Genomic DNA, 288,358 nt, shown 5'->3' with positions numbered 1-288,358 from the left:
AGAAGTTTACACAAACGGATTTGGTGGCAGAAAAGCGGAAACCATTTGTGACACTCCATGAATAGAGGTGTTCCAGAAAACACTGGAGAGAGTGTTGCAGGAGACACATCCGCTGGGAGCTGCATTAAATAGCAAAGTCGTCAACGAAAAGAGAGCTGGAAATGCTGCATGGGGGCTTATTTATTATATTTGAAAATCATTTTTATTTTTGGTAGCTGTATGTCCGATTACACTGTCTCGTAAACGGTTGGCCCTGACTAGTATTATTACGCAATCTGACTGCATAGAACAACAACAAAGAATGAAATGAAAATTTTCGTTAACACAATTAATTAATTAAGTCCCCAGCAACTATAAAACCTACGAAACCAAAGCACAAGTATAACTGTTCTGTGTGTGGAAGTATGACTCAACGTAAACATCTGGCATGGTTCTTCTTCAATAAGACAAGAAATTTCAAATACCATTTATACTGACGTGATAAAAAAAATTAGAAATACTATAACTGCGCAAGAAAACCAGAATTACACTCTAATACAAGAACACAAGCCAGATGCTTTGTTGACTGAACCTGTAATGACGCATTATGCAGGACATTGAAATAATGAGAAAAAAAAGAAAAGGAGTTTGTTACCTTCATTTATATTAATGAAAAGCACTCTAATCATTACAATATCCCCACACCGACTCGCTACTACCACATCTCAACAAGAACTGACTACTGCCACATCTCGACAAGCACTCTTCACTACGACATCTCAGCAAGCACTCTACTACGAGTTCTCAACAAGCACTGCCCTCCGCTACTTCTCAATAATCACTGCCAGTGGAGGCGGCGAAACAAAACTCTCTGGCGCTGTGGCTCAGTGTAGCCACCTTTCATATGCCCTTCCTCCACGGGCTAGAATTTGATGGTATTTTTGCCAGCATTGGTGGTGAAAATACCACCAAATTCGTCAAAAAAATACAGACAAAAATAAAAGATAATATTAATACGTAAATATCACATAATTAGATAAAATTTTGGCTTTGCACTGACCTTTCAATAACCTAATATATAAAATACAGTAGGCAATACAAATTCTTTCATACATGTGGCTTTACATAATAGTTTACACAATACACAAAAAATCAGTTTATACAAATGTTCACATAAAATACTTTTAATGATTCAAAAAAAAAAAAAAACAAATAGTTGATAGTTCCAGCAGCAGCACCCAGCAATGGTCAACAGGTGCAAACAACAACAAGTGACATTATTTTAGTAGTAGCAGTCCATCTGTGGCACCCAGTAATGTTGAACAGGTGCAGACAGCAAGAAGCAACATCATTTCAGTAGAAGCAGTCCATCAGTGGCACCCAGCAATGTTGAGCAGGTGCAGACAGCAACAAGTGACATTATTTCAGTAGAAGCAGTTCATCAGTGGCACCCAGTAACGTTGAGCAGGTGCAGACACCAACAAGTGACATTATCTCAGTAGAAGCAGTTCATCAGTGGTACCTAGTAATGTTGAACAGGTGCAGACAACAACAAGTGACATCACTCAGCAGAAGCAGTTCCATTAGTGGCACCCAGCATTGTTGAACAGGTGCAGACACCAACAAGTGACATCATTTCAGTAGAAGCAGTCCATCAGTGGCACCCAGCAATGTTGAAAAGGTGCAGACCCCAACAAGTGACATTATTTCAGTACAAGCAGTCCATCAGTGGCACCTAGCAATGTTGAACAGGTGCAGACACCAACAAGTGACTTCATTTCAGTAGAAGCAGTCCATCAGTTGCACCTAGCAATGATGAGCAGGTCCAGAGAGCAGTCCATAATATTCACTATCCTAATCACACTGTTCATCAGAGTTTATAAGCAGAAATTAAACATGTCCTAGTGGCACCAATCATGTAGAAAAAGTACAAGTAACAGTCCATAATATTCACTGTCCTAATCACACAGTTCATCAGCAGAAATTAATCATTTCTAAGTGGCACCCATTATGTTGAAAAAGTGCAGGTAACAGTCCATAATATTCACTATCACTAATCTCACAGTTCATCAGCAGAAATTAAACATTTCTAAGTGTCACACATCAATGTTGAACAAGTGCAGGTAACAGTTCATAATATTCACCATCAATAATCAGACAGTTCAGGCATGAACAATAGTTTGAATGCACATACAAATGCTTTTACAAAATTATTCTCAATGCTCTTACACTAAACATACAAATTCTAATAAACACACATATGATATCAGATAATTGTCATATTAACTATTACAAATACTCAAATATCAGTAAACCTATAATATTTATGGGTGTCAGTGCAAACCACTACAAAGAAATAAAATAATATTTAGGAGATAGGTGGGTAGGATTAGGAAAGGAAAACACACAAAACACACTCACTCATCTTTCATCCACATTAAGTACTACTGTGTAATTGAATAGTGTTAACTGTGTAAATGCAATTCTGTCAAAATTTGATGTTCATCATGTGTATCAAGTAGTAGTGGCAGCAATGTATAACAGTCAATAATAGTTAAGTCAACGTCATAGTCATAATGTCAAGACCAATGTTTGCCAAGCCAGATCAAAATGTACGGTTGCTGAACAACTGTCAGTGAGCCAAGATATGCAATTACTTCCTCTCTCCAAAAAAAAAAAAATAAATATATATATATGTACTGCTTATTGATTTAACAAAGTGTGTGCAGACAATCTTCCTTCTACTTGAGTGTTCTAGTCTGCAATCTTCATCCTCCTTGTTCCATATAGACCAACAAAAAAAAATATGCACCTCACTTACTTTACCTCTTATCCACCAAAACTCCAATAATCATCAGCATCACATAATCTCAATACTTCAATAATACCTCTTACGTCGATACATATAAATCTTATCATCAGTATCATTTACCTTACCTCTTGTCCACAAAAACTCCAATAATCATTAACTTCATATAATCTCAATACCTCAATAATACCTCTTCAATACGTCGACACATATAAACCTTATCGCCAATATCATTTCACTTCCATAACAACTTTTTCCTCTAGTCAGTCTCCTTGAACAAGTACAGATAAAATCCTAATGCAAACCTCATCATCCCATACAATCCGAAGACACACTGTCAACACACAACCTCTGTGTAATCCATCTGACCCAAATCTTCTACTCATTATAAATTATAAGATGGATTTTGGTTAGCTTGTCCATCATTAAATAAAAGAAATGCATACATGACCTCTAACAGACTTAGTTCGAATAACTCTCAGTAATTAAGTACGATTACGGAGTGTGAATGACCATAATATTTCACAGTGTGTACACCACTTCAAGAATTATGGCAAACAGAAGCAAACATGTGGAGTATTTCTTGTGTCAAGTGTCACTTCCTATTTCAATTGCTCACGAAAAATGCAGTGTAATAACTGTCAATGGTCTAAACCTAGTTTTGGTATGTCATGTCGTTAGCTTCCTTCCTATTAGCATAAGTTTATACAGCTTCCATAAAACCTCCAGCTCATGTGACTTCTATGAAGTTTCTTGTACTAATGTCGTTTATGTCGAATTATAGCAGTTCATTTTCCTATCTTAAAAATATAAGGCACTGAGCGTAAGCAAAACATGCAATTGCGAGTAAATATACCAGTAGAGAACAGAATGTCAACAAGTGGATGCAGCACAATTCTTACAACGAGGCTCTGCAAGAGCGAACAATCTATAATTAATACCATAGTGTGACCTAAACTCTATGTTTGTACACAGTATATCAGCATTTCTATATACCAAATTAAAGAGTAGTTATGACAACAAACAGAAATGTATAAATATGCAATCCATACGCATAGCAGCAAACATATATCTTACGTAATAAACAGGTCATTAGCATCATATCAGCATAAGCAAATAAATGTTCATATGTCATCTTAATAAGTAAACATGAAGGCGCAAGCAGATAAATCACAAAGTATAACTTACATACATATCAGCACAACTAATCAGGTGACAATTATAATTTAAATAAATAAGCACAGCAGACACATAATAAAGAAATAAGACATCAGTGAAAAAGCATTGCAGCCAAGCGATGCATAATATATACAAATAACAACCCTGTTCATTAATAAAACATTGACAAAAATCAGCAAATGTACGCAAGCACGTCGCTTCACAAGTAAATTCATAGAACATGAAATTAGCACAAAGTATGAATCACGTAATTGCGAACAGCAAATTACGTCTAAAGTACGTACCTAAGTGGAAATATGTTTCCTGAAAAAATAAACTCAATTAATAGTTACCTTTTTAGTTTATTAGTTTCTTCTTGGAAATTACATTCTTCCTGAAATTTTCTCGATAGCAAGTCCTCTTAACGTCGGAGACACACAGAATTTACCTGAAGTTCTTAAATATTTTATACAACCGTATCCTGAAAAATACTGAACGTTAATAACATAATTCATCAAGTCACTATAGCTTTATACTGAATTTAATCGGAAAAATTAGACTGTGTATTTGTTTACGGCTGTCAGTGCATTCGCACTGAGCGCTCGATCAGCTGTAGGCGCGTGACGTAGGAAGCAATTGTTTGCGGTCAATGACTGCCTTGTGCGGCGCGCAGACTTGACTGTTGCTTTGAGTATATGCCGCCGCCAAAACACAGCGCGGTATCCTTGTATTCTCTGCATGTTTACGTAAACTGTTGGTTTCTCGAAAGTATGTCATTCCACAAAAATTTTAACGTTTGATATATGATGTATTCCCTTAGAGCGTCGTGATTTAAGAGTTTCTACTTCAACAGTGTTATCATGAATAATTTTGCGAATTCTATATGGACCGTTATAAAGCAGAAAAAATTTGCGACACAAGCCTTTTCCGTTGTGAGACAAACTATGAGACTTAATTAACACCTTTTGACCAACTGACAAGATTTTTAAACGACCAGGATGTTTAGCTGATTTCTCTCTTCTAGCAGCCGCAGATGCAATATTTTGTAGAGCCAGGTTGACAACTTCAGAATGCCGCAGTTTCCGTGAAGGCGGAAAAGGAACGATTTCAGATATGCGATTTGTCGGTGCTTTGTTTTTTAATATCAGATTAAGGCGGTAAAGAAGTTGAGTCATTGGGAAGTTCATTCAGAATGTTTTGAAAAATATGAAGATACTGATCCCACGTTCTGTGATTCTGATGACAATAAAGACAACACAATTTATTGATTTCCTTCATCCATCTCTCTGAAGCGTTAGATTGAGGGTGAAAAAGTGAAATGAAAATTGGTTTAATTTTACAACGCCGTAGAGTACGAAGCCAAATTTTAGAACGAAACTGTGATCCATTATCTGATGTAACCTTATCAACATGACCCACTTCCTTAAGAAAATGTTTGATGAAAGCATTAGATACTGAACGAGCTGTTGCTTTGCGTAACGGTGTAAAACACACATATTTTGATGTCAACTCCACTGCTACGAAAATGTACGCAAAACCATTAGTAGAACGAACCATTGGACCGAACAAATCGACTGCAGCCATGTCCTTTAATTCCCTGGAATGATAGGAAACAACGGTGCTCTGTGAGAAATTGTTGGCGGCTTAGCCTTTTGACATAATTTGCATTTGGCCAGAACAGATCGAATACGTTTTTCCATATTACTGAAGTAGCAATTTTCCCGTAATTTATGAAAGCATTTTCTGGGACCAAGTGTGCATAACTGAAATGCGTATACCAAATCAGCTTATTAACCCACTCATCAGGAATACAAACTAAACAAACAGAGTTGTCGACCGATTTTCGTTTAAAAAGAATGTCATTGCGAACTAAATAATGCTGTCTAATCGCTATGCTTTCCTTTCTTCTCCACTTCTCCTTAATGTCCTTCCAGATTGGATCCTTATTTTGCTCCTTAGCGATGTCCTGGAGCGAAGACGAAATAAAGTTCTCAAACGCAACACCTTGAATATACATCAAACAATAATTGTTTTCCTTGCAGTCCTCTTCAGCACTTTGTTTCAAACCCATAGGTGCACGTGATAAAGCATCAGCAACAATATTTGAAGAACCCTGTATGTAAATAATACTAAAATCAAATTCAACGCCCATCGTGACAATCTGCCATGAGTTAATTTTGTCGACATAAGAAATTCCAGAGCTCGATGATCGGTGTAAACCTTAGTATGTCTGCCAAACAAAAATGTGCGAAATTTTGTGAAAGCCCATACAACAGCCAAAGCTTCAAGTTCCGTAATCGAATAATTCTTTTCTGATTTAGAGAGAACACGACTTCCAAATGCAATAGTCTTCTGTACTACAACGCCGTTTTCTTCTATCTCTTGAAATAAATGTGCACCTAGGCCTTTGTATGATGAGTCTGTCGCCAAACAAAAATCTTTAGATAAATCCGGATGTGAAAGAAGTGGAGCAGCAACTAAAGCATCACGAAGTTTTTCAAATTCTGATTGAGCTTCCTCATCCCAACACCAATTAGAATTCTTTCCGGATAGTTCACATAAACGAGGTGTGGCCAAATCGTCCAATTTAACAAAGCGTCTAAGAAAATTACAGACACCAAGGAAACTACGAACATCACGTTTTATGGTAGGAACAGCATAATTACGAATAGCGACTAATTTTTCTGGATCAGGAAGAATACCTTCTGTAGAAATAATGTGACCAAGAAATTTCACCTGTGAACGTCCAAATTCAGATTTTTCCAAGTTCACTGTAATGCCAACTCTTGCAAAAATACGCAATAATGAATCCAAAATTTTGTTGTGCTCACTCCAAGAATGTTTAGCAATAAGAATGTCGTCAACATATGAAGTAATATTGTCACGAAGATAAACAGGTAAGATTTCGTTTAAACTACGAATGAATGCTGCAGAAGATACAGTAAGTCCAAATGGTAATTTCCGAAATCACTTTTAGGTAAAATCGTCATATCCGGTTATTGTTTACTTACTCTCTAGATAGATTGATAGTAGAAGAGTTGTTTTTGACAGATGCAAAAAATAGTAAAAGAGTAGGCAGCGGTGCAGAAAACTAAAAGGGAAATAGCACCACTACAGCTCGGGGCCCTATGCACGCTACGGCACATATTCACTTAGAGTAGTGAATCCCCTGAGGACTTTAATACCCGCACATAAATTTCAGTTTGTGACTTAGTGGCAAATTTGGCGGAAGTGCGTACGTAAATTGATCTAACCATGCACATGGATGTATGTCATTCTTAGAATTGCGGAAGATCTTAAATTTCCGAACAGTCAAAAAGTGTTTATAATCAAAGTTTTCGCCTCGTGGCGACAAAGACCTACCGCGTCTGTCCCAGTAACAATGACGATTATTGTTAAATTCACGCGCCTGGCGCTCTCTTGTTGCATCCCGTAAATGAAACAAATTATTTTCTTCAAAGCCCTCTGGTATCTGTGATTCTAAATTTCTTCTGCTATCTTTTCCTACGATTTCGCCTTCAATTTGCTTGACTTGCTTTCGTAATGCCTCAACTTCCCTTTTAATGCGTTCATTAAATTTTCCCTGATTTTCAACATGCTTATTTATGTTCTGGTACTCTTCAGTTTCTGCAAATGGCAATGGTGCTGTATCATCTGAATCTCTGTCCCCATTTAAACTAAGACTTGTCAATTTATCTGAAATCTCCTCAACTCTTTCCGATAAATCACCTATTTGTTCTTTCTGTTTATTTATGTCTTCCGTAAGTGCTGTGACTCGGATTTCAGTATTAACACATTTGGTAGTTAACTGTTCATATTGTTGTGTTAGGTTATTTAATCTGTCATTTGGTACGGATTCCTCGATTCTCTCAAATATTTCTTCCTTATCTTTTGCACGTTGTAAATTTAAGTCTGAAAATTTCTGTACTATCACGCGATCTCTTTCTTCCTGTTCTCTATCCTATTCCTTTTTTGTCTAATCTCTACTGCAATTAATCTATTATTGTGAGCATTCAAAATCGGTTGTACTTCTTCTCTGATTTCTTTCTTTAATTCATCTTTCATGTTTTTGAAACATGTTCCTATTCGTGAATCTAACCGTGTTTCCATTGTTTCCATCTCTGATTTAATTGTTCCTATTTGTGATCCCAGTGAGTCTAACCGTGTTTCCATTGTTCCCCTATCTGTTTTTAATTCAGATCGTAACTGTGATCCCAGTGAGCTTAACCGTATTTCCATTTGTGAGTCTAACCGAGATCCCAAATTTAATATAGCACTCATCAGCTGCTCCATATTAACTTGTTCGAAATTCATTTCCCGCAAAACCAATTTCCTTCGTCATAGCTGTAAAGCTATCTGTGTTCGATATTATTCCAGAATCTTCTATCGTTAATCTCGTATTCTGTGAATTTTCTTATTGAGAAAAATTTTGAAATGGTTCCGGACTATCTTCCCGACTTATTAAATTGTTTTCCACTTCATTATTCATGATACTGTTTTCCTCTGTTGGCGAGTTCGCCATGTTAACAATTTCGTCATTCTCACTATCCATCATTTTTGCCTTTTTCATCGATCGCGTAATCATTTACAAAACATACAAAACTCGTCACTGTACGAAAATTACACATAATGACTCTTTATCTCCAACAATACCATTTACACGAAATGTTTCCCTCAAACACGATTAATCGAACAATTGAAATAATTGCCCTAAATTGTCAAACGCGTATACAAGACAATAAAATTAAATTCTGAAATACCATTAGAAGAATGACAATTACCAAATCTACACATGCAATATAGACTACAATTACTAAACTACAAATTACTACAACAATACTACTGTCTAATATTTTTACAATCAGAAGAATTCCAAGGGACGATCCGAAGCAGCGGTCGCCACGTGCATGGGGGCTTATTTATTAAATTTGAAAATCATTTTTATTTTTGGCAGCTGTATGTCCGATTACGCTGTCTCGTAAACGGTTGGCACTGACTAGTATTATTACGCAATCTGACTGCATAGAACAACAACAAAGAATGAAATGAAAATTTTCGTTAACACAATTAATTAATTAAGTCCCCAGCAACTATAAAACCTACGAAACCAAAGCACAAGTATAACTGTTCTGTGTGTGGAAGTATGACTCAACGTAAACATCTGGCACGGTTCTTCTTCAATAAGACAAGAAATTTCAAATACCATTTATACTGACGTGATAAAAAAAATTAGAAATACTATAATTGAGCAAGAAAACCAGAATTACACTCTAATACAAGAACACAAGCCAGATGCTTTGTTGACTGAACCTGTAATGACGCATTATTCAGGACATTGAAATAATGAGAAAAAAAAAGAAAAGGAGTTTGTTACCTTCATTTATATTGATGAAAAGCACTCTAATCATTACAATATCTCCACACCGACTCGCTACTACCACATCTCAACAAGAACTGACTACTGCCACATCTCGACAAGCACTCTTCACTACGACATCTCAGCAAGCACTCTACTACGAGTTCTCAACAAGCACTGCCCTCCGCTACTTCTCAATAATCACTGCCAGTGGAGGCGGCGAAACAAAACTCTCTGGCGCTGTGGCTCAGTGTAGCCACCTTTCAATGCCAGCTGGAAAACAGTCCATAATGAGGTTGATGGCTATAGCGAAGAGTACGACACTCAGTATGGAGCCCTGAGGCACCCCATTCTCCTATGCAAAGGTGTGGGACAAGGAGGAACCAACACATACCCGGAAAAGTCTGTTTGTTAAAAATTCCCGGATGAAAGTCGAAAGATGACCGCGGAGGTCTCAAGTGTGCATAGTACGTAAAATGCCTGTCTGCCAACAGGTATCATAGGCTTTCTCCAAATCAAAGAAAACAGCCACTGTTTGTCGCTTCTGCAGAAAATTATTCATGATGAACGTCGACAGGGTGACAAGATGATCAACCACTGAGCGGCGCTTTCGGAACCCACACTGAACATAGTGAGAAGATGGTGTAACTCCAGCCACCACACTAATCGACCGTTGATCATGCATTCCATCACCTTACAAAGGCTGCTGGTAAGGGAAATTGGACGATAGCTGGAAGGAAGAGATTTATCTTTACCAGGCTTAGGTAGGGGAACAATAATAGCTTCACGCCAAAGCGTGGGAAATACACTGTCAGTCCAAATTCAGCTATAGGTATCGAGGAGAAAGCATTTTCCCGCACGAGGGAGATTCTGCAGCATGAGGACGTGGATTGTATCGGGCCCAGGAGCAGAAGACCTGGGTGAGGAGAAAGCAAGCTCGAGCTCCCTCATAGTAAAAGGAGTATTGTAGCATTCTCGATTCAAACAGAGAAAATAGATTGCACAAGCTTCCTCCACCTGTTTCTGAGGAAGGAAGGCAGGATGTTAGTGGGTGGAGCTTGAAACCTCTGCAATGTACTGGCCCAAAGGGTTGGAAACATCGACAGGGTCGACTATGACGTTTCCCGCCACAGTCAAACCAGAATCGAGGAGTGGGCAGTAGTCCCGGAAAGCCGGCACAGGCCCTCCAGAGGACGGAGTAAATCTGTTGAACGAGCTGGTGAAGGGAACCCAGCATGCTGTTTTGCTTTCCTTAATAGTGCGACGGCACTGCACACGTAGTTGCTTGTAGTGGATGCAGTTCGTTAACGTAGGAAGATGGTGAAAGACACGAAGCACACGTCGTTGGCCACTAATCGCATTGCTGCACTCCACAGTCTACCAAGGGACCAGGACCCGACAGGGAGAAATAGTAGTACGAGGGACAGAGGATTCAGCAGCCGAGAGAATAACGTCCATGAGGTGCTCGACCTGTTCATCACAGCTGGGAAACGGCCGTTTGTCTAAGACTGCCAAGGAGGAATATAGCCTCCAGTCAGCAAGAGAGAATTTCCAAAGAGCGGGCTTCTGAGGCGGGGTATGATTGTACAGGCGAGTCACACAAGGGAAGTGGTCACTCGAGTAAGTATCGGAAAGAGCACACCACTTGAGGCATTGAGCGAGCTGAGCACAGCAGATCGAGAGGTCTAAGTGGGAATAAGTGTGCGTGGAATCAGAGAAAAACGTGGCTTCGCCAGTGTTAAGGCGCAAAAGATTAAGATGATTAAGAAGATCCATCAAAAGAGAACCTCTCGGGCAGGCGACAGATGAGCCCCAAAGAGGATGATGGGCATTGGTGTCAAAGAGGAGCAGAAAGGGTGGAGGAAGCTGAGCAACAAGCTGTATCAGGTCCGCCCTAGTGACAGCAGAAGACGAAGGGATATAAATGGTGCAGAGGGAAAAGGTAAATTCGGGAAGGAAAACACGGGCAGCAACTGCTTGCAGGTGGGTGTGCAAGGGGATAGGATGATGACAAACATCTTCTCGTAGAAGCATCATGACCCCACCATGAGCAGGAATCCCTGCCGTGAGGGGAAGGTCCATCCATAGCGAAGTAAAATGCGAAAGAGCAAAATGGTCTTGCGGACATAGCTTGGTTTCTTGGAGACAGACTGCAAGTGGACACTGCAATCGCAGGAGCAGCTGGAGGTCCGCCCTGTTAGACCGAAGGCCACAGATATTCCATTGTAAAAGGGCCATAAAATTTAGGAACACCGGAGAATGAAGAATAAACACTCGCCTCGATGGCCGCTTAGGGTGAGCCATCAAGGGAGGACGGCCACTGGAATCCACAGGTGGAGGATTTTCGTCCATCAACGCAGCAGGATCAATGGAGCTTCCCCTGTGTCGGTCAGTTGAAAGGGACCGACGAGTTGACGAGGGCCAGTCAGACGGCTGCGAACTCGAGGTACACAAGAAATCTTACTGGGAATATTCCTTTTTGAATTGATGATTCGTTGGCTGCGTTGCAACCGTCTTCGCCGGTGAGGGCGAAGACCTGGGAAGTGGGAGACAGGATATCAGCTTGAAGGCGAGGCGACTTTGCCACCATCAAACTGAACTGTAAGTCACAAGTTTGCGTAGCCATGTTTTTCGTGGGACGAGGAGAGGCTAACACTGTGCTGTAGCTTCCAGATGAAGGGACAGTCGGTTTACGGCTCGCCAACAGTTTCCAGGCAACAGGAAAAGGTACCTTCTCCTTCACCCTTAGCTCCAGCACAGCCCGCTCGTCTTGACATACAGGACAAGAAGGAGAAGACGCAGCATGGTCTCCATGGCAATTAATGCAATGGGGGAAAGGAGGTGGAAAGGCGCCTTCGTGTGCATCCCTGCTACAAGTGACACATTTGGCTGCATTTTTACATGACGTGCTGGTATGATTGAACCGGTGACATTTATAACATTGCAACGGATTGGGAATGTAAGAGCGCACAGAGATGACTTCATACCCTGCCTTTATCTTTGTAGGAAGCGTTAACCGATCGAAACTCAGGAACAATGTGCGAGTGGGCACCAAATCGGCAGTTTCCTTTTTCACAACTCGATGAATAGCAGTAACGCCCTGATCCGATAGATAATTAGTTATTTCGTCCTCCATCAAATCATCCAACAGCCGGGTGTAGATAACACCATGGGACGAGTTAAGTGTCCTGTGAGCCTCCACTTTTATAGGATATTCGCGGAGGGTTTGGGACTTGAGTAGTTTTTGTGCCTGGAGAGCACTATTAATTTCCAAAAGCAACATTCCATTGTGGAGACAGGAGCATGGCTTCACAGGGCCGGCGATGCCACCCACGCCTTTCTGTATAACAAAGGGGTTTACAGAAGCAAAAGTCTGGTTTTCGTCTAAACATAAGACTACAAGATTTCGAGAGGCAACACGTAGAGACATTGAGGCAGGAGCCTCATTCCACTTTCTTTTGTGGGAAACGCTCGGAGAAAGAGAAGGAAAATCAGTCATTGGGAAGAATTCTCCCATGATTGCCAGCGTCTTCGATGGCGTGTTCCTTCCAGCAGGAGCCCCCTGCCTTAGGTGATTTTCCACACCTTAGGACACACCTCCCAAACGAATGACGGAGGGACCAATCGGCATAGGACGAAGGCAACAGCTCAGGCAGTCACCTCTCCCTGGGCCTGGCCTGTGCCAGGGGGTACTTGCGGGCCCTAGATGCCAACCCGGGGCTGGGAATTACCCGTTACCCAGTATCCTGCTATGCGTGAAATGCGTGGGTGGCCGTCAGGTACACACAGGGAGGAGAAGAAAAGGTAAGAAGGAAAGGAAGAAAGAAATAATGGCCACAGCGCCACAGCAGAGGAAAAAGAGATCAGAACAAGATAAGAGCACAACAAGGAATGAAAGGAACAAGGAAAGAAAGGAACAAGGAAAGAGCGGAACAAGGAAAAAAGAACAGGGAAAGAGGAAAAAGGGAAAGAGCAAAACGAGGAAAGAGCAGTGCAGGGAAGAAGTGATACGGGAAAAGAGCAGTGCAGGGAAAGAGCAATACAAGAAAAGAGCAGTGTAGGGAAAGAGCGATACAAGAAAAGAGCAGTGTAGGGAAAGAGTGATACAGGAAAAGAGCAGTGTAGGGAAAGAGCGATACAGGGAAAGGACAGTATAGGGAAAGAGTGTTACAGGGAAAGGACAGTATAGGGAAAGAGCAGTATAAGAGAGAAGAGACCTACAAATAAACCAACGCAAATGAGCTTCAAGAGCCCATGGAGGCATGAGGCATCTCCCCAAGAGAGGGGAAAAGGACAGAAGAAGAGGAGACAAGCATCACTGAAAGAGAAGCGGTGCTGCAAGAACTGGGGCCCCATGGTCGAAGCACGTACTCACCAAAGAGCAGTGAGCCCCCTGGGGGGAACACTGCTAATAATCACAAGCTGCCTTCAATACTGATTGGCAAATCTGCTAGGCCAAGAGCTTTTAAAAACTACAACATCAAATCCCTGCCCATTTATTATCGCAACCAGAAAAAAGCAAGGATGGATGGTAGGCTGTTCAAAGAATGGTTTCATGGCCAGTTTGTTCCCTCTGTTCGACGGTTTTCTAAGGAAAATCATTTGTCTCTCTGTGCAATCCTTTTGATTGATAACGCGCCATCTCAACCCAACATCGAGGAATTATGTGATGGAGAAATTGTGATGAAGTTTTTGCCGCCGAATGATGCACCACTTCTACAGCCGATGGACCAGAGTGTACTGCAAACATCAAAACTGATTTACAAAAAAAAAAATTTTAAGAATGCTGATCGAAGATGATAGCATTCCTTTAGTGGACAAAATAAAAAAGACCAATGTGAAGGATGTTGTTTATTGGGCGTCTGAAGCATGGCAGAATATTTCAGAAAATACTCTGAGAAAAATCGTGGAGAAAACTGTGGACATCTCTTGAATTTCGGGACAACCTAGTTGAAAATGAAGAGGAAAATCTACTACAAATGATACAGACAACCCCTGGCTGTGAAGAAGTTAGTGAAGGAGATGTAGATGAGTGGATGGCAGTGGATGGGGCATGTGTGGAGAACCTTACTGACGCTGATTTAGTTGGTGCTCTGACTCAAGACCAGGAAGAAGGGCTGCTGTGACGGAAGTGACAATGAGCCTGAAAGCGACAAAGGAGAGCTGGTGCCACACAGTGATGCATCAGAAGCCCTTGAACTCGCGCTACGTCATTTGGAGCAACAGCCCACTGCTACCCCTGCTGATTTGATGTTTATAAGACGATGGCGCAACTATGCGTCATATCACAGACTGTCTTCATTACACCAAAAAACAATGACTGACTTTTTGTCATCTAAAAAGTAGGGATAAAATGTCCGCTGCATTTTAATAAGTTTGACAGCTTTTCTTTCATTGTTATGCATTGTTTAAACCTAATGGTTTCTTGCCAATTTTTCTAATACATGTTTACTGTACTGTGTAAATTAAAATAGTGTGTATGTACAGCAGTTTAACGCACAGTTTTCCATACTCAGATTAACATTTTCATGTTTGGATTAACCGAACATTTGGGTTACGGGGGTTCGGATTAGCGGGACTCTGCTGTACTTCGTGCCTAGGGGCAGTTTAATGTTGGCAGTGCTCAGAGACAAATGAATATCTTTCAGGTAGTGCCGATTTTCTCCGCTTCTGGCAGCACTAGCGAAATTGTCAAGTTGTTGTGACCAAACAATAAACGTGTCTCGGCCCACATGCAGTAACACAACAATTGTTTACCAACTCAAGCTCACATACTCTTCAGTTCCTCTATAGTGACTAACTGCTTCTTTCCACAAAACCACAGCCAAACTTTAACTCTAGACAAACGTGGAGCGCTACCATTACTCTTTAATAATCAATATATAGTTTGATGTGGTTGTCGTTTCGTAGGATAGCGGCCAGATGGCCCAGGATAATCTCTGGCGTGTGTTGCTGCTGTCAGCCACCACAGCATAGATGATCTTTGCCGCTTCACCTGTAAAGCTGATTATATGTTTACTGATTTTTATAGCACGCACAAACACACACACACACACACACACACACACACACACTGACTTTAGTTACACGAAACAAAGTATTTTTAGATCCTTTATTTGCTTTACGATATTTTGCCGCTGTCATAATAGATTTAACGACCACATTATTTCTGTAACGCCACGAAACTGTCCAAAATTAATTTTTATGCATTACAAGATTTCAATATGAAGTATTCTCAGCTGGGACAGTCTGCCGATTTAGCATCACTGCAGGTAAAAGTATCACATTTGCAAGGAAGTGATAGGGAGGTAATGGAAAAGATGTTAGCGGAATATGCGGAATTATTCAACACCCCCAGACCATTGACAACTACATCAGTAACACAGAATAAGAGTGTACAAGGAAGTGTACCATGTTCCACACCACCTCCAACTGCTGATGGAGGAATTTATAAATCACCATTTACATGACAGAATAGAGTACCAGTGCATGGGTGGAACTTGTAGTTATCATACCAAGACCTCAGATGGAAGTAGGACCCATAGATTGTGTTTTGACTACTGATATTTGAATCAAAATATGACCACAGATGTGTACCCAATGTCAAAAATCACAGAAACATTGGCTAACCTGAAGTAGTGATGTTGACCACGGATTTGGAAAGTGGGTAGCATCAGTTGGAGGTAGTGCCAGAAGGCAGACCTAAAACCAGATTTATGCTTCCATCCAATTATTACCAGTACCTCTGAAAGCCTTTCAGGTTGAAAAATGGGTAAGTTGCATACCAAAGCCTATTGGATGATGTATTATTAGGCCTTATATCAAAAGAAGGTATGGTGCACTTAGACAGTATTACAGGATTTTCTAAGGACATGAAAGAACATATGGTGTTGACAGGACATCTTGAGTTAACTGTGAGTAGCACAGCTTTCAGAAGAAGTTCATTATTTGGGTCACGTTATCAGCCAGGATGACGTGCAAACAAAGCCCCAGTTCACACAGCCATTCCGTATTCCTACAATGGAGAAGAGTTTCAGTCCATTTTATGTTTGCCTAATTATTACAGCAAGTTTGTTCCAAAGTTTGCCACCACAAGACCTCTTACATATCTGTTAAAGAAGGAAATAAAGTTTCAATGGCCTCCAGATTGCAAGCAGACCTTTGTGTGATTAAAGGACGTATTGACTTCTGCTCCCATGCATGCTCTACTGGATTCTTAAAATTAATCCACACTGCCTTGTGATGCCAGTAGCCATTCCTTATGGTGAATGTTAAGCCAAGAAATAGACAGGGCAGAGCACCCACTCAGTAGCCTATGCTTCTAGGCAACTAAGTATGGCAGAAAAGACTTATTCAGCTACAGAGAAAAATATGCTCAGCCTGATTAATGGTATTATATATTTCTGTTGTTACTAATATTGTAGACACTTTGAAGTCATACAGCACTGAAACAACTAGTGGGCCTTAAACTTCCAACTAGCTGCTTGACCCAATGGGCTTTACAGTTTCTGCAGTAGTACGTCATCCTAGAAAAAGTGCATGGCAGTGTTAACAGATTAAGACACAAGCTACACATGGTGGAACATATTGATATTTTTGCAGACGAGTGCTGAAAGCTCGGGCCAGTGACAGAGACTGTTAGCAGTTTGTGGCTCAAACCAAGTTCTGTGCTGCTGATGAAGTATTGTACAAAGGAACAATGTGTGGATGACTTAGTCATCAGCAGATTATATTACCGAGATTGTCAGAGGCTAACAGATAATTTCAAGTGGTTGGTGTGGACATTCCCAGACCACCTGCAAAGACACCAGCAGGGAATCGATACGTCTTAACTATAATGAATCGTTTCTCATGTTACTTGTCTATGACTGCCAAAACTGTAGGTGCAGACGGTAGCTCAAGCAATGGCGAATCAATGGATTCTAAAGTTTGGGCACTGGAAACTGTGATAAATATCACAGTCAAGCTAATGAAACAGTTATGTAGACTTTTTGATAGATAGATATTCAGCGATCACAGGCCCTGCAGACCACGCGCTGCTTCCACAAACTGCCTCCATTCCTTCCTGCTTTGGGCACGCTTCCTCCAGGTGTCTTCAGTTGCCACGGCTGCTAGGTCCTTCACCAGGTCATCCATCCAGGGCCGCCGTGGTCATCCAATGGGACGTTTGATGTTTGGTTTCCCCGCTAGTGCCATCTTCGCCTGTCTTCCATCTGGCATACAAGCTACATGGCCCACCCATTGTATTCTTTTGCTCTTTATCTTCTGTAGGATAGTTAGTTGTCGTCGCATCAGAAGATAGATTTCCTCGTTTTTGCGCCTCCTCCATTCTCCGTTATCTAAAACTGGTCCCCAAATCTTCCTCATTACCCTTCTTTCAAATATTAATACTTTTCCCCTTTCTCACTCAGGCATGCTCCATGTTTCTGAACCGTACATTACTGCTGGGAATATCACTGTGTTGTAGATTTTCATCGTAGTGTTCACTGAGATTGATTTAGAGCCGAGCGTCTCTCTGAGGGAATGCATGCATTTCATTCCCACTGCTATTCCATTTTTATGTTGTTGTCAGTGGTATACCAAGATCCCAAGTATTTGAACTGGTGTACTCTCTTGAACCTCTTGCCATCTATCCCAAGAAATTCTTCCTGTTCTTGTCTTCTTCCTAATTGCATGAACTCTGTTTTGTCTCGATTCACTTTGAGCCCTACCTTCTGTACATAATTGTCCATTTTCTGATACATTTATTTCAACTCGTGCTTTGATTCACTTAGTAGTAATATGTCATCTGCCCATACGGGAGACCATTAAAGTTACCGTCCACCTCTACTCCAGTCCACTCCTGTTGTCTACACTCTTTTATAACTTTCTCTAAGATGACATTGAACAGAACACATGAGAGAGCATCCCCTTGTCTGAGGCCTGTCTCAGTCTCGAATGTTTCTGATGTGGCTCCTCGGAAACGTACTGCTGCCTTTGACCCTTCCAAACAAGCTTGCACCATTCTCACTAGCCTCTCAGGGATTCTGAAGTCACGCATTACATTGTATAGGCTATTCCTGTGGATGCTGTCATATGCACGTTGAAAATCGACGAACACGCTGTAGATATCTTTATCATATTCCCAGTGTTTTTCAAACAACTGTCTTAATGTGAAAATGTGATCTATTGTCGATCGGTTTGGTCGAAAGCCAGCTTGGTACTCCTGTATGTTGTTCTCTATGAATGGTTGCAATTTTCTGAGGATGATGATGGACAGCACCTTATATGTTACATTCAGCAAGTTGATTTCTCTGTAGTTACCACATTCCATTTTGCTTCCCTTATTGTATATTGGGCATATTATAGCCAATTTCCATTCTTCTGGCAATGCCTCCTTCTCCCATATCAACTGGATCAGTTTATATATCTCTAAGTGTAAGCCCTCACCTCCCTCCTTGATTAATTCTGATGTTATTCTGTCCTCCCCTGGGGCTTTGTTGTTTCTGAGTCCTTTCATTGTGAGCTTCACGTCTTCTTCTCTAACTTCCCATTCTTCTTCATCTTTCCTTTCCTCTGTAGTGTTTGCAGGTAATATCTCATCTTAGTCTGGGCGATTCAACAGTTCTGAGAAGTATTCTTTCCATCCTTCTACAATTCTTTCCTTGTCATTTATCAAGTTGCCGTTCTTATCTCTTATGAAAAAAGTTGTGCTCTGGAATCCACATTTCTGATTTTTTATGTATGGTATTGGAAGAATTGCCTTGAGTTCTTGTTTTGGCTCTCTGCCTCAACTTGTTCTAGGAAACTGGTTAGATATATTCTCTTCTCTGCTCTTGGGATTTGCATTGTCTCCTGTCTGATGTTAATAAAATGTTCCCTTTTCTGCTCATTCTGCCTGTCAGCTAGCCACTTCTCCCTCGTCTTCCTTCTCTTTTCTGTATCCTTCTCTTTTCTGTATCTTGCTGAACCATTTCCTCTTCTTCATTATCTTCTTTCTTCCCAATACATCCTCTGCTACACTTAGTACTGTGGACTTATTTCTTTCCACCTTTCCTCCACATTCTCTCTTGGTTCCAGGGTCTCTAGGACCTCAAAATGGTTTTTGATTTTTATAGCATATCGTTCTTTAATGGCACCTTCTTGTAGTTTCTCAACGTTCAAAGCAGGTCCTAGTGTCCCCTTCTTCTTATACATGTAGGTTAACATGAGTTTAAGCCTGCACACAATGGGGAAGTGGTATGATGCACTGTCAGCTCCTCTATACGACCTGACGTCCATGACTCTATGGCTATAGTGCTGGTCGACCAAGATGTAATCTATCTCGTTGGTGGTTCTTCCATCTGGTGAACACCATGTTCCCTTATGTATTCTCTTCTGTTTGACGTAAATCTAACTTACTCTCAGGTTATTTGAGATAGCTAAGTTGATCATCCTCTGACCATTCTCATTGGTCTCATCATGCAAACTGTGCCTTCCTATAGTTGGTATGTAGAATTCTTCTTTTCCTGCTTTTCCATTAAAATCTCCCAGCACTATCCTGATAGTTCTAGTTGGTCATAGAACTCTTCCTTTTCCTCATCTGTTTCATTCTCAGTTGGGGCATGAACATTGATGAATGTGATGTCTGAGACTTGGTTTCCAAGTACTATGAAGGATATTCGCTTGTTAATAGCTTTGAATCCCTTCACCAAATTTGCTGCTTTGTTGCGTATTACAAAACCAGTGCCAAATTCGTGTTTGTCTAAACATCCGCCATAGAATAGTGCATATCCATCCTCTTTGTGAGTTCCTTCTCCTACCCATCTTATCTCTTGTACCGCCACCAGGTCCAGTTTATATCAGTTAATTTCTGAGACCATAGTCTGGATGGTTCCTGATCTATACAGGCTCTGAACATTCCAAGATCCAAAATTAAAATTTCTAAATCGTATGCCATTTGTCCTTTGCAGTTTTCGTATTCCATTGTATCCACCCATGTCCGAGGCAAGTTTGTATTTTGTAACAAAGAGTTTTTTACAGGATTGGGTTGTTAGCCCAATGCCCAACCCTCCTCCTTTATCCGGGCTTGGGACTGGCAGTGGCTGTTACAAGGCAGTTGACCCCGGGTGGAGTTATGCAGACTCTTACATATTCAGAATTTGTGGACATGTGCAGTGGGTTGGGGGACAGAATATATGGCAGAATAGAACAAGTCCACTGAATCATAGTGAAAAATGTTAAGTTGTTGTATGAATAGCCACCTTAGTGACTGTGGCTCTACTACCATATGCAGTAGCAGCAAGTAATTCAAAAGCATATCAAAGTACGAGATTATCACTGTATGAGGTTAATTATGGATGAAAGGTGTACCAGTGGGGAGGAAAGTCAACTGTTCCTGTTGTTACTGTGGGATTGAAGGGCATATGGCGCCAGAATAAAAAAGCAAATACAAAAGCCCTAGAGCAGCAAGGAGGAGTGTAAAAGGAAAAGGCCAAGCTGCCCAAGTACCTTGTCTGGCAATGGGTAATGTTGACTGATCTCTATTTTCTGAAACGAAAAACAACGAAATTCATTATGTGATAACAAGGGTTTATCAGCTAACAGAAACGACCTCTCTTGTCAAGGTAAAGTTACATCTACCTATGTGTACTGCTGTATTGCATATGGGATGAGTCCACCCATTTAGGGGTGTTCCAAAAGCCCTGCCTCAGTTACTGGTGGCTCCCTCGAAAAGGGAGAGACCTGTTGAAATGAGCAAATACCTCTACAATTACTCTAGCTTATTCAAATGCACTAAGGTCACGTGGTGGCCTAATGAGATAACTCAAAATTTTCTCTTCCTTTATGACATGGTCTGGACCCAATTAACCACTGGTGGACAGCAGATGGTAGCCCCACTTTGGGCCACCAAATAATGGGCAAGGGAAAGTGAATGAGCAAGAGACTTCATCATGGAGACAGTCTTGGGTCTGTCAAGCGGGTATGGGAGAACAGGGGCCCTGCACGTCCAGGAATTGGATGTGATAAGTCCAATGACTGATGGGCATTAACATTAGATTTTAGTGCACAGGCAGAGAAAAATGAAATACAATGATTAAACGACACTTTCAAAAAATTGCAACTGTTGGTTCAGGAACAATTGGTGCTAAATGACACTCAGAGTGAATATCATCTAATATGGTCCATTCTCGAATGCCTCCAGCTGCAGCTTCACTAGACAGCAGAACTAATGCTGCAAGTCAGGTGGCAGCAGGAAAGAGGGTAGATGGATACAATGGAGTGAATTTTGAAGGCAGTCTTTGGTATGGCTGGTACTGAAAACCTAGGAAAAGTAAACTCTGTTCTGCACTAGGTACAGACCAATACAAAAGATAATCAAGGGATCGCTGAATTCTACACCAAACAGCTAGCATGTCTTGAGAGACATAGCAAATAATACTTCACACCTTTGTACTCTGTTCAACACGTTAATGTCTCACATTCTGGAAACAACAGTCAGGGTAAACAAGGACTTGGGAATAATAAAGAATTGTCTGGATGTCACTGAGCACCAGTTGACCATCACAAGGCTTCTTAAGACTCTCACAGATATCATCACGAATGAGCATTACTGTATTGCAAGATGCACTCAGCCATACTAGTCATGGCCACCTGACCCTAGTACATTTATCCCCCGGGATAGTTGTTTGAAGGATTACAGACACCTTTGGAATTGCTGGCAATGCTAGACGATAGTTCCTTACCCTTGTACTACAATATAGTCAATGTTGACATCACCCATATGGAACCCAGTTACAAATTCAGGTGCAAATATCCCTGAAGTGTAGAGAATGTTGGTTTGAGTTCTATGTCACCCCCTTCAATCCAGTAGCATGAGGAGCTCTGAAGAAGTTCATGCAATCAATCATACATGTTGTACCAATTGTAACACCTGACAGGACATGGCAGTCTGGCAGATGGCAGTCTGGGGTACAGTGTGTATCGTAAGCCCACCCACACAGACTTATACCTTCAAGCCAGAAGCTGCCACCACCTGGCACAGAAGAATGGAGTCTTGAAAACATTAGTTCACAGCGCTCGGGCTCTGTCGGATACGGAAAGTCTGGCCACAGAGATAGAACATCTACAGCTGGTGTTCAGCAGAAATGGATACTCCTCCACAGACATCCAAAGGGCACTTCGAGCTACCAGCCAACCACAGGGTACAGAAGAGGAGCCAGAGGAGGTGAAGAAGGTGGCATACCTGCCATATGCTGGACCTATTTCTGCAAAGATCAGCAGAATTCTTTCAAAATATGATATAAAGAGTATCTTCTGTCCACCCTCCAAAATTGGGACAATGCTAGGGAGTGTGAAGGATGACCTGGGGCTACGTAAACCAGGCATTTACAACATACCGTGCCAGTGCGGAAAGTCATACATTGGCCAGACAACCAGGACGGTGGATGTCAGGTGCAAAGAACACCAGAGGCACACCAGACTCGGACAGGCAACCAAATCTGCCATAGTGGAGAACTGTCTGGAGCTCGGTCACTCAATGACCTACAACAACACCAAAATTGTGACACAGACGCCAAGATTTTGGAACAGTGTCATAAAGGAGGCCATTGAGATCAAGGTCATAGACAACCTAATAAACCGATACAGCAGTTACCAGCTCAGCTCGGAGTGAAATCCAGCTCTGGAACTTATCAGGGCCCAACGAAAGGAACCAAGAAACTCCTCAAGAAGTTGTGACACTGCAGGAGCAGTGCCAGGTGCACATGGACCCTGAACGCAACTCCCGACACGGGACAGGCCTCTGACAGCCACCACGACCGCAGATGATGGACAAGCCAGGCGCGGATGACTGTTGGAGCACCAGGGAAGTGCCAACGCCTCAGGACCAGTGTCAGGCGGGCACGGACCGCGAATGGAGAGCCCAACGCAGGACGGCCACGACCACAGATGACGACCGAATCGGGTGCGGACATCTGACGGAGCACCAGAGAAGAGACAACACCTTACAAGCAGCACCAGGCGGGCACGGACCACGAACGGAGTGCCCGATGCAAGGTGGGCCTCAGACAGCTGCAACAACTGCAGATGGTGGACGAGCCGTGCGTGGTCGTCCGTGGGAGCACCAGGGAAGGCCCAAAACCTCAGGAGCAGCACCAGGTGGACACAGACCGCGAACAGAGCACCTGACACAGGACGGGCCTCAGAGAGTTGCCACAGATGGTGACCAAGTAAGGCGCGGACATCCGAGGGAGCACCAGGTAAGAGACAACACCTTACAAGCAGCGCCGGGCGGGTGCAGACGCCAAACAGAGCACCCAACACCCTCTGGGCATAAATACTGGACAAGATCCTCCAATATGGCAGTCTCAGGTAGCACCTGAAGAAGACAATGAGTTACGTGGCCTAAATATTGTGCCAGAGCGACACAAACATGCGGCAGTAGACCTGATTATTCCACATGTCAAGATCTCGCCAGGAAAGCCTGAAGAGTTACAAGTCTTGCATTGGTTCACCCATAGGGATTCACCCCTTGAACTTTGGCACTAAAAACAAATTTTATGTAGGGGCTGAACATGGTACTGCCTAGGATATTCAATTTTTTGATTTATTTATTCCGTTTTGAAATAGGCATTTACTATCACACCTTTAGTCCACAGGCAGTTTCTAATTTCTCAAGCTGATCAATATTATCAGTTGCACTCACCACTTCACTTTCCATTATCAGTGTCACTACAATCAACAATCTGAGATGTCCTGTGATTGGTTGATGCATTCACTTATTCACCATGTTCGGCAGATCCTATAAGAAGGAAAACCTTAAGGAGTGTAGAACAAGTCAAAGTACACATTAACAAAAGAAAATTTATGTTTAAAACTTCTGCCTTTGGATTGTGTTAACAAATACACTGTACCACTTTGGTTATTTGTGTGCACACCACCTAAATGTAACCTAGTAAATTATAATAAAAGTTGGTACTTAGGGAAAAATGCTGCTTCCCTAATTACTTTAAATAGCTGTTGCTTACCTACTATTGATATGTCAATATGTACTTGTTCAGAGTGATATTTTAAACAAAATATATACCTATACCAGAATCAACAGAAGTCTGTCCGTGGCACCAGTACTGGTTTACTGGGCGTCATGTAGTTGCTAACTGCAATGCAGCTAGCAGGAATTTACAGTTCTTAAAATGTAGATAATCAATTAATTTGTTTGTGAAGAGGTCAGAATTCACAATTTCTTGCTTTATTTTGTTAGTGGCTTGTTAAATAGGTTGGTCTCAGAGAATGCATAATTCAACCATCGCTAGACGGGGTGACAAAGTCTGCATCAAAATTATTTTTGTGTCTTGAATTGTGATTGTGCCAATAATCTGTGTAAGATGCACTGTTCTCTGTCTTACATTCTTACTGCTCATTTACACTGAATAAATATTTTATTTACTTCAGCTGCATTTTCCCAGAAGATAAAGTCAGAAGACAACAGCTGGTGCAAATATACAATCCTGTTATGTCATCACGGTGAGAGGCACTTCTATGTGAACCAATGTGCTGAACTGGACCTCTTGATTAGTTTATGTTCGTGTTGGTTCCATTTTAGTTTGTTTTTCAGTTTGACTCCACGGATTTTGACACAGTGTTTCAGTTGGTGGAAGGTCATTAACAGATCTTTACTGCTTATTTGTAATTACTTCATAAACATATTTGTAAAATTTTATAGTTCTTATGTTTACTTTGAATCACCTGTAGAGTTGTTTAGGTATTATTGATCTTTGTCTCATAATGTTGAATCTGGGCCTTTGATTAGTATGCTAGTGTCATCAGCAAATATTACAGTTTTTGAACTACTATTTAAAATGATTGGAAGAACATTTGTGTAGGTTAAGAATAAGAGTGGGTCCACTACCTATCCTTGTGGAAATGTACTATGGGTGTCTGTAAAATAAGGTTCCCATTTTTTTTCACAATGTAAAACATGTTTATTTCATGAATGCATACATTTTTTCTGCATAGTAGCCACTGAGGTCAATACATTTTTGCTTGCAGTGTATGAGCTTTTGAATGCCTGAGTCAAAAAAATCTGCCACCAAGCTGCGCAGATACCTGAAACGCTTCTTCCAGCTCTTCTCTGTCACCGAAATGCATTCCACCCAGGTGTTTCTTCGTGTCAGAGAAGAGATGGTTGTCACTTGGGGCTAAGTCCGGGCTGTAGGGTGGGTGTTTGACAACACCCCATCCAAATTTTGTGATGAGCTCGTTGGTGGCTTTAGCGGTGTGTGGTCGCGCATTATCCTGAAGCAAACGCACCCCCTTGGACAGCATACCCCTCCCCTTGTTTTGAATTACACAGTGCAATTTTGCAGTGTCTCGCAGTACCTGGCAGTGTTAACTGTTGTACCGGTGGGCAAGAACTTGCATAACAATACCCCCTTCCTATCCCAAAACAATGTTGCCATCACTTTGATGACACTTTACGTTTGTTTGAATTTTCGCAATCTCGGCGACTCTGGGTGCTTCCATTGTTTGGACTGTTCTTTGATTTCGGGTGTACAGTAGTGCACCCAAGTCTCATCTCCAGTGACGATGGAGTCGAGGTATTCCTCACTATGAGTTCCATGATCTTGAAGCTGCTTCAAAGTGTTGACGTTTGTGGTCTTCGGTCAACATTCTTGGCACCCACCTTGCGCAAACCTTAGCAAACCCTAGATGGTCCGTCAAAATCTTGTCAATAGAGGTTTTGCTGACACCAGGGATCATTTCGGAGAGCTCATGAACTGTCACTCTTTGGTCTGAGAGCACCGCTGCCTCCAGTTTTGCGATTGTTTCGTCAGAAACAATGGCCGTCCGGAACGCTCCTCATCATGGACACTAGTGCGCTCGTTCTTGAACTCTCTGCACCATTTGTGTACATGTTGGATGCTCATACACTTGTCTCCATAGATTTCACATAGCTAGGAATGAATTTCTGCTGGCGCAATGATTTTTGCAGACAAGAAATGGATCACTGGGCGCAGCTCACACCTGGCCGGTTAAGTGAGGGGAGATCCATCACGTACGGCTGCCAAGCCAAGACTGAGCCTCACAGGCAGCTTGCTAGGGAGGGGTTTGGAGTGGGGGAACCAAGGTGCACTACAGAATCATGGGATCCACCATAACAGCACTTTTCAGGACTGTAGTGCCAAGGGAACTTTATTTCACGGACAAGCCTCATACATGCTATGTTTCATAATCTGAAGTTTGTTTCACACCCGAGACAAAGCCTGTTGTGACCTTCGGCTTTCTGTTATAAAGGGAGAAGTCCACCCACACAAGAGGGATAACATTAATTATAAGGAGTGTTCAAAAAGAAACAGGCCAGAGGCATAATTACAGAAACGAGTACCTGTATGTTAGAAGTATTGACCCTGGCTGATGAGACACTTGTCCCACTGTGACACACAGCAGTGAATAGCTCTCTCATAAAATTCCCAGGGCTGTGAAGTTAACCAGTTCCACACATACAGCTGGACACCATCGTCCGAGGTGGATCGTTTACCCCTCAGAGCCAGGGACCAAAAATGGCATAATCACAGGGAGAGAGATCCTGACTGTATGGAGGGTGGCTGAGAACCTCCAATTTTAATTTCTGCAGGAGTGCCACAACTGTGTTGGCCACATGAGGCTTTGCATTGTCATAGAGCAGAATGACCCCACAGGTGAGACTGCCTGTTAGTTTTGGTTTAATCGTTTGGAGAAGGACAGTCAAGGTTTGTAACACTGGTCATTCCCTGTTGTCCTGCGCTGCAGGAAGTGAGTCAGAAAGGGACCATGTTGGGCAAAGAAGAACGTCAGCATAACGATTCACCTCAGACGACAACATCCAGCTGTATGTGTGAAACTGTTTAACATTGCAGCCCTGGGAATTTTATGAGACAGCCATTCACTGCCTTGTGTCACAGTGAGACAAGTGTCTCAATAGCCAGGGTCAATACTTCTAACATACAGGTACTGGTTTCTGTAATTATGCCTCCAGCTCATTTTTTTTGAACACCCCTTATACACTTAAGTTTGCCAAGTAGAATTTTGTGATCCATACAATCAAAGGCTTGAGCATGGTCATGTAAAATATCTACTGGATAATTTTACAGCTTGTTAGCTGGCATAAGCATGAATAGCAATAAACTGAATAGTGGTAGCCTTAGCTTTTTTTGTTAACAGAGTGTACAGATTAAATTTCTATGATTTACTTCTTTTTTCTGGACATACCTTGACTTCTTCTACTTGCATGAAAATTCTTCTTAATGGGATCCAAAAGATGTGATGAATGGATGAATGACTGACTGACTGACTGAATGAATGAATAGTTTTTGTTGTTTATCTCATTGAGGACTGCATTTGTGGAACTGTACATACTGTTTCTGCAAGGAATCATTTATGAAAGTTAAACTGAAAGACTTTGACTTACAATAAATAAGTCAGTATTTTATTATAGACTACTTTCACAATACTTTTTGTGTAGATTGGAAGAACAGAAAGTGATTATAATTTATGTATTAAAAGTGAGTGAAGTCCCAGACCCTCCAGGATGATGAATATTGAGCTGTACAACTCTTTTAATGCTGTGCCACCATATTGGATAAGGAAACAGACATGCTAAAAGTATTTACAGTTTACAGGGCACCAGGAGAAATATCTTGTTGTTGTTGTGGTCTTCAGTCCAGAGACTGGTTTGATGCAGCTCTCCATGCTACTCTATCCTGTGCAAGTTTCTTCATCTCCAAATAACTACTGCAACCTACCTCCTTATGAAATTGCTTAGTGTATTCATCTCTTGGTCTCCTTCTACGATTTTTACTCTCCACGTTTCTTCCCAGTACTAAATGGTGATTAACTGATACCTCAGAATGTGTCCTACTAACCGATCCCTTCTTCTAGTCAAGTTGTGCCACAAATTCCTGTTCTCCCCAATTCTGTTCAGCACCTCCTCATTAACTACGCAATCTACCCATTTAATCCTCTGCATTCTTCTGTAGCACATCTCAAAAGTTTCTATTCTCTTCTTGTCTGCACTGTTTATCACCCATATTTCACTTTCATACATGGCTACACTCCATGCAAATACTTTCAGAAAAGACTTCCTAACACTTAAATCTATATACAATGTTAACAGATTTATCTTCTTCAGAAACTCTTTCCTTTCCATAGCCAGTCTATATTTTATATCCTCTTTACTTTGACCATTTTGCTCGCTAAATAACAAAACTCATTTACTACTTTAAGTGTTTCATTTCCTAATCTAATTCCTTCAGCATCCCCTGATTTAATTTGACTACATTCCATTATCCTCATTTTGATTTTGTTGATGTTCATCTTATATCCTCCTTTCAAGACACTGTCCATTCCGTTCAACCGCTCTTCCAGGTCCTTTGCTGTCTCTAACAGAAGTACAATGTTGTCGGCAAACTTCAAAGTTTTTATTTCTTCTCCATGGATTTTACTTCCTACTCCAAATTTTTCTTTTGTTTCCTTTACTGCTTGCTCAATATACAGACTGAATAACATCGGGGTTAGACTACAACCCTGTCTCACTCCCTTCTCAACCACTGCTCCCTTTCTTGCTCCTTAACACTTATAACTGTCATCTGGTTTCTGTACAAACTGTAAATAGCCTTTTGCTCCCTGTAGTTTACACCTGCCACCTTCAGAATTTGAAAGAAAGTATTCCAGTCAGCATTGTCAAAAGCTTTCTCCAAGTCTACAAATGCCACAAACGTAGGTTTGCCTTTCTTTAACCTATCTTCTAAGATAAGTCATAGGGTCAATATTGCCTCACATGTTCCAACATTTCTACAGAATCCAAACTGATCTTCCCTGAGGTCAGCCTCTACCAGTTCTTTCATTTGTCTGTAAAGAATTCATGTCAGTATTTTGCAAGCATGATTTATTGAACTGACAGTTTGGTAATTTTTACACCTGTCAACGCCTGCTTTCTTTGGGAATGGAATTATTATATTTTTCTTAAAGTCTGAAGGTATTTGGCCTGTCTCATACATCTTGCTCACCAGATGGTAGAATTTTGTCAGGACTGGCTCTCCCAAGGCTACTGTAGATCTAATGGAATATTATCTATTCCTGGGTTTTTTCGAATTAGGTCTTTCAGCACTCTGTCAAATTCATCACGCAGTATAATACCTCCCATTTCATCTTCATCTACATCCTCTTCCATTTCCATGATATTGCCCTTGTATAGACCCTCTTGTATAGGAATACCTTATGCTTTATACAGCAGTTAGAGACAGTTTCAATAAGGTTATACACACCTGACTGAATAATCACTGTTGTGGAGATTTTAATATTAATTTTCGGTCAGGTATCCCTGATCAAGGCACCTAGAATTGTTGGTGTCCAAAGCAGAGCATTTTATTGAGTTCTACCCAAATCAGAGGACAGTCTACAGTCAAGAATTAACATAATACCAATAGTGTAAATATTAGAAAATACTATAGATAACAGAAAAGCAAAACACATGCAGTATGCTCAAAACATAAAAATACTTCATGAATGAAATGAAAGATATGTGGGATGTATTAAATAAAAATTGGAATGCTAACGACACTGAGTCTCCAGCAAAAATGTGTGGAGGAGATAATGCACGGTGATCATTAAATTTGATAATTGCTTCCTTACTTTTGCAACAAACATTCCATCCACTAATAAGCAACCAAATGCAAATGCATTAGATTTACTTCTGTGGAAAATATGGCCTCTAAAAAAGATTACAAAAGTCATCAGGTCACTAATATGTAGTAATTCTGCCTGCTATGATGGTGAATCTGGCAGCATTTTAAAATCTTGTGCTGTCTTGACAGGATTACCTTTAACTATCTCTGAAATAAGTCAGTGTCACAGGGTATATTTTGTGACAAACTTAAATATAATATTGTAACACCCATCTATAAAACTGGGGCCAAGCAAACCACCTCTTTGAGAAAGTAGTCTATGTTGGAATACTGAGTCATTTATCTGTGGATACAGCACCTGTTTGAGAACATTTTTCCACACAAATGTCTTATCATTTGGTGACTAACTCACTCCCTCCCCCCTTTTCCCTTATGCACTTTCTTCCAAATCAGTTTTCACTACTATTTGTGATACACACTGTGCACGAATTCTGTACCTGGGCACCCTAGGTGCCCCACTGAACTTGTCACCTCAAGAAGTGTTGTGTAACAGAGTGTTTTATCAAATACCCTGGTCCACTATTGATATCTGTTCCAGGTAAAGATGATCATGATAGCAGATATTTGTTAAGTGGTGTATAAGAAAGGAGCAGATGTGCAACATGGTCTTTGTTTGTGCACAGGTTGTGTGCACTGTATCAACAAAGGCAGCAGCAAGGAGTTGTGTCATGCACAGTGTTCATTGCAGTACAAGGCTATACGTATGTTTTGGCACTCTGAGTTGACCTTGTAGTGGATGGCTTGTAGTAATGGGGCCACCAGCAGTGTCAACAGGAACCCAAAACAAATGTACCACTTTTATGTTAAATAGAACTTTGCTACATGGCCTAAGAGTCAGATGTTATACATCAGTAGTTGTTAATGTCTGACATTTGCTTAAACTACTTGTTGTTCTAATTATTGGGATGTGTTGTTTTGAGACTTGTAGGCTTTAAATACAGAGAAGTGTATATGAGAGTTCGAAGCTCAGTTAGTAGCTCAAAGTAGTCATAGTGATCTTACATTTCAGTGTCACCCAGCAAGGATTGAATTCCAGAAGGAAATCAAGTTTGTACACAGTGGTGGGACAGAGCAACTGGACCACCAGAACAATTTCTTAAGGCGACTGTGAATAGTGGCTTGGGAGAGAATAGGGGTGCAAGCATGAAATATAATGTATAATGGAAACTGATTAAAAATTGCTGCTTAAATAATTAAAAAAGAAATTTTGGAAAAATAATTGAAAGAAATTGGAAAGTACTCATATCCTGAGTGAACTTTAGCTGGCATTAATATCAACATACCTTCAATATTCAATACATTATTAGATTAACATTTGTAAATTTACGTGCATCCTTTTCTTGTTACTGTTATTGTGCATAGACATTGGTATGAGAATACTGGTTCCGGATCGCCCCTCCTCTGCTCACGCAAATTCTTCTTGTTAGCTACAACCCACTTGATGCAGGATTCTTGGCGCATCATGGAATAATGAACAAAATATGACTGGGAGAATAAACTTTGCTATCCTCATAACTTTCTATAACACTTTTTAATGTACAACTCAAATACACATTTTTTTAACAATATTAAAAATTCATCAGTTGAAGAGCATATGTCTACTTGTTTTGTTTCTATGCCAATATTATCTATGGTACAAAATTATTATTATTATTATTATTATTATATCTAAAAACAAAGATGATGTGACTTACCGAACGAAAGTGCTGGCAGGTCGATAGACACACAAACAAACACAAACATACACATGAAATTCAAGCTTTCGCAACAAACTGTTGCCTCATCAGGAAAGAGGGAAGGAGAGGGAAAGACGAAAGGATGTGGGTTTTAAGGGAGAGGGTAAGGAGTCATTCCAATCCCGGGAGCGGAAAGACTTACCTTAGGGGGGAAAAAGGACAGGTATACACTCGCACACACACACATATCCATCCGCACATCTACAAACACAAGCAGACATATATGTATATTGGATAAAAAGAAAAGAATGAGAGAGAAAAGAAAAGAAAAAAATAATAATATGATACATTACAACTGTCATCATCAATATTTATAACAGGTAACTGGCAGATCCAAAATAGTGAAAATGTACTAAGTGCAGACAGCAGCTGAAGTACACCAATAAGAAAAAACTACTACCTTTTCACTGTGTGTGGCAACTGATCTGCGAAACAAAGCATAAAAGTTTCAAGAATATTGATGAGATATTAAGAAGAACTAATTTGCTGTCCCCTTGGCAACTAATAATCAACAGTAGAGCTTCTAGAGCTGAAAGCTTAAGTTTGTCAGACAAAATTTTCAAAGACAATATTATTGAGATTGAGCCAAAAAACATTATTTAAAACTGTGAATTAACAATTTACATGAAGAAGGAATAATTCATTAGTGAAATATCAAACACCTAGCAACATAATATGACAATGTGCTTGCATGCAAGTACAAGGCAAGACCAGCGGAATTTTCAACAGGTAATAGATTACAGGGGGGTTGGCAAGGAAGATAACGGATGTGACTGCAGCCAGTGAACAACACTATTTCATGTAACCATAGCCCACACCATTATGGAGCCACCTCCAGCTTGCACAGCACCTTGTGGACAATTTGTGTCCACGACTTCATGGGATCTGCACCACACTCAAACCCTTCCATCAGCTCTTACCAATTGAAATTGGGACTCATCTGACCAGGCCATGGTTGTCTAGTCATCTACAGTTCAACCGATAGTCACGAGCCCAGGAGAGGCATTGCAAGCAATGTCGTGCTTTAGCAAAGGCACTTGCTTTATTGTCTGCTACCACAGACCATTAACACTAAATTTCTCTGCACTGCCCGAACGGATACCATCTCACATTGATTTCTGTGCTTATTTTCCATAGAGTTGCTTGCCTGTTAGCACTGATAACTTTACACAAATGCCACTGCCCTCTGTTGTTAAGTGAAGGCTGTCGGCATTGTGTTGTCCATGATGAGAGGTAATGCCTGAAATCTGGTATTCTTGGCATTTTCTTGACACTTTAGATATCAGAATATTGAATTCCCTACCGTTTTCTGAAATGGAATATCCCATGTTCAAATCTGTTAATTCCCATTGTGCAGCCATAATCACATCGGAAACCTTTTCACATGAATTACTTGAGTACAAATGACACCTCCGTTAATGCATTGACCTTTTATACCGTGTACAAGATACTACCACAACCCGTATGTGCATATATCGCTATCCCATGACTTTTGTCACCTCAGTGTAAACATGCCCTGTTTCTGTGAGTTAGGAAGGAAGGAAGGAAGGGAGGAAGGCAGGACGATTGGGTTTAACATCCCATCGACATCGAGGTCATTACAGACGACGCACAAGCTCCAATTGTCTCAAGCTTGGGGAAGGAAATCAGTCATGCCCTTCCAAGGGAACCATCCAGTATTTTCCTGGCGTGATTTAGGGAAATCACAGAAAACCTAAATCTGGATGGCCAGACAATGGTTTGAATCATCATCCTCCTGAATGCAAGTTCATGTACTAACCATTGTTAGTTGCCTCTCAGGGTGGCTTTTGTAATGATACTCCGCAGAGAAACCCTGCAAGACATTATCAAGAACACCGTGCTTACTCTTAACCATCAATTTCATTCAGATTTATAATTTATGCAGGGCTTGGTCAGAAATAAAAGTGACAGAAGTGGGAGCCCCAAAAAGCCAAGTGCTTGGAAAAAAAACAGTGTTTTCAGTGTGGGTTGGGCAAGTTGTGAACCATTTATGTTGACATAGCTTCCTGGCAGAAGTGGCCACAGAGGAAAGAAGAACATGTAACAGTAATCTGAGGGTCAAGGGATCAAATCCCTATTTATTGTTAATTTTTATGTTATTTACACTCCAAATGAAATGAAATAATTCTCAATAACTGCATTTATTAGCAATTTCATTAAAGACACCAGATTTTTCAAGGTGGAGGAGGGCTGCCATCAAGCAATATAAAAATGCCCCCCCCCCTCCCCAAAAAAAATGTACTCCACTAAAGACATTGAACAAAAAGTTTAAAAACTGCTTTTATCTCATTGAGAGAGAGAAAGAAATCACACCCCCAAGAAGATTGCATGGAATTACATTCCGTCGTAAAACACTACTATTTGGTGAAATGATGTGAGATGACTGAGCATCTTTTATGAATGAAAACCAAATCTGTTGTTCCATACACACTTTAAGTAACCATACAAGCATACAAATGTGGCATTTATAACCCGTGGGAGATTCTGAGAATATTACTGCTTCTCGTTTTTACGAGTATCGCCCCAGCACATGTACTCCATCAACTGTAAAATAACAAAAGTATCTAATTTTAAACATGAAATTCTCATGCATGACTTACAATCCCTTCCTAGAAACTTATTTCAAATTCCAAATTACCGTTTCCTTTCCTTTTCATGTCTTTTGTGAAAATATTAGTGTATACAATGTTTTGAGCATTATTTCAGGTTATTTGCATTGTAAGAAAAATAAAAATTTAAAATACAAATTTTGAAAAATCTGCTTAGAGACTCATCCCACAACCCTCTGATTACCATTCTATATTCTTTCCACTGCATCAACCTCTGCCTGGAAACTATGCTAAGATAAATGGCTCGTGCCTGGCCTAACCAGCAGCAGAAACGCTATTTTTTTTCTAAATGTTTGCTATCTGGTGCTGATTCTTCTATCTAGCCGAGCGCTCCATACAGCATAAATTTATTAGCAGGTGTGGTCCCCCTGTAACAGAAGAGTGTTGGCTTACTTTTGTTTTATTTTGTTTCTTACACCACTGACCTGTCTGTGGTAAGTTAATATGGATATAGAGCATGTGGATTCTTTCTTTTTTTTTCATTTTACATGACAATGTGTGATCCTTATAAGCAAACCAATATATATATGTAGTAATATAAAAAAAAAGACATAAGAAATATTAGATTAGGTTTACGTGGTAAGACGGCAGTTTCCACCATTTAGTAGACACAGTAAATAAAAAATAAAAGAGGACCTCACTTAAAAGAACCATGTATGTTACATGAGTATTTATATAATCGTTCAGCATTACATTACATTACACATTAATGTATAGTTTTAGGAGGGTTTTTCATTGTGACTAAGGACCTTTATAGAAGAAATTGCCTCAGTGGCCCCATTCACATGGAATAGTTATTAAACTTACATTTAATACTGAGGGAAGAGCATTATAAACTTTTATGCCAGTGTATTACACACCCTTCTGCACAATGGCCAGGCTTTTACTTTCACCGTAGAACTTGTGCTTCTTCCTTGTGTTGTATTCATGATATTCACTATATATTTTGTATGACTCAGTATTTTTACTATTGAAACATATAAGAAAAAATATACAGGGCGTACATAAGGTACTGGAAAACTTTCAATTATTTACTGCACAAGAACTAAACATTGTACAGATGTCACACATATTGCATTTTGAAGAAAAACTCTGAAAGTTTTTTTTTACAAACATTTGATATGCGAACCATGAGTGACCCAGCACAGGTCCCTATGGTAATCGAATTCTTGCCATACCCATCCCAACATGGCATCGTCGACTGTGGCAGTCGCTTCCTGTATTCTCTCCCAGAGCTCTGCTACATCACCTGGTAGAGGCAGTACATGCTGTGATTTTTATCTTAATTTTATTGTAACTTTATGTGAATGTAATAACACACATACATACACACAAAGTAAAAAAACACTATACACACTTGATATGTTGCTATGACAACCTACCTTACAGATATACTTTATTTTTATATAAACTCTTAGATGTTAAGCACTATTCTTTTTTTTGTTAAGCACACAGTAAACATTGTATTTTACTTGCTCCGCACCTTTCAACATCCCCCCCTTAAAATACAATGTTTGTTTTTAATGACTCTAAATCACAAGCTTCACAAATTTAGTTATCACACTGTCATGGTAATTGTTTCATAATAGCATTTCCAAATTTCTCAAACTTTGATCTTTGTAGAGCTTTGGTCAGTATGTCTGCTAATTGTTCTTCTGTATTACAATATTTTATCTCAAACAAACCTTCTCTGTATTGTTTGCTAACATAGTGAAATTTTACATCTATATGTTTGCTTCGTCTAACCAACTGTCCTGATTTGATCATTTGGATATCACTTTGATTGCCTACATGAAGAATGATTTTCACTTTTCTTCTGGTTAACTCTTGTATTAGGGTATTGATGTGTTATATTTCTTTGGTGCATTCTGCTGCTGAAATGTATTCTTGGAACAACAACTAATGGGAGCACCATTATAAAGAACTATGTGTGCACTTGTACTTTTTCTGTCTCTTAAATCTTGTGCATAATCTGCATCACAATAAACATTTAGATGAATACTGTCATCTTCTTCACTTTCTTTTTTCTTACAGAAAGGACCATAATTCTTGGAACCTTGTAGATATCTAAGAGTTCATTTTACATTTTTGTAATCCCTTTTCTTGGGGTCTTCTGTGAAGCGGCTTGGCTCTCATAATTTACTGTAAATCCAAGATGTGGTCTGGTTTTACATGACAAATAAAGAAGGCTTCCTACGGCTTCACGATATGCAAATTCAATGTGTTCATTTTCTTGATTTCCTTCATTTGTCTTTCCCTCTGGAACTAATGGAGTCTTCATGGCCTTACAGTCAGCCATATTGAATTTTTCTAGTACTTTCTTTGCATACTGTTCTTGGTGTAAAAATATTCCATCCTCTGTCTTCATTATTTGTATCCCTAAGTACTTTTCCTATTATGATTCCATCATCAACATGTATAGCCATGTACATTTCTTCAGTTGCATCTTCAAATATGCACTGATCCGATTTCAATTGGATTAGTCCATCTGATTTAAGGAAATCCGTCTAAGTTTTATTCCATCTGGATGGGGCTTGTTTAAGTCCATACAGAGCTTTCTTCAAAAAACAGATTTCTCCAGCTTCTTTGTATCCTTCAGGTATCTTCATAAAAATTTCTTCATCCAGTTTCCCATAGAGAAATGCTGTTTTGACATCAAACACTCTCATATGGAAACTTTTCTCTGCTGCCAGCTCAAACAACAGTCTCAATGAACATATATTTACTACTGGGCTGAATAATTCCTTGAAATCTATATCCTTTTCTTGTTGACAACCTCTGATAACTAGTCTGGCTTTATATTGTCCATCATCTTTGACTTTAAAGATCAATTTGGTTGTTAAGATTTCTTTCCCTTTAGCTTCCTCTGGACTAACCAACTACCATGTTTCATTCTGTTGAAGAGATCTCTTTTCTTCTTCAATTGCTTTTAACCAATTTTCTTTGTCTGGACCACTCATACATTCTTCATAGGTACGTAACGCTGTTTCATAATCATTATATTTTACAGGTTTTTTCAAATTAGTTCTTTTCCTAAGGTTGTAGTTTCCTGTGTCTTCATTGCATGTTATTATGTCTTGATTTTCTCCTCCTTGATTTTCATGGTCTTCTACTTTATTTTCTTGATAGCTAGTATCATTTGATAGTTCATCAATAACAAGATTTTTTTGTAGTTTCTTTTGTCACTTTCTGCTCAAAATCAACATCTCTTGACACAACAATATTTCTTCTTTCTGCATCAAACAGTCTGTAGCCATTTGGTGCATAACCAACAAAAATGTATGCATTACTTCTTACATCTAGTTTCTTCAAATAGCATAAATTTTCGGCAAAAGCTCTTGATCCAAAAATTTGAAGTCTTGACAGATCTGATCTTTTCCCAAACCACATCTCTGCAGGTGGGCTTCTATTGATTAAGTACGTAGCAGTGAGCACTGCCTCACCCCATAGGTCTTTCTTTAGCTTGCTATCGAATATCACAGCTCTTGCCTTGTTCATTATTGTCATATTTAGTCTCTCTGCTTTCCCATTGAGCTGAGGGCTCTAAGGAATACTACAGTTAGCACAATTCCTTTTCCTTCACACCAATTCTTAAACTCACGGCTGGTGCATTCTCCACCTTTATCACATCTTACTTTTCACACTTTTGTATTGAACTTATTTTCACTTTGTAACACATATTTTCTTATGAATCTTTCAGCCTCTTACTTATATCTTAACAAGTAGGTTACACAGAAATGAGTGAAATCATATAACACTGTCATGTAGGACCTATATCCATTAAATGTTGGGGGTTCTCGCTCTCCACAGATATCAGTAGGTACGATTTCAAGAAGTCTTGTTGCCCTTTCTCTCACAGTAGAAAATGGTTTTCTTCTTGATAGGTTCCCGGGAATTATGCCAGATAATATTGTAAAAGCCGCACAATATTTCAGCGAGACAACTGCCTGCCATCTTCAGGTGCTACTGTCGCATCGCTGAGAAGCTCGCCAATTTATACGTTGGCGCCAGCGGGGGCATAACGTCATCAGAGACCAATTGTAGATGTCGTCAAATACCAGAGCCCTCTGCTGGAAGAATGGGTCGCAGTCTGCGGAAGCGTGTTGCGGCGTGGGAAATGCGGCCGGGAGCAATGGACCCCGTTGGCGCGCGATTTAAGCATCTGCGCTAAGGTTTCCCATCTGTGTTGACGCGGTGCAGTTGCTAATCTGCGGCTGACGATTCCTTAGTGCCACCAAGGCTGGCTCCCAAGCCTTTGCTCAGGTGAAACCCCGTGTCTCTGTTTTTAGATCACTGCTTATACATATTTCGATCGCCTCTTTGATGATGGAGTCCCAGTATGTGGAAGCATATGAGAGGATCTTGGTTTCTTCATAGTTCATGCCGTGTCCCGAGTCAAGGCAGTGTTCAGATACCACAGATTTCTCTGGCTGACCCAACCTCATGTGATGTTTATGTTCGTCGCATCTGTCTTTAACCGTATGACATGTCTGGCCAATATAAGACTTCCCACAGTGGCACAGGATTTTATATATTCCTGGTCTCCTCAGGCAAAGGTTGTCTTTAACAGAGCCCAGCATTGACTGCACTCATGCTGAAGGCTGGAAAACGCATTTAATCCAGTATTTCTTGAAAATTCTGCCCATTTTAAAAGACACACCACCGACATACGGTAGAAAAACAAACCCCTTGGTGTTCTTTGCTTCTTCAGGCTGTTCTTGAGGTTTGGAGCATGCTGGTCGAAATGCATTCCAGATCTGCTTCAGAGTACCCGTTCTGGGCAAACACAGAGCAGAGATGGCTAAGCTCTGCCGATAAGCTGTCCTGATCTGAGATGGCTCTAACCCTATGCACTAGCGTGCTAATACACCACTGCGCAGTGAGGGATGATGACAGCTCGTAGCTTGTAAATACAAGTCTGTGTGCGTAGGCTTCCGGAACACACTGTGACCCAAGGACCCATCTCCTTTTCTAAGAACCAAAACATCCAGAAATGGGAGCTCACCATCTTTCTCTACCTCCATGGTGAAACAGATGTTTGGATGGAGTGAGTTCAGATGTTCCCCGAAAAGAAGGAAGCATTGCTGTCCCATGCGGTCATACCACAAACGTATCATCTACATATCTCCAAAAACATTTGGGTTTCAAAACTGCCATCTGAAGTGCTTTGTCCTTTTCTAACATGTGCTTACCTCGACTTACTTTTTATTCAATGACCAGTATTTTGAGCAGACTGATGGTGTTGCTATGGGTAGCCCTCTGTATCCCATAGTAGCTAATCTTTTTATGAAGATCAGGACAGCTTATCGGCAGAGCTTAGCCATCTCCGCTCTGTGTTTGCCCAGAACGGGTACTCCGAGAAGAAGATTTGAAATTCATTTCGACCAGCATGCTCCAAATCTCAAGAACAGCCTGAAGAAGCAGAGAACACCACGGGGTTGGTTTTTCTTCTGGCCTCCAGCATGAGTGCAATCAATGCTGGGCTCTGTTAAAGACAACCTCGGCCTGAGGAAACCAGGAATATATAAAATCCGGTGTCACTGGGAAGTCTTATATTGGCCAGACGTGTCATACAGTTAAAGACAGATGCGACGAACATAAATGTCACACGAGGTTGGGTCAGCCAGAGAAATCTGCAGTTGCTGAACACTGCCTTGACATGGGACATGGCATGAACTATGAAGAAACCAAGATCCTCTCATATGCTTCCACATACTGGGACTCCATCATCAAAGAGGTGGTCGAAATACGTATAAGCAGTGACCTAATAAACAGACACATTGGGTTTCACCTGAGCAAAGGCTTGGGAGCCAGCCTTGGCGGCACTAAGGAATCGTCAGAAGCAGATTAGCAACTGCACTGAGTCAACGCAGATGGGAAACCTTAGTGCAGTTGCTTAAATCGCATGCCAACACCTCGTGCGCCGTGAACGGGGTCCGTCGCTCCCAGCCGCATTTCTCGCACCTTGGCGCGCTTCCACAGACCACAACCCGTTCCTCCAGCAGAAGGCTCTGGTATTCAATGCCATCTATGATTGGCCTTCGATGACATTTTGCCCCCGCTGGTGCCTGTGCTGCTCTAGAAAGCCAACATATAAATTGACGAGCTTCTCAGAGACACAACAGTAGCACCTGAAGATGGCAGGCAGTTGTCTCGCTGAAATATTGTGCAGCTTTTACAATATTATCCGGAGTAATTCCTGGGAACCTATCAAGCAGATGCAGTGCCGGGAAAGCCTCAAACAGCACAATGGTTTTCTTGTTAATTTAGCTCTCACACAAGCTTTGCACAATTGTTCTGCTGAGCATAAACTATTCGGAACTCCTTCACACATTCTCTTAATCTTTGAAGTACAGCTTATGCCTGGATGACCTAGTTTCTTATGCCATTCTTGTTTTTCTTCTTGTGTCGGTAGTGATTGCATTACTGATTTAATGTTCACTTCATACAACCCATTTGTTGTTTTTTTTTATTATTTTATTTTATTTGTCCTTTCAAAACAGGTATTTCATCTTTGTAGATATGAACAGAATGTTTAGTAAATACAACTGTACAATCTTTTTCAGTGATTGCTTTTACAGACATCATATTTCTGCTCAGTTCAGGAACATACATAACATCTTTTAGAATACAGTTATCTCCTACAAAGTTTCCTGTTGCTACTATTTTCATCGATCCACCTTGTTTGGCAACTTTTACAATACTATCATAATGTCTGACATTTGTTAACTTGTCCATTTCATTACACAAATGTTCTGTAGATGCACTATCAACAACCATGACCATATCTTCTTTCTCATTGCCTTCCTGTGAAATCTTTTCTTTGTTACATTTATATGCAATATATGCAATGTCTTCCATCTTCTTTTCATCAATGTCTTGTTTCTTGTTTTCTTGAGTGACTAGATCTTCTTCTATGTCTTCAAAAGTGCAACATGATATTCTTTCGCTGTCTTTGTTCTTAAAATAACAATCTTCTTCTTTGTGGTTAGTCTTTTTGCAATGAGAACAGGGCTTGAAAGATCTCAATTTTGGTTCTTGAATTTTATTTTTATTTTTAAAGTAACACTCTTCTTCTTTGTGATTATTGGGTTGGGTTGTTTTGGGGGAAGAGACCAAACAGCGAGGTCATCAGTCTCATCGGATGAGGGAAGGACATGGAAGGAAGTCGGCCGTGCCCGTTCAAAGGAACCATCCTGGCATTTGCCTGATGCGATTTAGGAAAATCACGGAAAACCTAAATCAGGATGGCCGGACGCGGGATTGAACCGTCGTCCTCCCGAATGCGAGTCCAGTGTGCTAACCACCGCGCCACCTCGTACAGTTTGTGATTATTCCTCTTGCATATAGAACAGTGTTCTTTCTTCTTGGGCTTCTTGCATTCTCTTGCATAATGTCCACGACCACCTTTACAAATTATATATTTTCTTTTATTTTTGTTAAACTCAACATCAAGGCAATACTCTCTTCTTGATTATTGTTTTCCAGTTATTCCTCTTCTTTTATAAGGCTTGCAATTAGATTTTCCATAGTCTTCTCACCACTAGGTGATGAATCCCATGCTGGACAAAAGTGTTTGAATTCTTTTGGCAAAATAGACAATATCTTGTGTATGATTATAATATCTGTCATCTTTTCTGACTGGAGACGATTCAGTTCAAATACTATATTCTGTAGTGCACTTATATTACTAGCTTTGTCTCTGTTTTTATCGTACCATACTTGAAACTATAAAATTCTTGAAGCAACTGCTGAGTTCTTTGAGATGCATCTTTGTTGTAAATTGCTTTAAGTTTATCATACATTGCCTTGGAAGTTTCACAACACAGTACATGTGGCTTTATCTTTTTATCAACTGCTCTCATTATAAAATGTTTTACCTTGCTGTCCATTTTCTGCATTTTTTCCCTAAAGTTTTGCAGTTTTCCAGTGTTTCAGTTCCATCCACAATATCACACAGGTCTTGCATATTAAATAATATTCTAATTTCAACATCCCACAGATTGAATGTACTACTATCTTTAATCACTTGTATATATTAAATTCTTCGTTTTCTTGAAACATTTTTAACTGTTTTTCTTCCTTATTCATGCCTTCTACTTTTTTAGCTTTTCTATTTTCTTATTGCTCTGGGCCCATAACCTGCTGTGATTTTTATCTTAATTTTATTCTAACTTTATGTGAATGTAATAACACACATATAATAGAGGGAAACATTCCACGTGGTAAAAAAAATATCTAAAAACACAGATGATGTGACTTACCGAACGAAAGTGCTGGCAGGTCGATAGACACACAAACAAACACAAACATACACACATATGTCTGCTTGTGTCTGTGTATGTGCGGATGGATACGTGTGTGTGTGCGAGTGTATACCCCTTCTTTCCCCCTAAGGTAAGTCTTTCCGCTCCCGGGATTGGAATGACTCCTTACCCTCTCCCTTAAAACCCACATCCTTTCGTCTTTCCCTCTTTCCTGATGAGGCAACAGTTTGTTGCGAAAGCTTGAATTTCATGTGTATGTTTGTGCTTGTTTGTGTGTCTATCGACCTGCCAGCACTTTCGTTCGGTAAGTCACATCATCTGTGTTTTTAGATATATAATAACACACATACATAGACACAAAGTAAAAACTATACACACTTGACATGTTGCTATGCCAACGTACCTTACAGATATACTTTATTTTTATATAAACTCTTAGATGTTAAGCACTATTCTTTTTTTTAAGCATACACGGCAAATATCATATTTTACTTGCTTCGCACCTTTCAACAGTACGTACACCAGATCTTTAATGTGTCCCCACAGAAAAAAATCACATTGAGTAAGATCTGGTGATCGGGGAGGCCATTTCATGAAACAGCTGTCCCCTTCCATAGCGCGGCAGATCCATCGATGCCATCTTCAGGTACCCACGAACTTCACGGTCAAAATGGAGTGGAGTCCCATCCTGCTGAAAGATGAACGGAGAGTCCAATTGCATTTGAGGCATCAGCCATTGCTGCAACATGTCCAAGTAGGAACTCCACATGGAACTCCAACATACAGAAAGCTCACTCCGCACCCCAACTCGCCTTGTTTGCGACTAGCACTGACGGTCGGAAAATTACCAAACTACGCTGTGGCAGTATACATGGAAAAAAAAAAAAAAAAAAAAAAAAAAAAACTTTCAGGGTTTCTCTTCAAAATGGCAAGTGTATGATATCTGTACAACGTTTGGTTCCTGTGCAATAAGTAATTGAAAGTGTTCGTGGACGTTATGTACACCCTCTATGTTGGGAAGAAGTAGTACTAATAGCAGTGTACACTCCGTTCACCATAAGAATAAACCTAATGTAAACATACACAAACGCGATGATTGGTCAGTAGCCGCAGCTCTCGTACATTGGTGTTGTTCCGCTCTTAGAAGTAGGTCCAGCTTATGTATTAGATACCTTATTACTATATCACTGTAAATGACTCTATTAGACATTCTGATGTATTAACAGCCATGAAATTTTTTCTTATTCATACTTTAGGTATTTAATTTTCATTTCAAAAATCGTGTACAGTCAGAGTCTCTGTTAAGTGCTGCTCTAGTGCTCTGATTGTCTCATTGTTCAGAAGTACTGCGAAAATGGATGAAACTGCTTCGTAGTGAAACACATGCATGGAACACCATTACTGGTTGGAAACAAGTTATTCTTAATGTTTGTCACAACATTACAGAGAAAAATGAGCTTTGACGTATTTCAAAAAAAATTATATAATAAATATTAGGGACAGTATTTGGGATGTATTCGTGGCTTGACAGATTGTGGGTAGTGTCGTAGATTGATAATCGGCCGGGCTGGTGGGCGAAAGTTCGCAACCATTATGATCCACAATTTGTTTTTGTTCGGTTTGAATACCTAAATCTTTTTTTTTTTTTTAAGAAAAATGCACGTCTAGTTTCTAATTACACACACACACACACACACACACACACACACACACACACACACACAAACACACACAAAAAAAAAAAAATCGGTATATTATAAAAATTGTTAAAGACTTTGAAGTTAAGGAAACATTATACAATCAAATTTTTTGGAGAAAAATGACCATTGTTTTATAGCACAAATGTGGTCTCACACGAGCCAATGTGATAAATATCGTAGAAACACAGAAAACAATTTTCACGGCGTGAAGCACACTGCACAAATTTTACAGTTGTCACCTTAACACTGCACTCTGAACTCAATGGAATTGACATGGAGCCAAGTTAAGAGATTTGTCACGAGAAGTAACACGACATTTAAGCTTCCAGCCTTACTGGAACTAATGCACGAAGCTTTGTGACCCAACACTGCCGAACGACGTCATAAAAGAGGAGGAGGAAATGTGGACTTTTCGGTGGCTTGGGATTCTGTTGCTGATCGCCTCGTTATCAAGGTAGCAGTACTGATATGGAAGAAGTTCAGAGATTATCAAAACGACTGACTGTAATACCTTCAGTGGCTTCAATATGTAACTACATGGTGAAATCCTAGCAGTGCGTTCTTACATCGCACCCAACTCCTGCAGAAAAATTACTCCTCTTAAAGTCATGAATTTTCAGCACATTCGTTTTTAATTACTGCGTTAGCTACGATCGAGCGCATATTATGTTTTCCATCAGCTCACCTAAGAAGCGTATCACCTGAATTTTACTATTATTTCCTTCTGTTCAAAAGCTGAATGGACATTCAAGGCTATATTGTTCACTACGTGTCTCTTTTTACGTCTTTACTTCAACTGTTCACATCACTGCAGGTTACTTGGACCACGTGGCTGGGCAGTGCTTTCCAAGATACATTTACCGGTAAAGCTGTTGTCCCGTATCATCGTTGTGTCGATGTACGGCTAATGCACAGCATACAACGTGCCTTCATTATCGCACTTAACAGTACTCGAGACAGCTTGGCTTCTGCTACACGTGAACCGAAATGATGTTTACATGAAGTTAATTCTTCCGATGAATGGAGTTTAGTAGTATGAACTTTTAGTTTTCGCAAAATGATCCTACAACTATATCTACAGGCTACAAAGCTCATTATTATTATTATTATTATTATTATTACATGTTTTTGGGCCAGGAATATTCTCTTACCAAATTAACTATTGAGGCGGTGCAATAAAAGTAAATATATGGTTTATTTAACAGACACAAACTGTAAGAACATCATAGATAACTGCACAGATTGTAGAGGTCTCTTTATAGCTCTTGGAAGCCTTACACTCACTTCCCCACACATTTACTGCTTAAAACTTTTTGTTACTGGTAATAAAATCATTTTTTCCCATGTCTTGCCCAGCGCTCAGAGTGTAACAAATAGCAAAACGATTTCTAAAAGATATCTGTAGTATAGTGCGAAAATTGGCAACTGACCAAAATTATGAAAAGTGGGAGGTAATCCACAGGAGTGCTAAAGGAATACGTTAAACTACCGTTACATGACAAATTAATCAAATCTAACGGCCGTAAATTCAGCCAAATACCTAGGTATCACAATTAAAACAACCTAAATTGGAAAGAACACACACAAAATATTATGGGGAAGGTGAACCAAAGACTGCAATTTATGGGCAGAACACATAGAAGATGCAACAGGCCTACTAAAGATACTGGCTACACTACGTTTGCCAGTCTCCTTTTGGAGTACTACTGTACTGTGTGGAATCCTAACCAATAGGATTAATGAAGTACATCGAGAAAGGTCAAAAAAGTGCAGCTCTGTTTGTATTACCGAGAAATAGGGGAGAGTGTGTCACGGATATGATACAAGATTTGGGGGTGGACATCATTAAAACAAAGGTATTTCTCGTTGTGGTGGGATCTTTTCACAAAACGTCAGTCACTAACTTTCTCCTCCAAATGCGCAAAAATTTTGTTGACACTGACCTGCCTAGGGAGAAACTATCATCATAATAAAATAAGGAAAATCAGAACTTGCCCGGAAAGATGTAAGCGTTAGTTTTTTTCCACACGCTGTTCGAGATTGGGGTAATAGAGAATTATTGTGAGGGTTGAATGAACCCTCTGCCAGGCACTTAAGTATGATAAGGAGAAATCTCATATCTACTCCTACAAATTATCAGAATATCTGTATTCCAGACTGATATTTCTGTTAGCTACATGACAACTGAAGCATTCATTGTAGAGCTGCATGAGAAATAGCAGTGCATTGTAAACAAAACTATACATACATGTGCAGGTCACATATTCACTGAAAGATTCCAGAAAACTTAAGTAAATATTACGCCATCAAGAGTACATGAACAGCATCCACTCAATTTCAAAAAGGAAACAGCAGTAGTTGCAAAATATTAGCTTTCTTTCAAATGTAACCGGCCTAAGCACAGACAATATTAAATAGTATCATGACAGTTTATTGTTAGAGCAGGGTACATACGAAGTTTCTATGATCTATGTGTATTTTGTTAATGTATACTTTGGCTTATTCCACATCCATTAGGGCTTTTTTTCCCTTTCTTTTGCTTTTGATGGAATCTACGGAACATGATGTTCGAATGAATGTGTGGTTCCCTAGTTTCCATTTCTATAAATGGATGTCACTCTAGTTAAGTAATTACTAAGATAATTCAAGAACAGCCACATCAAGTCAGGACAAGATTTTAACACTGTTACAAACACTAATAGGCATACATAGTGATGTTTGTTCTCTCTTTGGAGGTTCTTTTACATTAATAGCGGTTGATAGTGATAGTAGGTGCACTGTGCTTTTTCACTGTGGCCAAGTAATAATAAGTGGCCATAACAACATGAAAAATGCAATTTCTAGCAGAAATGTTTCCCTGTTCAAAATTAAACTACATTAAATTTCCTACAAAAAAGGTCCTATTCATTCTTTCTCTAGGACTGCACTGCACTACAGGGAATAGAAAAAATATCATCATTATTAAAAATAGTGTTTTAATGGCAAGTGTACCACATCTAAGTGGGGTAGAGCTGTATTAAGTGATAAATTGCATTCTGGTGGTGTAACAGAGTGGAAGATGGAGGGAGGGAGGGGGGAGGAAGCCAGATTGTGGCCATGCACTTCCCTCTTTCATAAGTCTGCAAACTGAAGAGCGAACAGGCAATTCCTGACTCTTCCTAACCCTACAACATCACAAGGAGCAACTACATGGTGTTTTACAACATTACACCAATGCTTCCACAGCATTCTTTACGAATCATTGATGACACAGTGGGCAGACATGCCTGGGCAGGATTTACTTCCCCCAAAATATGGTAACCCAACAAGGACTACTAACGTGTGGACAGAAAATACAGATATTTATCTCCAATGTTCTACACCACTAGAGGGAAAATGGATTCTTAGTCACCCTGCACAGCAGCTGTAGCAATTGTTAGTCACCCTGCACAGTAGCTGTAGCGTTCTTCAAGGAAAGACAACTTCCCCCCCACCTGCTTGCTTTCCAATTTATAGGACTATACTGCACCAGCATTTTCTGTCCACTTATTTGAGTAGACAAAATAACTTCACTAAGCTGATGTTCGTATAGTTGAGTTATTTTCAGTTTTATTAAGTTAGTACTTATTTGTGACTGTTGAGTTAGCTTCCTTCCTATAAACAATGGCTGCACTGTTTAATTTGATGTTGTTAATGACTTATGTAGTGTTGGTGGGAAAGGGACTGGATTGGTCAGTGCGGCACCCTGTTGCTGGCTACAGTTGACAGCATAGTGTAAAGCTGCGCAACCATGTTGTTATAGATGACCACCAAAGTCACTGCACTTCTCTCGTCATTAATTGTGCTACTGGTAGATTCCATAAACCTTCTCCAATCAAGAATTGCTGGCACTTGAGGATAGGACTGCACTGAGTGGAGCCACTTACCACACACCTACAGCATAACATGCAATGTGGGTGTTATATCTTATGGAATGGGACTGATCATGTTCAGATTTAGAACAGGAATCTGCTGTAATGCAATGCTTAAATTACATGGAAATATTTGAAGTACTGTAACATCTAGGTGACCTACTGTTGCAGATACAATTTAAGCCTCTGGACCTCTTCAGATGTCAGGAGAGCCGACTCTGAAGTGATGCTTTTGATACCCCTCAAGCTGTGAAATGTATCCCAGCCACTGATGGTGGAGACAATGGAACTGACATTATCAAATACACACTGATAGCATATTATATATTTTGACTAAAGTTTAGTCTTGATCACACCATTTATGTTTTAATGATATAGGTAACTGGTTTCGGTTCTTTTTACAAAACCATCATCAGACCCATGGCTCCCTTAGGATGGCTCTCCTCACTGCTACGCAGAGTTGACTGCGTAACAGTGAGGAGAGCTCCGCCTACCATCCTACGGGAGCCATGGGTCTGATGATGGTTTTGTAAAAAGAACCGAAACAAGTTACCTATATCATTAAAACATAAATGGTGTGATCAAGACTGAACGTTAGTCAAAATATAATACTTAATTGATCACTGTTTTCCAAAAATGTTTTCCAAAATTAAGCATATTGTATGTTAGTCAAGATCTTAGGTGTGATACAACTCCAGCTGTTAAGTTCTTTACACAAACACTCACCCGACAACTGCAAGTAAGTACTCACTCAATAAACTGAAAATAACTACTATATAAACACAAGCTCAATTAAGTTATTTTGTCCCTTACGTAAGAAAACTGGATAGAAAATTCTGGAGAGGTGTAGACTGTCTTCCCTCAAGAACACTACAGCTGCCGTACAGAATGATTGAGAATCATTTTCCCCTCTAGCAGTGTGCAACACTTTTCAGAGACTTTCGAAGATTACGTTCACGTGTTTCTTGCATTAGTGCTATTAGTAACACACATCTGTATTACATGTAAAATTAATGTAAACACCCTATAGTTGCTTCGTGTGATGTAATGGAGTAGAGTGTGTGGGGAATTGCTTGTTCTCTCTTCAATTTGCACACCTATGAAGGAGGGAAGTACAAAACACAATGCAGCAACTACTAGTCCACATAAGAAAATGAATATAATTTTTTTTTGTAGCAAATTTATAGTAGTTTAATTTTGTACTGGGACACATTTTTGCTACAAATTGTAGTTTTTGAGTTATTCAAGAAAAACAAAAAAAAGTCACTTTAAACACAGACCGACTTTTACACAAGTTTTTACAAAATATTACAACAGTATACTCACTATATATCAGAGTATTACGGCAGTGAGAGTAAGTGATAAAAACCAGCTAAATAAAGATGTGCGTGACCATGAAACAAGAGGAAAGGAAAATTATAACAAAAGACAGGAAAATAAACTGACAATGACTGCTCCAGATGAAGCAGGCAAAAGGTTCCCCCCCCCCCCCCCCCCTTCACAAGTTACCAAAATTAAGGAAGAAAAGGAATTACTTTTTTTAAACCCATTAAAGGTGCAAAACACACACACACACACACACACACACACACACACACACACACACACACACACACACAAAATCTAGAATTGCTAGTTACAATTGATTATCTGTTACCATTATAGTTACATAAAATTTTGTTTTTATGTTATCAACAATAAATATAAGAAATTTTATTCTGTGTAAAATTGACAACATAATGTGACTAACATTATTGTAAGGTATAATCTACAAGCAAAAACACACTGAACTAAGAAAAAGATCCAAAGTGCCTATATAATTCTAAATTTATATTTGAATCATATCAATTTGACAACTCTTGTAATCCACAGAATAATTTCTTAACAACTGATACTTAATATTAAGTTGCTTCCCATGACAGTAAATCAGGGATGAATTTTAGCAAGTGTGGCTAATGACACTAAACAACATAGTTACCAGTAGCTGGTTTAGTACATGTGTTAAATATCTATTGAAAAGAAATGTAATTCACTTACTAAAAATAGCTTATTGGTTAACCCCTCCCCTCCTGCTATGCTTTATGGAGAAATCCAAATACCTAAAATTTTAACACATTCCAGTGCAAGTTACGAAGACGCAAGAAAATAAGAGAAAACTGAACATGAAAATAAGAGAAAACTGAGAATCACCCTCTTGCCAGCAAACATCATAACATACTGTACTAAAAACCAAAATTTCACAAGTTTCACCTGTGGGTGCATGTTCCCAACAGAGCACACAACTATCAATGGATTATATTTCACACTTTGCTTGACTGATTTCTATTGGTGGTGACAAACTTCTCATTGTTTGTGTGTACTTTAGTTGCAGAGTTTTCAGTTTGTTTGCTTGATGACGACTCAATGCATTTACTATCCAGAATGCTGTCATCTCCTAAATTTACATTCTGCCAGAACTTCGTGTTCTCTACTTCTAAATGGTCCTTTATCCCCCGCTGCCACAGAACTTCCCCAGAAAACAGTACTGTGCTACAGACTGCATACTGAATCCCTGTAACCTACTTCATAACTCTGAATGTGCTCCTTGCATCAATGTTGCCTCCAGAACAGACTGCTCTAATGCCCATGCTTACCTGCTCCACCCAAGTATCATCTCTCAAACTACTGCACCCCACATTTTCCTGAACATCCTTGCAGTAACCAAGGTTTGTGTCTCCATTTACAATTTTTGTCCCCCAACACACTTTGCTTCCATTACAAAACTGGCTACATCTTACTTATGGAAGCAGCAAAGAAGTACATAGAATTATCTTTTAACTTTTCACTCTTTTGCACTATGCAAGTTTTATTCTATGTCCCACAGTTTTGCCTCAAGATGAGGGTAATGCTGTAACTCCCAACTACTTAATATGATGAACTCCTAATCAAGCCAAAATTAAAATGTTCCACTTCATTCTGCCCCCTTAGAACATGTACTGCGTGTGTGTCAAACTGTCACTGCATTATTGCAAGTCCATCAGAAAGCTACAAACACTATTGGTCTTATGAAGCCTTTTCTTTATCAATACCTATAACACCTACATCTCGCAATGCAACATCCAGCAATCCTTCCCAAATTTGTTTCACAAGCAAACACTGCACACAAAACTGTGTTTTCACATAGAGGCGCAATGAACAATTATGTACTTACTTTACTAAGGTTTCAAGCTTCTCTTTTCGTTCTTCTGTGTTTGCCATTTAAAAACTGGGTCGTTTTGGAAATCAGCCTTATGCAAACAATTAGTTTAATTTTATATTTACCGAGACAGTTTCGACACAAATGTGTCATCTTCTGTGGGTCAAATTTTTATTTCTGTAAAGTATAATATCACATTTGTAATAATTTAACTGCTGTAGGCCTAAAAAATACAATGTACTGTTCAGTACCTTACATGCAACCCCCCCCCCCCCCCCCCCCCGACTAAATTTGGATTCTCAACAGATCAGAAACTGTCACATCACCTCACTTTACCTGCAAAGTTTTTGATGAATGTGTGGTATTCTGGTTATATATGGAAGAAAATAAAAAAATTGTCATACCACAACAGGTAGGCCTACCTATACAGCAATTTAGACTATCGTTCCACACGGCTGAAAACTTGGATAGCATTTGAAACTTTGAAATATAAACACCACTTAGTTTCTTCAGTGTCTTCTGCTCCAAATAAGTTTAATGCCGTTGCCAAAATCTTATGCGGATATCACACACTAAAGCATTGTTTTGAAGTATCACAAATTACTTCAAAACCTATATAGATCCAGACATTTTATGCGCTTACTGAAAACTCTGAATTATACCATACAGGTGCTGGAAAATGGAAGATACTCTGAACTCAAGTCCAAACAAATGAATTTATTATTACATTCAATTGCACATGTAAATTAATCACAAACTGCATACATTTACAACTGAAGATGGATGTCTGCGAAATGTTTCAGACGTTAATACCTTCTACAACACTTCACCTAAGCACTGCTTTATCAGCAATAGCTATCTACATATCATACACACTCTGCAATGCTAATTCTGGTTTGTCATAACCAAGTTCTTCAGGAGTGTTGATTCCGAGCTCTTCCAACGTCGGTCGGATTTCTTGTATTACATATGGGTAAATTTCTTCGACTTTGCTCCCACACTTATCCTTTACGGACTCCAGGAACCTTACCGCCAGGGCATAATCATTTATTCTACGGCATGCCCTCAATGCTGCATTTATAATTTTTGGCTCTGGTACCAGGTCAAAACCAACAAGGTCATTCATTGCCTTGCGCACCTCCCAGCCATCAATATCCTCCCTGTTAAAAAATGCCTCATACCGAGCATCAAATTCTTCGTCTGTTTCGGTGTGCGACGACATTAAACGTGATGGAATGGCAGAGCACGCCGCACGGTTTTTAAATGCGAGGCCCCGTAAAGATGAATGTAGTCTAAGAGCAACCGTTCGCATCATTTTGGTAACCTGCAAAATAAAACTGCTAATGTTATATGCAGTAACGCAACATGAGCAGTATATTCGCGAAGTAATTAATACTGCATTAACAATGAAAGCAGTCTAACGTCACTGTAAAACTTGACATTCAAAATTAACACATATTTTAAATAGCTGCATGACAAATTTCATCACTTTCAAGCTAAATGATTACTCAACATACCAATTATTATACAATAAGTACTTCAGCCTCTACCGAGTACCGAGACCGACGAAGTTAACCAAGGAAGCTAAGATATTGCTACAGCACCAGCGGTGTTCGAATCACAGATGAAAGCTATTTATAGGAGAAAGATCATTCTCGATATCGTACGTTTAATGAAAATATATATTCTGACTGATGTAACATGCGGCTTCAGATTCCTATTGTATTCAGACATTATTACCGAAACTAAAATTTATTAAGTGATTTATGTGTGAGGACATCTCGAAAAGTTGCTCTTCTGTTGCGCATATTTTTTTTATTTATTATTTTCCTGGTTAAGACGATTGTGCGAATGTGTGTATATCAGTTGAAATATTTCGCAACTGCAATAAACCCGTGTACGTGACAAATTGGATGTCTGTAATGACGGCCCCGAGTAGTTTACTATGCTGACGTAGTGGTTCACGATGGCGGTTATCAGTATTTTGGTTATGATAGCTCACATGTGATTTAACTTCTGTTATTATATTATTTATTGTCACAGCATATTTTATATAAAATGGAAATAGACCACAGAGCAAAGAAAAGAATTAAAGAAATCAAGAGAAAAGCAAGACCAGGTGAGTGTAATAGTAAGTTGTATACAACACTAATTCATTCAATTTTGTTCGCCAAAAACGCCGAAAGAACTACAAAAATCATTTAAAATGGGAGGAAGGCGGAGTAGAAGTGACTGACAGGATTATTTCATTCTATCCTTTCCCCGATCCACGAAGTAAATGAGCGTAGATGCTCGGAATATATGTATGTACAGCCTAAGGAGTCTTGTAATTACAGGCAAAATAATGCTTTATTTTCGTTCCCGTCCACTGTACATCACAGCTATCCCTAATGGCACATGGACAGTATTTAGAAGTTTTTGAAGAAGGCGTAGCTACGTCGTAATATTAGAGTCGTATACAGTTCACAAAATCATTTCATCGGAAGGCTGATGATATATGAGAAAGCGTCTAAAGCTACTACAGGAGAGTGTTATCACAATACATTCCTCAGCATAAACACATTTTGCGTTTATTTTAGGGAACAATGACCAAAACTAGTGCCCAGTCAGCTTAAGATATAGGGAAGCCAAAGTTTTCGAAAACAAAGTGAAAGACAAAATAAACTGTGTTTTCAAAGATTTCTTAATGAGTATTACTCACAAATAACTATTACTCACAAATAACTATCGCCCTTTAAAATCTAGCATTAAACAAGTGACACACATGAAATTGTGAAAACTGATCCAAGGTTTTGGCCTCAGTGAAATCCCACTTAGTCTTTGCATGGAATTTAAGTTTGTTATGTTTCTAGCAATTTCTTCTCGTTAATAATTCGAGTAGATAAGTTTTTTTATCTGGAGACAGCAAGTACTGGAAAAATACATGATATTGGTGGTTATGTACCTCTACACATTGAGACCAGATTACATAAATATTTAGGATTATACTAGACAGTAATCAGCAAAGACAGACTAATTGCAGGAGAGCCTCTGGAAAACTGAAAGATTTAATTCCCAGTAAGAACCAACAGATGAATTTGAAATGCTTGTCATGTAGGAATGGGAAAGATCATATTTGACAAATTACAGTTCACAAAGGAATTCTTCGATGGAATAATGTGGAAAATAAATGAAAGGCAGCCACCCACCCGAGGCTGACTGATGTGCAACACATAAGAACATTGAGCAGAAAACAATATTCACCTCAGCTTTCAAGCTCTTGCTCTAGCAAAAGTACACAAACAACAACAACAGTGACCAGTTTTGCTGTGGCCAGGGGCGTGTGTGTGTGTGTGTGTGTGTGTGTGTGTGTGTGTGTGTGTGTGTGTGTGTGTGTGTGTGTTAGAGAGAGAGGGGGGGGGGGAGGAAGAAAAGTTTAGTCATCTTGTAAATACGTAATATGGTGGAAGAGTTGTAATAGTGTGTATTTTATTTAGGCTCTATCTGCTGTGGGGCTGAGATGGGAACATTTCTCTTTTCTGCAAGTTTAGGTCGAGTGTGAATTTGTGCCTTGGATGATGGCATTTTGTGATGTTTGTTTTTTCCTGCAGTCAACCGGTTTTGACATGAAACACTGTCAGGAACTGAGTAAGAGATGAAGAAACAATTGTGTGTGTGGTTCTTCCTCCAGTGATGTATACCCTTCAACCTCCAGTGATGTATACCCATCAAAAGTGATGACTGTGAACAAAAGAATGAAAAGTGATAACTTCCTTACAATTGGCACATGTTTGTTGTCATTGTAGGAGGAGGGAGGACAGTGCCGGATAATGCAGATTCGTATGTTGAAGTAAATTGAACAAGCTTTCCATATGGGCTCATGGAAACCACTCACAAGTGGTCTGTTGTTGGACATTGTCAGTGCTATTAGTGGCACAAAGTTAGTGTCCAGTCACTAGAGAAAGAGACGGGAACTGAAGTTGAGGGCAACAGAGTAAAATCTGAAATGCATAACTCTGTTTTCAAATGTTCCTTTACAAAGGAAAAAACCAGGAGAATTGCCCCAATGTAATGCTCCTGAAGAGGGGCAGCAGCCTTTTCAGTAGTTGCAAGGGCAACAGTCTGGATGATTGACTGATCTGGCCTTGTAACAATAACCGAATCGGCCTTGCTGTGCTGGTACTGCGAACGGCTGGTACTGCAAACGGCTGAAAGCAAGGGGAAACTACAGCCGTAATTTTTCCCGAGGGCATGCTGCTTTAATGTATCATTAAATGAAGATGGCGTCCTCTTGGTAAAATATTCCGGAGGTAAAATAGTCCCCCATTCGGATCTCCGGGCGGGGACTACTCAAGAGGATGTCGTTATCAGGAGAAAGAAAACTGGCGTTCTACGGATCGGAGCGTGGAATGTCAGATCCCTTAATCGGGCAGGTAGGTTAGAAAATTTAAAAAGGGAAATGGATAGGTTGAAGTTAGATATAGTGAAGTTCGGTGGCAGGAGGAACAAGACTTCTGGTCAGGTGACTACAGGGTTATAAACACAAAATCAAATAGGGGTAATGCAGGAGTAGGTTTAATAATGAATAGGAAAATAGGAATGTGGGTAAGCTACTACAAACAGCATAGTGAACGCATTATTGTGGCCAAGATAGATACGAAGCCCACACCTACTACAGTAGTACAAGTTTATATGCCAGCTGGCTCCGCAGATGACGAAGAAATTGAAGAAATGTATGATGAAATAAAAGAAATTATTCAGATTGTGAAGGGAGATGAAAATTTAATAGTCATGGGTAACTGGAATTCGAGTGTAGGAAAAGGGAGAGAAGGAAACGTAGTAGGTGAATATGGATTGGGGGACAGAAATGAAAGAGGAAGCCGCCTGGTAGAATTTTGCACAGAGCACAACTTAATCATAACTAACACTTGGTTTAAGAATCATGAAAGAAGGTTGTATACATGGAAGAACCCTGGAGATACTAAAAGATATCAGATAGATTATATAATGGTAAGACAGAGATTTAGGAACCAGGTTTTAAATTGTAAGACATTTCCAGGGGCAGATGTGGACTCTGACCACAGTCTATTGGTTATGACCTGTAGATTAAAACTGAAGAAACTGCAAAAAGGTGGGAATTTAAGCAGATGGGACCTGGATAAACTGAAGGAACCAGAGGTTGTACAGAGTTTGAGGGAGAGCATAAGGGAACAATTGACAGGAATGGGGGAAAGAAATACAGTAGAAGAAGAATGGGTAGCTTTGAGGGATGAAGTAGCGAAGGCAGCAGAGGATCAAGTAGGTAAAAAGACGAGGGCTAGTAGAAATCCTTGGGTAACAGAAGAAATATTGAATTTAATTGATGAAAGGAGAAAATATAAAAATGCAGTAAATGAAGCGGCAAAAAGGAATACAAACTTCTCAAAAATGAGATCGACAGGAAGTGCAAAATGGCTAAGCAGGGATGGCTAGAGGACAAATGTAAGGATTTAGAGGCCTATCTCACTAGGGTTAAGATAGATACTGCCTACAGGAAAATTAAAGAGACCTTTGGAGATAAGAGAACGACTTGTATGAATATCAAGAGCTCAGATGGAAACCCAGTTCTAAGCAAAGAAGGGAAAGCGGAAAGGTGGAAGGAGTATATAGAGGGTCTATACAAGGGTGATGTACTTGAGGACAATGTTATGGAAATGGAAGAGGATGTAGATGAAGATGAAATGGGAGATACGATACTGCGTGAAGAGTTTGACAGAGCACTGAAAGACCTGAGTCGAAACAAGGCCCCCGGAGTAGACAACATTCCATTGGAACTACTGATGGCCTTGGGAGAGCCAGTCCTGACAAAACTCTACCATCTGGTGAGCAAGATGTATGAAACAGGCGAAATACCCTCAGACTTCAAGAAGAATATAATAATTCCAATCCCAAAGAAAGCAGGTGTTGACAGATGTGAAAATTACCGAACTATCAGTTTAATAAGTCACAGCTGCAAAATACTAACACGAATTCTTTACAGACGAATGGAAAAACTAGTAGAAGCCAACCTCGGGGAAGATCAGTTTGGATTCCGTAGAAACACTGGAACACGTGAGGCAATACTGACCTTACGACTTATCTTAGAAGAAAGATTAAGGAAAGGCAAACCTACGTTTCTAGCATTTGTAGACTTAGAGAAAGCTTTTGACAATGTTGACTGGAATACTCTCTTTCAAATTCTAAAGGTGGCAGGGGTAAAATACAGGGAGCGAAAGGCTATTTACAATTTGTACAGAAACCAGATGGCAGTTATAAGAGTCGAGAGACATGAAAGGTAAGCAGTGGTTGGGAAGGGAGTAAGACAGGGTTGTGGCCTCTCCCCGATGTTGTTCAATCTGTATATTGAGCAAGCAGTAAAGGAAACAAAAGAAAAATTCGGAGTAGGTATTAAAATTCATGGAGAAGAAATAAAAACTTTGAGGTTCGCCGATGACATTGTAATTCTGTCAGAGACAGCAAAGGACTTGGAAGAGCAGTTGAATGGAATGGACAGTGTCTTGAAAGGAGGATATAAGATGAACATCAACAAAAGCAAAACAAGGATAATGGAATGTAGTCTAATTAAGTCGGGTGATGCTGAGGGAATTAGATTAGGAAATGAGACACTTAAAGTAGTAAAGGAGTTTTGCTATTTGGGGAGCAAAATAACTGATGATGGTCGAAGTAGAGAGGATATAAAATGTAGGCTGGCAATGGCAAGGAAAGCATTTCTGAAGAAGAGAAATTTGTTAACATCCAGTATTGATTTAAGTGTCAGGAAGTCATTTCTGAAAGTATTTGTATGGAGTGTAGCCATGTATGGAAGTGAAACATGGACGATAAATAGTTTGGACAAGAAGAGAATAGAAGCTTTCGAAATGTGGTGCTACAGAAGAATGCTGAAGATTAGATGGGTAGATCACATAACTAATGAGGAAGTATTGAATAGGATTGGGGAGAAGAGAAGTTTGTGGCACAACTTGACCAGAAGAAGGGATCGGTTGGTAGGACGTGTTCTGAGGCATCAAGGGTTCACCAATTTAGTATTGGAGGGCAGCGTGGAGGGTAAAAATCGTAGAGGGAGACCAAGAGATGAATACACTAAGCGAATTCAGAAGGATGTAGGTTGCAGTAGGTACTGGGAGATGAAAAAGCTTGCACAGGATAGAGTAGCATGGAGAGCTGCATCAAACCAGTCTCAGGACTGAAGACCACAACAACAACAAATGCTCATACCACTGAAATGGTGAATGAAATAAGAATTACTATCAGTGGTGCTGAGAAGCAACAAAAATCATTAAAATCGAACAACAGAGCTCCAAGGCCCAATGCAATCCCTGTCAGATTCTATGCTGAATTTGCATCCGAGTTAGCCCCCCCCCCCCCTACACACACACACACACACACACACACACACACACACACACACACACACACACACAACTATAATCGACCACAGATCTGTCAAACAAAAAACTGTGACAAGTTTTTGGAAAAAATCACAGGTCACAACCATCTGAATAAGGATAGTAGTAGTGATCCACGAAACTGATGTCCAATAACCTTGATATGAATTTGTTGTAGAATCATAGAACATATTCTGAGCCCAAACATAATGTGGTATCTTGAACAGAATGACTTCCTCAATGTGCCAACCAACATGAATTAAGAAAACATTGATTATGTGAAACCCAACTCCCACTTTTCTCACATGACATACTGAAAGCTTTGGATCAAGGCAGTCAGTTAGATGCAGTATTTGTTGATTTCCAAGAAGCATTTGACTCAGTACCACACCTACACTTATTGTCAAAAGTACAATCATATGGGGTATCAAGTGAAATTTGTATGAGCTGAGGACTTTTTGGTAGGGAGGATGCAGCATGTTATCTTGGATGGAGAATCATAGTCAGATGTGGAAGTAACTTCGGATGTGCTACAAGGAAGCGTGTTGGGACTTTCACTATTCATGTTCTATATTAATGTACTTGCAGACAATAATAATAGTAAGTTCAGGATTTTTGCAGATGATGTAGTTATCTGTAACGAAGTACTACTTGAAAGAAGCTGCATAAATATTGAGTCAGATCGTGATAAGATTTCAAAGCGGTGCAGAGATTGGCAACTTGCTTTAAATGTTCAGAAATGTAAGATTGTGCACCCACAAACAAACAAGAAAGTAATATCCTATGACTATAATATCAATGAGTCACATTTGGAGTTGGCCATCTCATACAAGTACCTGGGTGTAACAGTTTGTAGAGATATGAAATGGAATGATTATAGAGGCTCAGTCGTGGGTAAAGTAGATGGTAGACTCCAGTTTATTTGTGGAACACTGGGGAAGCACAACCAGTCTACAAGGGAGACTGCTTACAAATCACTCATGTGATCCATCCTGGAATATTGCTCAAGTATGTGGAACCCCTACCAAATAGGAGTAACAGGAGATATTGAACATGTACTGAGAAGGGCAGCACGAATGGTCACAGGTTTGTTTAATCCATGGGCAGTGTCACAGAGATACTGAAGGAACTGAACGGTGAGACCTGTGAAGATAGAAATAAATTATCCCGAGTGAGTTCGTTAACAAGGTTTCAAGAATTGCCTTTAAATGATGAGTCTAGGAATTTGGCCTACTGCAGTCCTCTACGTATTGCTCACATAGGGATTGTGATATAAGATCAGAATAAGTACTGTGCTCTGTACATGAATGGAATGGAAAGAAACCCTAATAACTGGTGCAATGAGATGTACCCTCTGCCATGCACCTCATAGTGGTTTGCAAAGTGTAGGTGTTGATCTAGACATCTGCTCCCAGGACAGCCACCAAGTAGGGGAGCCTGGGGTGGTTTTCAGACGTAAATTTGAAGCAAGCTTAATAAACAGATAGCCTCACCACCGCCCAAGGGAACCTGAATTTTTGTCAAATAAGTTTTCTTTTCTATTAGAGCGATCTTTTTCAAGCAGTTATATGTATTTTGAATCAAATTATTTTCATAGAATATTTACAGCAGCATGGGTTTAGAAAATGTGTTAGAAAAATTCCTTTAAACATTTAGTTTCATCAAGTTTTAATATAATTTTCCATTGCACTAGTGTATCAACAGTAGCTAAATTTTATACAGAGTTATCAACCTACATTAAATGGTCTTCAAGCAAGAAATAAAATCTTTAAATGATAATATGACAGAGAGAGGAATTTTGAAGAAAAGTGGCTATATTTCATACACTTAGGAGCTTACAAGGTAAGTTTAATTGCTTTTAAGTTTCTAAGTGATAAATCATACACTCAGTAGACAAGTTGCAGATCAAGAGGAATATTCTATTATAATCTTTGGCTTGGACCAGTAATGTAATGTTAATGACTGCTCTGACATCAGCTTTCAATGCATATTTTCACAGTTTGGTTGTTAGATGACAAAGCCAGTGAATGTGTAAGCAAATAAACCTTGCTGTGGTTACAGACTGATTTGTAGCTTAGCCCAAGGGCTAAGTTAAATTGGAAGGTGATAGTTTGGTTGTGAGTTGGGTAGCCAAGTGCAAAAACAAAAAGCCTGATTGTGGAGACTTACTGATCCGTAGTTTAGCCCTTTTCAAAAACTCACCACTTATATCACCTTATACTTGCCGTATTTGTTTCTGACGTTTATCATATTTTCTACTTCGCTTATCAAAGCCGGCGATAAGTATCGAATATTCCTCTTTATTCCCAGCTGCTAAGAGTAATCGCACAAGTGAATGAAAATCCCAGTGTAAGCATCAGAAATGTTACTAGGAAATGTGGGCAATACAGGGACTTATTTTCTCATCTTAAAGGACAACGCAGTGGCACAGCTGGAAGGGAGCTAGTTGTTTTAGAAAGTGAAAAAGTGGAACTGGAAAACTCATTGAAGTTTGTTGCTAAATAGGGATTTGCACTAACAATGTGACTGAGTGAAACATGTTACTTATTTTATCAACGAGAGAGTGGGAGAAGACTGATTCCCAAACTTTAAGAAGTGCCAGGATTTTGAACTTTAAGAAGTGTCAGGATTTTGCAGTGAAGAAACCACAGCCTAGGTGAGATGTCACAAATAATTCATTGACAATTTACAACTTTTATGATTTGGCGAAAGACAAAATTGGTATAAAAGATGATCCAGAATGTATTCACAATCTGAATGAGACACGTTTCTGCCTAGGTCCACCTAAAACATACGAAAGATCTGATAGAATTTTAAATGGTTGGGAAAGGGAAAATATTGATGATCACTAAAAGACCAAGTGGAAGTTGTAGCCGGTCAGTAGTTTAGGCCAGAGATGTTAAAGCCATTGATGATGAAAAACAACTCTATGTATCATCAAGAAGTAGAATAAATGACTCTTTAAAGTTAAGAAACATTAAACTGTGATTGTGATATACAAATTCTCTTTGAAAGGTTCATATCTTTCATTGCTCATTGTTTCATAATTGGCTTAAAAATGCACTGGTATAGTGTTTCACTAACATATACCTACATTTTGTCTTTCAGTTACCCCAGTTGATTGATTAATTTCATATTTTGTGGACCATGTGCACTTATAATTCGTAATTATGTTGAATGAGTCATATTGCATTACATCACAAATTAATTTCTAAATATGGCTACAATCTTAATATTTATAAATGGTGGCTTTTTTAAAAGAATTACACAGGTGTGAGTTAGGAATTCCTACCCACTGTCTTTCACATATTACAATAATAGAAATTCTTCTATGGAATATGAGGAATTGTAAAGTAGAAAATTTTTCAGTTTGATTTCAAATTTTACTTTGCTGTCTGCCAGACATTTTTTTATCAATGGGTAAGTGATCGAAAATTTTGGTTGCAGCATTGTGCATCCCCTTTTTGTGCTAAAAACAACTTTATTGTGGAGTGATGAATGCCACTTTTTCTCGTGGTATTGCACTTACGTACATCATTGTCCTTTTGAACAGTAGACCATTTTTTTTACAACAAACTTCATGAGGGAATAAACATACTGTGATGCAGTAGTCAGAACGTTCAACTCCTTAAACAGATGTCTACAAGGTGATCGTGGGTCAGCACCATATATTTTTACAGCACATTTTTGAGCAACAAAGACCCCCTTTCTTAAGGATGAGTTAACTCAGAACACTATTCCATATGAAATTATTGACTGAAAGTATGCAAAATATGTCGTCTTACTCTTTTGTCTCTCCCTGAGATTTGCAATGATTGTAAGTGCAAATGTAGCTGAACCAATTCCTTTTAGGAGTTCCAAAATGTGTGTTTTCCAGTTTAAATTCTCATCAAGATGGACACTTAAGAATTTTGAAGTTTCCACCCTATTTATTATTTCCTCACTATGAGATACACTTCTCATTGATGTAGTACCCCTAGATGTGCAAAACTGAGTATGTCGCGTCTTTTTAAAATTAATGGTGAGATCATTCCCAGAAGAGAGTCGGTGATACTTTTAAGAGCATTGTTTACAATTTCTTCAGTTTCTGTATGTGTGGTTGGACTACCTACAAAACTAGTGTCATCTGCAAAAGAACTAATTATTTTTGTTGTATATTAGCCAGAAAATTATTTACATATGTGTGGAACAATTGTGAACCTAAGACTAAGCCTTGTGAAGCTCCACATATGCTTCCTCCCGAGTCCCAATTACGTACCCAGAGTATATTGGTACAACTTTCTGCATTCTTTTGGTTAGGTGTTACATCAGTTGGTTTGCTGTGCCATCAATTCCATAAAACCTCAGTTTTCTAGGAGAATGCTGTGACTCACATAGTCAAATGCCTTAGATAGGTCACAGAATGTACCAGCCAGTGCTATTTATTTATTTAACACTTGTAAAAATTTGTGAGTGAACATGTAAATTGCATTGTCAATGAAGCAACTCTTTTGAAATCCACACTTCTGTTTTAATGACGATATTGTTGCTCAAGTGGGATGCTATAGAATAGATACTTTCAATAATTCTTTAAATAATCCAAATGGCAGCTGTCTGGAAATTACCCCATGAATGTGTGAGATGCACCCCATTCCATTGTTAATTTCCAGACACCTTTTTATTGTTTGTTTAGTATATCGTGAAATTTTCTCCAGACAATGGTTGGTTATGTAAGAATATTACATGAGGAAAGTTTTACAGAAAACTTCGGTATGTCAGCTATAGCAAAAGTAACATATTTGTCTGAAAGCTACCCCAGACATTCCATGAGAAATTTCAGAATGAGAGAGTTCTTTATCCATGTTAAATTCCCCTCCTGCTATAATGTGTCATTTCTCTTTTCAAAAGTGGCTTCGTTTCTTGCAAAAGAGTATATTGTGCAAAATAGAGAGAGATACGTACGTGCAAGCATTAAATAACGTAACAGCCATAATGGAATACAGGCCAGATGTTCATACCAGCAACCAACAAATTGAAAAGTGCAGTTGCGGATACACTGGAAAATGTGTAGCACCCTGAGAGAGAGAGGAGGAAACATGAAACTATGCGGGTTGAGTAGGTTCCTGCTATTATTTCAGTGATTACAAAAATTGAGTATGAGCCCACTTCTCAGTAAGACATAGTACTCCCTCTGGACTAGATGTTTGCACTAATTTGGTTGGGAGTATGTCATAAAGCCATTGTATCCTCTCCTGAGGCAAGCTGGTTCACAGCTGCTGTAACTGGCCCTTGATCATCTTCAAGATAGGTAGTTAATTTCATGTTCCATGGATCATTTGCACAATAAATCGTAATGATCTGAAAGAATCAATTTGCATTCACATTGCAAATTGATTTGTAAATACACCTACATGCTGAACATTTATAAGACTTTTTAAATATACAGATGTGAGTTAGTAATTCCTTTTTACACATTTCAGTAATAGATATTCTTCTGCGGAACAGGAGGAGTTGGCATGGAGAAACTATTTCAGTTTATTTTCAAATTCAACTTTGCTGTCTGTCAGATATTTTATATCCCTGGATAAGTTACAAAAAGTTTAGTTGTGCCATTACACATCCCTTTTTGTGCTAAAGATGATCTTAATGTGGAGTAATGAATGTCATTTTTCCTTTTGGTATTGTAATTATGTATGTTATGTTCCTTAATGCCCAAGTCTTTATACAGTGTCTACGAAATGAATGTGGGTGAACACATTTTTGAGCAATGAAGACTTCCTTTCTTAAAGATGAGTTACCAGGGAACATTATTCCACGACATTGAATGAAAATATGCAGACTGTCAGCTCACTAATTTGTCTCTCCCCAAGATTTGCAATGATTCTAATTGCAAATGTATCAAACATTTATTTGCAACAACCTTAAGGACTTTCTCATTTGTCATTCTCACTGTCTACAGTATGATGACTGGGTGTTGTGTGATGTCCTTAGGTTAGTTAGGTTTAAGTAGTTCTACGTTCTAGGGGACTGATGACCATAGATGTTAAGTCCCATAGTGCTCGAGCCATTTTTTTGTTTACAGTATCTTATGGATGTGGCAATACATCATGTCTCAAAACCTTTTATTTTTGTTTTGTTCATTTATTTATTCATTCATTCATCCAAGGATCAAATCACAGTGATATAAGATTTGTCAAGGTAATACAGTGCTAATCAGTAGGACAAAATATAACACACAGCATACAAGAAATGCAGTAAGAGGATAGAACAGATGCCTGCATGGATAGGAGGTGGTCGGCCATAGCCTTGATTAAGGAATCATTGCAGCATTTGCTTTAGCGATCCAGGAAAACCATGGAAAACCCAAATCCAGATGGCTGGATAGACCAGCTCCATCCTCCTGAATATGAAGTCAGTGTCCTAACAGCTGCACTGCCTCATTCAGTAATTGTCTAATGATTGATGTTTCTTCATTTACACACAAAGTGTTTTGTGTGACGTACAGTACAAAACATGGTTTTCTTCCTCACTTCCCATACACTGAGGACACTGGCAGAGACTCCAGGTTTGTTTCCAGTCACTTGCAATGAAAACAGTTCCAGTCTTTACTGTTGGTCACACTAAGATGCCCAGAATGAATTCTGGATGAGGAAGAGGCTGCAATGGCTCTTGACTCAATTCTGGACTCCACATATTCAAGTAGTTAGTGGTGTTTATTTTTAATGTCAAATCTTGTATCTCATAAAGGAGTATTGCCCAAACACAGAATTTAGGAAACTATTGTTTTATGCCCCAATCAAAATCCAAACATGTAAGCACTATTTAAATATTTGCAATTCTACTTGAACCTATGGAATGTAGTTTAGGTTAGATACAGTGACAGTTAGTAGAGTTCAGTAGCAAGCAACACATGTTTGTGCTCAAATGAGTACAGGATTATGAACACAAAATAAAAAATTAAAAAACTATGATACAGGATTGTAATTCAGTAGTAGAAAGAGAAAGCCGGCCACGGTGGCCGAGCGGTTCTAAGTGCTTCAGTCCGGAACTGCGCGACCGCTACGGTCGCAGGTTCGAATCCTGCCTCGGGCATGGATGTGTGTGATGTCCTTAGGTTAGTTAGGTTTAAGTAGTTCTAAGTTCTAGGGGACTTATGACCTCAGCTGTTGAGTCCCATAGTGCTCAGAGCCATTTGAACCATATTAAAAGAGAAAGAACATGGAAAATAATAGAACATAGACTGGGGGAAGTAATCAAAGGGGAAGTCATTAGGTAGAATTGTACACAGAGCACAGTCATCATTGCTAATACTTGGTTTAGGAATCGTGAAAGATTTTATATCTGGAAGAAACCTGGAGGCTCAGGAAAATATAAGATAAATTACAGAGTGATGAAGCAGTTAGAACCAGATTTAAACAGCAAACCATTTCCAGGGCAGATGTGGATTCTGACCATAATTTACTGGTTATTGATTATGAATGGAAGAAACTGGAAAGAGGGGGAAAATTAAATGAGATCTGGATAAGTTAAAATAACCAGAGGTTGTCAAGAATTTCACAGAGAGTGTTAGGCAACAATAGACTCAAACAGGGAAAATGAATACAGTAGAAGACAAATGTGTAGGTTTGACAGATGAAATAGTGAGGGCTGTTGTAGACAAACAGATGAGTCCCAGTAAAAACTCATGGGTAATACAAAAAATATTGAATTCAATCAATGAAAAGAGGGAATATAAATAGGCAACAAATGAAGCAACCAAAGTGGAACAGATGTCTGAACATGAGAATGACAAAAAATGAAAATCGCAACGCAGAAACAGCTAGAGGAGAAATGCAAAGCTTTAGAAGCATGTGTAACTGTGGGGAAGGTAGATGACATCTGTCGGAAAATTAGATAGATCCATGGAGAAAAGATAATCATCTGTATGAGTGCTAAGAACTAAGATGACAAATTATTACTAAGCAAAGAAGGACTGTACAAGAAACATAGGCTTGAAGACAATTTTACATAAAGGAGACATATGAAGATGAGATATGATAAAGAATTGGACGGAGCCTTAAAAAAGCCAAATTGATACAGGGCCTGTGGGGTATACAACATTCCCTCAGAATGATAAAAATCCTTGACAGATCTATTCCACTCGGTGTGGATTGTGTATGAGATTGGCAAAATGCATTCAGACATTCAAGACCAATGTAGTACGAGGTGCATTCAAGTTTTAAGGCCTCCGATTTTTTTTCTAATTAACTACTCACCCGAAATCGATGAAACTGGCGTTACTTCTCGACGTAATCGCCCTGCAGATGTACACATTTTTCACAACGCTGACGCCATGATTCCATGGCAGCGGCGAAGGCTTCTTTAGGAGTCTGTTTTGACCACTGAAAAATCGCTGAGGCAATAGCAGCACGGCTGGTGAGTGTGCAGCCACGTAGAGTGTCTTTCATTGTTGGGCAAAGCCAAAAGTCACTAGGAGCCAGGTCAGGTGAGTAGGGAGCATGAGGAATCACTTCAAAGTTGTTATCACGAAGATACTGTTGCGTAACGTTAGCTCGATGTGCGGGTGCGTTGTCTTGGTGAAACAGCACACGCGCAGCCCTTCCTGGACGTTTTTGTTGCAGTGCAGGAAGGAATTTGTTCTTCAAAACATTTTCGTAGGATGCACCTGTTACCGTAGTGCCCTTTGGAACGCAATGGGTAAGGATTACACCCTCGCTGTCCCAGAACATGGACACCATCATTTTTTCAGCACTGGCGGTTACCCGAAATTTTTTTGGTGGCGGTGAATCTGTGTGCTCCCATTGAGCTGACTGGCACTTTGTTTCTGGATTGAAAAATGGCATCCACGTCTCATCCATTGTCACAACCGACGAAAAGAAAGTCCCATTCATGCTGTCGTTGTGCGTCAACATTGCTTGGCAATATGCCACACGGGCAGCCATGTGGTCGTCCGTCAGCATTCGTGGCACCCGTCTGGATGACACTTTTCACATTTTCAGGTCGTCATGCAGGATTGTGTGCACAAAACCCACAGAAATGCCAACTCTGGAGGCGATCTGTTCAACAGTCATTCGGCGATCCCCCAAAACAATTCTCAGACTTGTGGAACACTATGTACATCACTCAGTTATTTCACTTACTCCTTTTGATTGAAAACATATATAGGGTGTTGCAAGTATGTGTGTACAAAATTTGGAACCGCTGTGTGATAAGTATTGTTTTAGCAGAAGAAGAGAAAAATCCATATTTTCTTAGTCTTCAATAGAAATGTATAAAATCTAGAAAACTAAAACAGTTCTAAATTAATGCTACTGGGAAGTTCTTCCATGCATCTCAACAGAATGAGAGTTGCATTTGTTTGTGTATGTACAAGTTGCATTGCGTAGTTGTGATATGATAACTGTGTTTTCAGAACTGAATGATAAAGGAGATTGGACACAACTTGGGTATGCCCAGAGGTTTGACCCTTACAAGTTGGTGAATGACAATGTAGAGAGAATACATGTGAAGGATTTTTCACCTAAGGCTTTTATAGAAAAGTATGAGAGTATATACAAACCAGTAGTCATTCTTGGTATACAAGACAAGTGGAAAGCAAAACATAAATGGAATCTCGAGGTAAGTAGGATGCACGTAACCATGATTGTGATGTCTTCTGTTTATCTTTCACCAATCTTCCATGCATGAAAGGACACTGGGTGGCATCTAAGTTAGAAACTTGGGAAAAGTGGGTACCAACTAGTTAGAGATTATCAAGCATATTATTATCTCAAAGAATTCTTTTTCTGGGTCTTCCATGTTTTCTACATTTAATGTTTGGGCTGTTAACAGATGTATGTCATTAGCTGATGAATGCCTTATGATATCAGCAGGGGAAGTTGCTCATTACAGAATTGTAGAAATACTGGCATCATCCATTATGTGGGGCTGTAATATAAATCATGACGACTGTTTACTTTTCTCAAACCTAAATAATATGACAGTAAACTTATTACATACCGTAGCAGGTGTGTAATAACATCACTTTAGAATTACAATGTACGTTTGCCTGCTGGAGGAAGGTCAAATGTCAAAAGTGAGTCATACAGAATGGATATTACTTTTTGTTGAAGATACTGTTGAAAGAGAAACTGAAGGCTAAAAAGATGTAGCAGGCAGACACTTTAGGACATAGTGTTAAAGTACTATGTTTATGTCCTGAGAGGCAGGAAACTTCCTAAGTGGCACAGGAAAAAACTGTCATGGTTGGTTGTATTGAAGGGATCAGTCTGACTGTTACTGAACATGGTTTAGGAAAACAATTTAAAATGTGAATCAAGTTGATCAACTTGCAATGTGAGCATTTCCTAAAAAATGCCACAAGGAAGCTTGTGGCAAGTGCACTTTTTTTATTTTATTTTATTTTATTTTTTTTTTAATTAAAAGAATCAGTTCAATCCGTAATCTGAGCAGTTGAGGTGGCCACTCTTACATTGTATCTACTGTTGTTTGAAATCAGGCAGAAGTGCAGCCTGTGATATACAGGAAACTGATACTGACACAGTCTAGCACTCATTTTTGTATTCAAGTGATGGAGCCAAAATTTGACATCTTGCATATTGTGAATGGATAAATTTACAACTACTAGTGATAACAAGTAAGCTCAAAGAAAATCTAAGAGCCATTTGATGTTTGGTGTTCTGAAAGAGCCTAAAGTTATTTGTTATGTAATGTTTAATGCTTATAATGTAAACTATTATACCATAGTAGGACACTCAACAGTTTCTGTCTTCATTATGACATAAGAAATTATTCTGATAAAGAAGAAAGTAAAAATCCAGTGAAAGCTAATAATCGTATCTGACAAGAGTGTCTCATAATTTGCTCTTGAAGATTACGACTGCAGTATTTACAGTAGTGCAGAAGCCCACTTACATTGCTGTCAACATATGTTTATAATTCACTTTCTCCTACAATAGTCAGATGATGACTTTATTACTGCTAGCTACCAAGTGTACAAATAATCTTTCCACAGTGCTTTTGGTCTTGGATAACTGCCTGGCTACACTCGTGATTGGGTGCCACATCGCAGTACACATGACTGCAGGCTTCCTTGATGTATTCTAATGCTTAAATCTTCTTGGGTGATCAGTCAAGTGGTGTCATCGTCTTATCACAACATTTCAGTGAGTTTCATACCCATAATCTTAAGGTGAAGTGTCAGGATCCTGTATTCTGCATATCTACATAGCCACTGGACTGCTACCTATTCTGTGGGCAGGCCAATCATGTGCCTACAGAAGCAGGTGCTGCTCCAGTGGGTGGGTGGGTGGGGGGGGGCGGGGGGGGGGGTGAATGTGGTATGGCCCAAGTGTGGGCATAGTGTCATGAAATCTGTCTGCGGACACCACCACCTTCAGGATGGAACATTCCTGTCGCATTTGCATAACTACGGAATCCCATGGTGTGCTGAATTGAAAAATAAACATGCTATCTTGGTTTATGAGGTTGTTGTGCAAACGTGTTTCTACCTCCGCTTTGACAATCGAGTCTCACAACCCATTGGGACTGCAAACCTTTTTTGTTTGTTCAGAATCGAAGGTGTGTTCCTTGTTGGTGCTATGCCCTGTGCAAAGATCCTCCCCTAACTGTCAATGTTGTAAATATTAATTTTAAATAACATAGCTCCCAAATATAAACTATTTCATATGCAGTGCACGTAGACAAAGTTCAGGAAAGGAGTCTTCACATATATTATTAATCATTTACTTAACTTGCAAATGTCATCAGTGTCTAGAGGTTGTGGAAATGACATGGCTGAAGTGTGGTAACTTGTCATAGAGCTTCACGAACTGTTCGTCATTACAGTCGCAGCACGAGTGAAGCATTTGTCCCAAAAAAAAAGGAAAGTAGAGCATATATACAATGTGTTTTGTTTTAGGAATTTCCAAAAAAGTGCTGTAAATCAAATTAGTACCAAGTTGACTTCCATTTTTAAGTTTTACCATAATTTTGATTTAACTCTCATAACACCCCAAGGGGGGGGGGGGGGTCGCAATTCATGCCCACCTTCTGCAGTTATTGCAGTTTAGTCATGCACTTTATATTTTACAATTTTGACACAATTATTTATTGTTTTTAATGATTTCTTATATGAGAGTCTATAGTCACTTTGAATTTTTCAGTAAAGCTTATACAGAAAACTCTAGTCTTACTAGTGAACGTGACTTTTTGCAACAAGTGTCATATTCATATTTTCAAGTTCAGGACCCTTCTTACACATCTTTTTATCTTTAAGAAGTATGTTGTGAATAAAACTCAGTGAAAATAATGAAACATGTATTTTTTAAAAAAATTCGGTTGTGCTCATAAAGTACCCCTCTTGTGTACACATTAAGGAAAACGTGTGATATTGTTAAGATTGTGCTAAAAGATATTTTCAGGTTCTGCACCCTACTTATTTATCAGTACCTATTTAAAAATTTATGTTTTTAATAAAAGTTAACAACAATTAAAGAAATTTGTTTATTTTTAATTTTTTGCGGTGGGCACAAAGTACCCACCCCTGTAGTACGTGTTCTGGAAAATAAATTGCTATTACTAAGGTTAATGAATGTATTTTAAATGTGTAAATTCTTTTAGTGATTTATGAAAATGTGAGGTAATGACAGTATTTTAAAAATAGTGTAGATATTTCTAAAGTTATTGGTTTTATTATGTTGATACCATAATCAGATATCAGGTGTAACCTAATATAAATATAAATAGTGACATTTGTCTTCAATAAATTTAAAATGACTTTGCAAGATAAGAATCAGTGATGATATTCTGTTTTATATGCTTTTACTGTCATTTACTGGAAAAATAATTTTCATTATGTAATATTGTAGCATGTGTAACTAGGCGCGCGCACACACACACACACACACACACACACACACACACACACACACACACACACACACACACAAATTGTGAATTAAGTACTTTACAAATGAAAATAAACTCAGTCATGGTCAAAAACCAGGTGGTATCATAGGTCTCTTTAGTTGAGGGAAATTCTGTCCGGTCTTCATTTATATCTGCCCTGATTGAGCATTTCTGATGCGTTCCATATGGTGCTGTGAGATGCGTCGCACATTCACTCTCGATACTGTAAACACCTGATGTCTGCAGTCCTAGCTGGTTTTTGGTCGAGCTTGCATGGAAAATTATCTTTATTTGACGTTTCTCCATTATTCTCACAATCTTGGCTATCGGCGCAACTCATTTGGCTTCTTCTTCTTTTTCTTCTTCTTCTAGTTTTTCCTCCCTCCTCTTATGTACCTTTAATGTGCATCTTATTTGCATCTCGTTCTGACCATTATTGTGGAAGTCACTGCAGATGCTGTAACTCATTCGGCAAGCTCTGTGTCATAGATGTACATGTCTCTATGTACTAAGGTGGTTAGTACAGAGTTGGGTTGGGTTGGATGGTGGCAAATTTAAGCATTAAAGCCTGGCTCACATTTGAAGAGAAATGGCATGATTTTAGTGCAATCTTTACATTGTGCTGTAGGACAGTAGCACATTACTGGCAGCCAGTGCCATCAAGTAAAGCGTCTAGAAATGTGCATAAAGTCTGAAAAGTATTACAGGTAAACACTGCAGCTTTCAACGAAGTATGCCATGTAGTAATAAAGAGTGAAGATGGTGAATGAAGTCCTTTAATTTATATTAACTGAAAGGGTTTGGGTGGCAAAAATACAAAAATTCTTTATATGGGTTTCCTCATAAAATATTACTAAAATATCAATGTTTTTATACTAATATTTTCATCAGAATAATGTTCTACAGCTGTAAATGATGATTAACTTTTATTTCATATTCATATAATAGAGGGAAACATTCCACGTGGGAAAAATATATCTAAAAACAAAGATGATGTGTCTTACCAAACGAAAGCACTGGCAGGTTGATAGACACACAAACAAACATAAACATACACACAAAATTCAAGCTTTCGCAACCAACGGTTGCTTCATCAGGAAAGAGGGAAAGACGAAAGGATGTGGGTTTTAAGGGAGAGGGTAAGGAGTCATTCCAATCCCGGGAGCGGAAAGACTTACCTTAGGGGGGAAAAAAGGACAGGTATACACTCGCGCGCGCACACACACATATCCATCCGCACATATACAGACACAGGCAGACATGTGTAAAGGCAAAGAGTGGGGCACTTTTGTGGTTCTTCTGTGGGGGATTCTGGGTTTGAGGGGACGAGGAAGTGGCTCTGGTTATTTGCTTCTGTACCAGGTCGGGAGGGTAGTTGCGGGATGCAAAAGCTGTTGTCAGGTTGTTGGTGTAATGGTTCAGGGATTCTGGACTGGAGCAGATTCGTTTACCACGAAGACTTAGGCTGTAGGGAAGGGACCGTTTGATGTGGAATGGGTGGCAGCTGTCATAATGGAGCCACTTCCTCATCCCCTCAAAGCCAGAATCCCCCACAGCAGAACCACAAAAGTGCCCCACTTGTGACAGGATACTTTCCGGGACTGGACCAGACTCTAAATGTGGCTCTCCAGCAGGGATACAACTTCCTCAAATCCTGCCCTGAAATGAGATCCATCCTTCATGAAATCCTCCCCACGCCACCAAGAGTGTCTTTCCGCCGTCCACCTAGCCTTCGTAACCTTGTTAGTTCATCCCTATGAAATCCCCAAACCACCTTCCCTACCCTCTGGCTCCTATCCTTGTAACCGCCCCCGGTGTAAAACCTGTCCCATGCACCCTCCCACCACCACCTACTCCAGTCCTGTAACCCGGAAGGTGTACACGATCAAAGGCAGAGCCACATGTGAAAGCACCCACGTGATTTACCAACTGACCTGCCTACACTGTGATGCATTCTATGTGGGAATGACCAGCAACAAACTGTCCATTTGCATGAGTGGACACAGGCAGACAGTGTTTGTTGGTAATGAGGATCACTCTGTGGCTAAACATGCCTTGGTGCACGGCCAGCACATCTTGGCACAGTGTTACACCGTCCGGGTTATCTGGATACTTCCCACTAACACCAACCTATCCGAACTCCGGAGATGGGAACTTGCTCTTCAATATATCCTCTCTTCCCGTTACCCACCAGGCCTCAATCTCCGCTAATATCAAGTTGCCGCCACTCATACCTCACCTGTCATTCAACATCATCTTTGCCTCTGCACTTCCGCCTCGACTGACATCTCTGCCCAAACTCTTTGTCTTTAAATATGTCTGCTTGTGTCTGTATATGTCTGTGGATTGATGTGTGTGTGAGTGTATACCCGTCCTTTTTTCCTCCTAAGGTAAGTCTTTCCGCTCCCGGGATTGGAATGACTCCTTACCCTCTCCCTTAAAACCCACTTCCTTTCGCCTTTCCCTCTTTCCTGATGAGGCAACAGTTTGTTGCGAAAGCTTGAATTTTGTGTGTATGTATGTGTCTGTTTGTGTTTCTATCGACCTGCCAGCGCTTTCGTATGGTAAGTCACATCATCTTTGTTTTTAAATGTATTTTTCCCACGTGGAATGTTTCCCTCTATTTTTATATATGTATATAAAAACCCTTAACTTTTCCTGTTTGTGTGTTCGCGCTACTTAACAATGATGTTGCTATTGGCTGACTACACCACGTGTCCAAAGCTCTGAATATCCGCTGTCGTCGGCTGGCGAGATCACGTGACATGAGCTATGACTGGCTTATAAATAAGCATCGCAATCTTGATTTCAATGCTTCGGAAAGTAACATGTGGTGTTTGTTGGAATTCAAATGTATACTTTCGTAATACGAAAATATACAGCATACATGTTACTGCACATCAATATCTTTCCAAAAGGTGTTTCGTTTTCTAAAGTGCCGGGAAATTCTACACCCATGTGTAACCATTCAAAGGACTGATAAATTATACAGTTCCGAGAGAAAATATACTGTCAATTAACAGGGAAAAACTATGTTTCCACCCGGGAGAAATGTATTTTTAACCGGGAAATCCAGGAATTTTTTTTTCCTTGTCCACATATACCCCCTGAAACAAAATATTTTCATATTTGGAGGAGAAAGTAACTGATTGAAATTTTGTGAAATGATCTTGCCGCAAAGAAACGTGCCTATGTTGATAGTACAACTCTTTCAATGTCCTCAGTCAATCCTATCTCATGCGGATCCTATACCAAGCATCAGTAATTGAGAAGATGACGGACAAATGTAGTGCCTTGACATTTTACAGGTCATAGTGTGGAACATTAGATCTTTTAATTAGGGAGGTGCATTAGAGAATTTAAAAAGAGAAATAAATACTTTGAAGTCAGTTGTTGTTGGAATTAGTGAAGTGCAACAGCAGGAACAACAGGACGTCTGGTCAGGTCAGTATAAGTTTTATCAATGCAGAATGGGATCGAGTAATCTGTATATGATGAGACAAGGAAATTATATCAATTGTGGGATAAGAAAGAATAGAAGAACATGGACTGGGGGAATGAATGAAACAGGAAGCAGCCTAGTAAATTTTTACACAGAGCATAATTTCATCATCATCAAGACTTGGTTTAAGGATCATGTAAGAAGTTTGTATACATGGGTCCACTTTAAGTTTTCAGATTGATTACATAAAAGTAAGACAAAAATATAGATACCCTATTTTAAACTGCAAGACATTTTACAGAACAATGTTGACTCTGATCGTAATTATTTGGTTTTGAACTGCAGACTAAAACTGAAGAACTTGAAAAAAATTAGGAAGTTAAGGAAATGGGAGCTTGCTAAATTGAAGCAACTGGAGGCTGTTGAGAGTTTCAGAAGGAGCATTGGGCAACTTTTGTTTGGAGGAATGCAATAGAATGCATGGGTAACATTGTTAGATGAAGCGGTGAAGGCAGCAGATGACCACATTGGCAAAAGACAACAAGACCTAGGAGAAATTCTTAGACATCACAGGTGATATTCAGTTTTTTAAAAATGCACCAATGAAGCAGCCGAAAAGGAATAGAGATATCTAAAAATTGCTATTGACAGAAAGTGCTTAAATATTAAACATCTGGTCGAGAACAAATGTAAGGCTGTAGCAGCATATGTAACTAGAGCAAAGATAGGTGCTGTCTATAAGAAAATTAAAGAGACCTTTGGAGAAAAGAAAAGCAATTGTATGAACATCAAGAGCTCAGATAGCATGCCAGTCTTATGCAAAGAAAGGAAAGCTGAAAGATGGGAGGAATATATATAGGACCCCTACAAGGGAAATGAACTTGATGACATATTTTAGAAAGGGAGGTATTAGTAGCTGAAGATGAGATGGGAGTTATGGTCCTGTGAGACAAATTTAACAGAGCACTGAAAGACTTTTTATTGGTGACAAGGCTCCTGAAACGGGTAACATTTTCCCAGAAGTTCATATTCTTGAGGAAAAAAACCTTGTTTCACAAAGCGTCTAGTATCCAGCACACATTGGTCCATCAATTATTCATATGATTTTGAAACGCAACGCTGTTGGCTTTTGAACATATTCTAAGTTTATTTCTGAATGAATCATAAGTTAGTTTTTGAATGTGTGCATAGTGTATGTCATATTTCTGCCAGATGAATCTCAGTTGCATCTAGAAATAAACTTTCCTGCAGACGGGGACGGGGCTATATGAGCTGAGCAGAATAAAGCCGAAGAATGCCAATTGCTGTTTGTTTATGTGGTTGACTGGGCTTGCGAATGATTAGCGTTGTTATAATTACTAGTGAAATTAAGGCAAAAATAATTTGAAATTTTTAATTTATCCTCTATAACTCTTATTTTTACAATTATTTAAGTGTTGTCCAAATGCTTCTGGTTTATTTTATTGCACTAAACAAAGCCTGCAGCATTTTATTATTTATCACACAAAAGCACATAATTTTGTGTGGTTCTTTTAAATATAGTACACATAAATTGACTGTTAGAGTACCGAATTTTACACTCTGAAAAATTGTACAATCTCTGTAGCAAATAAATTTCCAAATAAAACTATATTCCATGGTTTAAATTTGCACATAAAAATTCCACCCAACAACTATGAATCACCACTCTGAACCCATTCAATTTTAACAGACACTATAAATATTTCACTGAAGAAACAGACAGGTCCCCATCACAACTTTCCTGAATTTCTTCCTCTGAATTATACTCTTGTTCGATAGCAGAACTGTGATCGCATTGTCTTTATCATTTATTTCTTGATCTGTATCACTGACACGTTCCTCCATAGACGGACTAACAATTTCATCAAACTCGGGAAAATTAAAAATGACACATTCGTGCCTACACATTTTGAGTTATATGGTACCACACTGAAGAAAACAGGTACGTAGTTCATGAGGCGCAGTCTATGAGACTCCAACACCTACCAGTAACACGTGTCAACAATAAACGCAGAAGGTGATAATGCAACCAACAACAGAACATTGTAGCTTGGCAATTTAAGGAGGGTAGGGGGGTTATAGAAGCATTCCAACAAAACTGGCATTGGACAGCGAGTTCAAAATTTTTTAAGCAGACTGAGAGACCACACCTCGTGAGTTACGTGTTAACAGGTAAAAAAGATTACATATTATCTTCTCGGTGTATCCAAGAAAATGAAATTTTGAGAGAAATTTTTTTGACCAGACCACTACACTAGTAAGGGTCAGTTGTACAGTCCTCCATAACAGCCACTGAAGTTCTGTTCTGGGAGCAGTGCGGAAAATGCATTGTACGAACACGTAATAGCGCCTAACCCAACTTATGGAAGAATATGACAATTCCAATAAAAATTTTGTACAACTACTTTTCGATGTCATGCTTCAGAAGCCAGAGCGTATGAATGAAATGTGAAACTATTTCCTAACATAAAGCTTTTTGCTTGTAGTAGGCCTAATAGGCATTTGGTATTGGTGCTTCGTGAATTATGTTCTTTCATATTATAAAAATGACCATTTATGCTGAAAGTGTTTTGTTTATTTGGTGTGTGGTACAATTACTGCAATATTAGATGGGCCTATTTCGTTTTATCTAGCAGACAGCGACAAAATACACGTAATCAGATTGAGAAACCACACCAGCCTTGGATATTATTTCTTTTAACAGCTTTTTCAGTATTAGACAAAGACATTTAGTTTTTTCATGTAGCAAAACGTTTGATGAACTTTGATGAGGTAACAGATTCTTTCCCAGAAAGAAAAGCATACCATGTAAAGCTATAGCAAAATTAGAGAGAAAAAAGTGCTAGGACTTATTAAGAATTGAAGAAGTGTGTACTGTCCTCTTGTCTTTATTGGTTTTATGTAGGCTATATTTAAGTTTATGTTACCCAAAAAGCAAGTTATTAGCTAATAGGCAATAAAGAGTGCAGATTTTCTGAAGAGTCCTTGTTTTCCCAGTTACAAATATTAATATTAATTGCAAGTTTTTTTTAAAGAGGGGCTGGATGTCAAACTGGCTAACTGGGAGCTGGAGAGGCACCACAGGACATTTTAATTTCCACTGTCTTGAATATAGTTTGATGGCATCCATTACAAAATATTACACCTTTGAATTCCACAGAGTGAAATACAGTGATGTGCGATAGAAGAATGCTGTGTGAAGAAGCATGGCACTGCACTTTGGCACACTTAAAGACCAAGTAACGTGTCTTACATTTCCTTGAACACGTATGTTTTATACATATATCAGACTCTTCAGAAAGATGGCACTACATAATGAACAAATTTTTGAAAAGTTGATTTTTTTAAATTTTTGGCATCCTGCCCCAAACACTCGAGGGAGGGGGCACCACTATTTAGTATTGCCACAGTTCAGAAATATTGCTAATCTGGGGCAGATGCACAGAGCAGTCTGAGTTGTTATGGGGAGGTGGATAGTCTCCACGTGCCTCATGCTCGTGTTTACGTTTAGTGATTTTGCTGTTTCCTCTCCGTTTATTGCTCTCACATCAAATGAAAACAAAACTGATTTGTGTGTATGGGAGCTATCAAGTGAATTAAAATACATTCACATAATTACGGAAGGCTAAAATATATTATTAGTTTCATATTTTATTTTATTTCCACCTTTCTGACACTCAACCATTAATCGCCTTGCAGAACAATGAAGTAATTTTTGTCAGTTTGCTGTGGAAATTTGGCTTTTATCAATCTTTTCCTCAGACACAGTCAATTTATTTGAAACGAAGTATTTAATTCCACACCATTGGTTAGTTTCTACTGTTCACTGCATTTCAAAAATGCAAGTTTTCATCTTCTCCCTGCCGCCGTTGGATAAGCAGCTGCAGCAGCAAGTCGTATACTCTTAGCTCACTTATTTGTTACGTAGTTTAATTCTTAATTTCTTTGCGTGTTTTTGGTATTTGTGTTGTTTAATTCATAAATTTCGGGCGTATTGTAGTATTTGAGAGTTGTAGCATCGCGTTTTAGTACCAGAATAGTGTAAAATCGCGAAGTCTCCTTCCATCGCCAAGCAGTGTGTCAGCAGTGCGCAAGTAGCAGCATTACTGCATTTACTAGGCAATCTTGTATTTTAATAACCGTTTAAATTTTGTGTCGAATTGTTTGTGCTCTCTGTAGATTAGTTCAGATGTTCTTTGCACAACAGTTTTTAGCATGGATAGGGACTGCAACTGCTGTGTTCGGATGCAGGCTGAGTTGGCATCCCTTCACTCCCAGCTTCAGGCAGTGTTGGCTTCGGTCACACAGCTTGAGGCTGTTGCCAATGGGCATCACTTTGGGGGTCCGGATGGGGGTTTGTCGAAGACGGCCAGCTCGTCCCATGCATCCCCCGATCGGACTAAGACTGTGGCTGCTCGGGATACTGCCCACATTGAGGCTGATCCCTCACCTGTGGTAGAATGGGAGGTCATCTCGAGGTGTGGCAAGGGGTGAAAGACATTCCGGAGGGCTGAACGGAAGGCCTCTCCAGTTTGTCTGACGAACCGATTTCAGGCTCTGTCTCAGGCTGATACTGATCTTCGGCCAGACATGGCTGCTTGTCCTGTTCCAGAGGTTGCCCCTCAGTCTGCAAGATCTGGGCGGTCACAGAGGGTGAGCTTACTGGTAGTTGGGAGTTCCAACGTCAGGTGCGTAATGGGGCCCCTTAGGGATATGGCAGCAAGAGAGGGGAAGAAAACCAATGTGCACTCTGTGTGCATACCGGGGGGAGTCATTCCAGATGTGGAAAGGGTCCTTCCGGATGCCATGAAGGGTACAGGGTGCACCCATCTGCAGGTGGTCGCTCATGTCGGCACCAATGATGTGTGTCGCTATGGATCGGAGGAAATCCTCTCTGGCTTCCGGCGGCTATCTGATTTGGTGAAGACTGCCAGTCTCGCTAGCAGGATGAAAGCAGAGCTCACCATCTGCAGCATCGTCGACAGGACTGACTGCGGACCTTTGGTACAGAGCCGAGTGGAGGGTCCGAATCAAGAGGCTGAGACGGTTCTGCGACCGTGTGGGCTGCAGATTCCTCGACTTGCGCCATAGGGTGGTGGGGTTTCGGGTTCCGCTGGATAGGTCAGGAGTCCACTACACGCAGCAAGCAGCTACACGGGTAGCAGGGGTTGTGTGGCGTGGACTGGGCGGTTTTTTAGGTTAGATGGCCTCGGGCAAGTACAGAAAGGGCAACAGCCTCAAAGGGTGCAGGGCAAAGTCAGGACATGCGGGGACCAAGCAGCAATCGGTATTGTAATTGTAAACTGTCGAAGCTGCGTTGGTAAAGTACCGGAAGTTGAAGCACTGATAGAAAGCACCAAAGCTGAAATAGTTACAGGTACAGAAAGCTGGCTGAAGCCAGAGATAAATTCTGCCAAAATTTTTACAAAGGCACAGACGGTGTTTAGAAAGGATAGATTGCATGCAACTGGTGGTGGCGTGTTTGTCGCTGTTAGTAGTAGTTTATCCTGTAGTGAAGTAGAAATGGATAGTTCTTGTTAATTCTTATGGGTGGAGGTTACACTCAACAACCGAGCTAGGTTAATAGTTGGCTCCTTTTACCGACCTCCTGACTCAGCAGCATTAGGGACAGAACAACTGAGAGAAAATTTGGAATACATTTCACATAAATTTTCTCAGCATGTTATAGTCTTAGGTGGAGATTTCAATTTGGACAGAGCATCAAGTGACATTATACTGAGTGCACTATCCGAAAATTACCTCGAGCAATCAAACAGAGAACCGACTCGCGGAGATAACATCTTGGACCTACTGATAACAAACACACGAACTTTTCGACTCTGTAAGTGCAGAACAGGGAATCAGTGATCATAAGGCCGTTGCAGCATCCCTGAATATGGAAGTTAATAGGAATATAAAAAAAGAGAGGAAGGTTTATCTGTTTAGCAAGAGTAATAGAAGGCAGATTTCAGACTACCTAACAGATCAAAACGAAAATTTCTGTTCTGACACTAACAATGTTGAGTGTTTATGGAAAAAGTTCAAGGCAATCGTAAAATGCGTTTTAGACAGGTACGTGCCGAGTAAAACTGTGGGGGACGGGAAAAAGCCACCGTGGTTCAACAACAAAGTTAGGAAACTACTGCGAAAGCAAAGAGAGCTTCACTCCAAGTGTAAACACAGCCAAAACCTCTCAGACAAACAGAAGCTAAACGATGTCAAAGTTAGCGTAAGGAGGGCTATGCGTGAAGCGTTCAGTGAATTCGAAAGTGAAATTCTATGTACCGACTTGACAGAAAATCCTAGGAAGTTCTGGTCTTGCGTTAAATCAGTAAGTGGCTCGAAACAGCATATCCAGAAAATCTGGGATGATGACAGCATTGAAACAGAGGATGACACGCGTAAAGCTGAAATACTAAACACCTTTTTCCAAAGCTGTTTCACAGAGGAAGACCGCACTGCAGTTCCTTCTCTAAATCCTTGCACAAACGAAAAAATGGCTGACATCGAAATAACTGTCCAAGGAATAGAAAAGCAACTGGAATCACTCAGCAGAGGAAAGTCCACTGGACCTGACGGGATACCAATTCGATTCTACACAGAGTACGCAAAAGAACTTGCCCCCCTTCTAACAGCAGTGTGCCGCAAGTCTCTAGAGGAACGGAAGGTTCCAAATGATTGGAAAAAGCACAGGTAGTCCAAGTCTTCAAGAAGGGTTGTCGAGCAGATGCGCAAAACTATAGACCTATATCTCTGACGTCGATCTGTTGTAGAATTTTAGAACATGTTTTTTGCTCGCGTATCATGTCGGTTTTGGAAACCCAGAATCTACTCTGTAGGAATCAACATGGATTCCGGAAACAGCGATCGTGTGAAACCCAACTCGCTTTATTTGTTCATCAGTCCCAGAAAATATTAGATACAGGCTCCCAGGTAGATGCTATTTTCCTTGACTTCCATGCGGCTTTTCGGGGATGATGCTGTAGTATACAGAGAAGTTGCGTCATTAGAAAACTGTAGCGAAATGCAGGAAGATCTGCAGCGGATAGGCACTTGGTGCAGGGAGTGGCAACTGACCCTTAACATAGACAAATGTAATGTATTGCGAATACATAGAAAGAAGGATCCTTTATTGTATGATTATATGATAGTGGAACAAACACTGGTAGCAGTTACTTCTGTAAAATATCTGGGAGTATCCGTGCGGAACGATTTGAAGTGGAATGATCATATAAAATTAATTGTTGGTAAGGTGGGTGCCAGGTTGAGATTCATTGGGAGAGTCCTTAGAAAATGTAGTCCATCAACAAAGGAGGTGGCTTACAAAACACTCGTTCGACCTATACTTGAGTATTGCTCATCAGTGTGGGATCCGTACCAGATCGGGTTGACGGAGGAGATAGAGAAGATCCTAAGAAGAGCGGCGCATTTCGTCACCGGGTTATTTGGTAACCATGATAGCATTACGGAGATGTTTAGCAAACTCAAGTGGCAGACTCTGCAAGAGAGGTGCTCTGCATCGCGGTGTAGCTTGCTCGTCAGGTTTCGAGAGGGTGCGTTTCTGGATGAGGTATCGAACATATTGCTTCCCCCTAATTATACCTCCCGAGGAGATCTCGAATGTAAAATTAGAGAGATTCGAGCGCGTACGGAGGCTTTCAGACAGTTGTTCTTCCCGCGAACCATACGCGACTGGAACAGAAAAGGGAGGTAATGACCGTGGCACGTAAAGTGCCCTCCACCACACATCGTTGGGTGGCTTGCGGAGTATAAATGTAGATGTTCTAACACGTATGGCACTATGCCATAATAAAGAACCAAACATGAGATTAACAGTAATGGTACTCCAAGAAAATTTACATCCGAATCTGGACATATGAATGTGCACTTTAAGCCGAATTATGCATTTTTGTATGGTTCCCGAAATTACCATGCTCTTGGAGTATCCTTTGATGTCTTGTTTCTTTTATGACATAATGTAAGATCTTTTAATGTTTTACACATAAGAATACACGGGCTTCCTGCATCATTGTAGCTGCGCAAGTGCAGTGACACCTGTTCTTTGGCATTCTCTGGCAACTACTGAAACAAACCTATTTCTAACAGGTCGTAGGAACTGTGTGAGAATGTACGAGGAATTTCTTAAATCACAGAGCGTTTGACTGTCATTTAAAGATCAACTCTTTGAGGATGCCCATATAGAAAATTTTCGAGCCCATACGATCAGACACTTATGTCGTTATTAAAAATTTTACTAGCACATTTGTGTAATGTATCTTAAAGTGTTGTTGTTGTTGTTGTGGTCTTCAGTCCTGAGACTGGTTTGATGCAGCTCTCCATGCTACTCTATCCTGTGCAAGCTTTTTCATCTCCCAGTACCTACTGCAACCTACATCCTTCTGAATCTGCTTAGTGTATTCATCTCTTGGTCTCCCTCTACGATTTTTACCCTCCACGCTGCCCTCCAACACTAAACTGGTGATCCCTTGATGCCTCAGAACATGTCCTACCAACCGATCCCTTCTTCTGGTCAAGTTGTGCCACAAACTTCTCTTCTCCCGAATCCTATTCAATACCTCCTCATTAGTTATGTGATCTACCCATCTAATCTTCAGCATTCTTCTGTAGCACCACATTTCAAAACCTTCTATTCTCTTCTTGTCCAAACTATTTATTGTCCATGTTTCACTTCCATACATGGCTACACTCCATACGAATACTTTCAGAAACGACTTCCTGACACTTAAATCAATACTGGATGTTAACAAATTTCTCTTCTTCAGAAACGCTTTCCTTGCCATTGCCAGCCTACATTTTATATCCTCTCTACTTCGACCATCATCAGTTATTTTGCTCCCCAAATAGCAAAACTCCTTTACTACTTTAAGTGCCTCATTTCCTAATCTAATTCCCTCAGCATCACCCGACTTAATTAGACTACATTCCATTATCCTTGTTTTGCTTTTGTTGATGTTCATCTTATATCCTCCTTTCAAGAAACTGTCCATTCCATTCAAATGCTCTTCCAAGTCCTTTGCTGTCTCTGACAGAATTACAATGTCATCGGCGAACCTCAAAGTTTTTATTTCTTCTCCATGAATTTTAATACCTACTCCGAATTTTTCTTTTGTTTCCTTTATTGCTTGCTCAATATACAGATTGAACAACATCGGGGAGAGGCTACAACCCTGTCTTACTCCCTTCCCAACCACTGCTTCCCTTTCATGTCCCTCGACTCTTATAACTGTCATCTGGTTTCTGTACAAATTGTAAATAGCCTTTCGCTCCCTGTATTTTACCCCTGCCACCTTTAGAATTTGAAAGAGAGTATTCCAGTCAACATTGTCAAAAGCTTTCTCTAAGTCTACAAATGCTAGAAACGTAGGTTTGCCTTTCCTTAATCTTTCTTCTAAGATAAGTCGTAAGGTCAGTATTGCCTCACGTGTTCCAGTGTTTCTACGGAATCCAAACTGATCTTCCCCGAGGTTGGCTTCTACTAGTTTTTCCATTCGTCTGTAAAGAATTCGTGTTAGTACTTTGCAGCTGTGACTTATTAAGCTGATAGTTCGGTAATTTTCACATCTGTCAACACCTGCTTTGTTTGGGATTGGAATTATTATATTCTTCTTGAAGTCTGAGGGTATTTCGCCTGTTTCATACATCTTGCTCACCAGATGGTAGAGTTTTGTCAGGACTGGCTCTCCCACGGCCGTCAGTAGTTCCAATGGAATATTGTCTACTCCGGGGGCCTTGTTTCGACTCAGGTCTTTCAGTGCTCTGTCAAACTCTTCACGCAGTATCATATCTCCCATTTCATCTTCATCTACATCCTCTTCCATTTCCATAATATTGTCCTCAAGTACATCGCCCTTGTATAGACCCTCTATATACTCCTTCCACCTTTCTGCTTTCCCTTCTTTGCTTAGAACTGGGTTTCCATCTGAGCTCTTGATATTCATACAAGTCGTTCTCTTATCTCCAAAGGTCTCTTTAATTTTCCTGTAGGCGGTATCTATCTTACCCCTAGTGAGATAGGCCTCTACATCCTTACATTTGTCCTCTAGCCATCCCTGCTTAGCCATTTTGCACTTCCTGTCGATCTCATTTTTGAGACGTTTGTATTCCTTTTTGCCTGTTTCACTTACTGCATTTTTATATTTTCTCCTTTCATCAATTAAATTCAATATTTCTTCTGTTACCCAAGGGTTTCTACTAGCCCTCGTCTTTTTACCTACTTGATCCTCTGCTGCCTTCACTACTTCATCCCTCAAAGCTACCCATTCTTCTTCTACTGTATTTATTTCCCCCATTTCTGTCAATTGCTCCCTTATGCTCTCCCTGAATCTCTGTACAACCTCTGGGTCTTTTAGTTTATCCAGGTCCCATCTCCTTAAATTCCCACCTTTTTGCAGTTTCTTCAGTTTTAATCTACAGGTCATAACCAATAGATTGTGGTCAGAGTCCACGTCTGCCCCTGGAAATGTCTTACAATTTAAAACCTGGTTCCTAAATCTCTGTCTTACCATTATATAATCTATCTGATACCTTTTAGTATCTCAAGGGTTCTTCCATGTATACAGCCTTCTTTCATGATTCTTAAACCAAGTGTTAGTTATGATTATGTTGTGCTCTATGCAAAATTCTACCAGGCGGCTTCCTCTTTCATTTCTGTCCCCCAATCCATATTCACCTACTATGTTTCCTTCTCTCCCTTTTCCTACACTCGAATTCCAGTCACCCATGACTATTAAATTTTCGTCTCCCTTCACAATCTGAATAATTTCTTTTATTTCATCATACATTTCTTCAATTTCTTCGTCATCTGCAGAGCTAGTTGGCATATAAACTTGTACTACTGTAGTAGGTGTGGGCTTCGTATCTATCTTGGCCACAATAATGCGTTCACAATGCTGTTTGTAGTAGCTTACCCGCATTCCTATTTTCCTATTCATTATTAAACCTACTCCTGCATTACCCCTATTTGATTTTGTGTTTATAACCCTGTAGTCACCTGACCAGAAGTCTTGTTCCTCCTGCCACCGAACTTCACTAATTCCCACTATATCTAACTTCAACCTATCCATTTCCCTTTTTAAATTTTCTAACCTACCTGCCCGATTAAGGGATCTGACATTCCACGCTCCGATCCGTAGAACGCCAGTTTTCTTTCTCCTGATAACGACATCCTCTTCAGTAGTCCCCGCCCGGAGATCCGAATGGGGGACTATTTTACCTCCGGAATATTTTACCCAAGAGGACGCCATCATCATGTAATCATACAGTAAAGCTGCATGCCCTCGGGAAAAAGTGTAACCCACGCAAAAAAATCAACATTATATGTGAAAGTCTAGCTTCTCTTCCAGCGTATTAATCTGAGAGACCAATATTGTATGTGAAAGGTTTGCTTTTCTGGTAGCAACACTAGGTATATTAATTTAAACCATTAACTTTTCCTATTTGTGTGTACGCACTACTTGACAGTGATATAGCTATTGGCTGACTACATCAAGTATCCTATGCTCTGAATATCCGCTGTCATCGGCTGGCGAGATCACATGACATGAGATATGACTGGCTTGCAAAAGTGCATCGCAATCTCAATTTCAATGCTTCAGGAAGTAAAATGTGGTGTTTGGTGGAATTCAAATTTATACTTTTGTAATACGAAAATATGCAGTGTACATGTTGCTGCACATCAAAGATCTTTTCAAAACATATTTTCTCCCCCGAGTTTCGTTTTCTAAAGGGCCGGGAAATTCTATGCCGGTGTGTACAAGCATAACCATTCAAAGGATTGATAAGTTTTACAGTTCTGAGGAAAAGTATACTGTCAATTAACACAGGAAAAGTGTGTTTTCACCCGGGAGAAAGTGTATTTTTAACTGGGAAAATTCCAGGTTTTGCGTGCGTGTGCATGTGCGCGTGTGTGTCTGCGTCTGCGTATACACCCTGAAAATCTATGCCTTTCTTTTTGTCAGCAATGCACACTGATTTTAGCGTGATGTACATTATATAAGATTTTGTGCGCTCTTCATAAATTAGTAGCAGTGCGTAAATTATTAACTGGAAAGAAAAAGAAAAGGGCTATAAGTAAGTCTTGAGAACATCATCCTTTTCAAGAATTATGTTTTTATTATAATTCTAGTTCCATTTTCTTATATTGGTTATGGCCCTGAAGCCTCCATGTGCTGTACACAGTCCATCCCTTAGTGCATTGGGTCCAAGAAAGCTTACACTTACTCAGTCTTGAAGGAGCCACTGTGTTGTTTATGTGGGTTCCTGGTCACATCGGTCAGACGGGAAACAAGGTAGCTGACACTTGTGCCAAGGCTGCAGTCCTTCTACATCGGCATGCTAGTTCTTCCATTCTTTACGATGATCCTCTTACCTCGCCCCTCTAGTTCTTCCACTCCTTCTGATGATCTCTGTGTTGCCATCTGAGACAGGTGGTGTCACTTTGGCATCACCACTGCCCTACCCTTCGCAGGAGCAAGCTCCAAGGAACTAAACCTCTCCCAGTGGCTTGGCTGACCTCCTCTCGGCCCTCTTGCCACGAGGGGATCACTTTTGTTAGGTCGTGTATTGGGCATTGTCATTTTAGCCATCACCATATGTTGAGTGATGATCCCCCACCGCTTTGTGCTCGTTGTAATCAACTTTTGATGGTACACCATAAAAAAAAAAAAAAAAAAAAAAAAAAAAAAAAAAAAATGAACGATGTACAGGCTGTGAACCACGTTTTACTTTTTATCCATTGTAACAATATGGTGAAGGACATTTAATCTTTAGTTCGGGATCTCCATATTCTTATGATGTGGACCTTTCTCCCAGAGGAAGTCACTGTTCTTAGCTCTCTTGCCTTCCGTCAGTTGGGCTTAACGTGTAGTCGCTTTTAACTCGTTTTCCATATTGGTATTCTAAGATTCTGACTTGGGTGCGGATGACCTTAGTGGTTTTTGTGCACTGGAACAAAACAATCAAACAAACAAAGCTGTTGAGAAACTACAATACCGTAGCAAACTTGCAGCAAAAAAATCCATTGTTGAACATGAGGTTGTAGTGCCTAAAGAATTTCGGGGTAAATTCTAGAGGCGCTCGTATTTCACTGTCTCGAACACACCATATTTTAAGGATGAGTGTGTGAGAATGGAAATGTGTCTACTGCGCCACGGTTTATGTGTGTGCAGGACAGGCATGTGTTACAAGAAGACTAAAGTTGTGGCGGTCTATCGGCGCTGACAAGTGGTGGCCGTGGACACCTTGGAATCCGTATGTTCAGTGCAAGGAGTAATCAAGGGCTACTCTTTGTTAGTGAAATAATGATGACTGTTGGGAACAAATGAAATATGTTTTATCTAGAGACTGATATACTCTGTTGTGTGACAAGGGTTATTAAAACCAAAAGAGACTGTAATGGTATATGTGAAGTACTAAGGTTTTCCAGATGTAGATGATTTATGAGACTTGAAAGAACATGTGAAGAAGAAAATATAGCGGAGTTGATATAAAAGTATTCTGAGAGCAGTGAATCATTTCAAGGGTAGAGTAGTAGTTCAGTAACATTTCCCTAACCAGCACATAATCTTCTGAGAAGAAGCCTCAACGGGTGCGGGGCAAAGTCAGGACATGCGGGGACCAAGCAACAATCGGTATTGTAATTGTCAACTGTCGAAGCTGCGTTGGTAAAGTACCGGAACTTCAAGCGCTGATAGAAAGCACCGAAGCTGAAATCGTTATAGGTACAGAAAGCTGGCTTAAGCCAGAGATAAATTCTGCCGAAATTTTTACGAAGGTACAGACGGTGTTTAGAAAGGATAGATTGCATGCAAGCGGTGGTGGAGTGTTCGTCGCTGTTAGTAGTAGTTTATCCTGTAGTGAAGTAGAAGTGGATAGTTCCTGTGAATTATTATGGGTGGAGGTTACACTAAACAACCGAAGTAGGTTAATAATTGGCTCCTTTTACCGACCTCCCGACTCAGCAGCATTAGTGGCAGAACAACTGAGAGAAAATTTGGAATACATTTCACATAAATTTTCTCAGCATGTTATAGTCTTAGGTGGAGATTTCAATTTACCAGATATAGACTGGGACACTCAGATGTTTAGGACGGGTGGTAGGGACAGAGCATCGAGTGACATTATACTGAGTGCACTATCCGAAAATTACCTCGAGCAATTAAACAGAGAACCGACTCGTGGAGATAACATCTTGGACCTACTGATAACAAACAGACCCGAACTTTTCGACTCTGTATGTTCAGAACAGGGAATCAGTGATCATAAGGCCGTTGCAGCATCCCTGAATATGGAAGTTAATAGGAATATAAAAAAAGGGAGGAGGGTTTATCTGTTTAGCAAGAGTAATAGAAGGCAGATTTCAGACTACCTAACAGACCAAAACGAAAATTTCTGTTCCGACACTGACAATGTTGAGTGTTTATGGAAAAAGTTCAAGGCAATCGTAAAATGCGTTTTAGACAGGTACGTGCCGAGTAAAACTGTGAGGGACGGGAAAAACCCACCGTGGTACAACAACAAAGTTAGGAAACTACTGCGAAAGCAAAGAGAGCTCCACTCCAAGTTTAAACGCAGCCAAAACCTCTCAGACAAACAGAAGCTAAACGATGTCAAAGTTAGCGTAAGGAGGGCTATGCGTGAAGCGTTCATTGAATTCGAAAGTAAAATTCTATGTACCGACTTGACAGATAATCCTAGGAAGTTCTGGTCTTACGTTAAATCAGTAAGTGGCTCGAAACAGCATATCCAGACACTACGGGATGGTGATGGCATTGAAACAGAGGATGACACGCGTAAAGCTGAAATACTAAACACCTTTTTCCAAAGCTGTTTCACAGAGGAAGACCGCACTGCAGTTCCTTCTCTAAATCCTCGCACAAACGAAAAAATGGCTGACATCGAAATAAGTGTCCAAGGAATAGAAAAGCAACTGGAATCACTCAGCAGAGGAAAGTCCACTGGACCTGACGGGATACCAATTCGATTCTACACAGAGTACGCGAAAGAACTTGCCCCCCTTCTAACAGCCGTGTACCGCAAGTCTCTAGAGGAACGGAGGGTTCCAAATGATTGGAAAAGAGCACAGATAGTCCCAGTCTTCAAGAAGGGTCGTCGAGCAGATGCGCAAAACTATAGACCTATATCTCTTACGTCGATCTCTTGTAGAATTTTAGAACATGTTTTTTGCTCGCGTATCATGTCATTTCTGGAAACCCAGAATCTACTATGTAGGAATCAACATGGATTCCGGAAACAGCGATCGTGTGAGACCCAACTCGCCTTATTTGTTCATGAGACCCAGAAAATATTAGATACAGGCTCCCAGGTAGATGCTATTTTTCTTGACTTCCGGAAGGCGTTCGATACAGTTCCGCACTGTCGCCTGATAAACAAAGTAAGAGCCTACGGAATATCAGACCAGCTGTGTGGCTGGATTGAAGAGTTTTTAGCAAACAGAACACAGCATGTTGTTATCAATGGAGAGACGTCTACAGACGTTAAAGTAACCTCTGGCGTGCCACAGGGGAGTGTTATGGGACCATTGCTTTTCACAATATATATAAATGACTTAGTAGATAGTGTCGGAAGTTCCATGCGGCTTTTCGCGGATGATGCTGTAGTATACAGAGAAGTTGCTGCATTAGAAAATTGTAGCAAAATACAGGAAAATCTGCAGGGGATATGCACTTGGTGCAGGGAGTGGCAACTGACCCTTAACATAGACAAATGTAATGTATTGCGAATACATAGAAAGAAGGATCCTTTATTGTATGATTATATGATAGCGGAACAAACACTGGTAGCAGTTACTTCTGTAAAATATCTGGGAGTATCCGTGCGGAACGATTTGAAGTGGAATGATCATATAAAATTAATTGTTGGTAAGGCGGGTACCAGGTTGAGATTCATTGGGAGAGTGCTTAGAAAATGTGGTCCATCAACGAGGGAGGTGGCTTACAAGACACTCGTTCGACCTATACTTGAGTATTGCTCATCAGTGTGGGATCCGTACCAGGTCGGGTTGACGGAGGAGATAGAGAAGATCCAAAGAAGAGCGGCGCGTTTCGTCACCGGGTTATTTGGTAACCGTGATAGCGTTACGGAGATGTTTAATAAACTCAAGTGGCAGACTCTGCAAGAGAGGCGCTCTGCATCGCGGTGTAGCTTGCTCGCCAGGTTTCGAGAGGGTGCGTTTCTGGATGAGGTATCGAATATATTGCTTCCCCCTACTTATACCTCCCGAGGAGATCACGAATGTAAAATTAGAGAGATTAGAGCGCGCACGGAGGCTTTCAGACAGTCGTTCTTCCCGCGAACCATACGCGACTGGAACAGGAAAGGGAGGTAATGACAGTGGCACGTAAAGTGCCCTCCGCCACACACCGTTGGGTGGCTTGCGGAGTATCAATGTAGATGTAGATGTAGATTGTGAAGATCGATGCAGCCATCTGCCCTTAGAAGAAGATCGGCTGCACAAAATTCTAAATCACCCACGAGAGACATGAGAGTCTTGCAGCCCAGTACCACACAGTCTCCGGTTGTCAGGAAAACGTTAGAACATGGCGACCCAAGTGACAGGACCCGAAGGAAATGGGAATTTTAAGACAGAAATTGAGATAAGAAGATACTGAGTTGCCATAGCAACTGATAGTAACAAGACAAAAAAACTGTTATGCAGTATTGGATCCTGCCTGAAAGGAAGAAGTGGTGAAAGAGTTAATAAGCACCTTACAGATGAAGACGCAGAGGATAATTCGACTAAGAAAATTTGGTGTGGGGTAGTATGCAGTCCTCACACATACGTCGATCCAGTGGACACCGATGCAGTAACCAGCCGCCGACACCGACGCAGTAAACGACCACCGTGCCGACTGCAACGGCTGCCGTTCAGCGTTGCTGACTGCAACGGCTGCCGTTCAGCGTTGCTGACTGCAACGGCTGCCGTTCAGCGTTGCTGGCTGCAACGGCTGCCGTTCAGCGTTGCTGGCTGCAACGGCTGCCGTTCAGCGTTGCTGGCTGCAACGGCTGCCGTTCAGCCTTGCTGACTTCGCTTCCGCTCACTGACACCGCAACCTATGTTCGACACTGCCAGCGCCTGTGCTATTCACCGGTGCTGATTCTACACCTGCTTACCGACGCAGCCTAAAGCTCTATGCCGGGTGAGCGAAAGACAGTAATTGTTCAAGTAGAAAATTAAAAAAGAAACTGTTCAAAGACTATACTACTGTAGCTAATACATTTAGAGGTGAAGTTGTTTTAGATGTTCATTAGGTCGAAAATCACTAGGGTTATGGACAGCATTCAAAAAACAGGGGAAACTTCAGAACCAGCCATGGTCATGACAGTGAGTAGAGAGATGCCAGACTGGTCTGAGGTAGTGAATTTACTTAAAGCCCAGAGAGCAGATTCAGCGTCTTTAAGAATAGAACTGATTGATCAAAATGCTTCTTTAAGAAAAGAACGAAATGCTAAGTTAAATGCTCAAAGAACAGATTTAAATGCTCAGAATGCTTCCTTGAGAGAAGAACTGAGTGCAACTTTAAGTGAAAAAATAGATGGCCAGAGGGTAGCTTCAACTGCTCAAATTGCCTCTTTGAGAAATGAAATAAGTACAACTTTAAGTGAAAAACTAGAAGCACAGGGTGAAGCTTTAAATTCGAACTTCAGTATATTAAATGATGAAGTGGAATTTACGATTAGATTTAAAGAATGAATTAAGTAATTCTTTAACTGTCCAAATGAAGCAAATGTTTGACCCAGAAATTAGAATTTGATATTGAAGACAAGTGTAACCATATAGAGTCTGAATTTAATGAAAAATTAGGGTCATTTCAGTGTGTGTAATGTTGCATTCGATGCAGTGAAACAAAGACTACATACCTTAAAAGATAGCGTAGAAAGACAGGATAAGCTGATCCCTATTGTCCAGTCGCAAATTGCAGGTGTCAACATTCGAGTTGATGATGTGGAGAGAAATTTTAAAGAAAAACTGGCAACTTCAGACACGCTAAATATAAGTGGGGTGGACGAACAGATAGAGGAAATGACAGACCGAAAAAGTGGCCGCGAGAGTAACCTCCGACAATGTCTCTCCAAATTTGTTTTCTGAACTTAACGATACCAGGAGAGGTATAGATAATTTTTGGAAAGAATTCAAATTTATCCAGGATAGAGTAGAAAACAGAATAACTTTACCTGATATTGTGTTACCTAGTAAAGTGGTGATTGTTTTGCCGTTGGGAAACTTTCACACAAAATGTAACGAGAGATCCGGGCTTGGTCACGTATATTCCCCAGGGACGTTAACATTCTGTGTTAACGGGCAGAGTGACGACGGTCGGTTCCTGAGTTGTTTTCGGTGTTACTTCCACATTAGTTTTCCTACACTGAATTCTCTTCAAATCTTCAACTATTCTGTAATCTATTCATAATCTCTTAAACTATCCTGTCATGTCACTATTTAAGTGACTGAATATGATTAAAAGATTGTGACTAATTTAAGAGAATCACTAATAAACAGTGATCTCTACACATAAAATGGAACAAACAGAATAATATTCTAGTAGAAGGTGTATTATGATAGTACTATGCAAACAGAGTGACATCAAGACAGAATGGACAAGAGTGTTATATTTACGAATAATATAATCTGAAGTGACTGATGAAATAACTATTTGATTATAGTGTATAATTTTCTATTTTATAGAATATTTTAGCCCGTTTGTGAGATGTAATGTGAATTAGGAGGGTTTATATAAATTTTGAAAGGGGTGAGTAGTGTAGGTACAAACATGACTAACACTACACACACACACACACACACACACACACACACACACACACACACACACACACACACACACCACACCTTTCAAACGACCCTCGCAGACAAGTGTGACTGATTTTTCGCCATTTGCCATTCCATAGGAGTTGCTAAGATCTTTCTTTGGGGACTTCAAAGGTGAAGTACCGGCTAAGTAGTGATCCTGGGGAAAGGGGGTAGGAGAGGTTTCCTATCTTTTGGGATGTCTTCTTTCACTTCTTTGATCTAAGCAACCATTTCCACTTTTTCCTTTCTTACTTCTCTATTGAGTACCAGTCTATCTTTCCCTCTTCTATTGCTGAAGTCCTTTTCAACTTCCATGGTTTTCTATAACCTTCAACTTATTTTACATAAGTATACTGAAGAATCAGGCTATACGACTACCCGTAGATATACACACAAAGATACAAACAGGAAAAGTACATTTTGAGATAATGTGACAACTGTCAAGTGTTGTAGGGGGAAGTACGTGCACATAAGGAAGTATGCGCACATTGTTGGTTACGGTGACAGTTCCACATCACATATAGGTATGTACAGGGATATGCTTATATATGTAAGATGGTATTACATTGATATGTGTACATTGGAGAAGGAGGTGCACATTGTGCTTCGTTATGAACATGCTGCATTGTATGACTAAGTGTACAGAAATATATTTTGATTGAAAAAAAAACTAGGATGTCAATAGAATATACATCACATACAACTGAGAAGGAAGCATGAGTAATTAAGTACAGCAAGCCAGAGGAAAGTGGATTATGATAATCATTCAAGGAATGTCAAGTCTAACAACTACTCTGACGAATTGTAGGATAGTGGAACAAGTATAGCATAAGTAAAAGTACTATATATTTAAATGTGTGTGTGTGCGTGTGTGTGCGTGTGTGTGCGTGTGTGTGTGTGTGTGTGTGTGTGTGTGTGTGTGGTGTTCATTGGAGGTGTAGGAATGGAAATGTAATGGAGGACTCTAGGATATGAAGCGATGTATTAAGAAGCACGAGTGGAGAGTGGAGTAGATTTCATTTTTTCCAGGAGGCATTGAGTTAAAGCACACATAAAGATGTATACTAGGGCAATGAACTATTAAACCTACTCAGGAAGGAGAAGGAGGGTGCACCCAGCATTTATTGGATGGAAAAGGGTAGGTAGGTAGACTCAAGAAGGGCTGACGTATACTGTACGGGCAGGGGCACCAAGAAGAGGATTGACCTGTACCATAGTAGATTAGGAAGTTTAAAGGGGCATATCTACCAAAACGGAAGGAGGAAGAGCATTCATAGTATCCACCTGTATGTAAGGTATAGGTACTGTGCCTAAAAGGAAAAGGGCAGTATCGGGACAAAAGTCGCATATTTTGTACAGATTACTCTGATAAGTTTGAATTCTCTATTCCACTAGCATTGTCAGGTTTTATAAGTGTCGGAAAGAACATTTTCATTTGCCCAGAGTTCCTCCAGATTACGAGAAACAGTAGTTAATGAAATTAATATGTACTAAAGAAAAAACAGTACATAGGCTTTTGCAAATGTCTGCTTGTGTCTGTGTATGTGCGGATGGATGTGTGTGTGTGTGTGTGTGTGTGTGTGTGTGTGTGTGTGTGTGTGTGTGTGCGCGCGCGAGTATACCTGTCCTTTTTTCCCCCTAAGGTAAGTCTTCCCGCTCCCGGGATTGGAATGACTCCTTACCCTCTCCCTTAAAACCCACATCCTTTCGTCTTTCCCTCTCCTTCCTTCTTTCCTGATGAAGCAACCGTTTGTTGCGAAAGCTAGAATTTTGTGTGTATGTTTGTGTTTGTGTGTCCATCAACCTGCCAGCGCTTTGGTTTGGTAAGTCACATCTTCTTTTTATATATATATATATATATATATATATATATATATATATATATAAAATAGAAGGAAACATTCCACGTGGGAAAAATTATATATAAAAACAAAGATGAGGTGACTTACCGAACGAAAGCGCTGGCAGGTCGATAGACACACAAACATACACACAAAATTCAAGCTTTCGCAACAAACTGTTGCCTCATCAGGAAAGAGGGAAGGAGAGGAGAAGACGAAAGGAAGTGGGCTGTATGTGTGGATGGATATGTGCGTGTGTGCGAGTGTATACCTGTCCTTTTTTCCCCCAAAGGTAAGTCTTTCCGCTCCTGGGATTGGAATGACTCCTTACCCTCTCCCTAAAACCCACTTCCTTTCGTATATATATATATATATATAAAAACAAAGATGATGAGACTTACAAAAAAAAAGCGCTGGCAGGTCGATAGACACACAAACAAACACAAACATACACACAAAATTCAAGCTTTCGCAACAAACGGTTGCTTCCTATAGTCCTGATTCCAATAAACAAAAAGAAAGAGCTAACTCCAGAATTGATTAAAAGGTTCATGTTTTATAATTGTATTAAAACGAAAAGAAAGAAGAGCCATGTAGTAAGTACACGATCATTAGAAAAAAGTGTTATATAAACTGATTGAAATATAAATTAGCATTACATGAATACCACCTCGATGTACATAATGAACATGTATAAAATATCACGTGTTGGAGCTAAGGGGAGGTATATGTAGTGCCTCAGAAACTTCGGGGTAAATTCTAGAGACACTTGTATTTCCACCGTCCCAATCACACGATATTTTAAGGATGAGTGTATGAGAGTGGAAATGTGTCTACTGCGCCACGGTTTGTGTGTTTGTAGGACGGGTGTGTGTTACGAGAAGACTAAAGTTGTGGCGGTCTATCGATACTGACAAGTGATGGCCGTGCACGCCTTGGAAGCCATATGTTCAGTGCAAGGACTAATCAAGGGCTACTCTTTGGCAGTGAAATAGTAGTGACTGTTGGGAACAAATGTAATATGTCAGTGTTTGACTTGCTAGGAGCAAGAACTGTTTTGACAAGGGTTATTAAAACCAAAAGAGACTGTAATGGTATATGTTAAGTACTAAGGTTTTCCAGGCGTAGATGATTTATGAGACTTGAAAGAACATGTGAAACTTGTGTAGTTGTCTTATTGTAAAGAAGAAAATATAGCGGAGTTGATATAAAAGTATTCTGAGAGTTGTTGTTGTTGTTGTTGTGGTCTTCAGTCCTGAGACTGGTTTGATGCAGCTCTCCATGCTACTCCATCCCCTGCAAGCTTCTTCATCTCCCAGTACTTACTGCAACCTACATCCTTCTGAATCTGCTTAGTGTATTCATCTCTTGGTCCCCCTCTATGATTTTTACCCTCCACGCTCCCCTCCAATGCTAAATTTGTGATCCCTTGATGCCTCAGAACATGTCCTACCAACCGATCCCTTCTTCTTGTCAAGTTGTGCCACAAACTCCTCTTCTCCCCAATTCTATTCAATACCTCCTCATTACCGTACTTACTTGAATCTAAGCCGCACCTGAAATTAGAGACTCGAAATTCAAGGGGAGAGAAAAGTTTTAGGCTGCACCTCCAAATCGAAACAAAGTTGGTCCATTGTAGTATGAGACACAATTTAGATCGAATGAATGATGATACAGCTACAGTAGTTTGGTTTGAGTCGTAAGCTTAGCAGTTAAGCTTTACCAGGTAGCCATTGCTATGTGTCAGGCGCTCCGACCGTATTTATACGGGTACCCTTCCTTTTTTACGTGCTTTGTTTGGTTTGAATTGATTGCTTATTTTTCTTTGACCTGTTAAGTGCTGTTCTCTTTGTTATAGATGTTTACGTCACTCTAAGCTGAAAATTCATTACTGTACTGTGTCATGCATTGTTTATTGCGTTCTGATAATGAGTGTTTACGACCTGTCGCCGCTCGCGGCATGGCTTGCACTACCACCGCTTACAATAAAAAAAAAGAGAGAGAGAGAGAGAGAGGAATCGTTTCATTAACGAAACAGTGGCAAGAGACTGCTATTTGTTGCTACTTACACTGCTGCTTTCTTTGATAATGATCAACAAGAACCAAATAATAGACTGCGTATGATAGAAGATGTTCTGAACGAGAGTTTAGCGAAAATTTTTCTCTGTTTGAAAATATTTGCAGCCGCCTCTTTAGTACGTTACATTCTGCACAGAAATTAGAGTCATCTTATATTTAAAAAAATTTAGTCAATTGCCATGCTTCATTTCTGACTGTATCACTATTAGGCGTAAGATAAGAATAATATGAATATAAACATGACATGATATGTATATTCTTCCGTGTTTGCTGTTGTCTCACTCTAGTTTCGTAGTTTATTAGGCAGACAGGATATAAATGAGATAGCAGCAAACACGAAAGAATACATGGCAAAATGTTTATATTCATATTATTATTATGGTGACTAGAATACTGCATGTGATTCACAATTCATAAAAGTTCCTATTAGCAACCATCTCTTCTCACAGGTAGGAAAAAATTCAGGACGTATAGTTGGCCATATTGACAAACATCCCAAACAGTCTTGTCAGTCGGATTTTCGTAGTACATTGAAATGCTGCTACTTTCGAAGATGAACAATACGGAATATGTATTTACTTCGTAGGATAATGTATGAAAACGCAGTGGTCAAAACTCGGGGCAGAGAAAAAATCTCGTCTTCCACTTCTCCACTTCTCCTTTTTTTTTTTTTTTAACGCAGACCTTTGGTGCCAGTATTTATCTTTGTGCCTGCAAAGCATGCCTGTGTAGCGCTACATATATTCGACAGCAGAAGTTAGTTGTGGCGGCACCTACCAACATTTTTCGGGACTTCCGCTTACTTTGCGCTCGATTCTAAGCCGCAAGCGAACTTCTGCTGTCGAATATATGTAGCGCTACACAGGCATGCTTTGCAGGTACAAATACTGGCGCCAAAACCTCTGAGTCGGTAAATAAATTTTTAAAAGAAAGGGTGGAAGACGAGCTTTTTTTCTCCGCCTCGAGTTTCGACCACTGCATTTTCATACATTATCCTACGAAGTAAATACATATTCCTTATTGTTCATCTTCGAAAGTAGCAGCATTTCAATGTACTATGAAAATCCGACTGACAAGACTGTTTGGGATGTTTGTCAATATGGCCAACTATACATCCTGAATTTTTTCCTACCTGTGAGAAGAGATGGTTGCTAATAAGAACTTTTATGAATTGTGAATCACATGCAGTACTCTCTTTACCATAAGAATAATACGAGTATAAGCATTTTGCCATGTATTCTTTCGTGTTTGCTGCTATCTCATTTAAATCCTGACTGCCTAATAAACTACGAAACTAGAGTGACACAACAGCAAACGCGGAAGAATATACATATCATGTCATGTTTATATTTGTATTATTCTTATGCCTAATAGTGATACAGTCAGAAATGAAGCACGACAATTGACTAGATTTTTAAATGTAAGATGACTCTAATTTCTGTGCAGAATGTAATGTACTACAGAGGAGTCTGCAAAGATATTCAAAGGGAGAAAAATTTTTGCTAAACTCTCATTCAGAACATCTTCTATCACGTGCAGTCTGTTATTTCGTTCTTGTTGTTCATTATCAACGAAAGCAGCAGTCTAAGTAACAACAAATAGCAGTCTCTTGCCATTGTTTTGTTAATGAGACGATTCCTCTCTCTCTCCCTTTTTTTTATTGTAGGCGGCGGTAGTGCGCACAAAAGCGAGCCATGCCGCGAGCAGCGACAGGTCGTAAACGCTCATCAAAATGAGGCAAACAATTCTTGACACAGTACAGTAATGCATTTTCAGCTTAGAGTGACGTAAACACCTGTTTCAAATAGAACGGCACTTAACAGATCAAAGAAAAATAAGCAATCAATTCAAACCAGACGAAGCACGTGAAAAGGAAGGGTACCTGTATAAATACGGACGGAGCACCTGACGCATAGAAATGGCTACCTGGTAAAGCTTACCTGCTAAGCTTATGACCCGAATCAAACTACTGTAGCTGTATCGTCACTCATTCGACCTAAATTGTGTCTCATATTACAATGGACCAACTTTGTTTCGGTTTGGAGGTGCGGCCTAAAACTTTTTTCTCCCCTTGAATTTCGAATCTCAAATTTCAGGTGTGGCTTAGATTCGGGAAATTTTTTTTCCCTTAATTTCGAGTCTCATTTTTCAGGTGCGGCTTAGATTCGAGTAAATACGTTAATTCCCTCAGCATCACCTGACTTAATTCGAGTACATTCCATTATCCTCATTTTGCTTTTGTTGATGTTCATCTTATATCCTCCTTTCAAGACACTGTCCATTCCATTCAACTGCTCTTCCAAGTCCTTTGCTGTCTCTGACAGAATTACAATGTCATCGGCGAACCTCAAAGTTTTTATTCCTTCTCCATGAATATTAATACCTATTCCGAATTTTTCTTTTGTTTCCTTTACTGCTTGCTCAATATACAGATTGAATAACATCGAGGAGAGGCTACGACCCTGTCTCACTCCCTTCCCAACCACTGCTTCCCTTTCATGCCCCTCGACTCGTATAACTGCCACCTGGTTTCTGTACAAATTGTAAATAGCCTTTCGCTCCCTGTATTTTACCCCTGCCACCTTCGGAATTTGAAAGAGAGTATTCCAGTCAACATTGTCAAAAGCTTTCTGTAAGTCTACAAATGCTAGAAACGTAGGTTTGCCTTTCCTTAATCTTTCTTCTAAGATAAGTCGTAAGGTCTGTATTGCCTCACATGTTCCAATATTTCTACGGAATCCAAGCTCATCTTCCCCAAGGTCGGCTTCTTCTACTAGTTTTTCTATTCGCCTGTGAAGAATTCGCATTAGTATTTTGCAGCCGTGACTTATTAAACTGATAGTTCGGTAATTTTCACGTCTGTCAACACCTGCTTTCTTTGGGATTGGAATTATTATATTCTTCTTGAAGGCTTAGGGTATTTCGCCTGTCTCATACATCTTGCTCACCAGATGGTAGAGTTTTGTCAGGACTCACTCTCCCAAGGCTGTCAGTAGTTCTAATGGAATGTTGTCTACTCCCGGGGCCTTGTTTCGACTCAGGTCTGTCAGTGCTCTGTCAAACTCTTCACGCTGAATCATATCTCCCATTTCGTCTTCATCTACATCCTCTTCCATTTCCATAATATTGTCCTCAAGTACATCGCCCTTGTATAGACCCTCTATATACTCCCTCCACCTTTCTGCTTTCCCTTCTTTGCTTAGAACTGGGTTTCCATCTGAACTGTTGATATTCATACAAGTGGTTCTCCTTTCTCCAAAGGTCTCTTTAATTTTCCTGTAAGCAGTATCTATCTTACCCCTAGTGAGATTAGCCTCAACATCCTTACATTTGTCCTCTAGCCATCCCTGCTTAGCCATTTTGCACTTCCTGTCGATCTCATTTTTGAGACGTTTGTATTCCTCTTTGCCTGCTTCCTTTACTGCATTTTTGTATTTTCTCCTTTCATCAGTTAAATTCAATATTTCTTCTGTTACCCAAGGATTTCTACTAGCCCTCATCTTTTTACCTACTTGATCCTCTGCTGCCTTCACTACTTCATCCCTCAGAGCTACCCATTCTTCTTCTACTGTATTTTTTTCCCCCATTTGTGACAATTGTTCCCTTATGCTCTCCCAGAAACTCTGTACAACCTCTGGTTTAATCTGTTTGTCTAGGTCCCATCTCCTTAAATTCCCACCTTTTTGCAGTTTCTTCAGTTTTAATCTATAGTTCATAACCAATAGATTGTGGTCAGAGTCCACATCTGCCCCTGGAAATGTCTTACAATTTAAAACCTGGTTCCTAAATCTCTGTCTTACCATTATATAATCTATCTGATACCTTCTAGTATTTCCAGGATTCTTCCCATGTGTACAACCTTCTTTTATGATTCTTGAACCAAGTGTTAGCTATGATTAAGTTATGCTCTGTGCAAAATTCTACCAGACGGCTTCCTCTTTCATTTCTTTCCCCCAATCCATATTCACCTACTACTTTTCCTTCTCTTACTTTTCCTGCTACCGAATTCCAGTCCCCCATGACTATTAAATTTTCATCTCCCTTCACTATCTGAATAATTTCTTTTATCTCATCATACATTTCATCAATTTCTTCATCATCTGCAGAGCTAGTTGGCATATAAACTTGTACTACTGTAGTGGGCGTGGGCTTCGTGTCTATCTTGGCCACAATAATGTGTAGTAATGAGAGTAGTTCAGTAATATTTCCCTAACCAGCACATAACCTTCGGAGAAGAAGCATTGTGAAGATCGACACAACCATCTGTTCTGAGAAGAAGATCGGCTATACACAGTACGCAAATCACCCGTGAGAGACGTGTGAGTCTTGCACCCAAGTACCACATAGCCATCAGGAAAAGGTTAAAACATAGCTGTGAAAGTGACAACTATGTGAACCAACCACACTGTTGGCACATAACCCATGCACTGTCTATTTGGTAGCAATTTCTTTATGATGATTCTTGGAATAAATTACACTGTGACAACAGCATTTGTGTATAGCCTCAGGTCGAGAGAAAGGTTTCTTTTCGCAGCAGAAGATAGGAACATGTGGGGCAAATGAACTGACATACCTCTTTCAGGTAATTCTTAAACTGTCTTTTAAGAAATTTTATTTATTTATTTTGTTTTTTTATCCCCCTCCCCAAGCCAGTTTTTATGCTCTCTCTGTGCCTGTGGCTATATATACATATATATAATTGTTTTTGGGTGGATGGGGGGTGGGGGAGGGGGGCAGGAGAGACACATAGAAGGGTAGGAGCAGTGGTGGAATTTGTAGTGTTGGAGTGGGAGCATGGAAGGGGATTGGTTGAGGAAGGGCTGTGACTAGCGGAGGTTGAGGTCAGGGGGGTTTTGGGAACAAGGGATATGTTGTATGGAGAGTTCCTACCTGCACAGTTCAGAAAAGCTGGTGTTGGTTGGAAGGCTCAGTCATTAAAAGGGAACAAATTGTGTTGGGGAATGTTTTTGGCAACTAGGTCTTGGTCACAGTTTGGTGATGGTCATTCATGTGGTCAGACAGTTTGTTAGTTATCATTCATGTGAGGGAAGCAGCACAGTGGTTGCAGCTTAGTTTGTAGATCACATAACTGCTTTTGCAGGTACTCTTGTCTTTGATGGTATAGGAGATACGTGTGACAGGGCTGGAGCAGGTGGTAGTGCGAGGATGGATGGGATAGCTCTTGCATAATTGGGAACAGGAGTGGAGTAGGGATGGACAGGCGTATTGCAGAAGTTCATTGAGTGGTGAAATGACACTGTGGAAGGGGTAGGAGGATATTCCTAATTTCATGGCACAACAAGACGCAATCAAGACCCCGATGAAAAATGTGACTCAGGTGCTCCACTGCTGGGTAGTACTGACAAGGGAATGTTCCCAGCTGTAAATAAATGATCCTGATGAAACTTTCAGGTATGTAGAGAGGTTAAAATAATGCAATACCTTTTTTTTGTCTAAGGGCTAGGGCTAAAAAGGCTCAATGGGGCTGGTACAGCTATTGGAAATGTATGGTGTTTGATGTTGGAAGAACTTTGTGAGAATATTTGCATATCTAGTTCTGCTGGATAAGGATGATGATGATGATGATGATGTCATCTCCACTTGAGAAAAAATATAATCTAGCTGGAGTCACTAGCACGTAACAGTTCTCTTTGCTAAGATTTTCCAGTGTACTGAAATATTCCTGATACAATTCAGGATTCTTAGAGGATCACCCACCACAATTTACAAACTACTGGATTTTGTTTAATATTGTGTTGCTCGTCGTGTGTATTATGTGGAGAAATTTTGTTCGTTTTCTGTGTGTGGTGTAAAAAAAAAAATGTATTGTTCTAAGCATTCCTTTATAGTTTGTCATCATTGTAATAATTTTATATCATAATAATGAGAGTTACTTATTAGTTTCAATGAACAAAATACATGTAAGTGAAATGGTAAACCAGAAAACAGAATAAACATTAATTTAAAATGTAAAATGACAGTTTAAAATTTAAAATAAAATTAAGCAAAACATGTAATTAGAATAATAATGAATGGTTAGATATTTTGATTAGGTATATTGACAATACTCTGACAGTACATTGTATACAGCTTATTATCCAAAAATGGTATGTCAGAAACCAGCATTATTATACATGGATGGATGTGGTGTGAAAGCTTTTTTAATTTGTGTCGTAAGAAATGTTTTCATTTTTTCAAAATTAATTGATAGTAGTAGGGAGTTTCACAAAATTTCAGATTAGTACAGAAGTTGATAATACAGCTTTCAAGAATCTTAATTACATTTCAACTTTTATGTGAAACATATTTTTTATGTATTAGATATTTCCCATGAACCCAATATGCCAAATTACTTTTTAGAGTGTGCTGTACCTGTTAAAAGTGAAATTGGACAAAAACAAAAAAATATATGTCACATTATTTTGACCTTTCTACATACTTGTGAAGTTACACCTGAGAATGTTCCCTTGTGGTTCACAAGAGCTGTGCTCCCTTGTGGCCGGACAGTGAGTATGTGGGAAAGGCACAGGAAGTCTGTTCCTGGACAAGGTTGGGATGGTAATTGATGTCTGTGAGGACTCAATGAAGCCCTTGACATATTTGGAGAGTGTCTGCTCATCACTTCAGATGTAACAATTGCACGTGGCTAGGCCATATGGAAGGGACTTCTTGGTACGGAATAGGTGGCAGCTGTCGAAGTAAAGGCATTGTTGGTGATCGGTAGGTTTAATGTGGAAGGATGTAATGATGTAGCCATCCCTGAGTGGAGGTCAACATCGAGGAACATGTCTTGTTGATGGTAGAAAGGGGGTGAGGTGAAGCAAATGGGGGCGATGTAGGGGCATGTTGCGGTTCTGGAAGTATATGGATAGGGTGCCCCCAGCCTCTGTCCAGATCACAAAGATGTCATCAGTGATTATGAACCATTTAAGGGGCTTGGGATTCTGGGAGGTTCGGAAGGATTCCTCTAGATGGCACATGAATAGGTTAGCATAAGATGTTACAATTTGGTTGCCCATTGCTGTACCACAAATTTGTTTGTAGGTGATACCTTCAAAGGAGAAGTAATTGTTGGTGAGGATATAGTTGGTCACTGTGACCAGAAAGGGAGTTGTAGGTTCCCGAGTGCCCCATTGACTTCGAACCTTCTACTTAACTAAAAACCAAAAAAAAAGCAGTTTATCATTGAAGCTAGAAAATCTGTTGTCTATTGGATCAAATATTTCATTCATTTTAGAAAATCCTTCATTGATTTGTGTTCTCAGATATGAAATCATCTGTCTTAATTCTATTGATTGGTGTGTCAGTGTGTGCCTTATTTCTGTTGATTGATTTAAAATCATATGCATAATTGTTTCTGAAGTCCACTTTTCCCTCATGGGAGTCATGGTAATCAGTATCCATACAAATGTTAATGTAAAAAGGCACAGAATTGGCACTGATATTAATTAAGAACATACTAAATAAGGAATGTGCATCTCTTTTGTCTGTATTGCTCTCAAATCAACAAAATTCACTGAATAAGTTCTCTGTCAAAATTGAAAATAGTCTAACAAATTACCTGTATATAATGGGAATGGCTTGACCAGTTATTAGACAAAGTCAGTGTAATAATTAAAATTAGAATTTGCTGCATAATAAAATTGATATTAAGTATACAGATCCCACTGGATTTTCCTAAAGTGAACCCACATAGAGTTCGTATATGCCCCATCTGTCACTTTTGGATATGCTATATCTGCTCGATCAGTGCTGGAAGCCCATTGCACTGGCAGCCACTGTCGTATTGAACTCTTGACTGTGAACTGCAGGCTGCCAATTGCAGCTCTCTCTCTGATGTTGTCTGGAACTATTCTTCTCATAAAGTGAGCTTACATCCAACAAACACACGTTGCATGTGTGTATTCGATAATTGTTGCCAGTGCATAACTTTTGATTAACTGTTGCTCAAGACCAATTGCAATTAAATTCATTGTGTGGGAATCATCATTGTGTTTAATATTGATTGCTAAATTTTACTTAATAATGTTTGCTGGTATTTGTCCTCATTGTTGAATTTCTTGACAGCTGCTTGCACATTATTGATGCCAAGAAAAATTCACTTTTGTTTCTCCTTTGGAAGTAATACCGATTATTTTAAAATTGTTTCCAGTACAAAATATGCAGCACAGCTGTAGTTGCCGCAGTGCCTGTTTCACACATGCATGTCTCAAGCAACATTGTATCACTCTTCCTTAACAACATAGGAACTCAGATTCGTGTGCAGCACTTAATGTCTTATTAATGTACATTTGTACAACTTTTAGTTAATATTAATTCTCCATCGACGTAAATGTTATATGCGCTTAATTCACATAAATTCTTCTCAGTACTTCACTATTACTTTAAAGTTCTCTGGTAAATGATTTTGAATTATCTTTAGTTTCGTTTTACACTCGAAGTAATTGGAAAGTCTTTAGTTCATTTCATGCCATACAGTTAGAAATCTTACTCACTGTACTGCAGCACTCACCCACATATTGAGATTGTCTGAGTTCATTAATATTCTTCCACATGAATCAGAGAAATTTTCTTGAGTCTTGAGGAACCAAGTCGTACTCTAAGTGTTCTGCAATAAATCTTTTCTTATTTTTTGAATGTTTGTTTCTTCTTAATAAATCTCTTCTTTTCTTCTTAGTTAATTTCCAAATAGAACTTCTTCACTGCAGATCCGTTTTTTAACACACATTCATCACATGAAAAATTCTGTACCTTCGTATTACTTATGTGTCATGGCAGAAGCATTTCCCAAGATTTTCGCTAATCAGTGATACAAATTCCTTCACGTACTAGTGTTCCTCTTTTTAATACCTCACAAACAGTATGAACAATGCGCCTGATGTAGATCGCATGATTTAAGTTGCAGAATGTAAGTCAGCATACACTGACGAGCCAAAACATAATGACCACTGCCAGCTAATGCCAAACAGGGCAAGTGACATGGTAAGGAAAGTGTATCAACATTAGCAATGATAGATATGGGGAAATCCACTGACACAAGTAATTTTGACAAAGGCAGATTGATTGTCTGGCCCAGTGACTGGGAACAACCATCTCTGAAACAGTGGAGATGATCAGCTGTTAATGTCCTGCTGTCATAAACATCTATGTAAAGTGGTTGAAGGACAGTAAACCACAAGTAAATGACAATGTGTTAGACATCCACGCTTCATCACAAAACATTGAGATCAGAGGCTTGGCCCGTCTGTAAAGCAGGATCAGTGGCTATCTGTGACAGTCTAATGACAGAGTACAATGGTAGTGTAGGGCTGAATAAAATGATAGTGTAAGTAAAAGTGTTTTGGAACACACTGTTCAGTGCGCATTGTTGAACATGGAGCTGCACAGCAGCAACCCGTGTATTCCAAAGTTGACACATTGTGATTGCAGTAGGCATGGGATTGTCAAGATTAGGCTATGATTACTGGAAGAATGTGGTCTTGGCAAATGAATCACATTTCTTATTACACCAGGTCAGTGGTTGTGTCCGGATATGCTGTTTTCCAGATGAACAGCTGCTCAAAATGTACGACACACAGCAGACGCAGTGGCCATGTCCAGATATGCTGTTATCCATACGAATAGCTGCTCAAAACATGCAGCACTCCATGGACCAAGTTGGGTGAGGGGAAGTTATAATAGTGCTTCCCAGACAAAAACGGGAATTTGGATTAAAGAGTGAGCTGTGCTAGGATAATTCATGCAGTTGTACAAAGCCACTGTGCCAGGGCAGCATAGTGGTTAGCACATGTGTCTAGTTTGCAGGAGACCCAGGTTTGAATCCCAGAATTTTCAGTTGTTGCTTCATTCTGCATGTACACACGATTACAAAATATGGACTGCAAAGGAAGCAGCAAAAAGTGTGATAATATTTAGTATGACAATAATACCAATCTTATCTAGCGTCAGATAACTGTCACTGTTGCAGGCCCAGAATCGTACTTCTGTGATTTGAGAGGCATGGTAATGAATTCTCTCTGATGTGTTGGCCACCAAATTCATCTGATGCACCCCAGTGGAAATGAAATACTATTGCCCACCAGCTCCGTACCCACAAATCACTAGCCCTTAATTCGTGGAGTTTGCATGAGCTGTCCATAGGCATCTGGGGACATACCTCAAAACCTACCAAAGACTTGTCAAATCCAACTTTGCATCATGGCATTGTCCGTTTTCTCGAGGCAGCAGGTTATCAAAAGCATGGGGTTCACTTGTTGTCCAATCAAGGGTCCCACGAAAGTATTCATTGTGTATATATACTGTTCTTTCGGGCAATAGTTTTGTATAGAATAAAATACACTGGATCATCAGATGTTACTTGTCCTGATTTGCGACACTTTCTTCATATAGGAACTGAAAATACAACTTCTTTAATGTGCTGTCATCACGAAGAAACTTTCCAGTATGCTTATACAGATACAACTTCATAATGCGATTGTTGAATATGGAAAGGGAATATCACATTCTAACATGTCACTGCTGTGTCAAAAAAAAAAAAAAAAAAAAAAAAAAAAAGGAGGGGGGGGGGGGGGGGGGGGGCTACTCACCATTCGTTGTGCCTGTCTCCAGTTCAATGGGTCATCTTTATGACAGGTAGCAATGTATCCATCGCCTAATAATATTGACATTCAAGCCTGGAGTTATCTTTATTTAATAGTCACTAACATTGGCAGCTATTGTGTAGGAGTACAAGACCCACGTGAACACCCTAACTTTTGACATCTAGCGGATTTATTGGTTATTTTTCTTTGAGTGCTGTTTAACGTACTGCAGATGTGCTAATCTGAAATACCCAGCACTAAATCTGCCGCACTGTGATCCTCTAGACTCGGTGAAACTTGGCATAAGGATCACAAGCACACCTTCACTTGTGCATGTTTTTAGGAGCTTCTGTGCAGGCGCAACTGGTGTGACATAATTGCCTTATGTGCCAAATGCATACGGATTTGATAAACGATTTGCACGGTTCAGTGCATGCACTGTTAGCTCTTACCATTCAACTACAAGTTTACATCAATGCCACGACGTGGTAACACACTGCAGCAGTCTTTTATTCATGTTTGCTTGCCATAAATCCCACTAGATGGTAGCACACTCCACAGATATGTAAATTCACTCAGTGTATAGTAAATTATATGTTATAGCTATACTGAAAGAACAACCTATTTTGTGGGATTCTGAATGAGATATGTTTTGGTTTTAATCATAAAGTAATCCATTTGAGGCACCAAGAACCATAAAGCACATAATCGTCGATTGTGAGAGTGTACCATTTATTCATGATTCTGACATCTGTTGATCTTAAGGTGGGTCAGGTTTGTCTGCACTGTAGGGCCACATTCTACATACATGTCAACATTCACAAAAAATTGTGGTTTCTCTGATATTCACTTAAATATGGGGGGGGGGGGTCGAAGACGGTGTGTTTTTGGCCCTTATGGCTCTTAGCACCTCATTTGTATTCTAGTCAAGTAACCTTGTTGGTAGATAGTACTACTTGAATTTAATAATTTCTGCGAAAGGCAGTTTGTGTTTGGAGTTGGTTGTTTACTGTGCAGGAATTGGATTTTCCTGTGAAGTGTCAGCATGAACTCTATTGAACTTGTATTAAGTGCTAACAGGAAAGAAAATTACCAAGAAAAGTTAACCGCAAAGGAAGTAGACCAGAGCCATTGCCTGAGAAAGTGACGAAATCAAATAATTGTGACTACAAGCAAACATTTAATAAAGAAGCCTGTAATAAGTGTAAGCTGTGTGGGTGCAAAGCAAGAATGCCCGATTTTCAACCCAGAAGTTAATTCATTAACAAATAAATGAATTACGAAGCTTGTACTTTTGTCCAAAAAAAAAATAAAAAAGCACGAAAACTCCCACTTACACAAGAATGCAAAACGGAGAGTAACAAAAGTTTAAACATTATTTCCTTCTTGCCATAAACTGTATTTATGTGCAAAATAAGGGAGTCCACAAAAACAATTCTTCCTGTTTCATACACATTATGCATATTATTGTTATTATTGACAGTAGCTGAAGTTGTATAAATACGTTGACAAGCATAGCTGTTACACAGTAGATGCTATTAATGTTGTTCTCTGATATGTATCTGAATTTAAAAATTTGTGAACACACAGAATGTGTACCTACGAGCTACAACTGGTCACTAATAAACTATTTGACTATGTCAAACATTCTCCCATCACTCATTGTGGATTTTGGCAGCTTGGATGCTGCAGACAAAAATAAAAAATTGGGTAATAGTAGAGAAGAAAAAGTTACAGAGAAGAAAAAGTTACACTACTTACTGTTTGTGGTGCACTGTACTTCAAATTGCTTCTGCTTGTAAAGTGATCACGAGATAATTATCATGCAGACAATCTGTGCAATGATCATTGTTAGAACTGGCATATTTAAATAGTCTGTTTTTGGCAGGAATTGTCATAGTTTATTTGTGTAAATGATTAAGACGGCATACTTTGTTGTTTCATTGAATTTTTGCCCCTTTTTCTTAGTGCTTCGTCTTGCAATTAACTTGCAATTCCCCTCCACTCCCATGATAATGTGACATTAGTGCCTTGAATTACCAAAATAGTTCCTTTCTTCACTGTAAATCAAGTACCATGGTAACTTTTCTGCTTCTGTTGGGTAAATAGCTGTAATCAGTAAGGTTTCCCTCAGAATTCGTCAGCATTATTGATTAATAATGTGCTTCCAGATGTTCAACAGAGTTGATGTTTCCATTTTGGTCTTGCGCCAGTTTATAGCTGCGTCTGTCTCTTGATACTGCACTCTTTGATACTATTTGATACTATTTTGTTTTTCAGAGCCAGTACTGATATTGTGTGAAACTCACGTTCCCTCGTTGTTTACCAGCCCCCCCTCCCCTGCCCGCTGTATAAGTCATTTAAGTGCAGTATCCAAAAATCTAGGTTTAGTAATAGCATCTGTCATAAAATCCTGAACTACTAGAACAGTAATGTGATTCAGACCTACTAAACTTGGTTTCTTGCTGATTTTAAAGGATGTTGACATAGTTTTATGTGCGTAAGCAGTTGTGATTATAAAGTTTTGTACTAATTTTATGATGTTCCATTCATACACTATGAAAGTGCACAAGAATTAAGCTCACAAGACTGAAAAGTAAAGAACTATGCATCAGGAAATCCTTTCCAAAATACTTGCCGAAACTATTATGTGAAGCCCTCTATCACCAAAGACCTCTTTCATAGCCCAGAAGTAGCCTTGTGGGGAACATATCTGTTCAGTTTTCCCCCACAAATATTGGTCACAAACATTTAGAGATTTAAGTAGCCGTTAAGAAAAGAAATTGCCTCTGCTTCTTGGAATGCGTGAGAGAGAGAGTGAATTCAACTGTTTGTTGTCTGTCCCCTGCCATCTTTTGCACTATATTACGAGAGTGGATCAGAAAGCAATGTCTTCTCAAACCAAAAAAATGTGTGTTATCTCTCCTGGCGTGTAATTTTGGAGCAAAACAAGAAAATAGTTATGTTCATTGTATTTTGACGTATGACTCGGATGGTTAAATGACTAGGCCAAATGTTGTATGAGATTCAGATCCTTTGCATGCAACCAGCATTTCTTTCTTTCATATATTCTATTTGTAACATCATCCTTAATGTTTGATACATTGTAAATTGTGCTCCTAGGTGGTTCAAAACATACGACCATTTGATCTTTATCAATAATGGGCAGCTTAGGAAATAAATCCGTCATCAGTGTGTAAGTTATATAATCATAGGAGAGAGAAGAAAATGATATCTAGCATTTGGGAAGTTTCCACTTTTGTTGCTAGTGATCATATATACCTAAATACATAGGCAGCAAATAATACTGACCCATTCTTAGTATAACCATTAAATTGTGATGTCTTACCTCATTATATGAGATACGAAGTCACTGCGCTATAGTCATATCACAGAGCAGACGTGCTACACTTAAGGGCGATTCAGGAGGAGCGGCACATAATTTGTGAATGATTCTACATGTGATAATGAACTGAAAAAGTCTTATGAACTTGCATCCAATTTTTCACTCGTTATGGACCTGTAGTGAGTTGAAAACTACACCCATTCATGGACGATTATAAAGACAATTGTAAATATTACTTACCAAAATGCTGTGTAGGCACTGTGGTGGACATAATAATGATGGGGCAGATCCGTCCCTCAAGAGGTGTGAGGGGATGGGGGGTGTTCTCCAACAGATGGCAGTACTGTGACGCCACACTGACATGACAGCTGCAAGCATACTCCTTGTGCAATAGTGAGTTGAATCAGTGAACAGTCATGAGGCTGTGTGCGTGTTGTGCTTGAATGTTGTTTAATTGGGCAAGTCCGTTGTGTTATGTTAGACACATTCACCCATGCAGAATACTCAAACATATTGTTTATGTGCAGGTACTGTAAAGGCAATGCCATTGCGGCTGTGACAGAATACCATAAATGTTTCACTGATCAATGAACCTACTGTGGCAGGCTATTTCCCTGAATTTTTCAAACATTACATCAATCCAGAACACTACACAGTGTACACTTAACATCAGAATGTGAGGCCATCAAGTCAGTCGAAGAAGGGGAAGATCTTATTGCAATTGTACAACGGAGTCGCACCACCAGTACATGGTGCATGGCCCATTAGCCATCAGCTCGATATTCCACAAACGTGAGTGTGGTGTATGTTACATTCCGAGGGCTTGTACCCATTCCATGTGCAGCCCATATAAGATTTGCAGCTAGGTGACTCAGTAAGCAGACAACAATTTTGTGAATGGTTGGCTGTGCACAGAGATGTCATGCAATATGCTTTATTTACAGATGAGACTACATTTAGAGAACCCGCATGACACTAAGGAAGCAAGATTCCAAGTTAGGTTCTCAGTGAATGTCTGGTGTTGTATGACTGATGACATGGTGATAGGGACTGTGATCCTCTCAAATTACATGAAAGCCACAGAATACGCACATTTCCTGATAGAAGACCTCCCTGCACTTTTGGAATATGTGTCAGTAGATCAACGATGGCAGACATATATGCAACATGATGGATCAGCGATTCATTATACCAGACAAGTATCTCAGTATATGAATAACACATTTCCTCAACAATGGATTGGCCATGGTGGACCCATTAACTGGCCTGCTAGGTCACCCAACCTGACCCCATCAGACTCTGTTTATGGGGCTGGTTAAAGGGGAATGTGTCTGCTATGTACGTGGATACATGTGAGGAACTTGTTGCTCTCATCACTGACATTGTTGTCTGCATTAAATCCTGCTGAGATGATGATCTGTGTGCAGCACAACACACCCGCCGATGCATTGACAAGTGCACTGAAATGGGCTGGGGACTTTTTGTACAACTCTTGTAGGTTGGATTGGTCATCTGTTCCACCATTATTGTATCCACCACAGTGCCTTCAAAACATTTTGGTAAGTAATGTTCATACTTGTCTTCATAATCATTCATGAATGTGTGTAGTCTTCAACCTGCTCCAGTTCCATAATGATCAAAAATCAAACAAATGTTCATAGAAATTTTTGTTTATTTTCTCATGTAGAATCACCTCACAAATTATGTGACATTCCTTCTGGATCACACTATATATTATTATTAGCAATTTCTCTTCATAACACTGCACCAACTTTGCAAGTGAGGATGGACTTTGCTCTGTCTAAGAAGCTGAATATATTTTAAAAGATTTCCAACAGTCTCAAACCAGTTGAAACATTGGAATACGCAGGCTGCTACTGTCTGTCACTAGGAGTTACAAAAAGCTAACATGCTTTTAAAAGTTTGTTTAATTTTAGTAATCACTGCAGCAAATGTAGAAATACCTTTTCAGTTATGTTCATATATTTTTACAATTAAGTGTATTGGTTTTTATTTTAGTTTTTAAAGTGTTTGACTATTTAAATTATAAACATGTAAATTATTCTTAAACAGTGGAAAATCCAGGATGGAATAAAGACAATATTATGAAAAGGATAAATTGCTACTCACCAGCTAGATGAGATGTTGAGTCACCGACAGGTACAACAAAAAGACTTGTAGGCATTTAAGTTTTTGGCCGAAAGATGTTCTTCTAAAGTAGAAAACACACACATTCACACAAGCACAACTCACACACTCACATGACGTCTGTCTCTGGCCACTAAAGCTAGACTGCCAGTAACTGCACCTGATGGGAGAAGCCATGCATTGGCTGTGGGGGTAAGGAGGCGGCTGGGGTGGGGAAGGGTTGGTAGGGACAGTAGGTTAGGGGTTGAGGAGGATGTAGTGCCACTTTTGGGGCTGTGGTGGGACATGATGGGATCAAGGTGGGCTGCTAGGTGCTGTCAGGAGATTTATTTTTTTTTTTTTTTTATTTTTATTTTTTTTTTTTTTTTTTTTTTTTTTTTTTTTTTTTTTTTTTTTTTTTTTTTTGGCGGGGGGGGGGGGATTAGAAAATTAGAAAAATAAAAGCACAGGAAGAGACTAGTGGATACATTAGTGGAATAGAATCCTATTGGCAGAAAGCTTAAATGTATAGCAGTATTTTTCGTGTGCATTTCTGTGACTTAACAGCTCCTCTATAAGATGAGTAGCAATCTACTCTTTTCATAATAGTGTAAGTTTTTCTTGTGTGACATTGTAACATATTTTCATAAAATTTTTAATAGTTTTTAGTAATTGACTTGTAATAGTTTGTAGATTTAATGTATCATGAATATTCAGCTTGAGAAAAGTAACTGTGTTTTTCCTTCATCTTGTTTATAGAAGCTGGCAAAGAAGTACAGGAATCAGAAGTTTAAATGTGGTGAAGACAATGAAGGTTATAGTGTGAAAATGAAAATGAAATATTATGTCCAGTATATGGAGACAACCTTGGATGACAGTCCATTGTACATATTTGATAGCAGCTTTGGTGAGGTATCAAACTATTATTTGTTAATTATTTTGAAAAATATGTATTTTGAGATTATGAATGGGCCCCTTTCCATGCCAGGTGGTCTAATTTTGGATTTTGTAGAAATTTTGTGTGAACATTTGCACGTTACCAGTGAACGTCGGTAAAGCTTTATTTTCACCAACTTACTACTTGCAAAGCTATAGTCATTTGTTTGACCCCATAGCACATCTATCAACAATGCACCTATGAGTTTTCAGCAATGCATCTGTGAGTTTGCTGCAACATTTTGAGACATAATATCTCTGGAAATATTTTCTCCAGAGAAACAAAACTGAACCATCTTGCACAACATTTTGCGCTGTCTTAAGTGAAATGATTAAAAAAAGATTTCCTGGCCAATTATACGGATAATTTGAAGCTTTCTATATCTCTGAAAGTAATTCTGGAATAAATCTGTGTGTGTGTGTGTGTGTGTGTGTGTGTGTGTGTGTGTGTGTGTGTGTGTCTGTCACATATGCTTGCATGTGTGTGTGTGTGTGTGAATGGTATTTGTCTCTCTTTCACTGATGAAGGGTGTGGCTGAAAGCTTTTAATTGTGCCTGTCTGAAACTTGACGTGTCTTCTTTACAGTAAGCACCAATCTACCTTTCCCTACATTTTTATTTGTATGAAAAATGAAATGGCTAAGGAATCCAATAAGAGAATAGTTTTCTCTTTTATTGTGGTTCTAATAATTTGAGGTAATCACATATGAAAGGTGAAATTTTTTGGGTTCTGTGTTATCAAAATTTCTTCCCGAACTATCCCATCAGTGACATCATCTGGCCAGCAGTGTAGTTTTTCTCCTGATATTCAACAGCAAGTTAATGAAGCCTGTAAAAAAATTCAAGTAGCTTGCAGTATGCCTAAGCTCAGGATCCTAAAAGAGACACCTTGTAGCTTTTGCCCCTGACACTTATAGAAATGTATCAGTTTGGGAACTCGTGGTAAAGAAATCCACTCATGGCTGCTGTTGCAGAGCTATCGGCCGTGACCCCTATGGCAATGGAGATGCTGGCTTTCTCAATTTACAAGCAAACAGTTGTGATTTGGCCACCATAAACTGTAATAACACAGTTGTACAATATTTTATCTGTACACCAATTTTCCACATAAACTGACAAACTATGCTAATGCAAAGTGCGCTAAAATTTAAACCAGAATTAAACTAGCACATCAGTAGCATTTCACAATTTAAAGAGACACTAATAATTATCTATAACAGGAATCCATTCCATAAAATTTCAGGAAGACTGCGCTGAACTTCACCAAAATTTACACAATGTGTGAGTAGTATAAAACCTGATGGCTATTTATGTGATGTGTGCTGCAGCTGATAAGCAACAATGTTACTACCATGATCTCCATTGCCTTGGTGATGTACGATTAAATTGTGAACTTTATAAACAATATGAGTCCCTAATTATAGCAGAAAAACACCCAAATATGTCACTATGGTCACTATGAGTCATGGCAAGAGACACCCTTTCTTCTTCTTCTTCTTCTTCTTCTTCTTTAAAAAAAATTAAGGTCTTCAAGTTTTTTCTCGCCTTAGTCATCAAGTTTTTTGATACTCAGTTTCCCATAGAGTACTAAATAATTGTAGAACATAATAAAAGATGTCAGATTTAATTTGAGACCAGTGGAATGTAGGCCCATTTTCAAGGACATCCAACTTGTCATTATTTTTTGATGCCTTATATGGTCACATTGCAAAACCAAATATAGTTTTTGGGTGGTTTAGAACATTGTCTTTCTAGTGAAACAGGTTTAAAAGAGTTTGGCCTGCTATGCTGCAAATTATCCATATGAAAATTGGCCAGGAGATTTTTTTTCTTGTTTCACAAGAGATAGTGCAAAAAATTGTACAAGATGGTCTAGTTTTGTTTCTTTCAAGAAAATATTGCCAGAAATGTTATGTCTTAAAGGTGTCAAAAACTCAAGGATGCACTGTTGATAGGTGCACTATGGGGTAAAACAAACAACTATATCTCCAGAAGTATTGAATTGGTGACAGTGTAACTTTACCAGTGTTTTATCAGGAACATGCGAATGTTCATACAGAATTGGTCACGTGGGAACATCTAGAGTTGCTGGTATGGAAATAACCAATAGGATAAATTTAGCAGCAGGCAGGCAGATTTAATAATAAGCTGTTGGATATTGCAAGCTATTGGTCGAAGTATTACATCAGATGAACACACACACGCACGCACGCGCGCACACACACACACACACACACACACACACACACACACTACTTTTCTGATAGCTTATGACATCCATAGCATATAATATCCATCAGCTTACTTTTAAATGTGGCTGTCCATGTGCAACGCCTCCTCTGTGTGATGATGAGTATCTGACTGTCCATTTCATATTGTTGTTTGTTACCCCATCCCAGATTTTCTGTTGTTTAAACATCTAATTTACTTTTATGTAATGGTAATTTTTTTAACTGGAATTATCAGTGCATCCTATACTCATGGTGGAACCAAACTTCCAGAACAGCTGGTGTAAACACATCTAAAGGCAACAAAACTCATAGCTTTTAGAAAAACAACTTCGTTCTTCAGGGCAGGACCAAATGATCCCTCTTAATCTGGATTGTTAGTGAACTCCTACATCCTAACCACCCCCTTACATACTTACTTATTTTGACCTAGGTCATTAATTTTTAAGAGACAGGTGTTTGATAATGTTGCTCGGATACTGCACAATCAGTAGCTATAACTAATATGTTTTTATTGGGTTGTAGCTTTTGTTTTGGCTTTTATTTCATTGTTGTTTTTTAAGTACTACACTATAATCTTGTTAACACAAATCCAAAAGGACCAGAAAATCAAGAGTTTATGTTTAAAAAAATTGCATTAAGTGGAAAAACACAGATTCTATTATGTATACATTTACAGTAGTACAGTAATGTGTAATACACTATAGTATCAATCACTTAACATTACTGTAGACTTATAACACTATAAAGTGACTGTCAAACCACAGTTACTCACAAACTACACCATTTTTTTGGAAAAATTCAAGCCTGGTTTGCTGACATGAAAATATCTTGTAATTTCACGACCAGTTATAACTACAGCATCTGTAAACCCAGCAGTGATGTCAGATGTTGAAGCAAATCATTCTAAACTGCTTTTGGCACTGAGATTCCACAGAAGCACATATGACAACATTGTCATGTGACTAATGAACTGCTGTCATGTGCACTGTCCATTCATCAGTTGAAGAGGCATCATCTAACTTGTGGACATCTTCAGTTTTGCTGTCTCAGGGCTCTGTTAAAGCACTTATGTGTATGGTGTCGTGACACAGACTTCCTGGGTGCTGTGATGACTTTTATTCCATCAAGAAGATTCCAATGTGATGTTGCAGTACTGTTTTCAGCAGCACAAATTGCAGCTGTTAAAAGTTGCTTGCGATGTAGCTCTCTTCATGAGAGAAATGATGCTTTGGGCCAAGGGCTGAAGGCAGCTTGTCGCATTTGGTGGAAAAAAACTGAACCCTTGTGTTGATCAGGTTCAGATAGTGTACATTGTGGGCTGTACATTTGTCCAGTGTAAGAAGAATATGTCAGTTTTGAGCAGCCATTCGACTGTTGAAACGAAGAAGTCACTTGCAAAACGATGTGCCATTGATCCAAGTGTCCGTATGGTGAGAGTAGATGGGAGGTAAAGTGCCCATATGTATGTTTTTAAAACAACACTGTTGCTCAGACTTACCAATAACCTAGGTACGAAACTTCTCACTGCCGTCCGCATTACATACAAGGGCAACAGTTACATGTTGTTTGCTGCGTGGTCCACCTTGACACTTATCGCCTTTTGTCCCTTGGGTGCAATGTGGAAAAAGTCTAGTTTTGTCCTTATTGAACACATCACATTAGGCATACTTTTCCCTCACCCTGTTGAATTCATGCAACCAGCTATTTGCACTTTCTTCAACACCTTTATTTGCTTCACCACAAATTTGTACAGATGCAGTTGAATATCTCTGTTGGAACCAATACAGCCAACCAGCAAAGCAAATGAAGTATTCAGTGCCTATATTTTTGGCACTCATTTGCTTCCAACTGAATCATAGGGCCACTTTAAGGTATGTTAGATACACATATATGATTGAATCATTTTAGAAGTAATTCCTCATTGTCTTCACACTTATTGCTACAAAGTAATTTAAATTTGTTACCGAAACCTGATGTAGCAGCATTAATGATTTTTTTTTCTCAATTCTTAATTATTGTAGATAAAATGGATTTGAGAATTCCAGACTGCTCTGCAGTTGTTTTCTCCATCTGTTTTCTCTTTGCCAAGTTTCACACACTACTGTTTGTTGATATTTTTTCAGTATTCGAACTCGATTTGGCTGCAACTAAAAAAACACCTGGCATCAAATACATTTCTAAATGCAAATGCATATATTATTGAATTTATTTAAATGTATTGTATGCACTGATTGTTTTGGTAAGAGTCACAGCTGCTGACCTACAATACATTAGAAACAAGTCAACAATGGGTAGTTAGCTTTGTAGCTACATCCTTGCAGTCATTTCAGAAAAAAATTAACACTTAAAAATACTGTATAATTATGCTAGGGACTGAAAAAGATTTTGTTATTCATCTTCACCGAAATTCATGTTATCAGGTAAAACTTTGTATAAGAACTAATATATTCCTGTCGGGGCCAATATATTTTGCATGTTAAGTGCAAGACGGGCATGAAAGGGAAGCAGCGGTTGAGAAGGGAGTGAGACAGGGTTGTACCCTCTCCCCAATGTTATTCAATCTGTATATTGAGCAAGCAGTGAAGGAAACAAAAGGAAAAATTCGGAGTAGGTATTAAAATCCATGGAGAAGAAATAAAAACTTTCAGGTTTGCCGATGACATTGTAATTCTGTCGGAGACAGCAAAGGACTTGGAAGAGCAGTTGAACGGAATGGGCAGTGTCTTGAAAGGAGGATATAAGATGAACATCAACAGAAGCAAAATGAGGGTAATGGAATGTAGTCAGATTAAATCAGATGATGCTGAGGGAATTAGATTAGGAAATGAGACACTTAAAGTCGTAGATGAGTTTTGCTATTTGGGGAGCAAAATTACTGATGATGGTTGAAGTAGAGATGATATAAAATGTAGACTGGCAATGGCAAGGAAAGCGTTTCTGAAGAAGAGAAATTTGTTAACATCAAGTATAGATTTAAATGTCAGGAAGTCGTTTCTGAAAGTATTTGTATGGAGTGTAGACATGTATGGAAGTGAAACATATTTTAGACAAGATGAGAATAGAAGCTTTTGAAATGTGATGCTAGAGAAGAATGCTGAAGATTAGATGGGTAAATCATGTAACTAATGAGGAGGTACTGAACAGAATTGGGGAGAAGAGGAATTTGTGGCACAACTTGACTAGGTGAAAGAATCTGTTCTTAGGACATGTTCTGAGGCATCAAGGGATTACTAATTTAGTATTGGAAGGCAGTGTGGAGGGTAAAAATAGTAGAGGTAGACCAAGAGATGAATACACTAAACAGATTCAGAAGGATGTAGGTTGCAGTAAGTACTGGGAGATGAAGAAGCTTGCACGGGATAGAGTAGCATGGAGAGCTGCATCAAACCAGTCTCAGGACTGAAGACCACAAGTGCAAGTTCATGCTAATGAAGTTGTAGTGTATAATTAAATGGACTGTTATATATTTCAAATCACATTTAACTACTCTTAGATTAAATGGACTGTTATATATTTCAAATCACATTTAACTACTCTCAGATTTTGAGTTTATGTAAATACAACTTGGAACTGTGTTACACAACAATTGCACACTTTTTCTTCACAAGCAGAATTAATTGATGTTGAATTTTTAGATTAAATTTTTATTGTGATTACAACATTTGTTATCTTTGAAGACATTTGACTTCCATTACTGACTAGGCCTTCAAATGTGCCCATATACTGTAATATTATAAGGAAAGTTATGTATGTCCTGACAGAAATAAGGAATGCAGGTAATAAGATTAAAGCTGTATGGGACATTGTCAAATGGAAGACATGACAGCCAGTGTGTCTTAAGGACCCCATAACAGTTAAACTAAATGACAATGTTGTGATTGATAACTCACGAGTTTCAAGTACGTTTAACAATTGCTTTCTAAATGTAGCAGTAAACATGGGTTAGATGGTTCAAACAATGGAAAGTCCAGGTTGAAATATCAACAGTATTATGAACAGGATAGATTGCTACTTATCTTAATGATGGCACATTGAGTTGCTGAAAGGCATGATGAACAAATTGCTACATAAGCTTACAGCCAAATTTTTCTTCAGAAAAGAGAAACACACTCACATTCACACAACCAAGCACGCCTCACACACACGACTGCTACCTCCATCCATGATTTTTAGGATATCATGTGAGAGAAGGGCAAGCTGAGTTTCACCAGAGCAATGCTTTCTAAATCTGTGATGATTTGTGGACAGAAGCTTTTCCATCTCAATGAAATTTATTGTATTAGACCTGAGAATGTGTTCAAGAAACCACCTTGAAAATTTCTTTCATTGGCCCACAACGGAATGTCTGTGATTTTTCTTTAAAGAAATATAGAGCTTCTGGTGAGATTGGCATCACTGAACTTGAAACCTATTGCATATTTGTTTTTGAGCATTTTGATCATATCTCACAAATTCAAGTGGTCTAATCGAGCTTTTCGCTTTTCGTAACTTTTGGCTCAGCAACGGTCCACACCTTTGGATCATTTTCTGGTAAATGAAACCAGCTACGCGCTCATTTTGCAATCGCTTTGACTTTACCATTAGTATTTCATATAAATGCATGATTTTTCTCAAATGTCGATGTCTACAACTTTTGCTGCTGAAAGGAGATTTGTGCAGAGTTTTGGCACATATAAAGTGTTTTTCAGTATTATAGAGTTGGCGTCATTTCCTGCAATTGGGAAGTGTATGTCACCTTCAGGTGTTACTAGAGTAGCGCTATTGTCTGCAAGTATTAAATTCTTTTGCATTTCTGCAACATGTATAAACACTTTTGGATTGTTGCACATGCGTGATGTGCATGCACTGTCTACACACAAAAAAATATTAGATTCATAAACTTCAGAGCAGACTCATTCATAGAAAAACAACAATGAGCTTTGTCGACTTTGTTCTCAACTCTCACAGAGTTTCTTCTTGAAAAAACACACATCTTCCTTGTGTCCTTTCTTGTTACAAAAGCTGCAATTTTATGTTGATTTTCCCACTTTGTTTTTGCTTTGATTTTTGTTCCAATTTGTCACTGTCACTCACAGCACTTTTTCACTAGTTCACAAAATGTTTACCCGCTTTAACAAACATTGTAACACTTACATTTTCACTAGCTTTCTGAATCCTTGCATTGTGTTCTTCAAGATTTTTGCTTTTAGTGGCTCAACATCTAGTTGAGTGTCATGGGATTCAATAGCACGTCTAACATTGTGATTACTACCTGAAAGACTGCAGAGCATCACTATTGGCAATAGATCACTGTTTATGTCGACATCCATTGCTTGTAACTCGTCCACAGCATCGAAGAATTCAGTAAGGTGATGATTTACATCATCACTAGGTTTCATTTAAGAAATGTGATGGTGCATGAGGCTTTTGAGCATCTTGCATTGGGTGCATAATTGATTCTATTTTAAACCATACTTTATGTGATGTAATGCAGTGTTTTACTTTCTTCAGCTCACTGGAATTGGTGGATCAAATCAAGTGTACTTTTCTGTCAGTCACGAGCCATGCTCTTTACACAGCTTTTGTAATAGTGAGCATTTGTCCTTTGCCAGTCGCTGCGGGCTACAGTATGTCTCCAGATACACATTGCCATGTATGATTTTTTTTATGAGTAGTGCTTCTAATTGTATTCTCCATGTGTTGTGATTATTGCATGACAGCGTTTCCAGTCAACTTCCCTGTGCAGTCATATGTGGAATATTTGTCATGTTAATGAACTTGTGTATTCCCACACTTTTAAGCTTACAAATTTAGTTTTGTATAATCGAAAAATGTCACTTTTACTGATCACATGATCTTGGTCCATAACCTTTTAGGGTTGTAGTTTGAAAATACAGGGACAATATCTAATTACTGGACTACTTTATTCATAATTAACTATGTGGAGGATAACACAGAACTGAGAACAACAGAATTGAAAGTGTGCACATAGCAACATCTACGGACACCAATGATATTTTCATGGCAGTAAAATTTTAATCTCAGCAGCCTTCCCTGTTCAAGTCACTATCCAAAAAATTAACTTGACTTTTGACAGAATAGAATTGCCTTACTGTTCTTCATTCCAAGACATTGTCTTATATGAATATTATGATCTGCTTTGTGCTGATAAAAACATGGCTGCCAGCTTCATTCTTGTGGTGGGTGGAAATGATAGGTTATGCTTTGACTTCACAGCTGACAGCCTTGGCAAGTGCAAGAGTTCTAATGTACCAGAAAGAAGACGAAAAGATGTGTGTGTGTGTGTGTGTGTGTGTGTGTGTGTGTGTGTGTGTGTGTGTGTGTGTGTCTATATATATATATATATATATATATATATATATATATATATATATATATATATATATATAATGGAAGGAAACATTCCACGTGGGAAAAATTATATATAAAAACAAAGATGAGGTGACTTACCGAACAAAAGCGCTGGCAGGTCGATAGACACACAAACATACACACAAAATTCAAGCTTTCGCAACAAACTGTTGCCTCATCAGGAAAGAGGGAAGGAGAGGGGAAGACGAAAGGAAGTGGGTTTTAAGGGAGAGGGTAAGGAGTCATTCCAATCCCGGGAGCGGAAAGCCTTACCTTAGGGGGAAAAAAGGACCGGTATACACTTGCACACACGCACATATCCATCCACACATATACAGACACAAGCAGACATATTTAAAGATTTAAAGGTCTTTAAATATGTCTGCTTGTGTCTGTATATGTGTGGATGGATGCGTGTGTGTGTGTGTGTGTGCGCGCGAGTGTATACCCGTCCTTTTTTCCCCCTAAGGTAAGTCTTTCCGCTCCCGGGATTGGAATGACTCCTTACCCTCTCCCTTAAAACCCACATCCTTTCGTCTTTCCCTCTCCTTCCCTCTTTCCTGATGAGGCAACAGGTTGTTGCGAAAGCTTGAATTTTGTGTGTATGTTTGTATTTGTTTGTGTGTCTGTCGACCTGCCAGCACTTTCATTTGGTAAGTCACATCATCTTTGTTTTTAGATATATTTTTCCTACGTGGAATGTTTCCCTCTATTATAACTATATATATATATATACATACACACAAAATTCAAGCTTTCACAACAAACTGTTGCCTCATCAGGAAAGAAGGAAGGAGAGGGAAAGATGAAAGGATGTAGGTTTTAAGGGGGAGGGTAAGGAGTCATTCCAATCCCAAGAGCGGAAATACTTAAAAAAATGGCTTTGAGCACTATGTGACTTAACTTCAAAGGTCATTAGTCGCCTAGAACTGAGAACTAATTAAACCTAACTAACCTAAGGACATCACACACATCCATGCCCAAGGCAGGATTCGAACCTGCGACCGTTGCGGTCACTCGGCTCCAGACTGTAGCGCCCAGAACCGCACGGCCACTCCGGCCGGCGGAAAGACTTACCTTAGGGGGAAAAAAGGACGGGTATACACTCGCACACACACACACACATCCATCCACACATATACAGACACAAGCAGACATATTTAAAGACAAAGAGTTTGGGCAGAGATGTCAGTTGAGGCAGAAGTGCAGGGGCAAAGATGTTGTTGAATGACAGGCGAGGTATGAGTGGTGGCAACTTGAAATTAGCGGAGATTAAGGCCTGGTGGATAACGGGAAGAGAGGATATATTGAAGAGCAAGTTCCCATCTCCGGAGTTCGGATAGGTTGGTGTTAGTGGGAAGTATCCAGATAACCCGGACGGTGTAACACTGTGCCAAGATGTGCTGGCCGTGCACCAAGGCATGTTTAGCCACAGGGTGATCCTCATTACCAACAAACACTGTCTGCCTGTGTCCATTCATGCGAATGGACAGTTTGTTGCTGGTCATTCCCAAATAGAATGCGTCACAGTGTAGGCAGGTCAGTTGGTAGATCACGTGGGTGCTTTCACACGTGGCTCTGCCTTTGATCGTGTACACCTTCCGGGTTACAGGACTGGAGTAGGTGGTGGTGGGAGGGTGCATGGGACAGGTTTTACACCGGGGGCGGTTACAAGGGTAGGAGCCAGAGGGTAGGGAAGGTGGTTTGGGGATTTCATAGGGATGAACTAAGAGGTTACGAAGGTTAGGTGGACGGTGGAAAGACACTCTTGGTGGAGTGGGGAGGATTTCATGAAGGATGGATCTCATTTCAGGGCAGGATTTGAGGAAGTCGTATCCCTGCTGGAGAGCCACATTCAGAATCTGATCCAGTCCCGGAAAGTATCCTGTCACAAGTGGGGCACTTTTGTGGTTCTTCTGTGGGAGGTTCTGGGTTTGAGAGGATGAGGAAGTGGCTCTGGTTATTTGCTTCTGTACCAGGTCGGGAGGGTAGTTGCGGGATGCGAAAGCTGTTGTCAGGTTGTTGGTGTAATGCTTCAGGGATTCCGGACTGGAGCAGATTAGTTTGCCACGAAGACCTAGGCTGTAGGGAAGGGACTGTTCGATGTGGAATGGGTGGCAGCTGTCGTAATGGAGGTACTGTTGCTTGTTGGTGGGTTTGATGTGGACGGACGTGTGAAGCTGGCCATTGGACAGGTGGAGGTCAACATGAAGGAAAGTGGCATGGGATTTGGAGTAGGACCAGGTGAATCTGATGGAACCAAAGGAGTTGAGGTTGAGGGAGGTTCTGGGTTTGAGAGGATGAGGAAGTGGCTCTACAAAAGTGCCCCACTTGTGACAGGATACTTTCCGGGACTGGATCAGATTCTGAATGTGGCTCTCCAGCAGGGATACGACTTCCTCAAATCCTGCCCTGAAATGAGATCCATCCTTCATGAAATCCTCCCCACTCCACCAAGAGTGTCTTTCCACCGTCCACCTAACCTTCGTAACCTCTTAGTTCATCCCTATGAAATCCCCAAACCACCTTCCCTACCCTCTGGCTCCTACCCTTGTAACCGCCCCCGGTGTAAAACCTGTCCCATGCACCCTCCCACCACCACCTACTCCAGTCCTGTAACCCGGAAGGTGTACACGATCAAAGGCAGAGCCACGTGTGAAAGCACCCACGTGATCTACCAACTGACCTGCCTACACTGTGACGCATCCTATGTGGGAATGACCAGCAACAAACTGTCCATTTGCATGAATGGACACAGGTAGACAGTGTTTGTTGGTAATGAGGATCACCCTGTGGCTAAACATGCCTTGGTGCACGGCCAGCACATCTTGGCACAGTGTTACACTGTCCGGGTTATCTGGATACTTCCCACTAACACCAACCTATCCGAACTCCGGAGATGGGAACTTGCTCTTCAATATATCCTCTCTTCCCGTTATCCACCAGGCCTCAATCTCCGCTAATTTCAAGTTGCCACCACTCATACCTCGCCTGTCATTCAACAACATCTTTGCCCCTGCACTTCTGCCTCGACTGACATCTCTGCCCAAACTCTTTGTCTTTAAATATGTCTGCTTGTGTCTGTATGTGTGTGTGTGTGTGTGTGTGTGTGTGTGTGTGTGTGTGTGTGTGTGTACCCGTCCTTTTTTCCCCCTAAGGTAAGTCTTTCCGCTCCCGGGATTGGAATGACTCCTTACCCTCTCCCTTAAAACCCACATCCTTTCTTCTTTCCCTCTCCTTCCCTCTTTCCTGATGAGGCAACAGTTTGTTGCGAAAGCTTGAATTTTGTGTGTATGTTTGTGATTGTTTGTGTGTCTATCGACCTGCCAGCGCTTTCGTTTGGTAAGTCACATCATCTTTGTTTTATAATAGGGAAACATTCCACGTGGGAAAAATTCCACGCAGGAAAAATATATATATCTTTGACAACAGGTTTTCCTCATGCACTTATTTCTGGAATAAAAATAAGCATTAGTTGCACAATTTACATCCTGTTTTATTCTGCCGTAAATGCACATAAGTACCAGTGCACAAATGGCTCGAAAGGATATAGATATCTTGTACTGTAACTACTTTCAAGCAGTCTTAACTTTTTGTGTTTCTAATTCACAGATGGGTTATTGTAAAATTGCATGACACTCTTATGTTAGATTTAAAACATTTGAAGAAGACCTCTGTTTTATCTATATTAACTAAGGTTTTGATTATGTGAGAAGTGTGCCCCAAATGTGTTGCAAGAGGTGGAGCTACTGTATTCGCTGTGAGCACCAAATCTTTCATGAGGACATTACTGTACAAATGATTTCAGTTGTCCTGCTTGATTAGTGTTTGAGCTCAGTGTTTGAAGCGTCATTTCCATCCTCCTCATAAAAACACCAGGCGTTGTTTACGCAGCCACAAATTGAAATTTTTTTCACCTTTTATAATATATATAGATTTAAGTGTCAGGAAGTTGTTTCTGAAAGTATTTGTATGGAGTGTAGCCATGTATGGAAGTGAAACATGGACAATAAATAGTTTGGACAAGAAGAGAATAGAAGTTTTCGAAATGTGGTGCTACAGAAGAATGCTGAAGATTAGATGCGTAAAACACATAACTAATGAGGAAGTATTGAATAGGATTGGGGAGAAGAGAAATTTGTGGCACAACTTGACCAGAAGAAGGGATCGGTTGGTAGGACATGTTCTGAGGCATCAAGGGATCACCAATTTAGTATTGGAGGGCAGTGTGGAGGGTAAAAATCGTAGAAGGAGACCAAGAGATGAATACACTAAGCAGATTCAGAAGGATGTAGGTTGCAGTAGGTACTGGGAGATGAAGAAGCTTGCACAGTATAGAGTAGCATGGAGAGCTGCATCAAACCAGTCTCAGTAGTGAACACCACAACAACATATAATATATGTTAGTTCCATACCTGTTTTACCAAGTATTTCATACAAATCTTCTGTACCATGGCTAAACTCCTAGAATGTAGCATAAGTATAAATAAATTGTGGTCTGACCCAACTGGATCACTTAACTGTATTCTTTCAGCACCCTCGTAGGCGACGGTTACTGGAGGACTATGAAGTTCCAGAATACTTCCAAGATGACTTATTCCAGCATGCTGGAGAAGAGCGTCGTCCCCCCTATCGTTGGTTTGTCATGGGACCAGCTAGATCAGGCACTGGTATTCATATTGATCCACTTGGAACATCTGCTTGGAATGCTCTTATATCTGGTCACAAAAGGTTTGTTGCTTCTTCCTCTCATAAATATTAACATATCCCAAATTGTTCGTGAGGTATAGCACTGTAGATAGAGGTCTGCGCAGATGCAGAATTCCCCAGTAATATGTTCGTTTGCTTAGCTGTCTTTCACAGCAGCAATTATAATAATTTTTATTGTTTTTTTTCCTGCCTTATGCTAACTGCAAAAAATAATTTTTTTACCAGGTGCATTTAGCTTTCATTTCTAAAGCATTTTCAGTGGGCACAGTATATTTGCTTCTTGTGTACATATTCTGCACACCACTGTTTTTCCTTCGTTGTTAGCAGTGACTAAAGAAAACTGTGATTCTTCAACTTCTCCTGGCGTATTTCTTGCGCAAACAGTCCACGGGTGTACTGCCGGTCCATAGTGTCCAATGAGCACAATATTTCAGCGATCAGACATGTCGCCGTCGTCAGGTGCACTGACGAACTGAGTTCCTGAGGGCGGGCGGCTGTCCTAAATCCCCTTCCCCTGCGAGGCGTTCTCTCCGCGGTCCTCGGCCGCGCGTTGGCGATCGCTGAGAGGCTGGCATCGGCATCTGTGGTGGTGGTATCGGTGTAACTGCCTCTTCCGTTCTGGTCGCTCATTCATTTTCTTTGCTGAGCCTCTTTTTAATTTGACTCAGCCCTATTGTCAGCAACATTAGGGCACCTACATATTTGCTGGCCAAATACCTGGCAGAACTACTAAGCCCTTACATGGGTAAATGCCCTCATCACATTCGGAATTCTTCAAGCTGAAAGACTCAGGGCTCAGATATCCTGGTGAGTTTTGACATTGTCTCATTATTCACCAGGGTGCCTCTTCGAGAGTCAGTTGAGCTCATTGCACAGAAATTTTCGTCTTTGGTTGTGAATTTCTGTATGGAGTATTTCGAGGAGGAAGCCTTGGCATCATCCAAATGAAAACCTACTTGTTTTCTACATTATGTTGATGACACGTTTGTGATATGGCCCCATGGAAGGGACAAGCTCCTAGACTTCCTTACACACCTGAACTCCATACATCCGAATATCAAATTCACTATGCAGACCGAAGCAGAAGGAAGTTTACCATTCCTGGACGTCATGGTCAAAAGAAGAGCGGATGGCACCCTGGGCCATCAGGTACACAGGAAGAAAACGCACACCGACCTGTATTTGCATGCAAATAGCTGCCACCACCCTTCACAGAGGAATGGGGTACTAAAAATACTGGTGCACAGGGTGCGCACCATCTCGGACGCAGAGAATCTGCCCCATGAGCTGGAACACCTCAAAACTGTATTTCGGAAAAACGGGTACTCGGAATGGCAGATCAGACGTGCACTCCGCCCCACCTCTACAGTACAGCGTGTGGAGATGGACGAAGTCACGGAGGAAGAGACAGCCACCGCCTATATACCGTATGCTGGAGCACTATCAGGGAAAATAGGACGAATATTGAGGAAACACAGAGTAGAAGCTGTCTTTTGCCTGCCCAATGAAACATTAACATTATTGGGAAGTGTCAAAGACGATCTCGGTTTGCAGAAGGCCGGCATATACCAGATTCCCTCTGAGTGTGGGAAGACCTACATTGGACAGACAGTGCCCGCCATCTAAGATCGTTGCCGAGAACATCAGAGGCACAATCGACTTATATACCCCAGCAAGTCAGCAGTCGCAGAGCACTGTTTGTCTGAAAATCACGAAATGGACTACCAACATACTAGGGTCTTGGCAAAGACATCTAAATACTGGGACAGCATCGTTAGAGAGGCTATCGAAATTCGTACCAGGGACGGACTTATCAACAGAGATTGTGGCTATAACCTCAGCAAGGCACGGGAACCAGCACTGAGTCTAATTAAAAAGAGGCTCAGCAAAGAAAACAAAAGAGCGGCCAGGGCGGACGAGGCAGTTACACAGACGCCGACACCAGCCTCTCAGCAATTGCCGATGCGCGGACCACAGAAAGAACGCCTCGCGGGGGAAGGGGATTTAGGACAGCCGCCCACCCTCAGGAGCTCAGTTCATCTGCACACCTTACGATGGCGACATGTCTGATCGCCGAAATATTGTGCTCGTTGGACACTATGGACCGGCAGTACACCCGTGGACTGTTCGAGCGATAAAGAAAACTGGTTATACATTTACTCGTGGCAGTTTTCCCCTTTTCAGTTCTTCTTTTTGTTAAGCTGCATTGATGTTTTTTCTCCAAACTTTTGTAAAACTTCAGAAGACTTCCATGTGTATTGGGGGGGGGGGGGGGGGGGGGGGGTGAGTGAGAGCACTTAAACCAGAAAAAGAATGGTACTTTTTCAAAAGCCACTGAAGTAATAATTATTTGTGCTTACATGTATCTGAGTGCCTCCCATCAATCATCTGCTTGTGTGTGGTGGCCTTTGCTTGTTTCTGTTTAATAACGTAAAATAATTGAATAAAATTTTATTAATAGTAACAAGTGTGCTGAAAGCAATTAATGTAAACAGTCTACAACAGTATTCCCAGATGCTGGTAGAGTTTCTGTCTGGGTGAATTTTTCCCATTGTGGAAGTATTATTAAGTAAACTATACTGATGAGTGGTGAAACTGCTAGGTTTTTTTTCCTTGTTCTTTTTTTTTTTTTTTTTTACTTAATTAATTTATTTATTTTTATTTTTGGCTCGATGCCTTTTGTGAACATTTAATGTAAAAATTGAATATCTATAATTTGGAGTAAATGGGCAGGAGATGATGTGAGAATTGCTTGTATCACACAGTGAAGTGGAATAATGGATTCAGAAGGGGAGTGGGACTACAGCATGAGTGAAAGTGACGGTGCATTTTGGGAAACGACTTGCAAATGTTGAAGGTAGTGAGATTATGGGATCAAAGAATGTGTTTAAAGGAAAATCCAATCTACATAATTCAGAGAAAGCTCGTATTGCTCGAAGATCAAAATGATAAAAGTCGTGAAACAGCCATTCACATTGAAGTGTGAAGCATTTTGTGCTTGACAGTATGCTTCACCACTAGATGGATCTACTCTATACTTAGCCACAGTTTTTGGTGGTGGCCTGGCCGTACATAAGAGATGAGTAGTTGGTTGGTTGTCACGTCCACATAAATGACTGTGCAAAAGTTACAGCATTACTGGTATGTGATTATTACTGCTTTCATACATGGTCCTACCTCTGATAGGGTAAGTCATCCTCTGATATGACCCATGGAGCAAGGGGTTGGGAGGAGGTGTGGCATAAGAATAGACAGTGGTGTTCTGTAGATTGTTTAGACAGTGGAAGTTACTTTGGAAGAGGTGGGAAGGATTGTGGGTTAAATGTTCATTTCCAGGTACAACAATAGATTGTCAAAGTCATGGCAAACGATGTTGTTAAGCTATTTGCCATGCGGAGCAATGAAGAGGTTGCCGGGTCTGCAGGGGAGATGCACTGGTTTTAAACCTTCTGGCAGGTTAAGACTATGTGCCAGACCGAAACTTGAATCTGGGACGTTTGCCTTTCACGGGCAAGCATTCCTTTCTTCAAGGAACATTAATGAGGCAATATGTTGGGAGGAGGGTCGGTACCCCCCCCCCCCCCCCTTCCCCCCCCCCCCCCCCCCCCCCCCCCCCCAAAAAAAAAACCTAACGACTTTATGTATGTAATGGATTGATATATTATTATTATTTTTAATTAATATGAATTAGTGTTCTTATAATTGTAATTATTTTTTATTTTGATCATGCTGTTGCATCCTTGAGTCCCCGTTTCGTGATGTACTCATGTCCGGTTAATGGCTGACACTAGCATCACGAAACGTATAATGTTCAATGAACATGTAGCAACATGTTTCTCATCACATCTAGAATGGTTGTCAGTGCTATGATGTAAGTTGGACTTAGAAAATTTGCGTCAGCCGGCCTCGGCTGCGCGATGACGTCTAGGTCAGGCGATAAGTGTAGTTACGTAACAAAGCTGTTGCCTCCTTGAGCCCCCCGGTTCGTGATGTACCCATGTCTGGTTAATGGCTGACGCTACAGATCAGTTTGAATACAGATGAATTTATTTGTGAAAATAAAAAGTACAGTCACCAACAAACTTTACATATTCACAAACTCCTTTACCTTTAACCCAAATGAATACAGACTCATTTACAGATATTTTTCTCTTATTACGAGTATACAAAGACAATGCAGAAGGCGACATATAAACTGATTTACCAAAGTCTTTATTTGCAAGTTCTGCCATATGGTAGGTACGATAGGAGATAATGTCTCTATCAACAAAACTTTCAAGTCCGGGAACACTAGGTACTCCTGTACCTCCACGTACAATGGCTACAGTAAGCCAACCATTAGCATGAGAAAAAGTGTCATTAATATCAATACTAAAATTAAGTCTACATCCACAGAAAACACAAGGTCCGTCGACAAGTGCAGTAGCAGCAACACTCTTCACTGGAATGCGATTCTTCTTGTCTCCAGCTGTTTTGGCGAACTCGATGTTGTCGATCGTTTTATACCCTGTCTGTTTACAACGGCGACGAAATCTCCTGTAAGGCATCGTGGCGGCGTTCAATGCAGTTGCCTGTGCAGCAGCAGCAGTGCGAATGAGCAACTTCTCCTGACTGTACTTTGAATTTTCATAAATAAATTGATCATTATGCAAACTGATCTGTAGTGTCAGCCATTAACCGGACATGGGTACATCACAAACCGGGGGGCTCAAGGATGCAACAGCTTTGTTCCATCATGTCACTTATTGCTTGACCTTGTTGACCTGCCGCAGCCACGGCCGGCTGACGCAATCGTGGCTGTGCGCCAGCGGACGCGCATACTCTAAAACACCCAGTATGCGCGTCCGGGATAACGATCCGCTGGCACTGTGAAAATTTTCCAAGTCCAAGCTACCGCATGTACTATATAAGCCTCCAAGGTATGTGGGAGAACTTCTGTGAAGTTCGCAAAGTAGGTGATGTACCTGGGAGAAGTAAAGCTGTGAGGGTGGGTCATGAGGCATTAATCAGTTGAGCACTTTACCATGAAAGGCAAAGGTCCCAAGCATGAGTCCCGGAAGTTGTGCAGGAGATCTATTTGCAAACTAGGTTTGGAGCATTATGTCTTAGTAAGTCCTTCAAGGTACTGGGCATTACCTTTATCGTGGAACACACGCAACTTCTCCTGCAAACACCAAAAATGTATACTGGTGCCACACTCCTGTCCCATCCACTTCCTGGCTGGTCATCCCAACCATCAGCCACTCTACCCTCCAACCTTCCCTCCTCTCCCCATCTCCTCCTTCCCCTCACCCATTCCATCTGACACAGCCACAGTACAATGCAATGTAGTGTGTGTGTGTGTGTGTGTGTGTGTGTGTGTGAGAGAGAGAGAGAGAGAGAGAGAGAGAGAGAGAGAAGGGGGGGGGGGGGGGGGCAAGGGGAGCACTCTTGCTCTGAAATACTTTGTTTGAAAGCTTTAGCAATGTTTTCTATTGTTTTGTTTGTGTGTTTATCAACCTTTCAACACCTGAGTTATATGGTGAGTTACAAGGTGTGATTTTTGGGTAAGTACCGTTTTGAAATTATAAAAAAGACGTGCTAAGATATCTCAATAATTTTATTTTTACATGAAAGCCTGTACCTTAATCTACTTTTCTACATAATTTCCATCAATATTGAGGCACTTGTCATAACGTTGTACCAGTTTTTGAATACCCACCTCATAGAAGTCTGCCGCCTGACTTGTTAACCACTGCTTCACCACTGTTTTGACTTCGTCATCGTCTTGAAGACACTGACCGCCCAGGTGTTTCTTCAAGTGCAGGAACAGATGGAAGTCACTGGGCACAAGATCGGGGCTGTACAGGGAATGATTTCGAGTTTCCCATAGAAAAGATGTGATGAGACCTTTGGTCTGATTCACCACATGCGGACGGTCATTCTCTTGCAGCAAAACAATGCCCTTGCTCAACTTGCCACGTCTTTTGTTCTGAATTGAACGGCACAGATTCTGCAATGTCTTACGATGAGCTGCTGCATTGATTGTCTCATTACGAGGAAGAAATTCCACAAGCAATACTCCTTTTCTGTCCCAAAAAGCTGTGCACATGATTTTGGGCAAAAATTGTTTGCTTAACTTTCAATTTTCTGGGTGAATCTGAATGCCACCATTCCATGGACTGTTGCTTTGATTCTCGTGTGATGTAGGCCACCCATGTTTCATCACCCATAACAGTTTGGCTTAAGAAATCATCATTGTCATTGTGTACCGCTCAAGGAAAGTCAATGCACTGTCCAAACATTTGGTTTTGTGCACATCCGTCAACATTTTCAGTACCCAACTTGTGCACAATTTTCGGTAATTCAAGTGCTCGGTCACAGTGCCATACAAAACACTACGAGAAACATTAGGAAAGTCATCCAGCAATGAATATCGATCACTTTTAGGCCTCTAGCACTAAGAAATCTTATAACAGCCCGTACTTCACAGTCGGCGTGACTCAGGATTATCGGAGGCATCTTAAACACTCAGTACACAACGTAAATGAGGAAGAATCAGACTGTAATGGCGTCAGTACATAGACAACAGATGTAGGTACCCAGTGTGCATGCGCAGAACGCCGACCGCAGCGCTGCGGTGTGGCAAAACGGTACTTACTTAAAAAACACTCCTCGTATTTTATATTGGCTGCTTACTTGCATTTTTTAAACTTTCTGTTATTTTCCACATTGAAAGTTAAACATTCTGTACAAATTTTTATACATATTGTATACTTTATTTGAATTCCTTATCCCTCTTAAAGCTATTCTTTCATGAGCATGAATTGTTTTTTATGTATTATTATAGGTGGTGCCTTTTTCCAACTCATACACCACGTGAGTTACTTAAAGTAACTTCAGCAGATGGAGGCAAACAACGTGATGAAGCAATAACTTGGTTTACTGTGATATATCCCCGCACTCAGTTGCCAACGTGGCCAGCTGACTGCAAACCTGTGAGTATGGGATAGTCTGAGACTAGATGAGCCTCTCTTTCTCTCTACCTTGATATTAAATTTATGTAGCAAGTAACAATACCTATAGCAAAGACAGAAAGAAATATACGTATTTATAAATGATTGTTTTCTAATAAACTTTGTGTAAGCCTATCCAAGATTCATGTCATAACTTCAACAGTCTCTTTTGCAGCCCAGATTCCCCCTATGAGATTGCATCACATGGCCAGTTGGCTGAAAACGTAAATAAAATGCTAAAAATGCTAAGTACAATATTTAGATGTAACGTTTACCTATTTCAGCTTTGTAGTATTGTCCTTAGATGCTTATTGGTGCACTTGGCTTCTTTTCTCTTCATAGCTTTTCACTGAGTGCACAACCATCCTGCTGTAATTTGTATAACATTTGTGATGATGAGTGTCTAGCAATAAATGAACATCATCAGCCCATTTAACTTCCCATGGTAAATTGTTTCATCTTTGAAATTACTCATCGGAAGAGTTCCTCAGATTTGTCACTTAACATGGCCACAGTTTTTAAGGATGAAATCAAACAGAAAATGTATTATCTTATAGCCCTACAGACTTTATTCTTCATCAAATCTTTATAGTTATCTGAATTTGTACTTCAAGGAAGTTAACGGACACTTGAACAAAGTAATTACATGCTAAATTCTCACTGCCTGTAAGAACTTAAGTGAGATATCCATCCTTGATCAGTTTGCATACATGCAGACCAACAAAAGCCCCTCCTCTGTTTTGATTTCATTGAGACAGGAAACTTTCTTACGTAAGGTACTAAAATGTATACAGCTATGAAACCAGTGGTTGGAAGATGGTGTCATCTAGTGGGCAGTTTGGCCGGTATTACACTATCAAATTTCTTTGTCCAATATCTTTGTCAAAGATATTTGATAGTGTAATAGGGATCTTTGACAAATGTCGTCCAATATTTGATCAAATCTAGGCCGAGGCCGTATATTTGATCAAAGAAATCGCTTGTCTTCTGTTCACTGCAAAGTGCAATGCGATATGTTACCACGCGGAGCGCTAGCATCGCTGCAGCGTTCTGTCGTCTGTAGTGTTTTTATAACCATTGCCGGTAAATACAATTGGTGTGTGCCGACAACTACAGAATTAATAGAGATGTCTGAAGCTTATCAGGCGCTTTACAACGTGAGGCACCCTGAATAAAAAATAGATTAAGAAGATTGGAGACCTAACCTGACCTAACCTAACATAACATAACCCTCTCCTGTAGCAAGGAATCGGAGTGTTATAGTGAGCCTGTCTTCTGAAGATGTAGCAGTTCTTAAGTGAAAATTGTGCTTTGTGATATGAGGATACACTTCATTGAGCACATACAGAAATGTATGCTCATCCATTCTTAAGTAATTGATGTACGACTTGACGTCTTCCACTGTAAGCTCACGTAACAAGTTTTGTTGAATGCTTTTATCGTGTCGTCGTAAAACCCACGGCTTCACCCAGATTAGATTAGTTTTTCGTTCCATAGATCCGTGCTGAGGAGATCCTCGTGGATGTGGAACATGTCGATTTTTTTTAAGCTGAAATAAAAATACTAATAGTATGAATAAATACATCATTTGTTTCTATTAAAAATTTCGCCAGTGGAGTAGAAGGAGTTTGCCAGTAGTAAGTCTTTCAGGCTCCTTTTAAACTGATCTTTATTTCTAACTAAATTTTTTATGTTTCCTGGCAAATTATTGAAGATGAGTGTTCCTGAGTAGTGGACCCCTTTTTGAACTGAAGTAAGTGTTTTTAAGTCCTTGTGCAGATCATTTTTGTTCCTGGTATTGTATGTATGAACTGAGTTGTTTGTTGGAAAAAGAGATATATTATTTACGACAAATTTTATTAAGAAGTAAATATACTGAGAGGCAGTAGTTAACCTGCGAGCCGGAAGTATAGTGAGACTGTCATTTGGGCCTACGAGAGTTATAGTTTTTTTTGTTTGTTTCTCATGCCTAGATAACTGTACAAACATATCGTTGCATGTATTGTAATAATCATTACATATAATGATCCACATGCAACAATATCTCTACGGAAGTATCTAGGCATGAAATACAAAACAAAAAAGCTAACCTGCAAATCTCGTACGTCCAAACGACAGTCTCACTGTACTTCTGGCCCGCCAACAGTTTCATTTTCTTTCTTATTTTCCCCCGTACCAATGCAAGAATCTGAAGTACCCAGTTCTTTGAAGAGGTTTCTGCAGGAGGTCCGTGAATTTACTCCACAAATAATACGTATTACACGCTTTTGGACCTTGGAAACTTTTGTTTGACTTCAAGATTTACCCCAAAATATTATCCCATATGACAATGAAAGTATGCAAGCTTTTTCATTTTTATGTTGCCTATGTCTGCTAACACTCGAATTGCAAATACAGATTTGTTAAGGCGTTCTGCAGTTCTGTGGTGTGCTCCTCCCAACTGAATTTATTATCAAGTTGTAATCCCAGGACTTTTAAGACTGTCAACCTCATATGTATGGTTCCATTTTCTCCCCCCACTTCTTTTCCGCATGTGCACACAATGCAATTGGAGTACGTAGAACTGCTGCGGTTAATAACAATTTGTTGTCAGCCATCTTGAACTTTGACGAAAAATTTGATGACAGTGTAATACCCCTCGTAGCGCTACGTCAAAGATCTTTGTCCAATATATTGGACGGAATATTGGATCACATCTTTGATCAAATCTTTGACAAAGAAATTTGATAGTGTAATACCGGCCTTTACAATTAGTATTTTCCTTGTAAAGGATTGGCGATTGTTTGCATTGATTTCAAACGTTAAAGCAGTAACTAGCAAACATCATGTTCACTGCCCTGCTGAAATAATACACAATAAATGCTTAACTCGCAAGATAAAATTATTGATACAATGGAATTGCCTCTAAAGATACTATCACAGTGAGGAAACTGAGGCATGTGAAATACAACTTTAAAACGTCTATCCCATTCACCGCCATTCACTCCGTTTCCACTTCTAAAGTAATTTTTGGCTGGAAAACATTTAGAGTTCAGTGAAGAGAGATGCAGTCGTATAGGTATTTTTCAGATTCTGCTGGATGGAATCTGTTTCCTAGAAAAGTACGGATAAAATAAATAGGCATAAAATGGCACTTTTACCAAAAAGAATGTATTTTGACCAAAAAAGTCTTTCAGTGCCAGCTGAGTTTTTAATTGTTCTCGAAGTCTCATTTAAAATTTCATTAAATCTTTTCCAACAGTATTGCTGGACCTGTAGGAGATTGTATATCTATTGCCATATTTGACTCTCACTCTGTCATTCTTATTTTTGTAGGCTCTTTACACTAAAAAGCAGGCTCTTTCAATGTACTATAAAGTTATTACATAAGACTTACATGTAATGAAAACGGAACTGTCAGTGGTGGGACATTCAATGTTGATCTGCTCTCCTTTCCAACTTCATTCATGATGTCCTATGGTTAAACCAGGAACAAAGACCAGGATGAGATATTTAACATAAATTAGGGACACTCTTCAATATAGCCACCAGTATTCAGATTAGAGACTTCCTTGGGACAACAGAGTTAGCTGTTCATAAATTTAGCAAAACTTGTCTGGATAGTTCAAGTATTTGTAAGTCATACTGATTTGAACTATAATTGTCATACACAAATTTGCATTGTTAGCCGCATCAGGCAGAAAAGTCCTCTACCATTTTTGCTTTGAGTGGGGTAATGTGATGTTCTTTGGCAAGCTAGCGTAGAAACATCACAAAATTGGCTAAGTGCAAAATGCTCACATTCATTTACATGTGCAGGTTGTAGCAGAACAAATAGTAGGATATAAAAAGGATAGAACATCATAACATTTCAGAGCAAATTATTAAAACCTAAGTAGAAATCAAAGAAAAATACATGCCATTACACATCATATACTTGGTTCTGAATGTAACACCATATAGACAATTGCCATCATGTTCCATGCATTCCTCCAGGTGGCGAATGGTACACTCCATCACCCAATTCAACATGTTTGGTAAGATCTCCTCCACAACTGCAAGGAATTTTAAGTTCAACCACAGTATGAGGATGTGTAGTCATACACTTCACTTTTCAACTATAGTGGCCAGTGAATGCCTGCAAATCGGGAAATCTCTTGACCAGGAAAAAGATGTTGTAAGATGTTCAAGGATTGGCAGGCCGTATGAGCTGTTGTCCAGTCCTGTTGGAACAAAACATCACTGTTCCACCTAAGAAGGGGCAAGTTATTTATCATTTGGACACAGCTGTTTCTAGTAACTGTTACTGCACATCTATGAAGCTCCTCAATAAAATATGGACCAATGATGCTAAATGAAGCCACACAACACGACACAGTCATATGTTTACAGCACAGGGATTTTTCATGAGGCTGACTAGGGTTACCCGGGCTGTGGTACCTAGTGCCTGCAATTCTGTTTGTTTACACTACTAACTAGGTGAAAATGAGCCTCACCTAACTTCAGTATGATGTTTCGCATCTGCAGGTAGGCTGATTTGTTTCAGGAAGCAAATGGTGAAGGTTGGTCGAACAACTTTGTCTTGTTTGTTTAGTTTCTGTGTGATGTGCAGTTAGTATGAGTGGAAATGAAGGTTATCATGGATGGATCTGCAGGGAATGATCTGACATTGTTAGCACCAAGGCATGTCTGGCAACAGAACAATGAGGACTTTGGATGGGTATGTGATGTGTCTCCTCTACTCACTGTGCAGCGTGCTGTGGGACTTTTCTTCTTTGCTCAGGATGCTTTAGTGCTGAATTATTGCACCCACTGTACAACTGTCTGATGATTTCAGACTTTATCATTACATTTCAACTTGAAATGATGATGAAAGAGTAACTGAGCTGTGAGGGGAGACTCATTATTTTTTTAACCCATTTGTGGGCAAAATTACTGTAGGATTATTTTTAATAAGTGGAAAGCAGTTAGTAATTAATATATATATATATATATATATATATATATATATATATATATATATATATATATATATATAAAAAATCATATAAAATGTCAGATTTGCTGCATTTGTTAAAGGGGGTCCACACAATGAAGTGGGAAGTATTCTTCCCATGGCCCTTCTTTGGAGTTAAAAAATAAAAGAAAAATTTGTAATATATCTCATATTAATTTGAAAAATTTACTTTTTTGTTCCAATTACTTTTCGCAATTATTTGCCATGAAATTTCGTAAAACATGGGTTAATACAAAGTGGTATTTGACAGTATGTACAAACACAACATGTGTGTTTTCTGCTGCTTTGGTACTACAATAACAGCACCTCCTGTAGGTTTCTCCTAAAATAGGTTGGTGTGTTCTCCCACAGCCGCAAGACGAACATGTTCAGGTACTTTGACTTTTTGTGCCAGAAAAACAGATTTCTGGCCTTGTCTTTTCCAGGATGAGAAGCCAGCAATCAGTTGCCTGGCTAGAAGGATTCTGTATGTCAGCTGATCATGCTGTCAACCTTCTCTTTTACTTATTTTCCATAGTAAAAAACTGTTTACTTTGGCAACATCCACTAGGAAATAAAATATTGTGAGCCACCATTTCACAAAGCATCTGCCAAGAGTATACTTTCTCATAGTTGGTCAAATTTATCTACTCTGCCCATTATTTTATTGTATTCTGCCACAACTTCAGGACATGGAATATCTGTACTAGGTCCAAACTTGTCTTTTCTCTTCGCCACTGTTGTTATTCTTGGGTCTTGAATAAATTACAAGAAAGTGACTGGACAGTTAGCCATCCACTTAACAGCATAAATGGCTCCTCTCGTATCAAACTGGATCTCACCTCTCCCCAATTTGATGTTCTCCTTCTTACTTTTGGGTAAATCTTTTCTCTTTGTCTTGACAGTCCACAAGCTTACACACCCTTCTTCAAAAGTACTGCCATCAATTTCACAGTGGCAAAGAATCTATCTAAAGCAAGAATATTATTTTTATTTGGTATTTTCTTTGTTAGATCTAACACAACCCTTTCACCCAATGTCATAGTACTATTTGTTTTACACTTGCCTGTGTGAACATCAAAGTTCATTACATATCCATTGAGCGAATCTGACAAGCACCACACTTTATAGCCTTGTTTCACTGGCTTCATTGGCATATATTGCTTCATTGATGATCTTCGTTTGAAGGGAATCATCGATTCATCTACTGACATAAATGATGAGGGCTCATAATTGTTCTTACATTTCTGCAAAAGTCTTTCTATCAGTGGCCGTAGTGTATGCAATTTGTCATATTCTGGAAGATTTCTAGGTTTTGCAGTTTCATTGTTATTGCAATGAATATTCTCTGCAATCTTTTTAAATCTTTTGCTTGTCTTAACATTAGTGATTGCATCTACTTTGAGTATAGGGTCTGGGCTCCAAAAATTAGGAGCAGAAAGTTGGTGAATGCCCATTATAATAACGCATACTATAAAAGCTTTCATTTCTTGAATTGTTGTGTCTGCCCAGGTTTTTGATGGGCTTCTGCTATCATGATTTTGTTTTGCATACAGGTTTGCTTCATTTACAATCAGAGTGAGAATAACATCATCAAAGAACTTACAAAAATAACTGAGCTCTCGATCGCTGGCACTAAATGGAAATTTTGGTCCCCCCCCTCCTTTTTTTTGCTTGAAAGTTGTTCTTCACATTGTCAAAGAAAGAACAGTCTCCATTCCATTCTTCTTCACATTCACTTCCACTGTCAAGCGTATTGATATTGACATTTGTAGGAACACAAACGATTCAGTGTCAAGTACACCAACATGTTTACGATTGTTGAGATCTAATGAATGAGCCATCTGAAAGCAAAGGAATGCAAAAGATAGAGGATGGAAAGGGTAAAACAATACTGTAGCAGATTCAATGTAAGCAAGCGCATGGTTTGGTATGATAATGAGACATTCTTTGATAATATACTGATCTGTGTATTATTTCTGAAGTGTACTGGGTCAAAATTCTCAAATAATTGTATCAAAACAGAGAAACATTTATTTTAGAATCTTGAAAGAAAAAAAAAATCTACCAAAAAGGCGGTGGGAAATATACTTCCCACCAACAAGATCGAACATTGCAAGTGATGTCAACGAGTAATGAAAATAAAACACATTTTACAACACTCAGGAAACACCAAGTAATGAGATAACACAACAAAAATTAAAAGTATTTACCTTAGACTGAAGCAGTGGGAAGAAAATCACAAAACATCATGACAACAGTGAGTCAAAAGCTCCTCTACAGACAGACACTCAGCGACACAATGCCTCTAAGAGATCAGACTGCTTTAACGTCAGGAACTTATAATTGGAAGTGGTTCCCCCTGTACTTTTCGCTAGATGACAGCACCATAAAGAGGTGGGAAGAACGTATCCCATGGGACCAGGAGCAGATTACTTGAAGTGGGAAGCATGTTTTCCACTGCCTGTACAAATGGCTGCCCTAACGATTATCACAGATTTTGAGCTGAGGTGTGTTCTTACCAGGGAATACTTAGCTAGCTATATTATTATAGCCACTGTTGTAACCTCCAAATCCCACAGAAAACACACACTTAACTCCTATGCCCATATTTGATATCTGCAAATGTGTGCATGTTTCAAGAAACAACAGTTTGCAGCAAACGCACAGAATTGACAGAACCGCTCTTGTGTTGTAGTTCACTTAAATCATATTGCATTACTGGCCTTAAATGTTGGCTCTGGATAAACTGCCCATTGTCATTGTCAATAGCCATTGATTGCTCCACACTGAAGATGTGTCTGTGTGTTGTTGTCTATCATCTCTTTAAAAGTTTTATTTCAATGTGGTTCATGCATGGCAGTTTATGATGTCAATTGGCAACACCAGCGTACCTATTCTGTAAGTTGCTTTAAAGTATTAATAAGTGACTCTTCAAACTTTCCCAGTGAATATGTTGTAAATAGTCTTCACAGCTTTGCCGCCAGATCATATTGTGCAAATTCCACAATATTTCCTTGGAGCAACTGTCCAACATCTTCAGGTGGTTCAACCTTCCTAGTGACTAGGTACGACTGATGGTATCCGCATGTCGACTCCCCATTTCTAGAACATGCGCACAGAGTATGCGCAGGCACGGAAATCACTCATGCACAAATTATTTGCAGATAGATAGTGCCATATTCAAATGCCCTCTGCCGAAAATTGCAGAGCGGCTCTCCTGCGAGTGCACTGTACGCTGCGTTTACTAACAGTGCGGCCAGACGTTATTCACCAAAGACCATACTAGACCAATGTTATGATGGGTCTGTTATCAAAAACTCTTTATTTTTGCATCGTGATTTAAAAGCAGCCCAGTGCAGGGTTCCAGGCTGTGCTCGATTGAAATCTCATATTCCTGTTGATGAGATTATCAGCTGTACGGATATGTATTGCTTCTTTAATGGCGCAATCCCAGAAAGATTATGCCAGGGATAAAACTTGAAATGTCATGAAATTTGCCATTTTTCCCTATTCTTGTATAAAAATATAACAGTTAATTAATATTGGTAAATCATTGTTATTTTATGTTGAATTTTATCTTGACTTTTTCCTCAAGGCTGATGTTTGTATATAACCTAGAAATGACATCAGACAAAGTGAGACAAAACAGATGGGGAAATAGTAAACTTTGATGGTGAAGTTTGCAGATTTGTTTTCTAACTGGATCCTTCTCTTGTGTTAGGTCCGATTATGTTGATAATGGGGTACTGAGCAGATTTGACAGATGTTGCCCGTCACATTAGGTAGACAGACTCTTTAGGTCAGTTCATACCAGTTGTTACAGAAAGGAGCATTAAAACAGGCAATAGTTAATTACAAATGGAGACATTCATACAGACTAAGAGCAGAAAAGAATGTCGCATCACCATCAAGGTTTCTTGAGAAGTTAGTTTTGATGTTAAGGTCGTCAGTTAGTGTTAGAAGTTAACTTATTCTTGCCACCCTGATCAATTTATTTTATAGTGCTGGATTTTATACTGGTTTGACTTCTTAATACATATTTTATTGCTTGCTTTGTTTTTGTGCCATAATAGAAGTTTCTTGAGGATTTCATATTTTTCCTTCAAGTATTCTCTCAGACAAGAGTCATAATCTGAAAACAAAAAATTATTTAGGTTTTGCAATACCTGTATGAAGACAGCCTGCACTATGCAAGAATAAGAATGTAAATAATTTTTAAAAAGTTTCCTAGTGAAAACTGCATTAACAGTGAAACAGTCAGCTCTATTAAAGGATAGGAATACAGTTTTTTCCTCATTATTTGGCAATTAGCAAGAAAATAAGACACAGTTGAATCAGAGAAAGATGATAATTACTGCCTACCAAATATTGCTTGTTGTATTTGTGTGTGTGTGTGTGTGTGTGTGTGTGTGTGTGTGTGTGTGTGTGTGTGTGTGTGTGTGTTTTATAACAAATAAAAGATGACAATTGAAATGTTTGCATGATTCTTTCCCTATTCTTTCAGTTTGTAATCACTGTGTAGCATTAACACTTTGAGGACTGGCAGCTTAGACACACCCTTGGTCCAGTGGGCTGGCCATTTTTAGCGTTTTTTGAAATGTTGCTGGGCATGTTTCTATTAAAGATACCTTGAAACAGAAAACATATTATGAAAGAACAATCTTTAAAGTCTATTTAAAACATTTATTTTAATTATATTGGTTGATAACAAAATTAATAACAACAGACATAAAATGTACGATTTCGGTTTCACAGTCTGAACACCACCAGCTGGTTTCCTTCCTACCTGCTTTACCACTAGATTTTTTTGTTTCTGAGAGCAAACTTTACACACGCTAGTTGGACGCTCCTTCTTCTCAGTGGCTGGAATTTTTTCTGCAAAGTGTCGCCCTAGAAGTCTGTTGCTGTGAGTTTCACTAGGAACATTGTCTTGTGCTAAATATGTACCTTTGTGAATCAGTCCTTCACGAATTTGTTGTAGAAAAATGGAAAAATGGCAGGTCTTTCTTTGAGCAAGAGTCCTGGTTTCCCGGTATAAGACAAATGCATTTGTTGCAGCCATTATAAGCATATGGAAGAACAATTTCTTCCACCACTTCATCTATTTTCTCGTAAATGCATAGTAAGAAATCATTTGATCACTCCTATCAACCCCCGTTTTGTAACTATTATAGTCAAGAATGGCATCTGGTTTTAATTTTACTTTGATACCTTTCTTTGTATGAAGAGAAGTGTTAGAGCTGGTCATTTTATGCACAGTGGACAGGCATAGTACATCTCTTGTGTCTTTCCACTTCAGACAAAGCAGATGATTCCTCCTCATTGACACAGATTCATACCTTTTCAGTTTTGGGAATCAATTTCATTTAGTAGTTCTTTCCGGTTAGTCATGCACGTACCTATTGCTTTCACTTTTATGTTGCCCCAGAAAATCGAATACTGTTGGTGAACTATAAAATCTTTCCATGTAAAGAGTGTGACCTTTTCCCAGGTAATCTGCTAGCAACCTCTCAAAATAATGGTATTATGGAGTTGTCTTGTGTTCCTTTCCCAGCATATACCTCCAGTCTAAGAACATAACCAGTTTGGGAATCACACATAATAAACATCTTGAGATAATATTGCCTTGAATCTGTTTCTGGCCATAACGGAGCCAGGGAAAGGGTTGAAATAAAATTGTTATTCGACCAGTAATCTGTCAGTTTTGACGTGTATATAAATATGAAAAAAAAAATAAAATTAAATTAAAAAAATAAAAAATAAATCGTGAAGCTTTACTCCCATCCACAAATTACAAAAACTGTGAGGCTTGCCCTGGAAGCTGCTTTGAGTTTGTCATAAACAGACTTTTCAAATTTGTTTGTTTCGGATTTTATATGTTCCATTATGGAATTGGGGAAAAAGATCGAAAACATATTGAGAGGAGTGGAATTCTCATGAACAGCTGCCATTATTCTAACTTTTCTCTACAAATTGTGGCACAGTAGGCTGACCATCAGCAAATTTCCAGCCAAATTCGGCATCAGCGGGTTTTGTCTGTGAAATTCGTTGCCTCTTTGTTGGAGTTACAGACAGCTGTGTTGCAGGGGATGTACTTTGTTCAGTAAACACCGGCTGCACAGTTGCAGGCTCATCAGATTCCTCTGCAAGATAGATGAGACGAACAGAAATAAATTTTCTGCTGACTGAAGCAACTTGAGCAATATAAGTCGTAATAATAATACTAAAGAAAAACTGCACTAGACAACTCCCTACCTATATCTGAATGCTCTTCATTCTTTTGCCATTCAGACATTTCCCACTCAGAACCTGAATCCTCCAATTCTTCTCCTAAGGCTTCTAAAATTTCTTTCTCACTCAGAAAATGTGACATATTTGAGAGAGATAAAACAATAAATGGAAAACAGTAATGAGAACTTCGAAACTCAAGGCTACACCAATGCACAATGGCGCAGCGTGTCATGGAAGCTGCTATTCGTGTCTTGCCATTTCTTTTGACGTAGAGTTCTAAAACCAGAACACAGAGGGGAGCAGCAGTCAGGGGACAGATAGACAGGTGTTCCACACAGCACTACCACAGTAGCCAGCCTGTTTCTGGATAGCTAATAGGCTGTGAGTGGCGTGCAACAGCCGCCCGACCTATACTCGCGTGCGGTCGTTTTGAAGCAGTTCTGTGGCCCGACCTATGCTCGGGCTTGTGGTCACCAAAGTGTTAAAAAAATGAGCATTGTGAAGAACATTCATTCTGATTTGGCTTTCACCAGTAACTCTGCAACCATTGATAGTGTCCTCATGCTGACACTATATTCCATCTTTGCTGTATGACAAATGGTCCCCCATAAATCCACTTTCGCCACCACCATTAGCAAGATGACATTTTCACATACTGTGAAAGTGTGTACTGGAACACGGCCGCCCCCCCCCCCCCCCCCCCACCCCTCTCCTCCTCTCCCTTCTTCCTCTCGCCAGTCTGTGCATTTGGATTTGACATTCAGAGTGGAATATATGAAAAAATTAACTAACCCATCACAAACAATTATTGGAGATCACTAAGCCATGTTAAGTGCTCGGCACATAAATTGAATCTAACACTGCAATAATTAATATAAAGAGTGTTAGTAAGCGAAAGCATTCAGCAATGCAAAATCCAGGATGGAATGTAACAATATTGGAAAGTATAGTTGCTACTTACCATATAGTGGAGATGCTGAGTCACAAATAGCCACAGCAAAGAGACTGTCAGAAACAGAGCCAACAAGAGAAAGCATTTGCTTTTGCATTTTTAAAGGTGCAGAAGAGAGATATGAAGGTTTTCGTTCTTACAGTAATAACACTCTGAAGCTCTTGGCTTTCCAGTCACCATTGTGGCAGAATATTTTGAAGAAATGGTGTAATTCTTCCTCAGTTACAGTATGCAAAAGTTTCCATATGCAGTGATTGAATGAGCTATTTCGCTTTCTAATGGTGAAATAAGTTCATTATTTGTTGAGACCATGTTTGTTAGAGAATACTCCACTTCCCACAAACAATATTTCAATTAAAACAGATTGAAGGTGGCTTGATTATTGTGGGAAAAGGATTTTGTGATGATGAAATGAACACAGTTTTGACACACAAGATGAGAATTACTTCAGAGCTGAAGGAAATATTGAAAAACTGTGGGTTGCACCTTCAGACTGGGCTGAAGGCTCTTATGGCAACAGATCTTTGCAAATCTGTGGTCACAGCTTTAGGATCTTGTCTCAGTGCTGAAATGAAAATGAAAATCTCTGCTAACACTGATATTGAAAAATGTCTTTTATATCTTGGATGGCAGACCTCAGCGAAGTAAATTTTCTGAAAGTGTACAGCTCCCTTCAGAATATAGTAGAAATGCAAATTTCTGTGCAAGCTAGGAATGTAGACATTGTTAAATGTCTGTGACAACAATACTTCATAAACCACACCCTGCTTTGTTGCAATGAATGAAAAAATTATTTTTCTTTAAGTTACTAGATTTAATGGGGTCAAAGCAAATGTTTCTTTTTCCAACCAGTGAAATAAATAAATATGTGTGTACTGCCTAGCGTAATACTAACCCTATATATTTTATAATCATATAGGTTTATAAGCTATTAGCACCCTCTCACTGTTCAGAAGTGAGATTGATGTTATGTTTAATGGGTATTGTAACAAAATCTTATTCAATGATGGCATTTATTTTGTTACATGTAGACAACAGTGATCAAATAATCCTGAGTTGTTGTTTCTTTATTGGTCCAGATCTTGTTCTTAGCTTCATACTGCATGTAGCTTCAAACAAGGTTCCAAGCTTGCTTCATTCAAAACAGTTTTGTTCATGAAACAGATTTGTGTTTTAGCCAGGTACAGTGTATATAGATGCTGCCATGTTGTTGTTACTTGCCATGTAAGTGAATGCTGGACTGTTTATATTACCTCCAGGACTGTTTATATTACCTCCACAAGAAAATCTTTGAAACATACTTCAAAAAAACTTAGAAATGTAAGTTGAACTGTTACAATACTTATGACAGCATGACTCCATCAAGTACATGCTAAATATGTCCATGTATGTTACCTGTCCAAATTACAGTATTTATAATGACTGCATTAAGAGAACCCATACCGTTGAGCCAAGAGAAATGAGGAATAATGCCTATTTATTCTCCTCCATGTTTGTGCTGGTGGGTTTCTTAGATTTTTTGCAGGCTAATAAGACTTATTTTGTTGAGTGACCAAGTAAACAAATTTTGATGCACTGCTATATATCTACATCATTCCTCTTCATCAGAGTGGATTGAATACAAGTTTATGAGATGTAACATATCATATACAATATGTCTTTGATGTACATAATAAAGCTTTAGTGGGTCAGTGGCCCAGAATGTGCATTAAAGGAATTTTTTGGGAAAAATGGCCTACTTGAGGGCAGATGAAATTACACTGAAATGCTTGTTAGTTCCTAAATGCGTTCACAATGCCTTCCATGTTTTACTAACATGGCATTTATTCCCTCCGTCTCAACAGGTAGAAATACTGCAGGGCCCCGGAGAGACTGTATTTGTACCTGGTGGATGGTGGCATGTAGTTCTTAACCTTGATACCACTATTGCTGTCACACAAAACTTCTGCAGCCGTACCAACTTTCCCATTGTTTGGCACAAAACTGTACGAGGAAGACCGAAGTTATCCCAAAAGTGGTACCGTGTACTGAAGGTAGGTTCCGTTTCTTAATTGTTTGACACATTTTTATATAAACTGTAAAAAAACTTCTACTTCCTCTGTTTACCGTTCTTTCACTTTGCAAAATAGTTGGAAACAGCTGTACCTTTAAGTAAAGTAAAATGGTGCTCCAGAACCCAACATTATAGACAAAAGAATTCACATTGTCTTACTACGCATTATTATTATTATTTCACTTTTAATGTGGGTCAGTATGCTAATGATGGCTTTCTTCATGTTGTCTGTATAGATTATCATATGACAGCCAAATGAATAATTATTGCAATGTCTGATTCAGCAATTTCTCCATGTTCTATGCTGAAGATTGAAAACGTCCATCACAGAAACAGATACCTAGTTTCTTGATCTCATGGTCATCATCTTGGTGAAATATTAAACAGTTGATAAATTTAACAGAAGACAGCCCTTTTGTTAGTACATGGAAACAAACTGTACAGACTCAACACTGCTGTCTCTACAAATTAAACCCTAAATTAGATGCTTGGATGAACTGAGTACCACATAAGATGATTAGGTACATTTTTAGGGATACATAGATTGATAACAAGTCACAAGAGGCCAAGTCTCAAGACATTTTATGGTTGCCAGGTGCAAGAAAGTGTAATGTCTTGCACTGATGGAGGTGTCTTCCTACATGTACTGCACTCATATAATGAGACTGCGTAGTGTTTTTTCCACTCTGACACTGCTTCCGATTCCTTTCTGTGGTCTTCCAATGATGATGGTAGCATCTTGTCATCTGGCAATACTGTGAAGCATCTGTTGTATCTTTTCACCAAAGAGAGACAGTGCATGTAGATTCAATATGAAGAATGCCACCAAACATTGAATGACGTACACTAAAGTTCACACTTCTTTTTCTTTTTGAAAATACTTTAAGAATAGGTTCAAATTAATATTAATGCTCATACTTTGTATTGGTCAAGTCTGTTTATTGTACAAAAATAATGTAGTGTATTTCATTGTGTCATTTAGGAGAAGGAGCCATCGCTAGCAGCCATTGCTGATTCTGTGAATGTGAATGAAAGTACAGGTGTGGCATCAGACAGTTCCAGTGGCAGCTGCTCAACATCGAGCTCCAGTGACTCAGATTCTGATTCTGGCTCGTCACAGTCGCATACTACATCGCCAGCACAGAAGCGATCACGCACGAGATCTCGTTCCTCTTCAAGTGATAGTGGTCAGGAATCACTCACTGCCCACAAGAAAAAGAGGTGAGCAATTGTTGAATTTCGCATGTACGTATATAATTCTTCGTTAAGCCAGTAACCAACTCACAAAAACAATAAGCATTACATGAATCATAAATTAGTTGCAATTCTTCCACCTGAAACATTTTTAAGTTGTCTGATGCAAGTCGTGAGCAGGTTACACAATATTACATTAGTTATAGCCATTTACAATGCAATGGCTTAGTTATCATTCACAGGTGCAATATGGGCGTAATTGGACGAGCTGCGGTTAAATAGTGGAACTTTAAATAAATAAACCATGTTCCCTAGAATACCTTTCACAAGTCAGTGGCTGTCCAAATATATAGAGAATGCTATGTGACTATTCACGAGGACGTCGTTATCAGGAGAAAGAAAACTGGCGTTCTATGGATCGGAGCGTGGAATGTCAATCTCTTAATCGGGCAGATAGGTTAGAAAATTTAAAAAGGGAAATGGACAGGTTAAAGTTAGATATAGTGGGAATTAGTGAAGTTTGGTGGCAGGAGGAACAAGACTTTTGGTCAGGTGAATACAGGGTTATAAATACAAAATCAAATAGGGGTAATGCAGGAGTAGGTTTAATAATGAATATAAAAAAAATAGGAGTGCAGGTAAGCTACTGCAAACAGCATAGTGAACGCATTATTGTGGCCAAGATAGACACGAAGCCCACGCCTACTACAGCAGTACAAGTTTATATGCCAACTAGCTCTGCAGATGATGATGATATGTATGATGAGATAAAAGAAATTATTCAGGTAGTGAAGGGAGATGAAAATTTAATAGTCATGGGTGACTGGAATTCAACAGTAGGAAAAGGAAGAGAAGGAAACATAGTAGGTCAATATGGATTAGGGCTAAGAAATGAGAGAGGAAGCCGCCTGGTAGAATTTTGCACAGGGCATAACTTAATCATAAGAAGCCTGGAGATACTGACAGCTTTCAGATAGATTATATAATGGTAAGACAGAGATTTAGGAACCAGGTTTTAAATTTTAAGACATTTCCAGGGGCAGATGTGGACTCTGACCACAATCTACTGTTTATGAACTGTAGATTAAAACTGAAGAAACTGCAAAAAGGTGGGAATTTAAGAAGATGGGACCTGGATAAACTGAAAGAACCAGAGGTTGTACAGAGCTTCAGGGAGAGCATAAGGGAACAATTGACAGGAATGGGGGAAAGAAATACAGTAGAAGAAGAATGGGTAGTTTTGAGGGATGGAATAGTGAAGGCAGCAGAGGATCAAGTAGGTAAAAAGACGAGGGCTAGAAGAAATCCTTGGTTAACAGAAGAGATACTGAATTTAATTGATGAAAGGAGAAAATATAAAAATGCAGTAAATGAAGCAGGCAAAAAGGAATACAAACGTCTCAAAACTGAGATAGACAGGAAGTGCAAAATGGCTGAGCAGGGGTGACTAGAGGACAAATGAAAGAATGTAGAGGCTTATCTCACGAGGGGTAAGATAGATACTGCCTACAGGAAAATTAAAGAGACCTTTGGAGAAAAGAGAGCCACTTGTATGAATATCAAGAGCTCAGATGGAAACCCAGTTCTAAGCAAAGAAGGGAAAGCAGAAAGGTGGAAGGAGTATATATAGAGTCTATACAGGGGCGATGTTCTTGAGGACAATATTATGGAAATGGAAGAGGATGTAGATGAAGATGAAATGGGAGATACGATACTGCGTGAAGAATTTGACAGAGCATTGGAAGTCCTGAGTCGAAACAAGGGCCCGGGAGTAGACAACATTCCATTGGAACTACTGACAGCCTTGGGAGAGCCAGTCCTGACAAAACTCTACCATCTGGTGAGCAAGATGTATGAGGCAGGCGAAATTCCCTCAAACTTCAAGAAGAATATAATAATTCCAATCCCAAAGAAAGCAGGTGTTGACAGATGTGAAAATTACCGAACAATCAGTTTAATAAGTCACAGCTGCAAAATACTAACGTGAATTCTTTACAGACGAATGGAAAAACTGGTAGAAGCCGACCTAGGGGAAGATCAGTTTGGATTCCGTAGAAATGTTGGAACACGTGAGGCAATACTGACCCTACGACTTATCTTAGAAGAAAGATTAAGGAAAGGCAAACCTACGTTTCTAGCATTTGTAGACTTAGAGAAAGCTTTTGACAATGTTGACTGGAATACTCTCTTTCAAATTCTGAAGGTGGCAGGGGTCAAATACAGGGAGCGAAAGGCTGTTTACAATTTGTACAGAAACCAGATGGCAATTATAAGAGCCGAGGTGTATGAAAGGGAAGCAGTGGTTGGGAAGGGAGTGAGACAGGGTTGTAGCCTCTCCCCGATGCTATTCCAGGGTGTATACAACCCGGGATATTTTTAGAATTCCGAGAATTTTCATTGTTTGAGTTTTCAGTTAAATTTTTGTAATTTTGGCTGGTAAGAACCAATACTCTAACAACGGATATTACTGTATCCCACTACTGCAAAATAATATTCAATAATAAAAGATAAACGAGATAAAAAAACAAAAATAACTTAAATTGCAAAGGAAATGCGCCATATACGAAAACGACACACAGTGCTCATGCAAGCGTCTGCCAATTGTAAATGTGTCAAAGGCTTTAGGAAGACTATGCAGTGCTTCATAACAACAAATTGCCTCCAGTGAGCGTGAAGTCGCAACTGTTTACATTCAATTTGTTTTAGCAGTTACGCGCGGGCTCATGCGCATGCGCAGTTGAGTAACGTTTGAATAGTAGATTCTCCCACTTCTGGCTACAGGAATGTGGCTGTTGGCTGTGCAAGCAGTCGCAGCAAGCAGCTAGGTGCTACCGGGAAAAGGGGACGCCAAATTCATATTCTTGAGGGGAAAAAACTTGTTTCACAAAGCGCTTAGCATCAGCACACTTTTTTCTATCGATTATTCATATGATTTTGAAATGCTTCCCTGTTGGTTTTTGAACACATTTTAAGTTGATTTCTGAATGAATCATAAGTTGACTTTTGAATGCATGCATAGCGTACGTGATGTCTCTGTCAGGAGAATCCTCGTTGCATCTAGAAATAAACTTTCCGCAGACAAAAGGGGGCGAGGCAATACGAGCTGAGGGAGTAAGGCCGAACGGATGAATGCCAATCGCTGTCTGTTTATGTGGTTGATTGGGTTTGATCAGCATTGTTATAATTACTAGCGAAATCCATAGATTCAGACCACCAGAATGGAAATAAACAACTAACAGGAATAACAAGTGAGAAAGATTACGTATTATCTTCTTGGTGTATCCAAGAAAATGAAATTTTGACAGAAAACTTTTGGCCAGATCGCTACACTAGTAAGGACCAGTGGTACACTCCCCAGCTAGCAGACGCGCAAGTTCTTTTCTGGAAGCAACGCGGAAAACGTGTTGTTCGAACACGTAATAACGCCTAACCGGAAAATAATCATGGGATAACTAAACCTGTGATTCTGACAGGGTTAGTGAAGTTAATCGGCAAACAAATATTGACAATGGCAGCAATAGCTACAGAATTGGTGATGGCAAGATTGTTAGAACGAGGGAGGAGAAGAAACAGGGACATCACACAAATTATGGAAGAATAAGACGATTCCAAATGTATATAAAAATTTCGTAATACTACTTTTCGATCTCATGCTTGAAGTTGGTGCGTATGAATGAAATGTGAAACTATTTCCTAACGTAAAGCTTTTTGCTTGTAGTAGGCCTAATAGGCACTTGATATTGGTACTTCGTGGATTATATTCTGTCATGTTATAAAAATGGCCATTTGTGCCGAAACAGTCTTGTTTATTTGGTGTGTTAAAAAATTGCTGCCATATTAGAAAGGACTATTTTGTTTTATCTAGCAGACAGTGACAAAATAGATGTAATTAGATCAAGAAACCACACCAGTCTTGGGTATTTTTTGTATTAACAGCTTTTTCAGTATTAAAGATAACGACATTTCGATTTTTCATGTAGCAAAACGTTTGACGAACTTTGATGAGGTAATAGATTCTTTCGCAGAAAGGAAAGCACGCCATGTAAAGCTGTAGCAAGATTAGATAGAAAAAATTCTAGGAAATAAGGTTTGAAGAAATGTGTAATTTCTTGCTTATCTCTTGTCAGTATTGGTTTTATATATCTTATATTTAATTTTATGTTACACAAAACAGCAAGTTATTAACTAATAGGCAATAAAGAGTTCACATTTTCTGAAGAGTTCTTGTTGTCTAGATTACAAATAATTCCTTCTGCTATTAATTGCTAGATTTTTTTTAAGAGGGGCAGGCTGTCAAACCGGCCGTCTGGGAGCAGGAGAAGCACCACAGGACATTTCAATTTCCACTCGCCTGAATATAGTTTGGACGTGCGGTAGAAAAATGCTTTATGAAGAGGCGTGGCACTGCACTTTGGCATACATAAGACCAAATAATATGTCTTACATTTCCTCGAATACATATGTTTTATGTTTCAGACTTTTCAGAAAGATGTGCGCTACAAGATGAACATATTTTGAAAATTCGATTTATTTTTTTATTTATTTATTTTTTTTTTAATATTGACTCGGTTCGCAAATGTAGATCCGGGGCTGATGCACAGAGCAGTCTGAGTTATAGTGGGTAGTCTCCACGTGACCCATGTTTACATTTAGAGATTTTGTTGTTTCCCCTTCGTTTACTCTCACGTCAAATGAAAACAAAATGGATATCTGTGGCCGGGAGCTATCAAGTGAATTGAAACACATTCACATAATTACGGAAGGCTAAAATATGTCATTAGTTTCAGATTTTATTTTATTTCCACCTTTCTGACAGTCGAGCATTAATCGCCTTGCGGAACAATGAAGTTATTTTTGTCTGTCTGCTAAAGAAATTTTACTTCTGTTAACCTTTTCCGCAGAGGCAGTCAATGTATTTGAAACAAAATGTTTAATTCCACAGTACTGGCTAGTTTCAACTGTTAGCTGCATTTCAAGTGCACGTTTTCAATTTCTAGCACGTATGGCATTATGTCATAATAAAGAACCAAACATGATATAATATGGTACTGGTGCTCCAAGAAAATTTATATCCCGAAAACCTCACTGAAAAGCTTAATATCAGGTCGAGGTCTACTTCATTGGGAATCCAGACATACAAGTGTGCACTTTAAGTATGCACTTTAAATATGCACTTTAAATGTGCACATTTTAATATTGTTCACGAAATTCCGCTGCTCTTGCAGTATCCTCTGATGTCTTGTTTCTTTTATGACATAATGTATGATCTTTCAGTGTTTTACACGTATGTACATACAGGCTTCCTACGTCATGATAGATACCCAAGCGTGGTGTCGCCTGTTATCTGCGCTTTCTGGCAACTGCTGAAACGAGCCTATTTCTAACAGGTCGCAGGAAAATATTGCGAATAGTGGTTTGAAAAGCGTTACTTTCAAAGTAAATATCCTTTTATGTAAGTTGAACTATGTGCAAGAATGTACCATGAATTTATTAAAGCACAGAGTGTTTGACTCTCAATTAATAATCAACTCTTTGATGACGTGCCATTTAGAAGAATTTCAAACCCTGAAGATCAGACACTTACGTCGTCATTAAAAATTTTACTGGCACAAAAACTGGCTCTGAGCACTATGGGACTTAACATCTGAGGCCATCAGTCACTTAGAACTACTTAAACCTAACTAACCTAAGGACATCACACACATCCAGGCAGGATTCGAACCTGCGACCATAGCGGTCGCGTGGTTCCAGACTGAAGCGCCTAGGCGCCTAGAACCACTCGGCCACTCCGGCCGGCTTACTGGCACATTTTTGTGATATATCTTAAAGTGTAACATGCGCAAAAAAGAGCAACAGTATATGCGAAAGCTTAGCTTCTCTTGTAGCTTGAGAACAATATTATATGTGAAAACTTTGCTTTTCTTATAGCAACACTGTGTATATTAATTTAAACTATTAATTTTCCCTGTTTGTGTGTTCATGCTACTTAACAGTGATGTTGCTGTTGGCTGACTACACCACGTGTCATATGCTCTGAATATCCGCTGTCATTGGCTGGTGAGATCATTTGACATGAGCTACAAACGGCCTACAAAACCACATCGAAATCTCGATTTCAATGATTCGGAAAGCAACATGTGGTGTTCAGTGGAATTCCAGTGCATACTTTCGTAATACGAAAATACGCAGCGTACATGTTGCTGCCATCAAAGATGTTTCCAAAACGTGTCTTTTTCCCTGAGTTTCGTTTTCTAAAGTGCCGGGAAATTGTACCTCCCGTGTATAAAACCATAACCATTCAAAAGATTGATAAGGGAAAATATACTGTCACCCGGGAGAAAGTGTATTTTTAACCGGGAAATCCGGGAAATTTTTTTCCTTGTCCACGTATACACCCTCTATTCAATCTGTATATTGAGCAAGCAATAAAGGAAACAAAAGAAAAGTTTGGGGTAGGCATTAAAATCCATGGAGAAGAAATAACAACTTTGTGGTTCACCGATGACATTGTAATTCTGTCAGAGACAGAAAAGGACTTGGAAGAGCAGTTGAATGGAATGGACAGTGTCTTGAAAGGAGGATATAAGATGAACTCAACAAAAGCAAAACAAGGATAATGGAATGTAGTCGAATTAAGTCGGATGATGCTGAGGGAATTGGATTAGGAAATGAGACACTTAAAGCAGTAAAGGAATTTTGCTATTTGGGGAGCAAAATAACTGATGATGGTCGAAGTAGAGAGGATATAAAATGTAGACTGGCAATGGGAAGGAAAGCGTTTCTGAAGAACAGAAATTTGTTAGCATCGAGTATAGATTTAAATGTCAGGAAGTCGTTTCTGAAAGTATTTGTATGGAGTGTAGCCATGTATGGAAGTGAAATGTGGACGATAAATACACTCCTGGAAATGGAAAAAAGAACACATTGACACCGGTGTGTCAGACCCACCATACTTGCTCCGGACACTGCGAGAGGGCTGTACAAGCAATGATCACACGCACGGCACAGCGGACACACCAGGAACCGCGGCGTTGGCCGTCGAATGGCACTAGCTGCGCAGCATTTGTGCACCGCCGCCGTCAGTGTCAGCCAGTTTGCCGTGGCATACGGAGCTCCATCGCAGTCTTTAACACTGGTAGCATGCCGCGACAGCGTGGACGTGAACCGTATGTGCAGTTGACGGACTATGAGCGAGGGCGTATAGTGGGCATGCGGGAGGCCGCGTGGACGTACCGCCGAATTGCTCAACACGTGGGGCGTGAGGTCTCCACAGTACATCGATGTTGTCGCCAGTGGTCGGCGGAAGGTGCACGTGCCCGTCGACCTGGGACCGGACCGCAGCGACGCACGGATGCACGCCAAGACCGTAGGATCCTACGCAGTGCCGTAGGGGACCGCACCGCCACTTCCCAGCAAATTAGGGACACTGTTGCTCCTGGGGTATCGGCGAGGACCTTTCGCAACCGTCTCCATGAAGCTGGGCTACGGTCCCACACACCGTTAGGCCGTCTTCCGCTCACGCCCCAACATCGTGCAGCCCGCCTCCAGTGGTGTCGCGACAGGCGTGAATGGAGGGACGAATGGAGACGTGTCATCTTCAGCGATGAGAGTCGCTTCTGCCTTGGTGCCAATGATGGTCGTATGCGTGTTTGGCGCCGTGCAGGTGAGCGCCACAATCAGGACTGCATACAACCGAGGCACACAGGGCCAACACCCGGCATCATGGTGTGGGGAGCAATCTCCTACACTGGCCGTACACCACTGGTGATCGTTGAGGGGACACTGAATAGTGCACGGTACATCCAAACCGTCATCGAACCCATCGTTCTACCATTCCTAGACCGGCAAGGGAACTTGCTGTTCCAACAGGACAATGCACGTCCGCATGTATCCCGTGCCACCCAACGTGCTCTAGAAGGTGTAAGTCAACTACCCTGGCCAGCAAGATCTCCGGATCTGTCCCCCATTGAGCATGTTTGGGACTGGATGAAGCGTCGTCTCATGCGGTCTGCACGTCCAGCACGAACGCTGGTCCAACTGAGGCGCCAGGTGGAAATGGCATGGCAAGCCGTTCCACAGGACTACATCCAGCATCTCTACGATCGTCTCCATGGGAGAATAGCAGCCTGCATTGCTGCGAAAGGTGGATATACACTGTACTAGTGCCGACATTGTGCATGCTCTGTTGCCTGTGTCTATGTGCCTGTGGTTCTGTCAGTGTGATCATGTGATGTATCTGACCCCAGGAATGTGTCAATAAAGTTTCCCCTTCCTGGGCAATGAATTCACGGTGTTCTTATTTCAATTTCCAGGAGTGTAGTTTAGACAAGAACAGAATAGAAGCTTTCAAAATGTGGTGCTACAGATGAATGCTGAAGATTAGATGGGTAGATCACATAACTAATGAGGAGATATTGAATAGAATTGGGGAGAAGAGGAGTTTGTGGTACAACTTGACTAGAAGAAGGGATCGGTTGGTAGGACATGTTCTGAGGCATCAAGAGATCACCAAGTTAGTGCCGGAGGGCAGCATGGAGGGTAAAAATCGTAGAGGGAGACCAAGAGATGAATACACTAAGCAGATTCAGAAGGATGTAGTCTGCAGTAGGTACTGGGAGATGAAGCAGCTTGCACAGAATAGAGTAGCATGGAGAGCTGCATCAAACCAGTCTCAGGACTGAAGACCAGAACAACAACAACATGTGACATAATAATCCTACACATCTATGTACTCTGCAAGCTGTAAGGGGAATGTACATTATGCCAATATTAGCAATTTTGTATCCTATTCTGTCTGTGTATTGAGTGAAGGGAAACATGAAAATGCATCTGTATCTGCCCTATCTCTCTCACAAGAGACATGAAAGAGTGACAGCAGAATTAGCAAGTCATCTTATTCAACTACTGTTTCTCTAATGGCTCTGAGCACTATGGGACTCATACTGTTTCTCTAAATTTACCCACCAGGCTATCTATCATCAGGAGTCGTCCTGCTTCCAAAGATTCCATTTAAGTTCCCCAAGCATCTGAATTACACTTTCGTGTAGATCATACTGACCTGTTTTTATCGTAACAGTGCGGGTTCAAATGTTTGCTGTCTTGCTTATTATTTCACAAGGACTCTAAATACTGAATGATGGAACAGTACTCCAGGATTAGTTGCACTGTTCTCGTGTGTGATTTTCTTTACTGTTGCACTAATCTTTCCCAATATCCTTTCAATATATGTGTCTTCCATTTGCATTCCTATCAGATTTTGTACGTTCATCCCATTTCATATTGATTCTTGGTTTTATCCCTAAATATTTAAATAATACAACAGGCTCCAGAAGTTTATCATTGATATTGTAATAGGATAAAGTCACATTTTTTTGGTTTTATTATTGACATTGTCTTTCATTTAAACACCTTTAAAGAGGTTCATTTGGTGCATTATTCTGCATTTCCTTACAATCATCCAACGATGCTACTTTCTTGTAGACAACAGTATCATCAGTGAACAGTTTGATATGCTGCTGACTCTTCTTTCTTCTTTTTCCTGGCCGTATCCCATATCTGGACCATGTTGTATGTTAATCCGGATTTGCCAATGTTAGTGGTAGACAATGGCCAGATGCCATTCTTCTCACACACACACATTTGAAATGGAATTTGTTTACCCCATCTGTCTGCCTCTATTTTTTTCCCATGTAAAAGTGTGAGGAAGTTTTTCGAAATTTTAGTGAATTGTAAATCATGTATCAGGTGGAATGTACACTATGTGATCAAAAGTATCCAGTCACCCCAAAAAACATACTTTTTCATAATAGGTGCATTGTGCTGCCACCTTCTGCCAGGTACTCTATATCAGCGACCTCAGTAGTCATTAGACATCGCGAGAGAGCAGAATGGGGTGCTACGCAGAACTCATGGACTTTGAATGTGGTCAGGTGATTGGGTGTCATTTGTTCAAATTGCTCTAAGCACTATGGGACTTAACATCTGAGGTCATCATTCCCCTAGACTTAAAACTACTTAAACCTAACTAACATAAGGGCGTCACACACATCTATGCCCAAGGCAGGATTTAAACCTCTGACCATAGCAGCCACGTGGTTATGGACTGAAGTGCCTAGAACCGCTTGGCCACAGCAGCCGGCAGTGTCATTTGTGTCATACATCTGTACACAAGATTTCCACACTCCTAAAAATCCCTTGGTCCACTGTTTCCAGTGCAATAGTGAAGTGGAAACGTGAAGGGACCTGTACAGCACAAAAGTGTCGAGGTCTACCTCGTCTGTTGACTGACAGACACCGCCGACAGCTGAAGAGGGTCATAATGTGTAATAGGCAGACATCTATCCTGACCATCACACAGGAATTCCAAACTGCATCAGCATTCACTGCAATTACTATGCCTGTTATGTGGGAGGTGGGAAAACTTGGATTTCATGGTTGAGCGGCTGCTCATAGGCCACACTTCATGCCGGTAAATGCCAGATAACACCTTGCTTGGTGTAAGGAGCATAAACATTGGACAATTGAACAGTGGAAAAACGTTGTGTGGATTATGGTACACAATGTGGCGATGTGATGTCAGGATGTGGGTATGGTGAATGCCCAGTGGACGTCATCTGCCAGCGTGTGTAGTGCTAACTGTAAAATTCAGAGGTGGTGGTGTTATGGTATGGTCGTGTTTTTCATGGTGGGGGCTTGCACCCGTTGTTGTTTTGCATGGCACTAACACAGGACAGGCCTACATTGATGTTTTGAGCACCTTCTTGCTTCCCACTGTTGAAGAGCAATTCGGGGATGGAGATTGCATCTTTCAACACAATCGAGCACCTGTTCATATTGCACATCCTGTGGCCGAGTAGTTCAACAAAATAACATCCTGGATGGGGTTTTTAGGCAGTTTCCTCATATCTGATTAGGCAAATACAAGACTGGTACCAATATCCCACCTCAGTTACACAGTTCGCATATTTTCACATGGGTAATACCAAATGGAGACAGTCAGGGTGACAAATTTCATCCCAGTTGATAAGGGTGCTGACAGGAAGGATGTCTGGACACCCTCAATCATTAACAAAGCCAATTCCTATAATTAACTTGCCAATTCGGGAGGCACAGCCTTCGCGCCACACGCAACACAGTAATCACCTCTGTCAGTGCACCGCTATAATGACTTAAACAGATACATTTCGACAACATTAGGTACTTGGCAACAAAATCACTCATGTTCTGTACCTTGGCATGTGCTCCACACGTAAGAACAGTATCTACAGTTAACTCACTGGAGCTGCCTGAACCAGTACATTCACATGGAGATAAACATAATGAGCATTATGGTCATGTTCTATGTTCTTCTGTATACAAAATATAATTTTCATTACTCATTGTTTTGCTATTTATGATATACACTACAAGGTGGCACAGCAGTACTACACTCATGCTCATAAATTAAAGATAATGCTGATACATGGTGAAACAACACTCTGGTGGGCGGTTTGCGGGTTTAAATCACCTTGGGGTATGAGCATGCGGCGCATTTGACCTGCGGTCTTCGCACGGTGGCGTTGGCAGCAGTCCACATACGCAGAGGTGTATATGTCAGAGTACGATGCAGCGAGTAAGTGTGCGGACATTTTCAGACGTGCTAATGGTGACTGTGTGTAGAAAATGGCTCAAAGAACACATATTGATGACATTACGAGGGGTAGAAAACTAGAGCAACTGGAGGCTGGTCAAACACAGCAGGTCATAGCACAGGCCCTCCATGTGCCACAAAGTGTGATCTCAAGATTATGGCAATGATTCCAGCAGACAGGAGACGTGCAGGCGCTATGGTACGGGATGGCCACAGAGTACAACACCACAAGAAGACCGATATCTCACCATCAGTGCCCACAGATGGCCACGGACTATTGCAGGTAGTCTTGCTGGGACCTTGCTGCAGCCACTGGAACAGTTGTCTCCAGACACACAGTCTACGGATGACTGAACAGACGTGGTTTATTCACCCGGAGACCTGCAAGGTGCATACCACTGACCCCTGGTCACAGGAGAGCCCGTAAAGCCTGATGTCAGGAGCACAGTACATGGTCATTGGAACAGTGGTCCCAGGTTGTGTTCACAGATGAGTCCAGGTACAGTGTGAACAGTGATTCTCGCCAGGTTTTCATCTGCCGTGAACCAGGAACCAGATACCAACCTCTTAATGTACTTGAAAGGGACCTGTATGGAAGTCATGGTCTGATGGTGTGGGGTAGGATTATGATTGGTGCACATACACCCCTGCATGTCTTCGACAGAGGAACTGTAACAGGTCAGGTGTATCGGGACATCATTTTGCACCAGTATGACCGCCTTTTCAGGGTGCAGTGGGTCCCACCTTCCTCCTGATGGATGATAACACACGGCCCCAGTGAGCTGCCATCTTGGAGGCGTGCCTTGAAACAAAAGACATCAGACCTAAACCCCATTGAGCACATCTGGGATGCTCTCGGTCGACGTATTGCTGCACGTCTTAAAACCCCTATGACACTTCAGGAGCTCCGACAGGCACTGGTGCAAGAATGGGAGGGTATACCCCAGCTGCTGCCTGACTACCTGATCTGGAGTATGCCAATCCATTGTACGGCCTGTGTACATGTGCATGGTGATCATACCGCATATTGATGTCGGGATACATGCACAGGAAACGTGGTGTTTTGTAGCACATGTGTTTCGGGACAGCTTTCTCAACTTGTCACCAATACCGTGGACTTACAGATCTGTGTCATGTGTGTTCCCTATGTGCCTATGCTATTAGTGCCTCTTTTGTGTAGTGCCACATTGTGTGGCACCACATTCTGCAATTATCCTTAATTTATGAGCATGAATATAGAATGGCAGAGGCTATTAAGTACATTTTCAAAATTGGGTAATTTTTTGTTTTTTTCCACAATGTGTTGTACACAGCCAGACCATTTCATGATTCGCAGAGATTACAACTTTTTTGATATCATTCTCTCCTAAAAAGATTTCTCATTTACCACAATCAGTAAAGTGAGGCAGTGTCTGTCAAAATACTGTCTGGTTTAATAGTTTGCACGAAACAATCCTTCATTAATGTCTTGCTCATTTTCCTACCAATGTATTTTCATAATACGTGGAACCCTCACATATTTTGAGAAAACTGTTAAGACTGCAGTCTTAATAGTTTGCACTTGTGGAAAGTTCCCTGTTACGTTCAATAGCAAGCGGGAAAGATCCAATGCTACCAATATCCTGGTTCATCAGGTATTGTATGATAAATGAATATCTTGTGTTGAAAGTGGTTAGCACACTGGACTCGCATTCGGGAGGATGATGGTTCAATCCTGCATCGTGATTTAGGTTTTCTGTGATCTCCCTAAATCGCTCCAGGCAAATGCCGCGATGGTTCCTTTGAAAGGGTAAGGCCGACTTCCTTCCCCGTCCTTCCCTAATCCAATTAGACTGATGACCTCGCTGTGTGGTCTCCTCCCTCAGAATGACCCAACCTTGTGTTGAATAGTTGGAATTTTGTTTCCTGCTAAATGTCACACCTTTAAGCAGTGCACATATTTACAGGCCATGTTATTAAAATCATGTGTTCCTGCAGCTTCATATTTCTTTGGTCTGAAATGCCAGTAGCTGACATCTGTATAGTCAGTCAGTCACCTACTGCATTTCTGGATACACACAATCTCCAGTGATCAAAATTTGCCAGCACCCTGTGGTACAATACATCCTCGTATAAATTCCCTTCACCATGAGTTGGGCTGTATTCACTTACCCTATGTAACCCCGATAGCATATTGAGAATAATATTCTCTTTCATGGCATGTATTCAGTTACAAAATCCTATTGCTGAAGTGCGAGTGGGTATCTTGTCAGCAGTTGTGTGTCAGCTTATATTTCATTAAAAATGATAATGCTTTGTGGTCTGTGTGCACCCTCCTTATTCAAACTTCGCACAATGGTGGAATGTTTCCTTGGTCTTTATTTCCCTGATGGGGGGTGTTAAAAATAGGCTGTTGAAACAGTCCAGTAATCAGTCCGTAACTTCCATATCTTGCTAGGTTTTGTGCTTCTCACAGTCACTGTATAAGAACAGTGCTGCAAGGATGCTGCTGTCCTGTAACCTTGGACCATGAATACAGTTTCTCTCCCATGGACTTCGACCCATTGCGATCACACACTCAGAGAAGTTGAACTCAATGTGTTTCCTATAATGTACAACTGCAACTTCTCTTAATAAATTGATTATATATGTGTTACATTCCAGCTAGATGTTGTCATATTTCCATCTCACAGGAAACTCAGAATAGTAGTACAATAAAAACTGAACATCAATGGCATGACAATGGCATCACAGAGGTCACATGTGCTCCATGCCTTTCCCTCATGGCCCACGCGGCAAATGACTGCCCAACAGGTAGAAGTGTCAGCCAAGAGCCTGCAACTCCGATAGCACAGGATCAGTACAATTCCAGTCCACACAAACCATCAAATACTGTCTCAAAAGTGGGGTGCTTCCTACTTCCTATCTGTCTTAACTCGCTTCATTATGTTAACTCATCGTGCTTTCCCACGAATATGCCAGTGAGTTCCTTTCATGACTTTTCAATGCTTCTCAAATGCCTCGTGCATGGTTTTCGACCTGATGTTAGAATGTTTGTTTGCACATGCGCACACACATGCACATTGTACACATAACATACTTAGTTGCAGATAGACCAATATTGTATAATCAAATGTTATAGAAAATTTTCTGCAGTACATTATCAGCGTTAAGCTGGTCTCAGATGTGGATAACTGTGGCAACAGTTAATCTCTTCATCATGTGGAAAAATCTACAATACTGTGTTGTGAACGTACAGGTTACCAATGGGTGACTGACCAAGCTTCACTAGTTCTTGTAAATGGATTTTAATACTCCCTACCCCCCCACCCACCCTCACCCGCCTCGAAATAAACAAACAAAACTTGCATCCTCTTCTCCACAAGAGTAAAAAAAGTCTTTGCAATGTGCAACCTGCGAAGATGTTTATGGAAACACTCATTGTTAAATTTGAGTGTGGCTATTAGATTAGATAGTCTGTTCAACAAAATTCTTCATTGGATTTGGGAATCAACATGTATATCTCCTACACTACTGCAGGTATCATCATTGTTAGATGTGGTGTATTATTTCTAAAACTTTCATATATTTACAGTTTGTAGTTCACAAGTTATCCTTCCTTTCCGACATTGCTTTTACTAAAGCAAAGTGCTGCTGCAGCATTAATGGAATCAGAATAATTAAATTGTGCCTCAAGATTCTAATATCATCTTACATTCAGCACTAGTTCTACCCTGGATGACATTCCCTACTTTTGAGCTAAAGTTAAATATTCCTCACACGTGCGACCGCACACACATTACGACACCACTATGAAGACTTTTAACAACAACTCCTACTGTGCTGTGTGCCCAAAAACAAGCAAATAAATACCCATTGTTGTGACCATAGTGGTTTAATCATGTGTTGCCGCACCTCACAGAGGCTGTAATGATTCTCCTATCGATCAAGATAGAGCAATGGTGACTCCTTCACTGTCAATGCTACCTCCCTATACAACAACTTACCCCTTTCCCATGGCCCTGCAATTTCAAACACTACCTCTCCCCCTGTCCTGCCAGCTTCAGCCCCACCACATTTCTTATCCATAACTACTTTTGACCCAAGGAGACTATATCCAAACAAATTGGTGGTATTGCCATGGGTACCCACACAGCACCCTCAAATGCCAACTTGTTTGTGGGCCATCTAGAGCAAGCTGTTCTTGCATTGCCTCATGGGGCAGAGGCACCTGCAAGTGTCTGTCAGCATGCCTACTGGTGGGCACTGAGCGGCCTTGTTGCATTCATTCTCCTGCTTGGTCACCTCTGCCCTTGTGTCAGTTGTTTGTGTACTCCTGTTGATGTGTGCGTGTAGGTGGGCACTCGAATTGAAACAGCCCAGTTTAGAGGAAGTGTTCCTAGCCATCCAAGATTGTAAACCACTCGTCTGGTTCAGATTAATTTATAATGATTTCTTCGTGATCTGATTACAGGACCCCACTTTTCCATTGCGTCAACGCCTTCTTTCCCATCCATTTCAGCCAGTCTTCTTCAAACCTTGTGCCACTTCCACCTCTCCACATTGAGCCTGCCAACCATCAACTACTCCTCTAGTTTGATAACTGCCATCTCTTCCATACAGTCTGACCATCCTTGGACTGATTACCAGCAGTCAAATGTCTTCCTAAGGCATATACAGGCAGGCTACAAGTGAATCTGGAAAGTGATGAAGGCATTACTTGTTTGACTCATCTATGACTTTGCTCTACGAATCATACACCACATTAATACATTCAAATAATCTGGACTATCAAGAACACTTTCTGCTTCTATTATTGAGGCAAAAGAGTCTTGAGCCTTTTTGGTTGAGAATGAAACCAGCAGCTCACTGATAAGCGGAAAGTGGATGCCAAGCCAAGGTTTGTTGAAGAATTCATAAAAAATGTAATTCCTCTATGAAAGATGTTACTAATAAAGCTCTCCCTTGTGCTTGTGTCTGTGTACTTTAATAAAGAGACAGAAAAGATTCAAGGAAGAGCTGTGTGGTTTGTCGCAAGTTTATTAAGCCAGTGCAAGGATATGCACAATAAAATTCAGTGGGAGATACTTTAATGAAAAGACATTGTGCATTAAAGTCCTGTACTTAAAACACCATTAATCACTACATCCAACCCTATCCTGGAAAGCATCGCCCTTCCCCTCCCAACAGCACCTCAGTGCTTAAAGGGATTAGGTATGCCAACTGCAAGAATGTACGAGGGCAGTTCAATAAGTAATGCAACACATTTTTTTTGTGAAACAGGGATTGTTTTATTCAGCATTGAAATACACCAGGTTATTCCCCAATCTTTTAGCTACACAACACTATTTTTCAACGTAATCTCCATTCAATGCTACGGCCTTACGCCACCTTGAAATGAGGGCCTGTATGTCTGCACGGTACCATTCCACTGGTCGATGTCGGAGCCAACGTCGTACTGCATCAATAACTTCATCATCCACATAGTGCCTCCCACGGATTGCGTCCTTCATTGGGCCAAACATATGGAAATCTGACGGTGCGAGATCAGGGCTGTAGGGTGCATGAGGAAGAACAGTCCACTGAAGTTTTGTGAGCTCCTCTCGGGTGCGAAGACTTGTGTGAGGTCTTGCGTTGTCATGAAGAAGTTCGTTCAGATTTTTGTGCCTACGAACACGCTGAAGCCGTTTCTTCAATTTCTGAAGAGTAGCACAATTACACTTCAGAGTTGATCGTTTGACCATGGGGAAGGACATCGAACAGAATAACCCCTTCAGCGTCCCAGAAGACTGTAACCATGACTTTACCGGCTGAGGGTATGGCTTTAAACTTTTTCTTGGTAGGGGAGTGGGTGTGGCGCCACTCCATTGATTGCCGTTTTGTTTCAGGTTCGAAGTGATGAACCCATGTTTCATCGCCTGTAACAATCTTTGACAAGAAATTGTCACCCTCAGCCACATGACGAGCAAGCAATTCCGCACAGATGGTTCTCCTTTGCTCTTTATGGTGTTCGGTTAGACAACGAGGGACCCAGCGGGAACAAACCTTTGAATATCCCAACTGGTGAACAACTGTGACAGCACTACCAACAGAGATGTCAAGTTGAGCACTGAGTTGTTTGATGGTGATCCGTCGATCATCTCGAACGAGTGTGTTCGCACGCTCCGCCATTGCAAGAGTCACAGCTGTGCACGGCCGGCCCGCACGCGGGAGATCAGTCCTGCTTGACCTTGCGGCGATGATGACACACGCTTTGCCCAACGACTCACCGTGCTTTTGTCCACTGCCAGATCACCGTAGATATTCTGCAAGCGCCTATGAATATCTGAGATGGCCTGGTTTTCCGCCAAAAGAAACTCGATCACCGCCCGTTGTTTGCAACGCACATCCGTTACAGACGCCATTTTAATAGCTCCGTACAGCGCTGCCACCTGTCGGAAGTCAATGAAACTATACGAGATGAAGCTGGAATGTTTGAAAATATTCCACAAGAAATTTCCGGTTTTTTCAACCAAAATTGGCCGAGAAAAAAAATGTGTTGCATTACTTATTGAGCTGCCCTCGTAAATGGAGTACAAATGTTCTGGATCACATCTAGTTAATTAGTTACTCTTTACAAAGACAAGTCGCTGTACTTCCAAAGATACAGAATGAGTAGCTATTACTTACGCGCCTTCAGGGAGCAAAATAGCAGTACTGTTGATATAATCTTATAAAACACTATGATCAACTTTTGGAACTACCAGTTTGTTCCTCATAGACGGATAGGTTGGGGAAGGATAGAAAGGAGTGATAGTTGTATCTTTCTCTCACAACAATTACAACAATATGCCTATTACATTAAGAGAAATATCTCAGGCTGGTCTTTTCTAGGTTTTAATTATCATTACTCTGAGACGAATGAAACATTACATGGCAGTTACTTATTTTGCTAAACTACTAATGGGTGTGCAGACATCCCAAGTATTAAGATTTGTCCTTAATTACCATGATTTCTAAGCTAAAATTATAGAATTCACCACCATATTTGATTTATTTTAGTGGTTTCACTACACAATGTTTTTTGTTGCATCATTTTGCGAATCATTAGTGTTTCAGAAGCAATGCAATACCCTTTAATCATTTCTTTAACACAGACTATATAATATACACAAACACTTCTCAGCTACACTGTTGTCGGTGTGTGCGTGTTAAGTTACATTTCAATTTGGCGTACTGATGTTCATGCTGTGATGTCACCGTCGAGTAGCATTTAAACTAACTTTCACACCTTTTTTTTAGTCTCTTTTGGGCATAGGTAAATGACTGTATAAAGTTTAATGTAATTGTTTCTTTTGAAGTCATGAATACTCCTCCACAGAATTTTTTATTGGGCATCTTTTTCACATCTTCACAATTATGTCACAAATCTGTGAAACATCACTAGCAACTACAGTCACAGTTCCCAAGTGACTAGCGACACACTCATTGCTGTATTCTGTGTTTGCATGGTATAGTCAATTGTTTGTGTGTAAATAACGACAGTTTCAAGTTGTCATTTTTTTTTCTTTAATAATATTTTTGATTGTGTTATGTGGTTAGTCCTGCTGCTTTAACAGAAAGTTTTGGTTCACTGATACTCAAGTAAAATATATAGTGTGTATTTATTGTACAATGTTCTTTGCATTCAGTAATCCAAAATGAAGGGATTTTTAGTTAGTTTGATCTCGAAAGCTGATGGCGGTAATTCAAAAAACCTGTAATTCCTGTGTCTCATACAGTCACAAAAGTCTACTCATCATGAATTCTGTAGTATTTGTTCATGCAATATTGTTATTTCACACGGAGGTCAAGATAACTCAATGTCATATAAATAGCCAGCTTCATATAAACAATGGAAAGTGTTTAGCCAAAGTAAATCTTCCATAGAAATGTTCATAACCTCTGAACAAAAGAACTGTGTAAGTAATTCTGAGTTACTCTTATGCAACTTCGAGATCTAATTTTTAAATTTCCAGCATCCTTTTTGCGTTTCTTACTAGGAATTAAAGGCCTCAGTTTTCACTTTTCAAGCAATGCAATTACACTTCAGATTGAGATTTTTGTCAATTTAAAAAAAATATCCAGGGGGAGGGCCCCACAGCCACTTCCCCAATTCTCTTGTCTCCATTACAGATAACTTCTTTCCATACTTAGCATCTCCACACCTAATACATGCCATTGTTGAAAACAATCCTTTGCACATTTGTGGCAGTTTAAAAGCAAGCTTATTATAGCATGTTTCTCCCTTCATAATTCCTGAAATAGCTACCTGCATTACATTTAAGATCTTTGTGCCTTTTCTTGTTATTTTGGAAAATGCTAGCAAGATTGTGAGAAGTAAATGGTTATCTTGCACTTTTTATAAAATAAATAATGCTTGTTGCAAATGTCATGTGTAACAGAGGTGGTATATCAATGAAAACAATCAATTATTGATAAAATTATTTAATTGTATGAATTAATAGAGGGAAACATTCCACATGGGAAAAATATACCTAAAAACAAAGATGATGTGACTTACCAAACGAAAGCGCTGGCATGTCGATAGACACACAAACAAACACAAACATACACACAAAATTCAAGCTTTCGCAACAAACTGTTGCCTCATCAGGAAAGAGGGAAGGAGAGGGAAAGACGAAAGGATGTGGGTTTTAAGGGAGAGGGTAAGGAGTCATTCCAATCCCGAGAGCGGAAAGACTTACCTTAGGGGGAAAAAAGGACAGGTATACACTCGCGCACACACACTCATATCCATCCGCACATACACAGACACAAGCAGACATTTGTAAAGGCAAATGTCTGCTTGTGTCTGTGTATGTGCGGATGGATATGAGTGTGTGTGCGAGTGTATAACTGTCCTTTTTTCCCCCTAAGGTAAGTCTTTCCGCTCTCGGGATTGGAATGACTCCTTACCCTCTCCCTTAAAACCCACATCCTTTCGTCTTTCCCTCTCCTTCCCTCTTTCCTGATGAGGCAACAGTTTGTTGCGAAAGCTTGAATTTTGTGTGTATGTTTGTGTGTCTATCGACGTGCCAGCGCTTTTGTTTGGTAAGTCACATCATCTTTGTTTTTAGGTATATTTTTAAATTATTTAATTGGATAGACAAAAAAATCTATTCACCAAGTGGCATCAGAACACACACAAGAGATTGCTGTTATTGGGAAGCTTTCGGAGCCAGTGGCAGAAGGTTTGGGAAGATGGGTGAAAGGAAAGGATTGGAGATATCTAGGAAAAGGGGTAGATTTTGGGAGAGTCACTCAGAGCCGCGGGTGAGGGGAGACTTGCTGTACAGGACGAGAAGGAAAGACTATCATCCCTTCTCATCCCATACAGTAAAGTCTCCTGACCCACGGTTCTGGGTGACTTCCCCAAAATTTACCCCTTTTCCTTCAGCCTTCTTCCTTCACCTTCAACCCTTCTGCCTGAAGAAGGAGCCACTGGCTCCGAAAGCTTGCTAATCACAACACTCTTTTATGTGTGTGTTCTACCACCGCTTGGTGAGTGGATTTTTTATCTATGCAATTAAATAATTTTAGAAATAGTATATCAGTTTGACACACGTTAAGGGTGAAAAATCTAAACCAAAACTGACGTGGTAATATTACTGAAGAAGTGAAAAATGTATGGAAAGGGAACTGACTGTTGTATATACTAAAGCTAGTAAAGTACACAACTGCTTGTACAATACTGATAAAAATACAAAAGAAACAAACCTGACAATGTAATATATTGTGTTTGTAACTGAAACATATTGAAATTTAGCCCTTACAAATCAATGAGTGAGTGTCATGAGCTATTTCAGTTTCCACATAAAAAAACCAAGTTGTGGTTAGAATACAAGGAAATACTACCTGCAATAGCATTGTGTCTATAAAATCACCATATGTGACTTTAGCTTGAGCTAATGGAAATCCTACCATCTTTCACTTCCACTACCACCACCACCATCATCATCATCGACTTAAATCCGTACGTGTTATCATGCAGTATTGTCTCCTTTGTGGTGCTAGTACATGATTTTTCATCCATTTCTGTGTTCTGCAGTAGATTGTTTGTAATCAACCTGTACCTGAGAAGCATTAGGAGTAGTTTCATTTGCTATTGACACCTTTTATAATTATTTCAACCACTTTGTTTTTAAATTTGTCCAGTGCACTGTTCATGCGGTAGTCTTCTGACTTCATACATTCTGGTCATCCCATTTAAGTTTTGCTCCTCATTTTGTAAACAGTTCGAATGGTAACACTAATTTGTACCAGTGTTTGTACAAAAACAATTTTTTGATGGCCTAAATGTTAACTCTGAGCACAGTATTGGCATTTGCAAGGCACTAAGGGGTAGTTCACTTTTCTCCCATTTTGTGTTGGTGCTGCTGTAACTGAAAGTCTTTAATTGATCCTACCCCCTCCCCCAAAACACACACACAGTGAATTGTCTTTCTATAAATATTTATGTTCCTTTTTAGACAATGTGATATTGTAATTAACCAGTGAAGACTGACTGTGAAATGCATTTTATTTTGCAAACACATCTCTAAAAACACTGACAGAGCTGAACTTTATTCTAAAGGGGAGAATGCTTTTCTTAAATTATCGAAATATTTTGTCAACAAACATGCTGTAAAATCTTCCAGGGCTCTTTAACACAAATCACTGAGGGATCAGTTTTGTGCTTACGGTCCGTGTAGTTAGCAACTACGACACCACACTGGACAATTCCCATGCTGCAAGAATATCAATTTCATTGCAATCTTGTAGATGTAATGTTTAGTGTTGTCATATAAGAATCTTGTTTAATCATTTTCAGGAGAAAAGCAGTCCAGTCACCAAAGGCCACATCATAGTGCATGATATACCATGCATTATAATGTTTTGGTAAGTTCAGCAGTTTCCTCTCCCTTCTGAATTAGATGTATATGTAAATTGCAATGTGCTAATGCCCTTTACTTACCGCAGAGTTTCACAGTGTTTAAAAGAACATACATAAAGTGTATGTAACTTTCAGTTTCCAAGCCATGTGGAAAAGAGCTGGTTTTCAGAGAAGTGTGAAAGTACATCAGTGGCACAATTTGGACCTACCTACATGTGGCTTTGTCAAAAGCTGTGTAACAGAAAAATTTCCTGAACATTGGACCACAGCTACATAGAGCCACTCCACAATAAAGAAGATAAGACCAATCTAGATAACTACAAAGTTATATCTCTATTGGATTGCACATAAAAGTTTTTTTTCTATAATTTTATATCATAGAATTAAACAATAACTAGAGCAAGAAGCAAATGAATACCAAGGAGGTTTAAGACCATGGGGGTTTAAGGCAGGAAAACTGCCTGTCACCACTATTGTTTAATTATATATTGAAACATATAATGAGAGAATAGTACATGGTTAACCTAAAATTAATTTAACTTTAAACTGCCTGCGACTCTCAGATAACCGTGCTCTCTTGCTCAACAATATTCAGGAAACACTAAAAGTTAAACCACTGCAGGAAATCTGCCTCAGAATATCCTTTGAAAATACAGAAATTATGAATGAAAACCGTGCATGGCTGAATAGAATAAACAGTCTGACAAAAATGCCCTTCAGTAACAACGAAAGTTACATGACAAATTTCTTAACAACTAATGTTGTAGAAAGACAGAAGAAAGTGGATACTGGAGACTAGCTTCTGATGAAACCATCTACGAGGAAATGGAACTGGAACCCCTTGCGCACTTTTTCTGTCCAGCCAGGTCTATATACTTTACAGAAACATTTTAGAATACACTTCTTTGCTGTACAATTAGAGCTTTGACGAACCGTTTGTGATTTGAAATAGCAGATTAACTATAGTGATGTCAGCATCTCAATGTATAAAGTGGATTGAGTCCATTGAATCTCTGGACTTCCATACATCTAGCCAGAAATATTCGAATTTGCTCAGAAAACTAGATGGTGGTACCCCACAAGATCACATTTACAATCTTGTTACCCCCAACCCCTTTGCAGCCAACATCATATCCACTTCCAGAACTCCTCAAGTCTGAGCACATACTATTAGGGGTAATAGGAAATTAAAGGCACTCAAAAGAGATTGCAAAGCTGAAACTGACTGTTCTCTACATTCAAAATTGAGGAAGTAACAATTGCCATAAAAGAAATGAAATCAGAGAGAGCCCCAGGTTTGATGGCATTCACACACAATTCCTTTTGGTGTGGCCACTATTGTGAAAAAGTGGCTGGCTGAGTTCTTCACAAACACTCTGCATACATGCAACTTACCATATGCAGTGAAACAAGTTAAAAGTCATAGCCTTATTGAAACCAGGTAAACCAAATGACAGGCCAGAAAGTTATCAACCCATAGCCCTACTTAGTACACAGGAAAGAATGGTATACAGTAGAAAAGTCATACAATCTTTTTTTAAAAAAAAATGCTGATTGAACAGGGAGGATACAGACCATAAGACAGATGCAAGTGCTCTCCCTAACAGCAATAGAAGCTGGTTTCCAGAGCCATGGTACTCAGCAGCTGTATTCATTGATTGACAGCTTCATCATATTGGAACTTGTACAAGTCGTCCCAAGCCTAAAAATTGGCAATCTCACCAATAAAATGCTCAGTAAATGATGTTTCCAAATACTAATGGGCAACAAGATGAGTTCACAGCTACAGGTAAACAATGGGCTGCCACAAGGATCTGGCCCTCTCATGTTCAATTTGTTCATATTGGATATGCCTGAAACCACATCAAGAAAGTTTGGGTATCATGGCAACTGGGCACAGGCAAAGTTATCAAGTCTGTATTGACCAGTGATTTAGTAACTGTTTGTCTGTATTTTCAAAAAGGAGGTTGCAGCCAAATGTCCTAAGTCAGAAGTCTCAATGTTTTCCCTAAACAACAAGCTGGCCAACAAAAAGCTCACAGTCTACTTTGAAAGAATGTTATTCAGACATAACTAAACTCAGTATATCTAGAGATCATGCATGATAGAACACAACTCAGTTACAAACAGCATCTATTAACAACAGCTTCTGTAATCAAAATTTGATATAACATTTTCCAGGAACTGTGTTGGGACATCATGGGGATCCTCTGTGTCTACATTTTGCACTCCAACTGTGGGACTGGTTTACCCTGTTGCAAAATATTGCTTCCCATGGTGGATGGACAGTACTCGCACAAGACTTGTCAACATACAGCTCAACCTTATCATGTAATTCAAGTGGTACAATCAGACCTACATCTACTTGTGAGTTATCCATACTTAGCCACATACCACCTCCTTCTCTGTGGCTGGAAGCTGCACTTGTACAGGAGTACAAAAAAACTACAGAAAAATCCTCACCTCCCTGTTCACACAAATATTCCAACTATTAGCAAAAGCGGACTTCACTCTTTGACACCCACCTGTGGAAACCACAAGGGTGTTATTTGACACCAGCTTCAGTATTGATGACTACTTGAGATTCACATGGCAGATTATGCTATTATGGAACAACTAAAGATGCCATGCATATCACCCAAGCCACATGGCTTTGCAGGGCCACACGAGGTCTAGCCAGTTCTTAATCGAATAAGATCCAACATTGGAAGGTGTACTGACTCTGTACAAGTGGAAAAAATAACTTCTCCAAGTTGCAACTGTGGCACTGAAAAGCAAAGTGTTTGCCATGTAAATTCTAGCATGTCCTGCAAGGGCTTTCCCTGGTGATTCAACTGACTTCCTAGTGGTGACAGAGGAATCAACAGACTGTGTATATGATTGGATACTAGTTTGTAAGTGCAGCCATTTGTAATATGAGGGTTGGAACTTTAATAGTGGCAACTATTTATTTACAGCTCGTACAAAATAGATGTATGTTTCAAAGTAGTCACAAGCATTGTGTATAACCTGTTGGTCATAGTTTGTGTTCCAAAAATGAACAGCATAGAAACAGATGTGATGACACTTTCTGCAGGACCTGACCATCATTTTGCAGGACAATGCTCAAGCACGTACAGTGCAAGCTGTTGCTGATTTGTTTGACTGATGGGGTTGCTAAGTGCTATTCCACTACTGCACTCCCCTGACTTAAGCCTTCGTAAGTTCAGCTCGATTTCTAAACTGAAGGAAACACTTCGGCATTCGCTTCAGAACTGCTATAAATTTGTCGGGCAACAGACCGCGCTGCTCAAACTGTCAACACAACCGGCACTGCTAAGAGTATCGTACTTCCAAATACTGGCAACGGGTTGTACACAATGCTGGTGACTATTTTTGTGATGTAGCCATGCACTACATAAATACATTACTTTTAATGACTCAGTGCCCCTACCGATTGGGCGACAAAATACATTTTTAAGAGTATACCCATTAAAATATTTCCATGTTGCTGTATGAAACATGAAAGTTTACAGTATAATTGTATCATAAGGAAATTCCGTTGGGGAAATTAATAAATTATGAGGAAGAATTAATTGCTTTGTCTTCCTTCCTTAATCCTCACTACTGGCAGGTACTTCTCATCGTGAGGTGTGAATGAACTGCCCTTCCTTTTTAACTGTCCCCAACTTACCTATCTCTCCTACCCAATGAAGGAAGTGTAAGTTCCAAAATCTAAGTATTGTATCACTTTCACTTTTGTGTTTATCTATCAACAGAACTGTACATATTGCTTCCTGAAGGTCAGTATTGGCCAGCAATTTATTAATTTACAATATAATTCATGCATGGTGAGTCTCGAGGGACAGACAAGATGTCATTTCTTACGAGAAAAGAAAAAAAAAAAAAAAAAATGTCCTGTAAGAGGAATTGTACACAAATTTAAAAATACATGAGGCTAGTGAACTTAATCTGTATTTGGGATGCAGATTTTCTGTGAAGAATACCTATATTAATATTCTTTATGGAAAAGTCAAATTTCGAGGTGAAAAATCATTTACTGAATAAGTAGAAGAGAGACTCCCAGTAGTCAAGAACCAATGCTTAAGAATAATGCTGGTACCCCAAATTCAACCTATATTTTCTCAGTTTTAAAATGGACTTGTGTCCTCTTTCTTCTACTAGTGCAGAAATGATGTATAGACAGATAATAAATTAATTGGCGAGGCTTTTTGGAAAAAGAACTGACAAGTACTCAAAAGTATATGTTCAACTATTCCCAAGACTTCAACAATGCTTTCTCATACAGACACGTAGAACACCCCTTTCATAAAGAAACTATATACTGGAAAGATGAGTCACGCAAACTATTAGTTGTCAATGAGGTAGACACTTTTCATCAGCATCTAAAAAGAAAGGAAATATTGAGGTAATGCGGTACTTGTATTTAAAAAAATAATATTGTTGTAGAAGAGTAGCAACACAGATAGGGAATGATTGTCAGTGTAAAATAACTAACAATGGAAAATCCAGGATGGAATTTAACAATATTATGAGAAGGAAAGTTGCTACTCACCAAACAGTGGAGATGCTGAGTCACATATGCTGTTGCTGTTTGATGCAGCTCTCCGTGCTACTCTATCCTGTGCAAGCTGCTTCATCTCCAAGTAACTACTGCAACCTACATCCTTCTGACTCTGCTTAGTGTATTCATCTCTTGGTCTCCCTCTACGATTTTTACCCTTCACGCTGCCCTCCAATACTAAATTGGTAATCCCTTGATGCCTCAGAACATGTCCGAAGAACCGATTCTTTCACCTAGTCAAGTTGTGCCACAAATTCCTCTTCTCCCAAATTCTGTTCAGTACCTCCTCATTAGTTACATGATCTACCCATCTAATCTTCAGCATTCTTCTCTAGCATCACATTTCAAAAGCTTCTATTCTCTTCTTGTCCAAACTATTTATCGTCCATGTTTCACTTCCATACATGGCTACACTCCATACAAATATTTTCAGAAACGACTTCCTGGCACTTAAATCTATACTTGATGTTAACAAATTTCTCTTCTTCAGAAACGCTTTCCTTGCCATTGCCAGTCTACATTTTATATCATCTCTACTTCAACCATCATCAGTAATTTTGCTCCCCAAATAGCAAAACTCATCTTCTACTTTAAGTGTCTCATTTCCTAATCTAATTCCCTCAGCATCCTTTGATTTAATCTGACTACATTCCATTACCCTCATTTTGCTTTTGTTGATGTTCATCTTATATCTTGATGTTCATCTTATATCCTCCTTTCAAGACACTGTCCATTCCGTTCAACTGCTCTTCCAGGTCCTTTGCTGTCTCTGACAGAATTACAATGTTATCGGTAAACCTGAAAGTTTTTATTTCTTCTCCATTGATTTTAATTCCTGCTCTAAATTTTTCTTTTGTTTCCTGTATTGCTTGCTAATGTACAGATCGAATAACATCGGGGATAGGCTACACCCTTCCCAACCATTGCTTCCCTTTCGTGCCCCTCAACACATAACTGCCATCTGGTTTCTGTACAAATAGCCTTTCATCCCTGTATTTAACACCTGCCACCATCATAATTTGAAAGCGAGTATTTCAGTCAACATTGTCAAAAGCTTTCTCTAAGTCTACAAATGCTACAAATGTAGGTTTGCCTTTCCCTAATCTATCTTCTAAGATAAGTCATAGGGTCAGTATTGCCTCACGCGTTCCAACATTTCTATGGAATCCATACTGATCTTCCCCAAGGTCAGCTTCTACCAGTCCTGTAAAGAATTAGTGTTAGTATTTTGCAGCCATGACTTGTTAAACTAATAGTTTGGTAATTTTTCACACCTGTCAACACCTGCTTTCTTTGGGATTGGAATTATTTTATTCTTCTTGAAGGCTGAGGGTATTTCGCCTGTCTCATACATCTTGGTCACCAGATGGTAGAGTTTCGTCATGGCTGGCTCTCCCAAGGCTATCAGTAGTTCTAATGGAATGGTGTCTACTCCTGGGGCCTTGTTTTGATTTCGGTCTTTCAGTGCTGTGTTAAATTCTTCTCGCAGTATCATATCTCCCATTTCATCTGCACTAAGTCCTCTTCCATTTCCATAATATTGTCCTTAAGTATATCACCCATGTATAGGCCCTCTATATACTCCTTCCACCTTTCTGCTTTCCTTTCTTTGCTTAGAACTGGTTTTCCATCTGAGCTCTTGATATTCATACAAGATGTTCTCTTTCCTCCAAATGTCTCTTTTCCTTTAACCATCCCTGCTTAGCAATTTTGCACTTCCTGTCGATCTCATTTTTGAGACGTTTGTATTCCTTTTTGCCTGCTTCATTTACTGCATTTTTATATTTTCTCATGTCATCAATTAAATTCAGTATCTCTTCTGTTACCCAAGGATTTCTACCAGCCCTAATCTTTTTATGTATGTGATCCTCTGCTGCCTTGACTAATTCATCTCTCAAAGCTACCCATTCTCCTTCTGTTGTATTTATTTCCCCAATTCTTGTCAATTGTTCCTTAATGCTCTCTCTGAAACTTCCTGCAACCTCTGGTTCTTTCAGTTTATCCAGGTCCCAGGTGCCTATGTGTAACTCGGCATCTCCGCTATATGGTGAGTAGCAGCTTTCCTTCTCATAATATTGTCAGTGTAAAATTTGTACTGTGTGACTCCTTTGTCAATTGGTAGCCCTATATCAAAATATTCCATAAACAGCTTTGAAAATAAAAAAATCATTAATTCTATACTTGAAATTCAACACAATCAACATTGTTTGAAAACCATTAGTGCTGTATGTAAAGTAACTCATCAAGTATTTATAACAATGGAAGGGTTAATGTCAACCTTGCGTTTACACTTTCGTTTCCATTCATTCAACAATAACCTTTCCTCTGTACAGAACAATGAAAGAATGGGTAATTCAAATGTGATTATCCCCAAAATTCCTTTGCCCTTGTTTGTGATAAGATTAGGTTAGTACTTGTTCCATAGATCATGAATACGACACTTCGTAATGATATGGAATGTGTCAGGTTAATAAAAGGTGTCTATACAAGATATTACATGACACTCAATGTTTTTAATTTTTTTTTAATTTATTTATTTGTGCGTGTGTGTGTGTGTGTGTGTGTGTGTGTGTTGGGGGAATTACCCACTTACTATATCCAAAAATTCATCTAATGAGTAGAAGGAGTTGCCATTAAGAAATTCTTTTAATTTCCTTTTAAATGCTGTATGGCTATCTGTCAGACTTCTGATGTTATTAGGTAAGTGACCAAAGACTTTTGTGGCATCATAATTTACCCCCTTCTGAGCCAAAGTTAGATTTAACCTTGAGTAGTGAAGATCATCCTTTCTCCTAGTGTTGTAGCCATGTATATTGCTATTACTTTTGAATTCGTTCAGATTGTTAATAACAAATTTCATAAGTGAATGTATATATTGTGAGGCTACAGTGAAGATTTCTAGCTCTTTGAATAAGTGTCTGCAGGATGATCTTGGATGAGCTCCAGCAATTATTCTGATTACGCGTTTTTGTGCAATGAACACTCTTTTACTCAATGATGAGTTGCCCCAGAATATGATGCCATACGAAAGCAGAGAATGAAAATAGGCGTGGTAAGCTAACTTACTCAGATGTATATCGCCAAAATTTGCAATGACCCTAATAGCATAAGTAGCTGAACTCAAACGTTTCAGCAGATCCTCAGTGTGTTTTTTCCAGTTCAACCCCTCATCAATGCACACACCTAGAAATTTTGAATATTCTACCTTAGCTACCGATTTCTGATCGAAGTCTATATTTATTAATGGTGTCATTCCATTTACTGTGTGTAACTGTATATACTGTGTTTTGTCAAAGTTTAATGAGAGCCCATTTGCAGAGAACCACTTAATGATTTTCTGAAAAACGTCGTTTACAATTTCACCAGATAATTTTTGTCTGGTGTGATAGCTATCCTTGTATCATCGGCAAAAAGTACCATCTTTGCATCTTCGTGAATATAGAATGGCAAGTCATTAATATATATTAAGAACAGCAGAGGACCCAAGACCGAACCTTGCGGCACCCCATTCTTGATTGATCACCAGTTTTTTGCATATTATGTGAACTGTTTAATCAATTTTCTGCACTTTTCCAGTTAGGTATGATTTAAACCATTTGAGACCTGTCCCATTCATACCACAGTACTTGAGCTTATCTAGAAGTATTCCATGATTTACACTATCAAAAGCCTTTGATAGATCACAAAAAATCCCAACGGGTGACTTCCGGTTACTCAGAGCATTTAATATTTCATTAGTGAAATTATATATAGCATTTTCCCTTGAAAAAGCCTTCTGGAAACCAAACTGACATTTTGTTAAAACTTTATTTTTACAAAGGTGTGAAGCTACTCTACAATACATTACTTTTTCAAGAATTTTGGATAAGGCAGTCAGAAGAGAGATTGGGCGGTAGTTGTTGACATCAGACGTATCCCCTTTTTTATGCAGTGGTTTAACAATGGCACACTTCAGTCTATCTGGGAAAATACCCTGCTTCAGAGAGCTATTACATATGTGGCTAAGAATCTCACATATTTCTTGGGAACAAGCTTTTAGTACCCTGCTGGAAATGCCATCAACTCCATGTGAGCTTTTATTCTTGAGAGAGTTTATTATCTTCTTAATTTCAGAAGGAGAGGTGGGTGGAATTTCAGTTGTATCAAATGGTGTGGGTAAGGCCTTTTCCATTAACTACCTTGCTTCTTCTAATGAACATTTAGATCCTATTTTCTCTACATTTAAAAAATGATTATGCAAAATGTTGTCTACTTCTGGATTGTTGTTTATCAAGGTTCCATCCACTTTGATGGTGATTCCGTCATCCTGTACTCTTGGTTGCCCTGTCTCCCTTGTAATAATATTCCAAATTGTTTTGATTTTGTTATCAGAGGTATTAATCTCAGACATGTGCATATGCTTCTGGACTTTTTAATAACATTTCTTAATGTAGCACAGTAGTTTTTATAATATTTGGCTGTTTCTGGGCCATTACTCTTTCTTGTTGTTAGATACAATTCCCTTTTGTGGTTACAAGATATTTTTATTCCTTTAGTAAGCCAAGGTTTTTTTGCATGGTTTCTTATAATTAGATTTAACTACTTTCTTGGGAAACAGTTTTCAAATTCTCTTACAAGTGTATCGTGAAATAAGTTATATTTTAAATTAGCATCGGGTTCCTTGTACACCTCATGCCAGTCTAACTGCTGAAGATTTTCTCTGAAATTTCTAATTGTTGAGTCATTAATTGAACGCAAAACTTTGGAGGGTAGTTTTGAATTACTGAATGGAGCTATGTCATACTGTAACTAGCTGAGCATCATGATCAGAAAGCCCATTCTCAACAGGACAAGAATTTATGTTTTTAAACGTATCTTGGTCTATAAAAGTGTTATCTATCAATGTGCTGCTGTCCTTTACTACCTGAGTAGGAAAATTAATGACAGATGTCAAATTGAAAGAACCCAGCAAGACTTCCAGGTCATTCTTCCTATTACACTCTTTCAGTGAATCAACATTGAAGTCCCCACAAATAACAGTTTGCATCCAAGTTTTCCAAGAATAAATGAAAGTTCCCTGAAGGGGACCTATATACTGTTACAATTATAAAAGAGCCCTCCTTCAGTTTAAGCTGACAGGCACATGTTTCTATATATTGCTCTAGACAAAAGTTTTTTGTATCTAAGCTTTCTACACAGTGATAACTTTTGACGTATATGGCAACTCCTTCTCCCACCTTATTCTCTCTACTCATATGTGCAGCTAGTTTATAACCACTGATATTTACCTTTTCCATATCAGACACAATGTGATGCTCAGACAGGCATAGTATATCTATTACATTATCAGATTCAATGTCATCTAAACAAACCAGCTCATCTACTTTATTCTTTAATCCACCAATATTTTGGTTAAATATGGTAACATTATTATTTACTTTCCTGTTGTGAGATTTTTGTCAGTTTTGGACCTCTTTAGCACTTGCCTGCCTGAACTTCTCATTGGACCCTGATATTAGTCTAAAAAAGTGGTACATCCATGAGTACTAGTGTCCCCCCTTTTGCATTTATCCACTCTTTGTATTGTAATACTATCCACTTCTTTAAAGATCAATTTGATGTGTGGCTAAACACTCATTTGTTTTGTTTACAGACATTTACTTCAGCAACCAAACCACCTACTACAGTACATCAGCATGAAGATTCAATATTTTTTATAAACAAACAAGTGATAAGGCTCCCATAGAATGGCAGCAATGTGAACAGTGGTTGAAGTTAGTGGCCATTAGATATAACTGACTGGAATTTTTAAAAGTTAGGAAATTTTTCATAGTTTTTTGTGTGTGTTTCATTTTCTGTTGTAAAAGATTTTAGTGCGCTCCACTTTTAAGACATTGTGATTTTTTCCTGCCTAACTTTCCTATTTTAAAATATTTATGGCATTACTTTATTACCTCTAGTCTGGCTTGGGGAGGGGGAAAATCAGTATACCATGAATTGTGAAATGAAATGTTTTTGAGGAGGGGGAAGAAGAAATAGGAGTAGAGCAATGAAGCTATTGCTGTGAAGTACACAAGGTCAGTATAATTTAAAACTTTTACTCTCCTCTATGTACACAGACATATTTACTTTTGCTACATGTAAATTTGAAAAAGCCAATTGGCGTTCAACATCAAACTGCTTCCTCAACTACAGCAGCCACTTTAAACTGTTTCATTAAATGTTTGGAGTCTATTGGTCTTTTTAATTTCAACCAAAGGCAGTAGACATAACAGATAAGTTGCCGAATAAGAAGACATATTGTTGGCTACAGGAATTAAATTGCAGTGTTCATAGGTGACTTGGTGGGGAAAAAATTTCTTGTAGATGTTCATAGAACAATTTTTTGACAGCAAAATATGTTGCTTATATTACGTTCACTTATCACATATGTGGCTGATACCTGAGCCTATCAGTACTTTGAATAAGTGCATAATGGCCAATTGTTCCAGTAAACAAAAAATATAGTGTCTTTAAACTAATTTTTACCCTTGCTTCCATATGTTATTTTTGTCTTTTAATAATCAGACCCTGTGCGGAACCTTTCACTTATGCCTATTTGTAAAACTATTATCAGTTCTTTACTGCACTGTGCAGTAACATAAGTCAAACAGAAATAAATGATAACATTGACTGCTGCACCTGGAAACAGCCTTGTTCTGATCTAACTTAGGTGAGATGATCTGCAAATCACTTATCAGTGTTGTTTCTCTTATGTGGAAAAAAATGAGTTATCACAGCTTATCAATTTAAAACTACTTAGATTATTTCTATAATATCAAATGCAGAAAATCAGAAGAGCAATTCATATTATAGAAATACCTGTACAAGTTTTGTGTCAGTTTTAGTAACATGGATATACGAAGTATGTATTTTATTGTGGTGTAAAACTGGATATTTATTCAAAGCACTTTTACTTGAATTTCACTAAACAGTATTGGTTAGAAAGACTGTAGAGTGGTGTAGGCACTATGTACTCATAAATATTGTGTGTGTGACATATTTTCACTTCTGAAGAAGTGTGAATCAGCTTTACAACAGTATGGGTACATCAAGTACTCTTTGATATCTTAACAATACATGAACTGATGTTACTTAATGTGTTTGAGTTACAAAGAAATTGTGTTCTGAATCCATATTTCTGTGGCCACCCCTCTGATTTTAAAAAATTGTAAAAAAAGTGTCAATTTGTTTCTGCTGTTTTTACAGTTGTGCCTGGTTTGGCAAATATCCTTACCTGTAAATTGTATTAGTTTCTGTACAGATTGTATATAATGTATTATTGTATAAAACAGTAGGTTGCCCAAGCACTCAGAAAGATTTTGGTTTATATAGTAAGAATTGAAACTGACATTCCTGGTGCTGTAGTAGTAAATTTCTTACAAGAGATATGGTAATCTACATGCAGCGAAGTATTTGTGTCACATTATTGGTGATACGTGGTGAATATTGTTTCTCAGTGATCAGTGCTTAGTTAGTGCTGATTATTATAAGTATTATTGTTAGCCTTGAATTTCAGTTTTTACCGTGGAAGGAACCCTACAATAGTAATCATTTTTGTTATTATTAGGAGTTATGTGGAAGAAATTATCAGTAATCATTTTATAAAGCTTGAATCCAAAGTTTTTCTTACATGTCATTTATTTTAAAATATATGACCAGAGGTAAAATTCCACTTTTCAGCCGTAATAATAATAATGAAGAATGTGCCTTCTGAAATCTCTGAGAGGTTTTATAAATGTTTCCTTCCTTGTAGCTTCCTATTGAGAGTGAAGGTAATAGTTACCATATGAATGTATATTTATGAATCATGAATGTATCAGGTTTGATTGTATGCCTTTCTCAGGGAAGCATTATGGCATTTGGGCAGTATTACTAAGAGCTACAAATCTTAGTGCCTAAAAGCCTGTGGACACTAGTCTTCCTCCAGCATTCACTGTACTGTTGGAAAGATGCTATTAAAATACTATGAAATTAAAATTACTTGTTATTTTTTTATGCAGCACTGTTCCGAGTTTACAGAATAACCCAGTTCAAACTAAGAGCATACATCCTCAACCAAATGAGTGTTCAGTACAATCAATTTTACTAAGTAATTAGAATTTTATGCATGCAACAGTAGTAATTATGAGGGCCCATTACAAGAAAAATGAATAGCATGTGAAAACAAAAGGACTGTTGCTTGGTAGAACAGAAGTAATGGCTTAGAAGCTGAGTGACATTACACTTGCATTAAAAAAGGGGAAGTGATTTCCCATTAACTAAAGTCAAAGGTGACAGCAAGTAGTATTCTACTTCTAATAGAGTTACATTTCTAAAGGCAACCTTGTCAAAGCAACCACTCTACTGTCATTTGCTGTTCGTTTTAGTTTCACATAATTGTCACATCTTCTTTTTTATGCCTTGCAAACCCTAGGCCAACCTCTTCCCTTTTTTTCTCACCCCCCCCCCCCCTTTTCCCTTCAAGAATATTAATGATAAAGTAGTTGTGTCGGGTGACATGTCAAATAAATTTTATTTTTGTTTTCCATTTCCTTTAATAATCTCTCTTCATGCACTTCCCTCGAGACTTCCAGGTTGATTTTTCTTTACATCCAGCTCATTCTTGTCATTTTGTACCGAATTCACATTTCAGCAGCTTCAAGTGAGTTCCTTTTCATTTGATCCACAGTCCAACTTTCCCTTCTGTAGAGCACTTTATGCCATACTAATGATTTTGCCAACTATTTTCTGACGTCTATATTCATATGTTTGCAGGTTATAATGTGTTCCTTAGTGATAAATGCCTAATTTACAATGCTATCCTTCTCTTCACTTTCATTAAGCCTTTATTGCCCCCTGTGATTTTAGTAGTTACATTACAAAATTGTTTCACCTCCTCAGTTCTGACATCGGTTTTTATATTGGTTTTAATTTATCCCTTTACTTTTGTTTTCAGTTTGTTCACTCAGTTTAAGAGCATTTGATAGGACTTGCAACAATCACAGTGTCATCGGCAAATCTAATACGCCGTATCCTTTCATCATTTGCCTTTATGACCTTTCCCTTCTCCTTCATGATCTGAATAGCTTGTTAAATAAATGTGGAGGTAGGGGGAATTCCTTTCTAATCTTGGCCACTTCCTCTATGTTATTGATGTTCTTTGGTTCTAATGCAGTTGATTAATCATTCTTCTGGCCGTCCTGTTAAGTCCTATTTTCTTCATAACTCTCAAGAGTAGCTCCCAGTTTGTATTGTCAAAAGCTTTTTCTAAGCCAATGAAAGGACATCAAGTTCTGTTCACATCAATCCTGCTCTCCAATAGCAGCAACAAAGCCAAAATTGCTTCCCTTGTTCCTCTGCTCCAGTATAATTATCTACTTGTCCTTTTATCCTGTTTCTAACTATGTTAATGAGTATTCTGGGGTCGCAGTTAAAAATATTGAAAAGAATCTAAGTAACTCTGGAAATCTGTCTGTTGTCTGTCTGTCTGTCTATGTCTTGAACTGAAAGGTGGTGATATAGGGGAAAATTTCGCATGGGAAAAATATATATAAAAAACAAAGATGCTGTGACTTACCAAACGGGAAAGCACTGGTAGATACACACAATAAAAACACACACACACAAAAATTTCAAGCTTTCGCAATCCAAGGTTGCTTCATCAGGAAAGAGGGAGAGACAAAAGGATGTGGGTTTTAAGGGAGAGGGTAAGGAGTCATTCCAATCCTGCGAAAGACTTACCTTAGAGGAAAAAAAGGAATCTCTATATCACTCACTCACACACACACACACACACACACACACACACACACACACACACACACACACACACACACATTATATTTGCATTCCAGTTTCTGTAATGGAGAATAATAGTGACTCTAGAAGACCCTAGTTACTGACTGATTACTCAACACACACTTCCTTTGGCTGAGCTATAAGTGAAAAGTTTTCAGGTACTCTCCAGGTTTCTTACACAAAGCATTTGTAGAACCACATAATTTTATGAATGTGTGTTGTCATTGGCCATATGCCATGTAAATAACTATTGTGATATGACACACAGCTGAGGCAATATTAAAAATGTTATATTTAAACCTAATTTGAGGTGTAGATTGTAGTATCAAGTGACAACAGGGATATGATTGATACCATAGTTTATACAATCTTTACGTATAAAAATACAGTGATTATTTACAGAACAGCTGTATAAACAGTAAAGAAGATAAGTTACCACTATTTTGATGGAGTTCACTTCAGAAGCAAGTGTTGACCCGAACTGTCAGGGGAAGAAATTAACCTGAAAATAAAATATGTGAACACAGATTTTAATATTGCTGTCAGTACCATTTTCATAGAAAACACAGTTTAATATTAAAATAACATCCAGAAAAGTTAGTTAAATTGAGCCATTATCTATGAGTAATTGTCCTTCAAATAACTGTAATTAATACACAGCACCTCCAAATTCTGTATGTGTATCTACAAAAAAAGAAGTAAATTATTTTTAGAATTTCACGCATTTATTAAAAATAAACAGCCCCACCCTTGAATCAGTACACAGATGGAAGCAAGATCAATTCTCATAGAATTGTAGTACATTCTTTTTGAAGTCCATGTAGAATGATAGTCATGATTTTAGAATTTTGAGCTTTTTTCAGATGGGAAAATTATCAAAAGAAGTGCAATACATAGTCAGGGCCCAATTTCTGAACAATCAACAAGGAAAAGTATCACCAAAATAGGGGTGCGGTGGCATTGTAGCATGACAGTGTTAACGTTTTACAGCAGTATCATGAACATTTTTATGTTATTGTTTTTCTTGATGAAACATTGGTAAAAACAAGCCATTCCAAGAATAAAAGGTATGTGATAAAGGCACTATGCCTCCATTCATAAATTTATGAAAATTTTGTGTTCCTAAAATAACAAATACCACTGTGAAATTAAACACAATTGCTTTTACGACCTCCTGTACTTCCAATGTATGTAACTTAGTAATATTCAGTGATTCATGACCAACCAATTCTAATTGCCTCCAGAAAATAATACAATGGGTATATTTTAACAGTGTGGTATTAGTCAGTGACCCATGAGGGACCACTCAATTGCCTGCAGAAAATAAAACAATGGGTACATTTAATCAGCAATCAGAAATTTTCCACCCAAGCTCTACAGCACATGCACAGCATTGAGCACAAGGAGATTCATACTTCCAGAACACTTCTCTAGCGTCACTTAACAACACACAAATTATTTTCACATCATACTGGATTATTTCATTCCAAGTACCTTTGTTTAGTTTGAGACTGAAGTTACTTTTTAGTGCTGCACCATACAAATGTGCAAGAAGTGCATTCTTTCATCCTATAATAGTTGTACGATATGCACAGGGGAAGAAACCATTGTACTAGCAAGCCTAAATTATGTGTAACTACCTGTCTAAATCAAACAATGGCAGCGCCAAGTAGGAATGTCAACAATATAGGAAAAGACAGAGTGTTACTTACCAAAGACTGTGTCCGAAAGCTTTCCGTAAGTGTCTTTCAACTGTGCCTGTCTGCAACTTAAAGTGTCTTCCATACAGTAGGTAGCAATCTGTCTTCTCCTACATTGTTTAACTGTCTGTCTGCATCAAATAGAACCTTACATTCTGTCTTGTTTAATTCCTGATATTTCTATACTATTGCCACTACTGCTCATTTCTTTACATTAGGTGTCATATACAATGCACCAAAGGAGGATGTATAACAATAAAACATGACATGCAACTGATCCATAAAATTGACACTCAAACAAAACTACACATGGACTAGCTACAAAGGAAGAACATTTACTGAGCTGTTTAACATTTTTATAACACAATAAATGTCGGTGAGGGCGTGGATTCTCTTGTGAAAACTCAATATATTTGACCAGCAGGCACTTCATTAATACATTGAAAATATTTAGACACACCATCCAACGAGATGCCATATAGTCTCAGAAACATACAGCTGTAATTCAAACTTCAGTTTGGTTATATCAACAACTCTTGTTTTATGTATGAACAGTGAACATAACTGACCAACACACATCAAAAGGAAGCTGGTGACTTTGCAGCACTGAGTGTACTTACTGCGTGTAAGCTGTAGTCGCAAGTACATACTTGTGTTCCAACATGGCATGTTTTATTATGAAATGCATCGTTCAACAGTGTGGTAACATAGAAAAAAGGAAGTAGAAAAAATGTAGAAACATTTCTGCATGCACTTAGTAACACAAAAAAGGTTCAAAACATTATATCTTTCAGTATTTTCAAAATTAAAAGACTGTTAATGTAGTCAAAATTTGGTTGAAATTCATTTTGGTAAAAGAAAGTGTTTGCATCAGTGATCTCACAAATCCCATCTTAATGTACTTAAGGTAGTCCAGTTGTTAATTATCTTCAATTATTGTTGGAAATTTTAGAGTGGGAAAATTATCCAAAGTTGAATACTGAAAATCTGTAATAATCTCAATGAAAATAACCAAAAGAAAATCAATAAGTCTCCATATATGAAGATTCTCCGACTAGGCCTGCATAATCTTGTTAACACTTTCTCTAACTGTTTACTGGAACCTAGAGTATTTCATACTGGTGATGTGTACACTTATGTACTATTAGTTCGTGTGTATCCAGATACACTGTTGTGATGATGTACACAGAGATTTTAAATACAATATTCATTAACCTGCAGGGCCTACAATTAAAAAAAATGGCCAATTCCCCTTTTCTTTTACTGATACCACAATAGTATGATATTAGACTTTCTCCATTGGCTACACACTGAGGTTACTAATGTCATGGGATAGCAATATGCACATACATAAATTGAGGTAATACTGCGTACACAAGGTATAAAAGGGCAGTGCACTGGTGAAGCTCTACTCTGTACTCAGGTGACTCATGTGACATGGCTTCCGGCATGATTGTGGCCACACATGGAAATTAACAGGTTTCGAATGCGGAATGATAGTTGGAGCTAGACGCATGGGACATTCCATTTGGGAATTCAATATCTGTGATCCACAACATCAAGAGAGATGATAATACCAAGTTTCAGGCGTTATATCTCGCCACGGACAACACAGAGGCCGATGGCCTTCACTTAATGACTAAGAGCAAAGGCGTCCATGAACCATGGACCTTGCCGTTGGTGGGGAAGCTTGCGTATCTCAGGGATACAGATAGCTATACAGTAGGTGCAACCACAACAGAAGGGTATCTGTTGAGAGGCCAGATACAATGTGTGGTTCCTGAAGAGGGGCAGCAGCCTTCTCAGTAGTTGCAGGGGCAACAGTCTGGATGACTGACTGATCTGGCCTTGTAACATTAACCAAAATGGCCTTGCTGTGCCGGTACCACAAATGGGTGAAACAAGGTGAAACTACAGCTGTAATTTTTCCTGAGGGCATGCAGCTTTACTGTTTGGTTAAATTATGATGACATCCTCTTGGGTAAAATATTCCAGAGGTAAAATAGTCCCCATTCAGATCTCTGGAGGGGACTACTCAAGAAGACGACATTATCAGGAGAAACAAAACTGGCAATCTATGGATTGGAGTGTGGAATGTCAGATCCCTTACTTGGGCAGGTAGGTTAGAAAATTTAAAAAGGGAAATGGATTGGTTAAAGTTAGATATAGTGGGAATTAGTGAAGTTCGGCGGCAGGAGGAACAAGACTTTTGGTCAGATGAACACAGGGCTATAAATACAAAATCAAATAGGGGTAATGCAGGAGAGGGTTTAATAATGAATAAAAAAAAATAGGTGCATAGGTAGGGTACTTCAAACAGCATAGTGATCACATTAATGTAGCCAACATAGACACAAAGCCCATGCCTACCACAGTTTATATGCCAACTAGCTCCGCAGATGACTAAGAGACAAGAAATGTATGATGAGATAAAAGAAATCATTCAGATAGTGAGGGGAGACAAAAATTTAACAGTAATGGGAGACTGAAATTTGAGAGCAGGAAAAGGAAGAGAAGGAAAAGTAGTGGGTGAATATAGAATTGGGGTAAGGAATGAATATGGAACGAGGTTTTAAATAGTAAGACATTTCCAGGGGCAGATGTGGGCTCTGACCACAATTTGTTGGTTATGAAATCTACACTAAAACTGAAGAAAACGTAAAAAAGTGGGAGTTTGAGGTGATGGGACTTGGATAAACAGAAAGAACCAGTAGTTGTAGAGAGTTTCAGAAAGAGCATTAGAGAACAATTGACAAGAATGGGGGAAAGAAATACAACAGAAGAGGAATGGGTAGCTTTGAGAGCTGAAAAAGTGAAGGCAGCAGAGGATCAACTAGGTAGAAAGATAAGGGCTAGTAGAAATTGTTGGGTAACAGAAGAGATACTGAATTTAATTGATGAAAGGAAAAAATATAAAAATGCAGTATATGAAGCAGGGAAAAGGAATACAAACATCACAAAATGGAGATCAACAGGAAGTGTAAAATGGCTAAGCAGGATTGGCTAGAGGACAAATGTAAGGACGCAGTGGCATATATCACTAGGGGTAAGACAGATACTGCCTACAGGAAAATTAGAGAGATCTTTGGAGAAAAGAGAACCACTTGTATGAATATCAAGATCTCAAATAGAAAACCAGTTCTAAGCAAAGAAGGGAAAGCAGAAAGGTGGAAAGAGCACAAGGGTGATGTACCTGAGGGCGATATTATGGAAATGGAAGAGGACATAGATGAAGATGAAATGGGAGATATGATATTGTGTGAAGAATGTGACAGAGCAACAAAAGAACAAAGTCAAAACAAGGCCCTGGGAGTAGACATCATTCCATTAGAACTACTGAAAGCCTTGGGAGAGCCAGCCATGACAAAACTGTACCATCTTGTGACCAGGATGTGTGAGACGAGAAGAATATAATAATTCCAATCCCAAAGAAAGAAGGTGTTGACAAGTGTGAAAATTACCGAACTATCAATTTAATAAGTCACGGTTGCAAAATACTAACATGACTTCTTTACAAACGAATGGAAGGACTGGTAGAAGCTTACCTTGGGGAATATCAGTATGGATTCCATAGAAATGTTGGAACAGATGAGGCAATACTGACCTCATGACTTATCTTAGAAGATAGATTACGGAAGGGCAAACATATGTTTCTAGCATATGTAGACTTAGAGAAAGCTTTTGACAATGTTGACTGGAATACTCTCTTTCAATTTCTGAAGATGGTAGGAGTCAATTACAGGGAACAAAAGGCTATTTACAATTTGTACAGAAACCAGATGGCAGTTATAAGAGTCAAGGGGCAAGAAAGGGGAGCAATCATTGGGAAGGGGGTAGTGAGACAGGGTTGTAGCCTATCCCCGATATTATTCAATCTGTATATTAGCAAGCAATAAAGGAAACAAAAGAAAAATTTGGAGTACGAATTAAAATCCATGGAGAAGAAATAAAAACTTTTAGGTTTGCCGATGACATTGTAATTCTGTCGGAGACAACAAAGGACCTGGAACAGCAGTTGAAAGGAATGGACAGTGTCTTGAAAGGAGGATATAAGATGAACATCAACAAAAGCAAAATGAGCGTAATGGAATGTAGTCGGATTAAATCAGATGATGCTGAGGTAATTAGATTAGGAAATGAGACACTTAAAGTCGTAGATGAGTTTTGCTATTTGGGGAGCAAAATTACTGATGATGGTTGAAGTAGAGATGATATAAAATGTAGACTGGCAATGGCAAGGAAAGCATATCTGAAGAAGAGAAATTTGTTAACATCAAGTATAGATTTAAATGGCAGGAAGTCGTTCCTGAAAGTATATGTATGGAGTGTAGCCATGTATGGAAGTGAAACATGGACAATAAATAGTTTGGACAAGAAGAGAATAGAAGCTTTTGAAATGTGATGCTAGAGAAGAATGCTGAAGATTAGATGGGTAGATCATGTAACTAATGAGGAGGTACTGAACAGAACTGGGGAGAAGAGGAATATGTGGCACAATTTGACTATAAGAAGGGATCAGTTCGTAGGACATGTTCTGAGGCATCAAGGGATCACAAATTTAGCATTGGAGGACAGCGTGGAGGGTAAAAATCGTAGAGGTAGACCAAGAGATCAATACACTAAGCAGATTCAGAAGGATGTAGGTTGCTGTAGTTACTTGGAGATGATTAAACTTTCACAGGATAGAGTAGCATGGAGATCTGCATCAAACCAATCTCTGGACTGAAGACAACAACAACAACAACAACTTAATCACAACAAGTTGCATCATCTGCAAACTATTAATATTGTCTGTCAGGTCATTAATACGTAATACAAACATCAAGGGTCCATACATACTTTCCTTTGGCATATCTGAAGTTACTTCCAAATCTCTTCACAACTCTCCAATAAAGATAACATGCTACATCCTCTATGCCAAGAAATCCTCAAACCAATCATAAATTTTGTTTTTTATTGCTATAACCCTTTACATACTATTTGGGTACATGCCACCACACCATGCCATTGGTGTGTTACATTTTAAATATTCTGTAAGTGGCATCTGTGTAGACCTGTGGTAAGCCACATGACTTGTGCACAGGGCACAGCACCTGCTGCGCCAGCTACCATAGCCCCCTCTTGAGTGCTCCAGGTACTCACTATCATATTTTGTTCACACTTATCTGCTTGTACAAGTACCTGGATTGGTTCTACGTTTGTGTCTACATTTACAACTGTTGTTCACTTGTCTGTGGAAGAAGAACGAACTTCGTTCATTGCATCTGTGCTGTTGTTTGTGTATTACAGTATGATAAGGCTACCCCATGTGATCATAGTTTTACCAGCAAGTTTAGGTATGGTCCTGAGTCAAATGCTCTTTGGAAATGAAAAAAATACAACAGTAGAGCATCGATTATCCGAAGTAATTGGGGGACGTGGGTGTTCGGAAAACTGGTTTGTTCGGATAATTGAACTGTACATGTTTATTTGCCAAGAAGAACTACTGTACAGTAGAATCAAGCATAGCTATAAAATTTGCTATGCTCGCCTTTTCTTTTTTTATATCTGTAATTGTCGACTTTCCCCACCTTGTACTCATTGGATAAAGTGGTTGTAGATTCACCTTCTTCTAATCTTTTAATAATCTCGTACTTGTCCCTCATGGAAAGGACAACACGTTTATGTGTAAGCATTTTGTATCGCCAAGTTCACTTCTTCACGCAGCAGCACACAAGTGGTCGTAACAGAAAACAGAAGGTGACTGTTTGCACCGTGAGAAGCTCTTCTTGGGGGCGCACAATCTTTCAAACTGCGCGGAGCGCCACGCCTCAACTCTAAGCTGGCGCAGCTGTTGCTGTGAACAGCTTTGATACTGCCGCTACTTCTTCTGCCAGTGCCCAGCCGACAGAAGTGTGCTGATTGTTGAAACACAGCGACTGGCGGCTTGGCCGGTCAGCAGCGCCTTGTGACGGCCCCATTAGAAGCAATGTTCCGCCAGCGGTGGCCCAGTGCGGCAACTACTGTGGGAAACTTGGTTTGGGAGTGAGGGGGATGATGGACGGTAGGATGGGAGAGTAACAGGTGCGAGCGAGTACACAGTTCGGTTAAGCGGTCGTTTGGTTGACCGACGCTCTACTGTACTTCTCCCTGACTGCCTTGAGCCATGGTTTTTAGGATGTCACATGCGAGAAGCGCAATGTTTCACTTGACCAAAGTTTCTGGAATCCATAACATCACCTAAAGTGTTGCCAGTCCCTTGCCTGGGTAAAGGAGGTGCTTTGGCATCAGATATGCCAAAACAAAGATGTCAAGACCTTCAACATCAGCCTTGGAAACCAGAAGAGCGTTCCCCATACGCTGACGTATGGGTGAAGGCTACTGAGTCAAGAGCAGGCTTGGCGAAAGAAGCTAGCTCCAATCAGGATACAATGTGTGTGTGCGCGCGTGAGTGAGCTGTCATAAAAGCCACCTCTCTTTTTCTTCCTGTCACTGATCTGACATTCAGTGACAGGAAGAAAAAGAGAGGTGGCTTTTATGACAGCTCACTCACACGCGCGCGCGCACACACACACACACACACACACACACACACACACACACAAATATATACAAAATGAATTGAAAATTCTGTTAACTTTCATATTGATTTTAGGTAAGTGCTGGTGATTGGATGGTGGTGACAGCATAAATGGGTTTTAGGATCTGAGTACCCAGCTGCCTAGGTTGAGGGGGGGGGGGGGGGGGGGGCAGGCAAAATAATAAGTAGTAGTAGTAGTAGTAGTAGTAGTAGTAAGGCAGGAGGTTATGATGGTATAGAGACGAGAGGTTCACACAGGAGGTCATCTCTATAGGAATTTGTGGGATAGGAAGATGTAGGATAAAGTAATTGAATGTGGTTGTGGAAGTTCTGGCAGTGCTACATAAGAAGTACTATTTGCATAGTGACTACTGCATAAGAGAATTATATTTTTTTGCTTTATATGAAGAGTACAAATTGCTCAGTAAAACAATAATTTTCTCTCCCATAGTTAATGCTGTGCTGTGGAATGATTGAGCATATTAGTGCTTACATCTCTACGAGTTCCTCAATTTTGTTCATTGTGAAGGACATCCAAGGTAAATGACATGATTTCCCTCTAACTACCAACACTACCAGGGTTATAAATACAAAATCAAATAGGGGTAATGCAGGAGTAGGTTCAATAATGAATAAAAAAATTGGAGTGCGGGTTAGCTACTACAAACAGCATAGTGAACGCATTATTGTGGCCAAGATAGACACAAAGCCCATGCCTACTACAGTAGTACAAGTTTATATGCCAACTAGCTATGCAGATGATGAAGAAATTGATTAAATGTATGACGAGATAAAAGGAATTATTCAGGTAGTGAAGGGAGACGAAAATTTAATAGTCATGGGTGACTGGAATTCGTCAGTAGGAAAAGGGAGAGAAGGAAACATAGTAGGTGAATATGGATTGGGGGGAAGAAATGAAAGAGGAAGCCGCCTTGTAGAATTTTGCACAGAGCATAACTAAATCATAGCTAACACTTGGTTCAAGAATCATGAAAGAAGGTTGTATACCTGGAAGAATCCTGGAGATACTGAAAGGTATCAGATAGATTACATAATGGTAAGACAGAGATTTAGGAACCAGGTTTTAAATTGGAAGACATTTCCAGGGGCAGATGTGGATTCTGACCACAATCTATTGGTTATGAACTGCAGATTGAAACTGAAGAAACTGCAAAAAGGCGGGAATTTAAGGAGATGGGACCTGGATAAACTGAAAGAACCAGAGGTTGTACAGAGTTTCAGGGAGAGCATAAGGGAACAATTGAGAGGAATGGGGGAAAGAAATACAGTAGAAGAAGAATGGGCAGGTGTTGACAGATGTGAAAATTACCGAACTATCAGTTTAATAAGTCACAGCTGCAAAACACTAACGCGAATTCTTTACAGACAAATGGAAAAACTGGTAGAAGCGGACCTTGGAGAAGATCAGTTTGGATTCCGTAGAAATGTTGGAACACGTGAGGCAATACTAACCTTACGACTTATCTCCCCAATGTTATTCAATCTGTATATTGAGCAAGCAGTAAAGGAAACAAAAGAAAAATTCGGAGTAGGTATTAAAATCCATGGAGAAGAAATAAAAATTTTGAGGTTCGCCGATGACATTGTAATTCTGTCAGAGACAGAAAAGGACTTGGAAGAGCAGTTGAATGGAATGGACAGTGTCTTGAAAGGAGGATATAAGATGAACATCAACAAAAGCAAAACGAGGATAATGGAATGTAGTCAAATTAAATCGGGTGATGCTGAGGGGATTAGATTAGGAAATGAGACACTTAAAGTAGTTAAGGAGTTTTGCTATTTAGGGAGTAGAATAACTGATGATGGTCGAAGTAGAGAGGATATAAAATGTAGACTGGCAATGGCAAGGAAATCGTTTCTGAAGAAGAGAAATTTGTTAACATCGAGTATAGATTTAAGTGTCAGGAAGTCGTTTCTGAAAGTATTTGTATGGAGTGTAACCATGTATGGAAGTGAAACATGGACGATAACCAGTTTGGAGAAGAAGAGAATAGAAGCTTTCGAAATGTGGTGCTACAGAAGAATGCTGAAGATAAGGTGGGTAGATCACGTAACTAATGAGGAGGTATTGAATAGGATTGGGGAGAAGAGAAGTTTGTGGCACAACTTGACTAGAAGAAGGGATCGGTTGGTAGGACATGTTTTGAGGCATCAAGGGATCACAAATTTAGCATTGGAGGGCAGCATGGAGGGTAAAAATCATAGAGGGAGACCAAGAGATCAATACACTAAGCAGATTCAGAAGGCTGTAGGTTGCAGTAGGTACTGGGAGATGAAGAAGCTTGCACAGGATAGAGTAGCATGGAGAGCTGCATCAAACCAGTCTCAGGACTGAAGACCACAACAATAACAACAACCAACACTTTTTTAAGAATTTCATTGCCCTTTGAAACAAAACTGTAATAATGACACGAAGGTTAATTATCTTCGAGCATTATTTATTTATTTATTTATTAATAAGTAATCCTTTTTATGGGGTATTTAGTTTCTACCTGTTTTGCGGAAATAATTTTTGGTTGTGGATTTATATAGTTTTCTAGGTAAAAGTAGTTGCAAGTAGACTAGTTGGTCTTGGTTGCCAATTTTGATCAGTGAGCAAGAATAATTTGCGGACCTCCACAGGACACCAGTTGATTCAAAAGATTTCTGGTGAAATACTGGAACTTTCAGAGGCAGTGGAGACGACAATAAACTCCTGATCAATTTAATGTAACTTAGTTCTTGGGACAAAGGAAAGAAACTATTCTCTGGTATTGAAAACTGAAGTAAAAGTATAGAGAACAAGGGGAACACACATGTAAATATCTAGTTTTGGTCACATACCAAAATGAAAGGGATTATTAGATGCCTAGATGGTTCAAATGGCTCTGAGCACTATGGGACTAAACTTCTAAGGTGATCAGTCCCCTAGAACTTAGAACTACTTAAACCTAACTAACCTATGGACATCACACACATCCATGCCCGAGGCAGGATTCGAACCTGCAACCGTAGTGGTCGCGCGGTTCCAGACTAGCGCCTTTAACCGCTTGGCCACTCCAGCCGGCAGATGCCTAGAAACTCAGAGTAAGTTGACCCATCGGAAGTGTTGCACACTGTAGTGAATTGGTATAATGGTAATGGTCCATAAAATCACAAAAAATAATAGTTAAGAATAAAATTGTGATGTATTACTGAAACTCAAATGCTATACGAATCACTTATCTGGTGGATACTTCATAACAACCATATCACGGTGTACACGCAGACAAGGAGAAAAAAATTCCCGGATCTCCCGGTTAAAAATACATTTTCTCCCGGGTGAAAATACGCTTTTGCCATGTTAAGTGACAGTATACTTTCCCTCGGAACTGCAAAACTTATCCTTTGATAGGATATGCTTTTATACAGCAGCGTAGAATTTCCCGGCACTTTAGAAAATGATACTCAGGGGGAAAAAACATGTTTTGGAAAGATCTTTGATGTGCAGCAACATGTACACAGCATAATTTCTTATTATGAAAGTATAAATTCAAATTCCACCAACAAGAAAAGTTAATGGTTTAAATTAATATACATAGTGTTGCTACAAGAAAAGCAAAGCTTTCTCATATAATATTTGTCTCTAAGATTAATAAGCTACAAGAGAAGCTAAGCTTTCACTTATAATGTTGATCTGTTAAGTGCATGTTACACTTTAAGATACATCACACAAATACGCCAGCAAAATTTTTAATACCGACATATATCTCTGATCGTCTGGGCTCAAAATTCTTCTAAATGGTTCATCATCAAAGAGTTGATTTTTAAAAGAGACCAAACACTCTGTGATTTAAGAAATCCATCATACATTCTCGCACATAGTTTACCTTGAGCAAAAGGAAATTTACTTTGAAGGTAATGCTTTCCAAACAACAGTTCACAATATTTTCCTGTGACCTGTTAGAAATAGATTCATTTCAGCAGTTGTCAAAGAGCACCAGATAAGAGGTGTCACCACGCTTTCGCAGCTACGGTGATGTAGGAAGCCCGTATGTTCATACGTGTAAAACATTAAAAAATCTTACATTACATCATAAAAGAAACAAGACATCAGAGGATACTCCAAGAGCTTCAGAATTTCATGAACCATACCAAAATGCATAGTTCGCCTTACAGTGCACATTCGTATGTCCAGATTCTCAATGACATAGGCCTCAACCAGATATGAAGCTTTTCAGGGTGGTTTTCGGGATGTAAATTTTCTTGGAGTACCAGTACTATATTGTCTTGTGTTTGGTTCTTTATTATGGCATAATGCCATACGTGCTAGAAGATGAAAATGCGCACCTGAAACGCAGCGAACAGTTGAAACTAGCCAATAGTGTGGAATAAATTGACTGCCTAAGCAGTCTGTTCTGTTTTGTATAACTATCGGCTGCACTGGGCTGAGGTAAGTACTGGCCAGCCCCTCTATCTCTTTGTTAGTGTTTGTTTCACATCTTTATATGAGATTTTCCATTAATCATTTAGATCACCTATATGGTCCACATCCTTCATTGTTTTGTCCCTTTGTTAGCTATCACTTATATCTGTCATCTAAGCACTTTCTCTTCTTCAGTGATTCGTCACCAACTGTGCTAGTTTCATTTCCTTCCCTCCAATTATCTTCTTCCGTTTATAGTCCACTTCCCTTTATTTATTTACTGATTTATTTATTTATTTAACATTCCACAGTTTTAATGTTCGTTATTAGCTGTTTTCCAGCCAACAATCACTGCCAACAATCTTTGTCTAACAAATTTCCACACCTACCAGTATCATCCCTTCCCGTCGATTTCGTGTTGCTGGCGATGTTTTTGTGCCATTGGCTATCTTTCTCTGCCACAGGCAAATTTTTTTGGGACATTTTTGCGCCGCCCGCGAACTTTTTTGCACCGCTCGCAATCTTTTTTGCGCCGTTCGTGATCTTTTTTGAGCAAAGTATGTTCGTTTCCCCTGATCTGGGCATATTTGCTTGGTCTGGTCAATCTTTATCCAGAGTGTTTTTCTTATTTAGTGGTCTTCCTTTGGCATTGAACATTACCAACACATTTTCTTTCTCGTCCTTCCCTCCTTGTTTTATTCCTTCTTATTATTACTATTTTAACTTTATTTATTTAATTTCCCTACCCACCAGTTACCCACTATGTACCCTAATCCTATACCACATTATTTACATTCATTCCGGAAACATGCATTCACTGTAGCCAAACTGCAATCCCACATGCTTTTCCTCCGGTCCTGCTTAACCTTTGGAATTACCCCTAAAGGACTTACCTTAAATGTTCCCATCTCTGGGTGCAATCCCTCCTGCCACCAGTCTCTCCTGGACTTCCAGAACCTTCAATCCTTAGCCCTTACCCAACTTATCGTGAATCTCTACACTACTTCGTGTAACCACCAGTCCCAACAGCTCCTATCTCTCTTCAAAGTCCTCCACCTCTCAAACCCATGCTTGGAGAACACACTCAGGAACATCATCCTAGAAGCCAGCTGTAAACTTGAGTTCCATGCCATACACCACCTGAAAAAAACTATCCATAGTGCTAGTGCAACACCTAAGAAGTGTGGTTCCTCTCCCTATCCCTTACAAACACCAACCACAACAGCACCTTCAACAAACCCCCCTCATAGCCAACAAACCTAGCCTAACCACCCTACTCAATCTCCCAATCTCAGCACATACCCCACATAGACCAAATCTCAACTATAACCACAGTCAAATGCCACATATCACCAGTCCCAATTCAGTTCTAAACCTCTCATCCAGATCCCTCTCTCCTCCAGAGACATCTGTTCGATCAAAATGCTTAACCTTTAGCCTCACCTAAATTCAACCACACTGCCCTGGTTAAAGATCTCTCATTCACCCGGAACCTCAACTGAAAATATCACTTCACCACCCAAACACAGCCCCTAAATACTAGACCCAGTTTTGAACCCTGTCTAGAACAGTTACAACTGCCTTCTCAAAGGGATCCTCCTCCCCTCCCCCAAAACCATCCCTTGCAAACATTTCAGGAATTTCTCACATCCAGTGTTGCCTCCCACTCCTTCTTGAAGAACATCCCGACAACCCCAACATCACCCCAACTGAATCCTGTGCCATTAAGGAGCTGAAAACAGACCGCTCTATTGTCATCCTCCCGGCGGATAAAGGCTTCATAACTGTGGTACTTGACCGTGTGGAGTATGTGGCAGAATGACTGCGTCAACTCTCCGACACCTCAACCTACAAAGCTGTTACCCAAGATCCCATTCCTTCCATCCAGACTGAGCTGCAGAAAATCCTAAAAATCCAAGGTCCCTCACAAGGCCTCACAACGGCTTCCATAGACCTACTCACTCCACCTGAGCCACGTACCCTTACTTTCTACCTATTACCCAAAATCCACAAAGAGAACCATCGTGGCCACCACATTGTGGCAGGCTTCAAAGCCCCAACAGAATGTATCTCAGTTCTAGAGACCAACACCTCCAACCTATCACCCGCAAACTCCCATCCTACATCAAAGACACAAACCACTTCCTAGAACACCTCAAATCTGTTCCCACTCCCCTCCCACCTGAAACCTTTCTTGTCACCATAGATGCTACATGCCTTTACACAAACATCCCATATACCCATGGTCTCTCTGCCCTTGAACACTACCTCTCCCAAGGCCCACCCGAAGATCTTCCGAAAACCTCGTTCCTTATCACACTTATCAACTTCATCCTCACCCATAATTACTTCACTTTTGAAGGTCAGACCTACAAACAAATCAGGGAAACGGCCATCAGAAGTGGGATGGCTTCGTCCTATGCCAACCTCCTCATGGGCCACATGGAAGAGGCTTTCCTGAAGACCCAACAGCTGCTTCTCCTGGCCTGGTATAGGTTTATAGATGACGTCTTTGTGGTCTGGACTCTTGGTGAAGAAACACTCCTTAATTTCCTCCATAACCTCAACTTGTTTTTGAATCTGAATTTCACCTGGTCCTTCTCCAAAACCCTAGCCACCTTCCTGGATGTTGACCATCTTGTTGAAGCTCACATCCACACCTCTGTCTGCATCAAACCCACAAACAAACAACAGTACCTTCACTTTGATAGCTGCCATCCATTTCACAACAAATGCTCCCTTCCCTACAGCCTAGGTATTCGTGGCAAACGTATCTGCTCCAGTGACGAATCCCTCAACAATTACACCAATAACCTGACCAGTGCTTTCCTCTCCCGCAACAATCCTGCAGACCTTGTCCACAAACAGATCTCCTGAGCAATACATTCCTCCCTGTCCAACAATAATGTTCCTACCCCCAGACCACGCAGAAGCATCCCCCTTGTCACCCAATATTATCCTGGCCTCGAATACATCAACAAATTACTCCGCCAGGAATATGACTTTCTCAAGTCAAGCCCTGAAATGAGATCATCCCTTGACAATATTCTCCCCACACCACCCAGAGTTGCCTTTCGTCGCCACCCTAACCTCCGTAACATCCTTGTCAAACCCTACAATACTCCCAGACCACCTTCTCTACCCAGCAGTTCCTACCCCAGTAACCGACCCCGCTGCAAAACCTGCCCCATGCATCCCCCCACAACCACTTACTCCAGCCCCGCTACTGGTAAAACATACACAATTCAAGGCAGGGCCACATGTGAAACAACACGTCATTTATCAGCTGATCAGCTGACATGCCTGCACTGCACAGCCTTTTACACTGGTATGACGACAACTAAACTGGCTGAACACATGAACGGGCACAGACGAACTGTCCGCCTAGGAGATGTCCAATACCCAGTAGCAGAGCATGCCCTCCAGCATAATTCTAGGGACCTAGGAGCCTGCTACACCGTACGTGCCATTTGGCTTCTCCCACCCAACAGCAGTCCCTCGAAACTGCAGAGATGGGAACTTGTACTCCAACACATCCTTTCATCCCGCCATCACCCTGGACTGAACCTACGTTAACCAACCTCACTCCCATTTACTCTTCAGTCTTCTCCTCTTTTCCTTTCCTCTTTAGCCATTCACACATCTTTTCATCTAACATAGTTGTGTTTACCTTTATACTATATACCTCATCACTTCTGTATGCATCCCCTTTGGTTTGAAGCTGGCACAGTACTTACAATAGAATATCTTTGGCTTCCCTCTGACACCCATGCCTCCATCTTTGCTACCCTCCCTGTTTTCCTTTCCCTTGTTGCTTCAATAGCCTGGGTTGTGAGTAACTGAATCCACTTTCCCTTCTTCCCCCTTTTTTCCCCCCCTGACAAAGGAACAAAGTTCTGAAAGCTAGGATAAAAATTTTCTGTTCTGTTTTGTGTATCTATCAGCTGTACTGAGCTGAGGTAAGTACTGGCCAGCCCCTCTATCTCTTTGTTAGTATTTGTTTCACATCTTTATATGAGATTTTCCATTAATCATTAAAACTAGTAACATAGTTTACCCTTCCGTAATTATGTGAATGTATTTTAATTTACTTGATAGCTCCCAAAGAAATCCATCTTGTTTTCATTTGACGTGAGAGCAGTAAACGAAGAGGAAACAGAAAAATCACTAAATGTAAAAACGGGTCACGTGTAGACAACCCCCCCCCCCCTCCCCCTCCCCCCAACTATAGCTCAGACTGCTCTGTACATCAGAACGTCAAAAATAAAAGAAAAAGACTTTTCAAAAATAAGTTCATTTTGTAGCTCACATCTTTTTCAAGAGTCTGATACATAAAAGATATACCTTCGACAATATGTAAGACATTATTTGGTCTTAAGTGTGCAGTGAGGTGCCACACATCTTCAAACAATGTTGTTATACTGCACGTCACTGTATTTTGCTCTGTGGAACTCAAATGTGTATATTTTGTAATGGATGCCATCAAACTATTTCAGGACAGTGGAAATTAAAATGTCCTGTAGCGCCTCTTCTGCTCCCATTTGGCCAGTTTGACATCCTGTTTTTTTTTTTTTTTTTTTTTTGTAAGAAACTCCTCGCAATTAATACTGGATAGGATTATTTGTAACCAGGAGAACAAGAACTCTTCAGAGAAACTTGACTCTTTATTGCCTATTAACTAATAACTTGCTCTTCTGTGTGACATAAAATTAAATATAGGATACCTAAAACCAGTAAAGGGACTATCACCTTATCAAAGTTTGTCACACATTTTGCTACATAAAAAATAGAAATTTCACTGTCTAATACTGAAAAAGCTGTTAATACAAATAGTACCCAAGCCTGGTGTGGTTTCTCGATCTGATTACATCTATTTTGTCACTGTGTGCTGGAGAAAACAAAATAGGCCTTTCTAATATTTCAGCAATTGTAACACACATCAAATAAGTGAGACTTTTTTGGCAGTAATGATCAGTTTTATAATACGTCAGAATATAATTCACGAAGTACCAATATGAAATACCTATTTGGCCTACTACAAGCAAAAAGCTTTATGTTAGGAAATAGTTTCACATTTCATTCATACGCCCCAGTTTCTCATGCACGAGACCAAAAAGTAGTAGAACGAAATTTTTGTATAAATTTGGAATTGTCATATTCTTCCATAATTTGTGTGATGTCCCCGTTTCTTCTCCTTCCTCGTTCTAAACAGTCTTGTCATCACTAATTCTGTAACTATTCCTACCACTGTCAAAAATCATTCTCCGGTTAACTTCACTAACCCTGCCACAATCACCGGTTTAGTTACCAGCAATTATTCTCCGGTTAGGCGTTATTACGTGTTCGTACAATGCGGTTTCCGCACTACTCCCAGAGTGGAACTTAAGCGGCTGCTAGCTGGGGACTACAACTGGCCCTGTCTCGTGTAGCAATCTGACCAAAAGATTTCTGTCAAAATTTCACTTTCTTGGATACACCGAGAAGCTAATACGTTATCTTTCTTACCTGTTAGTCGTTTATTTCCACTCTGGTAGTCTGAATCTATGGGTTTCGCTAGTAATTATAACAACGTTGAATGTTCACAAACCATATCAACCACATAAACAAGCAGCACTTGGCATTCACCGGTTCGGCTTATTCCGCTCAGCTCATATAGCCCCATCCCATTTGTCTGCAGGAAAGTTTATTTCTAGATGTGACGAGGATTCCCCTGGCACAAACATCAAGTACACTATGCACGCATTCAAAAATCAACTTATAATTCATTCAGAAATCAACTTAGAATGTGTTCAAAAACCAGCAGGGGTGCGTTTCAAAATCATATGAATAATCGATAGACCGACGTGCACTGGATGCTAGGTGCTTTGGGAAACAAGGTTTTTTTTCCTCAAGAATATGAATTTGCCCCCTCCCCCCGAAATTGCCACCCGGTTCAGATACCCCGGTTTGCTCTCACTCCCCACTAGATCCGGGCCTGCTGCACACGTGTGAATCTGGCAGCTTGGGCGCGCCAGTAAAATTTTTCCGGGTACCATGTGGCTGGCTGCTGCTCTTACTCAGCCAACAGCCACATTTATGTAGCCAGAAGCAGGAGAAGATATTACTCAAACGCGACTCAACTGCGTGTGTGTGCATGAGCCCACTCGTAACTGATCTAATGAATCTAATGTAAACAGTTGTGATGCCACACTCATCGAAAGCAATTTGTTGTTATGAAGCATTGCAAAGTCTTCCAAAAGCCTTTGACACTTTTGCTGTTGGCAGACGCTTGTCCGAGCACTGTGTTATTTTATATTGTGCATTTTCTTTGCAATTCAAGTTTTATTTTCATTTTTTTTCTCTCTTTCATGTTTTAATTCTGCAGTATTATTCTGCAGTAGCGGGATACAGTAATATCCTTTCTTAGAGTAACAGTTCTTACCAGTCAAAATTACAAAAATTTAACTCAAAACTAAAACAACGAAAAATTTCCGGAATTCTAAAAAATTCCCGGATTTTTCCCGGTCTTCTCGAGGATGAAAAAATTCCCGGGTTTTTCCCGGATCTCCAGGTTGTCCCGGCTCATATACACCCTGCATATACAAGTTCCAACATATTGCCCATAAAAAAACTATTATATTTTTGATGTAAGAGCCACAATTAATGCAAATGGTTAGCTGAAAAGGACTATGCATATATAAAAGAGACAAATAAGAGATCTTGTGTTACAAATCTTTGTTTCTGCAATGAATTTGTTATGTTAATAATTATTTTAATGCTTCCCACGCTTATTCAATCATACAGATAGCATATGTGGGGGTACAGATGATTTTTAACATATGCAAATCTTTGGATAGCATTTGTACCCTCTGCAGTCTTGTATGTTTGACCAAGTGCATATATTTTGAACTAGCTTCAGCCAACATACAATTGACATTTGTTAATTGATATATTACCATTATGCTGCTTTATTTATTGTGGGAATTCGTTTGTTTGAGGTACTCCTAGAGTGTCGCGTGGCAACATAGGATCTCCTCACAATGTGCTTGCACCATACACAGTGCTTCCTCAGATTCTGCAACATTGTGCGCCACACCATGGAACCCTCCTGGAGAAGTTCTTTGCCAAGGAGCTTCTCAACAGTCAAAGAACCGATGGAAGATTCAACCTAAGATGTTTCAGTTAGTACACAAATGACATTGTTTGACTTGGGAACATCTTGCTTTTGTTAATGGAATAATTTGATGTTCAAAGATTGATACATGCATAATAAAGAAAGTAGTCATTCATTATATGGACTTTCTATCAGTAGCTTGGAAACATCGCAAGAATAGTGTTTTTTAGATTTTACAGAGTACTCATCTGACCAGCACTGAGGCCTAACTGCAAGAAGTTGGACTTCGTTAGCATGAACCTTCACAGCTGGATGGGGCAGTAACTCCTCAGTTGGTCTCCTCCGTCTACATATATTTTAAGAAATTTTAGTCTAGTACAGTGTCTGGTGTTACCGCTTCCCTGTATCTGCTCCTGGATTTTACACTGACATGTGACAGGTGAAGGAGACTCATACATCACACTTGTTTTTCCATTTCAAGTAGATTTGGTGTCTTTTGCAACAAAATACTGTTTCTCCTTTCAATTAGTTTCTTATTTATTTGGTCTCTAGGTAAACCTGTCTGATCCATAACTATTTCAAGTCCCAATGTATTTTTTTCAGGAGGTCAAGCACTGTAAGGCTCTTACAGAATCTGCCTATCAATATTCATGAGCCTTTCTCAACAAGAGGAACACAGCTTTAGTAGCAACAATCTGACAGAATTGTCCACATTTAATTTCCCTCCAGCATCCTTGACAACGTACATTGTAATCCACATTTTTCCAATTTTTTTTGTGTATGAACCCGGAACCCAGTTCTCTCTTCAAAAAGGCAGACTGTTTTATCTTTCATCAGATTTTGATATAGATAAAAAACTGTTCTGTATTTTTATGTGTAGTGATCCCAAATAGCTCTTGTTTCATGTAAAAGTCGTTGGCCAGTTCTCATTGAGGCATCCATATTACCTTTATTATTTTATTACCTTTATTACCAATTCTATGCCATTCACCAGCCACAGCTGGACAGATACCGTCAAGATACAACAATATCAAAATACATGAATACAACTCTACTATGATAGTGATTTAATACCGCAAGACATATTTAAGTTATAAATTAGATTAAATAATATCATAACTATAAAATAGATACAAGTATATAATGAAATTAAATATAACGGTTGCTGTTGGAGTCATGGAATTGAGCTGCAGCTCAAGTAAACACTATGCTATTACTAGAGAAGAAGTCTTCAATATTGTAGAAGGGTTGCTCTTTTAGCTTACACAAAATAGAAGTTTTAAACTGCTCCCATGGTAAAGACTGAATGTGATCAGGTAGAGCATTAAACAATTTTAGGGCCACCATTGGGAAGCTGTTTGGTGTCTTTGCTAATCGACACCTTGGCATGTCAATACTGTCTTTGTTGCAAGTGTTGTATTTGTGAACTTCATTTCTCTTTCTGTAAATATCATGGTTTCTCTTTATGTGGAAGAGGCAGTTCAATATATATATTGGCTGTAAACAGTCAGAAATCCTAACCTGGTGAAAATTGGTTTACTGTGGTCTGTTTTTTAGCTTGTAGTAATGATCCTCATTGCTTTCTTTTGCAGTAAAAGCACATTCTTGCAGCCTGCAGAATGGCCCCAAAACAACAGCCCATAACTGATGCGGCTGTGGAACACTGCACAGTACACAGTTAGAAGGCACTGTTCTGGTACTATACTTTTCAGTTTCCCCAAGAGGTACAGGACTCGTGAAAGTTTGGAACATACATGTTTGGTGTGCTGTTGCCAGGTTAATTTGGTATCAATGAGAAAGCCCAGAAGTTTAACATCTGCGTTGTTACCCAGTGCTCTAGTATTGCTGAGGCTGCATATCATCCTCTGAGTTTTTTTCTTCATTAATTTTCATTTTGTTCATCATAAACCAGGCCTCAGCTTCATTGAACAAGACTTCTGCTTGTTGGACTGCCTGTTCAAAATTCTCTCCTTTTGAGAACAAGGTTGTATCGTCCGCAAACTGCAAGGTATGCCCATTGGACCCTATGTTATTTACAAAGATAAGGAACAGCAGGGGCTCTATTACCGATCCCTGTGGCACACCATGCTGTAGCTTCTTCTCACCTGAATCAGCTCCTTGCATGGAGACAATCTCGTCTGTTTCTCAGGTAGGACTCAAGAGTTTGCAGGACAGATCCCCCTATACCATATGTTTTTAGCTTTCTGAGCAGGGCCTTATGTGGGATGCAGTCAAATGCCTTACTAAGGTCACAGAGTACTAGTGCTGTAGACTCTTTGTCTTCAAAACCGTTCTTTCATTATCAATTTCATCACCTTCGCTAGTACTGGTATTATAGATATAGGCCTGTAGCTTGACACTTCACTTCATGTGGACTGCCTTTTTTTGTAAACAGGCACTGAAGTCTGGAAATTCCCCTGCACGGAGGCTTTCATATATTACTACTGATAATGGCTGTGCAATTTCACTGATTATAGTTTTTAACATAGTACAGGACATGCCATAAATATCAGGGCTCCCTGAAGACTTGTAGCCTTTTACAATTTTTATTATTTCTTTTGGATACACTCTTTCCATATTGCCATGCTGCATTTATTCTCAAATTTCAGAGCAGCTGCAGGATCTATTCCAAAGTCAGGAATTTCATCTACTGTGTTTTCCACTATTTTTATAAAATAGTCATTAAACTCATCTGGACTGCAACGGGCAAGAGATGGGCTTTTTCCTGTGCTCATTAACCAGGTCCCATGCTGCTTTACAAGGATTGTGAGCTTCTTCAATAAATCTGGCATTGCTTTCCTTCTTTGCTTTTTCTACTTCCTTTCTGTAGGTCCTTTTGGTCTGTAAATAACTAGAGTACAGTCTATCCTTAACATCTATATCTTTAGCAGCTTTGACCTTGTCATTTAGTATTTGGACAATACATTTTATTTTGGTTAGTCTAGGAGTATACCACCTCTTTACTTTGTTAGTTTTTTGTCTACATTTTGATGTAGCATTTGAATATCTCTTGGGTTTTAATGGGTAATGTTCACCAAATTTCACTTTAAGGGTCTGGAACATGTGACTGAATGCAGAATTTGGTGGCAATTCATCAATTATTTGGTGCCAATCTATAGAAGACACCGTAGTTTTGAAATCACCTAAGCTTTTCTTTGTAATAACTCTATTTCTGAATACATAATTTGAATGCCAGCTGGGAATTTGTTGTGTACTTACTGAGTTTGTCCATAACTTCATGATTACCGCATGGTGATCTGCTAATATAGGGTCCACCACACTTACTTTGTAGTCCCAACTATTCAGGTTTGTCACAACTGTGTCAAGACAAATAGCTCCTCTTGTTGGTACAGAGTGTCCTACGAATAGCCCATAGCTGCTTACTAAGTTCATGAAAGCTCTTTCTTTATCATTACCTTCTCCAATATGAATGTTGAAGTCTCCACATAAAGCAATTTTTGTCCCTAAGTGCACTAGGTGATACAGACAGCTTTCCAACTGGTTGAGGAAATTTTCAAAATTTCCATCTGGGGAACGGTAGACGGAAACAACAATTAAGTTGGCATCTGACGGTCCCAAAGCAGCTAATTCTAGGTCTAGACCTACACAAAATTTACTTAAGTCAATTTTATTGGCACTGAGTTTACTATTTGCATACACAACCACATTACCATTGATAGTAGTTTCTCTACACCATGCAGTCACCATTTATAAATATTCAATGTTTCTGTAGTATTCTGTTTGTGGTTGGGCTAGCCAGTGTTCACATATACATAATAGATCAAGTCTCACTTCATCAACAAACAGTGATAATGTATCAAGTTTTGTTCTGAGGCACTGCACATTTACACTCGCTATAACTAAAATAGCATTTTCTTCAATGATATCATTTCGTTTTTCACTGGAATGTTCTTGGTCTTCGGAGTTTATTGTACTGGTGCACTGGGCATCCTCCAGAATAAAAAACGTTTTATCACAATGTTCTTCGGCCATATACTGTTGCCCATTATTTTACCTTTTAGGTCAAAATCAACACCAATTTTGAAGATATTATTTATTCCCTTTGTTTCCAGTTTTTCAACTGTAAAATTGTTGTGATTTGGGAAAGTGTTCTGTATGCTTTGCTCAAATACAGCAACCTGGATATGGCAATAATTTTGTCTCTTGACATTAGCTGAGAGACAAATGGTGATGCAAGAACAGAGTCCCACAATTCCAAGTTCATTACAACACACATATGCAACACAATTGCAAAGAACTGGTGAAATTTGTGTATTCTCACTGTGCTCCAAATTCCATAGCAAATTTCGTTTGACTATGTTTCAACAGTAAAGTTAAGACAAAGTAGCACTTGTGGAGCTATTTGTCCTTCATTTTAACAATATTATGGAAGGATAGTTGATAGTTGCTGCTCACCATAGAGCGGAGATGAGGAGTCGCAGAGAGGCACAACAAAAAGACTGTGACAAAATAAGCTTTCGTCCAACAATGCCTTTGTCAAAAATAGACACCCACACATGCGTGAATACACATGCGGCCCCCCTCCCCCTCCCCCTCCCCGCCACACACACACACACACACACACACACACACACACACACACACACACACACACAACCGCAGTCTGCAGCAGCTGAAGCCACGCTATGAGCAGCAGCAACAGTGCGTGATGGAATAGGCAACTGGGTGGGGGTAAGGATGGGGCTGCGGTGGGGTGGGGTTGGGGAGGGATAATAGGATAGGGGTGGAGGACGGTTAAGTGCTGCTAGGGAGCTAGCTGGGACAAGGTGGACAGAGAGAGTAGGGCAGCTAGATGCAGTCGGGAGGTTAGAAAGAGGGCAGGAGAGAGAGGGGGAAGGGTAGCAGAAAAGAAGTAGAAAGATTGGGTGCATGATGGAATAGAGGGCTGTGTAGTGCTGGAATGGGAACTTTCGGACTTTAGGAAGTATGTAGAATGTAGGAATGCAGGGAGTGGTAGGGGTGAGGAGAGAGATGGACTCGGGGAGAGGTTCTGGGATGGGCTTATATGGGTATGACAACCAATAAACTATCTGTCCTCATGAATGGACACCAACAAACTGTGGCCAAGACACAACTGGTCCACCCTGTTGCTGAGCATGCCGCCCAACGAGACTTTCTTCATTTCAATGACTGCTTCACAGCCTGTGCCATATGGATCCTTCCCACCAATACCAGCTTTTCTGAATTCCGCAGGTGGGAAGTCTCCCTGCAATATATCCTAAGTTTCCTTAAGCATCCTGGCCTCAACCTTCATTAGTCATTGTCCTCACCCATATAGCCCCTCCCCCATTCCCATTCCAGCACTAAACAGCTCTCTCTTCCACCAATGCACCCAGTCTTTTTACTTCTCTCCTTTTCTGCTACACCTCCCCCTCTCTCCCCAACCCTCTGTCTAACCTCCTGACTGCACCTAGCTGCCCTCTCTCCACCTCGTCCCTGCAAGCTCCCCAGCAGCACTTAACAGTCCCCCACCCATACCCAAATATCCCTCCCCCTCCCCACCCCAGCCTCCTCCATGTCCCCACCTAGTCGCTTCTCCTATCATGCATTGCTGCTTCTGCCTGTAGTGTGGCTTCAGCTGCCACAGACTGTGGTCATGTGTGTTTGAGTGTGTGTGTGTGTGTGTGTGTGTGTGTGTGTGTGTGTGTGTGTGTGTGTCAGTCATTTATTTATGACAAAGGCCTTGTTGACCAAAACTTTTTTTGTGACAGTCTTTTTGTTGTGCGTATCTGCGACTCAGCATCTCCCCTTTATGGTGAGTAGCAACTATCTGTTTCATAATATTGTTCCATCCTGGATTTTCTGCTGTCTTTCATTTTATTTTTAGAAATAGGCTCTGATCAAAAAATGAGAGACAGTTCTGGTCTGTTGATAATTCATCAACAGGTACCTGAATTCCACTTGTTTCTGCAAAGATAAATAGGTTGCACATCTAAATCACACCATTTGTTATAGAAACGTACACTGTTAAAGTGAAAGAAAAATCTTGCATATCTGAAACTTGTAGACTATGTTTTCATGGCCACTTGCATCTCTACTGGCTACAGCACAATTTTCACTTTCTGAAAGATATAATTGCCATTTCACTGTTTTATACCACAATCTAAATTTCAGCCCTAGACCATTATCAAGTGTTACAACTGTAGAGATGCTCTGGTCCTCTGGCTCCTAGGTACCATTCACACAGATTTAGCCAGTTCCCGCTTCGGCTGCATCTCACCCCGTTGCAAGAATTCAGAGACAGTGTGGTGACGATTCTGCATTAGGCACATTGTCTCCTGATCCATTACATGATATGTGGGTAATGATGAGCCTTCTACAGCTGTCATCATGACCTTGGTGTCATGCTATGGCACTTCCAGAGCATGCACAATCTGAAATACGCAGCAGACATATTTGTGGAGTATACTCGTTTATACAATGTCCCAATTCTTGGCACATCACAAACACTTCAGTTCAATGACTGACACAACATATGTCAAGACTTATTCACGCCCAAGCAGAGTCCTGGAAATGTAAAAATCTGACAAGCAGAGTCCTGGAAATGTACAAATCAGATATCCTTCACTTGCACTGTTTCAGCAGTAAACATCCACTACACATGCGAACACTATCTTAGTTCATCCATGCATTAAGCAGAGCACAGTTCACAGAATATTAATCACTGGCTTTTTGTAGTTCATCAATGTTTTGTTCATGTTTATACGCACAAAAGCTAACAGACCAACCATGTGGTATAACTGCGGCTCCGTACAAAAGTAAAATCGTTAACACTTTTCACTCTCCAGCTCAAATTAATAATTGTCATCTTCTAAAAATTCTGCATTTCTGTCTGACAGTTTGCCCAGTTCTGAGCCATTATCCAAGAGTGCTGAGTTTGATAAGTGATACTTGTATGCCAAATTATCTGAATTTCAGAGCTACTATGTTTTCACACACCTATCAATGTAGGAATAATGCAACACGTCATGAAACATAACAACCTACGACAATGCTCCTAGTGCACGAGAAACTCATGTAACAACGGGAAAGTCAATGAGACACTGAAGCATGCATCAAATAAATGCCTTGAATATAGAACTTCTATTGCCTCCTAGAGATGAATATTACAATTACCTCAAGCCAAATAACTATTCTTGCAACACACCAACTGAAAAGACACTTTTAAATGGCAGCTAAATAGGATGCAACTAAAGAATATATGGAATGTATACAAAGGATTCAAGATTAACTCTTACCAAAGAGTGGTATATTCGTAACCCCAATGTTTTAACTGGCAGACACTTTAACAGGGTGTATACGACCCGGGAAATCCAGGGAAAAACCGGGAATTTTTCATTGTTTTAGTTTTCAGATAAATTTTTGTAATTCTGACGGGTGAGAACTGATTCTCTAGCAAAGAATAATACTGCAGCAAAAAAAAAAAAAAAAACCAGAGGGGGCGGCGGGGTGGGGGGGATAAATCTTTAGTTTCAAAGGAAATGCGCCATTTACAACAAGGAAACACAGCGCATGCACAAGCATCTGCAAACAGCAAAAATATGTCAAAGGCCTTAGGAAGAAGACTTTCTTCCTTTCTACGAGCGTGAAGTCACAACTGTTTACATTAGGCTCATTTGAGCGGTTGCCAGCAGGCTCATGCGGATGTGCAGTTGACTTCCGAATGACCAATACCTTCTCCCGCTTCCGGCAGTAGCTGCAAACAGCCAAATGCTAACGAGAAAAATTTTTCTTGCGCACCCTAGCTGCCAAATTCGCTCATGTGCAGAGTTGTAGTGGGGAGGGGGGTAGTTGTTTGCATTAAGTGATTTTGCTGTTTCCTCTTCATTTACAACTCCCACGTCAAATGAAAACAAAACAGATTTCTGTGGCCGGGATCTATCAAACAAATTAAAATACATTCAAATAATTATGGAAGGCAAAAATATATTATTAGTTTCAGTTTTCTGATTTGATTTTATTTACAAGTTTTTAGCAGTCAAGCATAAATGTCTTTGCAGAATAATGAAGTTATTGTTGTCAGTTTGGTAAATAAATTTGGATTCATTAATCTTTCTTCCTGAGGCAATCAATTTATTTGAAACGAAGTGTTTCATTCCACAGTATTGGCTAGTTCTAATTGTTCGCATAATTTCAAGCGCATGTTTCCATCTTCTGGCCATGTACGGCATTATGTCATAATAAAGAACCAAACATAAGATAGTACAGTACTGCTACTCCAAGAAAATTTATGTCCCATAAACCACACTGAGAAGCTTAATATCAGGTGGGACGTACTTCATTGTGAATCACGACGAACCAATGTGCACTTCAGGCTGAATTATGCATTTTAGTATAGTTTATGAAATTCCGATACTCTTGGAGTATCCTCTGATGTCCTGTTTCTTTTATGGTGTAATGTAAGATCTCTTTATGCTTTATACATACAAACATGCAGGCTTCCTCCATCACAGCTGTGCAGGAGCAATAATGCCCGTTTTCTGGTACCTCAGGCACTGCTAAATCAAACCTATTTCTGACAGTCTTGCTATAGTATTGTGAATGGTGGTTTGAAATACATTACTTTCAAAGGTGGTGGTGGTGGTTAGTGTTTAACGTCCCGTCGACAACGAGGTCATTAGAGACGGAGCGCAAGCTCGGGTTAGGGAAGGATTGGGAAGGAAATCGGCCGTGCCCTTTCAAAGGAACCATATCGGCATTCGCCTGAAACGATTTAGGGAAATCACGGAAAACCTAAATCAGGATGGCCGGAGATGGAATTGAACCATCGTCCTCCCGAATGCGAGTCCAGTGTGCTAACCACTGCGCCACCTCGCTCGGTACTTTCAAAGGAAATTTCCTTTTACAAAAGATGAATTATGTTATGTGTGAGAAAGTGGGATGAATTTCTTAAATCACAGAGTGTTTGGCTCTCGTTTAAAACTGAACACCTTGAGGACCAGCCACATAGATGAAATTCGAGCCCAGAAGACCAGAGATCGTAAATTTACTGACAGATTTGTGTGTCATACCTTAAAGTATAAAACACACAGAAAAGATCAATATTACACATGGAAGCTTAGCTTCTCTTGTAGCTTATTAATCTTAGAGACCAATATTATATGTGAAAGCTTAGCTTTTCTTGTTGCTACACTATGTATATTAATGTTAACCATTAACTTTTCCTCTTTGTGTATTCGTGGTACATAAGTGCTATTGGCTTACTACAGCAGTTGTCCTATGCTCTGAATATCTGCTGTCATTGGCTGGCGAGATCACTTGGCACGAGATATGATTGGCTTACAATAGGGCATCGCAATCTCGATTTCAAACCTCTGAAAACTAATGTGATGTGTTCAGTGCAATTCGAATTTACACTTTCGTAATACGAAAATAAGCAGCATACATATTGCTGATATCAAAGGTCTTTCCAAAACTTCTCTCTCTCCAAAACTTCTCTCCTTTTTTTTCATCAAAGGCCGTTCCAAAACTTCTCTCCCCTGTTCCCATTTTTCCGGGAAGTTCTACGCCAGTGTATAAAACTTTAACAATTCAAAGGATTGATAAGTTTTACAGTTCCAAGGGAAAAATCTACGGACATCCTTCTATCACTTAGCAGAGAAAAAGTGTATTTTTGCCCGGGAAAAAGTATATTTCTAAATGGGGTACCCGGGAAAAGTTATGGATTTTTTTTTTTTTTTCCTTGTCCATGTATACACCCTGTTTAAGAAAGACATTGTATTCCTTACAATAACCTGTTTACAAAACTTAAGGAACCATCTTTCAGGGCAGAAACTACAAATACTCCTCAGGCCCTAGATTATGCAGATAAAATTGGGCTACCAACAGCTCACTGGAGACACACAAGCAGTTGAATCCTTTTTCAAGCTGATGCTGATCCTGAATCCAAATAAACATAGATGTTAATGCAGTTCTGTCTTGAGCTTCAACAACATGCAACTAAGCTTGGAAAAGCACGAATGGGGGCATTATTGAAAGAACTCCAAAAAATTTTGTCAGCACTTACAAAGATCGCACCATGTGGTGTTTTAATAAAATGTAACTGTCCTTCTCAAAGACGTAATGTGTGCAGCCCGAAGCAATTGGCTTTAGAGAGAGAATTAACCAGTGCGCACAACATGAAGGAGAGTAATAAGAGAAGAAATGAAGTTAAGCTTGTGGGAAAACTGGCACTGCTTTACTTCCTCACAATGTTGAGACAATCTCTCAAGCAGACAGATTAATATACTAGATTATGACTGCGTTTTTTAGTATGTATTAATCTTGAAACAACAGGGAACTTAAGAAACATGAAAGCAATAATATATTTCCTAATTTGCAAAATGATTTGAATATCCTTTGAAACGACACACATTTACTGCACTAACAATGTATTCACCGAGTTTCTTTCTTACTTAACTTTGGGTTGATCAGATACGACAAACATATCCATTATGGGAAAAAAACCTCTCCTAAGCATTTTTGAAACTATAACAGCAGAATTGGTACCTTTCATAGTTCAACCACGAAGCTCCAGGGACACTTGTTTTTTATAGTTTCAATTTCTTGGCATTAACTGAATGGTGTGCAACACTAGCATCCCGTTTTGCTGCACTGAGCCTCTGCACCTGGCCCCGGACTTCATCTTGTAGTTGATTGAAGAATGCAGTGGATGACTTAATGCCACGATCAGCACCAGAATCTTCCAACTGAAAACAATGAGGTATGATTATAGAAAAGTTTTTATATGTAAACATAATTCACTAGCACACAGTATACAAAACATGAGTATTCGTATGAACTAAAACAAACAATACACAACTGTTTAAAAAAATATGAGGCTGAGGTCCTATTGTTGCATGAGAAAAGAAAAGGATGAAGGAAAATAACATCTGAGGTCATTCACAAAAGAAAGGTCACTTTAAAATGTTAGATGGAGAGAGAACCATTCTCTCAGTATTGTATCCATAAAATTAATATTTTCTCCCATTGTAGTCTACTACTATTGCCCAGCTGCACTTAATTTTGGTGAATGCTAAGGGTACAGATACTTATACTTAATATATACTTTTGCCTATTGCTTTTAGTGTGGTCATGATATTCATTGCTGCTACGTGAAGCTTATTGAATTTTCATCAATATAACTGGCTTTCATACCTGACTTTCAATTTATGGAGGCAATCCTCTCAAAAGAGAAGTAACAAGATAGGTATACAAAATATTCTCAATGTCATTTATGACATGATTTAAATATCAGTAATGTGTAATGTGTACACAAGTAATTAAAAATTCTGCTGTTTAATTTCTCAAAAGAGTTATTCATATGAGAGGTGAAATAATATTTGCTTGCCTTTGAGATGTTACTGCCTCTAACCAGTACACCAGACACCTTTTGCTTCTCCACCATTCTCTGGGCACGCCTCTTCTGTGCCATCTTCTTACGACGACGTTCCCTTTTTCGGTCAGTGGCAGTCTTCTCTGCCGTGCTAGCAATGTCTCCACCTCCGCGTGGTTTTGCTGCAAAGTTTAATAAAAGTTATGTATAAAAAAATACCACAAAAATTATTTATTAAAACATTTACCCTTGCATCACAGTACAAAGTAAACATAGAATTAATAACAATATGAATTCCAGGGTATATGTAAAACTCAGATGTCCTTCAGATTTAACATGTTTGTCCAACTTTCAGACACTCAGGTAAGAAATTTAAGCTTCTGAATCAAAATAGAACTCCCATAACTAAAGGGAGATCTTGTGCAGCTCTCTGCTTGTCAAATGATTACTGTTGGTCACCCAAGAATCCATTGTGAATTAAGCATATGAGAATAAATACAAACTGCATCCAGCAGTTAATCTGTAATTTCTCCCAACAGAGTATAATATTCACACAATGGTGGCAGGAGAAAACACACATAAATGTATTGAAATGTGCAAGCTTTTGGAGCCAGTGGATCCTTTTGGAAAAAGGGTTTAAGGGAAAGGAAGAGGAATGAAGGAAAATGACTGCTAAGGTTTGTGAATGGAGGGAAGTTATATGACAGCCACCCAGAACCCCCGAGTCCGGGAAGACTTACTGGACGAGATGAAAATGAAGGAAGAAAGAAATTTTTGTGTGTGAAATCAAATCTGCACTTAACTGAAATTGTGCCAGTAGATTCTTTTTTAGTGAAAGTGAAATATAAGTTACAATTAAGGCACTGCTCTTATTTTGGGGGACGTATTAGAGTCAGTTTATGTAAAGCAAATTTCTGATTTGTATATCCAAGTGTTTCACTTTCTGAGATAAAGAGATAAATCCAGTACATTTGCTCCTAATTCCTGAAGTGCACTTTGTATTTGCTTTCTGTGTGACTTACATTTGACTTCTTCTGGTGCAAGTAAAGTTGCATCACTAGTAGCCGCAGGTGCCACCTCCTCAACAGAAACTGCTGGGAGATTTGTTACTACTTTCACTTCAGGAGCAACCTATGACAATAAAATGAAGGTAATCAAACCAACACTTAGAAACATGCACAAAGGAACAGACGACAGATCAGTTCCAAATGGCTCTGAGCACTATGGGACTTAACAACTGTGGTCATCAGTCCTCTAGAACTTAGAACTACTTAAACCTAACTAACCTAAGGACATCACACACATCCATGCCCGAGGCAGGATTCGAACCTGCAACCATAACAGTCGCGTGGTTCCGGACTGCGCGCCTAGAACTGCTAGACCACCGCGGCCGGCGACAAATCAGTTCAATGGATTGAAAACGCCTTTATTTAAATATACTGTGAATTCGATTACACTTGTATTCTTCTTCTTCTTGAATATCACAAAAAGAAGCATTCAGTCTAGCTGCTACTCTATCTACTGCTATTAAGTAACTATTTTAGCATAAAACATGATACACCAAAAGGACCAAATATGGTTAAGGGGATTATGAAATGCTCAATTTACAGTCAAAGTCTCCTTGCAGTGTGTCATTTTAACAGTCACTCATAAACACTGAGAAAAAACTTCCACATTAGTGTCGCATAATTCAAATCCTTATGCGCCTCCTCCCACTTCATTATCCACAACTGAGATTGAAATACTAGGAGCTACAAAGAAGTTTGAGCCACAGCCTTCCTTGCCGATAACTGTGATCTACATGCTCTTCCAAATTTAGCTTTTCACAATATTTCTAATCTGTGACAGTGAAATGTTGAGCCTTAATGACTGTGGTCAATACCTTCATTTATCCTAAAAGTCTGTGACCAATTACCTCACTATTCTGCATGATTCACAACTTATGTCAATGCACCCCTACTCTGTGAAGTCCCTTGAAATTGTAAACCACAGACACATACATTTTCTCACTGTAATCACAAATAACATAAGTGAAAATGTGTGTGTTGATCAGCAACTGGAGACACTATCCTCTTTACTAAAACAGTTCTCAACCTACCACTGCACACTGACCAAAAGCTGAAACTCTGAAATGGAATCACCAGTATGATCAAAAGTAGGGTACAGTAGAAGAATCTACATATAAATCTTTACAACCCACCTAACAGTGTGTGGTGGAAGATGCTCTGTGTATCAGTGTTGTTTTGCCCTTTTCTGTTTCAACCGTAAAAGATTCACACAGGAAGAATGATAGTTTGAAAGCGTCCATGCAAGTTCGAATCTCTATAATTTTACCTTCATGATCTTTTCATTAAATATACATAGGAGGAGACTAGTATAGTTTCTTGCTCCAGTTCTCTTTAGTGGCAGTGAAATGCTTTGCTTCTGATGGAAACTGAACCATCTGGGTGAAAAAGAAGCATCTATTTACACCCATTTACACCAAAAAGCAATATCATCTACATTCAGTGTATTCACGTTAACAGTATCGCAAAAAGGTTACACAAAGCAAACTGTCATTGTAATGAAAAAAAATTTAAAAAAAATCACTTATTACATTTTCTATTACACTTTGAATCACTTATGAGTTGTGAACAAAAAGTAAAAGGAATTTCTTAATTTTGCAGGTTTTATTCAAACTATTTTCAATTTTTTTATCTTATTGGTACACATGTTCCTAATGTACATTTGCATTCTAGCTGTTCTGAATATTTAATTTATTGTTGACAGTCAAAAAGGTTACATATGTTTTTGACTGCTCTGCAAATTTTTACTTTTGAAAAAGATGGATCAAAAGATCTGCATTAAATTTTGCTTGGAAAATGAAATAAAGTGCAGCACTGAATCTGAAATGTTGGCTGTAGTTTTTGGTGAATCTACTATGAATAAGACAAGAGTTTACAACTGGTATAAATGTTTCAAAGAGGGTCACATGAAGACACTGAAGATGATGCCCTGGCACATCAGTTACTGATGACAATGTGAAACAAGTAAAGAAAATGGTTCCGAAAAATTGCCAAATCATTATCACTATCAGAGATTGCTGATGATGTCAGCATATCCTTTCGCTCATGCCAAGCAATTTTTTTTTTTTTTTCAGATATTTTGGGCATAAAACTTGTGGCAGAAAAGTTCTTTCTAAAATTGTTGAATTGCTGAATGAAGTCGTCAATGATCCAGAACTTCTAAAGAAAGATATAACAGATGATGAAACATGGGTATACAGGCATGATGTTGAAAACAAATCCCAATCGTCCCAATGAAAATTGCCCAGAGAGCCAAGACCAAAAAATATTCAACAAGTTCGATCACACGTGAAGGTTCTCCTCACTGTTTTCTTTGATTACAATAGCATAGGGCATCACGAGTTCCTGACTTCTGGTTGTATGGTCAATAACACGCTGAAGTTATGCGCCATTTGCGTGAAACAATCTGAAGAAAATGACTAGAATTGTGATAAAACCACTAGTGGAAATTACATCACAATAATACAATAATGCTCCTGCTCACATCTCAATACTTGTTCATGATTTTTTGGCAAAAAAATGAAACTGTTAACGTTGCCTCAGCCACCATATTTGCTGGATATGGCCCCCTACAACTTCTTTCTATACCCGAGGCTGAAAAGAACCATGAAAGGATGTTGTTTTGCCACCACTGATGAGATAAAAACAGAACTACTGAAGAAGCTGAACACCATAATGAAAAGTGTGATTCCAAGACTAGAAAAAGTGTTTGCACAAGTGTATTATATCTCAGGGAGATTACTTTTAAGAAGACAAAGTTGTTGATGGAAAAAAAAGATTCTTTGAGAAAAACAATAATTCCTCTCACTTTTTGATCACACCTCATATGCTTAGATTTAACTGTGCATTTAATTCGGAACAATGAGAAGTTTTGTGTATTTTCATTCGTGCTTCCATTTGACATAAATATTGAAACTATGTTGGTGTTGTAATATGCACATTCTTTCAGATAGAATGGTGTCCTTTGCTACACACCAAGATTTTCAGTTTTCTTACCAGACTAAATCCAAACTTCTATTTCATTTCTTAGTGGGCTTATAGTTGCATATACTTTACTTCATTAATTTATTACTCTTATAATAGCTGGATCTCATTGGTCCACTGCCTTGAGGCCAGCTAGAATGAGAGGCATTTCTACTGGCATACGTCTGTGTAGTGTGTACACACAGTGATCTGAACTGTTACAGGATGTGACACACCTATACTGACAGCAGACATAAATGAATACGAAGTATAAATATGAACAAATCTGGTCATTTTATTCGGATCTCTTAGCGCAAGTGGCACATAACTTCCAGTAGTATTCCTTACCAAGAGACCAATGTGCTCATATTTTAAAAGTTACGGCTTTGCAGATAACATATTCTTCTTGTTAACTGAAGGGGATAGTTGGAAAAGAAAAGCTAATTAGATATCATAGTGAGAAGAATATTAGTACTAACTAGCAGTACGTGAAATGGAAGTGCCTTTGTCCTCTGTCCACGGCAGAACCCTTTCTTTCATAGATACAAGGAAACATCAATTTATTGGCAGTTGCTGTGGTTTTTGTACCCTTTGTAGAGAAACCATATTTTTTCCATATTTCCCTATTTTCTTGTAGGAATTTGGTCCACAAGGAAATGTTAATGTCAATACTAGTCGAAACACTAAAGGAAACAGAACATCCTCTAACAATCTTCCACTATGAGAGTATTAAGTATGCTTCCATTCTGAAAACATAAATGTTCATAGTCTTATGAACCAGCTGATCACTTCAAAATTTCAGAACAGTTCCCGAATAACATACCAAATTAAATATACAAGATTATGTTACTACAATTTTGCCTACCGGAAACCTCTCAATGGTACATTCCAAATGAGGAGATACCTCACTAGCATACTAGAAAGCCTTTGAACACATTTGAAACCACCCAGTGGTGCTATGTCCTTTTATGGACTTGTGCAAGTAAAAACAATAAGTATGACAACAGAGCTTGAAAAAAAATGCAACCCTAAAATTAAATTTATGTTCTCACAATGGCTCCATCAGTCAGCTTGAAGTGAATCAACACGCAGTGTACTGTAGCCTCTAATACTTTATAGATCACAGCCCACTTTATGCTGTCACTCTCTTGCTTTATATACCTATGACCCTTTGTATCCTGACAAATGCCACTAGAACTTTGTAGCATTCAGAAAAACAAGTCACCTTTTGTACTATACCAATATACAGGCTCACACAGCAGTAAGAACTGGAGATGAAATAGAACAGATGCCTCACTTACTATACTCACTTCAACGGAAACATGCAACATTTCATTCCAAAGAGATAAAAAGTGGAGCAATGGCAAAATTTTTCCTTTGGAGGAAGAGTACTTAACACCCTACACCACTGTATTGAATGTAATGCCATAAGTAGTGAAGACTAATGTCTTTGCTGATGTTTCCAAAGAACAGAAAGAAATTAAGGGTTCAACATACTGACAGAAATATTCCTGCAGAATTGAGAAGCAGTTAAATGTTCACCATGAGACCTACCCGACAAAACAGAGAAATTAGAAGAAGATTTAGGAAAGGCAATGCATAGCTACAATTTCAGGGACATATGAAATAATACACACTGTGAAATACATCATGGAGGCACTTCACATGAAAAGTGGTACAATCATTTGATTGACACACACTCACAAAAACAGTAAGCAGTAATGTTGCATAGCAGAATTCGTGTACAAAACAAACTGTTAACATGCAACAACAAACCCTCACCATTTTAGGAGTGTAATGAAAGTTTGATAATGCATCAAGCTTGGAAAATAAATTTGCCATGAGGGTGCGGATTTCACGATGTTCTGCAGGCTCTTCTTCTGGCTTCTCCTGCCCAGGTGCTGCATCGTTAGATGTTTTTTCTTTCTGCTTTAGGTACTCCTGCACAGAAAATTGGATTGAAAATGAACACACATATCTAAAGTAAACTGAATATTAAATTAAATGAACTGATTTTTCTTTGCACGTCATCTTGTGGATAATAATGACTTTTTGTTTCCTCAATAGTAGCAGCTCAGCTTGATTACTCTCTGTGGCACACAAATCATAAACTTAATAAGGTAATATGCTTCAACAAATGAATATAAAATGAAAGACTTAGTTGCAGAAACTGATTAAAAGAATAAATACTGTTTCCTTATGCTATGAGGGAACTTCAAAAAGTAAGTTACACATTATTAAGGCATGCCAAGTAATTTTTATTGGATGCTACATTACACTTCCAAGTGACACAGAGACATGACAGTTTTTCATAGTCAAAGTCTATAAACAAGGAGTCAGAAATTCTATGAACTGCTCAATTTCTCAGTGATAGAAATCTGCTCCTTCATCAAAGAAACATTTGAGAACTGCTACATGAATGGTCTCATTACAGAAAAAATCTCCCCCCCCCCCCCCCTCCCCCAGATGTCCTTTCAGTTTGGCAAACAGATGGATATTTCATGTTGCAAGATCTGGACTTAACGATCAGCATTATCCATGTTTGTGTGGCCTTGGTCAAATTATTGACACCATTTCTCTATGACTGGACACGAAACTGCATTACCAGAATTTCGTGGTGAATCTGAATGTAATTTAGGCATTTTACCCACAAGAACCATACTTCAACTTTGGAGTGTTTCAAGTTGCTGCACTATGTCACTTGCACATGTGATGCACTTATCATTCATATCACAACAGAACTGTGTCATCAGCAGGAAAGTGAAACCATGTAATCTCTTCTGACAATGTGCCATTCTTGTTACAATATGATCTCAGTGTGGGACAATATGTAACTTTCTCTCTGTACTGACTATGTATTATTTCTGCTCTTGTTGTTAAGGTCCTCAGTCTGAAGGCTGGTTTGATGCAGTTCTCTCAGCTAGTGTGTACGGTGCAAGTCTCTTCATTTCTGCAAAACTACTGTAACCTACATCCACTTGAACATGCTTACTGTAGTCAAGTCTCCTTCTCCCTCTACACATTTTATCCTCAGGATGTGAACCTCAGCATGTGCCCTATCAGTCTATTCCTTCTTTTAATCAAATTGTGCCATAAATTTCTTTCATCCACAACTCCTCATCAGTCAGCTGATCTATTCACCTATTCTTCAGCTTTCTCAAGTGGCACCACATTTCGAAGTTCCTTTTCTCTACTTGCCTGTGCAGTTGCCATCCATGATTCACTTCCATATACATTTAAATTCCAGGCAAATAGTTTTAGTAAAAAACTTTTCTTGCTATTGCCAGTCTGCATTTTACACCCTCTCTATTTTGGCCATTACTGATTATTTTGCTGCTCAAATCTCAAAACTCATCACCCACTTTTAGTGTTCCTAATATAATTCTCTCACTACTACTTGATTTAATTTTGTTGATGTTCATCTTATATTCTTTTTTCAAGACATTATTCCTTCCACTCAAGTCATCTTCCCAAGTCGTTTGCTGTCACTGACAAATTACAATGTTATTGACAAACCTTAATGTTTCTATTTTTCCTTCCTAAACTTTAATTCAACCTGTATATTTCTCCTTGCTTTCCCTTGCTATTTTCTCAGTGTAGAAATTGAGTACCTTTGGGAAACCCTAACTCATTCCCTTCTCGACTACCACATATGTTCAGTAATTATGCAGGTAAATGGTTTAATAACAGAAAACAGTGCACTATATTTCTTCCTATTGCATTCAACAACCTTAAAGTAGATTGAAAATGCAGCATAAATGTTAGAACGGCTTTAGAACGATACAGTTTTGACACAGATAAATTTTTCAGAGGGGAAATAAGTTTTTCAACCAATTAACTTGCTCATTGTAATACATTCATAATATGGTATTATTGTAACTTATGGTATTATTGTAACTAGTAAGATGAAGTTCTAAGCAATTCATCTTGGCAAGAACAACTCTGAAACACTGTAACTTTTCATGTATATGAAGTCTGTTAATGGAGAAAGAAGCAAAAGAGGGGACTGCCTACAGAGTCAAGTGGTATAAACCAAAAGTCAATGGCAAAATATAGTTGGTAGCCTGTAGAATTGACAAAAAAGGACTCTTGTTAGCACTGGCACTGAAAATATTATTCAGAATATGTCTTTTGTGGCCAGAGCTTCAATATTTTCACATGTCAATCTCACATGCCCCTGCTACATACAGGATACGCTGCAGTGAACACCTCAGCAGTGCTGACAGTAAAATTATGTATCTTTCTGTAAATAGTGAACATATCTAGAGGACTATCCTAATATCAATGTAAACTCATATGTTGTTAATATTCTAATGGGAGTCCAGCATATGCCTAGAATTAATAAGAAAAAATACAACATTGAACATAGGTGAATATGTACAATATATAATTTTTCAAGTTCAAGTGATACAGTCTAAAAGATAAACCACAAACTACTCACTAATTTATCTGATACTCAGGAAATAGGCCTACAACTACACACACCTGCTCATACACCTCAGCAAGACTCAGTTTGCTCTTTTCCTGATCCAGGATGAGTCTCTTTCTATATTCATGAGGAGATTCTACTGGTTTCTGCTTCCTCACTACATCATCCCAAGCACGGTCTTTAATTCTTTGTCTAATTATGTCCTCCAATTTCAGAGTGGTCTTCTCAGTTCGCACAGGAGCTGCAGACAATAGATAAACAGGGCTGCAACATTTGTTTACAACAAAATACAGTACATGAAATAATAGCTTCCCTTTGTGTGAACTTATAAGTCGACACAGGTTGCACACTAAATGAATTCAAAAGCACCTCCAACAATAAGACATCAGATATCTCAAAAAGCAACAACTATGTCACTGGAGGGCAATTCTGCTGAATCCCTCATCGTCAGAATTTCTGTTGCTTGTAAGTAAATAAATTAAACACGACGATTTGTAGTACTATATTGACTAATGATGTTGGTCCTGACAGTTCATGCTAATTTTAATCACACACTGTGCAATTCTGTCTACCAGTTCATGCTAATTTTAATCACACACTGTGCAATTCTGTCTACAAATGGGAGAAGAGAAAGTTTCCTGCCTATAAGACTCCAAACATGTCAAACTTTCTTTTGTTACTGCCACAGTCTCCATGTCATATATGCAGTGGACACAGCACAATTTTTCACAGTTTATCTCAAATATCAGTTACTCAAATATTTTCAACAAGGTTTAGTAAGAACGTCATGCCTCTTCTAACAATTCCCATTCAATTTCGTTGAACATCTCAGATACACTTTCATAGCACTATACCACAGCTTCTTACAGTCCCACAAATATAAATCAGAAATCTTTAAATTACTGCTGTCATAGCAGCTTGATAGAGGCTCCACATACTTGAGCAGCACTTTAAAATACATCACACTGGCATCATGAAAGAATTTTTCTTTAAGGATGCACTGTATACTCCCACAACACCCCCTTGAATATAAGTTTTGCACTTTTTTCCTTACTTCTGGTTTTACATGTTTGTTACATTTCACATCACTTAGTAGTTTTAGTACCCCTGCAGTTACATGAACACTATTCATAGCAAATGACACATTAAAGGAAAGCAGTGCTATGACTAAGATCAAAAACCACTGAAGTCTGAATTTCATACTTGAATGGAAGTGTTACAAATATAATGTTCACAGTTTTTACTTCAACAACATTTGAGAAAAGTGAAAGATCAAGTCCCACGCAGAGTGTGAGAAAAAAGTTTTCAGTCAGTGAGAACAGTCCAAACAGATCTGGTGCAATAACAGCACGTTGTATACAGAAAACAATGTATGGAGTGCCGTGCTGGGGCAGGCAAATATTGTATCGGTGTGAGCCAGGAGATAACGGCACGGGGATGATCAATGCCAGTTGGACCACTAACAGGCAGCAGCCATGGTGACTCATGGCTAGACGGTATAATGGTACAGTCTCCCCCAGGACTCATATGAAATGCCCAATACCACCTGTTTTACATGCATCCGGATAGTTTTCAGACAATTCAGTGCTTCCTAAGACCTTGTATGTGTGTCTTTATATGTACCATTCTGTCCTATTTGATAAAAAAAACTCGATATTCGTTGTGAAGGGGCGTGGAATATTCTGGAAGGACGTGTGTTGTCGTAATTATCGATGAATTGTTGTCACTGATAAAATTATGTACATATACTAAATTAAGTAACTAATCAAGAAATTGAAGTAATAAGTCCTCAGCAATAAATAACTAGAGACTGCAGAGATGTTAGCACAAAAAAATCAATGCTTCTAATTAAAAAAATGGTAATCTAAAAATCCAGTAACAGAAGACCTCACTATCTTGAGAAACGGCTTAAAAGTTATTCCCAAGCAAAGTATTTTCATTTGTTATTTATTTTTATGTCTTCCTCTGTAATTAATGTTCTTTGTAATTACATTTATAATTAACTCTCCAATTGTTTACATCTCACAGTTTTCCAATTTCCAAAATTTAAGGCCTTATTTGTGCATTCTATTTAATTGGATAAAGCATGAGCTCTGTACTACCATTACATGTTGGTAACCAAATCCAAACTGTAATTAATTACATAACTAAAATAATACAAGAGACATTATTGTAATTAAAGTTCAGAATGATTTTATTATGGAAAACTAAAGATATTACTTTAAAAGATATTGTATTTTATACCTTATTCAGCTGCAATATCAGTTTCTTTATGTTTTGTAAAATTTAATAGTAACATCAAAATTGTATGAAATTAATAATGCTTTATTTTGGAAGTTATTGTTAAAATTCTACATAAAGCAATGCAGCGAGTTAGCTGTTGAGTAATTGTTTTGTCAGTCAGTTTTTGAAGTTACTTTTGGAAGTCAAAGATATCAGTGAAACCTGTCCGTGTTTTGTTTACATGACGAGTGTGCAGTTCGAATGTCAATTAATGTGAATAAATTTTGTGAAGCATGAAAATTTCCCATTCATTCATCAATGGACCAGACAGAAGAAACTTCAGTTAAGTAACATTCAACATGAATTGTTACATTTGGTGGAGTTGAGCTAGGATCGATGTTTGATATGTGGAAATATGTTGAACAAGTGACTGTTTCAGGTGAACGTAAGATGAATGCCAAGCATAAATTTTGTGTTATGGACGCACAGAACAAATGGATGTTGCCACATGGAAAGAGTTGGTGTGGATAAAAAGGACCAAATTCTCGGACAGCACCATCATCAACCATCATATGAGTAACACTTTATCTTTTTAATTAAATAGTTTTGTGACAGTGACAAACATTTGTGTGGGAAGTTTTTATATTTTGAAATTTACCATGGGCAATAATGACAAGGAAAAAATGAGTGAGGAACCAATTGAAAACACTTCGGACCTAGGAGCAAGTATCGGTGAACTGTCGATCAGTAGTAATCAAAATGTAGATCGAAGCTTTTGTGGAGAGGGTTCCAGTGAAAATGTTAACACGAGTACCCCAACTGCACAGGGAAGAGTAAGTGGAGATGATTTGTTAATGTTATTAATGCATCCTATGAAAGAAGCGAAGGAACAGATGGGACAGAGGGGACAGATTGGACAGATTAGACAAGAAGCGAAGGAACAGATGAGACAGATTAGGCAAGAAGTGAAGGAACAGATGGGACAGATTAAGCAGGATACTAGTAAAATAAGGGAAATCCTGGTTGGTTTGGAAGCATTAAAAATTACTGTTGACACAGGGTAAGGTGGACTCAATACAGGTGTAGGAGCAGTAGAAAGAAGGTTAGAAATATTAGAAACTAATTTCACACAAGAGCTGTCAAAAAAAGAGGAGAGATTCGAAACACTAGATAAGCATGTAGAAGTAGAAAATTCTGAACTTAAAGTAGAGGTTGTCCACACTAGGAGAATCTTAAAATAAAAAGTAGAAACATACCAAAGGAACTCTGAGCTGACATTTACAGACATTACCAATCAAATAAGTAATGTAGAATTGAAGTGTGATGAAAAAATAGGTTTGTGTAAAAATAATGTTTTAGATTTAAGTAGGAAAGTTGTAGAACTACAAGAGGGTGTAGCTCAAAGAAATTTTGTTAGAAATATTAATTGTGTAAGGGTGGCATACCTTTAAAATGCTTTCCAGGAGATGGTAAATTGCATCCTCTTGATTTTTTACAGCATTGTCAAGATAATTTTAGTAATGACATGTTGTTGTTGTGGTCTTTAGTCCTGAGACTGGTTTGATGCAGCTCTCAATGCTACTCTATCCTGTGCAAGCTTCTTCATGTCCCAGTACCTACTGCAGCCTACATCCTTCTGAATCTGCTTAGTATATTCATCTCTTGGTCTCCCTCTACGATTTTTACCCTCCATGCAGCCCTCCAATACTAAATTGGTGATCCCTTGATGTCTCAGAACATGTCCTACCAACCGATCCCTTCTTCTAGTCAAGTTGTGCCACAAGCTCCTATTCTCCCCAATTCTATTCAATACCTCCTCATTAGTTACGTGATCTACCCATCTAATCTTCAGCATTCTTCTCTAGCACCACATTTCGAAAGCTTCTATTCTCTTCTTGTCTAAACTATTTATTGTCCACGTTTCACTTCCATACATGGCTACACTCCATACAAATACTTTCAGAAACGACTTCCTGACATTTAAATCTATACTCGATGTTAACAAATTTTTCTTCTTCAGAAACGCTTTCCTTCCCATTGCCAGTCTACATTTTATATCCTCTCTACTTCGACCATCATCAGTTAGTTTGCTCCCCAAATAGCAAAACTCCTTTACTACTTTAAGTGTCTCATTTCCTAATCTAATTCCCTCAGCATCACCCGATTTAATTTGACTACATTCCATTATCCTCGTTTTGCTTTTGTTGATGTTCATCTGATACCCTCCTATCAAGACACTGTCCATTCCGTTCAATTGCTCTTCCAAGTCCTTTGCCGTCTCTGACAGAATTACAATGTCATCGGCGAACCTCAAAGCTTTTATTTCTTCTCCATGGATTTTAATACCTACTCCGAACTTTTCTTTTGTTTCCTTTATTGCTTGCTCAATATACAGATTGAATAACATCGGGGATAGGCTACAACCCTGTCTCACTCCCTTCCCAACCACTGCTTCCCTTTCATACCCCTCGACTCTTATAACTGCCATCTGCTTCTGTATAAATTGTAAATAGCCTTTCGCTCCTTGTATCTTACCCCTGCCACCTTCAGAATTTGAAAGAGAGTATTCCAATCAACATTGTCAAAAGCTTTCTCCACGTCTACAAATGCTAGAAACGTAGGTTTGCCTTTCCTTAATCTTTCTTCTAAGATAAGTCGTAGGGTCAGTATTGCCTCATTTGTTCCAACATTTCTACGGAATCCAAACTGATCTTCTATCAGTTTTTCCATTCGTCTGTAAAGAATTCACGTTAGTATTTTGCAGCTGTGACTTATTAAACTGATAGTTCGGTAATTTTCACATCTGTCAACACCTGCTTTGTTTGGGATTGGAATTATTATATTCTTCTTGAAGTCTGAGGGTATTTCGCCTGACTCATACATCTTGCTCACCAGATGGTAGAGTTTTGTCAGGACTGGCTCTCCCAAGGCTGTCAGTAGTTCTAATGGAATGTTGTCTACTCCGGGGGCCTTGCTTCGACTCAGGTCCTTCAGCGCTCCGTCAAACTCTTCAAGCAGTATCATATCTCCCATCTCATCTTCATCTACATCCTCTTCCGTTTCCATAATATTGTCCTCAAGTACATCGCCCCTGTATAGACCCTCTATATACTCCTTCCACCTTACTGCTTTCCCTTCTTTGCTTAGAACTGGGTTTCCATCAAAGCTCTTGATATTCATGCAAGTGGTTCTCCTTACTCCAAAGGTCTCTTTAATTTTCCTGTAAGCAGTATCTATCTTACCCCTAGTGAGATTAGCCTCTACATCCTTACATTTGTCCTCTAGCCATCCCTGCTTAGCCATTTTGCACTTCCTGTCGATCTCATTTTTGAGACGTTTGTATTCCTTCTTGCCTGCTTCATTTACTGCATTTTTATATTTTCTCCTTTCATCTACATCTACATCTACATCTATACTCCGCGAGCCACCTTACGGTGTGTGGCGGAGGGTACTTATTGTACCACTATCTGATCCCCCCTTCCCTGTTCCATTCACGAATTGTGCGTGGAAAGAACGACTGCTTGTAAGTCTCCGTATTTGCTCTAATTTCTCGGATCTTTTCGTTGTGATCATTACGCGAGATATATGTGGGCGGTAGTAATATGTTGCCCATCTCTTCCCGGAATGTGCTCTCTCGTAATTTCAATAATAAACCTCTCCGTATTGCGTAACGCCTTTCTTGAAGTGTCCGCCACTGGAGCTTGTTCAGCATCTCCGTAACGCTCTCGCGCTGACTAAATGTCCCCATGACGAATCGCGCTGCTTTTCGCTGGATCATGTCTATCTCTTCTATTAATCCAACCTGGTAAGGGTCCCATACTGATGAGCAATACTCAAGAATCGGACGAACAAGCGTTTTGTAAGCTACTTCTTTCGTCGATGAGTCACATTTTCTTAGAATTCTTCCTATGAATCTCAACCTGGCGCCTGCTTTTCCCACTATTTGTTTTATGTGATCATTCCACTTCAGATCGCTCCGGATAGTAACTCCTAAGTATTTTACGGTCGTTACCGCTTCCAATGATTTACCACCTATGGCATAATCGTACTGGAATGGATTTCTGCCCCTATGTATGCGCATTATATTACATTTATCTACGTTTAGGGAAAGCTGCCAGCTGTCGCACCATGCATTAATCCTCTGCAGGTCATCAATTAAATTCAATATTTCTTCTGTTACCCAAGGGTTTCTACTAGCCCTCGTCATTTTACCTATTTGATCCTCTGCTGCCATCACTATTTCACCCCTCAAAGCTACCCATTCTTCTTCTACTGTATTTCTCTCCTCCAGTCCTGTCAATTGTTCCCTTATGCTGTCCCTGAAACTCTCTACAACGTCTGGTTCTTTCAGTTTGTCCAGGTCCCATCTCCTTAAATTCCCGCCTTTTTGCAGTTTCTTCAGTTTTAATCTACAGTTCATAACCAATAGATTTTGGTCAGAGTCCACATCTGCCCCTGGAAATGTCTTCCATTTAAAACCTGGTTCCTAAATCTCTGTCTTACCATTATATAATCTATCTGATACCTTTTAGTATCTCCAGGGCTCTTCCACGTATACAACCTTCTTTCATGATTCTTGAACCAAGTGTTGGCTATGATTAAGTTATGCTCTGCGCAAAATTCTACCAGGCGGCTTCCTCTTTCATTTCTTAGCCCCAATCCATATTCACTTACTATGTTTCCTTCTCTCCCTTTTCCTACTCTCGAATTCCAGTCACCCATGACTATTAAATTTTCGTCTCCCTTCTGTACCTGAATAATTTCTTTTATCTTATCATACATTTCATCAATTTCTTCGTCATCTGCAGAGCTAGTTGGCATATAAACTTGTACTACTGTAGTAGGAGTGGGCTTCATGTCTATCTTGGCCACAATAATGCGTTCACTATGCTGTTGGTAGTAGCTTACCCGCACTCAAATTTTTTTATTCATTATTTAACCTACACCTGCATTTCCCCTATTTGATTTCGTATTAATAGCCCTGTATTCGCCTGACCAAAAGTCTTGTTCCTCCTGCCACCGAACTTCACTAATTCCCACTATATCTAACTTTAACCTATCCATTTCCCTTTTTAAATTTTCTAACCTACCTGCCCGATTAAGGGATCTGACATTCCACGCTCCGATCCGTAGAACGCCAGTTTTCTTTCTCCTGATAACGACATCCTCTTGAGTAGTCCCCGCCCAGAGATCCGAATGGGGGACTATTTTACCTTCGGAATATTTTACCCAAGAGGACGCCATCATCATTTAATCATACAGTAAAGCTGCATGCCCTTGGGAAAAATTATGGCTGTAGTTTCACCTTGCTTTCAGCCGTTCGCACTACCAGAACAGCAAGGCCATTTTGGTTAGTGTTACAAGGCCAGATCAGTCAATCATCCAGACTGTTGCCCCTGCAACTACTGAAAAGGCTGCTGCCCCTCTTCAGGAACCACACGTTTGTCTGGCCTCTCAACAGATACCCCTCCATTGTGGTTGCACCTACGGTACGGCTATCTGTATCGTTGAGGCACGCAAGCCTCCCCACCAACAGCAAGGTCCATGGTTCATAGGGAGGAGTAATGACATGACAATGTTACAATTAAATTTGTTAACAGATTTTCGGATGGAGAAGCAATCTCATGGGCCAATCAGAATGTTAATTGTACCATGTCATATGATGAATTTGAAAGAAAGTTCTTAAATAAGTTTTGGTCAAAATCTGAGCAAGCTAGGATTAAGAGTGAGTTTTTGAATGGTCGAATGTATGGGGAAGGTGATGGTAGCTTGAAGTGTTCTTGTGAAAACCAATTGAGGAAATTAGTACACTTAAACAAACCTTTTGACGAACTAATACAAATAGATGCCTTAAAAATGAGATTGCCAAAGAGTACAGTGGGAGTTGATTTACGGACCAGATGACTCCGTAGTTCAGTTCCTGAGGTATGAAAATAAGTTGGATAGAGCCTTTGAGAGAAATGAGAGGTTTAGTAATGGCAGATTTGGCAATCCACCATCAGGGGGGGTGAGGGGGGGGGGGTTGTCATCAGAGCAGGGGTGACAATGAAAATCAGAATAATAATAATAATAATAATAATAATAATAATAATAATAATAGTGGTTACAATAAAAGTGAATATAGATGGATCAACCGTAGAAATGGAAATGGAAACAGAGGATATGACAACAGGGAGAGACCTTGGGAGAATAATGACAGACAATTGGATAATCACCAATCAAGACCAGACAAATTTAAACTGAATGACTCCTCACAAGGAGCCTGTCAGTTTCAGGTGAGAAATAAGTACCAAAATCAGGTTAAACATTACTGACCTAGAAACATCGAAAATAATACAGAAGACAGAGTAATCGAAGATACTGGAGTGGAAATGAGAGAACTAATGTAAGAAGAGCACATCAGATTAGCAAATTACAGTCTGATAGTAAATTCTGGAAAAGTATGAATGATAGTGCGGAAGATAGAATTATTAGCATTTTTAAGAATGTCGAAGAAACTATTCAATGCGGCAAAGAAGTTTGCGAAGAAAATGTTGGTTCTGATGGTGAAGAAAATGTTGGTTCTGATGGTAATTTTGATGAGTTTGGATTAAGTAAATTAATGGAGGAAGAATCTATCACCGTTAAGCACTTAAGTGATGATACTTATACTGGTGTATTTGTCAACAATTCTGATGATCATTGTAAAGATGTTGTAGAAGTGCCTAGTATTGGAGATGATAGCATGTGTGACAATGTTGATAGTGAAAGCAACAGTAGCAATAGTGAATGGGAGGAAGAATTAGACAGTGTGGTGTGTATGGAGGTTAAAGAAGATTTAATTAATGGTGAAGATGGTGATGTCAGTAGTATTTGTGAAGAATATGAGAACCAGATTGGAAGGTATCACCAGATAAGGAACATGTAGACAGACAATACGATTTAGATGCGTGATTTAGATGCATTCCAACTGGGAAGGTAGAACCAATCAGCAGGCTTACAGTGAGATCAGTTCTGGGAAAAGTAGACAGTGTGTAAAAGAGGGACATGACATCAAGCAATCATCTGATGTAGCTCTAAGTAAAATTCAGACAAGTAAGAGAAATTGTGCAGGCAAGAATAGTGTAAATGAAAAAATTTATGTTAACAAGGAAGAAAACGAAGAAGAATGCAGTGAAGACAAGTATGCTGAATTAGTGGCCACCAAACTAAAAGAAGCTGGAAGTCTAGATGAAGAACAGACTCATCAGTTAGGTAGTTTGTTGTGGGAATACAAAGATGTGTTTAGTGAGAAACCTGAAAAGGGAGAAAAACTATGAATGCAGACTTAATCTAAAATCTCACAAACCATTTTTTTATCAAACCATATGGAGTAAGTGTCAAACACCAAGAAAAATTATGATGATATAAAAGCCCTCAGGAGGACACATCTTTGTGTCAAGTGAGTGGCAAGCACTAGGTCTCCAAGCTATGTAGCATTCTATTTTCTTCTTTTCGGTTTCGGACGCTACATCTTTTACTCATCTATAAACCTGTAATGAAGTTATCTCTTACTGAAAATACTATCTATTCTCTGTAGTATGAGTTTTCTGTATGTAATATGACTATTGAGTGACATTATTTGAGGAATAATTTGAAAATGTAAACTGTGTACTAAATTTAACTTTTCTACAATAATGATTGACCAGTTATTGTAGTTATACTCTGTAGAGCATGTATTTGATTTGTAGGTGCTTCTTTGAGAATTACAGGCAAGGTCATGATTTTACGAATTTGTTAATGAGATGAACAAATGGACAATGGTAAAGATGTACATGTGTTATTAATGGACAAGTTGCACTGTGAAAAAAAGACATTTTGTGAAAAGTTTGTTATTACAAGATGGTGTGATGAGCAACCTGTGAGTTTGATTGATTGATATGATAAAGAGTTAAATGAGATCTGGGGGGTCAAATATACTGTATAGTGGAATATACTGAAATATTAATAAAAAAGGAAGGATACATATATAATTCATTTTTGGTTCATTGACTTTAATCTGTACATAGCTAAATCTTTACAGTTTAGAGATGCTTAATTGTGTGTGATTTTGTGTGTAAATATGATAATAGTATAGGGTAATAAGCGAATGCTTTTGATATATTCATACCTGATGCGACCTTAATTGTAACCTACACGAGTACCTTGAGTAATGAGTTCATCCCTGTTCCTACCTAGAGAACTGTATCCAAGATCCTAACCCGACATGGAAGTGAAAATTAAAAAATTGTGAAACTAATAGTGGACCGTGCTACTGCAGTGTAGAGACTGCCAGAAAAAGAGGGGTTGCAGACACAAGATGGACAGCACAAAAGGACCGATGATTGTGAGCTGCCAATTCCCTAAGATGTGCAATGTGAACCAGTGACTGCAACGACAGCTAAGAAAAGAAAACATTGATACAAGTAATACTTGTAAGAGTGGCAGGGACGGGGGAGGGGGGGGGACGACCCGACCGGTAAAGTCTCCCCCCAGGACTCTTAATGTCCAATACCACCTTTTTTTTTTTAAGTAATCAGATAGTTATTGGACAATTCAGTGCTTCCTAAGACCTTGTATGTGTGTCTTTATATGTACCATTCTGTCCTATTTGATAAAAAAACTCGATATTCATTGTGAAGGGGCGTGGAATATTCTGGAAGGACGTGCGTTGTCGTAATTATCGATGTATTGTTGTCACTGATAAAATTATGTACATATACTAAATTAAGTAACTAATCAAGAAATTGAAGTAATAAGTCCTCAGCAATAAATAACTAGAGACTGCAGAGATGTTAGCACAAAAAAATCAATGCTTCTAATTAAAAAAATGGTAATCTAAAAATCCAGTAACAGAAGACCTCACTATCTTGAGAAACGGCTTAAAAGTTATTACCAAGCAAAGTATTTTCATTTGTTATTTACTTTTATGTCTTCCTCTGTAATTAATGTTCTTTGTAATTACATTTATAATTAACTCTCCAATTGTTTACATCTCACAGTTTTCCAATTTTCAAAATTTAAGGCCTTATTTGTGCATTCTATTTAATCGGATAAAGCATGAGCTCTGTACTACCATTACATGTTGGTAACCAAATCCAAACCGTAATTAATTACGTAACTAAAATAATACAAGAGACATTATTGTAATTAAAGTTCAGAATGATTTTCTTATGGAAAACTAAAGATATTACTATAAAAAATTGTCACTGAATATTGTATTTTATACCTTATTCAGCTGTAACATCAGTTTCTTTACGTTTTGTAAAATTTAATTGTAACATAACAATTATAAAAAATAAATAATGCTTTATTTTGGCAGTTATTGTTAAAATTCCATACAAAGTGATGCAGTGAGTTAGTTGAGTTGTTTTGTGAGTCAGTTTTTGAAGTTACTTCTGGAAGTCAAAGATATCAGTGAAGTCTGTCCGTGTTTTGTTTACAAGACAAGTGTGCAGTTCGGATGTCAATTATGTGAATAAATTTTGTGAAGCATGAAAATTTCCCATTCATTCATCAATGGACAAGGCTGAAGAAACTTAAGTAACATTCAACACAAATTGTTACAACGGGCAGTCTGAGAGATAAAGTGGCTTCATCTAATCCAGGTGCCTTAGCTGTGTGGCAGTGGTCTGAAACTTTTGGGGCATCTGATTTTTAACAAAGATACTTTGGTTCCCCTTCTTGTGTATAGCCAAATGTATGGTCCCAGACGTATGAGGGAGACCAATAGATGTGATGGTAACGGGGGTTATGAGCTCTCTGGGGCAGGCACCAAAGATTAAATAATGTATGCTCTTGTAGCAGCTCTATCAGGTTACAACCGGTCAAAAGGATAAACTGTTATGTAGTGAGGAACCTTTTAATAACTTGCTGTAATTTGCAGAATCTTATCGACTCTCTTCCTGCACATCTCGCAGCAGCCGTGCTTCAAAAGGCGGTTGTTCAGGCTTTTGACAGGTGGTCACATTAATGCGATTAGACAATGTAATTACTGTTAATAACTACTTACAGCTCAACATAAGCATATGTTCAAAATAATATGACACATGATGTAAATCCTGTCATCAATTTCTCGTGACATGACTGTAGAAAAACAAATAGCTACACATTTACGTATAGTGAAAACCATATTTTGTTCTGATGCAATAATTTTACACTTGTTTTTTCTTATCTTAACATATAAAGATTTCACTTATCAGATGAACAAAAACAGTTTTTGCAGTTGCAACGATCCACAAATTTATTGCTGCCCCACCTTTTATATTCATTTTTTCCTGTTACGCTGAACAAAGTAAACAGTGGGTGCTATTATGTAATTGTTTGTCTGTAGGTACTGTTATTATAACAACACTTCTATCATTTTTCAGATTCATAAATGAGTAAGGCGAAGTTGGTGAAACGTATGTGGCAATCAATTGATTTTGTGTCAATATTATATTATATTGTTCTTTATATGCAGCTACCATAAATTTATTTATTTTTACATGCAACGGCAAAGGAATTGTGACAAAGCAAACTGCTGTTTCATTACCTTTTCAGATGAACACTGCTGCCATACCAGTGTGTGTGTGTGTGTGTGTGTGTGTGTGTGTGTGTGTGTGTGTGTGTGTGTGTGTGTGGCGAGCGGGTGGCTTGGACATGCATGTATGGTCTTGTATAGTATGTATGACTACTCTAGTTCAAAAAAGGATCTGAAAGTTATCAACATTATCAGTCTTGTTTATGTGCATTTTGACAACTCCATGTTTCTACTATTCAGTAAGATGTATGTTTGTGATGTACAGTTTATACCTACAAGACTAAACTTTAGCAGATAATGGATACTGGACTATAATAAAATTTTACAAGATCAAAAATACAGTATCAGCACACCCCTCCAGCAAGCACTGTTTAATACAGCGCGCGCGCACACACACACACACACACACACACACACACACACACACACACACACACACACACACACACACACACACAATACTTCACCAGTTTTGTATATTATGCCAATTTGTAATTCCCCCCCCCCTCCTCCCCCCCTCCCTTCTCTCTCTCTCTCTCTCTCTCTCTCTCTCTCTCTCTCTCTCTCTCTCTCGAGCAATACTACATTGTTATACACTGCAGTCTTGGCAAATACTTTATTGGATATTATGTTTTTTTTTATATATATTAGCTGCATAACACTGAGAACATAACAAATAAAATTGTTACCTGGTCTTGTGACGCTGTCAAATTCAACTGCTTCCTCCAGCAGTGAATTGTGGGGACGAGTGTCAGCACCAACTTCGCCTTTAAGTTGCCATGGTTTTTCAGAAAGTGCTTGTTGTTCTAGTTTGGCTACCTTTTCATCTAGTCGTGCCTTCCTTCGTTCAAGACTAGATAAGGTAGTCTCCTCACTGACAATAACAGCCTTTTTGGTCCCTATATCTGTGCATTTAATTTCATTTCCCTGCAATTGCTCTACGTTTCTTTCTGTGTCATCTTCGTCTTCATCATCTTCTTCTTCTTCTTCAGCTGGCAGACTGAACCTGTGAGTAAGTTTTGAAAACTTCTATATTAAGAAATAAAAACTAAATAACAAATGCACTCACAATCTTAACATACAAAGACAAAAAAAGGCCTATACACTTTCATTCTGCAAAAGAAAAGGAAATACTACACTAATATTGTAAATGAAATCTGTACACTTCTCCTCTGCTGCTCCCACCACACAACGTTTTAGTGTTATATGTTAAAGCATTCCATCAGAATTGAAACATATAATTGTAGCAATTACAAATAGACACATTAGTTCACTAATCATATGTTTTTGTTCACATGGCCATCATCTACAGCAGCTGTTATGTGTCAATTATTATTGTTTTTCCTTGTCTTAAGCTTACTGCAATTTGTCAGTGTTTCTCACCTGTTGTACCAACTGGCAAAAAACACCGAAAGGAATGTGTGTGCCACATTTATAAAAGAGAACTGTTTTTAATCTATAAATACCACCCCTCCTTTCAAAATGATCTTCACCTTTACAGATTCTGCCAGTCCCTGTCCCTCACAAGCCTGGTACTGCAAAGACAACTCCAAGCCATAGGCATTCCAGAGCCACCTGTACTCCCTCTGCAAGATACTACTACTGTGCAGTCCTTGCTACATACATCACATCTTTGAAATTGAATCCCTTGCTCTCCAGTACCTGGAAGAGCATTCCAGACACCACCTCCATAAATTATCCAACCTGCTGACATCCTACTGCTGCCTGAGAGCACCACTATCCAGTCCATACCCTATGCACTGATTCTCTTTGTCAATCCCTCAGAGCACCCAAACCATGCCTAGCTGATCTTTTCAACCTGTCACATCCCCCAAAACTCCCTACTAACACTCCACCAAATCTAGCACTGAAACATTCCTGAAACACTGTTGTTAACCATTCTATTGAAACCCTCAGCCCCACAAAAGTTCCAGTCCTATCCAGAGGCCTCACCTTTAATCACACACCCCAATTTAACCATGCTGGACTTATCAAAACTTGTCAAGGACCTACTGCCCTTCTCTTGATCCCTGCAAAGGCAACACTTCTTTGCCACCAATCCCTCCAACCAAAGCCAATTTCATTATTATTTTACTGGCAATCCGTTTCAACAATACAATTCATCATCATCATAACCTCCAAATATATAGTGGCTAAATTTTCCCAAAAGACAACAATCATAAAGTCCCACATGAAAATAACTGGTACCCACATCAGCTCTTGTAGTGCTTACTACACATGCAGTATACATTTAGAAAACCTGGTGATGATGAAATGTATTGTTGAAACTGGTTGCCAATGAACTTTTGATAAAATATATAGTAATAGTAAGACCGTTCATTACCTTACACTCCTCTTGTTACTTCTTCCATTTACTTGGTCATCAATATGTGTTCGGTCAATTGTGCGCCCACCTAAATCTGGTTCATCAAAGAAATCTCCATACTTTGCTCTGAGCGCAGATCCCTGTTACAAAGCGATGTAAAGATGGAAGATGTGTTTAATATTAACTGTTCGGTTCTTGTAATAGTCATAGATTATATTTATAGTCTCTGCACAACAATGAGCATGACTGGTGCAAAATACTATTACCGTATTTACTCGAATTTAAGCTGCACTCGAATCTAAGCCGCACCTGAAATCTGAGACTCGAAATTCAAAGGGAGAGAAAAGTTTTAGGTCGCGCCTCCAAATCGAAACAAAGTTGGTCCATTGTAATATGAGACACAATTTAGGTCAAATGAATGACGATACAGCTATAGTAGTTTGGTTCGAGTCGTAAGCTTAGCAGTTAAGCTTTAACAGGTAGCCGTTGCTATGCATCAGGCGCTCCTTCCGTATTTATACGGGTACCCTTCCTTTTTCACGTGCTTCGTCTGATTTGAATTGATTGCTTATTTTTCTTTGATCTGATAAGTCCCGTTCTCTTTGTTATAGGCAATTACGTCACTAAGCCGAAAATGCATTACTGTACTGTGTCATGCATTGTTTGTCGCATTCTGATAAAGAGTGTTTACGACCTGTCGCCGCTCGCGGCATGGCTTGCTTTTGTGCGCGCTACCACCGCTTACAATTTAAAAAAAAAAAGAGAGGAAACGTCTCATTAGTAAAACAATGGCAAGAGACTACTATTTGTTGTTACTTACTCTGCTGCTTTCTTTGATAATGATAAACAAGAACCAAATAATAGACTGCGTATGATAGAAGATGTTCTGAACGAGAGTTTGGCAAAAATTTTTCTTCGTTTGAAAATCTTTGCAGACGCCTCTTTAGTACATTACATTCTGCACAGAAATTAGAGTCATCTTAGATTTAAAAATTTAATCAATTGCCGTGCTTCATTTCTGAGTGTATCACTATTCGGCATAAGAATAATATGAATATAAACATGACATGATATGATATGTATATTCTTCCGTGTTTGCTGTTGTCTCACTCTAGTTTCGTAGTTTATTAGGCAGACAGGATTTAAATGAGATAGCAGTAAACACGAAAGAATACATGGCAAAATGTTTATATTCATATTATTATTATGGTGAATAGAATACTGCATGTGATTCACAATTCATAAAAGTTCCTATTAGCAACCATCTCTTCTCACAGGTAGGAAAAAATTCAGAACGCAGAGTTGGCCATATTGACAAACATCCCAAACAGTCTTGCCAGTCGGATTTTCGTAGTGCATTGAAATGCTGCTACATTCGAAGTTGAACAATAAGGAATTTGTATTTACTCCATTGGATAATGTATGAAAATGCGGTGGTTGAAACCCTATGAAAATGCAGTGGCTGAAACTCAGGGCGGAGAAAAAAAGCTCGTCTTCCACCTTTTTTTTTTTTTTTTAATTGATTTACTGACGCAGAGGTTTTGGTGCCAGTATTTATCTTTGTGCCTGCGAAGCGCTACATATATTCGACGACAGAAGTTAGTTGTGGCGGCACCTACCAACATTTTTCAGAACTTCTGCTTTGCACTCGATTCTAAGCCGCAGGCGGTTTTTTGGATTACAAAAACCGGAAAAAACAGTGCGGCTTAGATTCGAGTAAATACGGTAACTTCTGGTCCTTCAAATGGTAGATGTGGTGAATAACAAAAATAAAAAAATCTTACAATGTATTACCCTGCAAGGAGAAGTGGTAATGTGGCCACAGCAGGAACTAACTTGGTCACGTGACTAGGGACAGCCATGCTCTGATTAAAATAGTATGCTTTGTTACATTTTTGTGCGAGAAGTATTGCTGAATAAAAATACCAGTCAGTGTTTAACTGTTGTTCATGCAGACAACGACATGAGATTCACTTCTCATATATGACTCAAAAATCAAAACATTGGATTATCACTCAGAAATGGACAGTAAAAGATTTCAAAAATGTGTATAGTCCTAGGTTATCCAGGCTTACCCCCATAAAATATTGTCATTTTTGACAGTGCACCTAATCACAATAAGCAGGAAAATGAACCAATGTCTACTTGTTCTCTAAAATGTGAAATGCAGTTCTGGCTGGCCAAATACAAATATTATGAGCCATGTCTACAGAAAGTCAAACTTTTGGCATTAGTGAAGAATCACCAGCCTTGTTCTGTTTATTACATAGGTAAAATTTTTGCAATAAACTGGATTTGTTTTCCTCCTACTGCCACCATACCATTCAGACCTAAATCCCTACTATAATTTGGAAGGAAAGATGTTTTGATGGACCAAGAAACAGAAAATATAATTATATCATACGCTATGTATTCAAGCCAAGAATCATTATTCACAAGTGCAGAAATATTTTCTCAATTAACAGAATAACAACCGCACTATCCTTTGTACCATGCTTTCTCCTACCTGCAAACACTGTCATCCATAATCGTTTGTGGGTGACAAAATATTCACTACCTCACAAAGGGAGGGAGAGGATAGCAGGGATCGACTTTTTGAAACCTATAAGGAGGTGAGCAAATAAAAAAGTTTGTGTGACGGTCAAAATGATAAGGCAAAGGTTTAGAAATTAAAAAAAAAAAACTGAACAAAGTCAGTTTGATAAAAATTTAACAATAAAAATTTTAAAGCCTCTGTAGGGATTCAAACTCATAACCTCTGCTGGTCACAAATATACCATATTTAAACCCCTATACTGTGCCTCGGCTCAGGAGATGTACAAGATTTTAATACTCTGGGTTCTATAGCATTCTGTTTAGGACAAGTACAAAAATTTTAATGCTCTGGATTCTACAGCACCACACAAGATACTTTTTGCTAATTACTCGCAATGTCTTTACCCGTTTGTAATATTTCTAGCCACTGTAAGTGTTCAAAATATTGGATTATAATACTGTTCAACCAGCAATCACTTAGCAATTTATTTCCATAATGCATGTGATCAGTGGGAGTAGTAAAAGTATCACATGGATAAGATTTCTCCTCTTGAACAACCTCCTCAGTATCTGTATGTTTTAAAAAGCTCCAAAGGTGCTGATAATGTCACTTACAGAGTTGACTAAATCGGAACAGCACATTTACATAATCATAATCCACTCGTGTTACACAAGTGACACATGAATGCAATATTTGATCAGGTTAGCAAATTAGATTCAAGATTAGCTTGTAAACATGATTGTGAACACTGCCATCAGATTTCAAAATCAGATTTTCGTCTTCTGCAAATTATGTAGCTTGTAAAAATGGCAGTAGATGAGCGACATATGACACCACTCCATTCGTAAGAATACTGGAGAGTATGCCAGTGTTGCTCCGCTTCCCCTTCACCCCCCTCCCCTCCCCATCCTATTTCTTGAGCATAAACACAGCGGTGCTGCCACCATGGCAAGATTACCCCATCACTTAGCTGAGTAATACTCAATGCTATTGATGTTATCATGACACACAAAGCACCATATACAAAATCTGCAACCAAAACCATAAAATTCATACATTTTTTGGTATATCTTATGTTTTACAGAGGGAAAATAAAAAATTAATTTGTACTTCGTCATTGCTGTCTTCAGAAGGCATGTCCTCAAAGTAATCTATTGACTCAACATCATCATTGTCGTCATCATCATCATCATCATCATCATCATCATCATCTAACTGCCCATCTGACTTGTCCCCAGCTATTTTCTTTGAATTCAGGCGGTTGTTTGAGTTTTCTTTCCTATCTTCCTTGTCAAGGAACTCTTCCATCTCTCCCAATTTAAAGAATTTATCATCCACAACTGATGTTTTCTGTCCTCCACTGGCTGAAAACAGACATTAAAATTCATATTATAACATCTGCAAATAAAACACAGACACACATGAATAATTCTTAAGCATTTTAATTACATATATAAAATTAACATTGAATTTTTCAATGAATGGTATGCTTCCAGATGTTCTACCAAGTTATTGTTTCCATTTTATGAGCAATATTTCAATGACTGAACCAGCTGACTCCTTCAGGTGCTGCAAGTTAGACACAGAGAGAAAACTACAGTGAGAATCATTTTAACTGACTAAAACAGATGACTGCTTCCTGGAATTCATGAGTCATTGTATTTTACTAACTGGGATACAGTAAAATTTTAACTGGTTCTTGCAATGTAATATTAATGAACTGTTTGCATAATTAGGTTAGACAGCCAATATTAGTGTGCAAAAAGTGTCTTGTAATAATATTATAATTCTGAGTAGTGAGTGAGTGCTGCAAGTTATAAAGAACAAGTTTTGCCTTTATAACCCATAGCATTCAGTCATTACTAAGCAGCTGACGATCATGCCTTCCAGCACACACTACAGCTGCAATCATGCAGCTTACCGATGGGTATTTTATTATCATAATCTTTTAACATTTCTGTATCTAGTTAACATGCTATGTAAATCCCGAGTTCCCTTGTAGAAATTAGTGTTAAATTTCAGTGATTGCCTACGGTCTGAGGATGGTCTTTCATGACTGAAAGAAGTCACAATTATAAAACATCTGTTTTTTGCACTCAAGACTGATTATTTTATCATCATCTGTCTGCATTGATAATGTGATCCACACTGAACAAGGAAATAGTTTTTGTTCCCTGTTGCTGGAAGTTTATACCAGTTTGTAACATATCCTCCTATGATAAGAGTCGCTCCTGCCCACAAACTGTGTAACTGCTTGCTGCCAAATCCTATAGTGCATTTCAAAACTTTCCATCCCCATGAAGACAGCATCACTGCTGCACAGTACTGTGTCAAGTGACTGTAATGTTGCCTGTCATTGATCCTCTTTGAAAAAAGCTTAAAATATTTTGGCTGGTAATGGTACAACCACCTTCAAAACGAGCCAGTGACTGAATGAAAACCACTAGTCACAATACATATAAAATATCTTAAGAAGATATAATACTGACCTGGATACATGCCTACAAGATGATTTTTTTTAGTCAATATAAATGGGATGTGTCTGAAGATCTGCCCTATAGCCCAAACTTGGCTGCAAATGTTTTGCACCTCTTCAAACCCACTAAAACATGGTTTGGCTTTCAACACTGAGCCTGAGGAAGAATTTTCAGTGACTATCATGAGCTGACCACAATCTCATAAATTTGTGCAGAAGGAATTAGCCTGTTTGTTAGGAGACACGAAAAGTCTCAAAGTGAAATGGTGATTATGAAGAGGTATAATAGAAAAGTATAATATTTAGCTTTTTGCAATAAATTTGCTTTTAACTGTTGCAGTATTTATTTATAGCTTAACTGTGGTTAACTTCAGAATACATCTCTATTTCCTCTGACAAGTTCAAAAATGTTCAAATGTGTGTGAAATCTTATGGGACTTAACTGCTAAAGTCATCAGTCCCTGAGCTTAGACACTACTTAACCTAAATTATCCTACGGACAAACACACACACTCATGCCCGAGGGAGGACTCGAACCTCTGCCAGGACCAGCCGCACAGTCCATGACTGCAGCGCCTCTGACAAGTAAAAAGTTTCCTAAAGTAATTGCAAAATACAAGCCAATTAATTGGCCAAAGTAGGAAAGTTACAGAATGAGAAAATTACATTCATTAATCCAAAATTCACTATCAGAGCCTATATTCTTTGTGATGAAGAAATAGGCATGGTTTGCAATGAAACTTAAGCCTAAGAGTTCATAAGAGAAAATTCTTCTACAATGTTAATCAGGTCTGTTTCCCTGGAGAATTGGCTGTACAAAAATGCAAATGTAAAAAAAAAGATTACTTTGCATTGTTTGAATGGTGTGGTCTGATGCATCCCTTGACATTACCTGCAACACAGAATCTAACATTTGTCCAGACAGGTCAGACAACACCAAATGATCACAATAGAGTCATTACATTTATTTACATTAAACACTCGTGGGAGTCACTGCAGTCAGAGATACTAAATGCACACAGTTATTTACATTAAACACTCGTGGGAGTCACTGCAGTCAGAGATACTAAATGCACAGTGAATCAAAGTGTTGTGCTTTGGAGGGAGTAGAGTGACATTACTATTTCTCTCTCTCTCTCTCTCTCTCTCTCTCTCTCTCTCTCTCTCTCTCTCTCTCCCTTTTTATATATATATCTAAAAAGAAAGATGATGAAACTTACCAAACAAAAGCGCTGGCAGGTCGATAGACACACAAACAAACACAAACATACACACAAAATTCTAGCTTTCGCAACCAATGGTTGCCTCGTCAGGAAAGAGGGAAGGAGAAGGAAAGACAAAAGGATGACCCACAACTTCTTCACTTTTGAAGGCCAGACATACCAACAATTAAAGGGAACAGCCATGGGTACCAGGATGGCCCCCTCGTATGCCAACCTATTCATGGGTCGCTTAGAGGAAGCCTTCCTGGTTACCCAGGCCTGCCAACCCGAAGTTTGGTACAGATTTATTGATGACATTTTCGTGATCTGGACTCACAGTGAAGAAGAACTCCAGAATTTCCTCTCCAACCTCAACTCCTTTGGTTCCATCAGATTCACCTGGTCCTACTCCAAATCCCATGCCACTTTCCTTGACGTTGACCTCCACCTGTCCAATGGCCAGCTTCACACGTCCGTCCACATTAAACCCACCAACAAGCAACAGTACCTCCATTATGACAGCTGCCACCCATTCCACATCAAACGGTCCCTTCCCTACAGCCTAGGTCTTCGTGGCAAACGAATCTGCTCCAGTCCGGAATCCTTGAACCATTACACCAACAACCTGAAAACAGCTTTTGCATCCCGTAACTACCCTCCCGACCTGGTACAGAAGCAAATAACCAGAGCCACATCCTCATCTCCTCAAACCCGGAACCTTCCACAGAAGAACCCCAAAAGTGCCCCACTTGTGACAGGATACTTTCCGGGACTGGATCAGATTCTGAATGTGGCTCTCCAGCAGGGATACGACTTCCTCAAATCCTGCCCTGAAATGAGATCCATCCTTCATGAAATCCTCCCCACTCCACCAAGAGTGTCTTTCCGCCGTCCACCTAACCTTCGCAACCTCTTAGTTCATCCCTATGAAATCCCCATACCACCTTCCCTACCCTCTGGCTCCTACCCCTGTAACCGCCCCCGGTGTAAAACCTGTCCCATGCACCCTCCCACCACCACCTATTCCAGTCCTGTAACCCGGAAGGTGTACACGATCAAAGGCAGAGCCACGTGTGAAAGCACCCACGTGATTTACCAACTGACCTGCCTACACTGTGAAGCGTTCTATGTGGGAATGACCAGCAACAAACTGTCCATTCGCATGAATGGACACAGGCAGACAGTGTTTGTTGGTAATGAGGATCACCCTGTGGCTAAACATGCCTTGGTGCACGGCCAGCACATCTTGGCACAGTGTTACACCGTCCGGGTTATCTGGATACTTCCCACTAACACCAACCTGTCAGAACTCCGGAGATGGGAACTTGCCCTTCAGCATATCCTTTCTTCTCGCTATCCGCCAGGCCTCAATCTCCGCTAATTTCTAATTTCAATTTGCCGCCGCTCATACCTCACCTGTCTTTCAACTTCATCTTTGCCTCTGTACATCCGCCCCGACTGACATCTCTGCCCAAAAAATGCCCAAACTCTTTGCCTTTACAAATGTCTGCTTGTGTCTGTGTATGTGTGGATGGATATGTGTGTGTGTGCGAGTGTATACCTGTCCTTTTTTCCCCCTAAGGTAAGTCTTTCCGCTCCCGGGATTGGAATGACTCCTTACCCTCTCCCTTAAAACCCATATCCTTTTGTCTTTCCTTCTCCTTCCCTCTTTCCTGACGAGGCAACCATTGGTTGCGAAAGCTAGAATTTTGTGTGTATGTTTGTGTTTGTTTGTGTGTCTATCGACCTGCCAGCGCTTTTGTTTGGTAAGTTTCATCATCTTTCTTTTTAGATATATTTTTCCCACGTGGAATGTTTCCCTCTATTATATTCATATCATTAATTTGAAGCCAACAATCACGTTTGTTATTGTTATCGTTATTGTTATTGTCACTGTTACATTTCGAAGTCTTTTCTGTCGTCTTATTTCCTCCTTCTGTTTTTGCCATCACTTTCTATTCACCTTCTCCTTTTTTACCGTAATCCAGTATACAATTTTATCCCGTCGATATACACTCAATAATACGTAATAATACGTAAATCACTTCCAAACCATAACCAAAAAAATTTTTTTTCCGCTTTGCTGCTATAAAATCCACCGTTTCCAGTCCACAAACAGTTCCTTTCAGCTATTAAACAACCCTTTCGGCAGTTTCAATAACTTTTGCTTTATTTCCATTTCCGTTTTTCTCACATCACCGATCATTTTTAGCCGCTTCCCACAGGTTTTAACGTCATTATTTCTTCATCAAACAATTGTTAGCTTCATTTCCATAATCTGCCACCACCAAACCACTCCTTTTAATACATCCTCACGTAGTTTTTTCGAAATTTTCCCGAATTTCTCCACCCTTTAACGTGTTTTGGCGGCAACACAACCACCTAACCTTTATGCACATCATTATCTACCTACACAAGTTCACCACAGGATCAACATAGCCCAGCCCTAACCAACCCTTTTTCGCCTTTTTTCACACCAGATCTCCATTTGCTTTCTAATTTTACCTTTATCTCTCCCCATATATATTTTTTCATATTTATTCTCATTTTCATTTCAGCCTCGTGTTCCACTTTCCACCTTCTAGTACCATGTCACCCTCACAACACCTTCACAACGACCCCATTAAGTTTTATTTACATTTCCTCCGCAAACATGCCTTCGCCCTAGCCAGATTACACTCCCATATTTTATTTTCTCAGGCTTGTCTGACATTTGGCATCACCCCCAAAGGCCTCACACTTAAAGTTCCCATCTCTGGCTGCAACCCTTCTTTCCATCAGTCCCTATACCAGTTCCAAACCAAACAATCCATTGCCCTCACCCACCTAATCCTTCACCTACACATCCACTCAGCCAATCAACACGCCCATCAACTCCTATCCTTTATAAAAATCCTCAATCTTTCCTCTCCCACATCCACACCTGTTGTTCAGAGCATCCTCCTACAGGCCAACCGCAAATTAGAGCAGCATGCCACCCTCCACCTTAAAAAACTATCCAATCTCCTGGTTTCCCACCTCCGGAAAGGCAACTCACTCACCCTTCACAACCTTTCCAGCAAACCTCAACCTCCTCTCATTGCACACAAACCCAGTCTCTCCCATCTACTCAATCTCCCACTTCCAGCTCCACTCCCTCCAAAACCTCAAAATTCCAATCAACGCAATCTGGTACCACAACACCCCAATTCAGTAGTTAACCTTTCCTCCAAACCTCTCTCCCAATCCGAAACCTCTGTCCTATCCAAAGGCCTCACCTTCAGCCCCACTCCCAGATTTAACCAAACAGCCCTCGTCAAAGATTTACTGTCCTACATCCGTACTCTCTGCTGGAAGTATCACTTTGCCACGAAGAAAAATGATCCTAATCCTACTCCTAAGGATCCAACTCCCCAAGACACTATCCAAATTGAACCATGCCTGGAACAGTTCCGTCCTCCGTCACAGCGGGACCCACCTCCTCTTCCTCAAAATCACCCTCTCCTAACCTTCCAGGAATTTCTGACTTCCAGCCTTGCCTCTCAATCCTTTTTAAAAAACCTTAATCCTACTCCCAACATCACCACTGCTGAAGCCCAGGCTATCCGTGATCTGAAGGCTGACCGATCCATCGTCATTCTTCCGGCGGACAAGGGTTCCACAACTGTGGTACTTGATCGTCGGGAGTATGTGGCTGAGGGACTGCGTCAGCTTTCAGACAACACTACTTACAAAGTTTGCCAAGGCAATCCCATTCCTGATGTCCAGGCGGAGCTTCAAGGAATCCTCAGAACCTTAGGCCCCCTACAAAACCTTTCACCCGACTCCATCAACCTCCTGACCCCACCAACACCCCGCACCCCTACCTTCTACCTTCTTCCCAAAATTCACAAACCCAATCATCCCGGCCGTCCCATTGTAGCTGGTTACCAAGCCCCCACCGAACGCATCTCTGCCTACGTAGATCAACACCTTCAACCCATTACATGCAGTCTCCCATCCTTCATCAAAGACACCAACCACTTTCTCAAACGCCTGGAATCCCTACCCAGTCTGTTACCCCCGGAAACCATCCATGTAACCATTGATGCCACTTCCTTATACACAAATATTCCGCATGTCCAGGGCCTCGCTGCGATCGAGCACTTCCTTTCACGCCGATCACCTGCCGCCCTACCTAAAACCTCTTTCCTCATTACCTTAGCCAGCTTCATCCTGACCCACAACTTCTTCACTTTTGAAGGCCAGACATACCAACAATTAAAGGGAACAGCCATGGGTACCAGGATGGCCCCCTCGTATGCCAACCTATTCATGGGTCGCTTAGAGGAAGCCTTCCTGGTTACCCAGGCCTGCCAACCCGAAGTTTGGTACAGATTTATTGATGACATTTTCGTGATCTGGGCTCACAGTGAAGAAGAACTCCAGAATTTCCTCTCCAACCTCAACTCCTTTGGTTCCATCAGATTCACCTGGTCCTACTCCAAATCCCATGCCACTTTCCTTGACGTTGACCTCCACCTGTCCAATGGCCAGCTTCACACGTCCGTCCACATTAAACCCACCAACAAGCAACAGTACCTCCATTATGACAGCTGCCACCCATTCCACATCAAACGGTCCCTTCCCTACAGCCTAGGTCTTCGTGGCAAACGAATCTGCTCCAGTCCGGAATCCTTGAACCATTACACCAACAACCTGAAAACAGCTTTTGCATCCCGTAACTACCCTCCCGACCTGGTACAGAAGCAAATAACCAGAGCCACATCCTCATCTCCTCAAACCCGGAACCTTCCACAGAAGAACCTCAAAAGTGCCCCACTTGTGACAGGATACTTTCCGGGACTGGATCAGATTCTGAATGTGGCTCTCCAGCAGGGATACGACTTCCTCAAATCCTGCCCTGAAATGAGATCCATCCTTCATGAAATCCTCCCCACTCCACCAAGAGTGTCTTTCCGCCGTCCACCTAACCTTCGCAACCTCTTAGTTCATCCCTATGAAATCCCCAAACCACCTTCCCTACCCTCTGGCTCCTACCCCTGTAACCGCCCCCGGTGTAAAACCTGTCCCATGCACCCTCCCACCACCACCTATTCCAGTCCTGTAACCCGGAAGGTGTACACGATCAAAGGCAGAGCCACGTGTGAAAGCACCCACGTGATTTACCAACTGACCTGCCTACACTGTGAAGCGTTCTATGTGGGAATGACCAGCAACAAACTGTCCATTCGCATGAATGGACACAGGCAGACAGTGTTTCTTGGTAATGAGGATCACCCTGTGGCTAAACATGCCTTGGTGCACGGCCATCACATCTTGGCACAGTGTTACACCGTCCGGGTTATCTGGATACTTCCCACTAACACCAACCTGTCAGAACTCCGGAGATGGGAACTTGCCCTTCAGCATATCCTTTCTTCTCGCTATCCGCCAGGCCTCAATCTCCGCTAATTTCTAATTTCAATTTGCCGCCGCTCATACCTCACCTGTCTTTCAACTTCATCTTTGCCTCTGTACATCCGCCCCGACTGACATCTCTGCCCAAAAAATGCCCAAACTCTTTGCCTTTACAAATGTCTGCTTGTGTCTGTGTATGTGTGGATGGATATGTGTGTGTGTGCGAGTGTATACCTGTCCTTTTTTCCCCCTAAGGTAAGTCTTTCCGCTCCCGGGATTGGAATGACTCCTTACCCTCTCCCTTAAAACCCATATCCTTTTGTCTTTCCTTCTCCTTCCCTCTTTCCTGACGAGGCAACCATTGGTTGCGAAAGCTAGAATTTTGTGTGTATGTTTGTGTTTGTTTGTGTGTCTATCGACCTGCCAGCGCTTTTGTTTGGTAAGTTTCATCATCTTTCTTTTTAGATATATTTTTCCCACGTGGAATGTTTCCCTCTATATATATATATAACATCTCCATAGTTGTAATGGATTTTTTATTCTCGGTCAGAGTCTGTTCTCACAAGGTTTAATAAAAAGTTTCTTCATAACTTTGGTTTGTGTTACTTAGTATTTACAGTGAATATTGTCATAAAGTGGTGAACCCACAAGCAAAAAGAGCTAATGTTCATGCAAATGGATGCACAAAATCAGGCAGTATCATTGGGTAAAAATGAAAGAAGAGATGAGAACACAGCTGGCAGCCTTGCGGGACAATATGCAGAGGCAAATCGCAGGTCTGCCAATTAGCGAAGTCAGACAAGCTACCGACCAGTCTGCAGTCACAAAACGGGACTAGATTTGCTATTAGGGAAAGACCACAGAGGAAGGTATGGACCCTGCAGTTCCTACTGGACAAACCAGTACTATGGTCTGCAATGCTGGAACTGGTTACTAGCAAAATGGGGTAATGGATGAGTGCACAAAATTCGCAGCAGTGGTGAAACACATTAGACAACAGGGTGGCCACTATCGGCACAGCCGCTGGAGGAGCAACAATACACATGCTTGAAGAAAGCACTAATTGATTACAAGTATAAACCATTTGATCACTCTATCAAGCAAGTGTTACATTATGAGCAAATGGGGGACAGGACTCCCCCCGAGTATCTGCAGCACTTGTGTGGCATCATAGGAGACACAGATTTACCAAACAGAACAGAATGCTGATGCATATATGGTTCGCACAGCTACCAGAAGCAATGAAAACATCAGTGGTTAAATGTGAAAAAGACGATATTACCACACTGATAAAGTCCATGCAACATTAAACTACTCACAGACAGTGGGCATCGCACTGGTTCCTAGCAACTGTGAAAATGAGGCAGCAGCTATACACAGAATCCAACAACTGGATCTAAATCAACAGCTGCAAGAACTGCAACAGAAGATTGAGTCACTACAGAAAGAGGTGATTAGCTGCTTCAAGAGACAGAGGAGATCAATCAGGTGAGACTTGGACTCAAGATGAGGTGAATCAGAATAGTTTTCAGCAGCAGGTCTGTTGAAACCATTGGCGATTTGGTGATAGAACCACAATATGCACGGTTTCATGTAGCAACCATGAAAGTCAGCAGTTAGGACGTGAGCCAGGGAAGAAGCTGAACATGGTGAGTAATCTACCTCGAGCTCCTATTCTATCACACAGACTGTACATCAGAGATGTGTATTCATGCCGTTATAATTTTATAGACTCCGAATTGGACATTAGCCTACTACTGGCAGAAATCTGTATAGTGGTATGAAATTCCCCACAAGCAGTTCTTATGGCAGCCAATAAATTACCAATAGCGATGCATGATAAATGTACATTAAAAGTCAGTTTGGGTCTCCAGCAGGACTATGAGTGGACCTTTGTTACAGCAGAAGCTTTGGATTCCATTCTAGGTGCTGCTTTTCTTTACCACACCAGAAAGAAGTCAACATTAGCACCACATAGGTTTGCAAAGGCAATTAAGTCGTCAGGGGCTTATTAGGACAAAAAGTTAAGCAGGCAGTGACCCATGCAAGAATATCATCATCATCATCACCACCATCATCATCAGGTGCGAACAGCACTGAAGTATCACTTATACAGCAAGTAGTACCCAATGTGGTGCACCACATTCAAATGATACCATGTCTACAAGTTTCGCAACCCCTCAGGTGGTCAGCCTCAGACCATTTTGTAGCAACAACAGCACAATTCAAAAATTTACTGCAAAATGGAGCAATACACACGTCTGGCAGACAGTGGACCTCGTCATTGCATTTTGTGAAGAAAAAAAGATAGTACTTAAAGGTCTAGTGGTGATTACAGGGCACTTAGTGCCCACAAAGTCCTGGATTGATACACAGTATCAGAGACTTTACCAAAGTACTGGCAGTGATGACAACATTCAGTGTGATTGATTGTAAGAAGGCTTACCACCAAATTCCAGTTGCAGACAATGTTTATTGATGAGGTACTGCATGGATTAAAGCATTGTTTTGTGTACTTAGATTACGCTTGAGTATTTTCAAAGTCAAGCATGAAGAACATCTGAAAAATGTATTTGAGTGCATAAAGAGAGAGAGAGAGAGAGAGAGAGAGAGAGAGAGAGAGAGAGAGAGAGAGTGTTGTAGCCAATGAAGTGAAATGTACAATCTAGCAGAAACAAGTAACACTTTTGGGTTACGATGTATCAGCAGCCAGAATACGCCCTCCAAAGGACTAAATAGCTTCCATACAGAGAGTAGCCTCCCACAGTTTATCATCAAATTGGAAGATTTACTGGAGCAATCAATTTCAACACACAGAATTTACCAGGCACAGCCGAGATGCAGACACCATTGACAGCAGTTCTAGCGAGCAGAGACACAATTGGCCAACATCCTCCGAAATGGTCCCCTGATGGTTCTTTTCACACAAACTTACAGCACGCAAATCAAAAGAGTACATGTGACAGGGAGTGACTTGCCATATATGAGTCAGTGTGATACATTCGTCTGTACATATAAGCCAGAGCATTTATGGTCTACACCGATCTTTAGCCTATAACCTTTGCATTAAGGAGAACAAGGACACCTGCTCCCCACACCAATTTTGGCAGTTGGAATTTATTGCCCATTTACAACAGACCTGTGTCACACTAGTGGAGTGGTGAACATCATTGCAGATTTCTTGTCATGGGTGAAAGCCATATCACAAACCTACCTGGTAAGAGCCCAAACGCATGATCCACAACTCAGACGATACAACAATGACATCTCTACATGGCTGCAGTTTAAACAAGTACGAGTAGCAAGAACATGAACTGAGGTCTGGTGTGATGTGTCACGTAGCCAGTCAGACCCATTTATCCTTGCAGCCCAGTGAAAATCATTCTTTGAAACTATCCATGGATTGTCCCACACAAGTTGTGTGCCATGTCCAAAAACCAGTAGGAGATTTCCTGCCAATGATGGAAAGGTTTGCGCACTTCCACTTGGATACTGTGGGACTACTGTCGCCATCAGAAGGATTTTGTTATCTCCTGACAGTAGAAGATCAATATACAAGATGGGCAAAAACAGTACCACTTAACAGTCATGTCAGCAGAGACAGTAGCGTAAGTCTTTTTGGCCACACGGATAGCGGGATTCAACTGACCTCTGCACATAACTACAGATCATGGAAAAAAAGTTCGAATCAAAGGTATTCTCAAAGCTGTCCAGATTATGCGGATTCCGATACCATTACACAACCACCTATCAGCTGACCAGTAACAGAATGGTCAAATGGTCGCACAAGATATTAAAGGCTGCATTGATGTGCCATACAGACAGTTGAGCCTCAACCTTGCCAGTGTTGCTACCGGGATTGTGAACTGCTTACAAACCAGATTTAAAAATGTCTACAGTGGAAATGATCCACAGAGAGACTCTGCAGCTACCAGAAGATTTCTTCATGGGATGAGGACTATCGACAACCATGGAATTGCCACATGTCTTACCAACAAGTAACGTACCAGATATCTAAACTCTGGCCTCCACCAGAACCGTGACATGGAAATGGAAAAATGTTCTTGCATACAGAGTTTCGAGCATGTCCACACGTAATGCTGAAGATGGACACCATTCAACCACCACAGAATACTGGCAAGCAGTGAACATCCATTAAAGGTAGATGTAAATGGCAAGGCACAAACAGTGAAACCTGCCCACATACTAGCTACTGATGAAGAAATCGCAGACAGAAGACTCAGGAATAGAAGACAGGAAGAGACACTGTTGCCCCACAAGGAGGGCAAGAAAGCAGACCAGGAGGTCAGACGTCCTCAGGAGACAAGACACAGCTGACACAGGTGTACGAAGGGCGCGCATGAGTGGGTTGAAGGACAACATACAGATACTCATACGTCCCAGGAGCTCTGCTCTTCTGTGCGGGGCTCTGTGGGAGTCACCACAGTCAGAAAAACAAATCCATAGTGAATCACAGTGTTGTGCTTCAGAGAGAGTAGAGCGGCATTGCTATTACTCTTTGCATTTTGTAACAATTCCAGGTTTGTTAAGGGTTTGTTACTCTCAATTTGATTCTGTTTTCTCACAGTTGAATAGAGTTCCTTCACAGTTTTACATCAGTGCATATTGTTTTTACAATATTTATAGCAAATAACACCACACACTTTTTATAAATTTGTAAGTTCATTTTACCCCTAGCATTACATCAGCATGAAATCTATGACGCTAGACCTATAACTACAGTAGCAGTTTATCACAATGTTAACACTAACAGAACAGAATGATAGTGAAATTCATAACTGAACGAACTATAGGTCATAGAGTAAAATGTTATTACAGTTTCTTGTTCACTTCAATAAAATCTACTTCTTAATAAAAATATGCAATGCAACAAAAATATGTTTATTCTGTAAACGAAACACTGGTGGAGATAGAAAGATTAGGGTTTATCCCAATGACGATGAGAGGTGGAGCCCAAGCTCAGATTGTGAGAAGAAATAACTTGATCAAGCACTTTCCAAGGGAATTGTACGGGCATTTCTATTAAGCTGTTTGGGGCAACCATGGAAAGCCTAAATATGGATAGTTTGACAGGTAACTGAACCGTGAACAAAAAGTACACAGAATTTACAGAAGTGTACTTCCGGTATGGAAATACAGGGTGTTACAAAAAGGTACGGCCAGACTTTCAGGAAACATTCCTCACACACAAATAAAGAAAAGATGTTATGTGGACATGTGTCCGGAAACACTTAATTTCCATGTCAGAGCTCATTTTAGTTTCGTCAGTACGTACTGTACTTCCTCGACTCATCGCCAGTTGGCCCAATTGAAGGAAGGTAATGTTGACTTCGGTGCTTGTGTTGACATGCGACTCATTGCTCTACAGTACTAGCATCAAGCACATCAGTACGTAGCATCAACAGGTTAGTGTTCATCACAAACTTGGTTTTGCAGTCAGTGCAATGTTTACAAATGCAGAGTTGGCAGATGCCCATTCGATGTATGGATTAGCACAGGGCAATAGCTGTGGCACGGTACGTTTGTATCGAGACAGATTTCCAGAACGAAGGTGTCCCGACAGGAAGACGTTTGAAGCAATTGATCGGCGTCTTAGGGAGCATGGATCATTCCAGCCTATGACTCGCGACTGGGGAAGACCTAGAACGACGATGACACCTGCAATGGACGAGGCAATTCTTCGTGCAGTTGACGATAACCCTAATGTCAGCACCAGAGAAGTTGCTGCTGTACAAGGTAACGTTGACCATGTCACTGTATGGAGAGTGCTACAGGAGAATCAGTTGTTTCCGTACCATGTACAGCGTGTGCAGGCACTATCAGCAGCTGATTGGCCTCCACGAGTACACTTCTCCGAATGGTTCATTCAACAATGTGTCAATCCTCATTTTAGTGCAAATGTTCTCTTTAAGCATGAGGCTGCATTCCAACGTGGTCAAACCGTAAATTTTCACAATCAACATGTGTGGGCTGACGAGAATCCGCACGCAATTGTGCGATCACGTCATCAACACAGATTTTCTGTGAACGTTTGGGCAGGCATTGTTGGTGATGTCTTGATTGGGCCCCATGTCCTTCCACCTACACTCAATGGAGAATGTTATCATGATTTCATACGGGATACTCTACCTGTGCTGCTAGAACATGTGCCTTTACAAGTACAACACAACATGTGGTTCATACATGATGGAGCTCCTGCACATTTCAGTCGAAGTGTTCGTACGCTTCTCAACAACAGATTCGGTGACCGATGGATAGGTAGAGGCGGACCAATTTCATGGCCTCCACACTCTCCTGACCTCAACCCTCTTGTCTTTCATTTATGGGGGCATTTGAAAGCTCTTGTCTACGCAACCCCGGTACCAAATGTAGAGACTCTTCATGCTAGTATTGTGGATGGCTGTGATACAATACGCCATTCTCCAGGGCTGCATCAGTGCATCAGGGATTCCATGCGACAGAGGGTGGATGCATGTGTCCTCGCTAACGGAGGACATTTTGAACATTTCCTGTAACAAAGTGTTTGAAGCCACGTTGGTACGTTCTGTTGCTGTGTGTTTCCATTCCACGATTAATGTGATTTGAAGAGAAGTAATAAAATGAGCTCTAACATGGAAAGTAAGCGTTTCCGGACACATGTCCACATAACATATTTTCTTTCTTTGTGTGTGAGGAATGTTTCCTGAAAGTTTGGCCGGACCTTTTTGTAACACCCTGTATAACACAGGGTGTTTCTAAAAGGACTTTACATCTTTGAAAATTCATATAAAGTAACTCACAGTACCTACAGAGTTGATTGTAGTGTCAATTTGTACAGGAATACATAAAGTTTTGTCTCGTGTAGTTTGCTAGTACTGAACAGCACTGTAAGGAGTGCTGGCAGCAGTTGCGTTAAGATGGCTGCCTTCACTGGACCCGAGCGTGCTGGCTGTGTGTTTTGGTTCGAAGACTCAAAGTCGGCGACAATAGTTCAGCTTAATTTCCATACCAAGTACACTAAAGACCCTCCTAGTAGGCCTACAATTTATGAATGGCATAAATGTTTTGTAGAAACAGGGTGCTCGCTATGACATGGGAAATCATCAGTTACTCCAGGCATGTCTGACGATGTCGCTGAGCGAGTGAAACAATGTTTTGTCACACAGTCCTACAAAACTGACCTGGTATGCACCTTGTGAACTGCAAATCCCACACATGATTCTCTGGTGTGTGTTGAGGAACCGTTTGCATTGAAACTGTTCAGATAGATAATCGTATAAGCGATAAAAGACATTGATAAAATTGCTCATAAGAACTTGTGTGTGGATGTGTTATATCGATAACATGAGAATGAATATTTCTTGGACAAGATCATCTTTTCTGATAAGTCGACTTTTCATTTAAGTGGCTAGGTTAACTAACACACATAACTATATGATTTGGGGCGATGAAAACCCACATCCTTCATTGCAACATGTTTGTGAATTTACACCACCACTGAGCAAGTTACACCTGCAATGCTACAGCGAGTTTGGGAAGAAACTGACTTTCGATGGGATGCGTGCAGGATAACCAACGGAAGCCAAATATAGCATCTTTACTTTAAGGTAAAAAGACTTGATGTGTTTCCCTACAAAATAACACTAAACCCAGCTCTATATCTTCTTTCAATAAATTTATATGAATTTTTAAAGTTGTAAAGTCTTTTTTTAAACACCCTGTATATCTAATGGCAACATACAGATCTTCCCTCTTTGAGGATGTCCATATAAAAACTATTATCAGTGACCATGAGGAGGTTGTAGCAACAATGATTACTGAAGTAAAAAAGGTGACTAAAATACATGGGAAGATTCATGTGCTATAATGAAGTCATTGGTTTCATGGAATGTGAAGAATGTAGAAAACAAAGCACAATTTCAATGAAACTTAAAACTATTGAATAACACCAACACTACTACTTTAAAATAGATATGTACTATCTTCAACATACCTAACTGAGTGAGAGTAATTCATAGGATATTTGTATGTAGTTTGTCGTAAGGCATGTAGTGTTAAGCATATACATACTATACTTTCTATATTCAAATGTTGGTAGATTTTGACATTGACTGACAACTAAAATAGAATACTTGAAGTTACAATGCAACTGAAAGCTTTCAGAACTCAAAGACTATCACATTTTCTATTGATAGGAAACTAGCGGTACACAGGAAAGTAGTTTTGAGATTTCATGACAAACATGATTTGTTAATATCTGACTGCGGTACGGGACGGGACAGGATGTGAAATTGGCTTGCAAAGATCACAATATTTTCTGGAGGAGTGGAAAAAGGTGCCCTAAGTTGCATTTCAACAGATATGTTGGCTCAACTTGAGCTTTCGACATCACTTTTCTGCTTTGACCTGCGACTTAATTGTGTTGTGTGACATCAGGTGGCATGGCATATTTGAAATGCATCAAGTTTGTTGAGGGTGTGTTGGAGTAGGCAATGGTGCACACTAGCGTGGGATATTTATGTTTCTAAATTGTTTGTGAGTGTTGTTAGTGATATTGAACTCCTTGACTGTTGTTTGTGGTAATACTATTAGAAGAGATTGTTGCAGTTTGTCAGTGAGTTGTTTTGATGTTGGCAGTTATGGACAATAGATGCATTTTTAGGTTTGGAATTATTAGGGAGATATATTGTTTATGGATGGAGATTTAATTTTATGTTTTGTTTTTTGTTTTTGTGTTTTGTTTTTTGTTGGTTATGTATTTGATAATGAAGTTCACGAGCATGACTCTGCATTGCAATGAGGGACAACATGTTCAACATGATTAAATTCTATAGTTATTCAGTTTAATTGCAGAAAATGAGAAGTGTTACATTTAAGGAGAAGGTATGAGACAGAGTGAAGTTGCCACACTTGGGACCAGTCCAGTAATGTGTTTCTGTCGGTGGGACAACATTTGGCGTTCTACCAGGAGAGTTCCCTGGTTTGAGAAGTCTGGAGATTGTGTTGTTGACACACTGTTTCTACTATTGCTAGATTTGTGTGTCAGCTGACTGGTTGGTTTGGTAAGTATGTTCTTATGTTTTTATTTGTTTAATTGTAGTCTGTATGGTACACAAGTCTTTGTGCATAATTTTGCATTTCTTGTACACAGAAGTAGGAGTAAGTGCAATTTATTTATGAATTTTTTTGTTATATTGTTAACTGCTGGGATTATGAGTAGTAGGTATCATGGAGTTTGATTTACTTACATTGGTGAGGTAAGGTTGTCAATGTTGGTCATGTTTGGTTTTCTGGTTTCATGGAATAGAATAGCTGACTGGTACTGTCAAAACTGCCTTTCATTGGTTTACGTAAATTTTCACTATGTATATCTGTTGCATCTTTTAACATTTTTCGGATGATTTGGTTTAGGACCTTGTATTGCTATCAGTCTTTCAAGTGACTGATACAGCTCAAATAATGTTGCCAATACCGTCTTTTAGTTTTTGTGATTTTTCACTATATGTATCGGTAATGGCTATTTTAGTGCAATTTAGCTCAGGAATTTTGTATTTGTATCAGTCTTTAAGTAAAACTACATAGGTCAACTGATGTTGACAGTATCACCTTTCACTAGTTTTCACAAATTATAGCCATATGTATTGATCTTGCTTTTCGTTTTGTGTAGAGCAACCTGTTTTAGTATCTTTGTAGCAGTAACAGTCTTTCAAGATGAGCTATACAGCTCATCTGATGCTTTCGATACCAGTTGCTTCACTGTCCATTTTTTGCTTGTTTGGGCACTATTGTTTTTCTTGTTTATGTCATCATTGCATTTTGTACATCTTACAATTAACGTGATTTTGCAGTTCTGTTAAATTTTAGTTCCATCCTGTGGACAATCCCCCCCCCCCCCCCCCCCCCACACACACACAAAGTAGTTTTGTTGGCTTCAATATTTTTCATTAAGAATTTGTACTATCCATACCTACTTGAGGTTTATATTTTCATGTCGTGGAAATGTTTGAGATTACTGGTCGCCATCTTGAAATCATATTTGTGATGCATCATCGGTCTTTGTATAGCATTGCTGGTCAAAGCTGATGGGTGATGTCAAAAGTCCTATGGTGGTGAAGTGTGCTCTCTTTTCCCAGTTTCAGCAGTGTTGTATTTTCCAAAAAATGAGGGCCAGTAATGAGCAAATTATGACTTTGTTAGACATTAATTTTGGAGCTAGAACACATTGTCTATTTTCTAACCTCTTACTGAATACCTCACAATATCCTCCCATTGGCTAACATGTACAAGAGTACGTACATGTGGAAGAAACATACTGAGGCCTGCACCAATCATATTCTTAACTTTAACCTGCCAAGCTATTTGACAGCTGTATAAACACTTTCACCAGGTTACAACTCAGTAACGTATAGCTAAACTGTTGTTAGTGTTCTAAAATAAAGGAAAAGAAGCACCACATAAGACAGTTGTCCTAATGGTGAAAGTCTAAGAAATACTAAGAAAGATACACTATGGAGAACAACTGCACTCCATATTATGCTAGGTTATTACTCGAACATGCAGGTACAGTGCAAGAACTAGATAATTTTGTTATCTGTTAGAATGGGTGAATGCAGCCTACGTATTAATTTAATTAGCTAGTTTGATGCAACACGATTGTAGGACAGGTACATCATGATTAGTGCGAATAGCCCAAAGACGTCATAACATGGCGGAGATATGAGCTTCCACAAATAAATGATGGGTGACATCACTAACAATAGAAAAACTGACAAATTAATGAGACCTATGTGGGAATGCCCTACCCCCATGAATCATGGACCTTGCCGTTGGTGGAGAAACTAGCGTGCCTCAGCGATACAGATGGCCATACCGTAGGTGCAACCATAACGGGGGGGGTATCTGTTGAGAGACCAGACAATCGAGTGGTTCCTGAAGAGGGGCAGCAGCTTTTTCAGTAGTTGCAGGGGCAACAGTCTTGATGATTGACTGATCTGGCTTTGCAACACTAACCAAAACGGCCTTGCTGTGCTGGTACTGCGAATGACTGAAAGCAAGGGGAAACTACAGCCGTAATTTCCTGAGGGCATGCAGCTTTACTGTATGGTTAAATGATGATGGCGTCCTCTTGGGTAAAATATTCCGGAGGTAAAATAGTCCCCCATTCGGATCTCTGGGCGGCGACTACTCAAGAGGATGTCGTTATCAGGAGAAAGAAAACTGGCGTTCTACGGATCGGAGCGTGGAATGTCAGATCCCTTAATCGGGCAGGTAAGTTAGAAAATTTAAAAACAGAAATGGATAGGTTGAAGTTAGATATAGTGGGAATTAGTGAAGTTCGGTGGCAGGAGGAATAAGACTTTTGGTCACGTGAATACAGGGTTATAAACACAAAATCAAATAGGGGTAATGCAGGAGTAGGTTTAATAATGAATAAAAAAATTGGAGTGCGGGTAAGCTACTACCAGCAGCATAGTGAATGCATTATTGTGGCCAACCTAGACACGAAGCCCATGCCTACTACAGTAGTACAAGTTTATATGCCAACTAGCTCTGCAGATGATGAAGAAATTGATGAAATGTATGATGAGATAAAAGAAATTCTTCAGGTAGTGAAGGGAGACGAAAATTTAATTCGAGACTGGAATTCGAGAGTAGGAAAAGGGAGAGAAGGAAACATAGTGGATGAATATGGATTGGGGGAGAGAAATGAAAGAGGAAGCCGTCTGGTAGAATTTTGCACAGAGCACAACTTAATCATAGCTTACACTTGGTTCAAGAATCATAAAAGAAGGTTGTATACATGGAAGAAGCCTGGAGATACTGACAACTTTCAGATAGATTATATAATGGTAAGACAGAGATTTAGGAACCAGGTTTTAAATTGTAAGACATTTCCAGGGACAGATGTGGACTCTGACCACAATCTATTGGTTATGAACTGTAGATTAAAACAGAAGAAACTGCAAAAATGTGGGAATTTAAGGAGATTGGACCTGGATAAACTGAAAGAACCAGAGGTTGTACAGAGTTTCAGGGAGAGAATAAGGGAACAATTGACAGGAATGGGGGAAAGAAATACAGTAGAAGAAGAATGAGTAGCTCTGAGGGATGAAGTAGTGAAGGCAGCAGAGGATCAAGTAGGTAAAAAGACGAGGGCTTGTAGAAATCCTTGGGTAACAGAAGAAATATTGAATTTAATTGATGAAAGGAGAAAATATAAAAACGCAGTAAATGAAGCAGGCAAAAGGGAATACAAACGTCTCAAAAATGAGATCGACAGGAAGTGCAAAATGGCTAAGCAGGGATGGCTAGAGGACAAATGTAAGGATGTAGAGGCTTATCTTATTAGGTGTAAAATAGATACTGCCTACAGGAAAATTAAAGAGACCTTTGGAGAAAAGAGAGTCACTTGTATGAATATCAAGAGCTCAGATGGAAACCCAGTTTTAAGCAAAGAAGGGAAAGCAGAAAGGTGGAAGGAGTATATAGAGCAGGCTGTTCCAGCTCGTCGGAGCCGTTGTGAGCCGTGGAGCACTCCCTGCTCCAGGGAGCCGTGTCGCTCGCTGTGACCATTCTAGTGGGCCGGCACGCTAGCACGTGGCACGGCTGGCTGAGGCAGACGGCAAGGCAAGCGTTTTGATGTGCCAGCTGCGTCTTACAGGATCGACAACCTCATACTCTTAGGTGCTAAGACGTGGTTACATGCTACGTAAGGAAATACGATGTTCAGAAAATAAATAAGAAACAGCTGTTTTACAAGAAATTGCATACTAAATTTATTGGGCCTCTGTAGCTTGAAATTTTCTTTTCGTTACAAGATCGGAAATATCAGTCGTCAAAGTGTTCGCACCGTTAATGCGGAGGATGGCCTTCATTGCTGCGTCCTGAAGAAACGATCATTCCTTACTTTTTACTCTTTTCATTGCTGAGAAAAGCTGCTCACAACAATACGTAGATCCAAACATCCACATGATCTGAGCCGCATTGTTGTGTACCTTGGGAAAAGCTTTTTGCTGTAATGAACGATACCATCGTGACAAATGCAATGTGTTGTAGTACCTCAATTTCAACAAAGTTGAATTTTGCAAATCAATAATCTCCAATTGAACTGAGGATGACAAGTCATCGGAGGAAACTGAAAAAGGAGTGCTGAACACTTTCAGTTCCATTTCCGCACTAGTGAGGTCTCGGAATCGTGTTTCAAACGACGTGATGAGCTGCTTTAACTTTGCTTGGTAATCGCCGAAAGTAGTACCTTCATGTAGTTTTAAAGAAGCAAGACTAACGAAGAACGTTAAATGTCCATCACTCATCTGCCTCTCAAAATAACGTAACTTTCCCACGAACGCTTTGATCTGGTCGTGCATGTCAACGATTAGCTGCCCTTCGCCCTGCAATGACAGATTTAAATTATTCAGATGCATTGTTATGTCAACTAGGAACGCCAGGTCTGATATCCATTTTATATCTTTCAGACAACGCATTTCTTCCTCTTTCATTTTGAGAAAAAGGGTTACTTCCTCACGACTGGCAAAGAAAACATCAAGAACTTTTCCCCGACTCAGTCAACGAACTGTACTGTGGTAAGGTATATCCCCATACTCTGCTTCCACATCTTTCAGGAATCCTTTGAATTGGCGATGATTCATACCGTGACGCCGCACAAAATTCACACACTTCACGACATCTTTCATTACGCCACCTAGCTCTACTGTTTCAGCACATAGTGCCTCTTGATGAATAAAACATTGAAGAGTGAAAATGTCTTTCCCAAATTCGTCCCCGAGTTTATTTTTCAAACGAGAACCAAAACTTTGGTGACACCCGATCTTTTGTGGTGCACCGTCTCTCGCTACAGAATGGAGCTTATCCCACTGCAAATTCATATTGTCCACTAATTCACAAACAGCTTCAAAAATGTCACATCCTGTTGCAGTGTAATCAAGTGGTACCACATCCAAGACTTCTTCATTTACTTGAAGACATGTATAATGCCATTGCATATTGTACCTCTTTGCAGATTTAAATACTTTATGACATACAACACACTGCAGATGACCATCCCTCTCAAACAATAGAAAGGTATCCTCCAATAGAAGTACAGGGCTCCCGCGGCTAGTCATAGCTGTCATTGAACACAGATTATTGCGTCAGTTGCGGCTGCATGCGGCCAGGGGGCAGTGAGTTCACTTTCCCCCTCCACACGGGCTCCGAGCTGCCGCAGTGAGCGCTCCGGCTCCCTGGAGCTCGGTTGGAACAGCCTGATATAGAGGGTCTATACAAGGGCGATGTACTTGAGGACAATATTATGGAAACGGAAGAGGATGTAGAAGAAGGTGAAATGGGAGATACGATACTGCGTGAAGAGTTTGACAGAGCACTGAAGGACCTGAGTCGAAACAAGGCCCCGGAAGTAGACAACATTCCATTGGAACTAAAGACGGCCTTGGGAGTGCCAGTCCTGACTAAACTCTACCATCTGGTGAGCAAGATGTATGAGACAGGCGAAATACCCTCAGACTTCAAGAAGAATATAATAATTCCAATCCCAAACAAAGCAGGTGTTGACAGATGTGAAAATTACCAAACTATCAGTTTAATTGGTTACAGCTGCAAAATACTAACACATATTCTTTATAGTCGAATGGAAAAACTGGTAGTAGCCGACCTCGGCGAAGATCAGTTTGGATTCCGCAGAAATGTTGGAACACGTGAGGGAATACTGACCCTACGACTTATCTTAGAAAATAGATTAAGGAAAGGCAAATCTACATTTCTAGCATTTGTAGACTTAGAGAAAGCTTTTGACAATGTTGACTGAAATACTCTCTTTGAAATTCTGAAGGTGGCAGGGGTAAAATACAGGGAGCGAATGGCTATTTACAATTTGTACAGAAACCAGATGGCAGTTATAAGAGTCGAGGGGCATGAAAGGGAAGCAGCGGTTGGGAAGGGAGAGAGACAGGGTTGTAGCCTGTCCCCGATGTTATTCAATCTGTTTATTGAGCAAGCAGTAAAGGAAACAAAAGAAAAATTCGGAGTGGGTATTGAAGTCCATGGAGAAGAAATAAAAACTTTGAGGTTCGCCGATGACATTGTAATTCTGTCACAGACAGCAAAGGACTTGGAAGAGCAGTTGAACGGAATGGACAGCGTCTTGAAAGGAGGATATAAGATGAACATCAACAAAAGCAAAATGAGGATAATGGAATACAGTCAAATTAAGTCAGGTGATGCTGAGGGAATTAGATTAGGAAATGAGATGCTTAAAGTAGTAAAGGAGTTTTGCTATTTGGGAAGCAAAATAACTGATGATGGTCAACGTAGAGAGGATATAAAATGTACACTGGCAATGGCAAGGAAAGCGTTTCTGAAAAAGAGAAATTTGCTAACATCAAGTATATATTTAAGTGTCAGGAAGTCGTTTCTGAAAGTATTTGTATGGAGTGTTATAAACTCTGTAGTTGTACAAGAAAAATGAATCTTAGCTCCTACAAAAGTAATAGGTCCATTTAGTAGCTCTTCTTGTGCTACATTATTAGGAGTAAGACTAAATGTATCAACAGTCTTGTACACAGGCAGTCTTGATCTTCTTGCATATCTTCTCCTCCTGTACGGCATGGCTGTGTGCTCAGTGCGGCTGCCTCGAGTCGAATGAGCGTGCAGCTGCCTATACAGCGGAAGTTACTGCTGATAAGCGCCGCCAAACTGGGCGCGGCAGGAAGTAGCGTGCTGATAATCCAACATGGCAGCCGCATCCGGAATTTTTAGTAGCGGCTCGCGCTTAGTTAGAACTCTAGCGCGAGCCGCCAAGCCCTAGCGGCGGCAGAGCGAAACTCGTTCAAGGTCAACCGCCAATATGGCGGAGCACACAGCCATATAGAAGTGAAACACGGACAATAAATAGTTTCGACAAGAAGAGAATAGAAGCTTTCGAAATGTGGTGCTACAGAAGAATGCTGAAGATTAGATGGGTAGATCACATAACTAATGAGGAGGTATTGAATAGAATTGGGGAGAAGAGGAGTTTGTGGCACAATTTGACAAGAAGAAGGGACCAGTTGGTAGGACATGTTCTGAGGCATCAAGGGATCACAAATTTAGCATTAGAGGGCAGCGTGGAGGGTAAAAATCGTAGAGGGAGACCAAGAGATGAATACACTAAGCAGATTCAGAAGGATGTAGGTTGCAGTAAGTACTGAGAGATGAAGAAACTTGCCCAGGATAGAGGTAGCATGGAGAGCTGCATCAAACCAGTCTCAGGACTGAAGACAACAACAACAACAACAACAACAACAACAACATGTGGGAATGCGAGGAACTGAGTGGCGAGGAGAGGAGAAGGGGGGGGGGGGGGGGGGGGGGGGGACAGCAAATTCCAAAAATCTTTTGCTTACAAGGGAACCTCCCCATCGTACCCCCCTCAGATTTAGTTATAATTTGGCACAGGGGATAGGCCTTGAAAAACTGAACACAGATCAGTCGAGAAAACAGGAAGAAGTTGTGCGGAACTATGAAAAAATAAGCAAAATATACAAACTGAGTAGTCCATGGGTAACATAGACAACATCAAGGATCTTAATGGCACAAGAGCACCGCGGTCCCGTGGTTAGCGGGAGCAGCTGCAGAACGAGAGGTCCTTGGTTCAAGTCTACCCTCGAGCGAAAAGTTTACTGACTTTATTTTTGCAAAGTTATGATCTGTCCGTTCGTTCATTGACGTCTCTGTTCACTGCAATAAGTTTAGTGTCTGTGTTTTGTGACCACACCGCAAAACCGTGCGATTAGTAGACGAAAGGACGTGCCTCTCCAATGGGAACCGAAAACATTTGATCCAGGAAAACACGTCTGGTATATTCTATATGACACTGGTGACGGCATGTGCGTCACATGACAGGAATATGTTGTCGACCCACCTAACATGCACACTTGGCGAATGGGTAAAAAGATTCTTCTACCTTGCCCGATTTAGGTTTTCTTGTGGATGAGATAATCACTCCCAAAAAAGTGATGAAAACATAAGTGTGTGTCACATAAACTGCAACAAATGAATGTAATAGTTTCACAGTCGTACAGTTTTCTCTGTGCTCTGTCAAACCATATGTTTTTAACGTTTTCAAATTTTTCCGTGTGTAGACCGTCAAATCCTGCATATGTCCAAGCAAATCTGAACATGTCCTGGAATTTTGGAGAGCGAAATTGATTATGTGTGAATGCCTGAACTCTGATAATTGTCTGAAAATAAAAATTTAAAATTTTTACAGGAGGGAAGAATTGAACCAAGGACCTCTTGTTCCGTTGTTCCGCAGCCGCTCACGCTAACCACGGGACCACGGCGCTCCTGTGCCAACAGCATCATTGATGTTGCTTATGTTGCCCATGGACTACTCAGTTTGTATATTTTGCTTATTTTTTCATAGTTCCACACAACTTCTTCCTGTTTTCTCGATTGATCTGTGTTCAGTTTTTCAAGGCCTATCCACTGTGCCAAATTCTAACTAAATCTGAGGGGGGTGCGATGGGGAGGTTCCCTTGTTAGACATATAGGCCTATAACTCAGGTGTCCTCAGATTAAGGAAGGGGGGCAACAAACAGTAATAGAGTGGGTGCTGGGTTGCATTAAAATTTATATATCATATTATCACCCTCAGTCCAGCCTCAATGCCAGAGGCAGTGGTCGTGTGTGTGTGTGTGTGTGTGTGTGTGTGTGTGTGTGTGTGTGTGTGTGTGTTAGATGAGGGGTTTTGGGTGAAAGCTGAAGTCTATAGCAGTCTTTTTGTCGTGCCTGTCTGTGGCTTGGTGTCACCTCTATGTGGTGAGTAGCAATCTATCCTTTTCATAATACTGCCATGACTACAAGAATAGATTATTAATCAAAGCAACTGTGACTGAACACTCAATTTCAGTCAGGCTTCTGGAGTTACTGCAAAGGTAATGAGCTAGAGAGAGGTTGAATTCTAAAGTATGTTCAGTGGAAGTAGTTAATTGGATTTAAAATATAGTGATGCAGTCCCTGTCATTCCCATGGATAAATGGTTGATTCACAGTGGTAGCAACAGATTCCAGAGAAGTGATTCACCATCTATCTCTTCTCTTTCAAAAGCATGTAGTCCTAATAAGGAAGAAGATTCATATTTAACTGAAGAACTTTCTTCTTTCATATCTTTCCCTGTACTTATCAATAACATTAATTCCAAATGCAAAACGAAAGTGCATACATATCAGGTTGATTACCAGTATTGGGCTTTACCACATTATTTTGAATCATGAGTAACAGCCACAGTGTTTCTTTGTTTGGAGCTTTTTGCCAGCAATAACTTAAAGTATGCAAAACTGAAGAGATATCTGCAGACAAATCATTCAGACTACGTAAGAAAATCCATCAAATTGTTTATTCATCATGACCAACAACTGAAAGAAAATGTCAGATACCCTTAAAAGAAAACGAGCATCCCTAGAGGTATCCTACTTAACTGCAAAATCCAAATCACTACATATTATTGGCGAGAAACTACTTCTCCCCACAGCCCTCAAAATGTGAAAAATTATACATGGAGAAATTTGGTGAGAGTCTGCAGTTGATACCACTCTCAGATGACTCATATTAATCCAAAAGCTACTGACACGAAAAAACAGTTGCCACCACATTTTAATGACAACCAAAAATTCACCCTGCAACTTGACAATTGTACTGATGTCAAAAGTTTTTCTCAGCTTCTTGTTTTTGTACACTACTGTTATGAAGATGAAATGCACAAGAACTTTCATTTTGTAAAGCCCTGGAAGGGAGGACTACAGGTGGGGATATTTTGTTGCTTGTGAATTCCTTTTTTGTTTATAACAGCCTTTCATGGACAAAATGTGTTGGTATACACACCAGTTGAGTGGCAGCATTTAATGAAACTAAAATGGGGTTCATGGCACAATTCACACATTGCATGAGACACAGAAAAGCATTGCCTTCTAAAGTAGTACAACCAGAAGTCAATAAAATGCTGAATGATACAGTCAGTGTAGCAAATTTTGTGAAAGCATGAACTTTAAACATTAGGCTATTTCCATTCTTTGCAAGGAGATGGGTTCTACTCATGATCCACTTGTATTGCACACTGAGTACACTGGTTGTCTCAAGGTAAAGTTTTCCATTGGGTTGTGGAGCTGAAACCCCAACAGCTTTTCCTACTGAACAGGAGTCCTACAGTACGGCTCTGTTTTTAGGTGCAAAATGGCTTCTAATATTGTGCTAGTTGACCGATAGGTTTGAGAAACTGATTGATCTTAATGTATCACTTCAAAGACAAAATAGCAGCATAATGTCTTTCTAAATGATAAAGTGCATGCAGCCGTGAGAAAATTTGGACATTAGAATACTCAGATGGAGGAGAGCAACAGCAATACTTTTTCTTGTATGAATGATCTTGTAAAGGAAAATAAGCTGGATGTAGGAAAAATCAGTACAGGTGGCGTAGTACATATCAAAAACCTTCGTGGGTCGACAGAAGCGTCCGATCCCACGCGTCGGCTTTGACCAGTGACGTAAGGGTGTTGTCGTATGTGACGTCATGACAGCGCGGAGTTTGGTTTGTGAGTTTGGCGTGTTTGTAGATGTCGTCGTGTTGTGGTTTGTTGTGCTCTCTGGTGGTATGTTCAGCGTTTTCATTTGTGTGATGTAATGGGCTCAGTTTGCTTTCGGTCATTATCCAGAATTGTTCGCGTGTCGGCTGTGTTTGTAGTGAAATTCGTTTCAGTGAGTTAATGATTTTGTGTGAAGGTTAATTTAGTGTTGTTCGCTGTACATAGTCTGGTAATTTTAGTATTAATCGGTTGTTGTTTTTGTTCAGAAATGGATATGACGGATAAAATTAACAGTGCGCACGTCATGGGAAGTGTTCAATCCCAATGTGTGGCTGTGTATGTTGATATTGGTATCAGGAGATGTTTTTGAGCTATTTAGGCCAAGGGAAGTGTTTGATCCTAATTTATGGGATCGGGAGCTGCTGTTGAGCTATCGGTCAAGGGAAGTGTCCGATTCCAGATGATATTGTGTTTAGTGGTATTTGGGGAGTTTTGTGGTGTCGGTTTTTTTCGTCGTTTTGTGTGGTTTTGTATAGGGGTGGGTGTCTAAATTTGTTTATATTTAGTTTGCCCTCAACCAAAAACACCCCATTTCCCACACTTGTCCCGTTAGTGTCATTAGGCTTTTTGTGGAAAGTGTGTGTGTTCGTTTTTCGATGTATTTTCGTCCTCGTAATGTGTACGTACCAACTTTATATGCGCCACATTGGAATCGTGGTTTATGGTCGTTTCCGCCATATTTGTGACGTCATGGGTCAAAGCAGACAGGCGGGATTGGACGATTCCGTATTTCCACCTTCGTCAACAATTCGATGATAGATTTCCAGGACCTTCACCTGAGTATGACTGAACCCATAATCTGTTCAATACGATAACAACAGACCATTATCAAAAGCAGAACAGGAGGAGCTAATAAAACTCTCAAGTGAAAGGACGTTTCAAAACGAATATCTAAATTAGCAAGAAGGGCAGTGGGTGAGTTGTTACCCTTCCCATGAACTTACGTGCGAGTCAACATTTTCCACAAAGGCATTAATCATGACGAAACATAGGTCTCAACTACAGCTGGACGCAGAACTGCAAGTTGCTGTTTCAAAAATGTAGCCACATCTAGATCTGCTTTTCTGACTAATTCAAGCATACATTATACACCAAATGCGCAAATGTCAGAACATTTCCGAATTCTGAGCTGTAGGCACTTTTAGACTTGCTCATTTCCTTTATGGATGATCAGTTTGAATATAACAGCTTTTAAACTGTCATTTGAATATTGACTATTGTTCTCTTGTCATTTATGCATCATGATCTTTCAAATATTAAAGCATTGTAAATTAATTGAAAGCAATATAGATGGAAACAGTTAAACTTAAATTGACTAATTTGTGAACAATTTTATAAAAAAATATGTAGTGAAATACACACATTAGCTTAGTTCCAGTAACTGCACATGCAGCTGTTGTTATTTATAAATATAGCTGAGATGGAGTAACAAGATCCCCGACAACTAGTGCTATTGTCAGCTTTCAGCAGCGAAGTACATATAGCTACATGCAAGACAGTAGCCTTCTATAGAGCTGTGACAACACTGAAGCATTGCCATAGGGATGTTTACAGAATTGCATTATATGACTGGTTGAGGTGGGCACATGAAGCTGTCACACACAGCCCGGAAATACAGAAGCGACCGATCCCGCCCGTCTGCTTTGACCCATGACGTCACAAATATGGCGGAAACAAAAACAAACACACACACTTTCCACAAGAAGCCTAATGACACTAACGGGACAAGCGCGGGAAATGGGGTGTTTTTCGGGGGGGGGGGGGGGGGGGGGGGGGGGGGGCAAACTAAATATAAACAAATTTAGACGCCTTGCGTAGATACAACGTGTAAGTGAAGACAGCCATGCATGAATACCCACCCACCGCCCCAGGGGTCGTAGCCCCTGCAACCCATAGAAGATAAAGATGCTTCAGTAGCTGATTAGTGCTTTTTGTCTTGTTTAAAAAAAAAAAGTCTCACGGGATAGAACGAACAGATCAGAAAGATAAATATAATAAACTAAAACAGAAATTGGAGGAAACAGATAATTAAAATAAGTAATAAGCGTTTTTAAATTTAAAAAAAATAAATCTCACGAGATAGAACGAACAGATCAGAAAAGTAAATAAAATAAGATAAAACAAAACTGGAGACAGCCACATTCAAACCAAACTCCATGCCGTCACGACATCACACACGACAACACCCTTACGTCACGGGTCAAAGCCGACGCGTGGGATCGGACGCTTCTGTCAACCCCACAGCCCAATGCTACTGTGAGGGATCATCTTACGCAGTCTTTACCATAATTGTAACATTTTGTCCAAAATTACAGGAGCAGCAAGTTTGCACAAGGAAAAGCAAACACTAATTCCATCTTCAGTGTAATGGAACTAAGTTGAAGGCCAGTCCCTGAAGATAACATGCTAAAATACCAGTAAAAGGTGGTCTTGCATATTACTCATATGTTATCAACATACAACAGGCATCACACAATAGGTATCCAGATATTTAGGGCCACATGGTGTATGACAAAAAAACAAGTTGGAAATGGATACAGTTGTGAATGGACCACTTATAACACGTGTACCAAATTATAGGAAAAAAAAGAATATAAATTACAACATTGTACTGGTTTAATGGATTCTGGGAAAGCTTTTAACTCACTTTCAACAAACTCTGTCCTGTCAGAACTTGAGAAACAAGGCAATGATTCAGCCTAAGCATGCTATGCGAGTCAACCGAAGCGTCCGATTCCACCCGTTGGCTTTGACACGAGACGTAAGGCCGTTGTGGTGTGTGACGTCTGTACAGTGCGGAGTTTAGTTTGTGAGAGTGGCATGTTTGTAGGTGTCATTTTGATGTGATCGGTGGTGCTCTCTCGCGGTGTGTTTATATGTTGTGCGTTAGGTGATGTTTTTGGTTTAGTTTTGCGCGTGTGGCATATTTATAGGTGGCGTATTGTTGCGGTCGGTGGTTCTCTCTGGTGGTGTGTGTGTGGTTAGCATGTTATATGGCATATGGGGTTCACTTGCATGGTAGCATTGCACGTATGTGGTATCAGTGGTGACTGTTCTTTCAGCTGAATATTTTTCAGTGAGTTAACGATTTTGGTTCTGTTGTGTCGACGTTACAGTAGTTTTTTTTTCCTGTTTGTCGTGTGTGAATTTTGGTAAATCGCTTTGTTTATCTCTTTGATAAGTATGGATATGACTGACAAGGTCAACAGTTTTCAGCTGTCAGCGATGACGAGGGGCAGTGCGTTGTCTCTAATACAATTTCTTCAGCTATTCGACCTGTTGGCTTAAGCCGTGAAGTGTTCAGTGTGTCGTGAAGAAATTAGGCTTACTAAAGTTCTAAGGATAACAGGTCAAGGGAAGTGTTAGATTCCAATTTTGATTCTCTAGGTGTTTTTTTTTTGTTTTTTTGTTTTTTAAGGATTAAGTGTGATGGTTGTGGTGGTGAAAGTTTTGAGACATAGTGTGGCATCGGTAGTTGCTGTTGACTTATACGTTATGGGAAACGTCCGATTCCACTCGTCTGCTTTGACCAATGATGTCACCAATATGGCGGAAACGACCATTCAGAACAACTCCCATATCGCGACTATGACGTCATTACGTAAACATGACAACAAACACAAAATTAGATTGAAAAACCATCAAATACATATTCCTCAAAAAATAATGAAAAAAAAATGTTTACAGCCATATTTAAAAATGCAAGGGGTGGTCGTTGGTCAAATACTTAATTTTTACCAGTACCGCAAATAGCTTCATTGACAATATCGAAATGGGTGGTTTCTAAAAACTATTTGCTGCGTAAACAAATTTCTGTAAATATTAAGCAGATAATAAACGTGGCTAGTAAAATATTTTGCTCGCAAAAACATTCTGATACATGAAATGAAAATCGAAGTCATCAGCGATAATAAAACTTGATAAAATACTATATAGTACTGCAAGGGAGGAACGTTGGTCAATGTAAAACACATTCAATGAGTGACAACTTTAGATCCAACTAAACATCGGTCCTAAGTATTACACTATAACTACAAATAACAGAAACACAATTCCAGGACATAGGCTACATACCTCTCTGCAACTTTGTCATATTTCTGCCGCGTCTTGGTGATTCGCTTTCTTCTGCATCTTTCTCTTCTAAGGGGTCAGAGGAGCAATCCTCTTCTTCCCTATTCGGTTTCCTAACACGTACGTCTCCGTGATCGGAGAAAACCTCGTCGTCACTGCCATTTTCACTACTATCCGATTCATGACGACCGCTTTGATGGTTTTCTGGGTTATCGTCTGTCGTGAACGAATCGTCCTCAATGCTCCTAGTCGTCGGGAATTGTAATCGCTTCTTGCACGCAGTAAAAAAAGCAATTTTATCAATAAAGTTGCCAAAAACTGCTTCATTCTGAAGTTCCAGCTGTTGCCAAATTTGTTCTTCGTCAAAGTCTTGTATAATAAGCTCTGGTAAAGCATCTCCACATGATCCATCTTCTGCTGATTTCGTGTAATCATATAAAGTCTTTACTAGCAACTTTATACTATCAGCTATCTCATTCTGAACCCTGTCAAAGATATAAATAAAATAATTTTTCTGCGTTTGATGGAACTGAACAACAAAAAAACACAAAAAACTGTTGAACTCTTCAATTTGTCACTTACTTCAAGTAATTTTCTGGTTTTTTAATAAAATTTTCAAACTTCTCCCTAACCTCATCCAACACGTGAGCACTTGCCATCTTCTGCGCACATTGTATAATGTATACAAACAGCACAACGGACGCTAAGAAACAGATATAACACTTTGATACCACAGACCCAACCCATGCATAATATAATCTCTGCGAATTTGGTTACATTTTTATTTAATAATTTATACTTTACAAATTTCGCAATCGTTAGTAACAGTGGAACTGGAGAAATTTTCTGCTGAAAAGAAATGTCTAAAATTAATTGGTTCGTTCAAGTAAGGCTATCACAACCAAGTGCAACCATTTTCAAATTGTCGCTATTCCAAATGCGCAGCTTCTCGATTGTTTCCACCGTCGGAACGCTTTGCGTTTACATCACCCATTGCTAGTACTTGCTATGCTCGAATGCATACTTAGTAGTGATGGGCTAAACTGCGATTTTCCGATATCAGTAATTTCTGTGAATGCTACTTTTCAGTATCTGTTATTCTTAACTATGATTTGTCGCAGTTAAGAGTCGCAGTTAAGGAACCTAGGTCGTGTATCCCTCCGCCACTGCTATTTCTGCGATTTCTGCTACTTCCGCGATTTCTGTGATTTCTGCGAATTCTGCTACTTCTGCGATTTCTGTGACTTCTGTGATTTCTGTGACTTACCACCGTATGAAAAAGTTACATCTGTCCACACAGAAAATTGCATCTCAACAAACCTGTCATTAGTAAGCATGTTTTACGTTTGTTCTTCCGTTGGCTTTAATTTTGTATTAAAGAAACAACTGTGAAAATATTAATAGTGTAATTAATATGTAAGTAGCCATACAGTACCGTAGTAGATCGTGTTTAGAAAATGAATTCTAACATATTGTTATGTTCACAGGTACGCAAACTACATTTCAGTCACTCAGTAGAGTGATGACTCAAAATATCATTGTCAACAGATCTGGAGAATTTGCCACTGCGTCTTTAGACCGTTTTCGTCTTGAAACACGTATGTTGTGTGGCGGCGATGGCGAGGCATTGCAGAGTCTCTGACCAGAGAGCCATTTATCGTGGCTAGCCTGCGCTTGACCGCGCGAGAGTTGCGAGCGGTACTCTGTCAGTAGTAGTCGTGCAGTACAGTTGCGAGCAGTAGTCAGTGGGCAGTCTGTGAGCAGTGCAGTCTGTCGGTAGCAGTAGGCCAGAGTGGTCGGTCCGCAGTAGTAGTCGAGTACAGTTGTGTGTGAGGAATCGGCGGGCGTCGACATGGCACTCTGGTCAAGATTCAGGACTAGGTATATTATTTTTAAATGCGCTCAGCTAATAATGTAAATTAACTGTAACTAATTTGTGCAATAATCACCACAATAATAATTTTTGGTTTTCAAAGCAATTTTTTTAACGAAGAATTCTTTAATGAAAGAAATATTCGCTTGATATTCCTTAAAGAAAAGCTTCCCTTAAATTCAAAATTTTTGCAATCAATTTCCTCCAAGCGGCGGCCAACAGCTTGGAGGAAATTGATTGCAAAAATTTTGAATTTAAGGGAAGCTTTTCTTTAAGGAATATCAAGGGAATATTTCTTTCATTAAAGAATTCTTTGTTAAAAAATTGCTTTGAACCAAAATATCGGTCTTTGGCCCTGTGCAAAAATCAGAATTAATTTCTTACCTCAGTATAACTGCATGTCAAAGTTCTGCTCTTATTGTTGGCCGCCGCTTGGAGGAAATTGATTGCAAAAATTTTGAATTTAAGGGAAGCTTTGGAAGCTTTTCTTTAAGAAATATCGAGGGAATATTTCTTTCATTAAAGAATTCTTTGTTAAAAAAATTTCTTTGAAAACCAAAAATTATTATTGGGGCGATTATTGCACAAATTAGTTACAGTTAATTTACATTATTAGCTGAGCGCATTTAAAAATAATATACCTCGTCCTGAATCTTGACCAGAGTGCCATGTCGATGCCCGCCGACTCCTCACACACAACTGTACTCGACTACTACTGCGGACCGACCACTCTGGCCTACTGCTACCGACAGACTGCACTGCTCACAGACTGCCCACTGACTACTGCTCGCAACTGTACTGCACGACTACTACTGACAGAGTACCGCTCGCAACTCTCGCGCGGTCAAGTGCAGACTAGCCACGATAAATGGCTCTCTGGTCAGAGACTCTGCAATGCCTCGCCATCGCCGCCACACAACATACGTGTTTCATAACCCTCCACTGGGGGGGCAAAAATTTGGCAGCGATGGTGAGTCATTTGGACTTGCCAAGCGCGGCAAAATTTTTCTTTAATTAATCAACTTCTACAATTTACAGAATATTTAGATACAAGAATTAAATGTTGTGCACATGCACCGAGTACAAAACATTTCAAACAAAGACAAAATGTGAGTACAAAACATAGTAGCAAATCAGAAAACTGTATATACAAATTATTTGACAGATAACAAAGTGCACACGCACTGAAAAAATTCTGTAGCATTTTCAGAACAAATAAACAGAATAGCAAAAAATCATGTTGACAGGTGACATGAGTGCACATGCACTGCAGTTGAGAACATATCAGCAAATGACGAAATGTATATACAATGAGTAACAAATGACATAAGTGCATACGCACTGAAGTATTGAACATACAGAATGAGTACAAATCATATTGAAAAATGAGAAAAGCGCACAGGCACTGAAGTTCAGTAGAAAACATATTAACACATAACATAAGTGCACATGCACTGTAGTTCAGAACATATCATCAAAATAAAAATGTATATACAATATAAAAGACAAGAGTGCACATATACTGTACTTCAGAACAAATCGAAAAAATGTCTTTAGCATTTTCACAACAAATAAACATAATGGCAAAAAAAATCATGTCGACAAGTGACATAAGTGTACTTGCACTGGAGTTCAGCAAATCGAAAAAAATGTATAGCCCATGAACATAAATGATGTTAGCAAAAAATGATTTTCACTATTAGAATAGGAAAGGGAAGGATTGCATCATGGTTGTAGCACTTTAGATTGCACACAGCTGTTCTGAAAGTCCATATCTTTCCACAGAAGTACAACACCAAGTGACACAATTTGAAGTTCTTTTCCCATCAGAATTTATCAGCGTAGCCAAGACACTGAACTGTCGTAGTAATATTTCCTGTTATCATTTTGGCAGTACATCAGGTACACCAAACAGTGGGACCATAATAACGTCTTCATCGCTCACGGTGGTGGACAGCATGTCGTGTCAACACCACGCTCTTACAAGGCACACCAACGTAGAATTAGTGCAAAAACCAAATATTGTGCTCCATGATCATGAGGATGGACAGGACAAATGGATATTGCAGTAATTCAGGGTAGTTAGCTCATAAGGTGAAGGACATTAAGTCACATAATAGGCTTCATTGAGAATTACAGTAGTAGTTTGCGGCATTCATAGCCCAGTTATTGAACATTTCTGTACCAAGTATGTAGTATTACAGAATAATGTTCATAAAATTAAATTATTGGCATCATGGGTAATCGTATTACAATAAACTGTGGCAGTCCTTGGCCAGTTACAAAGCATATTTAGTATGACAGAATAATGTTCATCATAAGTCTTCATTGAAAAGGAGAGTCAATTATTGGCCTAGCATTAACATAATACATTGAGTGATACAAATTATTGGCACTCATTGGCCATTTACCAAAACATGAAAAGTCAACATTGAAAACAAGAGCTAATTAATGGCATAATTAATAACATAATTAATTTAGTGACATTAATTATTGGCACTCAGTGGTCAGTAAGTATTGAATAGTATAAAACATTGTTCATCATTCAGTATTATTCAGAACTTTCTTAAATGAGTAGCATTATTTGAAACTGGTGATACACACCATTAAGAAGTCATGATTAAAAATCAGTTAATTACAGTCATAGTATTAATAATCATGGGCATTATAAGTAGTCTCATTACAATAAACAGTGGCAGTTATTTGCCCGTTACAAAGCATTATTTTTTTTTTTGTATCATTAAGAAGTCATTACTGAAGTGACATACTATTCAGAGCTGATCAGTATTATTCAGAATTCTCTTAAACTAGTAACATTATTTGGGACTGGTAATACATTTTGTTTTTGTGCTAGCAATGCATTGCTTTGGGTAATTATAAGGGAAAGCAAGAAGAAAAAAATTTGTTTCTGGTTTGTTGGTATAAATGAAAATGTGTAACGTCATCCATCATAAGTCAGCTGTGGCAAGATTATGAAACAAGTAGAGTATATGTAATCACATTCATAGATTTAATGAACAACTGCTTATAGCACATTAATCTAATAAATAATTTCTCCTGCAAAAAATGTATAAAAATGGATTATTAAGCTGAAAAGAGAAATGCATTTTATGCTTAAAAGTAGTGAACTTCGAATTAACAGGTAGTGAAATGTGTGTAAAAAATGTGTTCCATAGCTGTCCTTTCCAAAACCTTCAGTCATTATACTATGCAATATAACACCTGCTGTCAAAACGAACTGCAACAAATACTTAAATAAGTACATAGCCTAAATATAGCTTCAACATTATCCTCATCTGCAAAGAAAACTTCATTATCCATATCATCAAAACTCCATTATCATCATCACCTGTAAAGAAAAACTTCATTATTCATAGTAGCATATTCTTCATCATTATTCATCAGCATTCATTATCATCTGCAAAAAAACACTTCATTACTCATTACACAACTATTCCTTATCTCTAGCACATTTCATCACTAAAACTAAGATGTGTAGTTCTGTATGACAGCCTGCATCAATCACCTTGTATTCTGAAAGAAAAAATTAGTTAAGTCTGCTATTCTACGATGAGTATAGTATATTCTTGTTAATGCTTGTTAATCCTGATCCATTTACTCTTCCTCATAACGTTATTGCATCTCCTTTCGTTTATTCTGTAGGTGAAATTCTCATTTCTGTTGAATTTATTTCTTACACGCATCATTTCTTTCTGAAATTGATTAACAAAGATTAATGTCTTGCATTTAAATCATATACCCACAAAATAATGACTGGTTTATGGTGACATAATTAACCATACAGCATAACATGACAGAAAACGTAATATGTCAAAGACATTGACGGTGTTCAGATGCAAAAATGTACACAGAATAACACAATGCAGCAGCAAAAAACGTAAAACAGTCACGATCTTGAGATGTCATAGGGCAAAAAGAATGTCAAAATCAACTGGTGTGCTACACCTTAACTATTTCACAGTGCATATAAACAAAACATGAAAACAATCATACACACAAAAAAATGAAAAATGTGCACAGTCTGATGTGTAACGACAAGAAGAGCGACCTGCTAACCTTACCTTGCCGGGTACTTGCCAAGAAAAAATACGGTAATCATCAGTAATTAGTCATGTGAATATAATTGCATAAGTGGTCATAAAAAAATTAGTAAATGGCATCATAGTGTGTTGAATCATAAAGTGTCTTCATTCAATAAAGGGTTTAATATTTGACCAATAGTGGTTGCCTTTCGATTTTCTGGTTCTCAAAGTTTCGACGTGTACCACATTGGGATGAGGAATGCTGCGAATCCGATATGGTCTTGCGTATAGAAGTTCAAATTTACTGCACTTACCTTTTATTCTGCTGGATAAATAGTGTGTACGCACTAATATTTTCTGTCCAACGTGAAAGTCTCGGCGTGTACAAACCTGTTTTTGCTGTCTTCTCCGGCGCTCTGCGGCACATTTGATGTTGTTCAGCGCAATGTCAATTATTTCGTGGTGTCTTAGTCGACGACAGGTAGGTAAGTTTACTAATTCTTTAATTTTGTTTGGTGGTTCAACGTTTTTCAGTATAACAGACGGAGATAGCATAGTGGATTCATTTGGAATGGAATTAATTACATCTTGGAATGAGAATATGTGTTTATCCCAATCAATATATCTTTTGTGGCAGTATATTCTACACAGTTTACCAATTTCTTTCATTAATCTTTCACAGGGGTTCGAAGAAGCATGGTACTTGGATATATAAATCGGAGAAATGTTTCTAGCTCGTAACATACGTGTCCATGTAGCAGAACGAAATTGTGATCCATTATCGGAAATTACTTTCAACACATGCCCTATATGAAATAGGAAATGTTTTACAAATGCTTTCGAAACAGTTTTAGCAGTAGCTTTGCGTAACAGAGTGAAAGTAACAAATTTTGAAGTGAGTTCAACAGCGCCAAAGATGTAGCAAAAACCTCTGTTAGTTCTCGGAATTGGACCAAAATGTCTACTGCGGCCATATGTCTTAATTTAACAGGTATAATGGGATATAATGGAGGAATATGTGAATTGATGTCTGACTTAGCTTTCTGGCAAATTTTACAAGACGCTAAAACTCGTCGTATACGTTTCTCCATGTTGGTAAAATAACAGTTCTGTCTCAGTATAAGAAAACATTTTCGTGCTCCGTAATGTGCGTAACTTAAATGAGTGTACCAGATTAATTTGTTAACCAGTTCGTCAGGAATGCATAATAACCAGTTGTTGCTGTCAGGATGAGAGCGGCGAAACAGAATGTCATTGCGTACAGTGTAATGGTTTCTAATCGTAACATTATTCCTATCTTGCCAAAGGTGTTTAATTTCTTTCCACACGTTGTCTTTGTTTTGTTCTTGTGCTATGTCCTGTAATAACAACGAAATAAAATTTTCAAATGCTACTTGTTGAATGTATATGACACTGAAATTTGCTTTGCAGAAGTTGGTTGCTACGTCTTGCTGATTGTTGCTCAGAGAACGCGATAGTGCGTCTGCTATAACATTTTGTGTGCCGGGAATGTGAACTATTGTAAAATTAAATTCCTGTAAATAAAGTTTCCATCTGCTTAATCTATCGTGAGTAAATTTAGCCGAAAGTAAAAATTGTTTCGCTCTGTGGTCTGTGTAAACGGTGGTGTGTCTGCCATAAAGAAAGTGCCTAAATCTCGTGAAAGCCCATACAACACATAATGTTTCCAGTTCTGTAACGGAATAATTTCGTTCAGCGGGTGACAAAATGCGACTTGCAAATGCGATGTTTTTAATTACTGTTGAACCATCTTCTTCAATTACCTGGAAAATATGTACGCCTAAAGCGGTGTTGGAACTGTCAGTGGCAATGGAAAGATTTCTAGTAAGATCTGTGTGCGACAAAAGTGGAGCATTCAACAAAGCATGTTTCAGGTTCACAAATTCAGAATGTGCTTGCTTATCCCAAGACCAAATAGTGTTTTTACCTGTTAATTGGCATAATCTGGGTGTGTCTAAAGCAGAGTGATGAATAAATTTACGAAAAAAGTTAATTAAGCCCAAAAAACTGCGTAATTGTTTTTTTGTCGTAGGAATAGTAATGTCACGTAGAGCTTGAAGTTTTTCCGGATCAGGTGCAATGCCTTCTGCTGAAATTACGTGTCCAAGAAACTTTATAGAAGTTTTGCCAAAGTGCGATTTACTAAGATTAACTGTGAGTCCTTGTGCATGGAAAGTTTGTAACAGACGTTCAAGAATCATATTGTGTTCAGTCCAGTTAGCTTCTGCGATAAGAATGTCGTCTACGTACGTCGTAATTCTGTCTTTAAGTTCTGTCGGAAGTATTGTGTTCAAACCGCGAATAAAAGCTGCAGAAGAAATAGTTAACCCGAATGGTAATTTACAAAATTGATAACAGTCGCCAAAACAAAGAAATGCTGTGTATTTTCTGCAATTCGGATGAAGTTGGATTTGCCAAAATCCCGATTTCAAATCTAATGTGGAATAAATAGCTGTACCGTGAAATTTCTGTAGAAGTTCCTCTAAAGTCTGAGGTCGATCTGTTTCATTAATAATAATGTCATTAATGTGACGTGAATCAAGTACAAGGCGAAGTGAGCCATCTTTTTTCGTAACAATATGTAGCGGGTTTATGTACGGCCTAACTGCCGGTTCAATAATTCCTTGGTCAAGCATATCCTGCATTTCTTTTTTCACCTGTTCTCTGTAGATATATGGAATGGGATAATGCTTTGCTTTAAATGTCTCGTGCTGTTTCATTTGAAATTCATACATAAAGCCGGACATAGTACCACGAATGTTGTCGAAAACTGGAGCTTGCTGTAAAAGAATTATGCGTAGTTGCGTGCGTTCGTCGTCTGTATTTGCACTGCTTTGTTTAACCTTATCGGAAATCATCTGCATTACGTCGTAGTCAGTTTCATCTGGAGTATTATAGTTGTGTACGTACGTATCAGTGAACAATGTGGAATTACAGTCAATGTTACGTGTTGCGGAAATGACCTCTGTGCGGTTAATTGTTTGTTCTTTCGCAGACAATGAATGCTGAAACTCTAAAGCCAATTGTACATTTTCGTCCTTTAGCATTAAATAACAATTTTGAAAATCAATAACTGCGTCATGTTGTACCAAAAAATTCGTACCTAAAATAACGTCTGTTGTCAATAAAGGAACAATCCAAAAATTTGAGTGGAAAGTATGACCTCCAATACAGAATGATAAATGTGTCTGTAATTTAACGTCTACTCCTTTACTCGATACTGCTCCTTTCACTTTTGTTTTGCCTAAAGGTAATGTCGGATAGGTATTCTCTTTGTTACACTCGTTAAAAGTTTCTTCATTTATAATTGACATAGGTGATCCGGAATCAATTACTGCTGAAAATTTCGATGACAGGATGTGAAATAGTTTTCTGAACAAATGGTCTTTCCTGCAAAAGAGTATCTCTGATATCATCAAAAGTAATTACATTTTCGTGAACTACATTTTGCGTGTCAAAGGTAGTGCTTGTGTTACTGGAAGATGCGACTTGTACAGTATCTAGTCAGATTCTATCTGATGTGTTACTATTTTCAGCTGGATGTTGTGGCATTTCTACTATTTGAACTGTTCTATTACTTCTTCCAGACGTATTACGTTCTGGATGGTACCTACTGTCGGGTTCATTCATGAGAATAGGTTCTTGTGTATAATTTTGCTGTTGGTATGTCCGACTGTTGTTAGATGTACGCTGAAAATTGTTCTCATTATTTTTACGTCTGTCGTAATAGTCATTCCTATACGGTGTATTGCGATAGGAATTGAAATACTGTCTTCTCTGTACGTAGTTGTTTCCTTGCTGCCGTGCGTTACTACACTCCTGGAAATTGAAATAAGAACACCGTGAATTCATTGTCCCAGGAAGGGGAAACTTTATTGACACATTCCTGGGGTCAGATACATCACATGATCACACTGACAGAACCACAGGCACATAGACACAGGCAACAGAGCATGCACAATGTCGGCACTAGTACAGTGTATATCCACCTTTCGCAGCAATGCAGGCTGCTATTCTCCCATGGAGACGATCGTAGAGATGCTGGATGTAGTCCTGTGGAACGGCTTGCCATGCCATTTCCACCTGGCGCCTCAGTTGGACCAGCGTTCGTGCTGGACGTGCAGACCGCGTGAGACGACGCTTCATCCAGTCCCAAACATGCTCAATGGGGGACAGATCCGGAGATCTTGCTGGCCAGGGTAGTTGACTTACACCTTCTAGAGCACGTTGGGTGGCACGGGATACATGCCGACGTACATTGTCCTGTTGGAACAGCAAGTTCCCTTGCCGGTCTAGGAATGGTAGAACGATGGGTTCGATGACGGTTTGGATGTACCGTGCACTATTCAGTGTCCCCTCGACGATCACCAGTGGTGTACGGCCAGTGTAGGAGATCGCTCCCCACACCATGATGCCAGGTGTTGGCCCTGTGTGCCTCGGTCGTATGCAGTCCTGATTGTGGCGCTCACCTGCACGGCGCCAAACACGCATACGACCATCATTGGCACCAAGGCAGAAGCGACTCTCATCGCTGAAGACGACACGTCTCCATTCGTCCCTCCATTCACGCCTGTCGCGACACCACTGGAGGCGGGCTGCACGATGTTGGGGCGTGAGCGGAAGACGGCCTAACGGTGTGCGGGACCGTAGCCCAGCTTCATGGAGATGGTTGCGAATGGTCCTCGCCGATACCCCAGGAGCAACAGTGTCCCTAATTTGCTGGGAAGTGGCGGTGCGGTCCCCTACAGCACTGCGTAGGATCCTACGGTCTTGGCGTGCATCCGTGCGTCGCTGCGGTCCGGTCCCAGGTCGATGGGCACGTGCACCTTCCGCCGACCACTGGCGACAACATCGATGTACTGTGGAGACCTCACGCCCCACGTGTTGAGCAATTCGGCAGTACGTCCAACCGGCCTCCCGCATGCCCACTATACGCCCTCGCTCAAAGTCCGTCAACTGCACATGCGGTTCACGTCCACGCTGTCGCGGCATGCTACCAGTGTTAAAGACTGCGATGGAGCTCCGTATGCCACGGCAAACTGGCTGACACTGACGG

At 39.6% G+C, this 288,358-nt stretch overlaps 3 protein-coding genes across 3 annotated transcripts; 1 reads left to right on the top strand and 2 right to left on the bottom strand.

The window, feature by feature from the left end:
* Positions 1 to 52,078: 52,078 nt before the first annotated feature.
* Positions 52,079 to 53,019, bottom strand: LOC126485082 (cytochrome c oxidase subunit 5A, mitochondrial). The gene is made up of 2 exons (XM_050108690.1): positions 52,899 to 53,019; positions 52,079 to 52,705 (listed from the first exon to the last, which is right to left on the bottom strand). The coding sequence occupies exon 2, from the start codon at positions 52,694 to 52,696 to the stop codon at positions 52,241 to 52,243; it is 456 nt and encodes a 151-aa protein (XP_049964647.1). The 5' UTR covers positions 52,697 to 52,705; positions 52,899 to 53,019; the 3' UTR covers positions 52,079 to 52,240.
* A 231-nt stretch (positions 53,020 to 53,250) lies between these two features.
* LOC126485081 (bifunctional arginine demethylase and lysyl-hydroxylase JMJD6) lies at positions 53,251 to 185,650 on the top strand. Its single transcript, XM_050108689.1, has 9 exons — positions 53,251 to 53,500; positions 68,176 to 68,381; positions 114,715 to 114,867; positions 128,008 to 128,204; positions 135,013 to 135,160; positions 149,184 to 149,372; positions 150,375 to 150,613; positions 173,026 to 173,093; positions 183,285 to 185,650. The coding sequence occupies exons 1-8, from the start codon at positions 53,440 to 53,442 to the stop codon at positions 173,060 to 173,062; spliced, it is 1,230 nt and encodes a 409-aa protein (XP_049964646.1). The 5' UTR covers positions 53,251 to 53,439; the 3' UTR covers positions 173,063 to 173,093; positions 183,285 to 185,650.
* A 2,144-nt stretch (positions 185,651 to 187,794) lies between these two features.
* LOC126484211 (U3 small nucleolar ribonucleoprotein protein MPP10) lies at positions 187,795 to 278,067 on the bottom strand. The gene is made up of 11 exons (XM_050107623.1): positions 277,948 to 278,067; positions 277,369 to 277,850; positions 245,714 to 245,967; positions 242,086 to 242,207; positions 240,431 to 240,747; positions 227,056 to 227,240; positions 224,353 to 224,511; positions 219,565 to 219,673; positions 218,558 to 218,724; positions 217,717 to 217,916; positions 187,795 to 187,952 (listed from the first exon to the last, which is right to left on the bottom strand). Exons 1-10 carry the CDS (start codon positions 278,022 to 278,024, stop codon positions 217,758 to 217,760), a joined length of 2,031 nt encoding a protein of 676 aa, XP_049963580.1. The 5' UTR covers positions 278,025 to 278,067; the 3' UTR covers positions 187,795 to 187,952; positions 217,717 to 217,757.
* Between the last annotated feature and the right edge of the window lie 10,291 nt (positions 278,068 to 288,358).

This window comes from Schistocerca serialis, chromosome 6 (assembly GCF_023864345.2).
Source record: "Schistocerca serialis cubense isolate TAMUIC-IGC-003099 chromosome 6, iqSchSeri2.2, whole genome shotgun sequence".
Lineage (NCBI taxonomy): Eukaryota > Metazoa > Arthropoda > Insecta > Orthoptera > Acrididae > Schistocerca > Schistocerca serialis.
Note: the sequence above shows the minus strand (reverse complement) of the source record. Positions and strands in the feature narration are given on the sequence as shown.

Bases quoted from the DNA above. Each gene is read 5' to 3' on its own strand.
- LOC126484211 (XM_050107623.1), bottom strand. From the start codon at position 278,024: ATGGCAAGTGCTCACGTGTTGGATGAGGTTAGGGAGAAGTTTGAAAAT. The intron at 218,725-219,564 runs GTAAGTCACACA...TAAACTTTGCAG, and splicing joins TGCACCAGAAGAAGTCAAAT to CAAAACCACGCGGAGGTGGA. The intron at 217,917-218,557 runs GCAAGCAAATAT...CATTGTTTTCAG, and splicing joins GAGGCAGTAACATCTCAAAG to TTGGAAGATTCTGGTGCTGA.
- LOC126485081 (XM_050108689.1), top strand. From the start codon at position 53,440: ATGGAAATAGACCACAGAGCAAAGAAAAGAATTAAAGAAATCAAGAGA. The intron at 68,382-114,714 runs GTAAGTAGGATG...TCTTGTTTATAG, and splicing joins AACATAAATGGAATCTCGAG to AAGCTGGCAAAGAAGTACAG. The intron at 135,161-149,183 runs GTGAGTATGGGA...CCGTCTCAACAG, and splicing joins GGCCAGCTGACTGCAAACCT to GTAGAAATACTGCAGGGCCC.
- LOC126485082 (XM_050108690.1), bottom strand. From the start codon at position 52,696: ATGATGCGAACGGTTGCTCTTAGACTACATTCATCTTTACGGGGCCTC.